The 288,358-nt window shown below is 43.1% G+C and overlaps 3 protein-coding genes across 3 annotated transcripts; 1 reads left to right on the top strand and 2 right to left on the bottom strand.

Moving 5' to 3' along the window:
* The first annotated feature begins 59,182 nt into the window (after positions 1-59,182).
* EXOC2 (exocyst complex component 2) lies at positions 59,183-176,304 on the top strand. The gene is made up of 27 exons (XM_056854065.1): positions 59,183-59,343; positions 66,752-66,928; positions 67,617-67,743; positions 87,507-87,620; positions 89,193-89,317; positions 91,586-91,666; positions 96,123-96,268; positions 96,361-96,442; positions 97,307-97,409; positions 100,426-100,544; positions 114,340-114,465; positions 115,562-115,686; positions 117,555-117,623; positions 121,522-121,679; positions 122,715-122,836; positions 124,122-124,183; positions 124,937-125,017; positions 126,478-126,537; positions 131,284-131,345; positions 134,694-134,760; positions 135,724-135,840; positions 137,000-137,141; positions 160,467-160,522; positions 161,087-161,209; positions 165,146-165,207; positions 172,121-172,180; positions 176,204-176,304. Exons 1-27 carry the CDS (start codon positions 59,226-59,228, stop codon positions 176,295-176,297), a joined length of 2,778 nt encoding a protein of 925 aa, XP_056710043.1. The 5' UTR covers positions 59,183-59,225; the 3' UTR covers positions 176,298-176,304.
* Positions 176,305-191,541: 15,237 nt separating this feature from the next.
* On the bottom strand, positions 191,542-208,608 carry IRF4 (interferon regulatory factor 4). The gene is made up of 9 exons (XM_056854977.1): positions 208,506-208,608; positions 205,631-205,884; positions 201,731-201,917; positions 200,672-200,763; positions 198,489-198,630; positions 196,982-197,089; positions 195,733-196,086; positions 193,051-193,163; positions 191,542-191,685 (listed from the first exon to the last, which is right to left on the bottom strand). Exons 1-9 carry the CDS (start codon positions 208,606-208,608, stop codon positions 191,542-191,544), a joined length of 1,497 nt encoding a protein of 498 aa, XP_056710955.1.
* Positions 208,609-237,685: 29,077 nt separating this feature from the next.
* Positions 237,686-287,698, bottom strand: DUSP22 (dual specificity phosphatase 22). The gene is given in 7 exon segments (XM_056854976.1): positions 237,686-237,901; positions 242,994-243,165; positions 245,660-245,734; positions 256,079-256,128; positions 267,327-267,409; positions 274,191-274,224; positions 287,681-287,698. Coding segments are annotated over 7 exon segments (639 nt in total). The 5' UTR covers positions 287,690-287,698.
* Between the last annotated feature and the right edge of the window lie 660 nt (positions 287,699-288,358).

Genomic DNA, 288,358 nt, shown 5'->3' with positions numbered 1-288,358 from the left:
CCCTGGCCTCAGGGTGTGCCCCCCACTGATCAGGTAGCTGGTGGGAGGACTTACTGGCAGTGGGGGGAAGTCTACGCCAGCATCACAGCAATGCTGCTGGCAATGCAGCAACAAGTGACATCATCATGTTGTCAGTGATGCGAATGCCCTGATATTTGGGCAAAAACTCTGTGGTAAAAATGACTTCTATCACAGGGGTTTTGCCCAAATACCAGATCTTCTCGGCATCACTGACAAAGTTGCTGCAATGCTAGCCTAGGCCTCCCCCCGCTGCCAGTAAGTCCCCTCAGCCCCCACCGAATGCCAGGAGGGACCTGGCAACCCTGCTCCCACCAAGTGTATCACTTTAGGCCAAGTCCATCACAATAGACCCATTAACCCATTAATCAAACAGCAAACCCACAATAGTATTTTTTAAAAAATTATTTTGTGCACAATTCTTTTTTTCTCTCTCTCTCTCTCTGACTTCTAGAGTTGAAATGTTTCCAATCCTCCCTTCTTCAATCCCCCGTCTAATCTGGATTTCTAGATTAGGTACATCTGTCATTTTGTAATAGGTTCTGCTCAGTTGAGACTTGTAACATGATCATAAACATAACAACAGAATTGTGGTTTGTGAAGCTGGAAGGATATTTCTTCCATGGCATCACGGCCCTGGAACATTAGGCCAAAATCAGACAACCCTGCTTGACACATTCCTTTATCTCTGTTTGGGCAATCCAATTTCTGATGGACATGCAGCGGACAAATGGTCATACCTTACAACAAAGTGAAGCATCTATATACATCTATTCTATGAGCACATGCAAACTCTCATTCACCTCTTATGCTCACACACTGTTTACCTGAGTTATTATTATAATACAAACCATGGTGGTCTCTTAGGCTGCAAGGCGCAGGCTGTTAGGGAATGGATAGTTACATTAACATGCGGTACCATTGCATTGGGGGTACCCGTCTTGTCAGTGTCTCCCACTGTGATTAAACACAGGACTATTTTTCCTACATTAATGAAGCCTAAGGATATTTGTTTGGATTTCATCACTCTCACCTCATTAGGCCTGGAGAAAGTTAACTTATACACTGGGTCGGTTTTGCATGAGGTTCGGTTTACTCTTCATAAATTAACATGCTAATTCACTGTAATAAAATTCATGGTTTACAGAAAGATATCCAACACTGTCATCCATTATACTCCTTAATGCCGCAGCTTCAGACTGTGCGGCGAACAGCTCTGTTTACAAAGGAGCTGCAGGGAGCACTTAAGGACCACGCTTCACATCCTAAGCAGGCTTGATTTTAAGAAGTGGGCCAAAAGGGGTCAAAAGGAAACAGCGATTTCCATTTAGTATCAGACCACAGCTCTTGAAACAAATGCTGGACGGCCGACACAAACTGTAAGCCTCCCAGGTGAATGCAGGCCAAGAGACCCAGTGGGGTAAAGTCACTGGAATGTCAGACTAGGGAGACCTGGGTTCACAACTTCATGGGTGCCTTCCTTTCAGCCTAGACTACTTCTTGGGCTTCTTGTGAGGATAACAAGGAAGAGGGGAAAACTTGGGGAAAGGGCAGGATACAACTGTTACATATAGCAGAATTACTAGTCAGTCCGAAAAGAATTTAAATTTAAGGGTTTTTTTGTTTGTTTGCTTGCTTGCTTTTAGGTCAATGGTCAGAAGTGCAAGGTTATTCCCCACCCCACCCCACTCTCTCTCTCTTTAGCTGTAAACGTAGAGTTGCCAGCCTCCTTCTGGGGAGCCTGGAGACACCCCCCCCCCCAGAAATATCATTGATCTTTAGACAACAGAGATGAATTCCCCTAGAGAAAATGGCTGCTTTTGAGGGCGGACCCTATGGCATTAGACCTTACAGAGGTCCCTCCCCAAACCCTTCCCTCCCCAGGCTCCACCTCCAAATCTCCGGGAATTTCCCAACCCAAAGTTGGCAACCCTATGTAAACCTTTGATGAGTAAACCTACACCGAAAATCTTAAAGATGCATAAAAGAGGGAAAAGAGAAAACAAATCTCCAAACAGTAAATATTAATAACAAAAGCAACAATAGTAAATCGTGGCCAATTTTAAAAAATAAAGAAAACCAGCCAGCTTCAGTCATAAAATAATGAACTAAAAAAGCTGGGTTCAGCGTTCTCCGAAGACCCTCCTAAACAACTCTGCCGTTATCAATCTGCTGAAGGTGTGCAAAAATGAAAATCTCATAGAGCCTCGAAGAAGCTGTGGCATATCTTCCTAGTGTTGATGTTGCACTTAATATCTTGGTGATAACCTGAATCTCTGCAGGTGGAGCTTCTCAGAGACTCTCCTTCAGTGAAGAAAATCACTGTGCCTTCTGATGCTCGGGAAATTCTGTTTAAGCACAGGTTCCCTGAGCCCTACCATTGGGGAGAGAGCAAGCAAGAGTCCTTTTTCCAGTGATGTTACCAGTTTGGAAAAGAACCTCAGAAATTAAAAAAGGAATGGGGGAATGAACTGTAGTAGCGGTGGAGGGGAGGGTGTCCATTTCATTTCCCACAATGCTGATTTGTTAATGTTAGGTTTTTAAAAATGGAAATGCATTTGTAATGGACTTGATTGCATCTATGAGCAGGTTGCGATTAGACTGGCATCACAGATAAACAACTGGCAAGAGATTCATGATTCAAAATCCGTTCAATGAATTTTCAGTTTTCACTCCAAAGACTTTTAGAAACTAGAAACTGTTCACCAGATGTGTTTTTTTTTAAAAAAAATACTAATTTAACTGCTAAAAGGTTCATTGTTATAATACTTTCCTTCAGAAAATGTCTGTGTCTTGTTAACTGTTTATTGAATACTATAATAGTATTACATTTACTGTTAAATGATATTGACATTTTTGAATAAAAAGGGGCTTGAAAGGGCGGGTTCCCCTCCCTTTAAAAAAACTCCAGTGAGGATAAAATGTGAACATCTGGTAGGAACCTTATGTGTGGCACTGAAACAAAAAGCACTTTTGGCAATGTCTCCCTTGAGTGTACTTTAAAAAAAAAAAGCATATAGCTTTTGTAGCATAGAATATGATTAACAACGAGACCTTCTTGCTATCAGGGAAATGTTTAAAGACAAGTCACCAATAAATCCTCAGCAAGGTGGCTAGTGAAGTTAGGTTAAGCTAGCAATGAAACAGCTGTTTCTGAAGCAATAAGCCAGCTGTTTGGCATGGTAGAGGCCTTGCTAGCATTATTAATTATGCTATTAAAAATAGAAAACTGGCTCAAAGAGGAAAGCCAGTGGCAGAGGTTATTTTTAAGGAATGGCAGTCCCTGCACCGCAAAGTATGCAATAAGTGATAATGAGTGTCCCATGTTTCAGAATCAATCTGTTTGGAAATTATGGTTGAAAAAGGGTTATCTAGTGTCATTATGAGAGTATGAACAGTCTTCTTTTCAATGCACCATTTTATTGCTATGCATTTTATGGTGTTTTATAGAACAGAATTAGTTTTCCATGCCCTCTGACTAAATACGTACAGTGAGCTATCATGTTATGGGAGAACATCATATGGAAGGAAATTGGATGTCATCGTATTAGGAAGTAATTACTAGGGTTGATCATAGAATTTCATTTCTCACTGAGCAGGGCACCGGAAAGACCCCATGGGCCTCCCTTTGTCACCTCCTTCTTGACATTCAGAAGTACATTCACAAGATGTTTGGATTAGATGTGTCGCTACTATTCCCCAGTGCCCTAGACCCCTAGGGCGATCTGGGTCCTTAGAATTTTGTACCCCTAGGCTCCCTCTCTCAGTAGTCCAATTCATGAGGGGGGAAAACAAGAATGAACCCACCCTTCCTTTATAAAACTATCCACAGCTCAGGAGACTGATAACATTTGCCACAAACTACTGATGAGTTCCTGTTCTTCATTTGAGAATCATTGGCCAAACCCCTGCAGGATTCAATATTTATTACTTCCACTCTTTTTCCAGTAAGCATTTGAGAGCTCTCCTCAGTACCAATGCTTGCAGGATTGCTTGTTCTGATCAATGAACATGTGAAGTGGCTTCATGTTGAATCAGATCATTGGTCCACCTTGCCCAGTACAGTCCAATCGGATTGGGATCACCTCTCCAAGGTCTGAAGATGTGGTTTTTCCCCAAGTCCTGCTCCAAGAGATGTTTTCTGGTCTCTTCCTAGCCCTTTGAGGCAATGTCTGTGACTTGTGGCCTTTGCTAGTCCTGAACCCAGAATCCAGAGCCATAAATTAAATTTAGGAGGACCTCTCGTGCATTGCATACCCTTGATCAGAAGTCCTTTTTCCACATCTGAATCCCCACCAACCATAGTTCTTTCTATGGTGGATACTTCATTGACTTGTCCATCATTAGAAATCATTACTGGATTTAGTTTTTGCATTGTGGCTACTAGCAGGTGCAGAAGTATCTTTAGGCTACCTTTAACGACAGTGATGTAAGTTGTTTTTACTATGTCCTCATCCTGCACTTCTCTTTAAGTGCTGGGTGTTTATTCAAACACCACAAAAATGTGTTGGACTTTGGCACATTTGCTCCAATATTTTAATGTAGGACGGGAAATTAAATGGCTTTATGATGGTGAAATGCATCTGCTTGTCACTCTTCTCAGCTTTGTTACTTAGTTGCAAAAAAAATGTGCTCCAGGCTAAAATTTAGTAATATTATGTTCATATGATCAAAGGCAAATTTTAATATTTAGTTCTGAAGTGTATTAATAATATGCAGTGGCCAAGGTATAAAAATTTAAAATAACACTCAGTTTAACAACTTATATTTAATTTTTTATAACAAAAAAGTCTCTAAAATTTCAAATTGAAACCCCAATAGGAAAAACTAGTCTTTTCTAAAATAATATTGAAATGTGGTTCATCATTTACAAGCAAGTTATGCTCTGTAGATTTCTGCATTTTCCCCAACTAATGGCTAGTCAAGAAATATTTGTATAAATAATAAATAAAAAAATAAAAATAGCAATGGAAAACTCCTTTCAATGATCTGTAATATAAAAAGAAGGGTCTTCCAGAGCTGCCAGTTGAAAAATAAAGTGTTGCTGATTACCCTGTGGAGCCTCTTATATTGTTGAAGTGAAGTGGTTGTGAAACTGATCTGTGCCGGAGGGGGAACCCAAGATCAGAGCTTTCCAGGGAAGATGGGGATATTTAAATATTTTAAGAAGCATGCAGGTATAATGCAATAAGCGTGTTTGGCCTGGAACTTATGTATCTCCTCTGTGAAAAGGATTTGTGTGTTTCCATTCTCTTGCAATGGTGCCATACACATTACACTTGAACATTAGCTGTAGCCCTGATAGGATGTCCAGAAGAAAAGTGAAATTATTGCCCTATTCTATCCTGTTTGAGACATACTTACATTTATGATCACTAGATAAACAAGCCAGTGTGGTGTAGTGGTTAGAGTATGTGACTATGATCTAAGAGACCCAGCTTCAAAACTCGCTGAATGACCTTGAGCCAGTCAGTCTCTCTTAGCCTAACGTCCTCACACGGTGGTTGCTGTGAGGATAAAACAGAGAAGGGAACAAATGTTAATTGATGTGGCTTCTGTGCAGTCCCACATTGGGACTGCGCATGTGCAGGCTGGCCATGGAGAAAGATTTCTAGCTTCTAGAAAGATCAGATCTAAGGAGCACTCCCCCCTCCCCCCCATCGATGTGACTTTCCCACCCAAATGGTCACACAATGGAGAGGGAGGGAGCACTCTAGAGTCTTCTAAAGCTGAAAAGTTCCTTTAAGAATTGTGGGACATGCGGCACTAAAATGGCCAAGAATGATGGCCATTCTGATTGTCTTCTCTGCCTCAGGGAGGGCCATATTCCTTCTTCATGTAAGTCTTGTGCCCAGCTTCCCCCTAAGGCATGGCAAGTTAGATCCTCGTGATTGAAGGCCAATCTTTATGAGGAATCCTTGAGGCCAGATACTTTGGCCTCCAGGGCTAAGAAACGTCCCCTTTCGGTGGTTTCAATCCCAGGGTCTTCAGCCTGTTCGGGAGATTTGCCTTCTACGGCATTGAAATATCTCTCAGTTCCATCAGGAAAAAAAGGCTCACCAGAAGTCAAAGGACAAACCTAACCTCCTGAAGGCCTTGACTAAGAAAGTCAAGTCATCGAAGCTGGTGTCTTCAGAATGAAAGGCCGAATCTTGGCATTGATTGTCTTCAGGGTTGCCTTGGCACGGGTCCCCGCAGGAGCGGAATGCCTCTCCTCAAACACAGAAGCCTGCTGATCACAAGGGGACACATTCTCCAGTTGTTTTGGATGACTCCCTCCTCAAAAGCTCTTGGCTTCTCCTCGCAAGAGTCACTCGAAGCGAAGAATGAGAGTCCGGTTGCTTGGTACCTTGCCCTCAAACTCCTGATGGATCTTTACCAGGACGTTTTTCCACTGCATCATGGTTCTTGTCAGAGGGAGGATTCTCAGTGCCATGAATCACCAAAGGCTCGTGACAACACTTCAGTCCGACACTCTTTGTTGCCTCGTCATTCTTTGACTCTGGACCATAGGGAACTGCTTTCTCTATGTGCCGGCCTGGCCTGTAGCCAGAGTCTCAGGTTACCTTAGGCTGGAGGGCTCAACAGCAGGCTGAATGTAGTCACCAGGAATTTAGAGCAGGAGTCCATCAGGAGTTTTGCCAGAAGCTGGGAAAGAAAAGGGAGCACATGTGCAGGGAAGAAGAGGGTTGGTATTAAAATATGTTGGGAAACAGGTGAGAGACAGTGGCAGCTGCCACTGGTTTTTTTTAAGAAATCTGCACAGCCAATCAGATGCCCTACTGGGCAAACGCCCCACCCACTTTCTAAAAACACTTGGCAGACACACCAAAAGGTGTTGGTGGGTGCCATAGATTTTTGCCCAGGGCCCCATAATCACAAAGATTGTCCCTTTATGACCATAGGCTAAAATCCACAAGGCAAGCTAATTTATAGCACCAACAGCCAGTTCCTGAGGGGGGGGGGGTAGATAAGTGATGGATGAGGAAGGTGCAGCTACGCTCCTGAGAGACTTCCCTGGCCATAAATATACAATAAAAATTATTTGCAGAGCAAAACCCGTGAAACGCTCCCATAAAGGCAGTGCCAGGCAGCACCCGGGGCCAGTGTAAATTGCCCTGCACTGGTGTCCGTTCCACTCAGTATGCCACAAGCGGCATGGACTCCAGCATAGGGGTCACACTGGTTCCTGTGCAGCTCCACCCACCCACCCCTTTCAGGAATGGGCTGTGCTTCACAAATCCATCAATATAAATGCTCACTAACAAAGGCAAAGATGTCTTTCCATTTTAAAAATTCCTGCATCTAGTGCTGCGGTCTCCAAAAGACCAGTGCATTGCAGTGGTGTGAGATACTTTAAACATTTCATAAAGCACATCTTTAAATTTCAGGTATTTCTTGTACTGTGATAACAGAATTTGTTTTTAATACTAAAAGTAGTGGCTTTTAATGCAGGTTGTATTTTCGTTTGCTGACACATGATATGTGGGAGCAGGGTGTGATACGAGACCGTAGTCACCTTTCCTTGTAAATGTTTTGGTACTTCTAAGTCAATGTTTACACTATTTCCATATTCACACATGTGGAATAACAGTTGGGGTTTGCCAAAAAATGGACTTGTCAAGTGGTGTATTTGCAGTAGCTTTAAAACTAACACAGGTGCCCTCGATCCCTTGTATAGAAAAAACAGAGGTGCATGACTAAGATATGCATAACCTTTTTCTTCTTGAAATAATTCCTCTCCTCTTGGAAATAATGATCTTAAAATGCATAATCTCTCCTCTTCAAAGGAATAGACACAATCCATAATGAAATACTTGAGATTCCTTATACTATCTCTTTTTTATATAATTTTTATTGAATTTTTAACAAACCATACAATATACAAAAGAAAAAAAAGAAGAAAAGAAAATACAATTCTGTCAAAAAAAGAAAAGTGTAGAAGGGTATTTGTACAACATCAATATTCAATACAGTCATCAGTTTAAGTAATCAAAAATACCCTTTCTCCCCCACCCACCGAAAAAAACAAGTGACCCGTCACCAGACTTCCGAAGAAGTGTCTGGTAGTTTTATTAATCAGTTGTCTGAAGGTTAATTTTGCTTAAAAAATTATTTTCTATAACTCACTAAATAACATCGTAAAATCCATTTTTGCCATCTTATCCCAATATGAGATGGCCTTAGACCATGTTTGTTTAAATTCTTCCATATCATTTCCATGCAGAAATTCCATTAATCTGGCCATCCTCATATATAACCATAATTTCTCTCTCCAGTCTATAATTGAAGGTTTATTTGTTTGTTTCCAAACTTTAGCTATCACAATTCTTGCAGCGGCAAAACTGTATTGGCAAATAATCCTATCCCGGTCATAGATATTATTTGGTGGGATTCCCAGTAAACAAAATGATGGTTTCCTTTTCACTTTACCATTGATCAAATTATTTGTTTCTTTCACTACTTTTTCAAAAAAAAAAATTTTTTTTTACACGTCCGCCAGACATGCATATATATTCCTCTTTCTTTCCCACATTTCCAACATATTCCTTTGTCCTGACTATTCATTTTAGATAGCATAATTGGGGTTATATGCCATCTATAAAACATTTTATACAAATTTTCTCTAATTTCATTAGTTATTGTAAATTTGAATTCCCTCTTCCATAAATTGTCCCATTTGTCCAAATCTATATTAAAGCCTAAATCCTGCATCCATTTGATCATGACTGGCTTAATTCTTTCTTGCTCTAGATTAATTGTAATCAATAGTTTATACATCCTACCGATCATTCCCTTATTTCCTTTATCTAATATTTTTTCTAACTTGGATTTATTTTTATTAAATCCAAGTTGATTATCTTTATTAAAAATATCTTGTAGCTTATAATATACAAACCAATCTTTAATATTTAGTTCTTCCCTACTTTTTAAAACCCATTTGTTCTCTTTCCACTCAATAATATTCCTATACATCTCTATATCTAAATTTAACTGTATTCCCCTCTTCAAAGGAATAGACACAATCCATAATGAAATACTTGAGATTCCTTATACTATCTCTTTTAATGTGGTTATGGTGAATAGAATCATATAGAATCATAGAATGATAGAGTTGGAAGGGGCCATACAGGCCATCTAGTCCAACCTCCTGCTTAAGGCAGGATCAGCCTAGAGCAGGGGTGTCAAACTCAATTGTTACGAGGGCCGGATATGACATAAATGTCACTTGGTTGGGCTGGGCCATGCGTACAAAATAAATAAATAGATAAATACCATAAAATGTAATGCCAGGTACCAGAGATATACTCATAGAAGACACAGGCAAAGTCAATCAATGATATTATTTTTGTTATTGTTTTAAGCATGTTTGTATTTTAAGTTTTTTAAAAAGTAAAAATAATATCATTAAGAAATGGCTCAAACAGCCAATCCTTCTCTCCAAATCCTAAGAGTGACCGCTCGAGGTTTCTTAGCCTTGAAGGGGACACACTCTGCACAAGTGCAGAGGCATGCCCCTTAAAACAGCTCCTGGGGCTAAGCTCAAAGGAAGCTCCAGTGCACGAGGGAGACACAAACACAGCACAGTCCAAACCTCCACTTTCCTGGGGAAGCAAACTCGCTCCTCGTGCAATTGGGCCCCAACCCCAACAGTACAAAGGGGGTGGCTTACATACAGCTCGGCGTTGAGGTGGTGGAAAGCCGGGGCGCCAAAGACTAAGCCCGACAGCAGGGCTGTGCTGCTCCTGCCTTCCATGCCCAGCGTGGCGCGAAATCACACCCACCCCAGCAAGGCAAGATGGGCACTTGAGAGCTGGCCAGGAGGCAGCACAAGAGCTGCCCCCGCCCCCAGAGACCCAGCAAGCGACATCTAGTGGCCAGTTGGAGCAAAGCGGCAAAAGCTGCCCATGAAGGGAAAAGGGACTAAGGAACATGAGTAGTATTCTTCGGAAAGAAGATATTTGTTTAACACTGCCTTGGCTAGCTCGCGGGCCGGATGAGAGTGCTCAAGGGGCCGGATTAGGCCCGTGGCCCTTATGTTTGACACCCCAGGCCTAGAGCATCCCTGACAAGTGCTTGTCCAGCCTATGCTTCAAAACTGCCAGTAAGGGGGAGCTCACCACCTCCCTAGGTCGTTGATTCCACTGTTGAACAACTCTTACTTTAATTTTTTTTCCCTAATAACCAGCCAGTACCTTTACTCCCGCAATTTAAACCCATTATTGTGAGCCCTATCCTCTGATGCCAACAGGAACAGCTCCCTGCCCTCCTCTAAGTGCAGCTAAACAGGATAGGAATAAATGTTTTCCATCCGATGATCCTAATTAATCCCACCCCCCAAAGCAAGGATTCTTGTGGCTGGACTTCTTTAACATGTACAGCATCCTGGAGCGATGTGTGTGTGAAGAACTACTGTCAGGGGATGTGCTTCTCACAGAGATTGTTCCCTGCCCTTGATCTCCCTTTCCAGGATACTGTACCCTTAGAGGTCTGAACAGCAAATGCACCCCCCCCCATTTTTCTCCCCTCGGTAATGGATGAATGCTCATTGGACTTTTATAGTGTTCTTTTATATAATTTGTGAACTAATTTGCAAACTCCTATATTTCAACAGCCTTGAGTCTCCCAACTATTTAGAAACCCATTGTTTGTCTTTGCGTGGTCCCATTTCACTGCCGTATGGATAGTCAAGAGACCATCAAATTTGCTGTTAGAGTGGTGCTGATTGTGATGATCTGAAATTGTGGTTCTGCAATCATACTGGATGGGAAAACAATACCATTTCAGTGAACACATTTTTTGATTAGTAGTGCAGAAATATTGTGCCAGGGTTTTTGTTTTTTTAAAAAAATTCTTATTGTAAAACTAGATAGACGGTGGTGAATTCCAAATGATTTTCAGCCAACCTGACGTCATATTACACAAGCAAGAGGCATGATCATACAAAATATACAAAGGATACTGGTCTGAAAATAGACGCACACACTTGGAAATGAGTGTGTTCTGTTTATTCTCTTCATGCACATTTTCAGTTGCAAATGTATTTAGCCACAAAAATATTCTCATCTTTGGAGGTTAAAAAATGTTATTCAAGGAGCATCTTTCAACGGAGAATTTGTTCGCATGCTTAGTTTAAATCTCTGTATCTTGTACTAAGTGGGGGAAATGCATGCACTGTTGAAAGATGGCAGTTTTACTCCTTTGAAGAGTAGTAGGAATATTGCAAGTTTACTGTGTAATCCTAAACAGAGTTAAGCCCTTTTGAGACCATTGAAGTCATTGGGTTGGTTCCTGCACAGTGTTTCCGTGGGCACAAGGACTTCTGTGGTTAGGGTTCAATTATTAGTTGGATGATAAAGAATTTCAAGCTGGCATTTTCCTCAGTATCCTTATTTGGACGTATTTCTGAACAAATCTGTTTAGGGTCTAGACTTGTCTAAATTAATCTAGTTAGTAAAATAAGTCATTCTTAAACGATAAACGTTGTTTTTGCTCACCTGTACTTTGCTTGCTTGTTTGCTTGTTTAAAACACATATATGACGCCTCTTCAGAAACCTGCTCAAGACAGCTAACAAATTAACATGAGATAAAATAATAAAAACATAAAATTGTCAAAGCTCACAACCATTAAAATCCAGCCAATAAAACCCAGAAGCATAAAGCACATAACAGCCTGGATAGAAAAGGCCATGCCTCTTACAGCACAAATGTCAAGTGAGAAGTTGCTTGAAATGCTACTGAATTCAAGCTCATCGTCTACATGCCAATGCAATTATATTGTAGATCTAAAACAAGAGAATGAATGCTTCAGGAAAGGAAAAGTGGAAGCATTGCTAGAAAGTGAACAGGCATTGCTGGTTTTAGTCATGTCAGTCAAGGAATTGATGTTCAGGAGGAATGATTGTCCCTTTTTGTATGGAAAAGTGCCTTTGCCTATTTAAAACGCAAGTTATACTCTTCTTTTCTTCCTGGGGGGAAAAAGGCCACAAGATCACTTACATAATATAGGCCAAAAGAAAAAAATCAAATGACAAATTAAGTTTTAAAAAGCTGCACACATTGTTTCTTATTGTGATATTATGGATCTGCTTAAAAACTGGTCATGGTTTAAATCTGAGCTCTTCATCTAAAATGGGCTTTCAGTTAGTTTAACAGTTTGAATTAGTTCAATTAGTTTAAATTAGTTTAACCAATGGATGCAGAAAACAGAGTTGCACTTACCTGTAACTGCTGTTCATCAAGTGTAATCTGTGCAAGCACGCATGGGACTGTGCAGGTGTAGACCGGGCGTGGAGGAAGATTTTCAAGCTTCTAGAAGCTTCAGAGTGCTTGGAGAGCTCCCCCTCCCCTCCGATTGGAGCCAAGAGCAGGCTGATTTCCTGCCCAAATGGTCACATAATAGAGATGGGGGGCGTGCTCCTCCCTCAGTTCTCACTTTGCCACCATGGAGGAAGGCACCAGGTTAAGATGCACAAAAACAGCAGCCCACAGCGGAGGCAGGAGGGAGGGATACGTGCCTGCATAGAAGACACTTGATGAACAGCAGTTGCAGGTAAGTTCAACTCGGATTTCAACGTCTTGTCTTCATTGCAGTCCTGCATGGGAGAGTGGCAAGGTCGATTACCTCAGAGGCGGATGTGGGCTCATCACTGAAATAACGACTGCAACACCGTTCTCCCCACAGCTGTATCACTTCTCGAATCCACATCAACGGAGTAGTGCTGGAGAAACATGGTCCAGGTCACGGCTTTGCAGATGTCATGCAGATCCACCTTGCCGAGAAAAGCAGCTGACGAGGCTTGGGTCCTAGTGGAGTGAGCCTTGATGGGCAAGGGACACTGTACTGCTGCTGAGACATAAGCTAAGTGAATAGCTGAAACCACCCACCGGGAAATGGTCTGAGCTGAAGCCGCCTTGCCCTTATGGGGTCCTTTGAAGCAAAAGAATAAGTTGGGGTCCTTGCAAAAGGACTTGGTACGATCGAAATAAAATAAAAGTGCCCTATGAACGTCTAGCGAACAGAGTGATTGTTCTGCAGGTGAATGTGGTGTTGGGCAGAAGACAGGTAGGATTATATCTTGAGACAAGTGAAAGGGTTAACAACTTTAGGTCGGAACTCCAGACTACATCTGAGCACCACCTTATCTGGGTGAAAATGTATAAAGGGGGGATCAAACCATAATGTGTCCAATTCCCCCACCCTCCTGGCCAAAGTAATGGCCACTAAAAATGCCACATTACAGGACACAAAGGAAATGTCAGATGTGGCGAGGGGTTCAAATGGTTTATGCACACTATACGACAGAACCAAAGAAAAACTCCAGGTAGGCAAAGGAGGCTTTACAATAGGCTTTAAACAAACCCCATACAAAATGCTTAGATTCAGGGGCTGAGAACAAAGTGAAAGGGCCAACACCCTGGTGTAAACAAGGACAAGTGATCCTTAATGGAGGAAGCCGCTAGGCCTTGGTTTTGCAATTCCAGCAAGTACTGAACAACTTGTGTGGGGAACAGGAAGAGAGGGATAAACCCCTGTCAGCAGCCCACATTACAAAATGTTTCCATTTACCATCATAAGACCGCCAGGTCGAGGGCTTTCAGGAAACCAAAAGGACTTGTGACACACTGGTTCCCCCCCCTCAATTTAGGGCAGGAGAAGCCATACCACGAGATGGAAGGATGGCAGGTTGTGGTGTAGGACAGATCCCATGAAGAGAAGGTCGTCCACCTATGGGAGTAGCTTGTGAACTCCCTTGGACATCCTCCAGAGGGAGGGAAACCACACTCTTTTGGGCCAAAATGGGGCCACTAATATGATGTGGCCACTGCCTGCTGAGCGCGTCGGCAATCACATTTCCTGGCCAGCTACATGGATGGCAGACAAAATTGGCCTCTACTGCCCACCATTGAAGGGAACGGAGAACATCCCTAGGAGTAGACAACTTGCGGCTCTGAGGGTCAATGTTAACCCTAAAATGCCATAGAAACCAGTTTTGCAAGCCCCGCATGTTTAACCTAGCATAGGGTACCACATAGGTTGTGGAGGCCATAAGACCCAGCAATGTCTGTATACAAATAGCCTGTTGGAAACAATTGTGGGCAAAGGTAGACACCAAAGATGGAATGACTTTGAACAGGTAAATATGCTCTGAGCATGTGAGCATCTATTACAGCCCCTATAAACTCAATGGATTATACAGGTAGTAAATGAGATTTGTCAGTATTTATTATCAGTCCCAAGTTGTGTAGAGTGCCACAAGCAAAGGGAAATGTCTCTCTTCAGGTCTTATGAGGAAGACAAGACAAACAGCCAATCATCTAAGTACGGGTACAACACACAACCCTTGGTGGAAAGGTAGCTGATTACTGCAGACATGCATTTCATGAAGACGTGAGGCGCTGTTGCCAGGTCAAACAACAGAACATTATATTGATAGTAACATCCCAGGCACTCAAAACAATAAACAGGATGTATGCGATAAGCAGGATGTATGGCGACATGAAAATATATATCCTGCAAGTCTAGGGAAGCAAACCACAACTCTCCTGTTAACAGAGGGAGCACATCTTTAAGTGATATCATCCTGAATTTAGGGATGTACAGGAATTTATTGAGGGATCTGAGGTCAAGGATGGGATGTTGACTGCCACCTTTCTTCTCCACCAGAAAATATCTGGAATAAAAGCCAAAATCCTCCACAGGAGCAGGGACCTCCGAGATTGCACCCTTAAGTACCAATTTCTGGATCTCCTCAGCTAAGAGAGGAGAAGCAGTAGACAAAGGTGGAGAAGAACTAGGAGGCAGAACACGAAATTGTAAACGATAACTGTATTTTATTATGGCCCGCACCCAACCATCAGAAGTAATCTGGGCCCATTGGTCAAAAAATGTAGACAACCAGTCTAAAAATGGTTTATGCAGAACTAGTCACGCCGAAGGTTTTGACCTGGCATGGGCATATCTGGGGGGCTGACCCCCTTGCCTACCCTTACACTTAAAACCCCTGTGCCTTCCTTGTTGAGAGGGAATGTAAGGCGTTTTATAACTCTGCTGGGTAGCATATGGCTGGAAATGGTAAGGCTTGCTGTAAGTGTTAGACTTGCGGGGTAAATACCTTTGCCTGTATGGGCCGTAATGCCTAATGACTTGGCATTCTGTTCTTTCGAATCCTACCCAGTACTGGATCAGTTTCCTCACTAAACAGAAGCTTTCATTTAAATGGAAGGTCTTTGATTCTGGCTTTAGTGTCGTTGGGTAAAGTTAAGCTCCTAAGCCAAGCGTGACACCTGAGGACCTGGGATCTGAGGACCACTGCTGAAGCCATGGGTTGGCAGGCACTGTTAGCTGTGTGACAGAAAGCATCTAACTTGTTAGGAGACTTCCACACCCACAAGGATGAGCAATCTCCTTCAGACAGTCCCTGTGGCTGAGACTTCGGCTGGCTCTGATATCACCCCCCCCCCAAAAAAAAAAACCTGCTCTGAAACTGAAGGTCACCCCAAGTAGATGCTTCTTTTCCCCACACCGTGACCATTTCTTGAAATCAGGTTTTTGATTACCATAATAAAGGACTGTTCATAGGATATAATTTGCCACCAAAAGAAATGTTTTCCGTGCCCTATTTTTCTTGCATTTAAGTCTTTTCCCTCGGTTTGGAAGCTAATTTGCATGGACATCATGCCATGTGCCCCAGATACGAACAGAGCCCCAGACCTTGAGGCACCAGCCTGCCAGTCAGCTTTATCCGCCAGTCCTCAGCAACGCTGAACTTCTGAACCTGAAAACCGATGGACAACTCGGCTTGCAAATGCCCAAACAATAAAGGCAGTCATCGTCGTCATCTTTGGTACCCATCTTGTTCCCACACTGTCCACATTTCTTGAAAAGTGCCTACACTTTTCCTCTACAATGACTGAACAGTTCTGGGGTAAACTTCTCAGCGCTCAAAGAAACACGTCCTTCCTCCACAGCAGCGAAGGAAGTACTAAGGAAGGAGTGTTCCCCCCCACCTCCATCATGTGACCATTTGGGTGGGAAATCAACCCGCTCTTGGCTCCAGTTGGAGGGGAGGGGGAGCACTGCAAGTGCTCTGAAACTTCTAGAAACTTGAAAATCTTCCTCCGCGGCCAACCTGCGCCTGCACAGTCCCATGCAGGACTGCACTGAAGGCACGATGATGAACCAATGTACTCCACACCTGGAAGGACAAAGCTAATAAGCACTCTGAGAAGCTATTTCCGTGAGATTTGCCATTTTGCAGAGTCCATAAGCTTGTGAAGTATTATAGAAATATGGTAAGAATTAAGCCAGTGGTATTCAAACTACTGGACAAAGTAGTATTCAAATCACAGGACAAAGATAATACATACCACACTGTACCATACATCTCTTTCAGGCTGGTTTCCCCCTCCTTTTTTCTCAAACCATTTTCTAATAACTTTCTTTTTTTTAATCTGCGGGGGGGGGGATGCTGCAGTAATGTTGTATAAACAAATGTCACTTTGTACTGCTAAATATTTGGTTTTGTTTTTATATTGTTTCTTTCTGATGATTCTTCACGCACATAATTGTACTGATGTGGTTGCAGGGGGAATCCTGGTAGAAAGGATCTTTAAAACAACTTTAATCATGGTTATAAATAGTGCACTTTGATCCCACATGCAATTGGAAAAATGTGACCCACCCTTCAATTAAGTACATGCAAATTGCAGGTACCTGAACCCATGCTTCTGCAACCTCTAGGCAGGATTACTTCCAACACATTTTGCATGGGGCTGCCCATATTTCACAAGTCATGTTACCTAGATCCTTCTGAGTTCAAATCGAGGTGCTAGTTCTTTGCATTAAAGACCTTCATTACATGCAACCTACATGTTTGAACAACCTCTTCTCACAGTAGGGAAAACAGTGTTGCACTTACCTGTAACTGTTGTTCATTGAGTGGGACTGTGCAGGCGCACGTGGGACTGCACAGAAGCCGCAAATATGAATCCACGTTCTGACTGCATGTCTCCAGCTCATTTTAAAGCCTCTTCTCTTGTTTTTCGAGCCTTATAGGAATGGTCTGCCTGAAGAAGTATGAGGACACCTACACTGTCAGCCCTTCTGGAAGGGCATGTGACGCTTTCCAGGCATTGTGATGGCTTGTTTTGATGCTTACTCTTTAGCTAAAGTAGTCTTTACATTTTTTATGGTTGCTGTGCTGATCGTTTTTGCTAGTTGATAGTATGTTGTGTAGGTTTTCTCCATTGAGTGTTTTAATTATGTGATTTAAGGACTGTTTATTGGCCACTTCGAGTCAAATCAAATCATTTATTATTACAGCCAAAGGCCAGCTTAAAATGTAAAATATACATAAAATATACATCCTATATTAAAATTATACACCTTCCACTTACAGCATCTCATCTGTACGGCCACTTCGAGGTTTGTAAACAGCAGCCAACAATCAATTAGATATGACCCCGCCAATAATGTGTCTGAGCCAGAAAAGCCCGGTGGCACCCCCAGGGCAGAAATAAAGGAAATAGCTGACAGAGTGCTTCCCTTTTTAATACTTAGGGTTGCCAAACTACAGATGGGGCCTGAAGATCTCCTGGTATTAGAACTAATCTCCAGGCGACACAGATCAGTTCCCTGGAGAAAAATGGCTGCTTTGGAGGGTGGACTCTATGACATTATACCCCCCTGAAGTCCCACCAAACTCCTCTCTCCTCGCCTGGTATTTCACAACCCAGAGTTGGCAACTCTATTAATAATGCCTCCAAATCTGCCACCTGAGATGGGCTGCCTCACCCAGCTGAAAGACCCAGCAATATCTGCACCAAAATGTTCTCAGTACTTCAACCAGAAAACTCCAATTCTGCATGCAAATAATTTATATAAATCTGTTCACTCTCCATAGAATCATAGAGTTGGAAGGGACCACCAGGGTCATCTAGTCCAACCCCCTGCACAGTGCAGGAAATTCACAACTACCTCCCCCCCCACACCCCCAGTGCCCAGAAGATGGCCTTCCCTCTCATGAACTGCCTAAGTTCATAGAATCAGCATTGCTGACAGATGGCCATCTAGCCTCTGCTTAAAAACCTCCAGAGAGATCATGAAGAGCAGCAATCCTTGTCTCACCCCTTTATTTGGGGGGATTTCTTGGGTTAACTGTCCAAGCATTGCTGTTCGAACTTGAACCACCAATTTGGAGTACAATTGTCTAATAAGCCATAAGAGCCTTCTATCAATTGAAGTTTTTCCTAATTTTTCCCAAAGGCGCTGTCTGTTTACTGAGTCAAATGCTTGATTTAGATCCATAAAGGCTATAAATAGAAAGCTCTGGTATATTTTTCAATCAGCATTTGTAAAACCAAACTATGATAGTCTGGAGATTGCCCCTTAAGACAACTAGCTTGCTCCATTCCCAGAATATTAGATGAATAAACCCAAGCTGATAATTTATTATACAAAAATGTGGCATAAAGTTTCCCCACTACAGCTAATAAGCTTATGGGCGATAGTTTTGAGGATCCAACAAGCTTCATTTCTTATAAATTGGGACAATTATGGCCCAGTTTCAAGAATCAGGCATAATACCTGAATGATTTCTTCTAGAAAAGATGGGAGCCAAAATTCTAGCCCAGAGAGGTATGCAGCCCATTATGGGAGCAGCAGAAGAGATTTAAAAATATAAAAAATTATATATAAAAATATAAAATATATATGAAATAGACTAAATGATTGTAATTCTTGAAGGCTGATGAAGCCACTTTTTAGTGGTGAAAGTGCTGTGATTTACCGGAAAGGCGTTTCCAACATTTTTTGCCTGACGAACTGTACCAGGAAAAGCATCCAGCCAAGCTGACACCCATGGCTTTTTTGAGTGAGATGTTCCACTCAGAAGGAACTTTGTTGAGCACACATGACCTGTTTTCTGCTGTGTAGCATAGTTTGCAAGTTTGAAGTACTTTGTTATATTTTGGTTTAACATTTTGGGCACACCTTGTTGCTTGCTTGAGGCTTGCTATTTTTTTTTTCATTGACTGCTTTTGTATATATTGTCCTTCACTGTTTGTGGTTATTCTAATTATACAGTGTCATCTTGATTTAGAGCCTACTACTATTTTTTGATACACCACATTGGATTGGCCTTAAAAAGCTCAGCAGGACATAAAACAAATCCAGGCACCTTACAGAATTGTAGATCTTTAATTAAGATGATTAAATCATTAGTAGTAACTGGGGGCCAGGAGGCTTTGGGAGGTCACAAGGGTCTAACAATTGCACTTTCAGTAATAGGGGAAGATGGTCACTTTCCAGCAAATCCCCCACTGAGAAAGATGACACCAATGGAAAAACATTCTCATTGGCCAGTATGTAATCAATAGTACTAGCCCCCCTTGAATTAATATATGTAAAATCGCCAAGGTTGTCATGGTCAGGATGGCTATTAATAACTGTTAGTCCATTTCTTAAGCCTAATAGTAAAAGCTTCTTCCCTGCAGAATTTGTTGTCTTATCTTTCAAATGTCTTTCCATACCCATGCTATGGGTATCCCCCATCTCTTCCCAACTATGGATATCCCCCATCTCTTCAAATCCCCCATCTCTTCCCAACTCCAGCACCTCTATATCAGAAATCTTACCCGACCATGCATTGAAATCATCTGCGATGATTGTATTAGACCTAGGAAATTCATTACACTTGCTATCGATGTAATTTTCCCAAACAATCCAATGTTGATTTTGTTGAATTACACTAGAAGATGGTGTCACGTATACAACAGTAATAATATAGATGCCATTTACCACCTGAATTTTTACTGATACAGCTAAAGAAGAGCAGGATTTCAACTGTAATACTTTAGCTCTTAGGGAGGATGAAATAAAACATGCCAAACCTGCACTGACTCTCCCTTTTCGGCCCTTTATTTTGGTAGAGAGCAGAAAGAAACATGACCAGGGAGAAAAATATCCTCTGTTGCCCATGTTTCTTCTAAAAGTATGATGTTAAATTGAGATAAATACTCTCTAGCTTCAAAGGGGTTAGCTATATTGGTCCATCAAGCAAAGTTCCATGAGCACAGTTTTAACTCAGATTTGGGCTGATTTTTAAGTCATGCATTATTTGGCAGATGTAAAGACTCAATCTCAATTTGGATACAAAACCTCCTAAAGCAATCATGGATTTGCAATACACAACCACTCAGGAAAAGTAAATCAAAAAGCTGGTTTGACCCATAATGCTACTCTGCAAAAAACAACCTTATGGCAAAATTCCAACAATTTCAATCAAGCAATGTAACCAAGATTTCTCCAGAGCTCAAAATCTTTTAAAAGTGGTACAAAATTTTCTAGCTGAGAAAAAATGAAGAGCACAAAGAGACTCTTGGTCCCAACTGATTCAAACCACCAAGTCAAAGGACTCAACAACCTACTGCACCTAATTAAACCTGATCTGCATATACAGTCCCCAAACCCAGGATGTTACATCTCTCCTGGTCTCTGGGAATCTCATTTTGGTGCAATTTTTTCTTCAAGAACAGACTGCTCAGATTAGAAACTGGAGTGATCCCCTTGGAGTCCAAAATGTGGACCCATGCACTTAACTATTGGCCCAAACTCATATTTTACCCTATTGGCCTATCTCCTCTGATTCTTACCGAAAACTATTGCTCAACTTGGCAAAATGCAATAGAGAAGATGCTTCAGAAACATGGCCTTTCCCCACAAGCCGTATTGCCCCTGGGATACCAAAAAGCAAAGGAAATGATCAAACAAAGACCCTGGGATCATACCCTTCAATCAGACTATCTTGGATCCCTGGAAGTATGTAAATAACAAAGGGCCTTTACTCTTGCACGTTTCATTGTCCTACCTTCAGCCTTCCTGGGAGGCAGGTATCACTGTACTCCTTTTTACCAATAATTATGTCCATGCAAAACAGAGAAAGTGGAAACCATAGAACATGTTCTGCTGCCATGCCCTTTCTACAATGATATAAGATCGCAGTATATTCTCCCCATATTGTCAACCTTTCCTTGAAGATCTGAAGAATCTTAAGCTTCCCTTCTCTTGGTAGATTCCTCTCGGGAGATAACCACCCAAGTAACCAAATTTTGTCTTCAGTCTTGTGGGATTCGTAAATGGCTGACTGAAAATCATACCCCATAGATGATTTTTCCTCCCCCTCTACAAACCATCTCTCCCAGAATCATCAACATATTGATCTTGTATCAAAATAAAGGTTTAATTTGATCTTGATTTCAGTAGGACTTTTGATAAGGTTCCACATAATATTCTTGTTGACAAATTGGGAAAATGTGGTTTAAATCCTATTACTGTTAGGTGGATCTGTAACTGATTGACCGATTGCATCTAAAGAGTGCTTGGTAATGGTTCCTCATCAACCTGGAGAGGAGTGACTAGTAGAGTGCCTCAGAGATCTGTCCTGGGCCTTGTGTTGATCAACATCTTTATAAATGATTTGGAGAAAGAAATAGAGGAGATGCTTATTAAATTTGCAGATGATACTAAATTGGGAGGGGTAGCAAATACGGTACAAGACAGAGCCTGGATACAGGATGATCTTGACAGGCTGGATAATTGGGCTAAAACTAATAAAATGCACTTCAACAAAGATAAATGTAAACTTTTGGACTTAGGTAGGAAAAATCAAATGCATAATTATAGGATGGAGGAGACTTGTCTTAGCAATAGTGTGTGTGAAAAGGATCTTGGGGTCTTAGTAGACCAAACACTGAACATGAGTCAGCATTTTGATGCAGTAGCTAAAAAGGCAGATGCGATCTTGGGCTGTATCAACAGAATCATAGTGTCCAGATCACGTGAAGTGATGGTATCACTTTACTCTGCTCTGGTTAGACCTCACCTAGAGTACTGTGTTCAGTTTTGGGCACCACAATTTAAGAAGGATGTATACAAGCTGGAACGTGTCCAGAGGAGGGCAACAAAAATGGTGAGGGGTCTGGAGACCAAGTCCTATGAAGAAAGGTTGAAGGAGCTGGGTATGTTTTGCCCAGAGAGGAGACAACTGAGAGGTGATAGGATAACCATCTTCAAGTACTTGAAGGGCTGTCATATAGAGGATGGTGCCGAGCTGTTTTCTGTTGCCTCAGAAGTTCGGACCAGAACCAATGGGTTGAAATTAAATCAAAAGAGTTTCTGTCTAGACATTAGGAAGAATTTCCAAACAGTTCGAGCGGTTCCTCAGTGGAACAGGGTTCCTTGGGAGATGCTAAGCTCCCCTTTCCTGGAGGTTTTTAAGCAGAGGCTAGATGGCCATCTGTCAGCAATGCTGATTCTGTGACCTTTGGTAGATCATGAGAGGGAGGGCATCTTGTCCATCTTCTGGGCATGGAGTATAGGTCAGTGGAGTTGTGGGTTAGGGTTATGGCATGGAGTATAGGTCAGTAGAGTTGTAGGGGGGGTAGTTATGAATTTCCTGCATTGTGCAGGGAGTTGGACTAGATGACCCTGGTGGTCCCTTCCAACTCTATGATTCTATGAATAGTGTCCTCTCCCACATAAGCCACAGCTGCACGCCACCAAGATCGCAGAGGAGTGCGAGCAGGCCTTATCTTCCGACCGTCCTTTCTGGGCCAGGCCCACCCTCTGCCCCAAGCCAGCTCGGCAACATGGCGGAGACATCCCCATCTGGGAGGCAGCCATGTCAAAGGCCCAACTGGACCAACGCGGAGAATGTGCTGCTCTTCAGCATAGTCTCCGATAATGCCTCTGTCGCCACCCCCATGATCGCCGCATGCCCACACAGATGTGATGCAGGCAGTTTTGGGAGTATGTGGCCAGATGGGTGTCCACCCTTGGCCATGCAGCCCAGACAGGATCCTCATGCCAGATGTCCTTTCCCAGCCCTCTATGCACGCATTTGTATGTCACCAGAGGCGGCCCAAATGGCCCCCCCAAAGGCCCAGAGCCCCCTGCCAACCCTTCCCCCAGTCCTGCAGTCATCTTTCGGCCCCTCCATACTGGGAGGCCTTTTCCCCTCACCCCCACCCTGTCCACTATCACCTGCCAGCCATGGCTGCCAGGGCAGGCAGAGCCATCGCAGCTTTCCCATCCTTCATAGCGTCTGGCTGCCATCCGAGCGTCGATGTGGGGATCCCCAGGGCCTGCATGAACACAGAAACAGTAATCTGATCAGATAAGTCATTCCCGTGTCCCGTCCTGGTGGCAGGATGCTTTTAACCATTCCCCTGTCATTTTGGGGGTCGATGGCACTTGCCGTCAGCCCCTACCCAGTCCAGCCACAAAGTGGCATCTCCAAGCTTGGACACCAACTAACTCCGGCCCCCTCTTCAGGGGGACCTTTCTATTGATGGTCAAAGGATAGAGGCCTCTCGTGGTTTGGCTCTTGCGTCAGCCCCCACAAGGGCATAGGTGCCCCACTCTGGCCCTGGCTGGCAGCGGGAGTGGCCATCCAAGCAGGAGGACTGTGGTCCTGGCTGGCCCAGGCCCATGCAGATGCCTTGAATGGTCCCTCTATCCAGCTGTGTAGAAGGTGTAGACTCAGCATGACGCTCGGTGCTGGCCATTCTATTCCTAGCAACACGATATTCCTGCCCAGCCACTGCACCTCACCGCATCCTGTGGTGGGAGGGAAACAGCCACCAGTCACCTGGCTGGTGGGTGGGTAGTTGGACATGGTGTACAGCGGAGGCAGCTGACAGACTGTAAGAGGGGAGAGCTGCCACATGTAGGGACCTGTGCTGTTGCTGCACCTCTCCCCACCACGGCTCAGCTTCCTGATCCTCAGGAATGGGCTGCCAATTGGTACAGTACTACAATTCTTAGATTCAGTTCACAAGTTCAGTTCAGTTTCCAGAACTTCTTATAGATGTTTCTATTCAGACTCTGTTGCCTAGCTATCAGGGAAGTTGGAGACCATACAATCTCTCTTCCTCAGAGAAACACAGAAGTATGAAGATTTCTCCTCAAATCTCTCTTCCAGTTCTCACTATAAATATACCCCACTTTTGTGGCAGTAAGCCCTAAACAACACCCTATATTTGGAATATCTCCTTCCCAGAGCCTATTCCCTTTTACTGACCTGAGAAAGGGTCCCTTTCCTCCCAATCTCTGCCTGTAGGATGTAGGATGGCACCACACCCAACTTCTCCGACGAGTATGGCTTAGTATCAGTAAGAATCAAGACGTATGATTGTGATCCCATGAAAGTTAAGCATTGTAATGCCTTATTTAAGCATTTTTGGAGAGCTGCTCATTATCTTAGGCTAAAGAGCTTCTAATATTATAATCTCCACCCCCATCCTAGAGGTGATACTAAGATCTTCTGCCTGGGACTAGGAAGGGAGAAGTTGGTCTTAAGCTGCAAAGCCCCAGCTGCCCCAAAATTCATCCCTTTCTTGGAGTTCCAGAAGTTGTATCATAGACTGGAAAGTGGGAGTATTGTTCCATCTTTGCTTCCCCTTTTGAGATTTGTGGTTTCAACCACAATATTAAAAGTGTTTAGAGTGGAAATTAGGCTGGAATAAAACATAAATACCCCCCAGGGGGTAGTAGAAGATAAAATATGCAAGCCTCCCCCCAATGCCTGTCCCTTGTGGTTTTTGTTTTGGTTATTAGCTGTATACAGCAGTATTTCATCTAAAACATCATTCTCCCATAACTCAAATATTCTATCCTGGAATATAACATTCTTTATTTTTCACAACACTCGTCAAAAAACTGCTATTACAGGTGGCCAAAAAATATGTGCTGGGTTTGTACTTTGAATGTTTAAGAAGCTTAAAACCATAAAACATATAATGCGGCTTGAACTTTTTAGTGTTATTTTATCAGCAGAAAAGCAAAGTCTTTGAGGCTTGGCCTTTGTCAGAATGTAAATTCCAGCTTGTAATACTCAGGCTGTATGTTTCAGGAAATCAGTATTAACCTATTAGCGTGTCGTTTTCCTTGGAGATGAGCCATCTTCACACTGAGCCTGTATTCCTTGCTTCAAACCTTCCTGTCACTGCTCCGTGTCCACGACCCAGCCTAAGGCAGCCTTTGACGGCTCTCAAGCCATTTCCTGCATTCTGCTCAAGCACTAATTGAAAATTTGGGTGGCCTTGCTTATTTATTTTCATGGAATGTAGTAGGGTTATATTTTCATGGCACTTTCTCAGCGGTGCAGTCGCGCACACACATACACAAAAGGAGACATCATACCTTTGATTAATCTTTACCCTCATCTTTATACTAGTAGAATTGGGAGAGGGATAAGCATTTGGTGTTGCTTTTGTCTTTTAGGATTAGAGTCGTTTAAAGGAGCATAAAGGGACATCAATTTCCCATGGCATGCACACACGCTTTCCATGGTTGCCTCTGGTAAATAGATTTTGTGAGGTCCTGTATACTTCCAGAAATCATTTTACCAGTGATGATGGCTGGAGAAAATAAATACTTTTGAAAACCAAGGGCAATAATGCCTCTGCTATACTGTGTTCAGCACTCTTTCAAACTATTGCCTGCCTTCAGCCGTAAAGGTTGTATGATGGGAATCCTCTACAACCTTCTCTTTACCCAGGGTTTTTTTGTTTTTGTTTGTTTAGACAACTCTGTTCATTCTATGCTCCTTTTATGCTCTGGCATGGCTTTATTGACCTGTTTTTATGGGCTTGTCTTGTTATTTACTTTTTGGTATTTTATTGTTTTAGTTGTGAGTCACCTGGAGCAGGTTCTGGAGAGGGGGGATATAAATTATCTAAATAAATAAATAAATAAATAAATAAGCATTGTTAGCATTCAACAGTTTCACATATCTGCCCAAACAATATCCAGTCTTTCTCTCTTTGTGTCTCCCTTTATATAGTTAACATTGGCAATAATCCTAGTACTGAACAGTGTGGCCTGTATGGATTGCTAAAGGAATGTAATGCCACAAAAGCCTACTATGAAACCAGTGCTACTGTATATTTTTGGGAACCGGGTTCTTAAATCCCTCTTTAAAAAACCTTTGACATAATTTCTTGTGGAACTATAACTCTCTTTACTATTTAATCACATTCTCTTCTGTTTTCATGTTACATAACTTTGTTGCTTTCAGTGTTATTTTCTTCAATAATATTTCATATCAAAAGGGACTTACTGTCATTTAATTAAACTATTTGTTAAATTAGTTACTTCCATTTTGTCTTGTGTGCAAAGAGTGATGTATAGTTTAAAGGATGTATAGAAAATAACTCTGTTCCACCATTAGCATTTACTATGCAATAATTTAATAGAATGAATACAAAAAATAAAACATGCCTCCCTTTCATTACCATAATACTATAGAGAGAGACTTGTATAGCCATAGGCCATTACAAAATAACCTTATAATTTTCCAAAATTTTGTGGCATAAAAGCAGTAAAAGTTAAAAGTTAATTATACTGCTAAAATGTCAGACTCAAATTTATCATGCAATAAAAATCATTCAAAGCTAAAAATGTCCCTCTCTAAAAATTTCTAAACAGTTACTCTCTTTACAACCTCTTTGGCTCTTATTTTCTTTGCAGCCAGGGCAAATAGTGACATTCTATAGGTAACATATAAATCAGTGTCTGATAATAAAAAGATCAGTTTTTCAGTTTCAGAGTTTAAGTTTATACCTTTCAATAACCCATCAAAGAATTTGGCTGTAGTGTCATGGTCTCTGACATAATTATGGTATTCTGTGAACATGTGCAGAATTAATTCCATATAGAGCTAGTACACATCATGCAAACTGAGCCACTGCAGAGGTTTGTATAATGAAAAGCCTGTGTAATGCAAACAGGCTGACAGAATTCTCTCAAGGTCAGCTCTTTCAAGAGCTAACTAACTATGTCCCTCTGATCTTGTCCTTGAAGGGGGAAGAGCAGAGCACCTTCCATCTATCAGTCAGATGTAACTAAAATCACCTTTCTGATTTAGCTGCCAGATGTCAGAATCTCAAAAGCAGAACACTTTTGACCTTCTCAAGGTCTCAAGATATCTTAATGTACTAAGAGTGCATTAAAAGCTTAAACTTTGCTTTTTATAACTTAAAGGCATTAAAGGTTCCTGCAGTCCTATCAAGTAATATGCTTTCTTGCCTTCTGTAATCTGCTCAAGGCTGTGTGTTACTAACAGATGGTCACAAAGTGACAATGTAAGCAATAATTGTGTTTTATGAGTTATATAGTTAAATATTGTGCTACAGATTTCTAAATGGTCTCATTTAATGCGTATTGTCCTAACAAAGAGGATGATATAAAAATTATGTATATAAAGTGATCATGAAACTCAGAAATAAGTGTTTATACTTTAAGCAAAATAGACTGAAAGGAAAGGAAGCCCATATATGGTCATGGAGAGCTGAGCAGCTGTAACTAAAACATTACTGCACTGCTCAGTATATCTGACAGAGGGAATAAAAGGTATTCCTCTTGATAGATTAAAAAATTGTTTGAAAGTGGGGATAAAAGATTTCTCTTCACTCTTAATGAGTTTGAAACAGTATAAATACAGCCACAGTACAGCTAGAGAATCAGAACCTTCCAAAAGGCTCTCAGAAAAGGCTGAATGGTATGTATGGCTTAAATACTTTACTCTAGACTTTGTGAATTAGATACTTTGAACTGAATCAGAATAATTTGACTGTTATATTTTAGAAGTTGGATTTTGAAACTGAATAGTATGTAAGGCTTGCTTTTACTGCATACATTGCTTTTACTGCATACATTGTAATACATACATTGTAGTTTTTATAGAAGTGTTAATGTGCCGGCGTAGGTCAAGGGCTGGGCGGTGCCCGCAGTCCTCAGACGTGCGGGGGGGGTATCTAGCCCCTTTCGGAGCAGGCAACAAAGATTCTGCTATCTCCCAAGGTCAGTATTCAGAGGCGTCGTCAAAACAGGCAGGAGTCAACGGCCGGAAAGATCAATCATAGCAGTAGCAAGAAGGCAGGGAAATTGCACGGTTGCTTCCGCAAAGTGAAAGCATGCCTGCACTGCCTTTATCAGTCAGTGCACTTCCAAGCTAGGCTTCATCCTGCAACGACTCAGCACCAGTTCTCTGTCTGCTTAGGCTTTCCAGGCGAGCACTCCTTCGCCTACCCTGCAAAACTATACGCTGGCGAGTCCTGATATGCCTATCAGGTTCAGGTGAGCTTGGAGGGCTGCCATTCTCAGCTTCCACTGCAGGAGTTGGGGGACGAGTAGCTTCTGTCTGCCTTTGTTCCATCTCTCTGCCTAGCTGTGGTTCCTGCTGAGATGTTTCAGACTCCTGTACTACTGACTGCAATGGAGGTACTGAAGGCTCAGAGGCAACCTGTTCCTCCACTTCAGCTTCAGAGTCCTCCGGGTCCTCAGCTCTGAAGGCAGGGCCCATGACAGTTAAAGACTTGATAATCTGCATTTATATATATTTTACTAGAAGTATATCAATAAAAAGACTTGCTTTTTAAAAGTAATTAAAGTTGTTGAGTCCTGCTTAATCAATGACTGGCTGAATAAGATACCTTCACTTCTCAGTAAGTGAAACATTCTAAGAGCCTGTCATCTGAACAGCACGACCCGCTTCAGAAGGTTCTACAACGGGCATGATAAAACAATGAAATAGATCCTCTGAAGTTGGATCTCCACAAATACATAGACAATGGTCCTTTGGCTTTTGACTGTAACGTCCAATAAAAAAAGCTGTTGGCATAGTCTGAAAGTGTACTGCCGTGAAGACCACTCTGAGATTCTCCACTGAGAGATTAACCAGGTAAGGGGTTCTAAGATAATCATTTTTAAAGAATTTAAACCATATTGAAAATTTAGATTCCAGAACTGTTGCTCCGTCAATCAGTGTATTATAGTTGAACACCCAGTCTCTAAGGTGAGATTTGTCAGTTGAAGTACCTAAAAGGTCATCAGGAATAGAATAACGTGCCAGAATGTTCTTAATAAAACTATGGCATGACCGATCTTTAGACATTAAGTGATTAAAAGACTGTCCACTAAACAAGTTTGTTCTAGGTGTGCTATATTTTTTCCAGTGTTTTACAATTACTAGTTGGGTGCGAGCCCTGATTGAAGGAACCAGTTTCTGTTCTCATCAGGGCCTTAGGTGTCCCCTTAACTAGAGCTAAAATACATCCAAGAAAAAGGTTTTTGAATCCCTTCTAGAATAGAAAGGGTATCTTCATTCCATCCCCATACTTCTACTCCATACAGTAAATGCAGGACAACCCTGCTTTTAACAAATTTTAGAACTGGATCTATAAGAAAACCACCCTTTGTATAATAGAATCTCAGGATGGACTTAATAATTGCTAGATACAGATTCCAATTAAGCGTCTCACTAAATGTAATTCCCAGATACTTGAAAGAGCTACATTGTTTAATTGGGTTACCATGTTGTTACGGCTCAACCGGCCTCAGACCAGGAGTACCCCTATGGATTAGCCAGCAGGGTCTCCCTCTCTGGTTCCTCATTGGCCAGAGCCCCCTTTTACTTTGCTTTACTATAGTCAAACCCCAAGTGCCCACTATACAGTCTTAAGAACTCAGTGTCCACTTCCCTTCCTTTACTGTAGTCCTCCTTGGCAAACGTCGTCTCATTGTTCCCTGTTGGCAAGCGTGGTTTCATTGTTCCCTACTGGCAAGTGTGCCCTCATTCATTCCCTACTGGCAACCGTGGTCACACTCTTCCCTATTGGCAAGCATGGTCTCACTGTTCCCTATTGGCAAGCGTGCCCTCATTCATTCCCTATTGGCAAGCGTGGTCGCACTGTTCTGTATTGGCAAGCGTGCCCTCATTCATTCCCTATTGGCAAGCGTGGTCTCACTGTTCCGTATTGGCAAGCGTGCCCTCATTCATTCCCTATTGGCAAGCGTGGTCGCACTGTTCTGTATTGGCAAGCATGGTCTCACTCTTCCCTATTGGCAAGCGTGGTCTCAGTGTTCGTATCGGCAAGTGTGGTCTTATTAATTCCCTATTGGCAAGCGTGGTCGCACTGTTCCCTATTGGCAAGCGTGGTCTCAGTGTTCCGTATTGGAAAAAGTGCCCTCATTCATTCCCTGTTGGCAAGTGTGGTCTCACTGTTCCCTGTTGGCAAGCGTGGTCTCACTCTTCCCTATTGGGAAATGTGCCCTTATTCATTCCCTATTGGCAAGCGTGGTCTCACTGTTCTGTATTGGCAAGCGTGGTCTCACTCTTCCCTATTGGCAAGCGTGGTCTCACTCTTCCCTATTGGCAAATGTGCCCTCATTCATTGCCTATTGGCAAGTGTGATCGCACTGTTCTGTATTGGCAAGCATGGTCACACTGTTCCTTATTGGCAAGCGTGGTCTCACCCTTCCCTATTGGCAAGCGTGGTCTCACTGTTCCCTGTTGGCAAATGTGCCCTCATTCATTGCCTATTGCCAAGCGTGGTCGCACTGTTCCCTATTGGCAAGCGTGGTCTCAGTGTTCCGTATTGGAAAAAGTGCCCTCATTCATTCCCTGTTGGCAAGTGTGGTCTCACTGTTCCCTGTTGGCAAGCGTGGTCTCACTCTTCCCTATTGGCAAATGTGCCCTCATTCATTGCCTATTGGCAAGCGTGATCGCACTGTTCTGTATTGGCAAGCATGGTCACACTGTTCCTTATTGGCAAGCGTGGTCTCACCCTTCCCTATTGGCAAGCGTGGTCTCACTGTTCCCTGTTGGCAAATGTGCCCTCATTCATTGCCTATTGCCAAGCGTGGTCGCACTGTTCCCTATTGGCAAGCATGGTCTCAGTGTTCCGTATTGGAAAAAGTGCCCTCATTCATTCCCTGTTGGCAAGTGTGGTCTCACTGTTCCCTGTTGGGAAATGTGCCCTTATTCATTCCCTATTGGCAAGCGTGGTCGCACTGTTCTGTATTGACAAGCATGGTCTCACTCTTCCCTATTGGCAAGCGTGGTCTCAGTGTTCGTATCGGCAAGTGTGGCCTTATTAATTCCCTATTGGCAAGCGTGGTCACACCGTTCCCTATTGGCAAGCGTGGTCTCACCCTTCCCTATTGGCAAGCGTGGTCACACCGTTCCCTGTTGGCAAGCATGGTCACACCGTTCCCTATTGGCAAGCGTGGTCTCACCCTTCCCTATTGGCAAGCATGGTCACACCCTTCCCTATTGGCAAGCGTGGTCTCACCCTTCCCTATTGGCAAGCATGGTCACACCGTTCCCTATTGGCAAGCGTGGTCTCACCCTTCCCTATTGGCAAGCGTGGTCACACCGTTCCCTGTTGGCAAGCGTGGTCTCACCCTTCCCTATTGGCAAGCGTGGTCACACCGTTCCCTGTTGGCAAGCATGGTCTCACCCTTCCCTATTGGCAAGCGTGGTCACACCGTTCCCTGTTGGCAAGCGTGGTCTCACCCTTCCCTATTGGCAAGCGTGGTCACACTGTTCCTTATTGGCAAGCGTGGTCTCACTCTTCCCTATTGGCAAATGTGCCCTCATTCATTGCCTATTGACAAGCGTGGTCGCACTGTTCCCTATTGGCAAGCGTGGTCTCAGTGTTCCGTATTGGAAAAAGTGCCCTCATTCATTCCCTGTTGGCAAGTGTGGTCTCACTGTTCCCTGTTGGCAAGCGTGGTCTCACTCTTCCCTATTGGAAAAAGTGCCCTCATTCATTCCCTGTTGGCAAGTGTGGTCTCACTGTTCCCTGTTGGCAAGCGTGGTCTCACTCTTCCCTATTGGCAAATGTGCCCTCATTCATTGCCTATTGGCAAGTGTGATCGCACTGTTCTGTATTGGCAAGCATGGTCACACTGTTCCTTATTGGCAAGCGTGGTCTCACCCTTCCCTATTGGCAAGCGTGGTCTCACTGTTCCCTGTTGGCAAATGTGCCCTCATTCATTGCCTATTGCCAAGCGTGGTCGCACTGTTCCCTATTGGCAAGCGTGGTCTCAGTGTTCCGTATTGGAAAAAGTGCCCTCATTCATTCCCTGTTGGCAAGTGTGGTCTCACTGTTCCCTGTTGGCAAGCGTGGTCTCACTCTTCCCTATTGGCAAATGTGCCCTCATTCATTGCCTATTGGCAAGCGTGATCGCACTGTTCTGTATTGGCAAGCATGGTCACACTGTTCCTTATTGGCAAGCGTGGTCTCACCCTTCCCTATTGGCAAGCGTGGTCTCACTGTTCCCTGTTGGCAAATGTGCCCTCATTCATTGCCTATTGCCAAGCGTGGTCGCACTGTTCCCTATTGGCAAGCATGGTCTCAGTGTTCCGTATTGGAAAAAGTGCCCTCATTCATTCCCTGTTGGCAAGTGTGGTCTCACTGTTCCCTGTTGGGAAATGTGCCCTTATTCATTCCCTATTGGCAAGCGTGGTCGCACTGTTCTGTATTGACAAGCATGGTCTCACTCTTCCCTATTGGCAAGCGTGGTCTCAGTGTTCGTATCGGCAAGTGTGGCCTTATTAATTCCCTATTGGCAAGCGTGGTCACACCGTTCCCTATTGGCAAGCGTGGTCTCACCCTTCCCTATTGGCAAGCGTGGTCACACCGTTCCCTGTTGGCAAGCATGGTCACACCGTTCCCTATTGGCAAGCGTGGTCTCACCCTTCCCTATTGGCAAGCATGGTCACACCCTTCCCTATTGGCAAGCGTGGTCTCACCCTTCCCTATTGGCAAGCATGGTCACACCCTTCCCTATTGGCAAGCGTGGTCTCACCCTTCCCTATTGGCAAGCGTGGTCACACCGTTCCCTGTTGGCAAGCGTGGTCTCACCCTTCCCTATTGGCAAGCGTGGTCACACCGTTCCCTGTTGGCAAGCGTGGTCTCACCCTTCCCTATTGGCAAGCGTGGTCACACCGTTCCCTGTTGGCAAGCGTGGTCTCACCCTTCCCTATTGGCAAGCGTGGTCACACCGTTCCCTGTTGGCAAGCGTGGTCTCACCCTTCCCTATTGGCAAGCGTGGTCACACTGTTCCTTATTGGCAAGCGTGGTCTCACTCTTCCCTATTGGCAAATGTGCCCTCATTCATTGCCTATTGCCAAGCGTGGTCGCACTGTTCCCTATTGGCAAGCATGGTCTCAGTGTTCCGTATTGGAAAAAGTGCCCTCATTCATTCCCTGTTGGCAAGTGTGGTCTCACTGTTCCCTGTTGGGAAATGTGCCCTTATTCATTCCCTATTGGCAAGCGTGGTCGCACTGTTCTGTATTGACAAGCATGGTCTCACTCTTCCCTATTGGCAAGCGTGGTCTCAGTGTTCGTATCGGCAAGTGTGGCCTTATTAATTCCCTATTGGCAAGCGTGGTCACACCGTTCCCTATTGGCAAGCGTGGTCTCACCCTTCCCTATTGGCAAGCGTGGTCACACCGTTCCCTGTTGGCAAGCATGGTCACACCGTTCCCTATTGGCAAGCGTGGTCTCACCCTTCCCTATTGGCAAGCATGGTCACACCCTTCCCTATTGGCAAGCGTGGTCTCACCCTTCCCTATTGGCAAGCATGGTCACACCCTTCCCTATTGGCAAGCGTGGTCTCACCCTTCCCTATTGGCAAGCGTGGTCACACCGTTCCCTGTTGGCAAGCGTGGTCTCACCCTTCCCTATTGGCAAGCGTGGTCACACCGTTCCCTGTTGGCAAGCGTGGTCTCACCCTTCCCTATTGGCAAGCGTGGTCACACCGTTCCCTGTTGGCAAGCGTGGTCTCACCCTTCCCTATTGGCAAGCGTGGTCACACCGTTCCCTGTTGGCAAGCGTGGTCTCACCCTTCCCTATTGGCAAGCGTGGTCACACTGTTCCTTATTGGCAAGCGTGGTCTCACTCTTCCCTATTGGCAAATGTGCCCTCATTCATTGCCTATTGACAAGCGTGGTCGCACTGTTCCCTGTTGGCAAGCGTGGTCTCAGTGTTCTCTAGGGGCAGGCGTGGTTTCCACTATTCCCAATGGGCAAGCATGCATTCTCTTTGGGCAGTCATGTATTATCTGTGGGTAGGCGGTGTTCCTAGTTTTCCTTTCCTTTTCCTTTTATCCCTTCGAAGCTCCTTGATCAATTGATCTTGAGCAGCATAGATCTAGTGTTGGAGGGATATAAGGACTGGAACAAATCTCGCCACTGACAATGTAGCCTTGGGGGTCCCTGTCGCTTAATAGAAAAAGGCATTATGTCAGTCACAGAGGCATTGGATTTGTATGATAAAAGGGGGGAAATATAGTGCGATCGAAGTTTGTTCCTAGTTGTAGCACGTCCCGCTTTGGAGGGTGGACGATCTGCCATTATGACCAGTTGAGGTTCCTTCCCTCCCCAAGCCATGTCCTCCCCAGGCTCCGTCCCCAAATCTCCAGGAATTTCCCAACCTGGAGTTGGCAACCCTAATCAACCCCTCCTGTTAGAAACGAAGCCGTGGCGCGGAAACGGGCCTTTTTCTCACCAACGGTATTTTGGGGCTGTCACGGAAAGGGGGGGCGGCGGCGAGGAAGGGAATCGGAGAGTCCGGGCTCCATTGCTCCTGCCTCGATAGAAGGCGAGGGACGGATCGATCCGCGCAGCGATCGTTTCTGCGGGCTGGCTGACTAAGACGGAAGAGGGCGGGAGCGGGAGCATAGAGGTAGGCCAAGGTCCTGCCTCGCGTCCACTTCCGGTTTCCGGTAGGCCCCTGCGCCATAAGAGGGGCGCCCAGAGGCGACGGCGGTTGGGCGCTCCTGGGCTAGGCGGCGTTTCCCCTCTCTTTCAACGAGCAACCGGACTTGGGACTTTTAACGTCCGTATTGTGGCCTCTTTGGAGTAGGAGAGCAAAGTCGGAGACGTTAGGCTGAGCCGGTGAGTTTAGCCAGCGGCTGACTCCTTCTCTCTCCCTTCCCCCCCCCCCCCCCACGACCGGGGTCCGCGCGAGCCGGGTGTTCCCTAACGGTCTCTAACCGCTTTCTCTGGGGTCCCTTGGCTTCGTTCTTCAGGCGCGCGCCTGTGATGTTGCAAGAGAGGCGAGCGAATGGGGCTGGGCGAGTTAACCATGATGCTAGAACGCGGGGTCATCTGCTAAAGCGGGAGGGTGAGAGATTCAAAACAGATAAAAGGAAGTATATCTTCACACAACGCATAGTTAAATTGTGGAACTCCCTGCCCCAGGATGTGGTGATGGCTGCCAGCTTGGAGGGCTTTAAGAGGGGAGTGGACACATTCTTGGAGGAGAGGGGTATTCATGGCTGTTAGTTAGAATGGAGACTAGTCATGCTGCATATCTATTCTCTCTAGTATCAGAGGAGCATGCCTATAATTTTGGGTGCGGTGGAACCCAGGCAGGATGGTGCTGCTGCCCTTGTCTTGTTAGTGGCTTCCTAGAGGCACCTGGTTGGCTACTGAACAGACCTGCTGGACTTGATGGGCCTGGGTCTGATCCAGCAGGGCCTTTCTTACGTTCTTATGTGTCCCTCTCTAAACACATTAGAAGGGGGAAAGAGATGAGTCAACCAAGAAGCTGTGCAATGGTATTTAGCCTGCATCTAAATCAAGAAAAGCAAAAGACCTTGGTGACCCAGGAAGTGGTGATGGCTGCCAGCTTGGAGGGCTTTAAGAGGGGAGTGGGCATGTTCATGGATACTAGTCATGGATACTAGTCATGATGCATACCTGTTCTCTCTAATTCACAGTGGGTAGCCGTGTTAGTCTGTCTGCAGTAGTAGAAAAGGGCAAGAGTCCAGTAGCACCTTAAAGACTAACAAGAATATTTTCTGGTAGGGTAGGGGCTTTCATGAGCCACAGGTCACTTCTTCAGAAATTCTAGCTGTATCTGAAGAAGTGAGCTGTGGCTCACGAAAGCTCATACCCTACCAGAAAATATTTTTGTTAGTCTTTAAAGTGCTACTGGACTCTTGCCCTTTTCTACTATTCTCTCTAGTATCAGAGGAGCATGCCTTTTATTTTGGGTGCGGTGGAACATAGGCAGGATGGTGCTGCTGCAGTCGTCTTGTTTGGGGGCTTCCTAGAGGCACCTGGTTGGCCGCTGTGTGAACAGACTGCTGGACTTGATGGGCCTTGGTCTGATCCAGCAGGGCCTTTCTTATGTTCTTAACCTTCACAGGTATCCTATATCCAAGGCACCCCCTAAAATATTAGTTTAAAAAACAAACCAAGTTTGGGAGTGCAGGTAGATGTGTGTGTAAAGTGCCTTCAAGTCGCCGTCGACTTATGGCAACCCCTTTTTGGGGGGTTTTCATGGCAAGAGACGAACAGAGGTGGTTTTCCAGTTCCTTCTTCTGCACAGCAGAGGTGGTCTCCCATCCAGAGGTGGTCTCCCATCCAAATACTAACCAGGGCTGACCCTGCTTAGCTTCCGAGATCATTCTAGCCTGGGCCATCCAGGTCAGGGAGAGGTGGTTTTATTTGCTTCCTGCAAATAAATTTGCTCCGCAAATTCCTTAGATTCTGACGGTAACATATAATTATAGGACTGGCATCGTGAAAAGAAATCCACACGTGACTTCGTCCCTAAGCAGTTTGGATGCAGTGGATCACAGCTTTTTTGTATCTCTAAGAGTGAGCGTGGGCTGCTTTCGTTTCACCCCCCTCCCCCCCAATCCTGCACATGGAAAGTTAGCATGTCTGGGCCAAGAATTTTAGCCAGTCTTTCTTCTTGGAAGGGTTAACCTTCTTCATGCAGGTTGTTTTCTCCGTTGCCATCTGTCCTGTATTGTAAAGTAATCCTTAGCTTTTCGAGGGCTGAGGGGAGACACGCGCAGCTGCTTCATCCTGAGGTGCTGCTGGACAGTGACACAGCTGCTCCAGGACTGAGGATTCAGCCTTTCCTGGAGGGGTTCGCACTCCCCCAGAAGAAGGTTGGGAGTACTACTAGATCCTGGCCTATAGTGCGGTCCAGATCCCTTCTGTGGCATGCAGTGTCTTTTATCCGTTTTTGGCTGATATGCCACTTACTGCCATTTCTCAGAAAGCATGATCTGGCCACAATGATCCATGCTGTGATGTGGGGGTGCCTTGGAAATGGTCCGGAAGCTTCAGCTCATCCAAAATCCAGTAGCCAGGCTGTTTTGAGGTGTACAGTTCAAAGTGCTGGTTCTTACCTTTAAAGCTCTAAATGTCTTGCAACCAGGGTGATTGAAGGATCACCTCCCACCCTATTGTCCACCCCACCAAGTTAAAACCTGCTTCACAAGCCCTGCTCTCTGTTCCCACCTTCAAAGGGTAGGTGAGTGGCAAACAGAGACAGGGCTTTTTCAGTAGTGACACCTTGCTTATAGAATGTCCTTCCCCTTGAGGCTTGCCTGTTGCCTACATTGCTTTCTTTTAAGTGCCAGGCCAAAACATTTTTGTTCACCCAGGCTTTTAGTTAAGGGGTTGAACTTTTAACAGTATTTCGGGCAGACACTCCTGGGAAAAAAGACTGGACTATGAAAATGTTTGAACTGGTGGAAATGGCAAAACTTACAGCTATTTTAAATCAAAAAGACAATGTTCAATTTATGGGGGAATGGGAGGCGTGGATGAAATATTGTGAATATGAACTAGGACTGGGGAAAATGGAAGAATACCTTTTAATCTGATCTAGATGACATTGTTAACATAAAGAAATGTAATCAATTATATTGATAGTATAATGTGATTGAAACCTAATTGAGATATAAGAATAATTAAGATCAGACCATACCACGATGGGATAGAATACTTTATTAAGAGGCGGACGGAGGTGATGGGGAAGTCAATAAATTTTCCTTTATTTTTTATTTTTATTTAGTACTTAAACAATTATAACAACATTACCTGTGATTTAGTTTTTGATACTACGTATATTGTTGTTTGTTAACATGGAAAATTTATATTATAAAAACCAATAAAAAAAATTTCGAACTTTTAACAGTATTTTAGTCTGGAAACGGTTGTGTTTTAGGTGGTTAGATGATGTATTGCTGTAGATGATGAGAGTGTAAGACTGTGACAGGCTAAAGCAAATGTCATTTGGTGGGAAATATAGAGTGATATAAGGAAGATTCAAGTCCAGTAGCACTTTAAAGACCTTTCTATACAGTGTATTTAAAATACAAAATTAAAACATAGGCCTTGAATTTAGCCTTTAGACTGAAAGCCACTGGACTGAGTAGTCCTCAATATACAATATATAGTACAAACAAGTATCTCAAAGTGGATGATATACAAACAAGACCACAGTGAACCTGACTCAGTGAGTATCTCCGAGTGGATAGTCCACAAAGTCACAGCAAACAAGACCAAATGTGTTTTGTCCCTATGGGCCTTCAGTGATCACAAATATATACATACATACATGTAAACCATGAACAAGTGTGAATATAATTAGCCAGATCAGGTGTTAACTGAGTCTGAATAAATGAAAATAGAATTAAAAACAAAAAACAGACAGTGCCAAAAGAAGTTCAAAACAAAAATCACTCTAAAGGTTAAATTCAAGGCCTATATTTATAAATTTGTATTTTAAGCACTTTGTATAATAAATTGATTAATTTTGTTTAATTCATTTTTTTGTTCAACCCCTGTGGTACCTAATTCAATCTTGGGGTTGGATTTCCCCCCTTTTTTGGTGTGCAACTGAAAGAGCAACAAGATTTTTCCCTGATGAAGGGAGCTTTGACACTCAAAAACTTATACCCTGGAAATCTTGCTGGTCTTTAAGGTCCTACTAGACTCGCATCTTGTTATTTTAAGCTTTCAGTGGTCTGTTTTTATGATCTATGTTTTTATGCTGGGCTGGGGTTTTAATGCTGGGTTCTAACTAATATCGTTTTGTTTTTATTTTGTAAGCTGCCTTATGCAGGTTCTTAGAGAGATAGTATAAACTTGCTCTAAATGAATAAGATGTGAAGTCAGACTATGGATCTATCAGTGGCAAATTGTCTCCTGACTGGCAGCAGCTTTCCACAGGTTCACCAGACTTTCATCTGATGGCCTACTACCAGATCCTCTTAACTGGAGACAACAGAGACCGAACTTGGGAACTGAGTCATGGCCCCTTTTGCCTCCCTTCTCATTACATAATTTGTAGAGTCTTCTGGTTTTAAAAGTGGGCAGAGAACACTATCAGAAAATTAGTAATGTGTTTGTCCTCATTTCTGAAATTTCACAGGGGATAAATTAAGTTGACCATAGTGGAAAGAGTAAAGGGAGGATTTCACATAAAGAAAATTTGGGTTAGATGGGAGGGGGAATAGGATTTGGGAAAATAAATGGCTGTTTTGGCAGATATACACATTTTAAAACCTTCAGGTTTTATAATTGCTTCATGATTGCTGTAGATGATGAGTGTAAGACTGTGACAGACTAAAGCACATGTCATTTGGGAAATAAGAGTGATATAAGGATGGCAGTTATCCGTGCGGAAGAGTAAAAATACACAGACAGAGAGATGGAGTAAAATGATGAGAAATGGAAGCATTGCACCCCTGAAGAAACAAGACACTGTTGGAAAACCAGACATGAGCACATCAGTTACTAACAGAACGAAAGTAAATATTGAGTGATTAAAATAGAAAACCTGAGAGGACACCTGACGTTAGAGCTTACGTTAGTATTTACACTGGACAGCTAGCAAATTAGGAAATGTATAGAACTGATTCAGTGAACAAAGGTTTTTGAAAATGGGGAGAAACTGACAAGCATTTACAAAAGCATATACCACATTAAAGACATGAACCTTGACATGCAGTGAAAAGGAATAAACTCAGTGTTTGAAATTTATCGTATATCAATCATGTTGTCTAAAGTAGACGAAGAAATAATTGTGTTGTCAAATACAGCACTAATAAAGGTTTGTACAATGAAGAGTATGCAACAGTGCAGATATACAGCAAAACGGTGTGTGGGGGGAGGTACTCAACATATTTTAAGAGAGCACTTGCCAGCACCCCCAAAAAGAAGGCACCTAAGAGTAAAGGCAATGCTAAGAGAGGGGAAATTGTGTTCAATTCTAGTTGTTGGGTATTAATAGACCAAGGGACTGAACTTTGGCAGGATTATGCTCCAACTAGTAATTCTTTATAAATGCTTTTTTTTCGCTGTCAAGTTGCAGCCGACTGATCGCGACCCCATAGCATTTTCAAGGCAAGAGGCATCCGGAGGTGGTTTGCCATTGCTTCCTCTGCATTGCAACCCCTGGTAGTCCTTGGTGGTCTCCCATACAAATATTAACCAGGACCAACCCAGCTTAGCTTCCGAGATCTGATGAGATTGGGCTGGCCTGGGCTATCCAAGTCAGAGAATTACTAAATTTGAAATTCAAATATATTACAATTAAAAAGTTTAAATACTTAGACTTGGGTCCAGTGGAGTGTTTCTTTGGGCAGAAGGATTCCATCCATTGAGCACGACATCTCAACACCCTCCTCCTATGGCATCCACAAAGGCTCACTAAAATACTGCTCCTTCAGATGGCGAGAAATGCATGCTGTGCAGATGGAAATTATTCTTTTGTGGAAATTTGTTGGATCTGGTCCCCAGTACTTGATTAAACAGTCAGTATAGTAAAAGTTGTCGAGCCCTTGGTGCAGAGTGGTAAACTGCAGTACTGTAGAGTGGTAAATTGCAGTACTTCTGTCCAAGCTCTGCTCACGACCTGAATTCAATCCTGACGGAAGTTGGTTTCAGGTAGCCGGCTCAAGGTTGACTCAGCCTTCCATCCTTCTGAGGTAGGTAAAATGAGTACCCAGCTTGCTGGGGGTAAAGTGTAGATGGCTGGGGAAGGTAATGGCAAACCACCCCGTAAACATTGGGATGTGACGTCACCCGGTGCTTGCACAGGGGACTGGGATGGAAGTTAAAGGTAATGATTGAAATTAAAGGGAACAGTTTTAATTCATAGGTAGGGAAAAAAGTGTGTGGGAGGGTGTAACAAAAAAGTAACAGCAAAATACACAAATCATGGCGCGCACACCTTTTGTGGATCTACAGTCATTTGTATAGAATGCCAACAGTAGATGTAACATTTTAGAGAATAAGCAAAAAAATAAATGATTGTTCCAACAGCTCATTCCTGAGCCTCGCAGCTGCTGAAGACAGCGTGGCCAAGGTGCTGCTGCGGCACCTCCAAAGAGGTTTCCCGGCCAGTGCAAGGGTTAAAAACCTCTTTTAAAAACCAAAAATTCAAAAATGGGGGGGTAGCCCCATTGAAAGCAGTGATGCTTCGCCAGGAAAAACCTGGCACAGCAGCGCTGTTGCTGGAGGGGGCATTCCTGGGCTGGAGGGGCTTTTTAAGCTGACTACTGTCAGCTGCGCCCCCGGGAACGCCCCTCCCCCTGCACCGGCGCTGCATTTCTCTTCCGGGATGTAGGTCCCAGAGAGACCACAGTGTTGGAGGGAGTGGCATGCAGCACCCAGGCACCGACGGAATGTCCCCTGCCGCCAGCATAAGTACTTTTTATTCCATAATAAGAGGCCACTTACGCTGATGGCGGGGTTGCGCCACCTCTAGACCACTTTCAGCCTCCCACCTCAGGAATGGGCTGTAAGTAATTAACAGTCTGAATTTTGATAATGGGGGTGGAAACCGAAATGGGAGAGAAGAAAGGAGAGGCAAAGGTAACAAGGGGGTGAATATAAGACTGTGTCAAGTGAAGAGGGCCGTGTGCTATTTGCGTCTGTCGTGTGATATATGATAATGGTTTTCACACTTTCCACCTTGTAGGAATGCTTTTCACATTCACTTGTCTGCCAAGAAGCCCCAACTTCCTGCTTGGAAACTTCTGTATATTGTAGAGAATCTGTGATGTGCTGTAATACAGGCATTTGGTTCATGTAGGTCAGTGGCCAGGCCTATATGAATGGAAAATGTGATGTTCTTGCATGGCTGTACATTTGGTGTTCCACTGTGGCAGTGGAAACTCAGTATTAGTGAACATTCTGTCTTTCAAGAAAGCTTGTCTGCTGGTACTGTTTTTCAAATTGAGAGTTCTTGGATATGCTTCCAATGAATTTCAGGGTTTCTCAGGAGCACAGCTAATTAAAGGATATACCCAGGGTAGTACAAATTGCTGGCTCAGCTGTGTCCCAGTTTTGCATTTCTTCCACATGGATGACTTGCAAGATATAGTCAACAGAGTAGAGGAATCATTCATGCTGCCATTTTGCTGTGATAAATGTGTGTTGGAGTTGTTTTTGATTTATGATGACAAAATTATCATACATTTGCCTTTGGCTTCCTGCTATGTTATTTTAACAGAAGGGAAAATATCGACATAATCATAAATGAAATTGGTTAGACAGGTCCCAGAAATAAACAGAGTAACCTCTGGGGAGAGAAAAGGGGACCTCTTAAACCACTTCTTAAAGCAGGGTTCCCCTTTGTGGTGCTCGTGGGCTCCATGGTGCCCCTGTACACTTTTCTTGGCACCTGCCAAGTGATTTTAGAAAGTGGGCAGGGCCAGGTGGGCTTTTGTCCAGCAGGCCTTCTAATAGGCCATTTTAAACAATATGTTCATTTTCAAAGGTCTTCTATTAAGCAGAGTTTCTCCCTAAAATGTTGAAGGGTTATTATTAGAGTTATGCATGACTCCCTGAGATTCATGCATGACTCTCACTCCCTGAGATTTTGGGGCTCTGCCTCTTGTGGCATCCACCATCCTGTGTCAGAATTCCAAAGGTGCCCACAGGCTCAAAAAGATTCTGTACCCCTGGCTTAAACCCTAGGTTTTCAGCATTCCTTGTTATTAAAGACAATAGTTCAGTTCATGGTAGCAGTACTCTAATCTGGCCTGCAGTCTCGGAATCCAGTGAGGACTTGTGACATGAAGTGGGATGTTGTATGTTTATCCATTTTTTATCAAAACATTTAGCCAAAATGTTTTACTAAGGAAAGCCACCCACCAGATTTTCTGTTGTTCAAAACTCCCTTGTCGTTTCCAGGCTCTAAGAAACAGCTTCCTGGAAATTAGTATTTTCCCCATGGATTGGTAAGACTGGTTTTCAGTTCATATCTATAGTCATCCTGCTTGTTGAGCTCCAACAAAGGTTGTGTATATTTTCATTGGGATAGTCGCTTAATATTGCATTTAATGTGATCTTCCCTTTCATATGTTATAGGATGGGTTGAATTGTGGAGAGGCAACTGAAACCAATTTTAATTGCAGTAAAAACAAACAGTTAAAAAGAAAGCATGAGAAAAATAGTGGTACATTGTTGTAACAATCACTTGCTTTCATGATCCCATTACCTCTTTCTCAAAATATTCCAGGTAGACAAATGTTGACTTGTGAATAAAAGTTAAGTTCCTTAAATTATGTTTGTGGGTAATCTGTGTATAAAAATTGACTGCTGGTATATATAAGGTTCTTCTACACATGTACCTTTGAGTACATTCTGTTGAACTCAGTAGGACTTATGAGTATGCACAGATAGGGTGAAGTTGAACTGGTCAGTTACTGAAGTGGCAACATCCATTCCTTCCAGTTCAGTGTATTATATGATCACTCAGCGATATTAACAAACAACATACAAATGACAGAAGAGAGCTATCAGAAAATGAATTCCACATATCCATGCATTATGGAAACATATCTGTCATCCAGAATGTGAGCTCTTCCCAGTCCCTGAGCCTTTCTCCCATGTATATGCTTAATAGACATTCTTGGTACCTTTCCTAAATGCAGCCCCATCGTATTGCATAGTAAGCTTTTTCCCGCTTTTACACAATGTGTCAAGAACTAAAAGGGATACTTGCATCAATGTGACTTGAACAGTGGCATGCCTGTTCTCTTCCTTCAGGTTGGCTTGTTACTCACTTATATTCTTCCCCCAATTTCTCTTCGATTCCTGGCTTGACACTTCCTGTCATCTTCTCTATCAGGGATAGTGATCTAAGTTAATCGATTAGACTATTCTGGCGGTTCAGAATGTTCAGAGCACTTTATAGAGACTATTTTGCTAATCTTTACTACAATCTTGTAAAGCATGCCAGTATTATGTCCATATTGCAAATGGATTGATTGAGGCTGAAAGATAGTGATTCGCCTAAAACCAGGTAGTGGCTTCATTGCTTAGTCTCTTGACCACTGCAGTAGATTAGCTCCATAAGGATTACTTTTTGTAAAATCTGAAGTGATGTCATCTGTATGCATTGTAATGAACTGACGGTGCAGTTCTCTGCAAAGTTACTGCATTCTAAGCCAGTTGAAATCAGTAGGCTAAGGCTGGCTATTGTACTTTGGTCACGTTATGAGAAGATGAGTCACTGGAAAAGACAATAATGCTAGGAAAAGTTGAAGGCAGCAGGAAAAGAGGAAGACTCAACATAAGATGGATTGACTCTATAAAGCAGTGGTTCCCAAACTTTTCACAAACTCAACCCCAGCACCTCCTACCCTATCCAACAACACAGTTGAAGGGGCTCACCTCTAGTGTCCCCTGCTGCCTCCTTTCCTCTTAGTGCCCCCCTAGGTAATCCCTCCGCCCCCCAGGGGGTGGTACTGCCCACTTTGGGAACCACTGCTATAAAGGAAGCCACGGTCCACCATTTGCAAGACCTGAGCAAGGCTGTTAGCGAGAGGACATTTTGGAGGAGATTGATTCATAGGGTTGCCATGAGTTGGAAGCGACTTGACAGCACTTAACATGCACGCGCAAAGACTGGAGTAACTCTGCATAGGATTGCACTGTAATTCTCTTAGCCTTTGCTAGCGGAACATGAAGTGGAAGCTTTTATTCAGCATCCCTATGCTAGGCCTGCTGCTCTGTGTTCTCAGCAAGCCTCATGAATCACCCGGTTCTCCTTTCGAAAACCACAGCACTCAAACCAGCTGTAAAGATAGAAAGGAGGAGGGAGGAGAAGGCGACAAGCAGCTTTCTTAAATACACACACACTTTCCCACCCCCATCGTCCCGGTACCTCAGCTGAGTGACAGCCCCTAGATGTTGCGTGCGAGTCAGTTCAGCTGGTGCTGTGTGGTCTGGCTGTGTGGTCTCCGGCTTGGCTGAGAGGCTGCTAACAGGGTGGATGAGAGAGAGCAACACTGTTTAATTTATTTCGGATGCCGGAACTGTGCCCGGAGTTTCTCCTGAGCTTGATTCCACAGTTAGTGGCAGCAATCCCTCACAGCTGCAGTGCAGTCTGAAATATGCTCTGAGCTCCTCTACAGAGTGCTTTTTACAGCATCTGCTTCAAGTCCAGCCTGCTAATCCCCCTGTGACTCAGAAATGTTAATGGCGTTGCTGAGTGCTGTGATTATTTTGGTTTTACTATGTCAAGATTGAGAGAGAAAGCCTGGAAGATGTGCTTTTTGTGGCATTTTAAAAAGAGTGATTTTAAGATAGTGACAAAATGTATAAGTATGGGAATTGTGAAGTCTGCTATATAGCACATTTTAAGAGATCTGTGGGTTTTTAGCATTGCTTTTAGGGCAGTCAGAATTATTCCCTTGTTTGGGTCCCATAACGGAAAAGACTGATGTGTGATTTTGAATCTTCCACTGTCACTCAACTTAAGTATTTTGGCCTTTTTTCAGTAATTCATTTTTACTTCACTTTCAAACTGATTTTGGTATAAAGGTACAACATTTTGTTTTGATTTTATTATTGTTGAGTATTGATTTTATACTGTAGGCTGTTTCAAGAGCCTGTTGAAAGGGGTGGTCAAGTCGGATACTAATGTTAGGATAAATGAAGAATGGTTGTGAAGATTAACATGACTAATATTTGTACATTAAATGCTGGACAAGACAAAATTACTTTTAGTTATTGCTGTTCTGCAGTAAAAATATCTCTTACGTACTTAACTTTTCATTATAAGTAGCTTAGAGATGTTTGAGGATTTTTAAAAAGCAAATACAATTTTATTTAAAATGAAAAGTCTCCTTTCATTATTTAAATAAACAAGCATACACTCTTAATATGACTTGGAATTCCTGCATTGTTTAGCTTATTCATTCCTAGTCTTTTTGGCAAGCTTGCAGGAATGAACTTTTGTGTTATTGATGCAGTGATGGCGGCTGTAGCAAATTTATGGTTCTGTAGATCTCTAAAGAGGTTAGAGAATATCATTTTTTTTTATTTTTAACATCATTGTGTGTGGGGGGGGGGGCTAATTCTCTATTTTTCTCTGTGTTTGTTGTTGTGAAGGTGTCAAAAAAGTACAGTGTTGGGCATCTGTAACCTGGCCATCTGTAACCTGTACTGACAACTTGAAAGTAATGAAATATAAGCACAAGTGCTTCGCTTTTCATTGTAAGTGTTATTCAGAATACCTTTTACACAAATGCATTAGAATACCAGTCTGCTACATCGGTTATGGTATATGTAGGGTTCTTTACACACCTAGGACATTCATTTCCCAGCCAGCTGTCAATTGACTGCCTATTAGACCACAGTCAAATATTCCACAAAGCCAAAGGCAGCTTTCCTTTGTTTCATTATGCCACCCATTGTTAGCAAGGGCAGGGCTGGTTGCCCTCTGCTCAGTCATTATAGCAGTCATCTACTACTTGTCTTAACTGTTGGCACCTCTGAACAGTCATCAATGCCTATGAATTTTAAACAGTTAATATTATTGTTTTGTAATAGATTTTTTGTAGTTATCAAGCCAGTTATGAGAGTATTTTAATTTGGTTTTTAAAAATAAAGTTAATGTTTTAAAAATACTTGGCCATATTTGACTGGTCATAGATCAGTTGCTTTTTTAAAAAATTAATCAGTCCCGTGTCAAATCTTATCTTAGGTATCTTAGAGACCAGATGGAATTTTGACTAGTACAATGTTTTGTTCTCCACCTTCCAAAATTCAGTCCTGTGTGTGAACACAAAGTGATGGTAATACGCATAGAGATTTTCTTATGAAGGGATGTGAAAAACCTTTTGAAGGGGGCATTATCCTGTGGGTTGTAGCCAAGCAAAACCCCTTTCCTCACTATATACCCTGTAAATGTTTTACTCCTAATATAGTAGTACTATCTGCATTCCCATCGTCTCCATGCTCCCCTAGTATTCTGCCTCATTTCTTATCTCTTCCCCTAGTTCCCTGCAGATAAATAATTAAAATATTTAATGCATCAAGGAAGGAGGGGGCAGCTAAATTGTGAATTAGGGTTGCCAACCCACATGGGGCCTGGAGCTTTCCTGAAATCACAACTTATCTTCAGGCTGCAGAGATTACCGGTAGTTCCCCTGGAGGAAATGGCAACTTCAGAGGGTGGACGCTATGGCTTCCCCTCTCCAAACTCTGTCCTCCCCAGGCACTGCCTGCAAATCACCAGGAATTCTTCAAGCCAGAGCTGGCAACTCTTGCAATGGAGGCAATTGGAGCTATGTAGTCTGACAAAGAGAGGGAGAAGATGAACAGATGGTTCTTAAATTGTCACATGAATGGATGGTCCTTTGGTAGTCTGGTTCCTGTCCCGCACAAGAATTGGTTTGAAAAGATCTTTGCAAACTTTTTCTGTGTACTGCTCTAGGGAAGGTCTTAAAATAAACCATCATAAATCTAAGATTATGATCTTCACTAAGAGGAGAAAAATGCCTTTTTCGCTGGGTATTAGATGGCTTTGAGGTTGACCAAGTCAAGGAGTTTGTTTACCTTGGCATTCTGTTTTCCCATAACCTAAATTGGAATGCCCATCAAAAAGCAGTGTCCAACAAAATTAAACCTGGAGTTGGTGCTATTGTCAATTTTTTTCCACACCAAAGGTGGCAATTATATTCCAGAAGCTATTCAGGTTTTTAACCTGAAAATTACCCCAATTATCCTCTTTGGTGTTGCCATCTGGATTACAGTCATCAATGAATCTATAGCTCGTCCACTGCTTCAGATCTTATGAAAACCCCTAAATTCCCCTCGATGTGTTGCTGGCGTTACTCTTCGTTCCAAGTTTGGCCAAATGTCACTTGAAGCTAGGGCATGGTTGGCCGCCTTTAAACTACACCTCAAACTGTGCTTTAGCACTGAGGGGTTCCTAGCTTCTCTGAAGCATGACCCTTTTAAATCCTCATGGCAAAAAATCTTAGATGAGAAACTGGCGTTGTTGGGCTTCTCGCAGGATATGTTATCAGACCTTGGGAAAACTGAAGCTTTTGCCAAAATTAAAAAGCGCATTAAAGAGCTCAATTATAACAGCACTACTTTTCGTGCTTGTCATGTCTGTTCATCCCAGTTCTTCGGAAAACCCCCTCCACGTGGTCTGCCTGCCTATACATATTATCTGACAACTCCTCGTCTCTAGAGCTTTTTGCTTGGCTAGATTGAATGCTAACCCTTCTATGGTAATGCAGGGCAGAATTCTGAATATACCATACTCAGACAGGATCTGCCCTTGCTTTTCTGGCTCTATTGACTCATTAGCCCATGCCCTTTTGGAATGCCGCTTTTACGAGGAACTTTGATCGCACTATATTTCCCCCCTTTTAATATACAAATCCAATGCCTCTGTGACTGACATAATGCCTTTTTTACTAAGTGATAGGGACCCCAAGGCTACATTGTCAGTGGCAAGATTTGTTTCAGTCCTTATATCCCTCCAACACTAGATATATGCTGCTCAAGATCAATTGATCAAGGAGCTTATAAGGGATAAAAGGAAAGGAAAAGGAAAGGTAGTCTGGTTCATAATTTGTTTATCCCTCAAATCCCGTAAATCTCACATGCCATTCCTCCATGTTCTTCTTGTGTTTCTTTACTTTTCCTTATCTTGCCTCTGCCAGTGTCTCCTTCTCTCTGTCTCCCCCCACAACTGCCAGACAAAGTCTTTATACCATTCTTGCATCCAGAACTACAGATCACAATGCAGGATAACACGAACCAGTGAGGGAAGGAGGCATTAAAGTGCATTAAAGTTAGACAGTGCATTAAAGTTAGACAGAGCATCTGTTAAGAGTCTGCATTCACAATTCATTGAGGTAGGAATTTTGCCTGATTTCTCTTTTCTTCCTCCCCTTCAACTCTGCCTCCTTCTAAATTATGAATGTCCGTGAAACTGCATACAATTTATTGATTGATTTGCCTTTCCTAAACTGAGGTCTTTTTAATTAAGTTTCTGGTTCTTGGATTTTGATCAGTTAGATCCTCTGAGCATTAAAACTCATACTTAGATCTTGTTCACGTAAAATGATCGCCAGACTATAGAGCTATGCAACATGCAAATGACTGAGCTTCATCTGGGGTTACTGCTTTGTTAGGCTGGGTAAATGTTTCTAGAGAAAGACTACTCTTCCACTGGGAAGCACCCAGTTGTAAGGCTGGCCTTCTTCCCTCCTTGAAATGTGATCTCACAATCTGACTTCGTTCTGGAATCTTTCACTTTTGTGGGGCTAAAGTTTCTAAACACTTTTATTGGTGACTAAGGTAAGCAGTTCAAGAACAAAGTTGTTAGATCAAAGCCAATGCAAGTCTGTTCCAAGTAATTTACAATTAAAATAAGCTTTTCAAGATCTGAGTTGCCAGATCAAAGAACAACATTGTTCTTTTATTATTACATTTTTACTCCACTCTTCCTCCAAGGAGCCTGATTGACCAACTTCCACTTGGTCCCTCCTTTCAGTGTCTGGCCACTTTACCGAATGAGAAGAAAACTGAACTGATAGGCCAATTGTTGGCTGGCTCCCTCCTTGGACTAATCAATGACAAGTCATCCTGCTGAAAGGGATGGAGAGATAAAAAGACCTTTTTCCTTGAGCAGCAGCTAGAACAACGATATACTGACGCTGTTATCTTGGTAGATGTTAATACTGTTCCTTTATTCGTCCTTTAGATGACTTGCATCCAAGGGTACTCAAAGAACTTGCAGATGTAATTTCTGAGCCTCTGTCCATTATTTTTGAGACGTCTTGGAGAGCAGGTGAGGTGCCAGAAGATTGGAGGCGGGCAAATGTTGTCCCCATCTTCAAGAAGGGGAAAAAGGAGGATTCGGGTAACCACTGACCCACCAGCTTGACTTCTGTACCAGGAAAAGGTTTTGAACAAATCATCAGACAGTCAGTCCTTGAGCAGTTAGAAAGGATGGATCCGATTACTAAGAGCCAGCACGGTTTTCTCAAGAACAAGTCATGTCAGACTAATCTTATCATCTTTTTTGAGAAAGTTACTACCTTGCTGGATCAGGGGAATGCTGTAGACATAGTTTATCTAGATTTCAGTAAGGCTTTTCATAAGGTTCCACATAGTATTCTCATTGATAAATTGAGAAAATGTGGTGTCCCGCGACAGCCATTAACCCTCCTGTCGCGGGCCCTCTCCAAGCCCACGCACTTACCGCACAAGGGGGTGGCCCACGCATGGAGGATGGTCCCGGGGGTTGTCCTCCGTCCCCGGCGGAGGGAGCCGAGGGGGCAGCGTGCGCACAGACGAATGCTCCATCGGCCATGCCGCCGGCGGGGGAGAATGGGGGCCGCGTGGGTGGCCTGGGAGCCAGGGGGAACCGCGTCCAGGCTGGTCCCTTGCCAATACGTCCTCTCGAAGGCGCTAGCGGGGCCCCCAGGCCCCACATGTGGTTTAGATCCTATTTCTGTTAGGTGGATCTGTAACTGGTTGACAGATCGCACCCAAAGAGTGCTTGTTAATGGTTCCTCATCTGCTTGGAGAAAAGTGACTAATGGAGTGCCTCAGGGCAACAAAGATGGTGGGTCTGGAGACCAAGATCTATGAGGAAAGGTTGAAGGAGTTGGGTATGTTTAGCCTGAAGAGGAGAAGACTGAGAGGGGATATGATAACCATCTTCAAGTACTTGAAGGGCTGTCGTATAGAGGATGGTGTTGAGTTGTTTTCTGTTGCTCCAGAAGGTCGGACCAGAACCAACAGGTTGAAATTAAATCAAAAGAGTTTCTTTATAGACATTAGGAAGAATTTTCTAACAGTTAGAGTGGTTCCTCAGTGGAACAGGCTTCTTCGGGAGGTGGTAGGATCTTCCCTGGAGGTTTTTAAGAAAAGGCTTGATGGCCATCTGTCAGCAATGCTGATTCTATGACCTTAGGCAGATCATGAGAGGGAGAGCACCTTGGCCATCTTCTGGTCATGAAGCATGGGTTACCGGGGGTGTGGGGAGGAGGTAGTTTGGAATTTCCTACTTTGTGCAGGGGTTGGACTAGGTGACCCTGGTGGTCTATTCTATGATTCTTTTATTGTTGTATATCACCTTGTGAATATAATTCCCACCCATCCCCATTTTATCCTCACAAGTGAAGCCCCATGAAATATGGTAAGCCGAGAGATGGTGACTGGCCCATGGTTACCCATAAGCTTCATGGCTGACCACTGAATTTTGTTTCAGTCAAAACCCAGCACTATCCACTATACCCGACTGATTCTCAAAACACATTTTTTATGCTAATTAAACTTTGATGGTCCTGAGCTTCTAATACGTTCAGACCTCCAAATAGTAAGCATAGCTGTATAAAAATAAGGAGTTCCATGAATGGAATGGCATTCTTTCATTTAGGTAAAGGTCCCCTGTGCAAGCACTGGGTCATTCCTGACCCATGGGGTGACATCACATCCTGACATTTACTAGGCAGACTTTGTTTACGGGGTGGGTTGCCAGTGCCTTCCCCAGTTGTCTTCCCTTTACCCCCAGCAAGCTGGGTACTCGTTTTACTGACCTCGGAAGGATGGAAGGCTGAGTCAACCCTGAGCCGGCTACCTGAAACCAACTTCCATCGGGATCGAACTCAGGTCGTGAGCAGAGCTTTTGGCTGCAATACTGCAGCTTACCAGTCTGCGCCACGGGGCTCCTATTCTTTCATTTACATGCATGTTTAGACGGTGTTTGCACTGGGGACCTTGACCCTTTTTTTTTTTTTAGACCTATAGCAGTTTTGCTAATGTGGCGAGGGCGTTCATGTTTGTCCTCAGGTGAACCTAAGAACATTCTCTGAATCATTGTAATAGTTGTAAGGTTACATTTCATTTTGTTGTCTGTTACTTAAAAAAAAATTTTTCCCTCTGGCTTTTTAATTATTTTGTACCTTTGGTAAACAACTATTTTTTTTTTAATACCTAGCCGTTGAGGTACACGAGGGGAGAACTCTACAGAACTTCTGTTGCTGATGACTGTGAAGAACAGGAGGTTAACAGTCTTTTGCTTGTTTCTCTGTCTAAAATAGATTGTGAAAGGTATCCTTTTGATCCAGATTGAGCCCCCAAACCTTCAGTTGCCTTTACCTCTACACATTGCTCACTGAAAATAGCTGGGAGTGCACATATGTCAGTATTCTTTTTGGATCCCCACTGGGGGAAAAGGCAAGGCATAAATTAAATAAATTAATTAATAAAATATAGATGTGTGTTGCTCAATGAAACTACTTTCGATACATATTGAAAGAGAACTTAACAAAGTCAGTTGCTGTGATTTTAAAAAAGCTTTTAAAAGGATTGATTTTGCTTCATACCATATTTGTACAATAGTTGTAATTTTTTTTATGATTCCATCAATGTACACAAGGACAAAAAAAGCAGAAGTCTGCCTGGAGCAGTTTGCAGTTTAAATGGCTAATGGTAGTGGAGCTAGAAGGGTAAAGGTCACCAGGAGGTGTATATTGGGATTCCTGACACATGGGGTGACAGCAAAGAGATGGGTTGGGGGAGTTGGCTATAAAGGCCTTTGAGGATAAGGAGAAGTTAATGCCCAATTTGGAAGCTCATCAGATGAGATTGGGGGAGGAAAGAAGAAACCATTGAAAGAAACATAGGAAGTGGTAGAATGTGGTAAAGAAGAACAATAGACAGTTTCCAAGGAGGTAAAGTCTTGAGCAGAGTGTAAGGAAGGGGAGATGGGTGAGGAGGCATTTAGAACACTTTCATGAAGCCTCTTGGTATGCCTGCTTGAGGGAACTAACAAGAATTTATTTATTTACATTTCTACCCTGCCCTCCCCAGCCCGAAGAATAAATAATACATACATATTAAAACAGTAAAACATTCAGTAAAACCAACCCCACATCAATAAAATGATCTACTTGTAAAAAAAAAAAAAAAACCAGAAGCTGATAAAACCAACAGCATGAAAAAACCATAGGACCATAAAATCAAGCCATAAAGCATCAAGGGACGCAAAATACAGACCAGTGTTTTAAAAAGAAGACAGCTGAGTTGATGGGATGAAATTTCAGTTAAAAGCCTGGGTGAATAGAAATGTCTTGGCCTGGGACCTAAAAGATAGTAAGGTTGTGCCAGGTGAATAATCTCCCCCATGATATTCTTCATAATGGGAGGGTATTCTCTCCCAGAGAGCACTACGCTCCACTAACAACAATCTCCTGGTGGTCCCCAGCCCAAAGAATGTCTGGCTGTCCTCAACTAGGGCCAGGGCTTTCTCGGCCCTGGCCCCGGCCTGGTGGAATTCTCTTTCTAATGAGACCAGGGCCCTGTGGGATCTTAAAGAGTTCCGCAGAGCCTGGAAAATGGAGATATTCCTCTAGGCCTATAGTTGAGGGCAGCAACGGTTTTATCAGATCTGGCCTCCCTACCCCCTTCTAAGGTATCATCAGTTGCTGAATTAAGGGGCCTTGACTGTATTGCTGGGCTCACCGTGGTAATGTTTTCAATGGTGTGCCACTTATCTTTATCTACTGGTGCCGATGAACTATTAGAAGTGATTTTATTAATTGTAATAATTTTAGATTGTATTTATGGTTTTATTATTTATTGTAAATTATATTGCCATATTGTTATATTGATGATGTTAGCTGCCCTGGGCCCGGCTTTGGCCGGGGATGAAGAGTAGGATAGAAATTGAAGAAATAAATAAAATAGATAAAGGTTAGATGCCATGACTGTGAAGGCCTTCTCTTTAATCATTGGTATCTCATCTGTGTAATCAGAGACAAAGGGTGCAGGAGTAAGATTTTAACTGGTGAGCTTGATTGTATAAGAGGAGGTGGTTCTTCAGGTACCCTGGCCCTAAGCTGTTCAGGGCCTAAAATGTAAGAACTAGCACTTAAAATTGTATGCAAACAGACAAGTATCTTGTACATACCATTCAACCCAAGGGTGATGTGTTCCTTATATCCAGCCCAGAAAAGTAGATGGGCCACCATCTTTTGAACATGTTATTGACAATTTCCAAAGACCCATTAAGCCTGTGTAAAACACATTGGGCCTGGATGCAATCAAATTATGGATCAAATCACACCTTTTAAGGAATTGGCCTAGCGTGCATATTCACGGAAGCTAATAAAAGTAGGTAAATGCCAAAGAGGAGACTTTCAATGAGTGACAAGCTGCAGCCCCCCACATTTAGCCTTGGCCCTTGGCCCTCATGGCTAATGACACCTAGCTGGGGATCCAGTGTGGAGTCGTGAGTCTTCTGTGAGAAAGGCAGGCTATAAATAAGTAAATGTGCTCTAGAGATGGTATAGATCAGGGAGGAACAGTGATATTGTTTCTTCTTCGTAGCATCTGTGCATTGCTACAGGTACTGCACTGAGTACAGAAGACTGGTAGTTCATCAAAGTGCAATGCATCCCCCTGATCGCCTTGTCTTCAGGATCATGGGAGGCATACCTGCTCCCTCAGTACCTTCTCTTCTTTGGTAGATGGCAGACAAGAAGGAAAAGATGAATTCATAATTGACAAAATTGGCCATGTCTGTTCTCCTTTAAAGGCCCTCAGCTGTAGGGGAGCATGAATTGAGATACTGAGTAGTGGGCTGTGGATTAGAGGGGCAAATGATGTATTGGCAAATCAGACAAAATAAATCTAAGTTAACAGAAAGACAATAAGTCCAAGCCACAAAATAAAATACTCACCCAAAGCCAAATGGCCACAAAAACAACATTTTTGCTTTCAAAATCATTGCCAGACAGCACCACCAGTGTAGTGTAGTGGTTAGGAGTGTCCAACTCTAATCTGGAGAACTGGGTTTGATTCTCCTCTCCTCCGCATGAAGGCTGCTGGGTGACCTTGGCCAGTCACAATTCTCTTGGAACTCTCTCAGCCTCGCCTACCTCACAAGGTGCCTGTTGGGGGGTGGAGGGAAGGTTATTGTAAGCTGCTTTGAGATTCCTTAAGGTAGAGAAAAGTGGGGTATGAAAACCAACTGTTCTTCTTTTTCCTCTTCCTCCCTTCAGTATTAACAGAATTCTTACATGCTTCAAAGCTTCTAGCGGACTGGTGCTACAAAAGATAAGGCCCAATTTCTGGTTGAGGCCAGTGGGCAAAACAGGGAAATTAGTACAAAACACTAAGTAGGTCTAAGAGGGCACTCAAGTTTATATCAGAAGAGGACATGGAGTGATCATGCCTAAAACTGATATTAACAGTATTCTAAGCACGCAATCCTAAAGAGAGTTACTCCAGTCTAAACCCATTGAAATGAATGGGCTTAAATAACTCTCCTTATAACTCACTATCTGCCCTTCAGTTGTTATGATCAGAACTGTTTTGCTGTTCTTATTTTAGCTCTAGGATGCCATCAGAGTACATGAAAACAGTATTTCTAACAACAGTTTCACAAGCATTCATTGCCCATCTTTAAATCTTTGAAAAATGCAGATCTACTTTGCAGATAACGGGCACCAGTTCAAATCATGATGTCTAATGCTTTGGGTCTTTACTTTATACTCACCATTCCAGTGAGGATTTTTAAGTGTTCTGCAATAAATAAAAAGATACTTCGGTAGAAATATTAGATTTTGGGAGGCTCAGCATTTTTATTACATGTATTCATTCTATAATACAAACAGGTACAGCATTCCTGTTTCTGAAATCCAATAAAGCGTGCTGCAATATTTTATAATATTACTTTCTCATACAATTTTAATTCTGCTGCATCACCTGAATATCTTGGCATTATTGAATAAAGTGAAACTGAAAAAATATGAGGGGAACATAAAGCTCTGAAATATGTACTGCTTTATCTTCTCTTCACATTAATATTGTGTTTCTTAGAATTTCACTAGCTTAAGTCTTTTATTTTGATTCTGAGATTATTCTACATTCTCCGGTACCCATAACCCCTTAGGATGTCAGTATAACTGAATAAATTCATGTGCCTATTGTTCAGTCCCTGGAGCCAACTAAAATTGTTTAGGGGGTTGCATTCTTCCAAACAAGCATTGTACTGATAATTTGTCATTGGTAATATTAGTTCAGCATCAGGTATCTACATCCACCCTACTTTAGTTCAATTCCGACTTATTGTAAAAAAAATCAGAATAGGACCTGGGTCACCTTGTGCAATTTCTGGCACGCTGCTGGATCGAAATAAGTTTTTGTTTGTTTGTTTGATGGATTTTGTCCTTGGGTACTGGTCTGCCAGTATGCTGTTTGTTTGATTTATGGTCCTGTCAGATTCTAGAGTTCGTTTCATAACAAATAACTTGATTTTTGTAAAAATTATCAGTCTTTGTATCTTATCATTCTGATAAACTAATGTTATTCTTTGACCTGTGAATTGATCCCATGTGTATGTTGCCACTTAACTCCATTATCTCACATTTTATTGGCTTGCTTTGAGATTTTGCTTTAAAACCTTTATTTATTTTTCTTGCAGATTTATAGGTGACTTTATTGGTTGGCTACATTCCAAACTGAATACATAGTGATTGGTTGCCTTCTTCTTTAGAGCAATAGGTGAGATTAACCACATAAGCTTTACTGTAAATGAGCAGTTCTTTGGTAAAATAACCCTGGTCCATGACAAGTAGATACATTATGCAAAAAATGCAGTGGATTTTTACTATGTGCGGGGCACATTTTGGCCCAGAAATAGAGCCTAGTTTCAATTTATTTATTAGCAGTGCAGATACTGATTAGCAGTGCAGATACTGATCAAACCCATCTGTCCCCTCCTCTATTCAGGTGAGCTGTGAACTTCATTTTTTTAAAAAAGTATGTGGTATATGGTAAAGTATGATATATGCGAGTAGGTCTCTGGAGAAATGGCTTACGTTTTCTGAATAAATAAAATAAAATGTTCATTCAATTTAGTGTTCAGAGTTTTATTGAATAAACCCAACACAATTTATGAAAAGTTGCAAAGCTGCTCTGGGTGTGGGAGTGAGGGCACTTCATGAGGGCATAGGCACCGTCCAGTCAGCTCTGTGCAGAGCAGGCTTCTGCTGTAAACAGGCAGATCCATTTCCCCCTGAGCCTGATCCCAAAAGGAAGAATATACATCTGAAAAAACATGTTGAGTTGAGCTTCAACAGTGGCCTGTCACTCAGTTTGTATACAACTGGATAATATACATCTTTAGCACAGGTTGTATGTTTCATCAGGCAGGGTTTTTTTTCATGAGCTGCTGGAACGAAGTGAAAGTCCATAAAGTACTTTTCAGAGTTGAAAGCACTCCAGAGATGATTACATAGGCATGCAAATATATTCTCTTTACTTGACTCTCAAGTTAACTGCCCACGATGGCAGTTGTGACTTTTGTAGGTACCTGACATGGACACCTGCCTGCCTAGAAGAGGGCTGGCACTTAGAGGTTTCCCCCCCAACTCCCCCCCCCACCTAGTGATTACAGAACTTGCAGTCATATAGCAGACGATTCTTTTATCTGCACGAAGGTGAACGTCTAAGAATTTAGTCCTCTGATGAATTGAGATGCTGTTGCAGCACACCAAAGTGCCTGCTGCACTGATTCTTTACTGTTAGTGGGAAGCAGTTAGTTAGTCCCCAAATCTAATCCCCCCCCCTCTTGGGTACTATAACCTGTTATTGGTTTAAGCTGGCCAAGTTTGCCCCTCCTTATTTTTCTAGGGGTTTTAAAATTTTTTGCTCAGCTTCTGTGAACGTTCTGTGATTCCTGGAGGGCAAGGGGCATGCTCAGTGCTCTCCAGGTCATTTGTGTGTGTGTGAGGGAGGGAGGGAGGGACATTCTGTCTGTTATGGTGAATATATGAAGACCTAAAAAAAATTGGGGATAAAACCTTTGTTGTAATGAGTGAAATTTCTTAAACAGTGTTTAAAGGTAATAGCTATGGTCAGTTACTCTGCTGTAAAGCTGCTAGGTCCAAGATTCAAATGTAGTGGTCAGTGTTGATGCCATTGCTAAGTGTTTGTATGGATTTCCAAATAAACAACATTCCTAGGATCTGAGTAAGCAAGACTGACCTCGATGGACCAATGGTCTGGTTCAGTATAAGGCAGCATCAGGCATGAGCCAATTCCTAGTCAACACTCTAACCACTACACCATACTGCTAAATGTGGTATTGTTATTCATGATACCTTTCCAGTGCAGTCCACAAGGGAGGGTCAAAAGTGCTGAGGAAGTGGTGTGACCCCAGCGCCAGCATAAATGCCACTTGTGCCAGCATAAGGGATACTTGTGCCGGTTTAAATGCCAGGGCACTTACGATGGTGCCTGGGAGCAGTGCAGCAGCTCCATGCATGGGTGCCGGTATAGCCATGCACGCCGGTGCAGGGGCTTGTGCCAGTACCAAATGGATTGTGCCCAGGGGCGGGGCTGGCATTTGTCAACTCCCTGAGCCCTTTCAGCATGGGAATTCCCACTTTTGCCAGCATGAACTTTAAAAAAAGGGTAAAGGTCCCCTGTGCAAGCACCGGGTCGTTCCTGACCCATGGGGTGATGTCACATCCCAACGTTTACTAGGCAGACTATGTTTGGGGTGGTTTGCCAGTGCCTTCCCCAGTCATCTTCCTTTTACCCCCAGCAAGCTGGGTACTCATTTTACCGACCTCGGAAGGATGGAAGGCTGAGTCAACCTTGAGCCGGCTACCTGAAACCAACTTCTGTCAGGATCGAACTCTCAGGTCATGAGCAGAGCTTGGACTGCAGTACTGCAGCTTACCACTCTGTGCCACAGGGCTCCTCGGCATGAACTTACACTGGCAAAAATGTAGATGCAGCCCATGGGGCTGCATGCAGCCATTCAACAGGGGTTGGGGGAGCATCCCTGTTGAGTTGCTGGCCACGGCGCAGCAAGCTGCTTAGGAGGCAGCTCAGCTGCGCTGTGGCTGTGCCATCCCCAGCTGTGCCACAGCTCCCCCCCCCCCCGTCTGGATTGCGCTGTTCATGTTCTTAAATTAGGGTTAAGTTTGATAAATATGACATATATTTCACTTTTCCAAAAATTTCTCACTAGGGCAACTGTGCTTCTAATCTAGTTTTAACTTAATTTTTTTTGGAAAAAGCAATGTCACATTTGTGTTGCTTAAGATATCTTAGAGATTGAGGATTAAATACATTTAGCAAGAGCCTTTACTGAGGCAGTAAAGTTTGCTAAATAATTTATCTTTTTAAAAAGCTAACATTTACAAATGAGTATTTTCAGTATAGTTGGTGCTGTTACTTACTGAAGTATTATGTTTTCTACAGATTCATGTTACAGAATATCTGATCTTTAATACAAGAAGAAAGCTATTATGTCTCATACACGCAAGCCCCCTCTCGTGACAGGTATTTCTCCCAATGAAGGTATTGCATGGACAAAGGTCACAATTCGAGGAGAAAATTTGGGAACAGGCACAGCGGATCTTATAGGTAAGTCAAAAAGAGTCTCAATCAGAAACAAGCTAGGAGCTAGCCAGTTTGGGAAACAATGTGCTAAAATGAAAATGAAAAGTTGATATTTTTTCCTCATGAAATTGAGGAGATGACATTGAGCCACTGAGGCCAGGACCATATGTCATCGACAGATAAAATTAAACATTAAACACCAGCTTACAACTTTGAAGTAGCACTGTGAACATTCAGTCTTGTAGAAAGTGTAAGGAAAGGGGCTGGATTTAGCCCCTCATGTCATTTGTTGGTATCCCTGAATGTGACTTTTGTCAGCAAACCCTATTACAAGAACCTTGAAGTCTCCATACTGTGAAGCTCTTGCCATAGAACCAAATCTTGCCGCAGAATCTGGGTTGCTAAAAAAGTGATGTCTAAGGACTACTTCTCATTTTGCGTTTTGGCTGCAAATGTCCTAGCACATCTTGCATCAGTTAGGAATGGGGTGCCCAAGTGTAGACTGCCATGTTCCTTGGCAGTATACATGGAAGTGGGGGATCCACTTTCTTGGGCTCTGCTTCTGGGTATTGCCCCAGAACATGTAATAATGTAAACAAGTAATAATGTAAATATAATCATGTAAACAAGTGCACACCATTCTCGACTGAAGTGAGGTGCATGTGTTTTGTATTCCATATTCTAGCATAAAATATGAAGTGAGATACAGTCTTAAACATAGAAGGTTCAGAAACATTTACAGTTTCTGGATGGTTAAAATCCCTGGGTGCTACTTGTTCAACAGGAAGGGTAAAGAATTTTTGTGCTGGGTTCTTTAAATATGCGAGACCCCTACCCCCCTGTCTCCATAAGTGTGGGGTTATTCTACTCGTGTCTCCATATTTAAGTTAAGCTGTAGCTGCTGCTGCTTTTTATTTGTAGCCCACCAACCCTAGCCTTTCTTTGAGGATTGCACAGTGCCCTTGCTTCTGATTGCTGTGGGATTTACTAACCTTGACTCGCTCTCACAGCCTTATGTATGATATCACATTGTGACATGGGCTGGGCTATATTGCTTCTTCCTTTTGCCAGCAAACATTGCTTATGTTGTGTCGCATGCTGGATGTGCAGGTCTGCAGCTAAGGTTCTTTTTAGTACTGCCTGTTATGAGTAGTTCGTTCTAAATCATTATTTCAGTTTCTTACTTTGCCAATTACTCTTAAGGTTTTGAATTTGCCCCCCCCTTCTGGATTTTACTGTGCTTCCAACACCAATAACCTGTTCAATGGGTGTGAAGAGACTTGTCTGCAGTTCTGTGAAAACTAGTAGTGCATGCAAGGATCTGAAGAATAAGCCATTACAGATATTGGAAGAGTGCAAGAACCATCTCTTGTACCTTCTTAAAACCATATAGCAGGGTAATTGTCATTAAAACTCCACAATAACTCTCCTTTAGTGTCCCTGTCCCCAGTTGGGATGCAGTCCCCCTTCCAATTTGTATCAGTGATAGCACTGCCAGTGGCATTCAACCCAATCAGAACTTGGCAGGTGGGAAGAAGGAATACCCCATCCAAGTGTCCTCTAGTTCTTTAAGGCTGAGTCCTTCAGTACTGAATACCAAGGTCTGTTGGTTTAAAGAATGCTACCTGAAAACTCCTTTACAAATTGTCTTTCTCCTACTGAGGCTCCAGCGTCTTGATTTGTGGGTTATTTCCTTCCATCATCGGGTAGGCAGGACCAATTATTTTGACTTCCTGTCTCCCCCTGGTGGGAAATAGCCTGCAAAACCTCAGTTCCGTCCTGCCTCAGAAGGGTACGCAGGTCGTAAGCACAGCTCTGTGCTTGCTCAGCTTAAGTTAGCCTTTCAGGTTTTCTACCGTAGCTCCTTATCGATTTGTGTTTTTTGTCTGTTTGTTTGTAATATCCTACTGTTTGGGTGTTCCCTCCCTCCCTCATTGCCGTCCCTCGTTTCCCTTGTGAGATTGAGTGAATAGGAGCCCCGGTGTTAATCCCGGAGATTCCTATGGCAAACACCTCAGAGGAGAGGGAGGATGGCCTCCTCTCAGTCTCGGACTACCTGCTGGTCCAGCCTACTCCGAAGAAGTCCGAGACGCCCACTCCCAATGCCCACAATGTTGGTGCCTTAGGGGGTAGGGATTTGGAAGGCTCAGCGCAGAGTGCGGATGATGCGCCTAAAAGAAAAAAAGAAAGGAGAAAAAAAAAAGGCGCGAAAAGCCGCGGCGGCTCTTAAAAAGTCGCAACGAGCTTACATGGCGTAAAAAAAAGAGAAAGCGCTGTCACAGAGCGGGGGGCATGTCGAGAGCCGGGAAAAAGGATCCCGCCTACTCGCTGCATGCCGACGGCACAGAAGGCGCAACCCCCACGGTTTTCCTGGCGGCGACTCTGGACTTCCATCTGGAATTGGTAATGTTCAGCCACTGGTCCCGGGGGCAGGTGGCCATTTTACCTCCTCCTTCCCGGCGGGCGGCCATTTTCCCTCCTCCTTCCTGATGACAGGAGTACAGGCTTCTACTGCCTTTCCAAAGGGGGGCGCCCATTTTCCCGCCACTTATTTGCCAGTGCCAGCACAACCCCCACCATCTCCTTCAATGACGGGGGGGCAATGCTCTCCCTCTGCTCCTAGGGCAGCTGCCCCGGTGCTTACCAGGGAGGAGGCAGATGAGTGGATTAATATAGCCTTGCAAAGACAGTGGCAGGCTTTTCATGCATACTTAATGAGAATTCCCCTCAGGGACCGGTTGAGTCAGCAACTTCCTCGTCTACCAGATCCCATTCCTTTGAGAGTGGGCAGGTTACAGGCCCTGGGGGAGGTCCTTCTACCAGTTCACAATGGCCTACCAAGGCAGCACTAAAATAATCTACTGATCTTAATATTGCTGGCACTAGCTCCCACACTTCCTCCCTCAATGCTGATGTGTTTGACTCCCTGGACAAGTCAGCCCCTGTGGAGGAGTCACAGAGCCGCCTATTCAGTGGGGAGGATTATCAGGCCCTCCTGGCAAAGGCTATATTAGCTTTGGACCTGAATGAAGAGGCCTCCTCTACAGAAGACTCTAATTCTAAACTGAAACAGGAAGTGCCTGAATGCTTTCCTAGAAAGCAGCCATGTCATAATTCAGTACCATTCCCAGAGTTTTTTCTCAGAGCCATTCAAGAGGAGTGGACCAGTCCTGCATCCAATAAGCAGACGCCTCAGTCCATCAAAACACTATACACCCTCGCTCCTTTTGAAAGTACCTCTTGTGGATGCACCAGTGGTGGATTTGCAGTCCCCTGGCCTTGCGCCTGAGGACGGCATGGGATCCCTGAGGGATCAATTGGATCGAAAGGCTGAGTCTTTAAGCAGAAGGGCCCACGAGAACGCAGCATTAGCTATACAGGCCAATGCTACTACATCAATATTTGCTAGAGCCTCCTTCCTTTGGGTAAAGAAGCTCATCCAGTTGATTCCTTCAGAACATCATAGAATAGTGGGAGGATTAGAAAGGGTCCAGGACGCCATCACCCTAATAGCTGATGCCTCTCTGGACTCCATGTCCTTTACAGCACGATCCATGGCATCGGTAACCTCCATAAGAAGGGCACTGTAGCTCAGAGCCTGGCCAGCAGAATTTAAGGCAAAAACAAACTTAATGGCCTACCCCATTCAGGAAGGGCGCCTGTTTAGAGAGAAATTAGATAAAATATTAGTGGAGACGAAGGATAAAAAGCAGGCCTTGCCTAAACAATTTAAAAAGGAACCATGAGTCCCTGGTTTCCAATCCTTTCGTGCCCCACGAGCAACAAACAGGTATCGTTCTGACTTCAGAAGGGGATTGTGGAACGCTTCACGACCCTTCCGTAGGGGGGGCAAGTTCACCAGACCTCAGAACCAACCGCCCCGGTCGGACAGAGGTGACAAATTCCCAAAGAATAATCCCCAGTGACTCCCATCTGTCTCCAGTGGGGGCAGAATTTCTTTTCTTCAGTGCCAGGTGGACCACCTCACAACCAGACCACTGGGTCTATCAGATCATATCCAGGGGTTACCTCCTGGAATTCACATCTCTAAAAAGGGATCACTTCTTAAGATCTCCCATGCCACACAGGGCAGAGAAACATTCCAGAACATTAAAGGCCATTCAACATCTATTGTCTATTAGGGCCATAGAACAGGTCCCTGCCCTCGAAAGGGGCCTCCATATTTTTTACAGTCCCCAAAAAGAACGGGAACTGGCGAGCCATCCTTAACTTACAATATTTAAACAGGCGGATGGCTCGAAGGCACTTTGTATGGAAACGGTGAAGTCAGTAGTGGATTCACTGCTCCCAGGCACCTTTATGATGGCAGTGGACCTGACAGAGGCGTACCTACACATACCTATACACCCTTCACACAGACGTTTCCTCAGGTTCACCTATGGACAAGACCATTTTCAATTTCGGGCCCTCCCCTTTGGGTTGACATCCAAGACCCTAGTGACAATCATTGCCACTCTCAGACAGGAGGGCGTCCAGGTACACCCGTACCTGGGCGATATCCTGATCTGTGTTCAATCAGAACACCAGTCCATACATCACACAGCAAGGGTGCTTCACGTTCTTCAGGAACATGGATTCTTATTCTTATTCAATTTTCAAAAGAGCTCTCTCATACCCTCTCAGTCAATGTTACACCTGGGGGTCAGAATAGATTCCTCTCTCAATGCCCTATCACTGCCCCAGGAACGCGTTCAGAAACTAATCAATGTCTTTTCATCCTTAGCCAGAACAAGGAAAGCCGGGGTCATGTCCCTAGCGAAGTTGCTGGGATTAATGATGGCCTGTATAGCGGTCGTTCCCTGGGCCAGATTCCACTCCAGGCCTCTGCAGTGGCTGATTTGACCGTACCAGAGGGACATCGCAAAGAAGAGGAACAGATCCATTTCCCTATCCTCAGAGACTCGGAGGAGTCTTCGATGATGGACTGATCGAAGGAACCTGGTCAGGCACACCTTCTATATACACAGGGAGCCCACACAAGTGATCACAGACACCAGTCTGGAGGGTTGGGGAGCCACCTTGGCCACCAACTCTACCCAGGGACGATGGTCCACAGAGGAGACATCGTTACATATCAACGTCCTGGAACTGAGGCCGGTACGGCTTGCCCTCCGAGCCTTCGCCCCACTCCTCAGGGGGTTGCATGTCCTGATAAGAACGGACAATATAGTAACCAAGGCTTACATAAAGGGGGGGGGGTCCTGATCCTCTGCTCTGCATCGGGAAGCGGTGCAGATTTTTACCTGGGCCCAGTCAAACCTTCAGTTTATTCGGCCAGAACATATCAAGGGAGCTCTGAATGTGCAGGCGGACCATCTAAGCCGCCAGTTGGCAGATGAAGGAGAATGGTACTTAGACCATGCGGCCTTCTCTCAGATTACAACCGTCTTCGGAGCTCCCTTAGTAGACTTGTTCGCCTCCGCAGAAAATTGCAGAGTAGAAAGGGTTTTCTCGAAGGGTTTTACCACCCGGCAGCAGAGGGCATAGACGCCCTTCTGAGTCCTTGGCCCCGGGGACTTCTGTACGCTTTCCCCCCCGCTGTCCATTCTTCCCAAGGTTCTAAGGAAGACTGGGCCGAAGTCATCTTGGTGGCCCCCTGCTGGCCACACTGGCCTTGGTTCGCGGCTCTTCGTCAGATGTCATGCCAGGAACCTTGGGCTATTCCAACCCTTTGGGGAACATTGCGCCAGGGCCACTGGTGCATTCAGATCCTCACTGGTTCTCCTTGACCGCTTGGCGCTTGAACGGCAATCTTGCCTAGTTAGGGGCTACTCAAAGGAGGTAGTGATCACCATCTTAGTGGCTTGCAGACCCTCCACTTGACTCATATACAATGCGTCGTGGAAAGCATTTGTCCGATGGGCCAGATTGAAGAAGGTGGACCCACTCCGTCCGGGCATTCAGAGGGTACTGATTTTTTCTTTACAGGAAGGTCTACAGCTTAATCTCTTAGCCTCAACCTTAGGGAGACAGATAGCAGCGATGGCCACAGTTATTCCAGAACTGGATAGGGTACCTATTTCCAGGCACCAGCACGTCATCTCCTTTTTTAAAGGGTGTCTCTCAGACTCAACCACCGGTTATACACCGTTTTCTCTCATGGAACCTCAATTTGGTCCTTAGAGCCCTCACAAAGGCTTCCTTCGAGCCAATATGTACCATAGACATGAAGTTCCTTCAGATGACTGTCCTTTTCCAGATTGCAATCATGTCTGCGCGACTGGTTTTCGAAATCAGAGCTCTGTCCATTCGTGAAGGTTTATGTACCTTCTATAAGGACAAAGTGGTTCTGATACCAGACCCTACCTTTACTCGAAAGATAAGTTCTCCCTTTCACAGGTCGCAGGAAATCAACCTACCTTCCTTTTGTCCTAAGCAATCAGGATCAAAGGAACAGGCCTGGCTTACCTTAGATTTACATAGGGCTCTACATATATACATAGACAGAACCGCTGACATCTGTCAGACTGATTATATGTTTATTGGTATCAGCAATCCCAGTAAGGGCAAAAGGTTGTCGGCAGCATCTATTAGTCATACCCTTAGACTCTGCATCATACAGGCATATAAGGCCTAGGGAGTTATAGCGCCACAGGGAATAACTGCTCACTCCCTGCGTAGCGCGGCCTCATCAGCGGCCTTCGATAGACAGGCCCCGGTTGAAGAAATTTGCAAAGCCGCTACCGGGGCATCTATTTCTACCTTCGTTAAACATTATAGGGTTAACACGTGGGCATCGGCTCAAGCGGCCTTTGGCCGTAGAGTTCTTCAGCACGTGGTGGAATAGGGTGCTCTACCCACCCAGTTGGGAGCTCTTGGAGGTCCCACAAATCAAGACGCTGGAGCCTCAGTAGGAGAATGGAGCATTGTTTACTCACCGTGAATGCTCCTTCTCTCCTGAGGCGAAGGCGTCTTGCCCACCCGGCACAGGTTAGAATTCTTAGTTAAGGCGGAAACGTTAAGGTCAAGGTTCTGGAAAATTTTTCGAGTTAGGTTCCTGAGATGACCGTTTTTCAACCAGTTCAGTCCTCCTTGGTCTTATTACTGTGGTTGTTGTCGTCAATTATGTTTACATGTTTTTTATCAAGGAGCTTCATTCCTGTTGATAGCTAGGCAAGACTGTAACTGAGGTTTTGCAGGCTATTTCCCACCAGGGGGAGACAGGAAGTCAAAATAATTGGTCCTGCCTACCCGATGATGGAAGGAAATAACCCACAAATCAAGACGCCTTCGCCTCAGGAGAGAAGGAGCATTCACGGTGAGTAAACAATGCTCCATTTGTCTGAATCCATAAAAGGAGCAGTCAAGTCATATTTGTGGACTACGAAAACTGCAGGTATTTGTGAGATGATAACACTGCTGTACATCCATTTCTGTTACTTCTGTTTTATTTGACTCTCTTAATACCCAGGCTTGACAATCTGTGGACATAATTGTATTCTGACTGCTGAATGGATGTCTGCCAGCAAAATTGTGTGTCGAGTTGGTCAAGCTAAAAATGATAAAGGTGACATAATTGTCACTACCAGGTCAGGAGGCAAAGGGACTTCAACTGTTTCCTTCAAACTTTTGAAACCTGAAAAAATAGGTATGTACCTCTTATGTTAAAAGCTATCCATTCATTTCCATGCTTTGTACATCAGGCTGCCTCAGTCACGGGGCTTTCCCAATTTTGGTCCCGTGTAGATCCATCTACATGCAAAGCACATGTGCTACTGTTGGCTCCTCCTCTGAGAATCCTCTTAAATTTAAATGCTTCCGTTCCACTAGGTTGTAGAGCTAGTTTTAAATTGACCTGTTCTCATACGATCATGAATCCTGCTGGCTCATATTTAGAAGTTAGTGCTATTTGAATTCCAAGTAATAATTGAATTTTTGTGTTCACACAGCACATTATGAAGCACCTTTGATATTCTCATACTCTACTTTTGCACTCATCTAAATACAGGATAGGGGGTGGAGAAGAATGGAATGTATGTTTTCACCAGTAATAGTTTTAAAGATGCACTATAAACCCAGGAAAGCAATTTGAGGACCATGTGTGAAAGGGGCTTCAGTCCAGATAAATGCTGTCATAGCGATATGGCTCAGCTACTTCAACAATAGAAGCAATGCAGGAGTCTTTTTGTAGTTAGTTTTGTCCTTCTGCTTCCAAACTTTTGTCTAGGCATGTATTTTGGACTTATCAAGCTTCTTCAACTTCATTACACAGGGCAGAACCTCATGAGGCTGGACAGGGCTTATTGCTATAAGGATATGTGTTCTGTTTTCTCTAGGTATCTTGGATCAGTCTGCTGTCTGGGTTGAAGAAATGAACTATTATGACATGCGCACTGACAGGAACAAAGGGTTGCCCCCTTTGTCTCTACGTCCCGCTAATCCTCTAGGCATTGAGATAGACAAGTGAGTACCAAGTAGCATTGATCCACCTCCTAAGTAGCTTTCTCTGTATGAATTCCAGAAAGGTTTCAAAATTTGGGGTGTAAAGAAAGCATGGATAGAGAATTTGACTTGGTTCATAGACGTCTATTGTTGAATTCCCAGTTCTGGCCCTCAAAAAATTAAACCCCTTCAGGTGTATGCTCTCATAAATGGAAAGTGGAATGAGTTTGCTCTCAGATGAGATGAACAAAATACCTCTAAACATGAATATTTTAGTGTGCCGGTGACAATGCATATTTGCAGAGAGAGAGATAAAAATGATAGATGGATAGATAGATGCATACATGCATATAGATTTACACACACACAGGTATATTTGTCAGGGAACTAGGGTTAGCTAATTTGGTTTGTTAGAGCCTAGTTTGCCTTGTATAATGTGTGAAATAGCCTTGAGGCAAGGATTATAAAGCAATTACAGTCCATTCAGCTATGGGTGACATGGTCCATCAGCACAGGGTGTATCTCAGAAAAGGAAAACCTGCTGTCAATAAAACATCCCTTGCAGAGGACATCTTTGCATGAAACACCACCCTTAGCTGTCTTAATAAAGTTTTAGCATATAGTTTTAGCATATAGTGTTAGCATATCAACATACTTTTTAAGAAGCTAATTTTTCCAGTGCCCATTTATCTATAGAATTGTTGTTGTATATATTATCACTGCTATCATTTATGATGTATTAAGTGATCACCTGAAACAGCTTAGAATACCAGCTAATTGAGTTATTTCAAAGAGGTAAGTAACAGATGAATGGTGGTGAATGACCTGACATTAGTTCTTCAGAGCACTGGCTTGCTTGAATGTAATGTGAATGTGTTGGTTTAGGAATCCATAGCAGTAGTGGCGTATCAAAAATATATTTTGTATCTGTAATATCCTTTTGTTTTATTGTAAAAGGTTAATAGAAAATTAGTTGATTAGAACGAGGACCATATTCATGCAGCTTTATGTTTTATTGAAATAATAGTAATGATTTTCTAACCATAAATCCTAGAGACTTTTTGTAGAGGCTCCAGTACTAGCATTACCATCAATAACTGATCTCCTTTCACAAAGTTTGTTGTCATCATAGCAAGTAAGTTCTTATGATGGGTAATGAATCACAGCAGTGCCACAAATAATAACATGCTGGCATTGTAGTCAAGTATTCTGTACATTTAGTATTAGAGTATCCACTCATCTTTAAACAGTCTCTTGATGGGCGAATCTGAATTGTGATCATTTTTATTGTACTTTAATAAATAGCAGAACAAATAATGTGTAATAGTATTTATTTATTTAGATTTATATCCTGTTCTTTATCCTGGCCGAAGCCGGGCTGAGTGGTTAACAACCAATAAACATAATACAATAACACATAATACAATATACAAATTAATTTCAAATTCCAATTTAAAACCAAGTATTTATGACAGTGAAACCAAATTGGCGCCCCTTTATCAGCCCACAGATCCATGGCGAGCCCAGGGAAAAGCTATCAGGGACCCCAACAGAGAACAACAGAGAACTCGTATAAGATGGAAAGAAGGGTAAGGGATTCCAGCTATGATGGAAATCGTTGCTGCCCTCAATCATAGGCCTGGTAAATCATCTCTGTCTTACAGGCCCTGCGGAACTGCGCCAGATCCTGCAGGGCTTTGGCCTCACTAGAGAGGGAGTTCCATCAGGCTGGGGCCAGGACCGAGACAGCCCTGGCCCTGGTTGAGGACAGCTGGACACTTTTTAGGCCAGGGACTTCCAGTAAGTTGGAATTTGCCGAGCATAGTGCTCTCTGGGGGGAGGGGCATACCAGGAGAGGCGGTCCTGCAGATACAATGATACTAGACAGTTTAGGGCTTTAAAGGTTAAAACCTTGAACTAGGGCTGTTGAAAAAAAAATTGGGTAAAATTCAGATTCGGCAAAATCCGGCCTGTTTTGATCTGGGAAATGCCGAAGTCCGAACTCCCCTGCTTCGAATCCGTGGAATTCGGCGCAAGATTTGAGTTCGGGGAAACATTTGGCCGAATAAAGCCATAAAAACTACATTCCAGCCATTCCGTGGCTGCAGGGGGAGCATTTTTGGGGGTAGAGCCCCCAAACTTTCAGCGTAGCTTCAGAGGAGCCTTCTTGCAAGAACCCCCAAGTTTTGTAAAGATGGGATCGGGGGGGGGGGAATATGGGCCCTGAAAGGGGTCCCCCCCTTAATGTGCATTTTTATTCCATTTACAGCACACATTCAAGCCATTCCGTGGCTGCAGAGGGTGCATTTTTGGGGGTAGAGCCCCCAAACTTTCAGCGTAGCTTCAGAGGAGCCTTCTTGCAAGAACCCCCAAGTTTTGTAAAGATGGGATCAGGAGGGGCCGAAATATGGGCCCCGGAAGGGGTCCCCCCCTTAAAGTGCATTTTTATTCCATTTACAGCACACATTCGAGCCATTCCGTGGCTGCAAGGGGCGCATTTTTGGGGGTAGAGCCCCCAAACTTTCAGCGTAGCTTCAGAGGAGCCTTCTTGCAAGAACCCCCAAGTTTTGTAAAGATGGGATCAGGGGGGGCGAAATATGGGGTCCCTCCCTTTTCCCTATTGGGATGAATGGGATCAGCCGATCCTATGCATCTAGAGAGTGGCAAATCCAAGGCAAAACCTCCTGTGCTAACCATTGCAATGCAAAGCAACACGCGAGTGACCATGGAAAGGAACAGAGGTGCACTAGGCTAGCTATAGGAGCAACACGTGACCTTTGGAGTGTGCAATTGAAATTTGCAAACTACAAGCCAGAGGCAATCTAGCTGTGCATTGCATGCTATTAACTCAGCAAAAAGGAAAAAAGGAGCAGGTGACTTGACCGTGCAAATGTATTATGAAAGTCAGATTTTGCAAAAACATTTTTGAGCGAGCAGCAAAACGGACCGTGCAAAAAAAACAAAACCCCAGAGTTTGTATTTTCTACCCTGCTCCTTCATCTCATGGTGGAGGGACGCTCCCCCCTTATGCAAACAACCCCACCAAACTCAAGCAAGTCTCACCAGCACCCCCCCACCTCTCCAACCAATACGGCACCGCGGTGCACCCCCCAAACGGGGGAAAAATCCAAGACGCAGGGGATCTCACGCAAGCCGCCCCTTTGCACTCAACCCCAGGCTATGGGCAAAAACAGGGAAAAACACCAAGGAGGAGGCGCGGCCTGGGTGCCGAGCGGAGAGAGACTTGCTAGCCGCCGCTCAGACTCAACTTTAAACTCTAAAACTTTAAAAGCAGTACACACACTCCCACAGAGGTAAGCAGTCACACACCTCTCGGCAGAACGGGCGAAAGCCTCCTTTGGCTTCCCCCCCCACAGAAACTGCCCCGCCCACAGACTCTGCTTCCCCCCCCCCACATACACAGAAAAAAGTATAGATTAAAGCCCCAAAAGGGGTCTTACTGTGGATGTCTTCTGTTCCATCAGGAGGGACTGGGAGGAGTGGGTAATCCAATACGATTCCATTTAAGCACGGGAGGTTTTGCCTTGGATTTGCTGCTCTCGAGATGCACACAGGATCGGCTGATCCCATTCATCCCAATAGGAAAAAGGGGGGACCCCATATTTCGGCCCCCCTGATCCCATCTTTACAAAACTTGGGGGTTCTTCCAAGAAGGCTCCTCTGAAGCTACACTGAAAGTTTGGAGGCTGTACCCCCCAAAACGCGCCCCCTGCAGCCACGGAATGGCTTGAATGTATGTTGTAAATGGAATAAAAATGCACATTAAGAGGGGGACCCCTTTCAGAGCCCATATTCCGGCCCCCCTGATCCCATCTTAACAAAACTTGGGGGTTCTTGCAAGAAGGGTCCTTTGAAGCTACGCTGAAAGTTTGGGGGCTCTACCCCAAAAAATGCGCCCCCTGCATCCACGGAAAGGAGTGAATGTGCACATGCACCCCCCCCCACGGGGATTTCTCTCTCACACAAACAGATACTCTCTCTTTCTTTCCCCGGGCCGCACAGCAGCTGGTCTCACGTGCTCAATCGCGACTGATTGGCCAGAAGAAGACCCTGCTTGGCCACCGATTGGCCGTGGGAGAATGCTGCTTACTAACTGACGGTTATGCTGCTGCGCCGAACCCTGAATTTGCCAAATTTATTCGCTGAACACCCCGAACTCGCCGAATTCGGCTCCCCGTTTTCCCGCCTTTTTTGAGTTCGGTTCCATCCAAACTAAAAATCACCAAATCGGGGGAAATTCGGCTGTTTTTCGGTTCGGGATGAACCGAATCGACAGCCCTACCTTGAACCTGATCCAGTACTCTTCCTGGAGCCAGTGCAGTTATCGGATCACTGACTGAATATGTGCTCTCAGCGGGGTCCTGGTAAGGACCCTCACCTCTGCATTCTGAACCCGCTGGAGTTTCCAGATCAGTCTCAAGGAAAGCCCTACATAGAGTGAGTTACAGTAATGTAGCCTGGAGGTGATGGTCACAGGGATCACTGTGGCTAGGTCTGGGTGGGAAAGGTAGTGCACCAGCTGCCTAGCCTGGTGGAGATGGTAAAAGGCTACCCTGGTTACAGCTGTGACCTGTGCCTCCATTGAAAAGGAGGCATCCAGGATCACACCCAGACTCTTGACAGCAGATGCAGGTGTCAGTTGCACGTCATCAAGAGCCGGGAGCTGGCGCAGCACTTCCAGTCTGCCCCGACCCATCCACAGGACTTCCATCTTCGATGGATTTAATTTCAGATCTCTCTGTTTCAACTATTTCATCTCAGCCTCCAAGCACTTGGCCGGTGCAGTATCCGGCTGGCCATCCATCAACAGGTAAAGCTGAGTGTCATCAGCATACTGGGGACAGCTCAGCCCGAAACTCCAGACTAGCTGGGCAAGCGGGTGCATTAAGATGTTAAACATAAGGGAGAGGATCGCTCCCTGTGGAACCCCACACACCAAAGGGTGCTGCAGTGATACCTTCTCTCCAAATGCTACCCTCTGTCCCCAACCATGGAGTGCAGCCATTGAAGGGCTTACCCCAGATCCCAATGTCAATGAGGCAGTGGTAACTGACTGTGTTGAATGCTGCTGAAAGATCTAATAAAATCAGCAGCATTGACCTGCCTTGAACCAGCTATCGACAGAGATCATCTGTGAGGGCGACCAGAGCTGTCTCCATCCCGAGACCAGGGCAAAAGCTGGACTGAAATGGGTCCAGAGCCGATGCGTCCTCCAGGAATGCCTGAAGCTGTTCACCACTGCTCTCTCACCTACCTTACCCAGGAATGATAGATTAGACACTGGGTGGTAGTTGGCCAGAGAAGAAGAAGAGGAGTAGTAGTTGGTTTTTATATGTCAACTTTCTCTGCCACTTAAGGAAGAATCCCCACAACAGACACCCAGTGAGGTAGGTGGGGCTGAGAGAGCTCTAAGAGAGCTGTGAGTAGCCCAAGGTCACCCAGCAAGGCTTCATGTGCAGGAGTGGGGAATCAAACCCGGTTCATTGTCCGAGATTGATGGATGACCGAGAATCTTGGGGGAGCCAGTTCTTCCAGGGTGACTGGTTCACCCTCTCTCACCCAGGAACGCTGGTTGGAAAGAGACTAAGCCTGACCGTATCTCCAACTCTTTCCCTTATACCACCTGCTCCCATGCTCTCCAATCACTGGGATCCCCGACCCCCTGCTGGCCTCCCATTTACGATCAGTATCTGACTGCCTATTAAACTGCTTAGATCCGCCACATCAACCCGCTGTGGCACTATAACTAAACCTCCCACAAAATTTAACAATATAATTAGTAGTACACTCAGTTTAAAATTACACTCGCTATAATCTCTCCCCCCCTCCCCAGAACACCCCTTCTAAATTTATATAACCTCTAGGTGGCAATTCATAGGGACACGAAACAATATTCCTAAATCCAGGCTAAAACACCTGAATACATCCAGTTTGGGGAATGACTGTAAATAAATAAATGTGGTCCCAGGCAGTGGGTGCAAAACACCTGTAGTCACAGTAAAGGGTATATTCCTTGGCCAGTTCGTAGATTGTACAGGCCCTACTTGCAAAGGGCTAAAGGAAGCTGTCACTGGGTAGCAAGGAGGCATGGTAATATAACAGGTCTTCCTGGGCTTTAATAGCCCTTTGTACAATAGCTGCCTCAAAGTCCTACCACACAGTATACACAGTCTTCCAGCCTGTCCCAAGGTTGTTCCGGAACTGTTCCAGTTGTTCCAAAGCTGTTCCAGAGCTGTTCCAAGTACCATTACTGCCGCATTCCTGCTGGATGGTTCCAGTGTGCAAGGATAAATCCAGGACTGAAGATCTCCAGACTCCAGGGTCCGAGGAGCTCCGGGCCATCCGAGGCCCACCGAGTTTGTCCCGAGGATCCCTGAGGTCTCCCGAAGCTCATTGGAAACTACCGAGAGCACTCCAGCGACCTTTGGCTCCTCTGGCGGCAGATGATTTCGACGCAGCCAGCAGCCAGCCAACGCCAAGTCAGTGACCCAGCCAAGGCCGGCATCCTCCAGGACACCCAGACAGCCCACGGTCACAGTTCCATGCGTCTGGCTGGTAGCCAGCCGAAGACCTCGGTCAGGCAGTGGAACCTCAGAGGCCAGTCCCTTACTCTCACTAGGGCCCAATCACTGGCCCAGTGGGTGCAGACCGCTCTCTGGCCATAGCTCAATCAAAATGGGGGCTAAACGCTACAGCGTGCCGAGCTCCTTCACACCACCGAGTATCTCTCTCACAGCTTCACACAGCTTCAGCTCAGTGACTAGACGAGACTCATGCCTCGACCTCCAAAGCTCCAATTATACCTTTGTAAAAATATAGTATTTTTACACTGTGTATGGAAACAGAATTAGTGCTACTTATGTTCTGTTATATTCCAACAATAACATGCCCACTGCATTTTGGCCTTATCCCTCCATGACTTAACATCCAAGCAGGCTAGTTTTATATACACACTGTTTTATTAAATATGAATGGAATGGAATGGAATGCACGTTTTTAAAAGGTAGTGAAAATCATGGGAGGTGTATTCAGTAGTATGCCTGTCCCCCTAGAGGGGAGCACAGATGCACAAACTGAAGTGTTTTATCTGTGGATGGACTGTACCCCTTCAGATTGCATCTGTGGGTTCAGTCTTTGAACAGTCTCATATTTAAAAACCAAGCTCTGTGGAGATACAGAATTTAGCATATTAGGGACTAGGCCTCTGGTTTCATAGGGTGGGGAATGACATGTGGCTGGAGGTTGTGGGTGGACCCTGCAAAAGTCAAACAAGGTACAGAGAACTTAAGGGATAGTGGAGTGTGTGTAAATACATGTACATATGTTTATATACACTTGGCAAAAGAAAAAAAATGATTTTATTTATTTAGGTAATTTTATGTGACATCAGTTCTAACTGGGGTTCACAAGGTGGCTAATAACAAATTATTTAAGAAATTCAGATATACGCACATTACAATTTTATCAAACATTGCAATATTAAATCATCATCATAGAACCCATCCACAGGATACAATAAAAGAGGACAAGGCACTCTACAGTACAGCTAGAGCACATGACTTCTGGAACAGGAAGGTCTTAAGTTTTATCTAGAAGGCCTGAAGTTGTGGTGTCGGCCTCACCTCTCAGAGGAAGGGGTTCTACAGCTTGGCGGCAGCAACTGAATAAAAGCCGAGGTTGATGAAAATAAACGTGAAGTAGGCAAATGTATGTGCACTAACTTTAGTGAAGGCTTGTTGCTTCATAATTGCATTGTGGAATGTCTACTGAAGTGGTGGCATGTTTTCAGGCGCACAGACGTAGCCAAAGGAAACCATCTGTGCCTTTCCCCAAAAAAAATCAGTATAAGGATGCAGAGGTACAAAATATACAGTAAAACCACGGTAGTACTGCTTATACAAAAACAACCCAGAGGCACATTTGAATTGAATGTAGAGTTCTAGATAAATACAGTAAGCAATTATTTGTTATATAGGGTTCCTTAAGACAAGCAGGTTTGGTTGTTTTCCTTCATTTTTAACAAGTGATGCTCTTTTACTGTGTTTTGACCCTTTAGATTTTTTCCAAGAACAAATTAGTGAGCTATGATGTAATGAGCAGCATTTATAAAAGTTTTGAAATAAATTTGAAACATCTGTTTCAAGGGTGGAGACAAAGAGCCTCCCCCCGAAGTCTCCGAGCACCACTGCCAATTTTAAATTGACTATCAGTTTGACTTTAAGACTCTACAAATGCACCTGTTCCTCAGAGACGTGCACATGAGTTCTGCCTCTTCTTTGCGTCACGTGTACCTTCTGTTTCCAGGGAAAAGCTGTAGCCCTGGCTGACATGGGTTAGGATGACCAAGACTGAGCCAGCTCAAAAAGGAAGCGGTGGTGGTGGGAAGCAAAGTAATTAGGGTTGTGGGAGGATCACAAGGCCCATTTGAAAGAGTAGTTGGGGTGGGGCTGATTTGCTCCCGGAGCCTGAGATTCTGGTCACTGTGGAAACAGTTCTGAGCCATTCTCTGCATAGTGGAAGATGCATACTCAAGTCTGATGAAGAAGATTCTTTTGATTTTTAGGGGGGCTGTCTTCGGTAAATAATAGCCAAGGGGAGTTGGGGAAGTGTGTGTGCTGTGCCAGAGGCATCTTGAAAGTTTTTACTGTGCACACAGCTGAACCCCTCAACCTGGCTTTTCAGTGGAAATGAGTCTTGCCTGTTCCACTGGGTGATCAATTGCAGTGAATCTTCTAAAATGCCCCCAGCTGCACATTTGAGCTTCTCTCAAGCTCATACTACATCTAACTAGCATTGCACACAAAGAATTGTGTGGCACCTTAAGTAGTTGGTGAATGGTTTTATTTGCATTTAGCCATAGGCCATTACAAACATATCAAGGATACCACAAATACATAATAAAATATTAGATTAATAACATACCGGATTAATAATAAATATACATAATAAAAGGATATACATAATAAAAATATACATAATAAATAATAAATAAAGGATATACATAATAAATATACATAATAAAAGGAGCCCCGTGGCGCAGAGTGTTAAGCTGCAGTACTGCAGTCAAAAGCTCTGCTCATGACCTGAGTTCGATCCCGACGGAAGTCGGTTTCAGGTAGCCGGCCCAAGGTTGACTCAGCCTTCCATCCTTCCGAGGTCGGTCAAATGAGTACCCAGCTTGCTGGGGGTAAAGGGAAGATGACTGGGGAAGGCACTGGCAAACCACCCCGCAAACAAAGTCTGCCTAGAAAACATCGGGATGTGACGTCTCCCCATGGGTCAGGAATGACCCGGTGCTTGCACAGGGGACCTTTACCTTTTACCTTTTATACATAATAAAACTTTGCTAAATCGATGCATACAAAGCAACAAAAATAATAGCTAAACATTGTGGTGGTGTCCCAATCAGCCAATGGGACCTAGCAACCATTAAAATCAACTTGGAGGATCTACTCCCTTAGCAGCCATATTGGCCCTTATTTTCTTTGCTGCCAGAGCATACAAGGCAATCCTATAAGAGACAAACCCATTTGTATCTTTTAACAAAAATACTAGTTTCTCAGCTCTACGACAGGTGTTTAAGGCCAGAAACCAACCCAGCAAGAAATTTAGCCCTGGGTTCCACATATAGAGGGCATTCAAATAAGTAGTGTTATAAGTCCTCTAGAGCAGATGTTCCACAGATGCAAAAACGTTGGTCTTTTGGAATTCGGCAATAATGCCTGGATAGTACAGCTGTTGGCATTGTTTGAAACCACAGGGATGTAAAGGCTGCTCTAAGCTTGGGGTTTGGTATATTGACTAAATAAGTAGCTCTAAGATGGTCAGTTTTGAAAAGTTTAAACCTTAAGTAGTTTATTATGCTGTACATGTCTGAATGCAAGGGCTCCTTCAAAGGAACAAGGCAGATCAGATCATGAGCTTGATGAAGTGGAATCTTGTGTCTGCCACAATGCAGCTACTCCACTGATTTAACTGAATTGCAGCCTTTGTACTGCTCTTTCTCAGGATATGAAAAGGCATTCCTTAAGGTTTCAGAATCACAGTCAATCCTAATGGTGTTTCATATGACTGGAAATTGTCTGAGCTGGTAGGTTTTTTGCTCATTTACTGTGCCATTACTCGGAAATGGTTGAAAGTAAATACAAAGTGAAATGTTCACCGTTGTTTTGCCTGTCCCCTGATTCTTAACTTTTAAAATGGTTTCTTTCTCGAAGTTCTAAGTTGCTGATCATATACTGCCACCTAATGGAATATGTGAATCCTCCTTTATGATGACAGAGATTATTTCAACAAGGTAGTCTATTTGGTTCTTTATGAAAGTACATGATGGCTATAGTGCTTAAATAGCATGGGTAGCAGCAGGTTTTAATATTATATTTTGAGTTTCTGCATTAGAAGGAAAACTATCAAGGTACAATGATATCTGGCCCAACTAACTGCAGAAATTTGGGAGTTGTGCAACCAAGTTGTAAGTATATTTCAGTAATTAAGTAGCTGTTTAACTCACCTGTTGACTTAAAAATACTCAACTTTGTCTAGATCATGCACTGATTGTATGTGCCCTGTCTGTCACCATCTGCTTCTTCCTGTTGTCACTTGGATATGGTCAGCAAGAGTGATATTCTCCCATCTAAGTGTTAAACTTGTGTTGTATCCAGATTTGTTGTTGGCTGTCTTGTATATTTTCCGGCAGCATCTTTGTCCTCTGCCCTACCACTGGGGAACGTCCTTGTTATCACCTTTGGGGTTTGACCTGTTTAGTCTGCTCCAACATCCTTTCTGCTGGTCTCCTGCATGCATGAGTAACAGAATACAGCTGGTACAAACTTTTGCTCCTAGAAGCCTGGCTGGTACCAGACGGGGGGAATGTGTATGGTGACTCTGGGTTTGTTTATGGTGGTTACCATTCAGTCTATTTACTTAAAATGGCTCCCCTAACCTGTAAAATCCTCTGGAATCTAGTTCTTGTTACTTTTTGCTGCAGATATCCAGTAGAATTGACTGGCTTGATTTTCTAAATAGATTTTGCGTAGTTGTGTACTAAAGTGACTACATCTGTGTTGTTGATAACATCAGAAGTTTTGTTTTGAGGCTACAAATTTTCCCTTTTATTAAATGAAAGCTTAAATGGCTAAACTTTGCTATATGAGTAAGTTCACTGAGCCATTTCTTCCAGAGTAGTTGCTTAAACCGAGCATTCATCTCATCCCAGTTTAGTTGTGCTTGGTGGTAGCTAAGCTTTTGGCCAGTGGTAGTGATGAACAAACTTATCTGGGGTGGGTTTGGAATTGGCTCACATTTGGGCTCAATGTCAGACCAGGGTCATATTAGCTGATCTCCTTATGTTCTGATAATTACATCAGGAACAAGATGAGTCCTGGAGGCCTCCTAATCATCTAATGAACTACTCACCCTCTTGATTATCACTTACCTTATATCAAAATTTATCTGGTAGGAAGAGCCTGTTGGGTTCTAGAATTCAGTAAGAATCGTGTCACTGCAGTTTCGTAGGATTCTGGATCCTCAGTAACAATGCATAAACCATGAAACATTACATTTCTCCAGGAGTCCTCACTACAGGGTCTAGTGAAGGCCACAGCAGAGCCCTTCTTAGAGCCTCTGCTACCTGGTTCAGGTTTTCTTTTTTTCTGGAAAAGAAAGGGCATGATAACTAGAGGTATGATGAAATGGATTGCAAGCTGAGCCCAAACTTCAAAAAGGTTTGGGGTCACCTCGTAATGAGCTCATAAATTTCAAATCAGGAATGTTGATACTTTGAGCACCACAATTCTGAATTTCATCAGCATCACTGTTTTCAATAAATGGTGGCATTGGCCTCTCTATTCCCTCCCCCAATCCACATTAGTATTTTAGTCCATGTTTTCACAAAACTGTTTATAAACCACCTCAAAAGAAGTTGTAGAGTAACTCTGTTTCAAATAACAGCCCTTCCCCTTCTTACATTCTACAAAACCAAGACAAGGGGAAGAATAAGAAGGGGGAGAGTTTAGGGATTAAATATGTAGTAAAAGAGACATTTTCAGGCACTGTTGGAAGACTCTGAATGATATAAAGGTATGGTTATCAAGGGAAAGCAGAAGGATCCAGAGGAGGGAAGAGAGAAAGAAATGAAATAGTCATAACTAAAGTTCAGGCTATCAACAGAATAGAGATTAGAAGGGGAGATAGTTAAGGTACCAAAGAGTAACTAAAGGTTTTAAAATAGAAAGCAGTAACTTACTGCACATTCCTGAGCCGCACCGGCGACCAGGACAAAAGGCCTCTGGAGGCTGGTGAAGGCCTGCACCGGTACAAGGGCCCACAGCGCTGGCATCCGGGCAGCATACGCTAGAGTTTGTGCTCCCAATGCAGGCGTGAAGGCCTAGATGCCAGTCGCTGGCTGCTGCCATGGCAGCACAGGGTCCGGATGCCGGTGGAACCTTCCTCCGGCGTCCGGACGCCTGCAAAGGCCACAGCGGCAACCCAGGAGGTGTTCCCGGGGCGTCCCAGCGTCTCAGGAGGCGTTCCTGGGGCGTCACGGCACCGGCCTGGGGGCAGGGCCGCCGTTAGGCGGCATCCTCAGCCATCACGGCCTGGGAACACCCCCCTTTTTTGTTGAGATACGCCACCTTTTAGGTGGCATATCTCCTGTTAAACCCTATGCGGGTTGCATTGATTTTTGGCATCAGGCGGAGTTTTCGGCAGGGCTGAAACCTCCTTAGGAGGCAGCTGAGGCTTGGCGGGCAACACGTGCATACGCGCCTGCCCGCGGCTCCATGTCACTTCCGGTTTACACCCAGAAGTGCTGCATTGCAAGGTGCCGTTTACCACTCAAACTCCCAGTTTGAGTGGTAAAAGGCCCCTTGCAATGCGGCACTTCTGGATGTAAACTCATCGCAAGGGGCCTTTTACTACGCAAACTGGGAGTTTGAGTGGTAAAAGACCCGTTGCGATGCGGCACTTCCGGGTGTAAAATGCATCTCAAGGGGCTGTTTACTACTCAAACTGGGAGTTCGAGTGGTAAACAGCCCCTTGCGATGTGTTTTACACCCAGAAGTGCCGCATCGCAATGGGTCTTTTACCACTGAAACTCCCAGTTTAAGTGGTAGAGGCCCCTTCCGATGTGGCACTTCTAGGTGTAAACTGGAAGTGATGTGATTGTGTCGTCGCACGCTCGCACAATCACACCTTACCTCCACCCCAAAAACCTCCCGCTGGAGGAGAGGGGGGACCTGGTAAGCCTATTTGTAGATTCACCCTTGTTTCTCAACAAGCTGTTGTTCCTTTATTTGTCTCTGAATCATTTTCTTCTGTTATGGCTTTCAGTGCCCCAGCTGCTGTCCCTAGACAGAACCAGGAACTTACTAGCTGTTGGGAGAAGTAGGTGTGTGTGATAAATGAAAAACCCGGGGCTAAAAATCAGGAGTTTCAGGTCTCAACAAATTTAAGGAAATAGCCCTACATTGTAGCTATGTGTAGTTGTTCTTTGCAACAGATGCCTTTTGCACTGCTAGTCACAAAACTTTGTCTACTGTAGGAAAGGATATTCATGACCATTTACCCTTGGTGGTAGCTAGTCAACAGAATGTTAACAAAGCCAAGGACTCTTTATTCCTTCCATTTGAAACTTATTTCATCTCTCATTAGTCCTGTCATTAATATAAATAATCACTTTGTTTTCTTCATTGTTGGATTTATCTCAGAACATGTGATTGTTTAATATGTGAATTGCAGTTATTTATCCATTGGCTGCAGTATGAAATGGTGACTTTTTGTTGTAGTAATCAAAGATCAGTTGTAATTGTAGTAATCAAAGATCAGTAGTAATAGAAATGGCTTTCATATAGTCCATTGTTACCTCAATCGCTGCGCTTTTTAATGGAGCTGAAAGTCATGCCGGGCCGGATCTCAGCTACAGTATTTGTTCACACAACAATGTGCATTGAATAATCAAGTGATAGATGCATTAGTGTGCGAATCGGCTATTAGTAAACGCTTCATACGGCAGCATGCCAAAATTGTAAAGCCAGCTCTGCTTTCATGCACTGTCAATGAAGCCTGCTAAAAAGAAAAGCATTTGAAGCTAATTTTTCTTGCTGTAACACTTTTATTTTGCTTTTATGATGAATTAGATATATAACCGTGCTTGACATTTTCCAGGGTTGTTAGCGTGGTCTCTTTGGTTACTAGCTGAAGTTTACCACACAGGTTGCTACTCTCACCACTCAAGTAAGATGGACATTCTAACCTCTCTGTTGTTACTGTTACAAGCGGCCTGTAGTGCTTGAGATAGTAAGATAGTAAGCAAGTCCATGGGAATTAATTTGACAGCAGAATGTAATAAAGACATGACATTATGTGAGTGGAGCCAATTCTCTCTCATCCAGGCAATTTGTCAACCTAGACTCTGATTATCAATCCACTTACTGCAACGCTGTTTTGTTTATATTAATGGATATTATCCAAAGCTGTTGATCTTGTTGTAGTCTCATGTTGATTACTCATAATTTCTCTTTAGTGTGCTTTTTCAGGGATACATGTCTTCCAAGCACCTATTTTGTGTGTACTACTTGTAAGTCGTCTTTACTGTGTGTTGTAGAATAAGGAACTGTGGAGTAAAACTGAATGATGTAATTTCTGTCTTCAGATTGGGGGGGGGGGTGTTGCAGAGCTCTTGATCGGCAGAATCTGGGTAGTTCCAGTAATTAGGAGGTTGTAAATGTTGTGTCTTGAACCCAATTCAGATGAGTGAGGAGGCAACGCCCAGTAAAGGATCAGGATTGTATCTTTTTAGCATGGCCACCTCACATTGGGAATCATATTTGAATTGTGGCCTACAAATATGTGCTCAATCTCTGCTTCACCCCCCACCGCCATTTTGAAGGTATTGATTATGCAGATCATTCTTGTGTAAATTGCTTTTAAGTGCATAGGTTTCTATGTACTTAATAGGATTTATGTCAGCATGGTGTAGCTGTTAAGAGCGGTGGTCTGGATCGGTGAATCTGGAGTACTGAGTTTGGATTCCCTACTCCTCCACATGAGCTGCGGAGGCTAATCTGGTGAACTGGATTGGTTTCCCCACTCCTACACACATGAAGCCAGCTGGGTGACCTTGGGCTAGTCACACTCTCTCAGCCCCACCTACCTCACAGGTTGTCTCTTGTGGGGAGGGGAAGGTAATTGTAAGCCGGTTTTATTCTTCCTTAAGTGGTAGAGAACGTTGGCATATAAAACTCTTCTTCTATTAAAACATCCGAACCTGGGCAACCAACTTGGTTGTTTTCAATGGTAACATGAATCAAGGAAACATTCCAATCTCTCACTGCTCACAAGCTCTGAACAGTCTTAAATCACACAGTGTAAGGAACTAAACTGGACCTCTAGTCCAACACTCTGCCCTAAGACAAGGCATCCTGTTCCATTATGCTATTGTTGAGCTGCTCTTAATACAAAAGTTTACAGCCCTGTCTTCTTTTACTTGTGACTTCTACAACACTGTGAGCTTACAGTGTGCTTTGGACTCTGTAGTGTATTTTTGCTCATAATAAAAGCAAGCTACTAATAATCCAGTATTTTCAAAAAGGAGGAAAATAAAGGGAAACCTAGATTTGGGGTATTGTCGAAGGCTTTCACGGTCAGAGTTCATTGGTTCTTGTGGGTTATCCGGGCTGTGTAACCGTGGTCTTGGTATTTTCTTTCCTGACGTTTCGCCAGCAGCTGTGGCAGGCATCTTCAGAGGAGTAACACTGAAGGACAGTGTCTCTCAGTGTCAAGTGTGTAGGAAGAGTAATATATAGTCAGAAAGGGGTTGGGCTGTTTCACACATTAACAGATCACTTCAGGATACAATGGTTCCATATTAACATACCACACCCTCATTAGCACGTTATCTTGATACTTACAGGACAATGATTAGCACATTACCTTTGATACTTTTTGCAGGACAATGATTCAGCACAACCCAACCCCTTTCTGACTATATATTACTCTTCCTACACACTTGACACTGAGAGACACTGTCCTTCAGTGTTACTCCTCTGAAGATGCCTGCCACAGCTGCTGGCGAAACGTCAGGAAAGAAAACACCAAGACCATGGTTACACAGCCCAGATAACCCACAAGAACTAGATTTGGGGATTGAGGATAGGTTCTGGATGCACTAAGGTTTACGTTCAATTCATACATTTTGGTTGCAACATGAGATTCACTTTTACATAATCAAGTCCTATGCTGTGCAAGCACCATGAGAGATAATCAACACTTGCTAGGCCAGTGGCCTAAGGCCAAAGCAGTCGTGTCCGCCTAATCCATTTTAAAGACAAATGCAGCTAAAATTCAACAAAAATGTTGCAAGGACCCCATCCTGATTAGGCCCATGGTGTGGCAGGAACAGGGGATCTTGTTCCCCTCCCTGCAACTTTTCAAGTGTCAAAACAGCCTGAAGCGTGCCTCTAAAATGGTGTCAGCTGTCATATATAGGACCCATGGCTGCTGTAACATCAAATTTGGCCCTAAGAAACAGGGTGCAACAAGAGCCACAATCTTAAGTATAAGTCAGTGAGGGTCTCTTTTATTGCAGATGCCTCAAACAAAGTGGAAGATTTTCTTATGGCAACAATAGTTGATAAAAAGTAAGGATTGGTTTCTATGTGAATTTTTGGAGTGATCCATTTAATAATAATAGCTAAATACTAAGTGTGGAAAGCAAGGGTGATAAATATAAAGAAATGAATTATCCACAAAATCCCTGTACTGTGAAGTTTGATTTTAATTCTTAAATTTTGCTTGGAATGCATAACAAGGGCTACTATAGTATTTATTCAATTTAATGTAGGTTTAGGACTGTGTGGCATGGAAGGGCAGCTATAGGACAGGGGCCCTTTAAGGGTCTGAGGAGTGCACTTGGTTTTGGCCTAACCCACAGCCAGGGTTTGGCTGGAAAGGCATCAGCTGGGGATACTGTGGTTATTGTGAGCAAGTTCTGCTCTGTCTGGGGAGAACATACCCCTAGGCTGGAGACTGCAGCAAGTGGAGAGAAGGTGGAGACGCCAGACAGAGCTCACAGCTGCAGGCCCTAAGCTGGGGGGGGGGAGACTTAAGGGTGGACTCGGAGAGGAGTTGGGCGGCACAGGATATGAGGAAAACGAAGGCGAGTGAGGCGTGAAGGAAGAACGACTGGTGCGTGGAGAGGCAGGGCAAAAAGCAGATGGGGTGGTGCGACTACTCTGGGAGTGGTGCAGCTACTCTGAGAACCTTCGTGAAGATGCCTGAGTGTAAAGGCCCTAATAAAAAAAAGGAGTTAACTTGCTACTAGGGTTGCCAGGTCTTGCCTCTCCTCCGGCGGGAGGCTGTTTCCAGAAAGCACGCACGCGGCACTTCCAGTTTAGAACTGGAAGTGCCTCCTCGCAAGGGCCCTTTACCTCTTAGTTTGAGTGGTAAAGCGGCCCTTTGCCACTCAAACTGAGAGGTATAAGGCCCCTCACGAGGCGGAACTTCCGGTTCTAAACCAGAAGTGCCATGTGCGATATGCACGCAAGCACTCTTGCCCGCGGACCCTCAGGTGATCAGCGGGCAGAGGGATAAATGGCCCCAGGTTTGCCCGCCACCAGCGGGCACCTGGCAACCATACTTGCTACCCTTGTGTCTATGTAATTACCGGGGAGGCAGGAAAGCATAGAGAGTCAACCCCGGCCCAGCTTGTTGAGGCTGCCTTTGTCTGGTTTCCCAGGCCACGGGTGAGTGTGGAGCACAACCCCAGACTGTTGAAAGGGAACACTTCTTTACACATTGCCTATCTCAAAAGCACAACATGCAATGACTTCTTTATTTTAAAATGATTTTCTCCTGTCTTTCTCATGCAAACAGAATCCAATGCAACTTACAATAAAAGCTGCCCTAATGACAGGGCACTAAAACAGCTCTAAAAACTCTCATGCATAACATATCCCAGATGCGCCAGGTCACAGCCTTGTTTCCCATATAGTGGTTATTTTACTGTGTCGCCCACAGGGAAGGGCAGGGCTGAGAGGTTGGTCTCCTTCAGCCCTGGTTGGTACTCTCTCTGTTGGCAGAAGACTTCTAGATTAAGGTTCTTATAAGTGATGACGGTCACTAACTTAGATTGCATTAAAAACATTAGTCACATTTATTGACAACCGTGATTAGGCATGAGGGGAGGGGCCATGGCTCAGTGGTAGAGCATCTGCTTGGCATGTAGACACTCACAGGTTCAGTCCCTGGCACCTCAATTTAAAGGGGTCAGCTGATCGGTGATGTGAAAGACCTCTACCTAAAGCCCTGGAGAGCTGCTGTCAGTGTGACTAGACCAGTGATGGCGAACCTTTTAGAGACTGAGTGCCCAAACTGCAACCCAAAACCCACTTATTTATCGCAAAGTGCCAACACAGCAATTTAACCTGAATACTGAGGTTTCCTCCCAGCTCGGCAAGGGGGGCCCCTTGGGGAGTCCAGGGAAGGGGGGGCTTTGAACGGCTCCGCGCTCCCTTCAAAGCCCCTGCCGCCCCCGCGCATGCCCACAGAGAGGGCTTGGCGTGCCGGACTTGGCACGCGTGCCATAGGTTCGCCAACACGGGACTAGACAGTACTGACCTTGATGGACCAAGGGGTCTGATTCAGTATATGGCGACTGCGTGTGTCTTTGCTCACTCATAATAGCAAAACAGCCCCTCCTTCTACAATACATATCAAGATCCTTAGGACAAGAAAGGTGGGCAGGCCCTTCACTTTTCATTTTTATACAGGCGCTCTCAGAAGCATTTAGTTGACTCTGGTTGCAAATCAAATGCTGGGCTAGGGTGATCTTGTTCCAATGCAGTAGCAGTTCATTTATTTCTTCTGTAATGATACTGTTCACCTTTAGAATGACAGAGCAACTTTCTGACACTGATCCTGTGTGTTGGTGAAATTAAAACTTTAAAAGGCAGTACAGGTAGAGTATCCCTTATCTGGATATCCCATGTCTGAACTGATCCAAAACTCAGACCTTTCGATCCAGCATCCAGGCAGATCTGTGCTGCCTGCTTTCAATGTTTCCTCTCACCTAAAAAAAAAAAAAATACAGTGTACACTGCATTGTAAGTAGAGACTGAAAGCCTGCTGTTGTTTGTTTGTTATTTAACAGCTGATACAGGTATTCTGGTGAGATAGTTACACCTTTCCTTTCTGATGGTTCAGTGTACACAAAATTATTAAAAATATTGTTTAAAATTACATTCAGGCTATATGTATAAAACACAAATGAATTTGGGTCCCATCCCCAAGATAGCTTATTATGCATATGCAAAAATTCCAAAATATTCCAATATACGGAAAGATCCGAAATACGGACCACTTCTGGCTGGTCCCAAGCAGTTCGGATAAGGATACTCAACCTGTACTTCCATACTTCATACTTATTCTCCAAAGCTGCAAACTAGCACTTAAATCAGTACTGCTTGTGTTGAGAGTTGAAGCTTTAATCTTGTTTTGAGGGTTGAAGTTTCAATGCTTTTCGTTTTGAGTTGAAGAACAGGCTATTTTTTTGTGACAGCATGAGAGTGTGAGCACGTTTTCTTCTGGCTGAATCCACACATCATTGGATGTGCTTTCACTGCGCTGTTGTAATCATTCTCCTGCCATTTCTCTTGTTCACATGAGAAAATCCAGGAGGTGAATGATGATAGTGCAATGTGTAGATCCAGCACACGTAACCTTTGTTTTAGTAAATAACTCATATGTGGCTTTTGTTCTTCTTTCAGAGGAAGATTTCCTCCAAAGGAACTGGAAGCTTTGTTTCCTGGCATGACTGCTGATTTTACCAGTGAAAATTTTTCTGCCGCCTGGTATTTGATAGAGAACCATTCAACAACCAGGTTAGTAGACATGAAGTTGGTATTAACACTGAGTAATGCCCAGTGGGAAAATTTGTATTTAGAGTGGTTTCCAGTCAATCGCTGCATTGGTATTGGTGCAGTTTAGCAAGATAGTGGCTCTAACAGTGCATTCCTGAAGGAGGCGGGGGAGAATGCTCTTAGGAGCTGACTTGACCCCTATGCCAGGGTCCATGCCACTTTTGCCATGCAAGCTGGCATGGATGCTACATTGGGCCACATGCCCCCTTGGACCACGGCGGCAGCATGGGACTTGGGCGCCGGCGGGGCCTTCCACCAGCATTCTCCCAGTGCAAGTCACCACATGCCCGCTTTCCCCTATGGGGGGAAAAAGCCTTTGTTTTCCTGTTTATATTTTAGTAAAAAGGCTTCCCCCCCCCCCCCCAGTGGCCGGGAAGCCTCTGAGGAGGCTTCTCAGCTGCGCCATCCCAGCTGCCATGTTTTGCCCCCCTTCAGGAATGCACTGTGAGAGTATAATTGAATGTTCTTAGATTTATACCCAGTTCAAGCAGCATAATCTGATACATAAAGTCATATATTGTTGAACTGAAAAGTGTTCAAATTAACCAAATCTTTGAATTGCCCTAAGCTGTTTGGGCTGACAGATCTAATTAATGGTACCTTACAGGTAGATGTGTGTCTGTATATACAGTTTATGTGGATGTAAATGTATTTGTGTCTTATTACTATTGTCAGTCAGAAACCAATAATTATGCTAATTTTTGAAATTCCAGGCAGTGTTTGTTATGAACTTAATAATGAGATTTTGGGCTAAAAGAAGTAGATGATTTGCTGCTTTGACCATGATTACAAAAGGTAACAGTAGTTATTGCCACTGATATGTATGAGAGACGGCTCTTTTGCCATCACAGTTACAGTGTGATAACCATTATTTCACATTAGAAACAGCAAACTGTTTCTTCCTTTTTTTTCATACATAGAATCTGGTCCTCTAGACAGTAGCCATAATTCTTAGTCAGAGTTCATTATTATATATTTATTATTTAAATTAAATATCCCTTATCTTGGCATGTCTGCTGAACCAAGTACATTTGTCATTCTGACAAGAATAAACAAAAGTACAAGGGCAGAAAACCAAAATCTTAAAAGGCAAAGATCTAATTATTGTTTCAGACTAGTAACAGCAACTATGAGATGAAAGATATGTACGAATGGCATTTGGGTTTAGTGTATCTATCATGCGACTAAAGGTGATTTTGTTAATCTATTTTTTTTCAGTCTTTCTAAATGGAGAGTTTCTTCTTATTTTTTAAAAATGTTTGCAATGTAGTGATTTTTTAAAAAGTTAATAAATTGTAGTTGTCACATGATAGCTTGGTAATTTACAGGTTTTATTACATGTTGGCAAACCCAATAGGTATGCTTTCAACCTGAATAGAAAGTAGCTGTCATTAAGAGAAATAAAGGTGTAGCAGACTGTCATCCTAGTCTTTCTAAATGTGTGGGTGTGATCTTTGAGGGCTTGATATTTGCTGTTTAATTTCATGTTTATTGGAGAAATACCACCTGTTTTTCCTTCTCTCTTGCTTTCAGTTTTGATCAGCTTAAAATGGCGGTAATGAATCTGAAAAAACAAGCCAACAAGAAAAATGAGGGAAGTCTGGCATATGTCAAAGGGGGTCTCAGTACCTTTTTTGAAGCCCAAGATGCCCTGTCAGGTATGCATTAGGAATCTGAAAAAAACTTTTAATACCGTTATCTCCTAAATCTCCGAAAAAGGAAATGGATTGGGCAAATTTTAATATATTCTAGGTAGGCTTACCAGGTCCCTCTTCTTCTTCGGTGGGAGGTTTTTAGAGTGGAGGGGGGGGGCGTGCACCCGGAAGTGCTTCATCACTTCCGGTTCACATCCATAAGTGCTGCATTGCAAAGGGCCGGTTTCCACTCAAACTCCCGGTTTGAGTGGTAAAGGCCTGTTGCGATGCAACACTTCCGGGTGTAAAACGAATCACAAAGGGACATTTCCCACTCAAACTCCCAGTTTGAGTGTAAAACTGGGAGTTTGAGTGGAAAATGTCCCCTTGTGATGCGTTTTACACCAGGAAGTGTTGAATCGCAACAGGCCTTTACCACTCAAACCGGGAGTTTGAGTGGAAACCGGCCCTTTGCAATGCAGCACTTCTGGATGTGAACTGGAAGTGACGTGTCGCCAGTTGCATGGATTGCCTGCTGACCCTCACCTGATCAGCGGGCAGCCAGGTGGATTGGCGGGGGTTTGCCCGCCACCACTTGGCACTTGGCAACCCTAATTCTAGGTGGTTGAGGTTGCTAGTGGGTTTCTGAAAAGTCGGATGGAGTGCAGGTAGATAGAGAAAAACAAATGATAAATGTATGAAAGGTTAACCCCTCAAAAACTAGCTAATTCTTTTTTTTCTTTTGCTACTGGCATTAGCCTTGTGAGTAGCTGCGCATGTTAATCCACTGTGGTGGTTGAAATCACCATGGCTTCTTCATATGATTCAGTTAGAATTCGTATACCAGTTAAAGTGTCAGTAATTTGCTGAGAATTAAATATATAGACAGTGTTACCCTAATTACCTCTACCAGTTTAGACCAAGTCTCTGAAACTGAGGGTCCTTGTATGAATCAGTTATAAGGATCAACCTGAAAATGTTCAGTAATATATAATGAGGAAAGAGTTGTATTTCTATCAGCATAGGGAAAGTTACAATCCCTGTGATACAAGGAAGGCAGAGTCTAGAGCTGGAAAAGCGGGTCCTTAAAATGAGAATGTATTTTCAATACCTCACTACTGAATTGTTGGGATGGGTGTTTTTATCTGGTTAAAACAGGATTCTTAATTTTTGATCAGCTACTTCCCACAAGGTACTTGACATTATCATCCCCCCCCACACACACACACACCACAAGTAAAAAATTAGGACACAGGAACAACGCTCCACACAAGACATTTTTATTTATATAGGTAAAGTTATGAAATATGAAGGGGAAAAAAGGTTCTCAAAAAATACTTATTTTTATTAGATCCCAGTGGCTTTTATTTAGGACCAGTTTCTCACTTGTCTTTGTTACTATTTCAGCAGTGCCCCCTCTATTGTTTACTTCCTGGAAGCTCATTGCATACATTTAATTTGGAACAGTTGGAACAGTGTTTTTGTTGCTGTTGACTTTTGCCCCATCAATATAAACAGTGAAGAAAAAGTAGGGAATCCTGGTATACCTGAAATTATTACATTTGATTTTTGAATACCTTTATTGCAATAGGACAGAGAAGCAGAGAGGCATATCCAAACTGGTAGTGGTGTAGGAAAAGGCAGATGATGAGCTGACACGGATTGTCATGGCCACTAGAACCAAGTGACCCTTGAGTTGCTAGTTGAGCTGTTGCTGTGCTCTGGCCATCCTCTAGGGCAGTGGCCCACCTGGAGGTCTCCCTGGAAGTTAAAGGATGAGTCCTACCCTTGTAGGTGAAGGCCTTTCATATTCTGAATGGGAAGGGTTTCGGTGAGAGTTCTCCTGCTGACATTCTCAAACAATTCTTTTGCCAGAGACCTTAAGAATGAAACTAGAAGTAATCCTACTACTGGTTTGGGTTATAATAAGAGATACATATGCCCTATGTTGATCCATAGTCATGAGTCCCATTTGCAGCATTATGTGGAACTATATTATACTATATAAAATGAACAGCTATATGTAAAGTACAACTTTTATACTAGTTAGATGACCAAGTGAGAAAATATGGCCCATAGGTTCACCACTTTGACTGCCAAAAACACAGTATAAACTAGCTGCATACTAGAATTAAAAAAGCTAGAGTATCTGGCTCCTATCACAATGCTTATTTCACTAGATTACTCATTCTTTTGTAGCAAACACACTGCTTAGATCTAACAAGAATATAGTTCAGTCATGGAGTCTCACCCATTAAAATAGGGAGCATTTAACAAGACGTTTTATTCCAGCAATCCATCAAAAGCTGGAAGCAGACGGAACAGAGAAAGTGGAAGGATCCATGACGCAAAAGCTGGAGAATGTTCTGAACAGTAAGTGTTATACACCCAGTATCAACTATTTTTAGAGTTTAGGTTTTATAACAAGTTCAAGCATATTCTTGGAATATGAAGTCTGGTAAAAACTGGCTTTCTCTTGATATTTGTATTCCCAAACCAAAAAGATATGTGGGCTTTTTCAATTGAACTTAGTGACATTTTTACAGAGCATCTCAGTCACTGAGAAAGTGAAGAAGCAGTTCTTTAAGATAGATATGGATATTTTAAAAAGAGGGATTCAAATAGAAATGCTGACAGTAAATAGTGAGACAGGATTTGAAGCATATTTCAAAAGGTTTTGTTACCTTTCATTAGCATATTATGTGGCACTTCACATTTCACAGAAAGGACTTCGAGTCACATGCAAATCATATTGCAAATTGATGATGTTGCAGCGATACCTTGTTGATATATTATTCCAATAATTACAAATATTAACAACTTATAGTACAATCCTGTAAAATTTCTCATATCTCATGTCATTTCTCATGCTTTAGACTGGAGAAATTCTTCATAGGATTGCATGGTTAGTTTTGAAGTTGTAAAACATTCATATGCTTTTCAGTTTATACTGTGTCAGATCAGTTCTTCAACCACTCCCAAGTTACAGGTATTTTAAGGGATTGTCAGTTTTTAACTAATAAAACTTGTGCAGCTTCATGTAAACTTTCCAAGAATGTTGTGTGCCTAACAAATGTAAAAGGGCAACTGTTCTGTCAAAATTCATCCTATCATTAAATTAATACAATTCAGAATTTTCCTCTTTTTTAAACAAACTGTGGACGATCCCATCATAAATGGAAAAAACGCCATTTTTTTCAAAATGGCATTTCCAGAATAAAACCTTATCCTAAATGTGCAAAATACCATATATGTGTAGAACTAATGGAGTTTGAATATTTATATATACAGATTATTAAATTTTATAAGGTTTTCCACAGTTCTAGGGCTTACCTGTGCCCCTTTTGCCCAATATTATTCCAGGAGAATGTCTAGTTATTTCATTTGGCTTAGGTTGGAATAACTCTGCCTGGAATTGCACCTATACATTTAAGAAAATGGCTGTTTTCTAGCAGTCCCTTTTATATTTTTGCATTGGCATATCTGAAAATATAAAAAGTGTGGTAGACCCCTTGGCATTTTTCAGTGATATATCTCAATCAAAAAAATGTTCTCAGTGATCAAATAGTCATTCCTATTTAAAATCCATTGTTCCAGATCGTAAGACTTTCTGTTTCTAGTCACATTAAATGCAGGCTTAGATCTAAACATTGTAGTTTGCTCTTTCCTTTTTACATGAACAAGATATGGAGATGTCTAGAAGAAACATTATCATATGAAGGAATACTTCATGATGGTAAATTACATTATATATCGGAGTTCCTTTGGTGTAACATAATTAATAATCAACTGTATTTGAGTCCAGTACCACCTTAGAGACCAACAAGATTTTTGGGGTATAAGCTTTCGAGACTCAAAGCTCCCTTTGTCATTTTTTACTCTTGAAAGCTTATACCCCAAATATCTTGTTGACCTCTAAGGTGCTACTACACTCAAATCTAGCTGTGGCTCAGTGGTAGAGCATCTGCTTGGAGTTGCAGAAGGTCCCAGGTTCGATCCCTGGTATCTCCAGTTAAAGGGACAAGGCAAGTAGGTTATGTAAAAGACCCCTGCCTGAGACCCTGGAGAGCTGCTGCAGGTCTGAGTAGACAATACTGACTTTGAAGGACCAAGGGTCAGATTCAGCATAAGGCAGCTTCATGTGTTCATGTGTTCAACCAGCACCGCTACCCTCTGAGGCTATACTTAATAATCAATTTCCTTTCAAGAGAGTCTGTATAATAGATTTAAGTATCTGTATGAAAAAATCCAAGTATGTGCATCATCAGATTTTACCTGCACTACATTCTCAGAATATTGCAAAACTCTTTTCTTTTGTTCCGTTGTGAGTTTTTTAACTTCTGGGGAAGCAACTCTTGCCTTGGAGTTGTATCAATAAGCACAAAACTAGATGTAGATAATAGTCTTCGTGTCTGAGACTGAACATGAATACAATCAGAAAAGTGACATGAAGGTATTTTGTTCTTTAGTCAAGATGATGTGTGTGTGTGTTTAAAGTGAAAATGGACAGCAAATACTTTAAATAGGTCTTGGCACTGCTGTTAAAAGTATAAACTTAGTATATTCCTTTTGTTCTGGTTGTGCAGAATTTCTGACTTAGACCTCACTTTGCTGACCTGTTGGAACTCTTTTTGTTCTTGCTACCAGCAAAGCTGGAGCAAAGCAAGTTTTTGCCAGACTTTCAGTCACTACGTGTAATAGTTCTCTCCATATCAGGACATGGGAAAGAATCTCAGTGTGGTTAATGCAGCATTTTTAGAGGTTCGAGCAGATGCCCAACCATGGGCCGTAAGTTTTGCAATTCTTAATTTCTGTCTGCTCATTTCTGCAGCACTTTGCAAATTACTTAAGTGCACATGAGACACCCAGTCTGGTTTGAGAAAAGATAACTTTCAATGCAACCATTGTGATAAGATCCTGATTGTTAAAAGAACTCTGTTAATCCACCATATACAATTGCTATATTTTGTTTAACACTTTTATTACCGAAAGGTATGTTGACTGTATCACACGTTCTGTTGTTGCTTTTAGGGGCTCACGAAACTTGGTGGCAAAACTCAGTTTGCTTCAGTAGTGCAACATAAGGCCAAAATTGTTATTATTTTAAAAAGTTACATGTACAGTTGCCTTAAAATACTCACTTTTTTTGCCTGGTCATATTTGCTCTAATCAGACCTGGTACACCATTAATTGTTACAGAAGATTTTAAAAAGTTTCTGAACAGTTTGTATTATTCTTAACAGTGAGAAGAAAACTTTGCTTTGAATCTATTAATAACCTGGATATGTGTGTGTTTTTTTAATAAAGCTTAAACATACTAAAATGTGATTAAATCCAATCGAATTAACCATAAATGTGAGTTTTAAGTAGCATGGATTCAGATGAATAATGGTATATAGCTTCTGTGTCTGGTCAGTTATATTTTAAAGGCTCTTGTTCAACAGAAAATAATTATACTTGCACTTAGTATTTTAGCATAGGCATATTATTTTATTTCCAAATACTCATATTTTTAACTGTCTCTTTAACCAGAAAACTTAATGCAGTAATTCATACTTTTATTTTTGGATTACAGAAGTATACAACTTGAACAATAATATCCTACTAGCTGTTAAACATCAGGTAGAGAGATAGTGTGTGTGTGTGTGTGTGTTTAACGAACAACCTTAAAGTGTAGTAGGAACCATTCTCCTGACAAAATAAAGTATCTTGCATCAGGGGCTTGAAATTTCAACAATGTTCAAAACATTATTTAGATATAACAATTATTTTACAAAGACTACTTTTAACATGAGCAGGCCACCCACAGTGTTGACAAGAGAAAATGGCATGCAAGCCACCCAGTGAGACTGATGTAATTTTTTTCATCTTTGCTTAAATTATAGTCACTAGACCAGATAATGTAGAAACTTTTTACAGCCGGCTATGGAAAGGGGAGAAAACATTCCCCATTTTTTTCTGGTAAATTAAAAATAAGTCAAAAGTTTGAAAAAAATCTAAAATATTTGACATCTTTAGTATGAGGGAAAGGCAGTGGCATTCTTTGCTAATATGGAATATGCTTTAGTTTGAAGCATTTTTGCATTGTAATGTGAAAATGAAACACTTTCACTGTAACAATTGAAAGTTTCACTATGTCCTCATCATGTAAATAGTTTAATACAGAAATTCTCCTCTGCATAGAACTGCCCTTATGTTTCTTATCCTGGGTCTACTGAAATCAGTCTGTGTCGCTCGCAAACAGAAAGCAGGCTCAGATCCAGACAAAGTCAGAGCTGGTGCTCTTGTTTCAGTAAATTATTTTGTAATTTTGATAACTTCCCCAAGTTGAACCAATTAATAAGGATACCCATTTTTGGAACATATTTCTGCAAAGCCAAACAACTTTCTGTTATCCCCCTCTCTGCAAATGAACAAAGAGTAACTTAAACTGCTGTACTATCAATGGTATTTAAATGCATATTTGTTTCACTTTATACAGTTATAATGAAAGGAATATATTAGGAATGATCAGATTACCTAAAGGGCATAGATAGAACTGTAAAATTCATCTCTGTAGCCAAAGCAAACTCTAAAGGCACCACAATGGAATTGAAAGTATTTTGCCTAGGAAATTGCAGTTGCTTTTGATTGTACTGCAGCTTCTCCTACCTTGAAAGGCTAAGAAATGAATGCTTATAAAAATTATTTTAAATTTGATACAAATATTTGTGTTTATTAACACAGCTGTAATCACTAGAAAAAGCATGACAAATCCACTGAGCAAACTCAGTGCAGAGTATGCTGCTCTGTCGAACTTATTTACATGTTTATCCCCTCTTTAAAACAGGAGCAAGTAATACAGCAGACACATTATTCCAGGAAGTGTTAGGTCGCAAAGACAAAGCCGATTCAACAAGAAATGCACTCAACGTTCTCCAGCGCTTCAAATTTCTTTTTAATCTTCCGCTGAATATTGAAAGAAATATTCAAAAGGTATTTGATCATTTAAAATATTGTATCAGTGATTATCTTGCCCCCAGTTTCCAATGTATTTCTTATCATAATTATTTTTTGTATTTCTGAAGGGTGATTATGATGTAGTCATTAATGACTATGAAAAAGCGAAGTCATTGTTCGGGAAGACTGAGGTTCAAGTATTTAAAAAATGTGAGTTTTGGATTTTGTTAAAGTCAATTGTGGTTTTAATGGAAAAGGCTAACAATGCAGAGCAAGCTGAGGAGGTATGTGAGGTTCATCTTCTGTTTATGCACAATCTTCTGCAGCATTTGGAACAATTAGTTAGTCTGGCAAGGTTTCGCTCTCAAAAACATATAATGGGTTAGGTCCAAAGATTTGCTTCCTAAGTAAGAAGGAATCATCATTTAACAGAAAAGAATTTTTGGATCCAACCTGTTACTTTGTAGTTCATATAGCAGGAGCTGCAGTAAGTTTTATGAGTCATAAAAGAGGTTAAGGACATATTTTAAAGAAAACGTTTCTTAGGAGTTGCAGCATGAAGTTTCAAAAATGATTTAATGCGTACTTTTCAGGTTAAAATTAAAAGATAAATTATGTATGAAATTGTCTGTTCTGAATATGGAATTATTTTTGTGTAATTCTCTAAGAATAAATGGATTTGTGTTGCATATATTTATATATTAATTACTTTAACATTATATAGTACTTATATAATTATTGTAATTAATATATTTCTAGATTTCTAAATAAGCAGTGTCTTTAGCACTGATATGGAATTTAATTTTAATTCTTGATTACTCCGTTTTTAAAAGTTGAGACATAACAGAATTCTAGTTGCCATCCTCTTTCCAACAAAATTTAAACAGGAGGGATGGAGACCTAATAAACAGTCCAAATATAGAGGAAGAAAAGCTATATCACTGGCATAAAACTTGCAATGTGGGCTAAAGTATAATATGTTAAAAATGTAGCTCATTATTTGACTATTACATTAAATTCCTGACATTTCACATGCAGAAAAACAAATTTTATCTTATAACTTTAAAACCATAGATTATGCAGAAGTTGAAACTCGAGTTGAAGCTTTAAGGAAACTACTACTGGATAAACTGCTTGAGACACCATCAACTTTACATGACCAAAAACGTTATATAAGGTGAACTTCTTTCATTTATGTTTTATCTTTTTTTTTTTATCTCTCTCTCTCTCTCTCTCTCTCTCTCTCTGTAGACAGGAACATTTGCTTGGTTTATACTAGTCTAACATTTTGAACATTGCTTCCTATTTAAATAATGGCAACATCTCTGTTTAACCTTTTGCTGTTTCAATATCATGTGAAAAGCATAAGCTGTTATTCATGTAATATCTTAGATGCTTAATAATGTCTCACTCCTGATTCCACTGCTCACAGTGGTCTGATGACAAACTTATCTGAAAACTCAGTTACTATTTGAGACAGGTGCCTATGTTGTTTCAATATACAGTGTGTTCCTTTAATGGTAGGTACATCAGTATCGCAGCTCATTTATTAAATGTAAGAGGTGCAGAGTATTAGTTTTAAACCATCTGAAAATGAGCATTAAAGATAGCTTTGAAATTAGCAGTACAACCCCTAATTAAAATTGGTATAGAAAAGCTTTGTAAACTTTGCATTGCTTTTATGTACAATAGGCATTTCATTTCTTCCCTTCTCTTGGAATACTCCTGCAGAGATGCTTTGAAAATGACTAGGTACTTAAGTAGTTAATCAAAATCGCTCTTGGAGTGCAGAGTACCTGAATACTGGTATGCTATGTGATGCATTGTAAATGAACAGTATTATCACTGGCAGCTAAACATTTTAGAGCCTGCTTTTTGTCCACCTGACTGCTTTAAATAAAGTACATGTAACTGAATTTGAAAACAGTGTTGGAGATAGTCTTTTAAGCCAGTTTCCAAAGCTCATGCCAATTTCTTTTAAATGCACCCCAAAGGGGGCAGTATGTGTACTAGGTACTAGTACAAACTGATCTACCTTAATGGTTTCTTGGTAGTGATTGGAGGAGATGTAAAGTGTACCTGTGCAGTAAACTCCTCTTTGGGTAACCTAGTAAACGAATCCCTTAAGGTGCAAAGTACTCAATAATCCATTTTAAAGCAAGAGCCCTAGCAGCATGTTGGCCAGGATCAGACATTCTTCTTGTTTTTCTTATGGAGAAGCATGCACTCCTTCATCACTTCTTATGACATAGCTTGGAGCCCTATAGTTGCAATGCCCAACATGCACAGTCCTTCTTGCTCCATTTATTGAGAGGGGAAAGTGCCCAGTTTCACTCTCCTTGCATTTGAGGCATCTGTATAGCATGTTACATCTTGGAGTGTGCTCAGTGCTCCATCAGAAGAACAGAGGATCCTTGGCCTAGGTTAGCATCTGAACCATGGTCTTCTGGACACCCTGTCTCCCTGACCTAAACTGATGAGGATGGATAAGGAACAAATGTTCAAACAGTCTTTATCAGACAGTGTACTTAAGCAAATAAGGCTGCTCCAAGGATATAAAGAATTTTTCAGTCTCCCTCCCCCTCTCAAGAGATGAAGGGGAAATGAAGAGGCAACACCTTTGAGTACAATGGAAGGATGTGGGGAGACAGAGCTAGCAATGCCAGCCTCCAGGTGGGACCTGGAGATCCCTGGGAATTATAGCTCATCTCCAGATTACAGAGTTCAGTTCCCCTGGAAAAAATGGATGCTTTGGAGGGTGGACTCTATGGCATTGTACCCCACTGAGGTCCCTGTCCTCTTCAGGCTCCATCCTCAAATCTCCAGGAATTTCTCAACCTGGACCTGGCAACCCTAGACAGTGCAGACCCAGGGAGGAGCTGCACCCCAGGGCCCTGTTACCTTAAATATATATTTTTAATGTATCTCCTCTCTGCCCCTGGAACACAGAGACTTTTAAAGGAATGGGATAAATTAGCTGGAATTGCCTTTTCAGCTTTTTATTGAAAGGATAAAAATCTTGAAAACTTGCCAGTGTTAAATAAATGTGCTCTGGCTTAACTATATCCCTTTATTTATATTACGGCCAAACCCTCAACATACGTATGCTGAGTGGAGACTTAATGAGGCTTAAAACTTACTTACTTTGATATTATTATCAGGATATGGTATAAGCTCTTTTTTTAAAAAAAATCTGTTCATTTGTAGTAGAAGTTCTTAATTAGTGTGCAGTTGGGTATTTTGCTATATAATCTGTTGCAGCCTTGGAATATAGTGTAGTAGCAGGAATGCAAACTTTACTACCAACACTGTACTATGAAAAATATGTCTATATTATGTTATGGCATGGTTCACACATAACTCATAGTTTGTCAATATGGGAGGAATGTGATAAAACACCAAAGCAAGCTGAATCATTTTAAACTCTGCTTCAGTAGGTACATGATAAATGAAAGGGAAAAAAACCTAACTTTAAGATCATAATTATTCTCATTAATAATGACACACTTTGGGGGAAGAAAAGTTGTCTCAAGATCAAGCGTGGAGTAGTGGTTAATATGTAGGACAAAGATCTGGGAAACCCAAGTTCCAATCCCTACTCTGCCATGGAAACTTGTTGGGTGACCTTGGGCCAGTCACACATTGTTAGCCTCAACCCTGGCAAGTATTTGGAGAGACCACCAAGGAATACCATGGGTGTGATGCAGAGACAGGCAACAGCAAACCATCTCTGAATGTCTCGTGCTTTCAAAACCCTACCGGGTCATCGTAAGTCAGCTGTGACTTGACGGCAAAACACACACACAAAGTTGTCTCAGACTTCTTGCTACTGAAGTTGTTTTTTTTGTATGTGAATAGGCTGCTTTTTTGCAATGACTCAAAATGTTTGCATTTAAATCAAACCCAATTGTCCACTTACCTTAAGATAGGCTGCCTTTTAGTTCTGTTTGGGAACAGGGCCTCAATAATGTAGTGGCCTGTAACAGACTTCAATGTATTGATGGGCACTGCTTATGGCTAGTTAATAATTTGCTGTCATAATAGTGCTTTAATGATTTTCAGACACTCAAAGTTTCAGATAAGTCTCAGAATTCTGATACTCTTTTTTTGCAGGAGGAGGGGTGGAAAAATACAGACATTACATGTGTAGCATGTTTCCCATCTGAATCCTCATCAGTATAAACCCTTTGCAGGTATCTGTCTGATCTCCATGCAGAAGGGGACCCAGCCTGGCAATGTATTGGTGCCCAGCATAAATGGATTCTTCAGCTTATGCACAACTGTAAAGAGAGTTATGTTAAAGAACAGAAAGGTAAATGTGATTGTGCTTAAAGAAGTGACTCTATTTGAATCTAAAGACTGCAATTTAGCTCTTCTTTCTTCTCTTTTTTTTTGGGGGGGGAGCCTCTGAGCCACCTGTAATACTTGGAATTTATGATCTGATCCCCCCAAAATGTAATATAACCTCAAAAAGCAACTAGTAGTGAGGAAGATATGGAGAGAGAAGGGTTTCTTCATTAAAAAATGGGCTCCCCAAGCTACTTCTAGGCCCAAGGTGAGGGGAGAGAGGCACCTTTATGTGTGCCTATAAGGATTGGAAGTCAGGTGCAATACACCTTTTTCTCACTACTGGTGCTAAAAGCAGCCTTGGGGAGGGTAGTTTGATTAGAGTAATGGCATGGTTGGGAGAGAATTAACCCCATCTATGTCCATCCCTCTGTAGCTGTCTTTTAACATAAATTGCAGATTGGGGGGTATCTGATCAAAGATGGCCAGCATCACATGTAGTTTGGCTTGTAATATTGAGAAAATATTTTAGCTTTACCAGTTTGGCTGGTGCGTTTTTAAAATGAGATTTACAGTGTTTTTTTTTCCAACAAACTCTTGTGATCTGGTTTGCTTTTAATGAGGGAAATGTGTTGAATCAAGCTCACAGCCTTCTCTACTGGCCAAACCAAAAGAAGTAGGCGGGCTTTCTTCTTCCTGTGTCCCTTAGAAGTAGCAGTTGCTGGGAATTTGTTCTAGTGGAAACAATCTCCAGCTACTGTTTGCCTTCCAAGCCAATTCCTTCTGGTGTTCTAGAGAAGTAGTGGTACCTAGGGATCTCTCACAGCACTAGGTTTCCCCTGTGAGTATTGCTGAGGTGCAGTGCCTATTTAAGGTGTGTAAAGAATGGTGTCTGCCACCCCCATCACCAGTCCATACAGACTGCAGTAAGTTACATATGCAGTTGCTTAATTAACAAGGGTACTTGAACTGTCCTTGATTTGTATAACTAACTGTCAAGATATAAGGGGGTGGGAACAGAGTTGCTGTCAAAGAATCAGTTTATACTGCATCCTGCCCTCAAAATGGTGCCATGAATCTAAATGCTTGAATAAGGATAGCAGAGTCAGTGCATTCCCTAATTTGGGGCAGACTTGACTTGCCCAGAAATAGTGCTAGCTGCAATTCATATCTCAACAAAATAAAATCCCTTCATAGACTCTTCGTGCTAGTGCAGACATGTGTGCACTTTCTGTGGTGGTGTAGGCTGCCTTTCTTCTCGAGTAATGAGAACAAAGTCCTGCACCGTTTGAAGTTCAGACAAACTAGAGGGTATGCATTCTCATATCCCATCACACTATGTGTATATTCTTCCCCTTTCAGCCAAATGAGAGTATGAGCATAAACACTGCAACCGCTGTATTACCCAAATACAATGAAATGCATTTGCATCTGCAAGACAGACACAGAGGCTTCCCAGAATCGGAGAAGAAACCGTGCATTTATGCATGTTTTCCCCTGCAGCAGAAATACAGCCGTGTGCTGTGACTGCTCCCTCAGTGATCCCTGTTTTCTTTCTCCTGTCAGCGTGAGAAACAGAGGACTTCAAACTATCCTTCCTCCCCCACCCCCTTCCAGTCAAGGCCATAACATTTAGAAACTAAAAGTGCAATCCTAAGCAGTGGTCTTAGACTGGAAACTCTTCGTAGGATTGCACTTTAAGTAGAGAAATATTAAAATAGTCCAAGGCTTGTCTGATAATTGTGCAAAATATATATAATGTATAAATACTGATACAAGGTTTTTTTAAAAAAATTCTTGATAGATAATTGGCTATGATTTTATATATGTGTTTGAATTGCAACCTTTTTCTAAAGCAAATTGTAGTCCTTGTGAGGCTGTGTTTTTTCTTTCACTCCCACATACTAGTAGCTGTGTCTAAGTGCTAAGGAAATCAGAGCGCTCCTTAGACCACCTTGCTGTTTCTTCTCGTCTTCTATTCACCTTAGAATGAATGATCTATCTTTGTTTGATCAGACAGGCCAACACAGCCTGTGTCAAAGGGGCCTTTTCAATTTGTTATCCTAGCAGCTGGTTCTCCTCTGTTGCCTTTGCGTACTGTACATCTGGAAGAAGGCCTCCTGCAGCTGGGAGCTATTTCATGCCTAACTCACAACCTTTATTCCTAATAGAAATATTCTTTTGACAGTCAGTGTCAAGTGAAGCCTTAAATGGATATTAATTAAGAAGTTAAAATGTTAACCATTGCAAAGCTTGGCATTACTTTCCAAAATGTCCGTCAGTTTAGTAGCGTTTTAATAACTTCTGAAGCAAATCTGCCTTCTTTGATCCCTACTTAAGATGACCCTGGTTACAAGTACCTTTATTTAAACTTCTATATTGTACATCTTACAAATATAATAAAAGGAAAGATAGGTGAAAGAAATCTGGGGCTTTTCCATGGCGGCGATGGGAGAACTGAGGGATGGCCGTCGCCTCCCCCCTTGTCATGTGACCATTTCTGTGGGAAGAGCTGTTGGCTGAGGCGGGAAACGGATGGGGGGAGAGGAATCGTCCTTTGTAGAAGCATTCTACACTGACGTTTTTCCGTAGCTGGCCTGCGCATGCCCAGTTCCCATGCGGGATTGCACAGAAGCTACGACAACGAAGAACAATGTGGCTTACCTGTAACTGTTCATCGAGTAGTCTTCTGTGCAGGCACACATCCCTCCCATTTCCTCAGTGGACTGCTTCAGTTCTGTCTGGGGCTTCTTTATGGCGGCAATGGGAAAATTGAGGGATGGCCGACCCCTCCCCCCCTTGTCACGTGACTGTTTTGGCAGGAAGAGCCGTTGGCTGAGGCGGGAAACGGACAGTCCTTTCTAGAAGGTGGAAAATGCCTCGTCCTTTCTAGAAGCGTTCTACAGTGAAGTTTTTCCGTGGCTAGCCTGCGCATGTGCAGTTCCCACGTGTGCTTGCACAGAAGACTACTCAATGAACAACAGCTACGATAAGCACGTTGTTTTTACACATTAAGGAGACAGGCATGTGAGCTGGAATCCATAGGAAATGACTATGTAACTATGTTCAGATTAAACAGGTTTGAATTAATCTGAATTTTGAGCAATTTAATCCAGACCAGTGCTCAAAACTGCGTGCTGTATAAATAATTTGCTCTTATGTAACTTTCAGTTCACTGGCATTTAAGTTATACTGAGCTTGTTCCTGGTATATTCCACCCAATGGTAAGGTATGGTCACAGACTGGTCATGTAAAGGCATGAATGTGAAAGCAGCCTGTATGATCTTCCTGTATCCTGGAATTTAGCTCTCATAAAGGGACAGTCACAATGCATCCATTTGAATAGGGTACCCTCCTACACTTTCCGTGTTGAAGGGGCAGCATTCCCTCAAATACTAGAAAAGAGCAGCAGGAACTGTGGGCCGCTTCCGTTGGCATCCAGCACTGGTACATACAGTTTCTCGTTGCACTGGTATTAAATTCCTAAAATATTTTGGGGCTGCTAGTGTCCTAATGGTGCAATCCAAAACAGAGTTACACCATTCTAAATCCATTGTAAGTCAAAGGTCCTACAAGGGAGCAACTCTGATTGGGGGTGTACTGTAAATCTTTCATAGGCCTTTTATGCAGGGATGTTGCCTCGCGGTCCCCTCCCCCCCCCCCCGCCGACTGCTTCAGGGCTTCCTTTTGATTATGCATGCCTTTTCCACCTGTCAAAGGTCACCTTGCTCTCCCTGCACATTTTGCCTATGTTTTCCAGATTATGTTTTAGCCAAAATCTGAGAAATGCGGGCAAAATGCATGGGGAGAGTAAGGTGACCTCTGATGGGCGGAAAAGACATGCATAATCTAAAGGAAGCCCTGAAGCAGTCGGCAGGGGTGACGGTAGGGAAACATCCCTGCATAAAAGGCATTTCTGTCTTTAAAAATCCTCTTTTTCAGAATTGCTCAATAATTTCTTGGAATTATATTCAATACATTATCTTTTTCACCGTTGGCATGGTCTGAAGTCTAATTAATGTAAAAGCAACTCTGAGCTTGTCTACTTGATTTTGTCTACTTGGTTGTAATGGCCTTTGGTTATATACAATAAATCTGGACCTGTACCATTACCGTTTTGTTTTAAATTTTTGCATTAAGACTAGTTTTAAAGGGACCATTCCTCATAGTCTTGTGGACCAGAATGCACTTGGGTACAATTTGGGGTACATTTTCAGGATCAGACCATTCATATGAAACTCAGAAAGAAGTGGCATAAAAATAATCTAAATATGGTGTATAGCTGCTCAGTTTGAGTAAAATCTGTTTAAAGGAGAATATTAAAAAACGTTATTACTGCAAATATACCAAACTGCTGTATTTGGTATAAAAATGCTTTTTTAATGTATTGCAAAATTGTATCTAGAATTATGGAGATATATCAGCAGTTGTGACATTAAAATTTTAAATGTGAGGTCTTCATTTGCAGTCTATCTTAATTTCCAAATATAGAACACGCACTGGGAACAAATGGAGCATTATGAAATGCATTGTTGATTCAGGTTAATTTTAAAGGAACTTCCTTAATTTCTTGCTTCGGCAAATTGAAAGTCTTCTGTGTGTTGTGTTTGAAAGGAATCCTATCCTCCTTGTGTCGGTGCAGAGCTTTAGGCATTGCCTGTTTGGTCAACAAGCAACGGTGGGTGGTCGGGCTGAAGCACAGGACAAGAGCCTGCTGTGCACAGGAAAAAATGTTCAAAGGTGTTTAAGGGCGGTGAGGAAGTCTGCCGCCCTTCAGAGACTCCAGAAGCTGTAGATCAGTGTTCCTTCTAACTATTGTAGCCTTTCTGGGATCCTACCATACACACAACACACACACACTACTGTAACTTCATTGCCTCATGATACAGCTGGATATTTTTAAATAAATGTTATGTACCAGCGAAATAATTCCATTACTGTAATTTTGAAATGTTATGACCAGATTAAATATATAAACCAAGCTATCAAGGAGTTAATGTAAAGGTATTTTTATTGTAAAGACAGATGTTTTGTTTAAAATGAAGATAGTGTTCCGAAATAAAAAATATATAAGCCTCAGTCATCCATTATTATCGGCCTTTTTAAGCTGAAATTGTTCAGATGACAGAAACAAATTGCCATTGATACAGTGCACATTTTCTGGTTAAAAAATAAAGTTTTATCACTGAGGAAAAGTTCTTGTGCTTGATGTATTGTTGATTAGGGTTAATTTTAAAAGGACTATATTGAAGTCAATATACATGTTTCTCAGAAGCCTAGCTCCCCCCCCCCATTATACTTATAGTTGTGTGTGTGTATGCATGTGGACATATGTAGACATATATTATAAAATCTCTAAACATCATTTAAACAGTAAATCAAAATGTTAATCCTTTTTAAAGGTGTGTGTGTTAAGTGCCATCAAGTTGCTTCCAACTCATGGCGACCCTATGAATCAGTGTCCTCCAAAATGTCCTATCATTGCCAGCCTTGCTCACATCTTGCAAACTGAGGGCTGTGGCTTCCTTTATTGAGTCAATCCATCTCTTGTTGGGTCTTCCTCTTTTCCTGCTGCCCTCTACTTTTCCTAGCATGACTGTCTTTTCCAGTGACTTTCATAATGTGACCAAAATACTATAGCCTCAGTTTAGTCATTTTATCTGTGATATTCTATATATGGAACAAATACTATTAATTTCATCATACATCAAACATATGCATAATCAAGAAAACACATAAAACAATATATACACAATTTATACATATGCCAATCAAGGGATATTAAAATTTTTAAGACCTACCTTTTTAAAGTTATGTCTTAAAATTCTTTAATTTCCCTTGATTGGCATATTTTTATAAATTGTGTATATTTTGTTTTATGTGTTTTCTTGATTACACATATGTTTTACGTATGATGAAATTAATAGTATTTGTTCCATATATAGAATATCATAGTATTCCTTCCTACACAGTATTGTGAACCCCAAAATGATTCATCAGCATCTGGTTTCAATACTAGCTGTAGTCCTGAACTTGGGGAGGGTGGGTGACAAGTAGATATTTGCATTTTTGTTCGGAATTTAAAGCAGTGTCGTACAACTTTATATGGCCACAGAATTCTATTTTACTGGTTGCATACTGATGTGCATAGCAACTGTTGCTCTTCTAGGCTGCAATGTGCAGTCCTGAAGCGCTATCTCCTGGACAACTTGGGAAAAAAAGCCAGCTGTGCTAATGTACTCCAGATGTTCATTAGTCCTGAGGGTATATGTGCTGATGTAGTTCCCTTCTCCTGGGTTGTAGTTTCTTGTAATACTAGACAACCAATTAAGAAATTAGGTTCATGTTAAACTTTCTTTTCCTGGTATCAGTGCAAACTGATGATGTGGTTGCTAGGGGAACAAGAAAGTATTCTTTGCCCTGTTTTCTATTATTAGTGAATAAAGAAACTGTCAAGGTGTTTTAGCATTTGAATGGCAATTTAGTATGTTCATGCTCTCACCATATCTATTTAGTATCCGACAAACTATTTTAATTGAAACTGCAAAAGAATCACTGTTAGAGTTTGATGTGTTTATCTGAAACAGTCATAACAGTGAAACAGCCATTTTTGGGAAATCCTATTTACATGAATCCTTCATGCTTCTGTAGGGTGCAGTGAATGATTGAGAAAATAATATTAAAACATGCAGTTTACATATTTTGTACAAATAATTGCTCCTTTGTAAAAGTTGCAATATAAGGTGAACATTCTGAAAATTAAAAATCCACCCTGATACTACAATGCTCCAATAAGTTTGTTTTTAGTATGATTTAGGAGGAGAGAGCCTATATCTTTCATGTGCAAAGAAGTGCATGTCCATTGAAAATACCCATGCCAATTGAATAATTTTGTTTTGTCTTACTATTTTCTTCCAAGAACTTCAGGAAATTTACAGATTAGTTGGCTTAGTTCAAGAAACTGAGCCAAGACCGTATGTATGTAAAACGAGTGATTCAAAGCATTTAGAATTTCAGCAAGGTTTCTAGAATACCCTGGTGAATTTTGGGTTGGTGGGGGGGGGGGAAGAATCATAATTAGCATGCTTTCCTCATTGTTTGTTTGGTTTGGTTTTCCTGTTTAAGAGAGGTTAGGTTAACACTAATTTAATTAGTTTAAGTCATTTTGCAAATATTGGTTGAATGCCCACAATCCCAATAAATACATAATCAGTGGTAGACATGTTTTTCCAGTGCTTTTGCAAATTATAGATTTACCATTTTGCCTTTCCAGGCTGGGTGCCTAGCCTTTTTCATTAGTCCTGTTTTGCTTCATCTTGCACATAGCTGCTTGTCCAGGGCAAATACCAATTCCAAGCATTTTCCCCATCCTATTGCTCAAATACGTCTATGAAACAAACAAATGGGTAACCAGGCCAGTCAGGTGGTTTGTATCGGTCTGAAAAGACTGCATATGGTTTTTATTCAGTACATATTGGTGCTATTTAAACAAACTAATAGAACACTAGAATTATAGTAATTAGTATACTAATTTTTCAGGCGGCACAAATTGAATGCATATTTCTGCAATCGCAGCAGATTTCTGCAAAAAGCAAAATTCTGCTCACGATTTGAGTTTCTAATTGGTTGGACTCCATTTAAAAAAAAAACACCTTAAGTCTCCAGGTGCCAGCATATCTGGGCTTTAGGTATCCCAGGTTAATAGTCCTAGGAGACTTCAATGCCCATGTAGATGCCACTTCCTCATTGGCATTGGACCTAATAGCATCCATTGCTACACTGGGATTCTCCCAGGTTATATCAGGTCTTACACATCAATCAAGCCACGTGCTAGATTTGGTCTTTTCAGCTGGTGTGGATGTTGCCTTGATCTCAACGGATAGAGTGCCATTGTTGGACCATTTTGCTTTGAAGGCCCATCTGGCCTTGCCACCTCCCCCCTGCATAGGTGGTGAGCAGATTTACACTTGGCCACAGGCACTTATGGATCTGACTGCTACGGAATCCAATCCCCCCCCCCCCGGCACTCCAGTAGATGAGCTGACGGCAGATTGGAATAACCGTCTATCAGAGGCCATCAACAGTATTGCTTCTCAACGTCCTCTACGCCCTAGCTTCATACTTGCTTCCTGGTATACCAGGGAACTGAGGGATAGGAAGCAGGGGCTGAGACGACTGGCGCAAGTTTAGCAGCATACTCATGATGAAGCTTCAAGAACATCTTATAGGACGATTATGAAATCCTATAAGATGGCGCTAAAGGCCAGAAAAAAAGTTTACCACGCAGCCTCCATTGCATCTGCAAGCTCACGTCCAGCACAGTTGTTTAGGATAATCAGATCACTTACGTTCCTATGGGAGGACCTTCAAATTGTTAGAAATTTAGCTATTAGCTGTGAGGCTTTTGCAAGCTTTTTTGCTGATAAAATCTTGCCACTCCGCCAGGATCTCCCCAACAGTGTTGATACAGCAAGGGAACTAGAGGCCCCTTGGCCATCTTCGGGTCCTATATTAGATCAATTCAGGCAGCTCTCCGGGGCTGATGTAGACAGGATCCTGTCTTCTGTTAAGCCAACCCCTTGCCTCCTTGATCCATGTCCCTCCTGGCTAGTCAAGGCCAGCGTGGGGTGTGTGTGTGAAGTTCCCGGGAATGTTGAAGGAGGCAGCAGTGAGACCGCTGCTAAAAAAAACCAACCCAAGATCATTTAGAGCTGGAAGGTGGTTGAGTGGGCGATGGCAGAACAGCTTCAGGCCTGGATGACACATCTGCTCTAGACCCATTCCAGTATGGCCTCCAGCCTGACCACAGGACGGAAACCGTGCTGGTAGCCCTCACAGACCATCTCTGCCGACAGCTGGATCGGGGCGGGGTGGCACTGCATGCTGTGTGCGCTAACATCTGAAATATCCGTGTACAAGTTTATGTAGTGTCAAAAGAGCTATGATCGATTGCAGACTTGATATTCTGAGATGAACCATGGCTTTTAAGGCATGGTAGGAAGCAGACCGAGGTACTTTGTTTTTACTTCCATTGAGTTCAGTTGAAATATTTATGCTTATTTATTTATATTTATGCTTAAAATCAGTGATTTTGCTGGTATGATGTCCAGCGCCAGAGCAGGACATGAGTTGTGGGTTTAGGATGGGGATTGAATACTGCTTCTTCCCCAACACAGCTAATTTTTGGCCCCATCAGTGGAATTATACGCTGGTGCATCTCCGAGTTATGCTGGTGCATCTCCAAGTTATGCTGCTTTGGGCTTAGTTGCTATCTGAAACAGTTTACAGCCTGGCTTTAGGACTGTTTTGTTGTAATCTTACATTTAATAGAAATGCTTGATTTTTGTAATCATGTTAATTGAAGAAGCAATAGATGGTGCTGGAAGTAGAAAACAGCAAAGTAGGTAAGAGGTATACAAGTTGCGAAGGAGGGTATTTGTAGCAGGGAACACAGAGAGATCTTAGAAACAATGAAATAGCAATGGACCTGGAGGGAATAGTTGGGAAGAAAAGCAGGAAGTACAGGTTACATTGAGGTTCCAATAGAAATGTTTAACAAGATCTTGGAAGTATATGTCTTTGATTAGGTGTTAGGCGTCAGTATATTAAGAAATGCCATACTATGTGATGAACATCATAAGTCAACTTTGCATTTGCAAACCTTGTTTCCCATTTGCTCTTGGATGTTTGTTCCTGATGGCGTTCATGAGGTTTATTGCACCTGGAACCAAATTTCATCAAATTTATTTGACCAAAAAGGGCAGTTCAATTGACTCAAAGAAGTGCATATTGATAAAAACTTTATTTAAAGATCTCAATTTCTGGAAATGTTGAGGCAATGTTGGGGGGGGGGACTCCTGAAAACAGCTTTTTCCAGGGCATTTTGAGCTGCAACAGAAGGGGGGAAGCAAGGAATTCATACTCTGTGGTAGGGTTGCCAATCTCCAGGTGGGGCCTGGAGATCTCCCGCTATTACAACTGATCTCCAAATGACAGAGATCAGCTCCCCTGGAGAAACTGGCTGCTTTGAAAGGTGGACTCTATGGCATTATACCCCATTGAAGTCCCTCCCCTCCCCAAACCTCTCCCTCCCCAGGCACCCCCCAAAAAAATCTCCGTGTATTTCTCCATCCAGAAGAGGAAATCCTACTCTGTGGGCAGAAATCCTTGCGTCCACAGAAACACCACTCTGGATCCATGGAAAATGAGCACAAATGATGACTTTGACAAATTTACATTTTCTTTATTTTCATATATTTTCTCTGGTTGTCTTTTCTGCTATTCTGTTCCTGTATTGCCAAAGGGAAACAATGAAACATGGATATTTTTTTTCCTTTACAGTTGGTGTCATAGTTCATGAAAGACCAAAAGTTTTGTTTTCTATGACTGGCTTTAGGGTCTGTCCGAACCCCACAGTGGGTTAATAAATGATATTTGCTCAGGCAAGGAGGATGGCCTGGCTTTTGCTTTCAACACTCAACAGTTCCTTTTTACAGAAGTAGGATGACTGAATCTCTTCTCATTGTAGTAGAAACCAAGTGCTTCGTTTAAGGGCTCTGTAAATACTCTGCTGGCACTCTACTGGCATTGTCTGGTTTCCAAAATTTCACTTACTAGAGGAACCAGAACAGAGCTATATTATAACTATACTCAGAAAGGGCATTCCTCAAATACCTAAGTTTAAAATTTTTGTTAGTTAATAGGTGTATAATCTTGTGTTTAATAGTCAGTGCTTAATTACTTGCTAATTTTTAGCCCGTTCTTTCTCCAAGAAGCTCCAGGCAATATACAGGCCTCTCTTACTCTTCCCTAGTTCATCCTCACCGCATCCTAGGGAGGAGGTAGGCTAGGAATATAGTGACTAGCTTGAGATCACCTAGTAAACTTTATATCTGGTTGAATCTGGGTCTCCAACAGTGCAACCCTATAAAGGAATCCTAATCTAAACCCAGAGATTTCACTGGGTTTAGGCTGGAGTAATTCTGTATAGTATTGCACAGCAATCAAACTATTTACTCGGTTTCAGGTAATCTGCCATTAGGACCTTCATACATAACCAGAAAGGGGAGGGGAGACTCAGATCAGTGTGTGTTTTCCCCCATTTATGGCAGGCTGTCCACATTGCACAGGTAAAACGCTTCTGTTATAAGAATATTGTAATTTTTCTGACTGCTGAAGTGTTATGTTTTGTGCCATTGAACTGTCATAACAGTTGAAACTGCTGTGGATTGTGGGTGCACAGGTGTCATTGGAACTTTGCGGGCATAGACTGTGACAGAGCTCTTCCTCTCTGCTCAACCACATTTTGTTACATGCAAGACTGCTTTCTTTTTCTAAATTAAAAGTTCTTTTGATGTCATGAATCCTCCTGCTCTACTACTCCAACTTCCTAATGCATCTTAGTGTTTCATAAAAGGTAGTATGTTTGATATTCAGATATTCCAATATTACACCGCTCAGAGTTTGCATAGATATACTTCTGTAGTCTCACTCTTAAGAGTATCTTTCAGATGTCTGCACCACATAGAGAAGGCTAACAGAGCTGAGACTCTTTTCAAAAACCTTGAAATACAACACACCACAACAAAATCAAAAGTGAGGGTACTTTTGCCATTCCATATGAAACCACAATCCAACACTATGCAGGCTGACTTTTTTATTCCTGGAGGAGCGTTTCACCCAAACTTCCCAAAACAGACCCCGAGGAGATGCCGGCACAAGCATGTGCTCACCTCATTCACCCTCAAAGCCCAGAACTGGAAAGCTGAACAGAGGCAGGTTGACCTTGAGGAAGACCAACTGCTCTGCATGCCAGGGTACCATGTGTGAGTGATGTAGGCTGAGTGTGTCACCCAGACAGGGGAAAAACACACTCAATCTGGATGCTCGTCAAAGGGCAAAAGAGGAGCTTCTGGGCCATTAGGGAGAGATCCGGCTAGACCGACTCTAAAGTGTGCAGTAGCTCAGCGGACTCATGGACTGCGACTCGTAGGGTTCCGCAAGGTACTCCTTCACCATCACAGCCCCCATGTCCTTACTCATGCGCCTCGTCCTCCCAGAGGGGCCGAGGGCCTGCCCAACGAACTCCATCTCCAGGCTCATGTCTCTGGTTGCCCTGGGGGGGGGGGACATGGCAGATTGTGGGAGGTGGGGGACAAGCGGCAGTGGAGAAGGAGGTGCCCCCCCACCTCCTTCTCCACTGGCAAGCCCTTTGGGCTTGCATTTGCTGCACACACTGGGAGAACTCATCTCTCCAGCACACCAGCTGATTGGCCTGCTCAGCGATGCTGCCCTTGATGCACGGGTCACACATGGTTGCCAACATATAGACAGGCTGCTGGCCAAGAGACTGAAGATGGGTTGTCACACTGTTTTGAAACCTCTGTACCAGCGTGCACACTGCTGGAATGTAGTCTTCACGTCCTTCGGCTGGCTTCAGAAACTCGGTCATCCTCTCATGAAGCACATGCATCATGGGAATGACCAGAGCCAGCGGCGCTGTGTCAGACAAGAGCAACTGTGTGTAGTCCTTAAAGGGCCGAAGGACCTTCACAGTTTGAGAGCTCGTCAACCGCTCATCCTGGTTGAGGTGGCTCTCTTGCCACAACACATCACTCTCACGGAACGATGCATTGAGGGCTCTCCTCTGCTCTACCAAACACTCAAGCATGGCATGGATGGAGATCCTGCGAGTGCTGACGCTACCAAAAAGGCGGTGCTCTGGCACGCCTTTCTGGGTCTGCTTCTCAAGCAGCAGAAATTTGTCCTTCAAACTTTGTGAGAAGTGAGATGCCAGCATTTCATGAGGATATGCCGGAAATCATGAGTCGCAGCGTCCAGTCTGGATTCCTCTGAAGATCCCATACCCAGGGCATCCCTCACTACAAGGTGGAGAAGGTGGGACGCACAGTAAATCTCTGACTCCAAACCCAATGCTGCTGCTGCCGCCATGATGTTTATGCCATCATCCATTACCATGGAGCCCATGGTGATGCCTTTGCCTACCTAGGACACTAACTGGTGTCTGATGGCTGTAGCGATGTTGCCCGATGTATATGCCGCATCGAACTGCTCACTGTGGAGCAGAGCCTAGAGATAGCCAGCCCGGCGGCCCTCACCCTGCCTAGCACTGCTCCCCCCACCCCCACGCAGAAGCTCGTCAGGTTGCCACCAGTACGCAGTTAGGGAGGGGAAGCTATGCTATGACTACGGGCTACTCCAGATGTTGGATGTGAAGTACACAGTTCTCCCGGCAGCGCAGGAAATCTGTGCCTTTAAATGGAACAAGGGCCACAACTCTGCAGGCGGCAAATAGCTGAAACCCTAAAAGCCGAATATCTATTCAGCTTTTTTCAGGGATCGTGTATTTGGCTTCGGGTAGACCCCCAGGTTTTGGTGTTCAGTAAACCTGAAGCCTGAAAATTCAGCTAATTTCTGGTTTATTTTCAGTTTGGGTTTATCGATATGCACAACCCTAGTCCCTAGCATACTAAGTTGAAAGAAATTGAGGAATGTAGTGTCAATATACCTCTTTCTATATCACAACTGGTTTATGAGCAATGTGACATTACGTTGATGAACCTCATCCCATTAAGCATCTATAGATCCTATGTGCATGTGAAGGGTTGCTGCATGTATAAGGTTCTTGTTGCCTAGCTAGCCAACTGTTGACAACAATGAGATCAATATACATTCCATATAATTATATGACAACTATGAAAGTGTGTATCTTCATGTATTTTCTTTCATTTGCAAACATTGACACTCTGCCATCCATTGATTGAGAATTGTCCATAGCTATTTCATTTTTCCCCCTCCAGGCCATATGTTAGTGCACAGCCCAATGTTGGATCTGGAAACTGAAGTGCGCCCATCTTCACTTGGTCATCTCAGTCGAAGTGCTTCACTGAAAAGAGGCAGCAGTAATCAGTCTAGTCGCGATGAAAGTAGGTGCTATTATGTATTTCATTTGGAGGGGGAGAATGTTGCAGTTTGATGGGGGAACTTAGTGGGCATAAAAAGTCTGAGCTATGAATGGCGAAGTCTCTAGTTTTACCGTCACCTCTGCCATGAGCTCACTAGTTAGCCTTAGGAAAGCTACTGTGTCTTAGCTCAGCCCTCAATCTGTGTTCTTGGATTAATGACAGTGACCTGCTTTACAGGGTTATTGTTAAGCACAACAGTGTTTCAGTCCATAGCAGCACAATATTACACTGAGTTACACCCTACCAAGTCCATTGATGTCAGTGGACTTGGAAGGGTGTAATTTTGCATGGGATTGTACTGTTGGAATATTCAAACAGGTATGAAAATAGTATTTTATTATTAGTTCACTCACACACCAGATATCTGTAAGTTTTAGTGTACTATTTTACCAGGTCATAAAACTTGAGAAAGGTAAATTAAATGTGTGCTTCCACAGTACTGAAGAGTAGTCAGCAGCACTGAACCGTGTATAGCAGCATGTGTGTCAGCCCATTTATAACCAGCTAAAATTCCCTTTTGATAGGAATGCCCAGTATTTCCTGAATCTCAGCTTTTAAAATAACATGCCAATGTGTGTGTTTGTTTGTTGCATCTGTATACCACCTTTCTGTCACTTCATTCAAGGTAGTTTATAGTGGTCTGTAATCTCCAAAACATTACACAGGAGGAGGGAATGGGATGGGAAGGGAAAGGAAAAGAAAACCAACCAACCTGGACACCAGTTATCAGGTAACTTACAGAGCAATCCTAACCACGTCTATTCAGGATCCCACTCAGCTCTATTCAGTGGAGCTTATTCACAGAAAAGTATTATTAGGATTGCAATGTTATGTAATGGTTGTATATATGGATAGGTGGAATGCACCCAGATAAAATGGCCACTAAGTGAAACAGTTCTGGGAGGGAATGAATCAAATGGCAGTTAGTCTGAGGTAGGCTGGTCAACAAAGCCATATTGTCTTTTTCTTCCTCACATTACCCAACAGTAAGTAAAGAAAGGTACCTTGTTTTAGATTTCACCATAATCAGTTTGTGATTTTGCTTTCCTTCTTTTAGATTGGCGATTTAAAGCGCCTCAGCAAGTGGCATTTGTTGAAAAACTAACAAAGCTTGTTGTAGGCCAGCTCCCCAACTTCTGGAAACTTTGGATCTCTTACGTGAATGGGAGCCTCTTTAGTGAGGTACGACTTTTTGCATTCAGTCATTCCAGTAATTTCAGTGCTATGTAGCTGTATGAGGAACTTAAAATAGAGTCCCATTTGTCAAAGTTTCAAGGCCAGTTTCTAATAAAATCTGTGAAGAGTCAGTGTGGACATCTTCACTGCATCTGGAAAATTCTTCCTCATTTGCCTTTTTTAGAATGATTCTTTTGGGGGTGAGGAGAGGGCTCATTTTTCTCCAGTTCTTTGAATTGTGACTGTTAAGCTGTGCCTTGAGTTGAGCTTCTTGTAAATGGCCTAAAATGATATTTTCACATAGGGTGGGTATGTGTGTGTGGGGGGCGGGGAGCAGAGAGAACAGAAAGCAGGGGAGAGGATCTAGGTTGGTGTTTCATCTTACTTTGCTCTGCCTGTCTGTTCTTTATTTTTGATATCTTACAATCAAAAAAGCAGTTGAGCACAGACACAGAGACGGAGATCTGAAACTGATGAGCAACAATGGGAAGGAAAGGAGCAGTAATAAAGAAGTTGTATGATGACCTGTATGTCTTAGAAAAGTGTCAGTTAAGTGTTGCCAAGGTGTTTTCAACAGGCTTAGACAATGTGTAGCTAAACCGAGACCCAGCTCTGTGTGCAGCAAAAACGGCACAATCTGGCCGTTGAGACTTACCACAGAATAGTTTTGGTCTGTCTGTACAGGAAAGGGTTAAACTATTCAGCAAACTCAGTAAAAAGGAGAAAGGTGGGGAAAAACCTGTATCTTTTATGCATGTACATATTGTCTGTAAGGTTGAAAGGGACAGGAGGTCATCTATTATAATCTCTTTTCCAAGTTAAGGTCATCCATCAACTAATCCCTCTCCTCCAATCAGTTGCCATAGTCTAGGTCACAGGGACCTAAGCAGGAAACAAGTAAAACAATTTTAACAATTACTTTAAAGGTTCAAGGTGTACAGAAAGTCGAGTTAAATCTTCTAATGTTAAGCAAAATAAAACAGGCTGTGGTTGGTTTATTCTTAAGAGAGAGACTAGTATAAGAGTGTTTCAGAAAGTCGAAAAGGTGTGTGTGTGTGTGTTAAGTGTTGTCAAGTCGCTTCCAACTCATGGCAACCCTATGAATCAATGTCCTTGAAAATGTCCTCTTGTTAACAGCCTTGCTCAGGTCTTGCAAACTGAGGGCCATGAATTCCTTTGAGTCAATCCATCTCATGTTGGGTCTTCCTCTTTTCCTGCTGCCTTCCACAAAGAAGCCGCAGTTGCTTCTGAATTGCCTATATTATCATTGTCTTAAAAATCAAACATATGATATATTCTATTTAAATTGTAAGGAGAAGAGCACTTTTTCCAATATCATGTTTGCTATGGTATCTTCTGTCCATTAGGTGTCATTCATGCATTACATTATACGTAAAAGCAGCTCTAGCTATTTTATGGTGAGTTTATAGGAATCTTTTTTCTAGAAAAACTACTTAGTGATATCAACAGGCTTCATGGAGGACCCTGAAGTTGACCTTTTATTATGCAGTGTTCTTATTACTTTTATCTGATTAATTTGGTAATGCATACATTGGTGATCTAAAGTAGTGACCAAAGCTTGAACTAATCTTTCCACTTTCTGAAGTTTTCTTAACTGATCAGACTCTGCCAACTAAGAATTAATTCAAGCATGTATTGTCCCATTTTTTATGAACTGGATATTTATAGAAACCCAGATTGCTCCTGCTAGATGTTAATATGAATATCATTAGATTAGTATCTCTGCTTATGTTTAGATAAGATAAGATTTACTAGATACAGTTATTGACCAGCATAACAGTAAAAAAAGCAATCACAATAGTACACAGTCGTACAGTATAATTAGTGATCTGCTTATGTTTATGTTTTACAAGACTGCTGAAAAATCTGGTCAGATGGAACGATCAAAGAAGAATGCTAGACAAAGACAAAATGATTTCAAGGTAAGATAGGTACACAGGTATTTATACTGGAAGGGTATACGCTTTTAAAGACCATCCGTGGTTAAAAATTAAAAGATCTGCATAGATATTTTAATAATACATGTTACTCAGATTGTCAGCTAATGAGGCGTACGATTCCATACCCTCAGTTAACAGGCTGCTATGTGTGTTTGTGGAAAGACGTATGGCAACCCAACAAAGGTTTTTCAAAACAAGTTGATTAAACAGAGGTGGTTTGCCATTGCCTTCCTCTGCAGAGTCTTCCTTGGAGGTTTCCCTTCCAAGTACTCTCCCTGCTTAGCTTCCAAGATCTGACGAGATCAGGCTATACCATACCGCCTTTGGGGGGGAAGGCTGCTAATGCCCTCCCAGTCATCCTGTGATTATTTCACTTTAAAGATTATCAGCAGTTCCCTCTTACCATCCCCTGACTCCGTGCTTCAGCTGTCAGCTTGTCATTCAGACAGCTGGAGCCACGAGTCAGGATAAAAAGTGGATCTCAGTTTTGAGTTGATGTAACAAGCCTGCAGAATGTTTCTGTAGGTGTTCATATGTATTTATTTGGTTTCCCTACATGTTAAGAATAAAAATACATAAAACAGGAAAGGTAGAAGCAGCTGCTGTTCCAACCACTTTGGTTTCTTTTATGGTTTTTGTACATTTAGCTAAGAATAAATCACACCTTACCAGTAGCCAGCAAAGGATATTCAGTTAGTTCATATTATCTCTTTGAATACATAAAAAGTTATTACACTTTCCTGATAGACTTACTATTCTCAATTTGTCCTCAGAATATATTTTAAAAGCCACAGTTGTGCCAACCGTTTGTCTTCTGTTGACATTGATTGTGTTTTGATGTCCACCCCAAAAAGAAAAATTAAGGGGGGAAACTCAGCCCTGAAATTAATTTGGTAACCAAGAGGTTGATTTAAAAAACCTAAAATTCTAAGATTAAAACTGAAAATAAAAAATTAATACATAAATTGTAATGGAATATAAAACAATAAAAAACAGATTAACAGTAGCTTTATAGACATAGCACCTCAATATAACTTCTTCCCCTTATGTTGAAACATTATTAAACAGTATAGTGACAAAAATAAGGATATTTAATAAGTCACTTTTAAATAGCCAGAACAAACTCTGTAATCAACAAACCATATGTATTTCAAGCCTCTAAAGCCTTCTTTAGTGACCATTGATAAATTTCTAAGCACCATTTATCTCACATTACATGGAATAGAATATTTATTTGTTTATTCTGACTTTCTCCCCAGTGGGGACCTATAGAAGCTTACATTGTTCTAATCTCCTCCATTTTCTCCTTACAACAACCCTGTGAGGTTGGTTAGGCTGAGAATATGTGACTGGCCCAAGGTCAAGCAAAAAAAACAACAACATTGGGTTTTGGACGTTTTGTTAAAGATAGGCTGTAAGTTTCATTTGTAAGGATGCCTTTAACAGACGAAGAAGTTCTGCAGTTCTATATTTATTGAGACCTTGCTAATACTGCTCCCAAAATTCACAAAGATTTTTAGAAATTTGATACATAATTTACAGTCTGGTGTGCTAGTTTCTTTTAGATCACTGAAGAAGGCAAATACGCCGAATTGTGTATGGCCCTTATGTGATTATATGTCTATGGTTTGCGTATGATTGTATGTCTAATCGTATATTATGCCAATTGTGATATTTTAATATATGTGTTTGGAAGGCTCCCTTAATTCTGTTTTTAGGGTTAAGTTTTGTTTTGGTTTTTCTCCCCCACCTTTTTTTGGGACCTCACTGGCCCAAGGTCACCAAGCAAGCTTCCATGGCATGAGCGGGAATTTGAACCTAGGTCTCCCAGATACTAGTGTGACAATCTTAACCACTACACCACACTGGCGTTTTTGATCTATTTTTTATTTATTCTGCGCCCAGGCAGGTTTATTCTGGTCTATGTAATATACAAATAAGTGGTGTATAGCAATTTATCAGTGACCTCTGAAGAAGTCTTTAGAGCAGGGATGTCGAATTCATTTGTTACAAAGGCCGGATGTGACATAAATATTACTTGGCCGGGCCGGACCATGCCTTGCCAGCCTAGATAGGGACTGGGGGGTGGGTGGCTGCCTCAGCTGGCTCGCCGGCCATATAAGTCCATGGGCTGGATGTGGCCCATGGACCTTAGGTTTGACACCCCTGCTTTAGTGGCTAAAATGCATATGGTCTGTTGATTACAGAGTTTGTTCTGGCTATTTGAAAGTGATTTATTAGATATCCTTGTTTGTCATGATCCTGTTTAATAACTTTTCAACATAAGGGGAAGATGCTGTATTGAGGTGATGTTGTCTATATTTTAATTCTTTGATTTTATTGTTCTATGTTCCATTAAAATGTATGTAATAATTTTTCTTTCAGTATTAATCTTAATATTTTGCTCATTTTGGTTTAGTTTCTCTAACCCTCTTGGTTACCTAATTGATGCCCATGTCACCATATGAACACATGAAAAAGCCTTCTACTGAATCAGACCCTTGGTCCATCAAAGTCAGTATTGTCTACTCAGACCGGCAGTGGCTCTCTACAGTCTCAGGCAGAGGTCTTTCACATCACCTACTTGCCTAGTCCCTTTAACTGGGGATGCTGGGGATTGAACCTGGGACCTTCTGCATGCCAAGGAGATGCTCTACCACTGAGCCACAGCCCCTCCCACATTGTCTAAAGTGCTATAAGCTTTGTTGACACATCCTCATTGATCAGCAGCTGATAGTGAAAGAGACGCCACAGTCCAGGAGCTGATAGTTACAATAAACGGTGTTTTCAACACTGTTGCAGCTCTTACCTCCTCCTGCCAATTAGTTGTGTAGTTTTGCACTGAACACTGAAGTTCAGGTGGCTGCCTTTACTATGACTGTGCGAATCATCTTTGCTTAAAGGGTTGTAGGCAGTAGGCCTGGGAACAAATTATGCTTGAGAACTGGAGAGGTGCTGCTGTCAGACAGAATAAACTGGCTAGCTGGACCAGTGGTCTGCCTCAGACTAAGGCAGCTTCCTGTATAATCCTGAGGGATCCCTTCTAGGCCATGGGAGGAACAGGAAAATGATGGGGACTCAAAGGTTTGTTTAAGTTCTTGTGATGCTGATGTGTTATGATGAGGAGGGCAAAAAGAGTACCAAGAGAAGGAATTTAAACACACCATTCCAGGCATTGACAGTTCTGTGGGTGGGAACAGGACCAAATTAGTGCTTGCATGCCCTTCCTGTCAACATCAAAATCAGAAGGGTAAAAACTGATTTGAACAGGTATGGTAAGTGGCCGCCTTTGCAACTTCCAGCTTGGCCTCTGGTGTAGCTGAGCATCTGTTTCTTAACAGAGATGTCTTTCCATTAATAGTTTTGTCCTCCTTAATTTTGTAGGTAATATAAATTATACACTTGCTTTTCTACAGTAAGTTGAGTACTTTGAGTGTGCTGCATTGAAAAACTATCAGTGAAGTCAGAAGAACATTTGTTCATCTGCGTGGCTTCTATGTAGTCCCACATTGGGACTGCGCAGGCCAGCCACGGATAAGATTTGTCAGCTTCTAGCAAAATCGAAAGTGAGAGTGCTCCCCCTCCCCTCGGGGCATGCAGCCTTCCCGTCCAACTGTCACATGACCCAGGGGGAGGGAGCACTCTCCCCTCCAGTTCTCCAACCTGCCGCCACGGAACCAACCACATGTATTGCGGAGAGGTCCATCAGCGGGGAAGGAGGGAGGGATGTGTGCCTGCGTAGAAGACCACCAGATGTACAACAGTTACAGTAAGTGAAACTCCGTTTTCTCCATTGGACCAGCTGAATGGGTTGGTATGGAACTGGCTGATTACATTTTACTTGAATTCATCCTGAAGTTGTTCTCTTCTCCTGTTGCAGACGATGATTCAGCAAGTGATGAAGTCTCTAGTCAAATTGATTCGTGGTGCTTTACTTCCATTCAGCCTTGGAGAAAATGAACTAAGAGAGTATGGTGGCTGGGAGATGAAATCTGAATTGTCCAGCCAATGGTTACCTCATGTCATACAGACAGTTAGGTAAGCAATGTAAGATTTGTGTTTTTGGCAAGTTTCAATAGGTGGTGTGTTCTCATCTTGCCCTGGGTGAAACCAGCAGCCCAAACGTTACTTGGGAGTTAGTATTGTGAACCCCTGGTCTGTGTTATGGCATAGAATCAAGGGAAAGAAGTTGTTGAGACAGGGGAGGACCAAGGCAGTGAAGACCACTCAGAACTCATGAGCTATAACAAACCAGGTATCTGCTCAGTACCTGTGGATGGAGAAGATGGCTTGCAAGATAGATATAGGAAGTGAGAACAAATCAGAAGGTGGAGTCCATCAGCAGCTGTCAGAGGAAAAAGAGATGGCCCAGAACAGCCCGAGTTTGTCAGGGTTTGGAAGCTTAGCAGGGTTGGCCACAGTTAGTACTTGGATGAGACACCACCAAGGAAGACCAGGGTTGCTACACAGAGGCAGGCAGTGGTTGCAACTTGACAGCACTTAATATAGTTGCAGTTGCAGGTAAGAGGCCACTAAGGCCTTTATGATCCCCACCCCTACCACCCAATGCAACCTCTCTCGGACTCAGTGGTGCAGGTAGGTTATGAAGTCGCCAGTCTTGTCCCTATTTATTTTACAAGAGCCCTGACCCTTTTACACACCTGATCCCTGCTCTCTTTCCCAGAAATACCATTAGATGGGGCAACTCCATTCCCTTTTCAACCACCCCTCACCTAGATATTTCCCTGAGCTACTGGGTTAGGGAACTAAATGTTGCTTTCCTTTCACACTACCAACATTCATGTAAATATATATCTAGGCCAAGGCCTAACTGGTTTGTGTGTATGTGTGTGTATAATTTCTTCCCCTGAGACAGTTCATTGTCAGCAGGGATGAACAAATAGAAATTAACTTTTATTCAAAACTTTAAACATTGCAGTGCTATAGGCACATACACACAATGTATTCCTTCCAAGCCTAACTCTCTTTAGTAATTGTGATTCTGTTTAGTATTTCACTGCATAATAAACTATAGGCTAGCCATAACTTCAATTAATTCTTCCTTCTTTCCAGGCTTAGTTATGAATCTCTTACTGCACTTGAAATACCAAATGACATGCTTCAAATCATCCAAGATCTAATTTTTGATCTCAGAGTTCGCTGTATAATGATTACTTTACAACAAACAGCTGAAGGTAGTGTAATATACTTCTACAATTTGTATTCTTAGAACAGCTTTTATGATCACCAAAAAAGTTTTTCCTGAATGATACTAGCAACAACTTTGATCGTATCTTTGTATGTGAAGGTCTGTGTTTATCTTCAAAACGATGCTAGTTGCATAGTGCTTTAAGACTGTCCAGGTTTGTGTAGTCAAATGAAAAATAAAAATGAAGTTTAGTCTTTCAGAGGTTAATCAGAACTTGTCTTCTGAAAAGTCACTTTGACTATTATGGATAAAGCAAGTGGAAACCCACAAGGACATGCAGGAGGCATATCATTTTCCCCTCCCCTACTATTTCCTCTTTCCCTTTGCTGAAAACCCCCATAGCCTCTCCACTTTCCCTGCTTCCTTCCCTCTTTCCCACCTAACAGCCAGCATACCTTTATCTGCCCCTCTGTCTTCAGCTTTTCCTCCTCCCCACCCCCCAGCAGCTTCTACCAGAGGTTGCTTCCAGGCCTAAGATTGCCAACCACCAAGCGGGAGCTGGAGATCTCCCAGCATTACAACTGAACTCCAGAGATCTGTCCCCCTGGACAAAACAACTGCTTTGAAAGATGGACTCTATGGCATTATGTTTGGCTGAGGCCTCTCCTATCCCCAAACCCTGCCTTCCTCAGAGTCCATCACAAAATCTCTAAGAATTTCCCAACCTGGTGCTGGCAGTAATAGGTTTAGGCCTGGCCTCAAAGAGTCCTTCCTCAAAGGCCAAAATAGGCCTGGAAAAGGCCCTGCCCCTCTCCCTGCCTTTTACTCACAGAAACTGAAGTCTGGAGTGCTGTGGTTGCCTAGCAACAGCCACTGAGGGAGTCCATTGCTTAATGCTACAGGTGCTCCTTTTATCATTTTCGGTTTTTTTACATTTCACAGTCTTCTGCAAACCTAAGGCCCGTTTCAGGTTTGTAGAACGACCCCGTTCACAGCTCCAGACACCAGATTTAGATATCCAAAATTCATAATTAGAATATAAGATGGTTATAATTCAATCTATTTATGTATGTCATAAAACCATTGTTTTAATATTTTAAGTCCAGCATGAACTGTCTGTAGTTTCTTTCGTGTATATAATTAATTTAGTCTGCTTTGCTGTCAGCACATTTTATGTATAAAAAGCTGGTGCCGCTTTGAAGGTACTAGCACTGGTGTAATGAGAGCACTATGGCTGGAGATAGAATCATTTGGTGCAGGTTCTCTTGAAAGAGTTTTTTTAAAAAAATACATAAGGTCATAACAATTTTGTACTATTTCCCCTGTTACAGATGTGAAGAGATTAGCTGAAAAGGAGGACTGGGTTGTAGACAATGAAGGCTTAACCTGTTTGGTAGGTATATCATTATATTTCCAGGCATCTGCATTTTATGACACAAGAGTTTAGCATATTTGTTTTGTCTGCTTCACTGAATCCTTATGAGGGTCCAGTGGGATAATTTCTTATATAAGCTTCTTGGTGGAAGTTGCATTGCTTTTCCCAGAACAATATTGGGGAAATCCCATTCTTCTTGTTTGTGCCCTTGGTTAATGCTCTAGCACAGGCCTTAGTGATTTTATCCTAGTAGTCATAGGGAAGAAGGAGCATCTTGTCTGGTTAAGAAGGTGTGGTGTGGTGTAAATGAGGTTATAGATGTTTACTTGCATACATGAAGAGTTAGTATAGAAAGCTGGCACAGTATTATGAATGGTGTGTCAGACTAGGACTAAGTTTAAATTCCCTATCAGCTGTAAAGTTCACTGGAAGACCATGGGCCTGCATCTGTTTCTCAAGCTAAGGAGTTTTGGGTCAGGGGCAGTGGGAGGAATCATGTATTGTTACTAGACTGATAAAATATTTTTATAATGGGATCTTTTTGCATGGCTCTGTACTATAGTAGCTACAGATTTCTATACACAGACATGCAAAAACAAATATGGTCATGGGCATTCAAATCTGGACCTTTTCAAATCTAAATACAGGGATGATAGAAATGGTCATGAAGCACTCTGGTCATTTACTATACAGCTGGAAGGTTAGTGTAGTTGAAGTCATACTTAGTAGCTTTTACACCTAACCTGCTTGTCATTTTTTGCTTTCTTTTAGCCATCCCAATTTGAAGAGCGTGTAGAGCATTCTTTGCAGTCACTCAAGGGTGTCCTTGATTGCAAGCCTGGGGAGACCAGCGTAAGTGATATTTAATACGTCATTTATGTTCATGAAAATCCCAATAACCTGATCAACGCAATGAGCATCCAAATGAATGTGTACTTAGAGTAACAACTGTGTTTCCCCTACATAGTCTCAAGATAAATGAAATAAATTACACTGAGCCCTTGTAAAAGGCAAGGAGGTCAGTATAGTAAATATGATGTAGTGTCACATCACTCGAGTAACAATAAAAATGACATTAGAGTTATTCTTGTCATGAGAGTCTTGCCTTCTCTGTTTACAATTTTTTATTCTTAAGAGAGTGAGTAGTGTGGGATGGAATCATGAGAAAATGTTCTCATAATATCTTACTCTGACCATAGCCTTTTACTGTTGTACTTCACCAGTCTATTGACCCCATGTTCTTGTTTTGGTGAGTGCAAAAATTCTGATTCCTAATGTGCAGTGTGATCTTATTAGGTTTACTTTTTTAATTGTTCATTTTGAACTATAAGCTTTGTAAAATTTGTAACAATCCACAAAACGTCTAAAATCTTTTGGCCAGTTCTGTTTATTCCTATATAATTATCATGTTATCGATGGATTCAGATTCTGAAAATAATTTTGGAGCCCATTCCTGAAGGGGGGGTGAAGTTCCTTAGGAGCCAGCCTGACCCCTTATCACAAAATAAGGTGGCACCTATCCCAGTGTGGGGCCAAACACACCAGCGTCCAGGCGCCACCGGCACCGCCAGCAGCACATCCATGCCAGCAGGGCTTTCCCAGAAAGGAAAGCCTGCACCGTGTGTGGAGGGGGAGCGTTCCTGGGGGAGGAGCTACTGTTAAACAGCTTCTTCACCCCTTTAGCCTCAGGAACACCCTCTCGCGCTGCGGCGGTCCTGTGCCATCCTTTTTGGTCGCGCAGCCCCATTGGAGGCAATGGGGGATTTCCCCCTTTTTCTCTTATTTTTATTTTTACAAAAGCCTTTTTTTGCCTCCACAGTGGCCAGGAAGCCTCTGAGGAGGGGGCGGCGGCTGCATTGCTCCCAGCCACTATGAATCTGCCCCCCCCCCTTCAGGATTGGGCTGTCCGTGAAGTTGTTAGTCAAAGGAATGTCATAGTACTACCATCTTCAAAGAATATAATGATTTGCAAGTACTCTGTTCCTTCAGATTGGCACATAAGGAATATGACTAATGTGTATATAGTGGCTCATCTGTGAAGACAATAGCAAGCCATCTTCTGAAGAAATCAGCAGTGAGCAAAATAATCAGAAATTGAGACCTGTTGAATATTTTTAATAATTTTCCTATGAATCACTGCAATTTAGCTATTGGTGAGAGAAAGTATCAAAGAGCGGATCTAACATACAATAGGACCTTCCAATCTGCATTGCAGATTGGTCATGCCACAGCAATAAAATGGCAGGACCTAATGTGGGGTAGACTAGTTGGCTTTCTTTGTCTCTCAGTAGTTGTGTTAATTGTTTCTTTAGGTTTTTCAGCAGCAGAAAATACAGGAAGATGTGTTCCAGCTGAGCATAAACATCATGCAGGTAATACAAATGTGTGACAAAGCCAGTAGCTAAACAGTTTTTAGTTAATGAGTGTCTGCTCATTTAAAGATGCTTGAGAAATTATTATTTCGCAAGTGGGAACCCACAAGAGGCATTTCGTTTCCTTCTCGCCCACTATTTTCTCTTTCCCTTCCCTGAAAGCTCCCACAGTCTCTCACTTTTTCCTGCATCCTTCTCTTCTTCCCACCCAACATCCTTTCTACCTTTTTCTGCCCCCTGTCTTCAGCTCTCCCCCCCAGCAGCCTTTTACCTAGGAAAACTATGACCTAGTTGTATGGTGGCAGCCGCTGGCTCAGGCCCACTTGCATGGAGGGGCACTACACTTTCCCTGTATTCCCCTAACCAAACTATTTCCTCTGACCCTTCTCCTGACAACCCCCATATCTTCTCCCCTTTCCCCACTGCATTCTCTCCTTCTCAGCCATTCACCAACCTACCTTTCATCTGCCTCCCATCTTCAGCTATATTTATTATTTAGTTACTTCACTTATACCCTGCCTTTCTCCATAATGGAAATCAAAGCAGCTTACATCATTCTTCTGTCCTCTTTTTATCCTTTCAACAACCATGTAAGATAGGGTAGGCTGAAAGTGTTTGACTGACCAACATCACCTAGCAAACTTTCATGGCCAACTGGTAATTTGAACCTGGGTCTCCCTGAAGCTCTAACCACTACACAACACTGGTTTTCATAGGTTGGCTACTGTTGTACAGTCGCAAGCAGCCGAGCATAATTGAGTAATGTAAATCAAGTGGTGTCAAGTCACCCAGTGGTTGCTGCCAGGCCTAGCCCCATGAGTGGTCTCTCAAAAGCCGAAACAGCCCTGGAAATGGCTCTGCCCCTTCCCTTTGCTTTTTACTGACAGAAACCTAGCCTAGAATGCTGTGCTTGCCTCAGGGCATCTGTTTCTTAAAGCGACAGGCACTCCTTTTATCATTTGGTGTTTTTTTAACCCTCCCAGTATGAGTGTGTGTGCTCATTGGTATCTAGATTTCACATTTTTCTGCAAACCTGGGGCATTTTGTCAGGTTTGGAGAAAGATCTGTCTTGCCTGTTCACAGCTCCAGTCACCAGATTTAAGTATCTTCAGAGTTGGCCAACTTGGTATTAGACTATGCAAGTGGGGACCCTCAAGAAACTTGTTGGGAGGATGCCTCCCATCCCCCGGTCTTGGCTTCCTTCCCTCTTTTCCCTTCTCAGATAATCTTCCACGCCCTCTTTCTCCCCTTCCCTCACAATCTTGCCCCCTCTCTTTCTCCCACATTCCCCTTCTCTGTCAACTTCCCCCTCTATTTCCCCCCTCCCTGCACAATCTTACCCCTCTCTCTTTCTCTCCCCTTTCTCTATCAATCTCCCCCCATTTCTCCCCTTACTCTTCTCTGACAATCTACCCCCTCTCTTCCCCCTTCCTCTGTCAACATTCCGCCATCTCTTTCTCCCCCTCCCCTCCTTACCTTGATTACACCTGCAGCATGGAGTGTGGGGCCCCCAGAAGCCAATAGGGCCCCTGGAAGCCACCACATTGACAGCAGGCCCCCAATAGCTGGCAGGGCCCCTGGCAGTCATATTGGAGGCAGAGCACCCAGCAGCCAGCAGAGCCCTCGGCAGCTGCCATGTGTGTGGCAGACACACTCACACACACACATAACCTACAAATGCCCTTCAACAAGGCTTACTTTTGGCTTCGGAGGGGAACAAACAGTCTGGCGGGACATTACACAGAGAACTGGGGACATGGTAAGGACTGAGCGGTCTCTCCCATCCACCAGTTATTTGCAAGTGCCATTCCCGCTTATTTGTCTTACTAGGGAAATACAGGTTTGGGAACCGTGTATATTTTCTTGGAAGGTTCAGTTTCTGAATTTAGGGACCAACCAAAACTTGAAGGACTGCAACTGGGCTGTTTTTGCTGGAAAGCGCACTGTCCCAGATTAGAGCTTTTCATTCTCTTAATATGGCTTCAGCTTTAGTGTGCTAAACATTTCAATATATGGGCTGCTCAATTTAAAATATTGGAGCTAGGTGTAAAGCATATATAACATAAGGTCACAAAGATTCAGTTAAAATTCAGGTTGCTATATTTTATTTATTTATGTAAAACATTTCCATGCCACCTTTCTATCCAATTCAGGGTCCCCAAGGCAGCAAACATTATAATTGGCGAATACTATAGTATTTCGAACAATAAAACATTTCAAACATTAAGAAACGTGTGTGTGTATACATACATACATATACATACATACATATATATATAGTTGTCTTCCATCAGCAATAAAATAGTTTCACATAAAAACACACAAATGGGGGAAGAGCTAAGCGTGGGGAAACACCAAACCAAACAAAAAAAAATCTTCACCTGCTGACGGAAGACGAGACAGACTGGGCATGGAGTTCCAAAGTTTTGGCCCACAACTGAGAAAGCCCTTTCTCAGGTTGCCACCCATCTAGCCTCAGATGGTAGAAGCACTTGAAGCACTACCTCTGGAGATGCCAGGAGTGATCAGGAAGGTTCTTATGGGAGTAAATAGTCCATCAGGTATGCTGGTCCAAGCTGTATAGGGCTTTAAAGGTCAATACCAGCACCTCTGAATTGGGCTTGGAAGAAGATTGGAAGCCAGTGTAGGTGGAACAAGCCTGTAGTGACATGATCCCTACAACCCACCCCAATCAGCTTTCTCTACCAGTTGTAGCTTCCTAACAGTCTTCAGGGACAGCCCCACATAGAGTACACTGCAGTAATTTAATCCAGATGTTACCAGGGCACACACCACAGTGGCAAAATCTTTCCTGCCCAAGAACAGCCACAGCTGGTTCACCTGCCAAAGCAAATGAAAAGCATCCCTGGCCACCAGTGCCATCTGTTTATCTAACAGGAGGCCTGGGTCAAGCAGCACCCCTGAACTATGAGCCTGCTCCTTTAAGGGTAGTTCAATCCTATCCAGAACCGGAGACACCCCAGTTCCTGGGTGAGACCTTTCCCCCACCAGTAGCACCTCCTTTTTGTTAACAAGTTTAATCTTGTTAGCCCTCGTCCATCCCAAAACTGCCTCCAGGAACCTGTTCGTGGTTTTCACGGCCTCCCTGGGATCTGTTGGAAGCACAAGATAGAGCTGAGTGTCATCCACTCAAATCTCTAAATGACCTTTCTCAAGTGGCATCACATAGAAGTTAAAAAGCACAGGGCAACTTTCGGGACTACCTAGGCCAGAGGCCAAGAGGCGGAGCAGCAGTCCCCCAGCACCATCCACTGAAACCTGCCTTCAAGGTAGGACCAAAACCACCACAAAATGGGGTTTCCCAGTCCTAACCCAGAAAGATGGTCCAGAGGTATACCATGATCAACAGTATTGAAAGCGGCCGAGAGGTCTGTGAGAATTAACAGGTACATACTCTTCCATTCCATCTCTTGGTGCAGGTCACCTACCAATGCAACCAAGGCTGTTTCAGTACCATAACCAGGCCTGAAACCAGACTGGAGTGGATCCAAACAATCCACTTCATTCAGGAATCCCTGAAGTTGGCTAGCCGCAACTCATTCTGGCACCTGGATCAAGATTAGTACCGTATATACTCGCGTATAAGCCGAGTTTTTCAGCCCCAAAAAAGGGCTGAAAAAGTCGGCCTCGGCTTATACGCGGGTCAATACGGTAGAGGGGGGAGGGGGAGGAGGGAGGGGGAAACTTACCTCCGCCGCCATCGCCGCCAGGCCGGCGTGGCTTCCCCCGGCCAGGAGCGCCCTGGGAGGGCCTCCTGCGGTTGCTGCAGGGCCAGGCGCGATCGCTGCCGGGCGTGCCCGGCTCCTCCTGGCCGGCGCGGCCTGGGAGGGCCTTTGCAGGGCCGAGCGCGATCGCTGCTGGGCGCGCCTCGCTCCTCCTGGCCGGCGCCAGCCTGGGAGGGCCTTTGCAGGGCCGGGCGCGATCGCTGCCGGGCGCGCCTCGCACCTCCTGGCCGGCGCCGGCCTGGGAGGGCCTTTGCAGGGCCGGGTGCGATCGCTGCCGGGCACGCCCGGCTCCTCCTGGCTGGCGCCGGCCTGGGAGGGCCTTTGCAGGGCCGGGCACGATCGCTGCCGGGCACGCCCGGCTCCTCCTACCCGGCGCCGGCCTGGGAGGGCCTCCTGCGGCCAGTGCAGGGCTGCGCCGCCGCTCCCGCCAGGCGTGCGCGGCTCCCCCCGGCCAGGACCGGCCTGGGAAGGCCTCCTGGGCCGCGGGGGGGGGGGCACAGCCTTCGCCAGGCCTGGAGCGGCCTAGGAGCGGCCTGCGGGGCCTCCCGGGCCACGGCGGGGGGGGGGCCCTGCCGCTGCCTCCTGCCTCTGGATAAGGTAAGCCTGCTGGGGGGGAGGGGTTATAAGCCGACTGTCAGCTTATACGCGGGTGCCTAATTTTTCCCCATTTTTGGGGAGAAATTAGGCACCTTGGCTTATACGCGGGTCGGCTTATACACGGGTATATACGGTACATTTGAGACTGTGTGGTAGTTATTCAACTTTCCTATATGCAAGGGGAGTATATTATAGAATAAAATGTGGTTGAGAAGATAGCTGTGTTGCAATTATATTATTAGTAGTTAATTGGTGGCCTGAATCCTGTGATTCAATTGCAGTGATGGCAGAGCTTTTCACTGGCAGAAGTAGTTTCTTCTCCTGAAGAATCATCCATATTCAGTAGAATAGAACCATAAGAAATAAGTCAGTGTGGTTAAATATAGATTTTTTCCCCCCACAGGTGTTCATTGATTGTCTGGAACAACTGAGTACCAAGCCTGATAGTGATGTAGATACTATACAGTAAGTAAAATAGTTTACAGTTAATAAAATTGCTCTCTGTACATTACCTATTCCAGAGGCAGATGAACAGTTTCTAGTTACACTTCTGATGATTTGCATGCAAACACCAGAACATTTTTCCTAGCTCATTGTGGGGAAATCATCTGGCTGTTCCTTTATTTCTTTTTCAACTGCCAGTCTGAACATCACCATTAAGGAATGCCCATCCATCACTTCTGTAGGTTGTTTTACTTTATTGCTGCTTTCTTTAAATCTGGTTCCAGTTTGTTTGTTTTTTAATAAATTTTTATTGATTTTATATCTTTTCCATTAGACAAGCAACAATTTAAAAATATATACCATTTAAATGTCTAGATATGTTGCTAATATTCTAAGTACATAATAATAGAAAAAGAAAAAGAAAAGAAAGAAATTTTGACTTCCCCTTCACCTCCGTCTGCCTCTTAATAAAATGGTTAAATTCCGTCATGATAGGTTCTGATCCTAATTCTTTCCAATAAAACCATAACATTTTCATTCCTAAGCTATATAATCTATTCAAATTTAATTATTAATATTATTATTATCACATGGATCAGATTAATAAGTACAATCTGGTTCCAGTTTGTGTAGCTGGTTGTGTTCTTCATGTTTTAACATTTATTTTGTTGCTGAACAAAAGACCTTAACATGTTGGATTAGTCCCTGATTGTTAGGAATTTCTTAAAGGGGGAGGGGGTAAACACAATCCTCTCCACCTTAAAACCTACTGCTGATGATGGAAATTACAAGGTAGGTAAATTTAGTCATCAGAATTTAGAAGAAGAGTTGGTTTTTATATGCCGACTTTCTCTACCACTTAAGGAAGAATCCAACCTTCCCTTCCCCTCCCCACAACAGACACCCTGTGATGTAGGTTCTTGATTGTTCTGTGGCTAAGAGCATATGGACTGCCCTGCTTGTTTCTCACAGTTTGGCCAACCACCTGGAGGACCAACAAACTGGGCACAGAGACCCAGGCATTTCTCTGATGTTGACTGTTAGCACTGATATTCAGAGATCTACATGCCCTCAAGTTCTAGTATTTTGAAAGAGGAAGAAAAAGTCCTCTTTGTCAACTCTCTCCACCCCATACATAATTTTATAAACATCTATCAAGTCCCCCCTTAGTAGTCTCTTTTCTAAATGGAAAAGTTTCAGGCTCTTCAGCCCTTCCTCGTAGGGAAGGTACTCTAACCCCCTAATCAGCTTGGTTGCCCTCTTCTATTATTTTTTCCAGCTCTGCAATATCTTTTTTGACATACAGTGACCAGAACTGTGCACAGTATTCCAAATGACGCTGCCCCATAGATCTATACAGGGGCATTGCTATATTGGCTGTTTTATTTTCAATCCTTTTCCTAGTAATCCCCAACATAGAGTTTGCTTTTTTCACTGCTGCAGCATGCTGGGTTGACACTCATTGAGCTATCTACTATGACTCCAAGGTCTCTTTCCCTCTCAGTAGAAGTAAGTTCAAACTCCATTAGCTTATACTTGAAGTTGGGATTTTTTGTTCCACTGTACATCACCTTACACTTCGATTGCTGCACTGTTGCCTGTTCACCCAATTTGTGGAGATCCTCCTGAAGCTCTTTACAGTCAGTCTTGGTTTACGTATTATTTCATGTCATCTGCAAACTTGGCTTTTACCAAGCTCACCCCCAGTTTCAGATCATTTATGAACAAATTAAATAGCACTGGTCCCAATACCGATTCTTGTGGGACTCTGTTGCTTACTTCCCACCATTGTGAGAACTGCACATTTATTCCTCCACTTTGCTTCCTGTAATTTAACCAATTTTTAATCCATAAGAGAACCTGTCCTCTTATGTATTTCTTTATTTAAAACATTTTATGTCACATTTCCTCCAAATTAGGATCCCCATGGTGGCAAACATGAATACATTAGAATACACAATCAATTAAAAACAACATTTAAATTATAAAATAATTCAATAAACACTCATAAATATACAGAACAAGGGAAAAGGCCAATATTTGGGGTATGTAAAAAAAACCCAAAAAAATCTTCACCTCCTGGCAGAAGTCACTGATAGAGACAGACGAATCTCCCTGGGGAGGCAGTTCCAAAGTTTTATCCCACAACTGCTAAACTTTAGTGAGGTACCTTGTCAAAAGCCTTTTGAACGTCCAAGTATATAATATCTACTAGGTCACCATTATCTATATGCTGGTTCACTTTCTAAAAGAACTCCAAAAGGTTGGTGAGGCAGGACTTCCTTTTGCCAAAGCCCTGCTGATTTTCCCACAGCAGGCTTTGTCCCTCTACGTCTCTAATAATTTTATAATTGATTACAGTTTCTACTAATATGTCTGGGAAAGATGTTAGGCTAAGTGTGTGAAGTGCTGTCAAGTTGCAACCGACTTATGGCTACTGGTCTGTTACTTGGTTCCCCTCTGGACCGCTTTTTAAAAATGTGTAATATTGGCTATTTCTTAGTCTTCTGGTACACTGGCTAATTTTAGTGATGTTACATATACTAGTTAATAGATCAACAATTGCTCATTTGAGTTCCTCAGGTGTATGCTGTCAGCACCCAGAGACTTATTGGTTTTTTTATTTATCCAGTAGGTCTAGACCTTTATCTCTCATCACCTGAATTTGACTGAGTTCTTCCAACTCCCTTCCTGAAAGAAGTTGCTCTGGCGTGGGATACACTACCCACACTTTCCACAGTGATCACAAATGCAAAGAATTATTTTACCTTCCCTGCTACCTCCCCATCTTCCTTTAGCATTCCTTTTATTCCTTAGTCAACCAAAGGCCCAATTTTGTTCTAAAATGGCATCACATTTAGTTTGGCTCTCACTGATTACCTGACACTATTATACAGGAAGATCCTGTACTCTTATCATGGGCAGCTATTAACATTTCTATTGTTTCTATTCATAGGTTGACCATTTAAAAACTAATTTCACTGCTGCTTTGCACTGCCTGGTGAGGCAAGTTAAATCTCTGAGCTTTACCAGAGTGTAAATTATACATTTTCTTCCAAAATAGGGAATGTTACAAAGGTCGCCACCCAGATCATCACGCCAGTCATGCTCCATAATCTATTTATATGTCTTTACCACAGTTAAATACCTCTCCCCTAGAGAGCTCTGGGAATTATAGTTCTGAGGGGGTGGTTAGAAATCTCCGGTGGAGAATTCTCAGCATCCTCACCAAACTGCAGTTCTCAGATTTCTTTAGGGAAAGTCGTGACAGTCAAACCGTCATAAAACTTGTTTAAATGTGTAACATAGATTACACCATGAATGTTCAGAGCAATGCTTAACCATTAACATTTTTGGCAAAAATCTCAGTCTTTCAGCTGATGTTTCATCGCCGGATTTATTTGGAAGCATCCATGAAGACTCCAGTTTGTCGTTAGTAAGTGTGGTTAACCTCATTAAAAAAATAATGGAATTATATTAAAATGTTCAGTAAGTCTAATCATATAGAATCAGGTTTTGATTGAAATGAAACCCCAGGGCTCATATATATTTTAGCATGCAGAAACATTTTTCTGAATTTGCTGAGCCTTTGATTGGCTTCTCAAAATAAATTTAATCAGTCATTCTTCGTTTTAAAATGAGACTGGTTCTTTTTATGTATTGCTGCTTGTCATCGTTAATGGGATTTTAAGGAAATGTGGCATGCTACTAGAAAAGGCTGTGTTTTGTTTTTTGTTGGTCTTTAATCACTTTTTCTCTTATTAGCAATGAATTAGTCAAAGAATATATTCTAACAAAAGAAACTAAGATGACAGGTTAATACATGAAGAAAGTTTGCTGCACTGTGAATATGCCTTCAGAACTGAACACACAAGTCCCCATCTAGACAGTCACTGTGTCCTCATCCTTCTGGCTGGCAGAAATTAATAAAACTCTACATGAGTGGGTGTTTATGATCGGAAACTTTCCATTTCAGGCATTTGGCTGCAGGATGCTGTGTTAAATTTCTCAAATGGAAGAGGCATATCAGCAAGTGAGGAGATTGAAGGGGGGAAAAAAGGAATGGGTTGTGAAGGGCAAAGCACAGCGTTTTTACCAGTGTCCAATTTGTTGATATGCTTTCCATTTGTAAAGATAAGATGGCAACATACTCTGAAAATCCTTTTGATGTTAGATTTATATTCCCCTTAAGAGGGTACATATTTGTCATAGCTTCTCTAAGTTAATTTCTTAGAAATATAGGGAAATACTCTTTTAATTTTTTGGTATTGATCAGAATAAATGAAACTTGTCATCATTAAAATAATAGGAATTATCTTGTTAACAAAATTGTTTACTTGTGAATTTTTTTATAAACCACTAATGCATTTTTCTTCCATTAAAATCTTCCGTGATTTAGGAACGGAGGCTTTTAATCGTGCTTAGTAACTGCTGCTACCTAGAACGCCATACCTTCCTAAACTTAGCTGAGCACTTTGAGAAACATGGTTTCCAAGGAGTTGAAAAAATCACCCAAGTAAGCCTTTGTTTCAAACTGAGTTGAATTTTTAGTAGCTGAACAAAATGTCATAAGATGAGATTAGTATAATTGGTATATACCCTAGAGCCGTAAAGGAATAACCATAATACTGTGATCCTACACATCTTTTACCTTTCTTTCACTGAAAATAAAATCTACCTCTCTTTCCTAGTAGCATTCTTTCAATGTATCCAAGAATTTCTCTTCTTACTTTTATTTATGTCATCTATTACTTTCTGCTCTCTATGGAAGAATTTTCCATATTTTTCTTTATCATCCTAATAGAATTTCATATTTCTGCTCAGAATATGAAACATTTAAAATCTTGCCAACATAAACGCCTGCACTCCACTCCTGCCACCCCTCTCCACTTTCCCATTTCCCCCCTCCTCATATCGCCACTGCCTTCTCACTCCCTCAAAAGAGTGATGCCTTACAAGTCCTTGCAGGTTCCACTCTCCCACTCCCTGCCTTGTGTGTGTGTATAAAGAGCTGTCAAGTCACAGCTGACTTATGGCCACCCCAGCAAGGGGCTTTCAAGATACCAAAGAAGCAGAAGTGGTTTATCATTCCCTTCCTCTGCAGAGTCTTCCTTGGTGATCTCCCTTTCAAGTTCCAACCCTCCTTAGCTTCCGAGATCTGATGAGACCAGACTATACCATATTGCCTTCCCCACCACCACCTCCCCTGCCTTGTTTTAATCTAATGATGTCTGAAGTCAGCAGCACTTATTCAAATTAGTTAGAGTATGGCTTTGTTTTGTGCTCTTTTCATAGAACGAAAATGTCAAAAGTGGGTGGAAGTATGTATGTCATGATCTCTTATTGTTATATTTTTCGTCAGAAACATTCTGACTTCTTGGGACTGGGTATTTAGTTTCTTTCCTGGAAGATATGCACTTTTCACAGTTGGTATGTGACTATTACCTCTTTCTGGATTACAGTAGTCCTGTGTCTGAGCTGCTGCTTTTACAGTGGTGATATCAGTGCAGAATAGGTTGGGTCCTTTGTCTTGACAAGTCATAGAATTTTCTACTCACCAGGTGGACTAGCAGCCAAAAAAATGTCATCCTTAATCATTTTCAGTAACACTTAATGGTTCACACAGATAAATTATCTTAAAATTTTAAATAATAGTTGTGTATGTGTCATTTTAGGTCAGCATGGACTCCTTAAAGGAGCTTGACCAACGACTGTTTGAAATGTACATTGAATTGAAAGCCGACCCTATTGTAGGATCATTGGAACCTGGCATTTATGCAGGTTATTTTGATTGGAAGGACTGCCTTACCCCCACAGGTAGGTGCCTTTTAAAACATTTGTGTGTGTGTAAAGTGTCGTCAAGTCGCAGCCGACTTATGGCGACCCCTTTTGGGGTTTTCATGGCAAGAGACTAACAGAGGTGGTTTGCCAGTGCCTTCCTCTGCACAGCAACCTTGGTATTCCTGGATGGACTCCCATCCAAATACTAACCAGGGCTGACCCTGCTTAGCTTCCGAGATCAGGCTAGCCTGGGCCATCCAGGTCAGGGCTTTAAAACATTTAAACCTTGTTAAATGGTTTAATAAACATTTAATTAAAAACATACCTATAGCACTAAATTCTCATTTCCTTTATGTTTAAAACTTCTTCAGTGGTTCTATTGTATAATTCCTAAATCTTTTTTTAGCAATGCCCCAAATAATTATAGCATTTTATATTACTACTAATCTTCCTTAATCGTTGTTTTCATTATTATGTATTTCTGTTCCTCATACGTAGTTTAATGGTTATGAAAGACAACTTTGCTACTTTATCTGGTGGTGGTGTTGCTGTTTTTAACTGGTCTCTTGTATATGTTACCAAAAGGCCATTGTGTAGGAAACTGTGTGGGAGTAACATTACAACAATAGCTCATCCCACCCCCAAAAATCATCCCCAAAGACTGGTATAAATGCATTTATGTTTAAAATATATAATATTTAAAATATATAAGCCTATCATTAATAAGAACGTAGCCAGTGCCTTGCAAGGTTGAATTGGCTCTTATACCAAAAAAAACAACAACTCTATATGAGAACTTTAAAGTTAATGCATTGTGTTTAACTAACACAGTCACCACATAATCTGGGCAGAGAGGCGTCTAAACACTTTCACACTCCTGCCACTTTGGGGCAGCAGGGAGTAGGGGAACAAGCAGCAGAAACAGTGGGCTTTTCCGCATGCTTGACTTACTCCTGATTTTCTTGGCATTTGATCCACAAACAGGAAGTGGTTTGGGCATGGTTCTTCTGGATGTCTGCCCTCCCTCTACATTTTCAGAGTTGTGGATTCAATTTCTTTTCTTCCGCATATGCCTTAAAATAATTGGGATTTGGAAGGGAGGGTGCTGTTGTCATCAGAGCCGTCATCAAAGGCATCACAACACACACACACCTTTTACTTTTTGTGCTTGCGTATATCAATAGATCAATATCATGGCTATATTTTTAAAGGCATCACTAAAAATGATATATCAATATACCTTTGTAATGATAAGTCAATCAGGTTCTCTGGATTCCCAGGAAGTCTCTATTCCTTTCCCTCACAGAGAAAAAAGGAAAAAGACGTATCTCTGAGAGGGAAGAGGCTAGAGAGTTACTTTTTAAAACAAATGAAAGGTGGGAGTTCAGAGAACCTGCTTGACTTATCATAGCATTATTTTAGTGCCTTTTTAAAGTGAGGAGTGGGTGGGACAAAGAAACTCAATAGAAACATTACGCCTAAGGATAAAGGCGACTCAGAATTGGCTTCCAGAAAAAGATTGGAGTAAAACAGAAGAAAAAAGGGAGGGAGTGAAAACAAAAGGCACAAAAATGCGCGTGGAAATTGGGATAAACTGAAGCAGTATGGGGCTAGAACCAACCCCTCACCAAAATACATAAAAGCCTGACATGTCAGGCAAGAATCCTTCCCCAGCAGCATTTCTTTTGTGCAGATCTGCCCATTGTGCTGGTCCAGCTAGTGCTGTAAACTAATGGCAATAGACCAGGGACCCAGAGCCTTTTACATTGTGTAATGGTAATTTGCCCCAATCTAGACTTGGTTGATACTATTCCTTCTTTTTAGTGATATTTTTTAGTATCATAGAAGAGGGTCTTGCAGAAATGCTCATAAACATTCATCCCCTTGAAGGAATGTCTTTTGGCAGCATTTCTTTTAAGGTCATTATTTTTACTAGCATGTTTTAGAGTGACATAGTAGCCTTCTGCTTAATATTTAAAATGTGGACTTCCACTTCCGTTGCTGATCACCGTGGCAGCACGATTCTCGAGCCCCGATCAAAGTGGCAAGGGAGGGAGGGAATCCCCCCTCCCCCGAACAACAGCCACGGCTCCCCTTGAAGCAGAGGGGAAGCTGAGCAAGCGGCCGGCTCGCGGCTTGCCCTTGATGCGCTCCCTGCCTTGGAAGCGGCGGGGAGCGTTCGGGCGAACCAGCGGAGAAGCAGGCGCCATTGTTCTCAGGCTGATCGGGACGGCGGTTTAAAGGCACGGAAGAAACAACAGGTTTTTTTTTTTTACTCTTTTGATGTACAACTAGTGATTCACGGGGGTGTCTGGTGGTATAACTCATAGGGAGAAGTAAGCTGGTTTTTTTTTCTATACTTGCTAACGAATACAAAAAGAAACTTGGCTTTTTGCCAGACTGTGGCGCAGTTGAATTTCCTGCTCTGTTGACTTTGACAGTTTTAAGAGATATCCAGCAGATTTATGATCACTGAGCTGGCTCTTCAAGATTGACTTTACCAGTTAAATGCTCCATTACTGAGATTCTTTGAACTGATGTTGTGAGACTGTCATCTCTCCCCCCCCCCCTCTCCTCTCCTTTGGATTACAAATGTTGCATTTTTGAGCCCTTCAATGGGAGATAAAGAAGGAAAAAATAAAAAGGACTCAGAAAAGCACCCTAAAGTACTTATTAAAGACCCCAAGACCCTTCAGACTCAATTATCTATGCAAACAAAAAGAAGACCATCTCTCACTAGTCCAGCTATTTCTCCAGATTCCTCCCCAGTAACAGGATCAACTTCTTTGGCAAAAATGACTAAGAAAGCTGATGCCACGCTGAACTCTTTGCAAGAGCTGCTAACAAAAACACTTCAGGAAGTGACATCAGTTAAAACTGAAGTGGTTGAAGTCAAAAAAGAAGTGACAGAAGTAAAATCTGAAGTTGTCTCAATGAAGCAAGATATGGACTATGTAAAGCAAGGTCTTAACCAGAATACTGCAGCTATCTCAACATTGCAGGACTCTATCTCAGCTTTGACTGTGAAGCAAGACAAGTTGGAGGCGAAACAGCAAAAACAAGCAAAGGAAAATAAAGAAACCAGAAAAAAGGTTGATACTATGGAACTTGTACTGGAGGCCCGCCAGGAACGTGAAGAACGGCAAGAGGATAATGTGGCGATGTTAGAAATGCGGATAAAGGAGAGCTGGATTCGTATTCGCGGATTTAAAGAACGGACTGAAGGTTCTGACCTGAAAGAATATTTGAAAGTGCTCCTGGCTGATTTTTTGCAAGAAGAAGAAGCAATAGTGGAAGGGATGATAATTACAGCTTATAGAGTCAACTCTGCTTATGCATCCAGAAACAAAGTTCCAAGGGATTGCTTGGTACAGCTTTTTTCAAGATCTCACCGGGACCTGATACTAAATAAACATTACAAAAATCCTTTAACAATAGAAGGTCAACCAGTGAGACTAATGAAGGAGATACCAGGGAGACTACTGAGAAAAAGAAAGGAGTTTGCAGAATTGGTGGCAAGGCTGAGATATAATGGAATACAACATAGATGGGAATACCCTCAAGGAGTCTCATTTATATTCAAAACAAAGAGGTTCAAACTTACTGACATGGCTAAAGTTGATCAGTTCTTTCGGAGATATGAAGGAGAATTAAGTAAACCACCACAACAACCAATTAAAGAACTGGTTGAAAAGAATCTTACAGAGAATGAGAAGGCTGCAGAAGCTTCAGGAGGAAAATCTCTGACGGAAGAAGAGGACACAGACTGAATTAGGGTCTGAGGATTTATGAGAAGGAGATGGGGATATTATTGGGGGAGGAGGGGGGGAAGGGGTATTATACCTGGGGGAAAATTTGAGTTACTAACCAACAAATGATGAAGATACTATCATGGAATGTTAATGGTTTAAACTCTCCAAATAAGAGGAGAAAAATATTCTATCATCTACAGAAATCAAAAGCTAACATTTTTTGTTTACAGGAGACACATATTTTAACAAAAGAGGTTTTAAGATTAGAACAAAATAAATTAGGTAAACTGTTTACTTCATGTAATGATAAGAAAAAGGTTAATGGAATAGCTATGTACATTCCTTTAATATTTGAACCAAAGATGTTGTATAAAGACAGGGAAGGGAGGATTTTGATGGTAGAGGTTCTGTGTGGTTACCAAAAAATAGTATTAGTCGGTATATATGCACCTAATAATAACCAAAAATTATTTTATATGGATCTAATATCGACATTGGCTGAATATGCTACGGAAAATATGTTATGGATGGGTGATTTCAATGGAGTAACAGATCCTCGTTTAGATAGATCAGCAAAAAAAAAACAGGGGAAATTTGAAGGTAAAATACCTGGTATTTTTGATCATTTAACAGAACAATGGGAAATGTTTGATGCGTGGAGAATGAAAAAAGGTAATAAAAAGGGATATACTTTTTACTCTTCAAGACATAAATCTCACTCTAGAATAGATATGATTTGGCTATCTAAAGATATTACATGCAAACTAGATGACCTTGAAATTTTACCGAAGGTTCTTTCAGATCATAATGCACTGTTGTTGCAAATGAATTTGGGAATTAAGAAAAACAAATCTTGGCATATTAATGAATATTTATTAAAAAATAAGAAAATTACAGACAAAATAAAAGTAGAAATACAACATTATTTTCAAGATAACATAAATAAAGGCACATCTGAAGATGTTGTCTGGGATGCGGGGAAAGCAGTGATAAGAGGCATTTTAATACAACAAAACTCGCGGTGGTTTAGAGAAAGAGAGTCAAAAAAGAAAAAAATACTGGAGGAAATTAAACAGGCGGAAATACAGTTAAGAAAAGCACAAACCAAATTACTTAAACAAGAACAGATTGATAAAATAAAAACTTGGCAACAACAATATGAGATTTTATTAACTACCGATATAGAAAGAAAAATATTATATAATAGACAAAGATTTTTTGAACATTCAAATAAACCAGGCAAAATGTTAGCATGGCAACTTAAACATAAAGAGAGGAGAAAGCCAATATTGAAAATAAGGAAGGATGGAAAAATTTTATTAGATAAACAAAAAATTACAGAAACTTTTATAGATTATTATTCTAATCTTTATACACAGGGAATAGTTTTAGAAAAAGAGATAGAAAAATATTTAACACAATTTGTATGGGATAAAATCTCACAGGAACAGAAAGAATTATTAGATGCAGAAATAACATTAGAGGAGTTAAAATCAGTAATAAAGAAAAGTAAATTAAACAAAGCACCAGGAGAAGATGGCTTCACAAATCTTTATTACAAAACCTTTATGGATCAACTATCACCAAATTTATTGAGAGTTATGAATAATTGTATACAGGGAGGATCCATTCCAAATACCTGGAAGAAAGCAAATATAGTTTTAATACCTAAACCAAACGCTGATTTAATGGAAGTTAAAAACTATAGACCAATATCATTATTAAACAATGATTATAAAATGTTTGTGATGATTTTAGCGAATAGATTGAAGAAAATTCTTAATAGTATTATACATGAAGACCAAGCAGGATTCCTTCCGGGGAGGTTAATCAATCAAAATGTTAGAGTTGTGTTAGACTTACTAGAATATGCAGAATTTGATAATACACCTTTTGCAATGATATTTTTAGATGCAGAAAAAGCGTTTGACAATGTAAATTGGAATTTTATGAGGAAAGTGTTAGAATATATGGGTTTTGGTGATAAATTTCAAAAGGTTATTGGAAATATTTATACTTGTCAAACTGCTAAGCTAATAATTAATGGAGAATTATCATCACAATTTGAAATACAAAAGGGCACCAGACAAGGGTGCCCTCTTTCACCACTGTTGTTTATTATTATTTTAGAGGTATTGATGAGAAAAATTAGAATGAATGCAGAGATTGTAGGTTATAAAATAGGGAGAAATCATTATAAAGTTAAGGCATATGCAGATGATTTAGTGTGTTTTTTAACTGATCCTATTACTCAGATAGCTGAATGGAGCAAAATGATTGAGGTTTACGGAAAACTTGCAGGCTTTAAAATAAACAAAAATAAAACTAAAATATTGGTCAAAAATATTACACTCTTGCAGCAGCAGGAATTAGCGAGAGTAACAGGTTTTGGTATAGAACATAAAGTAAAATATCTGGGAATATGGTTAACTCCTAACAACTTTAATCTATTTAAAAATAATTATGAAAAAACATGGCAACAAATAAATACCGATTTGACAAATTGGGAAAAAATACCCTTATCATTGTGGGGTAGAGTATCGGTGATTAAAATGATGGTATTACCCAGGATGCTTTTTTTATTTCAAAATTTACCGATTATTAAGGGGTTCAAAGTTTTTAAAATTTGGAAGAAGGATATTCAAAAATTTTTGTGGGGAAAAGGAAAACATAGAATAGCGTATAAAAATTTGATTCAATTAAGAGAAACAGGAGGATTAGGTTTACCTGACTTGCAACAATATTATGAGGCTTCCTGCTTTCTCTGGTTAAAAACCTGGATTAAATTAGAAAATTATCGATTATTAGAGTTAGAAGGGTATAATCTTCGATATGGCTGGCATGCATATCTGTGGTATGAAAAGGAAAAGGTAAACAGAGATTTTAAAATTCATATTATTAGAGCTGGGTTATTTCAAATTTGGACAAAATATAAGAAGACTTTAGAAAATACGACCCCGGGGTGGATTAATCCAATAGAAGCTTATATGAAGAGGGGAAAACAATTAAACTTAGATATAGAGATATATAGGGGTATTATTGAATGGAAGGAGAGTAAATGGGCTTTAAAAAGCAGGGAAGAGTTAAATATAAAAGACTGGTTTTTATATTATAAACTACAAGATATTTTTAATAAAGATAGTAAACTTGGATTCAGTAAAAATAAATCCGAGTTAGAAAAGATATTAGATAAAGGAAATAAAGGATTGATTGGTAGGATGTATAAATTATTGATGACTATTAATTTAGAACAAGAAAGAATTAAACCAGTCATGATCAAATGGATGCAGGATTTAGGATTCAATATAGACCTGGATAAATGGGAAAATTTATGGAAGAGGGAGTTTAAATTTACAATAACTAATGAAATTAGAGAAAATCTCTATAAAATGTTTTATAGATGGCATATAACCCCATTTATGATATCCAAAATGAACAGTCAAGATAAAGGAATCTGTTGGAAATGTGGAAAAGAAAGAGGAACTTATATGCATGTCTGGTGGACTTGTAAAAAAATCAAAAATTTTTGGAAAAAAATAATAAAAGAAACAAATAATTTGATTAATAGTAAAGTGAAAAGAAAACCATTATTTTGTTTATTGGGAATACCCACAAATGATATTCATGATCGGGATAGGATTATTTGTCAATATAGTTTTGCTGCTGCAAGGATTGTGATAGCGAGAGTATGGAAACAAACAAGTAAACCCTCAATTACAGAATGGAGAGAGAAAGTGTGGTTATATATGAGGATGGCCAGATTAACAGAAATTCTGCATGGAAATGATTTGGAAGAATTTAAGTTAACATGGTTTAAGGCTACCTCATATTGGGATAAGTTGGCAAAAATGGATTTTACTTTGTTATTTAGTGAGCTATAGAAAATTATTCTTTAAGCAATATTAGAATTTAGATAAATAAATAAAGCTACCGGACACTTCTATGGAAGTCATGGTGATGGGTCACTTTTGGTGGGTGGGGGGAAAGGGTATTTTTCTTTTGATGAATGTATTAAAAAATGAAATGTATTCAATATGTTATGTGAATACCCTTTTATATCTATATATGTATTTTTTTTCTTTCTTTTTTTCTTATTTCTTTTTTCTTTTCTTTTTTTTTATATTGTAAAATTCAATAAAAAATTATAAAAAAAAAAAAAAAAATATTTAAAATGTGATATGAACATACATAGCAGTAGGAACACTGTGACATCATGCTTAAGAGTGTTTGGGCTAGGACCAGAGATACCGGGGTTGAAATCCTTACTTGGTAGCATTCTCTGCCAACTGAATCTACCCTATGTGGTGGTGATAAACTAGAAGAAAGAAGAACCTGGACATCTTGGGGAATGGTAGAATAAAAATGTAATAGGTAGATAATGCTTCCTCTTACTAAAATGAAATGACATGGATCTATAAATGTATGGTTATGTTCATCAATACTTTACCTTGGAAATGATATTATGTGGAAACTAGGGCTGGGTGATTCCACCCCACTGGTTGACTTGAACCTAGGAGACTGTCCACCAGTGTGGCCTTGGCTAAAAACATTTTGTCATCTCACTTTTTCTCCTGCCAAAGGGAATACTAATAACCAGACCCACAGGATTATTGTAAAAGAAAGCAAATAATAGTGCACAGTTTTAAAAATATGAAACAATTTTAACAAAACCATAGCATACCATGGTGAGAAGCTAACAACTACAAATACTTCAAACCCCAATTGATCAAGCAACACCTCTTTTTTGAGGAGGCGTGGTTTTAAAATTCGTAGCACTTGTTTGATCAGAGACCATTGTTGGACAAAAATGAGTGAGTACATCATAGACTCTATACAGCTCTTCTTTTCAACCCTTAAGATTCTATTGCCTCTTTTCAGTCACAGTTAACTTTCAGTTGACAGGTAGGAATAATTTAGAAGAAGAGTTGGTTTTTATATGCCGACTTTCTCTGCCACTTAAGGGAGAATCAAACCAGCTTACAATCACCTTCCCTTCCCCTCCCCACAACAGAAACCCTGTTTTCCATAGCAAAATCATTTCTCAGGCACTCAGTGATAAGCATGGGTTTAATGGCAGAGGTTTTTGACTGTCCTTTACATTACTCCATCAAATTCATTGGAACTATTGATGGGAACTATTCCCATATTTTAGAACAGTCTTCAAAAAAGATGAGAAGACCTCCTACTGTAACTAGATCTTGTAGGCATTGCAAGGTCATACCAGCAAGCCTTTTGTTCAGCCTGCTTTCCATATGCTAATCTTAACTGGAGTTCTTTTAAAAGGTCTGTACGTCCAAGTTTTGTGTTTTGCTCTTCATCGGGGCAATGACGTTTGCTTTTATTTATTGTTGCTATTATATTTTTAGGATTTTTTTCTTTTGTACATTGGTGTATGTATTTTTTTCAATGCAGATTCACTTTTGGATAAGGAACCCTGAACTTTAAGCAAAAAAAATGGGTTGACCAAAAAGTAAAATGAAGATTTTGGATTGAAGCACAAATATGATGCAGTGTAGAGTAACAGCCCCATTGCTATGTTAAAGCGTACTGAGGTACTGTCCAGTTTACATATTGGGGCTTAGCAATGAATATAACTAAGAAATACTGGTTCTTTCCTGTTACCCTCCAGTAAACTGCTTTAGTACCTTTCAACATTATGTTTTCCAATTCATAATTTTTGTGTCGAGCTTTAGGGTGTTTTTTTTTTTTTAAGCACCAAACTTGGCTGACAAGGTGGATGTAAACCTCAGTCTGGAGCCAAGCTGCATATTGAGAGATCAAATGGGTCCTTTAACCTGTCTAACAGGACCATGGTAACAGCAAGCATGTCATTATTTTATTTTTTTCTGCAGTGTTTTTAGCAATTTCAAGTTAATGAAACACTTCACAATTTTTATTAATGTTTGGATGAGATTATAGTTCTGGGCTTGTTCTATTGCTTAGAGTAGTTAAACTTTATTAAACCCTCACTTTGAACTGTGAAAAATCTTCAGCTTTCCAGATCTTTACTTCACTCATATGCTTAGATAAGTTCCAAATGTTGGATTTTGAACAGACTGCTGAAAAATGAATTGCTTCACACTCTTCCAATTATATCAGACTCAGTTGAGGTTCGTTGAAACTGGAATACTGAAAGCACTTAAAGGCACTGTTTAAAAAGCTTCTCACAGTGCAAGGCCTTAGCTCGGCCTCCATTGCCCTATCTTCTAGGAGATCACTTTCTCCTCCACCTAGGTGGCAGACATTTCAGCCTAGGCACTCCCCCCTCCTGCTGGAGAGAAATCTCTTTCATGGCCAACTAATGTTGCCAGGAAAGCTAACGCTAAAGCTGCTGGCCCCAGCTGTGGGGATCCTCAGCATACAGAAGAGGAATCTGATGTTGACACCATGGAGGAGGGCAAGTTCTCCTCTGATGAGGAACAAACTGTCTCAGATGACCAACAGACAGGCTATTTACGGGAAAGATTTTCAAAGCCTTCTCTCTAAGGCAGAGGTTCCCAGCCTTTTTTTGACCAGGGACCACTAGGACTTTTTTGTTCGGTGCAGGGACCCCAAGGTTCAAAATAAAAATTCTGAGAATTTGAAAATAAACTTTAATCATAACTGTTAGTTAAACATTAAACTTAGAATAATATTTGAATATATATTTTTATAATAGAGAACTTTTAATTGAAAATATTAATTTATTATGGGTTTATAACTTTGTTTTGCGGACATTAATTTAGTTCTCGCGGACCCCTGGGGGTCCACGGACCCCTGGTTGGGAACCAGTGCTCTAAGGCCATAATGGCCTTGTATCTCAACAATGATTCTGACAGGAGAGACACCTACAGGCAAGGCAAAACCAAAAGGCCCTAAAGAGTTTTTTTTCCAAGAACTAAAACCTCTGAGGAGACTGTCCCATTTCCAGAATATTTTGAGATCCGGTCAGGGAGGAATGGGACAAACCCTTGGCCAAGACAGTTCCCTCCAAGCACTAAAAAATTACATACTTTGGCTCCACATGCTGTGGAATTATTGCAAGTCCTCCTGGTGGATGCAGCAGTAGCTGCCCTACAGTCATCAGAATTAGTCACTGAAGATGGTATGGGGTCTATTAAAGATCCATTAAGCAGAAGGGCAGACTTTGCATCAAAAAAGACACATGAGGCTGGTGCACTCTCAGTCCAAGCCTCTGCCACATCAGTCTTAATAGCCAGGGCCACTATTGTTTGGGCTAGAAAACTGGTACAACTAATTCTTCTGGGCATGTGGGGTTCACAGATAAGCCAAAATGCTAAATGAAGCAGAAAGGCATGGTTCATATTATCTACTAAAAATCCAATATTTTCTCTTATTTATCAATTTTGTATTTTTCACATTATCTATGAAGCTCAGCATTATACTTTGTTATCCTCCCAACAACTTGGTGTGGAAGGTTCTTCTAAGAAACAGTGACCTGCCCACACATAGGTAAGCTTGGAGCCTGAACCTTGTCAGTTGAAGTGCAAAGCTCTATCCGCTGCTCCGTAAATAGAGCATGGGATAATGTCAATGAATCTTTGCTTATTTTATTATTGACATATATGGAGTGTAGTATTACTTAAAAGGTAAAGGTCCCCTGTGCAAGCACCAGGTCATTCCTGACCCATGGGGTGACGTCACATCCTGACATTTTACTAAGCAGACTGTTTTACTGGGTGGTTTGCCAGTGCTTTCCTCAGTCACCTACATTTTATCCCCCAGCAAGCTGGGTACTCATTTTACCGACCTCAGAAGGATGGAAGGCTGAGTCAACCTTGAGCCAGCTACCTAAAACCAACTTCAGTTGGGATCGAACTCAGGTCATGAGCAGAGCTTGGACTGCAGTACTGCAGCTTACCACTCTTCGCCACAGGGCTTCTGTAGTATTACTTTGGGGAGATTTATACTTGGAGGCAATTATGGTTAGCTAGAAGAAGATTATATAGCTTATGGGTTTTTCATCACAACACCGGAAAATACTATTTATCATTAAAACTGAGGCAGTTTGTCTCACCAGTTAGAAATGTGGTGTGAATTTACTTTAAGGAAATGTGGTGTGAATTTACCTTATGGTTTTAGTCATACAAATCTAATCAAACATTTTTTTCAATAAATAATAATAACTCAGAAAAAAACATTCTAAATGCAATGGTAGCACACTTGTGCAGTCTTGTACTTCAGTGGCCCTGCCCAATGTACTCCTATAATTTCCCAGAAGTTCAGGGAATGTTAAACCATCAGAACACATTGCACTAAATTGTGAAATTGCACAAAATGTGCACTTAGAAGTCATTTTTGGAGTCCACAACCGCATGGACCATAGGTTCTGTAAGCACCTTCATTTCAGCCTCTTTCCTTCCTTCAAACTCCAGGCTTGTAATGGCAATTGCCACTTTCTCTATGGGATCTTTAGAATTTAAAGTTCAAAAAGCCACCTTTCTCTTTAAACAAGTGAAAAACTCTCACATTCTGTCCTATATGGGAAATGCAAGAAAATGGTTTGTTCCTCACCCATTCACTATCTCCCCATAGGGCAGTTTTGTTATGGGACAGGATTTGTGGGATTGTTTAAATAGCAGGGTTGCTCGTTAAACGTCAGTTCTGTAATCAGAAGTCTGACACCATAGGAATACTTTCAGATGTTTGGGGTTAGTGTTGGAAGGGAAGAAATGGAGAAGACATTCTGAAACTTACAGAATCTTGTATAAGAATTGTGCCAGTAATGCTACTAGAAAAGTAATTGTGGGCTCCAGGAATGAATTCTAAGGAGTGTATGTGTGGAAGCTCACAGCTTAATACAGACCCTGCCAAATGCACTTCCATGGCTTTCCAACGTTCCCTGAGCCTTAGCAAAGGTGTGGGAGTGTATTTGCCAAAATTAATTGCAAGAGAGTGTATTCCCTGTTTGGGGTTGTTGTTGTTTTTTCCTTTTTGGTGCACATTTGTGCAAGGATGCAATAATGCCATATCTTAATAGCGCATCAATGCAATAAGTTAAAATGAAAACAAGTAACTCATTTTGCACCAACTATGTTTATATTTTTATACATAAGGGATTTATTTTGAAGAGGGTTACTTTTTGAGCTTGTATGTATGTTACACTACTTTGGAAAAACGAAAAAAATGAAGAGGTGCCTCTGTCCACCAAACTATAACTTTGTAAAAAGGAGAGGAAAGACTGATCCATTAATTTTGATTTAAATGTCTGTCTTGAATTTTGTAGGTTTTACCATCCAGCCAATGTATTACAGCCTCTGACTCTCTCTCCGAAGGTTTTGGGGTGTTTTATGGCCAGGCAAGGAAAAGATACGAATTTCAGACGAAATTCGTTTGGTATAATCTTCATGGTATCCTGGGTGTTTTCCACAATGTAGGCCTTTTCAGATCAGTGGATTCATTTTCTTATTTTTCAGAGACACTTATAGTAATATTCATAATGTTTGAGTGACAACCAAAGTAAATTCATAAACATGGCATATCTCTAAGCCCATTCTTCATTTGCAAAATTGCTGTCATTTTGTCTTGCAAAAGCTATGACAGGATATTATTATGGTAACAGCAGCTGTATAGATATTATAAGTATAGATCAATTTTCAGCTATATTGTATATTGAAAATTTTAGTATACTAAGTTTTATACAATCATAAAGAAGCACCTCTTTGGGTGTTTTATAAAATGATAGAAGTTTGCATGGATTGTGTTAAACAAAGGAAACATTGGTGTAATTCCTAGATACTAAAGCATTTTTTTAAATTAATAGATGGGTTGATGGGAGGGTTTTTTTGTATTTGGGCAGAGGGAAGGAATACCTGTTACTTATGATTGCTTTTGTGTAAGTTCTCTTCCTTTACTGGTAGAATGATTTTGTAAAGCAGATGTTAAAGTGACCCTGTTCTGTGTTACTCAAAATAACAAAGACTAAATAGAATAATGAGGGTGTGAAATAGCTGGGGCAGTTAGAAGAGGTAGGGGTGTCCTGGCCCAACCTGGTGAAAAGTGCCGTCAAGATGCAACCAACTTATGGTGACCCCATAGAGTTTTCTAGGCAAGAGACATTCATTGGTGGTTTGCCATTGCCGGCCCCTACATAGCAACCCTGGACTTCCTAGTACTAATGAGGGCTCACCCTACTTAGCTTCTGAGATCTGATAAGATTTGGATAGCTTGCACGAAGAAGAGTAGACAAGGTCTTTGTTCCTTGTGTGGTGACTGTCAAAAGTGGAGAAGGACGAGATTGAAATCTTCCAAGAAGGCTGAAGAAAGCATGTCTGGCATGCTGTCTAACTTGGCACCCAGTTCTAACTAAAGCCTGTAGCTGTTGGCAGAACTTCGCCAGCTTGGCCAAATTCCTCCTGCTGTTTGGCCCAGGTACTTCCCAGAGAGGGCTACCACTGCTGATCACAGGCAAGTATCAAAGCCTGCTCTCAGGTTCCACCGTTTGGAATGTTTCTGCTCCCACAATTCATTATAGTTTCTTGAAGCTTTTTTTTTGTCAAAATTTGGAGGTATTTATAGACTGGGGGGTGGGTTAATCTATTTTTGAAAGGCTGGGACAAATTTAGAATGAAGGGGTTAAAAACAGGAAATGTGATCAGGTGGGTAGTCCCTCCAAAGACTTTCCAGAGCTTTACCCACAGGTTCACATTTTCTTCTGACACAGTATCAAAGCAAGTAAAAGTGTGGTACCTTGAGCTTCTTCTGTTATCAGAAGAGGAATGTTTCCAGTAAACGCAGGAAATGGCTCATACAAAACAAAGCATCTTTCCTTATATGCAGATCACAGTACACTGCCAGTCAGTGTTTTTACTTCTAGCGTACTTCACACTCTTTATATCATATTTTTACTCATACTCTTCAGCTTCTAAATTTTGGGGGTCAGGTTGGAGCTGTACCTGCCAGATGTGAATCCATTTTTGTCCTGGTCTTAAGAGACAAAAAACTAAAATGATCTTAACAGGTGAGTAAGTAAAACAGCCCATCAAGATTATTAATTTAAACCACTCGGCAACCATTTAGAAGTGCTATAGTTATTAAAAACCAAGTTTTACATTTTCTAAGGAACGTCAAGAAGCCCCTTCAACAGGTTTGTACTGTGGTTTCTCACCAGATACGTCAGTGAGGTTAGCGTTATAGTCTCAGATTTGACAAAGTGCTTCCTCTTTCACTTCCAGATATTATACCAGTTGAAATTGCAGTAACTTTTAGAGCACTTCACAAGAACATCCTTTTTACTCTGTATTTTATGAGGAACAAGTAATATTTATGTCTCCTAATCTCCAAATCACTTATATGAATTTGAAATGGCTGTCTACGTTGAGCAGATTTGCACCTGCGTGGTAGCCTGGTCATTGCAGCTTATGTCTGTTTTTGCCCAGCTTAAGAACTAGATCCTTTCTTCATTTATTAGGGACATTTCCATGACACTCTTCTCCCCATAGAAACCCAAAGACTTACAGAAAAAAAGCCAAAATACAGCTACCAATTTTTACAATCCCACTTAAATAAAACAAAAAACACCAATGTATCCTGGGCTGATCCTGGTCTGTCACTCCCAGCCACACACACACTCTTATCTTCACAGCACGGGACAGCATATGTGGCCAGGAGAGCAAGTGACAGAAGGGCCCATAAGCAGACAGGAATAAGAAGACCAACTGGGTAAGAATCAGGGAAGCACAGGTGGGGCGTCAGTCAGCACCATTGGAAGTCCTAGTCCCCAGTAATTGCCCCACCTTGGGATACACTGACACTAGCCCTAGACATGAGCCAAAACTGGCAGGCATTTGAGCATCATTATAAGGCAGTGGTTTTCAAGTGTGGGAACGTTTTGAACACAGGGCACCTTTGAAGGGGGAGAGAATTGTGAAGCTCCATAGAAAGATAAGATACTGAGGCAAGTGGTTCCTTCCTGCCTTATCAGATAGCACCTAGATAGATAGAACAATCCCTAGCATTGGATGCTGATGGGTTTGTATTGGATGTATAGCCATTGCTGCGTCCTTCGTTCCCCTTCCTCCCAGTGTTATTTGTGAGTTCAGAAAGAACCAGTGCTTTGTTCTTGATTCTCTGTACATAGATTTACGAGGTAGGGCCAGAGATATCTATTGCTGTTCTAATACCAGTGTGAGATTCTAATCCCACTCCACAGACCCTGCAGGTGGCAACCTGGGAGAGGGCCTTCTCAGTCCTGGAACCAAAACTCTGGAACTCTCTCCTTAGGAAGTTTTTTCTGTCCCGTTTTGTTACGATCTTCCGCCAGCGGGTGAAGACTTTTTTGTTTCGTCTGGCATTCCTTCAGTGATCCCTTTTTCCTGCCCTGTTTTTCATTGTCATTTTTATATATGTGAACTTTATTGTATTGTATGTGTATTTTAACTTGGTTTGAATTGTTTGAATCGTGTGTTTTTGTTTTCTTTTAATGGTTTTTAAGATGTGCTTATTATGCATGTTTTTTAGTCTTTTTGCCACCCCAGTAGCCCTGATCAGGGCAGAAAGGCTGGACATAAAGATTGTAAATAAATAAAATAAAATAAATCCTTGTATATAACAGCAGGCTGCATGTACTTAGTGACCTGCAAGGATCTATGGAGCAGATGGTGCTAGATTGGGAAGGGGGTGAAGGTAGCATAAAGTAGATCCCAAATTCACAAAGTTTGAGAAACATGGCTACAACTACTGCAGTATCTTTACATTTTTACGTTGATAACATTTTTAGTGTGTTTTGACTAGGTGGTTCTTTTGTGGGTTTCCATGGACATTTTCTTCATCATTGTTGGGAAGAGACTGCTAGATTAGGTAGACATCCTGATTAGGTCCACTGCTGAGTAGCTGCATCTTAGTAGAGATTTGGTTTTTTTTCCCCTTCATTCACTTGCCTATTTCTGCTCAAAAGAAGACAGGATTCTTTTTGTGTGTCCCAGGGGAATTTCTAAGTCAGAGCTCTATCTTTTGCTCAGTGAGTCAGAGGCTGTGTAGGTGGGGGCACTTCCCTCAAATGCCATGACATCATATGTAGACAATGCTAGGAAAGACCTAGGTCTATCAAAGGTTACAAGCGAGGGACCTGCAATGATGTGTAGCGGCATCATTTCCCCTCCCCCACTATTTCTCTTTCCCTTCCCTGACATGCCCCCGTACCCTCTCCCCTTTTCCTGCTTCTTTCTCTCCTTCCCACCCTCCAGTGAACCTACCTTTATAGCCCATTCCTTAGCCAGACGGCCGAAAGGCATAGAGCCACTTGTGGCAGATTCCCAGGACTGCTGCAGCAGCACAGCCTTTGGACATCGGCTCAGCCTCCCGCCAGTATTCTGCTGGCGCAAGTACTCGCACCAGTGTCCTGGGAGGTGTTCCTGGGGCATTCCGGGAGCATTCTGTTTCAGCCCGGGAACACCCCCTTCAGAAACAGCGGTGCTGCACCAGCTTTTTGTTGGTGCAGCATTGCTGTTTTCAATGGGGCTATTTTCCCCATTTTGCCATTTTTATTTTTTTTAAAGGGGGTTTCCCCCCCTGCAGCAGTTGCACATCCTCTTTGGAGGCGCCACAGCGGCGCCTCGGCCATGTCGTCCCCAGCTACCGCAGGGCTCAGGAATGAGCTATATGTCTTCAGCTTTCCCTCATTCCTTCCTCCTGACAACCTCTCCCTGGGAAAACTGCATGGTGCTGCACACTGAAGAACTTGCCATGGAGGGGATGCCTCACTTTCCCTGTATTCCCACATCTTCACCCACCCACCAACCAACCTTTAATCACTCCCCCCCCACAATCCACAGCTATATTTATGATCCATTTACTTTATTTCTTCCACACTATTCTCCACAACGGGGGCCCAAAGTACCTTTACATCATTCTCCTCTCCTCCATTTTAACCTCACAACAACACTGTAAGGTAGATTAGTCTGAGAATGTATAGCAGGCCCAAAGTCACCCAGTAAGCATCCATGGCAGAGGGGAGATTCAAACCAGGGGTTGCCAGATCCTGGCGGAAACTCTAATCACTACACCACACTGGCTTTCATGGGGTAGCTACTTTTCAACAATCAGCAGCAGCCGGGCCTGGGTGAATCACGCAAGTCACATGTTATCAAGTTGCCCGCTGCTGGTGGCTGCTGTACCTGGCCACAATGAGTCCTCCCTCAAAGGCCAAAACAGTCCTGAAAAGAGCTCTCTTCCCCCCCCCCCCACCCACACCCCACACCTTTTACTGCCAGAAACCAATTCCGGAAGGCTGGTGAATTGGTTTCCTAGCAATGGCCACTGAGGGCTTTCATTTTTTAGAGCTATAGGAACTGTTTCTGTTATGGGGGGTTACCCCCCCCATGTATTTCTTTAGATTTCAGATTGTTCTGGAAACCTGGGGCATTTTTTAGGTTTGTGTGAAGATCTGCCTTGTGCGTTCATGTCTCTAGTCTCCAGATTTAAGTATCCACAGATTCAGACACACTGAGCATTAGATTTTTAAGAAATAACTTACACTATCCTCAGAAAGAACTTACAAGTCACTAAAATGCAAACTTCTTTTAAGTAATGCCCAAGCATGGGAAAAGAAAATATTATCACTTTGGAGTCCAGAGTGAAATACAAATGCATTACCATGGATCTGATGGTCTGTTTGAGAAATCAAATATAATTTTTCTGTCATGACTCAAGAAAGTGTATGTGTGATGGGATCATGGAGAGAAGGCCTTGTTGCAGGCTTGAACCCAACCTAGAAGAATTGTGGCTGATTCCCACTTTTGAGGCAGCTGGGAAAGATTTTTAGAACACCTGCAAAAGCAAACTATAGAATTTATGCTTACTAGGGGCTGTTTTTCCCAATCATGTATGTTGCTTGTCTTAAAATGGTGTATTGCAAGGGTTCACAAGGTGGTGCCCATGGGTGCCATGGCTCCCGCCAACACTTTTTCTGGCACCCGTCAAGTGTTTTTAGGAAATGGGCAAGGCCAGGTAGGGCTTTTGTCCAGCAAGGCTTCTGATTTACTATTGAAGATTTGATTGGCTGTGCAGACTTTTTAAAATGTTGCATAGCACAAGGATATGCATTGTGTTTCTGAAATTAAGCTGTGGCAATAATTTTGTGGCTGTCTCCACCTCCTGCAGCAGCTATTTTGTGGCCACCATTTTGTTGATGCCCCCACTATGCCGTATCAGAATTCCAAATGTGCTCGCACTCAGGACTGCAGGCGGGACCGCCTCTCTTTCTACACCCCCCAAAGAGCTTCCCTCTGTTGGAGAAAATCTACTAGTTATCCCTTGCTCGAAAGACATCCCGCTGTCTTTGACCAGGGCCAGGGCCTTTTTGGCTCTGGCCCGAACCTAGCAGAACACTATGCCAAGTGAGATCCGGGCCCCGTGGGACTTAAAACAATTCTGCAGGGCCTGTAAGACAGAATTGTTCCACCAGATTGAGGACAGCAGCAGTTTCTATTTTGCTGGCCTCCCTTTCTCTTCCTTCCTCCTCCTTTCTCCTTTATTGCTGAAAATGTTATAAATAATTATTCTTGTAAGTGCAGGCTAATGTTGCCGCCATGAGTGAAGGGCGTGTCATTTTAAATGAAGTTTTAGTTTAAGTTATATTGTATGAGTTTTAATTGTATTTGGCCTAAAAATCTGATAAATTATTATTATTTATTGTTTAAAAGGTTGGGGGCTCCTGTTATATTGCAACTGTGACACCACCGTGAATGCTGTAATGACAATACAAAATCTCTCTCTTCTGTGGGTTCACTTTTGGGACGAATTCAGAATCTATGATCTCCATCAGTCATAGTCCATTGAGTACTCACATCAGAGTGCCTCCCTCTGTTGCTAAGCTTATTCAGAAACTCATGAAAGTAATAATTATATGCAGTATAGCAGCTAGGGTTGCCAAGTCCCTCTTCACCGCCGGCGGGAGATTTTTGGGGCGGATCCTGAAAAGGGCGGGGTTTGGGGAGGGACTTCAATGCCATAGAGTTCAGTTGCCAAAGTGGCCATTTTTCTCCAGGTGATCTGATCTCTTATCAGCTGGAGATCAGTTAAATTAGCAGGAGATCTCCTGCCACTACCTGGCAGTTGGCAACCCTAGTAGCAGCAGACCATATCTACCCTACTGCACATGTGATTCAATATAGCTCAATTTGTCGTCTTTGCCCATTCATCCATGTGGCTGATCGGTGATCTTTCCACCTCTAAAAGGGTTTAAAGATCAGGACTATGCACCACAAGTTGTGTGTATGTTGCATGGGGGCTTATACCTGTGGCTACCTGGAGTAGGCTTAAGGGATTAGTTCTTTACCCCTCAGAGGCTGTGACTCCTAATGGCTCCCAATTATGTTGGGAACAAAGAGGGGGACTGCTTTTTGCTCTACCTTCAGTTCTCTGTGATATAACTTTGCAAATTTGCAAGCAGCAGTATCTTATTTTATGAAATTCTTTGAGGATTTTTGACTTTGGATGTGTGGGTAAGCTATGGGTCATTTGTCAAAAGTAAGCACAGTTTGCGCTTCCTGATTGACCCACCATTGTTTATCATATCTTGAAATGGAACAAACCTAAAAGATTTTAATGAAGAGGGAAACTGGATTCCCACTGGGGTCCCCACTAACACCATGATGCTCCCCCTGCACTTCCAGCCCTCCCTGTCCCCGTCCCCCCCCGGCCTCTTCCCAGCCTGCTTTGCCATTTGATGTTTCAGGGGCGACTAAGGTTTGGGGGGTTATGCCCACAAGCACAGGATGGAGGTTCAGGACCAGCAGGTAATATGCAGTTGTGGGGCCATTTCCCCAGTGGCTTCCACTGCATGAGGGCTTATTGGCATTGGACCACGGTCCCCTTGTGCTTGGCCGGGGGGCAGGCGCCCCTGGCCCTCTCCCGCCCCTCCCCCAGCCTTTGCCTAGTTCTGCCCCTCCCTGCCGCTTCCCCAGCCTCTGCTGCAGTCCTTTTGAGCCAGGTGGGCACGGACCAGCCTCGGTCCTCCTTTGCCTAGTCCCCCCAATCCCCCAGCCTCTACTGCAGTCCTTCAGGGCAAATTCCTGGGCAAAGTTTATATTTACTAAATGTTTATATACAGTGTGAACCTAGGGACAGGAGTGATTTGAAATTAATTGGCCAGGAGCCAACCATACTCCCACCCCGTATGCAATTTCGAAATGCTGAATGCCAGGATAGCCTTCTTCCATATGTTCCTGCCTTTTCATTAAGATATGTAGCTGAAGTTGTACTGTAGCTGCCTACCCTTTCAGAGATGACACTTAACAGTGATTAGGAGCAAGAGCTTTTCAGTTGTGGACTCCCAGCTTGGAAATGCTTCTAGGCTAGGAGCCTCACTTGGAGTTTTTTGGCTGTCTGGCTCTGGCCAAAATAGGATGCTTTTAATGGGAGATATTTTAACTGCGTGCTTTAGTTTTCTCATTGAACTTCATAGGTTTTAATTTTGACCAAGATCCAAAGATCCACCCAACTACTATGGTGATGGAGAAAGGAGTTTTGAGCTTAGTGGTTTTCTAACAGTGTTCTTGTCCCACAACACCCTGCAAATCTTTTCGAGGAACTAAGGTTTGGTCATGCCTTTTGTTCTTAGGAGCCATTTTTCATTTGGTCATGTTGTTTCTGCTTGAAAATAATTCTGAACTATTTGTTATACCTGACAGTTCATCTCAGATATTGGTCAGAACAATGTTTTCCCATTTTGCTTTTAACTTGTTGTTTGTGGCTGAACGTTACAGTTTTCTTTTTATTCACAACTCAGTTTTGCTCTTCATTGTTAAACCTGGGTGCGTAATGATAAATATTTGGCTATTTCTGCATTAAAACAACATCGATATAGATAAACCCGTGGAAACAGGTATAGTTAAGCATATCAACCCATACATTTCATGTGAGTGTTATTTTTGTAATTGTTTATAAAAAGAGTAAGCCACTTTTCTTTTTTAATCTCATTTTTTTCTTAAGCTTCCCCATTAATACTTTATACTGGCAACATTTTGCAAGATTGAGGAGTAAAATATTGGCTCTGTTCAAAAGTTATCATAACCGTTTTGGCCTTGTGATCCCATTATGTACACGAGTAACACCTTCTAAACAAACAAACTTAATCCAGACAAAATGGAGGTCCTGTTGGTTTAGGGAGCTATCAGATCTCAGAAGTGGAATTCAGCATGTGCTGGATAGAGTAGCCCTCACGCTGAAAGACGGGGGGTCTTTGTGCCCTTTGGTGAGTATGCCTTCCACACCTCTACTTGGAAAGAACCAAAGTGGCCCCTGTTGTTCATGCTTTAGTCATATCCAGGCAATATTACTGTCACCAGGCAATATTACTGCCTTTGAAAAAGATTTGGAAACTACAATTGGTGCAAAATGCTGCAACCAGATTGTTAACTGATATTGACGTTGTGGACATACGATCAGTGTTAAAATATGTCCGTTAATCTCCAGTAGATTTCCATTCTCTGTTCAAATTTCTGGCTTTAAATAATCTTGGCTTCTGAAGTCCATCTTCTCCTGCATGAACACACTCATCAGTTAAGATAGGTGACTTTTCTCCATGTACCTAGGGTTGCCAGCTCTGGGCTGGGAAATACCTGGAGATTTTGGGGGTGGGGCCTGAGGGGGTGGGGTTTGAGGAGAGGGACTTCAATGGGGTATAATGCTATGGAGTCCCCCTTCCAAAGCAGCTGTTTTCTCCATGTGAACTGATCTCTGTCATCTGGAGATTGGTTGTAATCCTGGGAGTTCTCCAGTTATCACGATGAGGCTGGCAACCTTACATGTACCCACCTTTTGAGGTGAGGCTGGGGGCTATCAAAGAAAGGGCCTGTAGCTGAGAGACATGTACTTGGTGCCATGTCTCTTAATGTTCGGCACAGGGCAAAGTCTGTCATGTTATCTCATGCTTTTAATGGTATCTGAAATCTTTTTATTCTGTTTTGTTGTTGCTTTTAGCTAGTATTTTAATTGTTGCTACTAGTCATATTTACATGTCTAGATTTATTTTTATTCTCCCTCTATATTATTATTGTTGTTATTATTTATTAGATTTATATGTGTAAGCCAGCTTGAGGTTTTGATGCCAAAAGATGTGGAAATTTTTTTTCTAAATAATTAGTCCTACCACAGAAACAAGAATTCTTGTTACTGACAGTAATAAATATTATTTCACAAAGAAAAGATATAGCATCAAATTTTCACTTGCAATCCTGCTTTGGAAGCTCATGCTTAAAAATCATTTATATCTCTGTGATAGCATTCTGTATAATAATGAACACTAGGCAATTGCCACTGCAAGACAGTATTTATCGAATATTATTTTGAAATTATTCTTTAAAAAAAAAAAAAGATGGGACTGTTTTGAAGAGGGAAGAAAAGGATGCCAGACCAGGAACTTCTGGCTTCATTGATCTTTTGCTGTAAGGAAACATGCCTTTCTCCATTTCGTTTTTCAAAAAGGAAATAGATTGTGGTGGTGTGGTTGGGAGAAGCTTTCACTTTCTGTATGCTGGTATCGTAATCACTGATTTAAAGGAATAAAAAGCCAGCATGACATGCATAATTATGCCAAGTGGCAGAATATTCCTTCCAGGACAAGAAAATGAAAATAACCAGCAGGTTTGTTTGTCTTTTCTAATTACAGGTGTCAGAAACTATTTGAAGGAAGCCCTAGTACATATCATTGCAGTACATGCTGAGGTGAGGTTTCAGATTATGTACAATTAGCACAAATGTGTTCAGCCAAAAAACAAACAGACACCTAAATAGAGCAACAGAAATCCAGCCTTTAGACCTTTTTAAGTGCCAGTAATGATCCCAAAGATGCATTCGGTTAGATGAGACTTTATACTTCATTGGTCTTCATCTGGTGATAGTTCCAATGGTGTTAAGGTCATTTATGCCTGGATGTGCAGTGTTTCATCCCGCACAAACATGCATGCTTTCACTTTAATTGCAGTCAGTTAGATGCCTATTCCTATTTCCCTGAAACCTTCACATTAAAAAAGCCAGCATTGGGATTGGTTGAAACAAAACAGTCAACTCCCTTATTATGGAAATATAACAAAAAACATTGTATATATATTTATACTCATTTGGGGTTAATGAGAATCCATAATGTGTCAGAAGTTGAAAAAATCGTGATCTTCAAGATTAAGGGTTAACCAGGACAGAGGGGAAACCTGAATTCCGTCAGGGGGGTAAACATAGATTTATTTAATGTAAATGTTGTTAGACTTCATTTTTGAAACTTGAAATCTCCAGGTGTTCACAGTCTCAAAAGAACTTGTGCCCAGAGTGCTCTCCAGGATTGTTGAAGCAGTTGCTGAAGAACTCAGCCGACTGATGCAGTGCGTCTCATCCTTCAGCAGAAATGGAGCTTTGCAGGTAGTGCTGGAGATTCTGTTGCTAGAGGAAGCGAATGGATGAACACCCCAGATGCAATTCATTCTACTGAACCCGATAGCTGCAGTTCTGTGAAGGGGGGGTTAGGCACCTCAAATTCTCAGCACCCTCAGCAATAGTAGGTCCCAGATTCTTTAAGGAAAGATATGACTTATGTAAAATCTGTATATTTTTGAAGTGCTAATAGAAATATAATTACCAGGCCCAGAATCCTGTAGCCAAATATGTAAATGCTTGATTATATCGTATTGACTATGCACTATGGGGAGATAGTGTTAGATAGGTTTCTGAAGAAGCATCTTTGTCTCTGATGCTTTAAAGGAGCTTGCGTTTGCAGATGCAAAATGTAGTGTGGAAAAACAGAAATGTTCAGTGCGCTGGAGCCCTTGGCGGTGGAACAGGTTGGGGTAGGAGTGGAGCTGGCACAGCCCTAGCCCCCCCGGTACTGCTGGCGGAGCTGGCTGGCCCGGCCCTTTCCCCCTCCCCTGTTCTCTCTCCAAAGCTCCAGCCATAACTGCCCAACCGCTTCCCTCAGCTCTCGCAGTTGAGCAAAAGTCTCTGCATTCTGTTCTCAACCAAGCATTCTCTTCCTCCAAGGAGGCACGCTTCAGTGCCCTGGGGTAATTCAAAAGCACCTCCCGTAGTTCTGGGAACGGCTCCAGTTTGAGTCTTCCCCACCTCTGTAGGGGCATCCTTGGTGTCCCCCACAGGAGACTCTGTCTCCTCCTTATTCTCCTCCTCGACGTGTTCCATAATAAGGAATAAGCAGAACACCATTTTTTTAAAAAAAAGCTGCTCTGATGAACCTTGTCAGGATAATTCCTTGCATTGGTCCTCTTACAGCCAAAAAGGATAAGGATTAGAGTCTTTCTGTGAGACTTCTCGTTGTCCCGACAATATTTCAATAATTCCAGGCACTCGGCAGTTATTCAGCAGTAACCAGTGGTTTATTGTAATTCCCAGGAGCATTCAGAAAATCTCATAGCTCTGGTACCAGCTCAAAGACTCTAATGACAAATACATTCCAATAGGTTCCGGTTATAGCTGGCACCAGATCCCATCCCCCTCGTGTCCAGGTGGTTTCTCTTTTCTTAGACGCCTTCAGTGTTATCTGTGCCCCTCAAGGTCACTTTTCTGCAGTGGTATGCGAATTCTTAGAAACCCCCCCTACACACACATGGCTCCACGTTCTCAACTCCTGCCCAGGATTCAGGCTACATGTCAAACAACCCAACCTTCTGATCTGGTTACCAAAACAAATAAATTACTATATATATCATGGCAGGCATTGACACCAAACCATCCTGACAGTAATATACAGTACACATGAATACATAAAGCTGCCTTATACTGAATCAGACCATTGGTCCATCAAGGTCAGTATTGTCTACTCAGACTAGCAGTTGCTGTCCAGGGTCTCAGATTGAAGACTTTCACATCACTTGCTACCTGCTCCTTAACTGGAAATGCTGGGGATTGAACCTGGGACCTTCTGTATGGCAAGCAATTGTATGGCAAGCAATTGCTCATACTTCCCAGTTTACTACTGCACATACTATTGCCCAGTTTACCTACAATGGGTCCTGCTTATGTTCTTCAGGAAGGCTGAAAAATAGAAGTTGAATTTGCAGGCCTACATACAAAGTTCATGGGCACAATACTGGATGTGGATTTTTAAAGGTCCTTTTTCACTTGTACCCACAAAAAAGCCACTGATGAAAGTTTGGGGATTTTCTTGAGTAGGTGCGGTACAAGGAATGCAGCAAGAAGAGAAGCTTGTTGGCTCTCCCTGGGTTCCTGGATCCTATTGCAATCGATATGTAATTTAAAATTAAATTGCTAAATATTCTGCTAGATCCCAAAAAGGTGTATGCTCCCATATTTTACATGTGCCCACTGGTTAGCTGGAATTCTCTAGCATTGCAAACTGACATCAATGAAGGTCAGGTATATGTGCCCTACGCTAGCATAAATGTCTCTGTGATTGAGCAGAGGTGGAACTCAATTCTCTGTGTTCGTTTTTTTTTTTTTTTTGCAAAGATCATCCCTAGGGACTTGCAGAAGAGGAGACAGTTACTATAAGTATAATTAGACCCTGCTTCTCCTCATGTGAGTCGTGCTAATCCAGGACAGGCCTACTACTGATTTCCTGTGTTGGTAAGCCCTACAAGGGGCAGGTTGTTTACCAGTCTGTCTTGGGTTCATGCTGTTCTGGAATCACTAATATTTTGCCAATGGAATAGTAGTAAGTATTACTTTGCCTGGCTTGAGCTACTTCATGGACTAGCATTTTAGTCTCATGTATCATTATGAAGTATTACTGGTGCACTATAACTTACATTTCCTTGTCTCGTCATAATGCTCTTCTGAGGACTCCATAACAGCATCTGCTATGGAAATAGAGACTTTCACTGGATTGAGGAAAGCCTCTCATAATGTGTATATTATCTGCAACAGGCCTCTTGTTAAACTGAGGGGACCCACACAACACAGCCTTTTAAGCTTCTAGAGAACCAGGCTTGTTTTAATATAAATCCTTCTCAGTTTATCCCCTCAGTTATAATATATACTATATAATTATAGTAGCGAGTATAAAGGCCTATGAGGGGAGTTTTGTGGCAAGCAAATGGAATGCTAAGATCACTAAGGCAGTAAGAGTTGGATTTTTAAAAAAAGATGGGTAAAGTCAAATCCTCTCTGTTAAAAACATCAAATGCAAGTAACTGAAAGAGCATTTGTGCTTCAGAGCTTAAAGAATTTCAGGAATCTGTGTATGCAGACTTTCCCCTTATGTATGGATTAGTTTCTCCCGAACTTCCCAAATCTGCAGTTGGCTTGTAAAAAGGTAAAGTTAAAGGTAGTCCCCTGTGCAAGCACTGAATCATTACTGACCCATGGGGTGATGTTACATCATGACTTTTACTAGGCAGACTATGTGTTATGGGGTGGTTTGCCATTGCCTTCCCCAGTTGTCTACACTTTACCCTGTTTTACTGACCTTGGAAGGATGGGTCAGCTACCTGAAACTGACTTCTGTCAGGATCGAACTCGGAGCATGAGCAGAGCTTGGACTGCAGTACTGCAGCTCTGTTGTAGCAAAGGCTACCTTCAGTTTCTCACCCCATCACACAGCCCATGTTTCCAAACCCCCCATTCTCTCTCCTCCTTTTCCGCCCCTCTTTCTCCCAGATCCATGATTTATTTATTTATTCATTCATTCTTTCATTCATTAATTTGTTTAAAATATTTATGGCCTTACTTCTCCACAATGCCCAAGGCAGCTCACAAACTATAAACGTACACAATTATAAAATATTATTGAAACACATAAATTCAAAATACATAGTTAAAACAAGTTAAAATGTTAAACATCCCAATACGCACACCTCATTCCCTTAACTTCCTTACCCTGTTTTGCCTCATCCTTCACCTTCCTTCAAACCAGTTCTCTCCCAGGAGTAAAATATTATTTCTCTATGCCCTCCCTTTTCTACTCCACCCAGGGACTACTTTTTCCCATCTCTGCCAGGGTCTTGCTGCAGAATAAAAGATGAATGCCTGGCTGTCCAGTGTGGTTGGAAAAGCAGCCAAAATGGCACATGAACTCTTTGCTCCCTTCATCTCACAAAAGCAAGGGCCCCATTTTGGTTACTGGAGAACCTCAGAGTATAACAAACATTGGATTGCATTGTGCTGTGGGGTCTGCACATGTGGTTTTTTGGGGGATGAGGGGTTTCCACCAAAATGGGTGTAAACAGGGAAAATCCATATTTTTCTGCATACCTAGAGTTCATCCAGAAATACAGAATACTTTGTGACCTTGATACCAGGCTCTACTGCACCCCTTTTGTTACCTGCACAGAGACCAGGTCTTTCCTATTCCATGTAATGATGATGTTTTAACGTTTTTCTGTTTAGGCCCGACTTGAAATCTGTGCATTGAGAGATGCCGTGGCTGTATTCCTCACATCTGAAAGCCAGTAAGTAGGAACAGCTTGTAGCCTCAGTTTACAGTTACAAGATCTGGTAAACTTGCACTTAGTGAAACAACCTGCCAACTATTTACTGTGGATGTTAGTCAGGCAGCTTGGCATCTTGGGACGCACCCAAGTAGTAGACAGTATAGCCAAAATTCTTGAGAGCTTTCTGTGAAAGGGCTCCTATCAGTCAACTGACCTTAAATTATGATGTGCCAAGGGCTATAGCTTCAACAGTGCATACAGAGCATCCTTTGGTTGCGTTTTGCCAGGTAAGCTACCTTTTCCCTGCCCTACAAATGTCTGGCCGAGATTTAAAATTATTTGGCATTAGCTCAAATTGGAGGCAGTCCACAGTATGGCTTTTGTTAGCCTCTCTTTCCTATGTTATTCATCATGCAAAAGAGATGAGAGTCACTTCATTCTGATCAAGCTTTTTCTGTTGGATGAAACTGTTAACTAACTCTGCTGTCACATGAAAGCAAAACCTTCACAATCATCATAATTCCTTCTGGGAAAGCCCTTTGTTTAATATCAAAAATCCTAGCAAGTTCACAGAAAGCAATTGCTTATGAATTAAACAGATAGCAGCATTTAGTGTCAAACTAACCAACTGAAAATAATTTGGCTGGTGTTATGTGTGTGTTCTTATGTGTACACATGCACATACAGAATGTCAGTGACAAAGCATTACTGAAAAGTGTAAGGAGCTGAAGCATTTTGTGGTGCTATCTGTTAATGTTTAGAGGGAAGTTAATATTGTGGGAATTTGCATAAGTATGCAGCCAGCATAATCAAAGGTGTGACTGCTGTTAAGCATGTAGAAAGATGGAAGATAAGTAGACTCTTTGTAAAATTATGAGTAGAATAAGTTTATGTTCATATTCGTGGCCTCTGTGCAGTCCCACATGAGATCTGCGCATGCGCAGGCCAGCCGCAGACTTCTAATTGGAAAGCTTCTTAAACTTAGCCCAGTAACAAGGATTGCTCCTCCCTCCCCTCCGCCAATGGTCCTTCCCACCCTTTTGGACATGTGACGGAGGGGCAGGGGAACAACCTTTCCTCAGTTCTCTTTCAGTTAGAGGATGTGTTGGTTAGCTTTGCTGTGTTTCTTTGATTTTCAACTAGTTTTCCTCGATCCTCACACTGGTCCCTTAGCAAAATCACCTGCAGGATGGCGCTCTTCAAAAAAATGTAAGAGTGGCGGGACTAAGATGGCTAAGATTGATGACCACAAGGATTGTCTTTGTCTGAGGGAGGGCCCACATCCCTTCTACTTGCCGAGCATGTGCCCTTTTTACCCCCAAACCCCACCAGGAACGCGATTTGAGGTTGAAAGCCACATTATGGGAACAGGCTATAATGTTCCCAGTAGAATTGAGACGACAAAAAATAAAATCCTCGTCCACCATGTTGATGCCTCCACCACAATCTCACAAGGTGAAGACAGCTCCTTTGGGCTCGAACAGAGGGGGTTCCGAAGCACCTCTGGAACCTTACAAGAAGAAGAATTCCTCCTCTTCGAAGCACTTGAAAAAACCTTCAAAAAGTGGGTTGTCAGCTCCATCAGCTTTGAAGGCACCCTTGCCTCTGAAGGAACCTTTGGCTTTGACCCCTCGGGGTCAGAGATTGTCTCATCCTGAAGGAATGGAGCCTGCGACCCAGAGCACTGTTCCCCATACATCGCCTAGCAGGTCGGATACTTGCCTGAGCCCTAACTACCTGTCAGCTCCTAGCATCGGATCCATACCAGCCATGCAAATTGAACAGCCTCCGATGTCCACAGCAGGGGTCTCTTATCCGCAATCTCCCATCGACGTCTACACAGGGAGAACATAAATCCAGGGCATGACTTCAATCAACTCACCTGGAGGTTCAAGCCCAGGAAAATTCTTTCTCGTCGTCTCGGTGCTGGCACCGAGGCCAAGAGATGCTGACCATGGACAATCCTAAGACTCCCTCACCATTAAGGATGTTCTCATCATTGGAGGACAACACCATAGAAGTCCCACTTGCCCACTCCAGTAGCAAAGATGCCAATGAGGCTCAATGCAAGGACATGCGACAGGAGCCATCCCTGGACCTGTGTGACTACGATGCTGATAGCGGCTATCCCCAATGGGGACCACACCCACTGTGGGGCTGCTGCCAAATGGATCACCACCATTGGGTTCAAGATGACCCATGTTGCTTCTATCCTCACAACTATCCACTGCAACAACTGAAGTGCCCGAAACCGACCCTCAACTCACAGTCGGAGGAGAGGTATTCCGAAACTGGATTTGCTTCCATCCCATCCCCAGACAACATCGTGGGGGATCCATCTCCAATATTCCCCACTGAGGTCACTAAACTATACTCTGAAATGCTTAATCGCCTTGGTAAAACTCTTGGGTGTCCTCTTCTCCACCTACTCAGGCCTGGTACAGTTTCCTTGGGTCAAAGGCATCCATCAAATTGCTGATACCCTGTTGTCCAAGCCTCCCTCCAATGAACCATCGGTCAAAAAGATTGAAAACCTTTATAAAATCAAACAGAAGGATGCCCAATTCCTTTACCAACATCCCGCCCCAAACTCTTATCGTAACCAGGGTCCTCACTTCCAAAGCGCAGAGACAAATCATTCTGCCCACCTCAATAAGGAGGACAGGAAATTGGATGGCATGGGCAGAAAAATATACTCCACTGGGGCCCTGGGGCTGAGAGTGGCCAATTTTGCGGCACTTATGGGCCGCTACCAAAGGTTTTTGTGGAATTGGGTTGCCCACCTTTTTGAGATCCTCCCTGGTCCTAGTGGGAAAGGTCCTCACGGCAAAAGGGTCAAAACTGGGCAAGTTCCAGATTTCCACAGCCCACCATGTAGCAGATGCAGCTAGCAGAACAGTAGCTGCCAATGGTGTGTTTTGCAGACACTCCTGGCTGTGCTCTTCCACCCTTTCTGGAGATGCCAAAGCATCTGTCAAAGACATGCCCTTCGACGGAAAGACACTTTTCAATGAAAAAACAGATGAGTGGCTTGACAACATCTGTAAAGATCATATCACTGCCAAAGCATTACCCAGGCCACACCTTCCAATCCTTACAAGCAGAGATACCCCTATAGACAACAAACCTATCAGAACAGGCCAAACTATCGTTAACAGCCATACAACTACCCTCAAAAAGGGCAGAAAAAGCCCTTTTACCCTTAACAACAGGCTACCAAACTAAGCAAAGAGAGAAGAGAGGCGACCGGTGCCTGGACCGTTCATCTTACAATAAAAAGGCCTTGGCATGACTGAATGACCTTGACATACCTACTGGTGTAACCTTCTTTGAAAGATTGAGTGCATTTTTTGTTAACTGGTCTTCTATCTCGCAGGATTACTGGGTTCTGTCATTAAAAAAAGTTTACTTTTTGGAATTCTACATTGTGCCTCCATGTGGTTCTCCTCTTCCCCCTGGGTCCCAGACCCACTCCAGTTGTGTATGGAGGTGGATTCCCTCCTGGAGAAAGGTGCCATTGTGAAAGTGCCCCCATCAAAAGTAAACCATGTTTTTTATTCATACTACTTTCTGGTAGATAAAAACTTGGTGGGAAACGGCCCATCCTTGACTTGAGGGCCTTGAACAGACACATCAGAGCTCGCACCTTTCATAGAATCATAGAGTTGGAAGGGACCACCAGGGTCATCTAGTCCAACCCCTTGCCCAATGCAGGAATTTCACAACTACCTCCCCCACACACACCCAGTGACCCCTACTCCATGCCCAGAAGATGGCAAAATGCCCTCCCTCTCATGAACAGCCTAAGTTCATAGAATAAGCATTGCTGACAGATAGCCATCTAGTCTCTGCTTAAAAACCTCCAGGGAAGGAGCACTTACCACCTCCCGAGGAAGCCACTGTTCCACTGAGAAACCACTCTGACTTTTAGAAATTTCTTCCTAATGTCTAGATGGAAACTCTTTTGATTTAATTTCAACCTGTTGGTTCTGGTCCGACCTTCTGGGGCAACAGAAAACTCAGATGCTATCCATTCCTGAAATCTTGCCTCTCCTGCAGATGGCATCTTGGCTTGCAGTCCTTGATCTTAAGGATGCATATTTCCATATATCCATACACCAACTGCAGAAAATATTTAAAATTTTCATGTAACGGTCGGCACTACCAATATGCTGTACTGCCCTTTGGGCTTTTCACCGCACCTAGGGTGTTCTCTAAATGTGTATCTGAAATGGTTGCCCATCTAACAGTACAAAAGTGCACAGTTTTCCCCTGCCTGGATGACTGTCTGTTGGCAAGGAATTATTTTACAGCTCTATCAGACCAGTGGCTATGGTCTTCAAAACCCTCCATCATTTGGGCCTGATTGTAAACCATGCCAACCCTAGGTTAACACCCACTCAATCCATAGAATTTATTGGCTCTGTATTGGATTCAAGGGCAGGAAAAGCTTTTCTCCTGCAATCTAGGGTAAAGTCCGTTGCTCACCTTGTCACATGCTTTCTGGCATACAGGTACCAGCCAGCAATCAAGGTTCAAAAACTACTAGGCTTGATGGCTTCCACCACAGCAGTGGTTCCATTTGCCAGGCTGCATCTCAGACCACTGCAAGCATAAAATTGGTTTATATGGAAATTTAAGATTAATGTGCACCCCCAGTGGTGCTTGTTGTCCATCCCTTGCCCTGTACTTAGGTCCCTTCATTGGTGGCTGGATGAAGCAACCTCTTGACGGGTGTTAAATTTGGAATCTCCTCACATGATTATCAGCTATTTACAGATGCCTCCCTTGGGGGATGGGGAGCTCACTATCAAGAATTGTCAGTAAAGGGGAGGTGGTCACTGGCTGAATCACGTCTGCACATTAACGTGTTGTAGCTTAGAGTGGTCAGATATGCTCTTGCTTCTTTTTCAGAGCTTCTCACTGACTCTAGTGTCCTGGTGACCACTGACAACACTGCCACAAAATACTACCTCTACAAGCAGGGGGGCACGGGGTCCCTGGCGCTATGTTGAGAGGCTATGGAGGTCTGGGAGTGGGCCCACGGGGTTTCCCTCATGGCTATACACATTGCAGGTGTTTCCAGCATGACTGCAGATGCCCTAAGCCGGGATACCTCCCTACAACACGAGTGGTCCATACAAAACAAGTACATCCTACCCATTTTCGAGCAATGGGGTACCCCATTTATAGACCTCTTTGCAACATCCCTGAACACAGAGTGCCCAACTTTCTGCTCCAGGGCAGCAGCAGATGCCAAATCAATAGAGGATGCATTTCAAGTTTATTGGGTAAACGGGCTCATATATGCATTCCCCCCCCCCCGTTCCCCCTTCTAGGAAGGACCATGGCAAAAATCCAACAGGACCAGGCCTCAGTCATCCTGATCGCCCCCTATTGGCCCAAATAACCATGGTTTACCCTTCTGTGGAAACTGGCCAGAAGGATGTTCCTCCACCTTTCCCCTCAGGAGGATCTCTTGCGTTCAACATTCCCTCTCTCCACCTGACTGCATGGGTCATCCTGCCATAAACCAATGGTCAGATAGGGTTGCTGATGTGCTATTAGCATCCAGGAAACCTGCCACCAGACAGTCCAATAACTCAAAATGGACTCGTTTTTCTCATTGGGTGGCTGACAAATGCTTCCATCCAGAAAGTTGTTCCCTTTACAGGGTGTTTGACTATCTATTGTCCCTCAAGGATTCAGGTCTGTCCAATGTATCAAGGGTACACCTTGCAGCCATTTCAGCCTTCCATGTGGGATTGATTCGGGCTCTTTTCTCACATCCTCACTGTAAGAGATTTCTTAAAGGTTTGAGTAATGTTTACCCTCCAGTAAAACCACCCGTGACTCAGTGGAGCTTATACCTCGTCTTGGCCCAACTGACTCAAAAGCCCTTTGAGCCCATGGCCACCTGCCCTCTGGACAGCCTTCTTAGTGGCTATTACATCAGCCTGTCAAGTAGGGGACTTGGGGGCACTCCACGAGACGCACTTCACAAAATTTCACTGGGATCGGGTGGTCTTAAGGCTCAGTCTGGAACATTTATCCAAGGTTGTGTCAAAATTTCATTTGTCCCAGAATATTGTTTTGCCTGTGTTCTATCCTGACCCTCAGTCGCAGTCAGATAGGTCCCTGCACATGTTAGATGTCAGGAGAGCGTTACTTTTCTATTTCAATTGCACACAGCAATTTAGGCAAGATACATCTTTATTTATCTGCTTTGCTGGTGTGAACAAGGGTAAAGGTGTAACCACTCAAACACTTTCCCGTTGGGTAGTCTCAGCTGTGAAAAGAGCCTATGCTGAGGCCAGGAGGCCTTGTCCACTCCCAGTCCATGCCCATTCGACTAGGGCACATGCCTCTTCAGCTGCCTTTGCAACGTGGTCCACACCTTCAACATTCGTCCGACACTACCTGATGGATGTCGATGTGGGAACAGATGCTGCTATGGGAAAAGCGGTTATACGATCCATTCTTCAGTGATCAGCCTCACACCCACCTCCTCAGTAAGTGAGCATGCTAATCTCCCATGTGGGACTGCACAGAGGCCACGAAGATGAAAACAGTGTTGATTACCTTTAACTGTTGTTCATCGGGGGTTCCTCTGTGCAGGCACACGTCCCTCCCTCCTTCCCCATTGTGGACTGATTGTCCAGAGGGCCCTGTGGGTCTTTTTCTGCAGTGGCAGAAGGAGAACTGAGGGAAGGTTGCTCCCCCACCCCTCCATCACGTGTCCAAAAGGGCGGGAAGGACCATTGGAGGAGGAGAGGGGGGGAGCAATCCTTGTTGCGGGGCTAAGCTTAAGAAGCTTTCCAGTTAGAAGTCTGTGCTGGCCTGCGCATGCACAGATCCCATGTGTGCCTGCACAGAGGATCACTCGCTGAACAACAGTTACAGGTAAGCAACACTGTTTTTAATGTTACAGCTCCAGTTTTAAGCAAGCTTTGGAAGCCTTGCCTCAGCTGTCAAGTGGTGGTGATAAAAAGTAAGTGCATCTCTCCTTCATAGTTAGCCAGTGTGGTGTAGTGTGGTTGGAGAGTTAGAGTAGGATCTAGGAGACCCCAATTCAAATTCCTGCTCTGCCATAGAAGCTTGCTGGGTGACCACTCTTGGCCTAGCCTACTTCACAGGGTTGCTATGAAGGTAAAATGGAAGAGAGCAGAACAGTGGAGACCCACTGGGGGAAAAGGTGGGGGTATAAATGAAGTAAATAGCTTTAAAGGTATGTTGTGAGAACATATAATTTTATGGCCATTTATTGTTACGGCCATTGGCCAGCATAAAATAACAGAGCAGTGCAAGTACCTATATAACATTAGTAATTTTATGGCATTTAAGGAGCAATCCTAGGCAGGTCTACTCAGAAGTAAGCTCTCTGTTATTCAGTAAGGCCATGACCATGGTTTCCCCTTCTGTGGAAAATGGCCAGAAGGATGTTCCCAGGAACATTTCTCTAAGATTGCAGCCATAAGATTTTTGATTAAGACATGGCAACCTGCTTGTTGTTACCACCATCACCCCTTCTGGCAGCTAGCAGTGTGCGTGTGCTCGGTGATCCTCGTGCTGTTGATCCTTGCATGAACTCTGCCCATTGGTTGAGGTTAAGAGTTATTCACTTGTGCAGCATAACCCAGGGAAAGTCGTGGGTGAGCAGGGGTTTGAACCTGGGTTTCCCTCATTCAAATGCGACACTGTGACATTGGTGCTCAAGCCTACATTTGTTTGTTTGTCTGTTGTGTCTCCTCTGTGCAGGGAGGTAGGAGGTCAGCAAACTCAGGTTTCCAGATGGGATTCTGGGATAGGGGTTGCTTCCAGCAGCCCGAGCACTGAACTCTTTGTGGATATTGGCATGCGAGAAAACTTTCCTCCAGAATTAAAGCTTGGAGGCTCAAGTGGCTGTGGGGAGCATTCATTGCTTCTTGTTATTTGCGCAGATATTACACCACCGCTGCATCTGCAAGCTGGCCACACACTTCATTACAGTGTTTCAAATAACAAATTCAAATTTATGGAATGATTTAAACCTGTTCCTGTTGCCAATGACATATTATATTTAATATTGACTTATTAAATATTGACTGTGTGTGGTTGCTGTAGAAGTACCCATTCCTGGAGGGTGTTATTGAGGAAGTAGATACTGACATGTTTATGTCTTTTTTCACATAAGAAAAATTATTCAGCTGTGGAATTTACAGAAGCTATTAAATAGTATATTTTTTCAAGAGGAAATGTGTGGTGGTTGCATAAAGACTAACTCAGTGTTTTTGTGTGTGAGAGAGAAATTACGTGGTCTTGTCTATTTTCTTCCTTACCAGTTTGAGCGTTCTACTTCTCTTTGCCCCTTAATACTTGTGTGTGTGTGTGTGTGTCAAGGAGGTCCGGCCTGCCCTCCAGCAAACCGGTTCCTCCTTGGGTCAAAAGTTGCCAAATGTTTCCCTAAGGAAACCCAAACTTCCCACTGGGCTTCAGGATTCCCCCTAAAGCACAATGTAGGTAGATTCTACCACCGTGTCGAGGAGACTCGGTCTGCTCTCCGGTAGGCCGGTTCCTCTTTAGTTCAAAGTCACTAAATGTTTCCCTGAGGAAACCCAAATCCCTTACTGAGCCCCAGGATTCCCCCTTTGAGCGCAGTACAGGTATATCGCCACCAGCTCTCAATTCCAAAAGGCTGGCTTTCCCAGGGATGAGCTGAGAGCTACTCTTCCCCAGCCAGTTTCCCAAAAGTCAAAACAAGCAAAAACCGTCCCTGCAGAGTAGAGCTTCTGCCAGGGGAGGCTTATTGCCACAAAACACTAGGTAGGTGGTTTCTCACACACACACACACTCAGGCACTTGGATTTAGCCCTGAGACCCAAAAAAAGGTTTCTCAGACTTCAAAATAAAGTCTATAAGTTTATTTAATAAAATGTGCTCGTTACAGAAAGGAAATTGTTTGTGAGGCAGATAGCATAAAAACAAGAAATCTTAGCAATCTCTAACTTCACAGTAGTTCTTTAAGTTTCAGGCAAAATAGGCAAAGTTTCCAAGAGAGTAACAAATGCAAGGTTTTAGTTGATTTATAGTTACCGAGACCCAGTTCTGGTCCTAACACGCAGAGTGTCAGCCCTTCATGGTTGCCAGATGATGATCGCTTGGAGACATGACCAGCATGTCTCCCTCCCAAGCTTCATGATTTTGATTAGAACAGAGTTCATATTTATCTCTCCCATCTCATTGGGTGATGGCCATTCCGCCCAATGAGATGTTGGGGACGCAATAAACTTCTAAGATATTTGGCATGACACCTCTAGGCCTTTTGAAGTTACAGATGTATTTGCATCTCTGCAGCAATACAAAACATCTGGGCTCCTTCAAGCTTTTGAGATGTCAGGCTTCTAACAGGATTGTCACCAAAAGAACAGATAGCTGATTTACAATAGGAAGGCTTTGAAATGGAGGTGCTTTGAAGTGGAGGTGGCAATGCCTCCGGTCTCCACACCTTTCCCCCCAAAGTGAAGTGGCTTCCCATGGGAAATGGAAATGGTTTCCCACGGGAATGGTTTGTGAGAGAGAGCTGGTCATCAGCTCCTAGTCTGATATCAAGACATTGAAGACATAGAAGGCCGCAGCCTGAACCAAAGTTTGGTGATCAGAAGAAGAGCAAGGTTGCTTTTCTTTACAGTGTGTGTGTGTGTGTGTGTGTATAAAGTGCCTTCAAGTCGCAGCCGACTTATGGCGACCCCTTTTTGGTGGTTTTCACGGCAGGAGACTAACAAAGGTGGCTTGCCAGTGCCTTCCTCGGCACAGCAACCTTGGTATTCCTTGGTGGTCTCCCATCCAAATACTAACCAGGGCTGACCCTGCTTAGCTTCTGAGATCTGCCTTAATACTTATCCTTTTTTTAAAAAAGCCTTGCATAAAAATTGTACATAACTATCTAAAGGCTCATCTTCTGGTCTGACTTTGTCAGAGGCACTTCCTACCAATCTGAGAATGTTTAACATGAGCAAATTTTGGAGACATAAAAGAATGTATCTTTGTTTTTGTCCACTGAATAAACAACATGAGCTCAAAGGAAAGAAAGGAACTGAACTCAAAACACCAGAGTTCAGTTTCTGGTTGTGCCACGTAGTCTTTAGGAATAACCTTTTAACCAAGGAATTTTGAGCTGACTGGTAGGATGAAACATGTAGTAATAATAAAATGGTGTAGTCTAAACTCTCATTGAACTCCTCAAGCTATATATTCTAAGAATACCTCTTAGTCTGTAATTCTGTAATTCACAACAAATACTATTAAAATACACTTGTTATTTTTTAATGGAGATTTTAGGAGCAGAGCCTGGAGAGAGTGGGTTTTGGGGAGGGGAGGGACCTCAACAAGGTATAATGCCATAGAGTCCATACTGCAAAGCAGCCATTTTCTCCAGGGGAACTGATCTCTGTCGTCTACAGATAAAATACAAAATGCCAGATAAGATACAACTTATCTGGCAACAAAGATCAGTTGTAATCCCAGGAGATCTCCAGACCCTGCCTGGGGGTTGGCAACCCTAAAAATAACACTGCTGCTTTATTTTGAGAACAACTAAGAGTAGACTATTGAATCTTGCTATAAAATTACCCTGAAACTTTTTTTTGCCTTTCCTCCTCTGAAAATTGAAATAGTATCCCTAGTAAGCAGAGCAAAAAAAAAAATCAGACAATGGTACAGTGGAAGAATTAATTTTAATTCACTCTGAAATCCCCTGTGCATTCCACCTATGCTTCCTCAGGAGGATCTGTGAAATATCAGTCTGAACATGTCCCATGGCAATAGTGTTTGAGCCCTAGTAAGCGGACATAGGGTTGGGTTATGCATGCTTAATATCTTTGCACCTCTATGTATCATATCTTGATGGGAAATAACACAAATCATTTACACTCCTACCATCATCCCCCAGTATTCAAAGTCTGTTGGTTCTTTGCATGCCCAAAATATAGACTTCACAAATCAGTCAAGATCTTTAAAATATTCTCCTTTTCAACAGGTTGCTGGAGGAGCTGCTAAACACGTTCAAGAGCAGCATGCAGTTGCAGCTCACATGTTTTCAGGTGGCTTCTTCAACAATGGTGAAGACATGAAGCACTTCTAAAATGGCTCTATCAGGCAGTGGCCATGGTAAATCCTTTCTGGATATGTGCATTTGTCCAACACAAGCTGCTATGTTCAGCAAAAGTGACAGGCAGCAATAGTATGAATGGTCTTTTTGAACATGTAAGCATAATTCCAAAGTAAAATTTCTGATTCTCTTCTGATCCTGTCGCTCCTCATTGCTAAAGATTCAATATTGTACAATATTGCTATGTGAGATTGTGTCGCAAAGGTTGCCCAATAACCATTGTCTGGTGTGTACATAACTGCTTGGTATGTGTCATCTGTACTGTCCACCCAAGTGATTAGAACTGTCCTCACCCTATAGATAGTTGGCTGACCAAGAGATTACACAAATGTCCCTTTGTTGCCATTTTGTTTCCAGTGGTTTTGTTTCCAAGAGTTCTTAATAGTAAATATCTCCTCCAGATTTTAAATACTGAAAGAGCAGCATCTGGAAGAATGAGGCAAGAACTTGTTGGGACTGTAAGATTCATAAGACGCCAGATTTCCAGATGCAAGCCAGTTTGTCCAAATTAGATCCAGTAATGAGTTACTCTTAGTAGTCTTAAAGGTATGATTGTATTTTCCAGTTTAAAGGTATAAGGGGCATGCTTCTCAAACGATAAAAAATAATTTGCTAAGCTTTTAACTGCTAGCCAGAAATTGTAGAATAGAACAGACAAATTTTAAAAACACTATTTGGGGGGTCTTTAGTTTGGCAATTGAATCAGTTTGACAATTTAGTAATGTCTGTTAATAAAGCAGATTTTACAGCTTGAATGAACATGATTGTACTCATATGCTTATTAAGGTATCATAAAGGTAGATTTCCTGTTAGTTATCCAGTCCTAAATACTTAAAACTGTAATTGCAAAGTGAACCACACTGCAGACAATACCATTTTTGGGGGAGGTGACAATAAAGTGAGATTATCATGGTTTGCTTTTGGTTTTGGTGGTCATAAATTAAAGACCGTCTTTATCATGAATAACTTTTAAATGCGGGCAGTTCCTGATCTCAAAATCTCTGACCAGTATACTTAATTTTCTAAACTGTAGAGGGCCAGTGGAATGATGTCATGCACATTATCCATAAAGGACCTTTGGACACTGTCATTGGGGAGTTCTTCTGTACAAGCTCCTTTGAAATGAATGGGAATGGCACAAGAGCTAACCAGAAGTTTAAAGGCTCCAATAGTGATGGAAGCACGGAGAATCTGTTTCCTTGGTAACCAAACTTAGACAGAAACAACCTGAACACAAGGACACCAAGTGGAAGTGTGCTGCTGGCCGTATCTGTAATGCAGTTGGGAGAAAGCAAGGGGGAAATGGAGCAAAAGAGGGGGAGGGGACTGAAGGGAGTCAGTTAATCAGGTAAAAACAGAAAAGCTGCAGGTGGGGAAGGAAGGATGGGAGGAAGGGTGGCAGATGGGAAGACACACAGGTGGGAGAGAAGCAACCAGGAAAAGAAATGTGGAGGGCTATGATGGGGAGGGAAGGAAGGGAAATGGAGGTATGTTGGGAAGGATGGTCAGCTGGGAGGGGGGCGATATGTGGCATTAGTTATGATTCCTTGTGGGTCCCCCTCACACACACACTTGTTAACTCAATAACTGTGAAAGTTAAGAAAGTTACCATGCTCAATATAGGAATAGTGTGTGTGGGATCTTCTTTTAGGGCAAAGGATGAACTTCATTACCCCAGGCTCCACTTTCAGCATTGTGATTCATAACATTTGACAAGATGAGTAACTAGAGCATTCTTTTCAGACTTTCAGATTCCTAAGAATACATCAGTACTAAATTAGTTCCCACAACTACAACTGCTGAGTCTTCCAGTAAACCATAAATAAGATTTTTATAATTATAAACAATCCCCTGAAAGTTAGAAGACACAATTATCCTAACACATATTGTGTTGGGGGTGGGGGGAACAAGTCAATTTTCTTCCTATTCTTGACCATTGGGGAACATATATGAAGTATAGCAAGGCTATCAAAGCCAATTCCGCATGTCCATGAATAACTTACAAAATAACAGTAACAGGCTCATACAACGAATCAAAAATGCAATATAATAGTGAAATACAAACAAGTGCAAATAGTACAAGTGACAAAGTTACACAAAAGTACGCAATGACACAGTATACAAACAAGCAAATAACAACCAGCCTCACTATAAGAACCTAACAAGGACTACTGTTCTGATAATACAGAAAAATCTGCAGTAACAAACTCCAGGATAGGCAAACCGTAAAGTCCTTAACTGGTGAGAGAGAAATACTTCACTCCATAGCCTTAATTTTGGCATGAACTGTCACTCTTCCTGGGCAGACTTGACAGACAAAAATGCATTAGATATCGGCATGCAAGGATGCACATGAAGAGATGCACATAAGGAAACGCTTTTCCAGATATTTTTGCGCTTTCGCCAGAATAGCTTCGTCAGCATCTCTGTCCTGCTCTGCAGTGTATCTTCACAACAACAACCAATCCCTCCCTTGTTGTAGCCAGATACCTACTGGAAGGGAGAGGTTTCAGAGTCACAGCTTCTTTCTGTCTCCTCTCTTACTCCTTGTTTCTAACCTTTTAATCCCTTACTAGCCCCAAATCAGCTCCGCCTAGGCCTTCCAGCTGGGCCTTCCCCCTCTACAAACAAAACATGGGCCTTAGTTTGAACTTAGCCTTTTAGTTCGAACTTAGCATTCAACATGGAACCCACTGAAATTTTAAATAATTTTTTTGGTTATATTTTTGTCCTCCTGCCTACAGGGACCACAAGTAAAAAAAAGTCAGGATTCTTGTATCTAAGTTATGGAAAACACAATCTTCCTCACTCCTGCATCTGTCAAAATTCTCACTTCTGCTAGACTACTAAACATAAAGGATTTCTGTTTTCTTTTGTACATGGCCACCACTTTCCATACTATCCCTCCCTTTCTCTGTCTTTAGTATGGAAGAGTATGGATAGTATGGAAGAGGTGGTGTTGTCACTGTTGAAACCCACACTATATGACAGCAAGAATTTATCCACCATCAAAAGACTAATGTCACCTAGGCTATGCATATGTTTATATTAGTTTAGCTGTCATGTCACTCCTCTTTGGTTAAGCCCACCACCTGAGTGAATTTTGGGGAATGTCAGTTTTCTGAGGTCTCTAGCACCTTACCCAAACTGGAATTTCTGAAGGTATTGTGAATATTAAAGTCAACCTGGTTTAGAACTTTAGGGTTTACAGCATCTATTTTCAGTTTGAAAAGAAAGGTGTGTCATTTGGTAACAGACCAGGAACTTAAAAAAAAATTAAATCCTGATAATGGGCATTTAATAATGGGAAAATGGCCAAAGGAGGATGGCTGTAGGTACCTGAGCACTTTACCACTGTTTAGCTCATAAATAGCTGCCTTTGGGGCATATTAGTCATAACTAAATATTTGTTTTCTCTGAAGTGCGGGTTTTATAAGGCAAACCACATGAAATATTTCTTAAGGGGATATTTAGAAGTTTCATTTTTGAACAGGCCACCAGTGTACTAAGAAGAAAAGTATGGCCTTTCATGTGCCCTACACGTGGAAAGCCCTTACAGAAGGCGAGGAAGAGATTATGGAGTACAAAAACCGAAAGCTCCCCAGCCTCATGGGGCCTCCCGAAAGTGCTTTTAATGTGGTGACAATTTCTTGCACCTTCTGACAAATTACTATATGGACTATCACTAATATGCCTCAAAAATTCACAGTCAAGAAACATTCTGATACAATTTCTATGAAAACTAATTCAGCACAAAACTTTGTTCCAGGAACCCTTATCTTGATATTAAAAAAATAAAAAAGCTAAAACCACCTCCACTGTATTTGAAATACATTGATTATTTTTTTACACTTAATTCCTTTCTGACATTAAGTGGGATGAATATGAATGTTGTTTGCTTAGCCCATAGATGCCAATGTTTTTCAAGCCATTCACATCTGTTGAAAGAAATCAGAAAGCTCAAGAATTACTTCCTGACTTCTCAGCAGTGAGCACCTAGTGAGCCAGATTACACTTCCCATAAAGCAGCCTATCAGGATGAAGAACAGAAGACTCATGTCAAACATGTCCCATAAGGGTGCAAGGAGGCCCAGAGATGAAAATTTGTCACAGTTGGGGGAAAATGTATACAGTGTGTAGCAAGTGTAGGATAGTCCCTTGTGTTGCACTAGTATCTGGGAGACCCAGGTTTGAACGAGAGGAGAATGATGTAAGCTGCTTTGGATACTCATCGGGGAGAAAAGGTAGGGTATAAATGGTTTAAAAAAACAACTGTGAAACCTGAGTCCATCTCAGACCCTTTTCATAGAATCATAGAGTTCAAAGGGGCCACCAGGTTCATCTAGTCCAACCCCCTGCACAATGCAGGAAATTCCAAACTAGCTCCCCCCCCCAAAACTGACCCATACTTCATGCTAAGAAGATGGCCAAGGTGCCCTCCCTCTCATGGTCTGTCTATGGTCATAGAATCAGCATTGCTGACAGATGGCAATCTAGCCTCTTCTTAAAAACCTCCAGGGAAGGAGAGCTTACCACCATTCAGATACCAGGTGCTGCATAGGAGGGAACCTGCCAAGCAAATCAATCATGACTCAAGCGGCAGGAGTCACATCACAAATTAAAGTGGAAAGGAAAGGAAACGAAAAAATTGTGTAAACCTGTGACAAATTTTTGTGGTGGTGTTCAGTCTTAAAAATGTCTTCCACAGAGCTCAAAATAAATAAATGTTGAAATATTGTTGAAGGCTTTCACGGTCAGAGTTCATTGGTTCTTGTAGGTTAACCGGGCTGTGTGACCGTGGTCTTGGTATTTTCTTTCCTGACGTTTCGCCAGCAGCTGTGGCAGGCATCTTCAGAGGAGTAACACTGAAGGACAGTGTCTCTGTCCTTCAGTGTTACTCCTCTGAAGATGCCTGCCACAGCTGCTGGCGAAACGTCAGGAAAGAAAATACCAAGACCACGGTCACACAGCCCGGATAACCTACAAGAACAAATGTTGAAATGTTTGACTTCTCTTTGGTCTACAACCATCCCTTAGAGCTGGAGGTTCCTCCAGCTGTAATACGAAATCATCCAAGTAACAAATGCAGCACGCTGGATAGATAAGAAAAATTAATCTTGTTTACACAAAATGTGTTAAATAACATCAAGTAAATACAGCTGAACTAGCTCCAAGAATAAGCAAATAATGTACAATTATCAAAGCAGAAACCAAGTTCAGGAATCCAGGTCTCCCATAACATACAATTTTCTCTTCATAACAATCCAATTCAATTGCAGGACAACGTTCCAATAGCAGGTCAATCACAGGTAAAAGTCAAAATTGGATCACCGGTAAGAAGATCAATCAGACGGCGATTCCGGATATAATTCCATCTGTTTATGCAGCAAGCTTTATCAGTCTACAGTAATGAATCAGTATCATATATACATATCAAAATGATAAAACATATTGTTTTACTGTATTGCCATCAAATAAAAATTTTCTTACCAATGATTGTCCAATTTCCTTACTCTTAAAGCTTTAAAGAATCGCCATAGGCATAAATAATCATCTGTTGGCAAAAGGCTGAAGAGGGCTGTTCTTTATAGGAAAAGTCAGGTGTGCTCAATCACTTAAGTCATGACTGAACCTTTGCATTGAGGGCTGTCAATAATTAAATGGCGTAGTGATACCTGTTTATTGTTTCATTGTTGGAGGAGCTAATATATGGCCTATCCTAGTAGACAGGAGGTCACCAGAAGCGCAACGGTCATAGAGGAAACGTCAGACCATTGTCCAAGTGGGCTCAGACAACCTCAGCATTTGCCCATTCATGGGGACAGTTCACACTGCCTAAACATCATTTGATTTTCTTATGTAGCACTTGATAAGCTGAATGGGTGCAGTTTTAAAAGCATTCTGTCCATTGTGGTTCAAAGAACACCACAATGTTCTTTAGCATTTCATCTCTGATAACTAATTGATATTACCATCACCAACATATATGAGTGAGGTCAGAGGATCTTGTTGAACGAAGCAGACTAGATTAGACTAAAGGTGACTCAGTAAAGATGTACCTTATAATTGTGGGCTTCCAGATGATCTTTAACATGAGAGATAACAAAAAAGTCAGTGATTCATATTTTGTCATGATCTTTCATTATGATGTCATGCAAGGAACCAGGGATCGATCTACTAACAAATTATACTGATCAGGCCATTGTGGCTGCCTTGCAACTTCAAGGAATGGCATCATTGTGGTAGTGGAGTGTGGTGATATGGATTCTCTCATGAAGGCTAACTGAGGGTCAACAAAAATGAACCCTCAATGCCCTCACTACAGCTAAAAGTGTTGTATTACAAGGTAGGGATAAAGGTCTACCTCTTGTAAATCAAAGGATTGAGGACCATACAACTTTATCAGTATTTAAATACATGGTATATAAATGACAGTTGCATATGGACTTATTTTTAGATATTTGGAAAGCTTTATGCAACTAGTACTGACTTCCAGAGGAAACTACAGTCTCTTGACACTCCTCCCAGAGAATATCACTATAGTAAGCATAATGTAGTGGTTAAGAGTGGTGTAGTCTAATCTGAAGAACCGGATTCTATTCTCCACTCCTCCACATGAAGCCTGCTGGGTGACCTTGGGCCAGTCACAGTTCTCTCAGAACTCTCTCAGCCCACACGGAGGCATGCAATGGCAAACCAGCCTCCAAATGTCTCTTGCATTGAAAACCCTACAGGGTCGCTATGGGCAGATAAATGTTGATACACCAACATTTTCTCAAATTTGGAAGACCACTGGGAATATAAGCTTGTATCAGCGCACATGGCTGATGTAGAGCAGTGTTGGGTTACTGCATGTCTCTATCTATCCTATCAGTGACATTGTCATCATCTAGAACATTGAAAGGAGCCCATTGAGACTTTTTAACAACCCACAGTTAACTTGAGTCGATATTTTGGAGGTTTCTTGTCTGGTGCCCCACTCTATATAGAATATATTAAGACTACCTTATGGTCTATTCATGCCAGACTGGATATTCTTCCTGCAGTTTCTGCGGTGTATAATTTATATAGTGTATTAAGTCAAAAATATAAATTTGATCCATTTTCACGTGCTAAATTAACATCTGGGCCAATACAGACTTAAAAATTGGAAAGAAATCTTTTTTTATGGAAGATTTGGCCCAATAGGGGGATTTTTATGTTGGACCAGTTGATAGACTGGGAGGATGAGTTTTGGTCATTTTCTCAGCTGGCGTCTAGATATGATGTCAGCTTCTGTTGAATGGCAATTCAACAATCTATCAATATCTAAACATGGCCCCGTGGCATTGTGCCTCAGAGTCCCCTTTGATGCTCGAAACTCTAATTGAATCGATGCTGAAAACAAAACCAACAATATTTGTATTAAATAGTTGATTTATATTAATAAATACATTATGTGAAATTTCTGGAATTAATGGAATAAAGAGCTAGATTGCCCTATTTTGGCAAAGCAATGGGATATGGCCTTAGAGTTATTTCTTCTCTTCATGGAGCTCATCGATTTATTCGGCAAAAAATATGTTTAGGACATGGACATCACAGCAACTCCTTAGTAAAGGGCTGAAGTAAGTGTCTACCTGTTGATATTGTAACTCAAACAATGCATTCCATAAACATATGCTTTGGGCATGTCCAGCCATTCTTTTTCGGGAAGTTATTACTCATATTAATATTGTGTTAGAAGTGTGTGACGATGCTTCTGTACTTTTAAATTATATGCTGGTCTCATGGAGGCTGAGGGTCAACAAAAATGAACCCTCAATGCCCTTACTACAGCTAAAGGTGTTGTATTACAAGGTAGGGATAAAGGCCTACCTCTTGTAAATCAAAGGATTGAGGACCACACAACTTTATCAGTATTTAAATACATGGTATATAAATGACAGTTGTATATGGACTTATTTTTAGATATTTGGAAAGCTTATAGAAATTTATGTGTAGATCTGCCACTACTATTGTTATACTTTTGTTTCTACTTTATAGAACCTTTTTTTTATTAGTTACTGGATTTTGAGTGCTGCATTTCTAATTGCTGAACCACTCCACGTGGCTAATTTCTGCACAGCTGGCCAAGACACAAGGTCTGGTCCTGGAAAAAGGAAACAACCATCTTCTACTGGCTGATGCCAGAGAATAGCTTAAAGACTGCCTCCTCCCATCGGAACCTAACCAATCCCTACAGTCATCATTGGAGGTCCCACTTTGGGGACCCCTGCCATCCACGAGATGTGGCAAACCAAGACAGGGCCTTCTCAGTCATGGCAGCACAATATGGCATTCCCTTCCATCCTTGTCATCTGCCAGCAGGTGAAGACATTTCTCCTTTGCTTGGCATTCTGTCACTGCTGCTCACTGACCCTTTTTCCTGTTCTTGTGTCGGTTTTATTTATATATATATATATATGAAGCAATTAAAACATATTATATACATACACCTATATACTATGATTAATGTTTTTATTGACCCCTACTTTGTGTCCCCAAGTTGGGTAGAAAGGCAGCTTAAAAACCACTTTCCATAAAAATAAATAAAATTATGCCCAAAGTTAGGTTCCTACAGATCTGTGTGATTTGACCCCATTCTTAAACAAAAGTTCAACTGGTTCTAAAGTGAGAGGTGGCTATTTTATTTGTGAGCTATTTTCCGTAATGCATCAGCTCTACGAGCTTCATATATTGTACACTAAGCTATTCTGCTGGGTCCAGTTTTATATCCAAGTACTGTAGAACTTGAGCTAAGGAGGGGGAGACATCACAGGTTGGAAAATTTCCTTGCATGAAAGCACCATTCTGCATTTTAGACCTCAGCCCATTGCAACTCCTTTAATACTATGGCGATGGGAATCGTGTTTCCTGTGGAAGACCACCCTCATATTACTCAGGAGACCCTCACTTCTCCCTTGGACTCATTTTGGCCTCATGAGTTAGACGGGAAAAGTTACAGCACTTACCCCAGCTAGAGGACCAGTACTGAGTTAGCTAAAGAAAATGGTTTGACTGGCAGATCATGGATTATGGAGGCTATTTTCCCTACTCTGGTATACTGTAAATTACACACCATATGAGCTATGTAACACTTCCCACCCAGCAGTCCTTTTGCATTCCCTTTCCCGGCTGAATCCGATCCTTTTTCTCTACTTCACAGGGTTGTGAATTCCAACTCTTTTTTTGTCTTGAGCTGTGTCCTCCCAGTTTGATTTGACATACAGTACTGCTATACAAGGATTAGTGCTATCAGAGCAGCTTGGCTGAAAACTCCACCTGAAAAAGCCTTAATTGTTGCTTTTAAACAAATGACTCAATATCTTCCCATGGCAGGAACATTGCGTGAAAATGAGGCTTCAGTGGTACATGGTACAACTCAGGTGAGCACCCTGAGGCATCAGTTTGGCAGATGAAGGCGCAACCCTCAGACCAGAAGCCTGGGTCCTCTGACAGACTGCTGGACTTGATGGACCTTGGTCTGATCCAGCATGGCTTTTCTTATGTTCTCACCCATAAGAACAGCTACATACAAAACAGAGGAGGCCTGACTCTTCTGCATCCCACCAATTGACTCTGCAATTAGCTCTGGGTTTTGGCCTCTATGAGCTGCAGATACCCCTTAAGCAATAAAAATAAAATTAGCCCTTTGATTATCCCAGCTTTGGTGTTGGCGCTCCTTGTTCCATGTCCGCAAGCCTTATTTGTGGCTTTTAAACAAATCGTTCAATACCTTTTGAGCTGGAAACCGGGAAGATAACTGGAAACTGGTAGAAGTATAAACCTGTCTGCAGACTCAGGATGCACTGAAGGGCCACACCATTATGGAGACCTGATTGAGGGCAAATCCCACTGAACACAGTGGGACGTATTTTTGAGTAAACATGCACAGGCTGCCTCTGCCCCTGTAGACCTCACAGATCTGTAGGGAGCTCAGTTACTTGAGACTGACCTACATCAAGGAATAAAAGCACAACTAAATCAAGAAAATAATAATAATATAAAAAACAGGAGGAAAGCTGCTTTGAGGCCCTTTGGCTCAACATCTGTCACAATCATCAATGACATCTTTGCTCAGAGGAAGGTAAATGGAGCTGATTCGCCTCACTGAAAAGGAAATTCATATTTACGGTATGCGCAAACTGTCGCTCTGGCTCGTAATCTGTAGAACAGTGGTTTTCCTTTCCTGAAAGCTGTTTGATGAGACATGACGGTGTTTCCCCACCTCCGTGCCAGTGACAAATGCTGATGTAAACAGCCTACTTTGGCCTGTTGGAAAGGCCAAGTGAATCTTTCCATAAGAGAATTAAACATACAGTGTTTAATACCTGGTTAGCCTAAACCCTCTGAAAAGCAAAATGAACATGGGACACAATCCAGCCAGTTGAGTACCGTGCCCTGTAGTGTTCAATGGAAGAGTTAAGCCTCAATGATCTCCCACTGCAATCAAAGTGTTTGGTTTGGAATGGGTTGTTGTACCCCAGATTTTCAGAATTACGCTCCGCCGCATCACAAATTTACACAGCATGTTAGTGCCCAACATGAAAATTTAACAAAATAGTTTGTGTATTAGAAACCGACTTTCATAGTACGAGGGACGCTATTTGAAAAAAAACCCTCTTGGGTCATTTATGCTTGGGAGTTTTACCTAATGTTCGTTGCTGGCTGGACCCACACGTTCCAGTTGGGATTCTCTGCACCAGCAGTCTCCAAACTCAAATCAAGTCCCACCCCTTTGAATGCTGCATTGTAATTGGCTTACTTCGCAGTGCTCACTGTAAGAGAAGATCCCCCCCCCAAAAAAAAACCAGTTGCCGCATTTAAAAGCACTTTTAAGAACAAAAAAAGGGAGCAATCTGAAAGGGGGGGGGGAGAAATCCAAGCCTCGGTTTTAAGAAGGCTTTCTTCTGCTCAGAAAGAGCTCTGAGAAAGCAGGAAGCATTTGAACCCCCGCCCCTTGACATGTTGCTCTGTAATTGGCTGTGAGGGAAACCGAGCTTCTGTGTCCCACACTTTGCCTTCTGCATGGCGATTTCAGCCGGGCTGAGCTCAGGGGAGAGGGAAGAGACCGGTTAACAGAGGAATGGGAAGACCCGGACATTGCGAGGGCTGGCAGCGAGGTCATTTTGAGCGGACAGAGAACTCGTGCAGAGCTCCAAGGAACAACCAAGTCAGACAGGGGCGAACGTGAGTCCAAGTACCCATGCATAAATGACCTTGGTTTTTATTACCACAGTTGCTGAGAACCAAACACATAAGCTTCCGGATTGGAAAGAAAGTAAACAGAAGAGGGACATAAACCATATTTTAAAACAAGCTTTTTATGACTGATTATGTGAATACAAGGTTTGGAAAAATTAGATTTAAACCCATCGCTTTATTTATCCTTAGTTTATTTCAAACAACAAGCGATAAATACTTTTTGTAAAAAAAAAACTCCACATATTTACAGCACATTTATTTTTCAAACACAAAACATTTCCAGCTTGTTCTCTTGTTCTTAGACTGGCCACAAGTGCAACTAAAGAGAAGTCATATTTATAACAGAAAACTGGCCTATTGAATCAATAGTTCCTCTTCTAACTCAATGCTCTCTGACCCTGGCTGAAATGAAGAGCTGATGTCTTATACAAAACATGTAAGCATAAAGTACTCTAATAAAAAAAACCAAGAACAGTGTTTTCTGGTATTTGGAGCAGAAGATGCAACACAACGAAAGCATCATCATTGACCCAGAAAGCCTCTGTGCCAACCTGCCACGGCCACGCTAATGAACCCAAGGCCCGTCCTCCAAACTCAAACCTCTCAGCCTGGGACAGGAGAAGCACAATCATTCACTCAGCACATGATCAAGCAAATGTCAAGCACAATGACATCCTATTGATTTAGATGGACACTTGACATTTTCTCCCTGAAAACCAACAACCATATTTAGGTCCCAACTTTAACTGTACTTTTCTTTGCTTACATTCCAGTTCAGCGATGTCATTAAGCAAAGCTGGATTCATATTTACGTCACAGGATGGCCTTTTCTAATACAATTTGCCAAGCAAAGCATACTGTGTAGGTCAGTTACTGAGCACCCACAGGTGAAAGAGCCCCTTATTATAACAGACTTTGTGGTTAATGATTTGTGGGAGGAAAATAATTTAAGGGGGGGAAAGAATCAGAGAAATGTGGCATTCCCTTTCCTGGCTTAAAAACCTGCACAAGGGTTTTACTGCCTTTTGAGACATGAGTGTGTTAACATGACATCTTTTGTGTTTTCTGCTGGTCAGGAGGGAACCTCTTTTAAAAGGTGCCACATAATTTTAGCCAAGAAAGATTGAGGGTACAATCCTATGCATACCTACCAGGGAGCAAGTCACACTGAACACAGTGGGATTTCCTTCTGAGTAAACATGTAGAGTATTACACTTTTAAGCACATATTTAAAAAAGGGACAAATTACACATTATGTAGCAAGGCATGTAATGAAGCTTTGATGGGTTTATTTTAAATGAAAACCAAGTTTGGGACGTTGCAATTTGTGAACAAAGGAAAAGGCAGGGGGAGAGCTGCTGAGTGCTTTCTTCCCAACTACTATCTGCTCAAAATCTCCCTCATATGAGACTCTAATGGCATGCTTAGAAAGGCGAGCGCATTTCAAAATCTCCTGCCGCAAATACCTCTGTCCTTGGCAAATCTGTCTCCTGCCACAAATACCTCTGTCCTTGACAAATCTAGAATGTATATTATTAGGGCTGCCAACCTCAGGGGGTGGCCGGAGCTCTCCTGGAATTATAACTGATCTCCAGGAGACAAAGCAGTTCACCTGCAGAAAAGGCCGCTGTGGAAGGTGGACTCTGTGGCATTGTACCCCACTGAAGTCCCAACCTAAATCCTGCCCTCCTCAGGCTCCACCCCTAAAATCTCCAGGTATTTCCCAACCCAGAGCTGGCAACCCTATGTATTATACAAGAGATCTCATATCCGTATTTTGAATACTACAGAGCATTTGGCTGAGTGAGTAAACTAGCATATACATTCACATCTTAGCTTTGTGTCCAACTGCCTGATCCTGAAGACACTACTTGGAAAAAAATATCTGTTAAATTCAATGAAACTAACTTTCAAGGAAAGAATTTAGGACTAGTCTACTACATACTCTGTCTAGTATAAGAAAGATTTTCAGTGCAATCCTATGCTGAGTTACTCCAGTCTAAATCCAATAATTTCAATGGGCTTAGACTGGAGTAAACTCACATGTAAAATTGCATTACAGCGCAATCCTATGTATATCTAATCAGAATTAAGTGCTACTACATTCAATGGAGCTTATTCTCACATCAATGTATATACAAATGCAGCCTTAAGACATGGAGCCTCTAAGAACCCAAAGTAGCACATTTACAGGAATAACTGAGCTAAAGAGGGGGGGAAATTGCAAGTCTAAAGACCACCAAAAAAACCCTGTCTCTATACTGAATGGGTTGACACACATGTACATACCTGAAAATCAAGCATCGGAAATAACAAAACAGCAATGCAGGGCCCAGCATTTCCTTCAAGTTTAGTTTATGGAAACCCTCCATATGAACTAGCTTGTTGGGAGGAGAGGAAAGGAGGGATATTATATCCCAAGGCAGTATGCATCTTTAAGATGTACACAATCAGAATTTTTAGCTCATGAATCTACTGCCAATTGTATAACAATATACAATTTTTCCCTGATTAGACATTCAAGTATAATATTTGGGAGAAGAATGTATCTTGACACAGGAAATTGTAATCAATACCATAGGCTTTGTTTTCTTTGTTAAGGAAAGACAGTACCTTGATAACCGTTTGTTCCCTAAATCAGAGAAATCTGCCTTGATGCATATACAAAAAACTATAGCTTTCCATCTATACTAGGCTTTAAGTGTGTCCAAGCAACTATTCCATTGTTATCATCGAAATGTATAAAGCTGCCAAATGTATAAAGCTGCCAAAATTCCAACTTTTAAGACTAAAATAACAGGTGCAACTCATGTCCTAATCCAGCCAAACATGTACCATAGGTCCCCAACATGGTACCCACATATAACTTTTTGAGCACTCACCAAGTGCCTTTAGAAAGTGGGTGGGGGCAGGTGGGGCTTTTGCCCAGCAAGGCTTCCAGATGTTGCTTTGGTAGCCGCTGCCACCACTGCACAAGGATCCTCACTGTGTGACTGAAGGTAAGCTGTGGCAGCAGACACTTTATGGCAGCTATTTTGTGGCTGCGCCCACCATGCTGTTGCAGAATTCTAAAGGTGCCCACAGGCTCAAAAAGGTTGGGGACCCCTAACCTAAACCCACTGAAATTAAGAGCAGAACTCAGCCTTGGAGTATTGCCTATGTTTGTCTGTCAGCATTATGGCCAAAAAGAAACAATTCTGACCTCAAGTCAACTGTGAATTTAGTTCAAACTCTGTTCTCATGTGTTCAAATGGCTCAAATTAAACGGCTGTAAATCTGTAAGGAAGCGAAGAGTGTGTTTGCACTGAAGTGTTTACAAATATGCAGTTCACGGAATAATTTTTAAAATGTTCCTTAATCTAATAGTAGAGAGAGGTTTTGATTGCTTACTGAGCTTAACTTGAACTAAAAAAAAATATAGTGGTACAAGGTTCTTCTGTAGAACTTAGTAATCAGGTTATTTTCTGAAGAGTAGCAACAGCAACAATAATAATTAAAATTAAGAGGGGGGGGGAAGGTCAGAAATCATCTTCCTTTTTTTAAAAAAAAGTGTACACTGCAACATTCTTTGATGACTACAGAAGCTTACATAATTTCAAAATAATTCCACATTCATTAATACCCTACATTTTTAGCACAACCTGATACCATGTAATCTGATACCATGTAACTGTTGTTTCAGTCTACAAATTCCTGCCCTGAGATTTCAAGTTCAAGTAGTCCACAAGAAACTGTTTTCATTTAACCACATGTAAACATGCTGGACGTTCTGTCAGCATTCACACCCAACTCCAGCAGTAGAATATGAGGTACTGCAATCCAAAAGATGGTGCAGGAAATCCCAAGTCCATTGGTTTCTATATTTTTAGGCTTGCCCATATCCATTTAATTGTTTCAGAGGGAAAATCCAAGCACTTTCTTGTCTTTCACATATGAGCCAAAGGTTCGTCTAACCTTCAAAAGGCACCAATTTCATGCATTTATTCTTGAACAGAGGAGTGGTGGAGAGATCGGTGGTAATCCTCTGAGCTGGCGATTTGTTCAGACATATCATAGCCTCTTAGGAAATGTCCAGTGTTTTGCTGTGCAAAATAGTACAGCTGTCTCGCAAATACTGGTTCAACCTTAATAACAGATACAAAAGTTAATGGGGTATATAGCAAGGCGTTCTCATTCGTTCATAATGAGGAACACAAAACTATAGAACAGGGCAAAGTTCCATTTAAAAACATGAGGCGCAATCAAAATGATCTCTTATTTTGCTTTATGCTTTCAAGTGATCTGACTCCAGTGTTTCAAACTTAGCAGCAGAAACTGCTTTCAGGAATACAGAAGCCTAATACAGGAATCAGCATGACTGTGTGCACCTACTGTGACTAAGGTCCCATAAACACTCGTGGAAATATATTTACCTACAATACACAGGACACACTGACTGCCCACCCGTGGTTGCTACTGAAAGCAACTTCTGTATTGAGATGGTTCTTCTAAACACACTGATGTGGGCCAATTAACACTAGCGCCCCACTAGCACTAAACACACTGATGTGGGCCAGCTAACACTAGCATCACACACATTTAGACTGCTATGCCTAAGAGTATCCAAAGGTTACTCCCAACTGCATGACTTGCCCACATAGGGAAGAGGTTCTCAGTGGCAGCCACAAGTGATGTCATGTCTAAACCATCCCTATATTACTAACCTTATAGCTCAAAGAGGTAGGGAAATAATATTAAAAAATGAAGTCACAAAACATGCTTATAACTCTACAGATAAAAGTGTCTTACATCATATGATGAAGGTAGTTATATATCACTGGCTAACTTTAAAATGGCTACAGTGTGGTTGAAAAAAACAACCCGTTATTTTCTTTATGCCTTTTGCTAAAATAACTGTGGACAGCAAATCTGTTTAACTGAATGGTTATAAATATAGGGTTACAATTATGCGTCGAAATAGAAATTACAACCTGATAACCAGCTAATTAAGCCACCATCCTTGAACTTATGTCATTAACTGATACTCTGGCTCATATGGATTCCAGTCTAAGCGGCTTGGTCTAGAATTGCTGCCTGTATTTAAAACCCTAGCTACCATCTTTGGCACATCTATATTCAATGCCTGTTTTACTAACAGTATTTAGATAAATTGTGATTTCCAATATCTTAAATTCTAAATTCAAATTTAAAAGGATCAGCTTAAAGTGAAATGTGACGTCACAAACGTTAAACATGCAGAAACTGGTACTGCAGATTGTCACCAATACAGCTGAAATGTCTGTAATAATATTGCCAGGCAATAATTCGCAGTACCATTTTCTGAGTGGTTCATGCCTGTGACTTAACATTTGCTTTCAACAGAACACATTAAAATGAATTCATAATTTAGGTATTGGAAATCATAATTCATACTACTAATAAGTCAATTTCCACATTTATTTAAATAGACTGCCGTCAGAGCCCTTATACTTGCAGTAGTCTATACTTACACGAGCTGTAATTTGGTTTCTCTGCCTTTGCGGATCTGGAAATTCCTCTCCAAAGCACAATATAATCTGGAATCTTGGCAGTGGGCGTCCATGGTGGACAAACACTTGCAATTCTAGAAAGACAACAGAAAATGTTCAGTATCAATATTTAGCCATGCCTGGGGGCTAAACTCCAGAGCTGTGACAGGAAAAAAGTGTTGGCATGGAAAACTTGACTAGATTAAAAGATTTTATTGCAAAATATTTAACACTGGCTGCAACAACATACTACTGTAAGCACAAAAGTTTTCCCAAAAATGGTGGTCTTGTATCTTGTTTTCCTATTTTCCTTTACACAGTTTCATAAATCACAGTGGGTAGCCGTGTTAGTCTGTTTGCAGTAGTCAAAAAGGGCAGGAGTCCAGTAGCACCTTAAAGACTAACAAAGATATTTTCTGGTAGGGTATGAGCTTTCGAGAGCTGTGAGCTGTGGCTCACGAAAGCTCATACCCTACCAGAAAATATTTTTGTTAGTCTTTAAGGTGCTACTGGACTCTTGCCCTTTTTGACTACAGTTTCATAAAACCTATCTTGTGTTAGCATGCCGCAACACTTCAGGTGCCTTCTGGATTGGAGAAAAAATGTCCTGCCCATTTAATAGAGTTTAATGTGCAGAACTGGGCAGCTGAAGCTCTTCATGGCATGGAGGTAAATAACATCCCATGAATCTTCTATTGAAAGGATAAGACATTTTCTCCAGGCTAGCTGGCAACCCTACTAGACGGCACTGTAAATTTCACCACCAGCACCACTTTCAATGGCATGAAGAGGGCACAGAAGGGCACAACACTATGACATCAACAACACAACGTAAGTTCACAGGAAGGGGAGAATGGGACACAAAGATTGTCATTTTCAGTTGAAGCCATGTAATTTGTACTTCTGACAAATGTGAATCTTAAAAAGAAAGTAGAGACAAATCTGATATGCCTAGAAAAATGTCCATCAATTCTACCCTGTTTACAAACCCTATATAGTTTATGATTATCCATTTATCCTAATCTAATGCATTGTGCACAATTTCATGGCTTGGCAGTAAACATTTATATTCTGCCAAACTTGAGAATCATCTGGAACATTTATGTGCTTCAAAAAACTTAATCTCTATTAGGATTTCCCCTAGTTCATAACAGAATTGAGATTTGAATTGGGATTCCCCCCAAAATTTTAAAATTGTCAAACTACATCTAAATACAAATTAGAATTAGTAGTAATAGTTTTTTGAGCCCTGGCACATGTTTAAGTCACCAAGCAAAAGCTTAATATTCCTCCCCCCTCAAAAAGTAGAGGAATTGGGAAAGGAAGATAAAAAGACTGTCTTAGCCATTGGTTAGGCTGCTATGTCACAAAAGCCAAAGCTTCTAGAAGTCTGGCTGCAGGTTATTGAAATGAGCATCTGCAACTTCTAAAACAGGACCATTTTGAAAAGAAAAGTGTGAGAATTCTATTATGAACAGTAAAATGCAAGTTATAATTTTAAACACAAAGCAGAGTATAAGCATAAAATCAGACAACCATTTGCAGGTTGGAAAGTTACCATAGTATATGCGTAACCACTTGGTATAGCCCCACCCAAGTAATGTTAAGATTACAAATGACAGGCTTGCCAGTGCTCATGTAAGCATCATGGTAAGCATTTGTCCACTAAGATGTAACTTATCAATTCTACTCTATCTGTGCACTGCATTCACCCTCAGGTGGGATGAAAATGGAGATGGCTTTCTGATGGTATCTAGGGGGGGGGGGAAAGGAGAGGATCCCATGAAAGCAACTGGGGGTGGTCACTCTACACACGTTATTGTTAGACTCCTACTCCACCTTTTCTCTGACATGCATTCAAAATCAAAATTCAGAGATGGATTTTGGATTCTGAGTTTATTTCAGTCCTATTTCCCCTCTATACAGTCTCCATGGCATTTAATCCATTCTACAACACAGTTAAACTTGTGTTCTTAGACTAGAAGAGTTCTTAGACTAGAATTCCACTGAAGTAATCTAAAGCTTAAAAATTGTCTTTATAAACAAACCTAAGACCCCTTTATTCTTTGCAAAATATTTCATATCAAAATCAAACACACTGGGCTGGATCCTAAGATCCATCACTGGAAGGTGCTGATAGTCACAGATCTTGTTGACTTTATCCTCTCCCCAGCAGTCCTTTCCAACTCTCAGAAAATCTATCTCAGGGGTCACAGGTCCCATGTGGCATAATAGCCATGTGGGTTGGCATGCCACAGCTGTGAGAAAGGAGACAAAATCTCTCCCTCCTGATTGTTTTTGTGAATGGAACTCCCTTAATGGAAGAGGAAGGGAAGATTTTGACCCCAATGCAGCCTCCTGACCTGTGTTGCTGAAACTCCGTGTTGGTCCCCATGACTTTGGGATTAAATTTTCCCAGGAGTGGAAAAAACTGCAAGAGAGAGGGGAAAGCCTGGTAGATCTACCACCCTTGCATGATCCTTGTGCTGGATTCAACCCATAATTGTAAGATTTGCGAGGCTGAATTAATGGAAAACTGAAATTAACACAAAAGGAACATTTATGGGTACAGAAGAAAAAACAGCCCAGACACTTCCGTCAACTTCAACCATACACCATAGGAATGCACTGACAACTGTAATTTATTTGGGGGGGGGGAGTTACCTGATAAAAACTGCTGAGTATCAAAGAGTTTGCAACTTTGCTCTCTTTCCAGTTTGTTAGGCCTGTCGCTGCAAAATGCCAGAGGCCCGTCCCAATATATCCTGCTTTGACAAAGTCTCTTAGCATAGAGCCCGTCGGGTGTCAACCAGAGTATTACTCCCCTTTCCAAATGGCTGAACAATTTTTCAGTTGTTTTCCTTTGGCCATGATCTTCTGGATAAGGGAACACAACTTGTTCAAGACCGCTGACCTCATAACTTTGGCCATGAGATATCCTACAGCCCTCAGGACTTGAAGTTGTGACTTCTTTAACCAAAGTTTCATTGTAGTATAGACAGATATGCAACCGACAATCTGAAAGTACATTTATATGAAATTATTTTAACTGTTTGTAAAACAACTACACACAAGGCAAGACCAGCTGAGGCTTAGTAGTTTGCACGACCTAAAAAATGAGTGTTCAACTGTAACTCAGCAATGACTTGCTGAGTGACGTATAGTCAAATCCCATGCATATATGTTCTTAGAAACAAGTCCTATTGTGTTCAATGAGGCTTACTCATAAATTAATGTGCACAGGTTTTCACACTGAATCTCAGCCTCCTTTATTTATTAAATGGGAATTATAATTACCTGCTTTACAGTGCTATCAGGAAGAAGAATAAGAATTAAGTTTTTTGGGGCAAGAAGTGCTATACAAATAATAACTGCAATAAAGCGAAACACTTCTGTATGTAATACCACAGGAGCTATACATCTTTGACAACACACTAACTCCTCCAGTATTATTTTGTTAAGAACCAGGCTTTAGGTACACTTATTCTAAATGTAATAGCACTTGGTATTGGGGCTTGTAAGCCATAGCATAAATTCAAGACTGTGTAGCAGTGGAGAAGTTCACCAGTTGAGAGTTGCCAAGGGAGGGATCACATAACTGGAAATTAATGCAGCCACAAATTTTGCTACAGAGAAAATTCCCACAAGCCCTCAAAAGAAGATCTCCAGTTCTTAAACAAATGCTCACAGACTTCATTATTTCACTACTATCACTATTCCCTGCTTGGCCTTTGGATAATCTATACTTAAGAATGTTATGCAGAGAGCCTGTAGGTGAGGTTGGGGCAGCTGTCAAGTAAGAAGTGACTGCCATTTGGGGATAATTGTAGTTTCTGCAGAGAAACAGGTTGAGACAACATGCTTGCTGAAGCTAGCTCTCCAAGGAGGAACATATGATGGGCAGTTTACGTACCTGAGAATGCCACAGCCTCACCAGGCCTTATGCCTGGCTCTATTGGGATCCCAGGAGTCTGAGACTCAGGTGGTGGACAAGCATAAAAGGTTCCAGTTACTTGACAACCTGTTTTCACAAATAAAGATCAATGTTCACACAGAGTCCAAAACTATTGAAGGACACACACACAACTCAACTGTGCACATCAAATTCCCATTCTGCCAGACTAGGTGACCCTTATGACTTCAACATTTCAGCATCTTGGGTGAATCGTACAATAAACAATCATGCTAAGTGGCACAGAATCTCACTGTAAAGCTTCTACTTGGAATAGTCTAAAAACCATCATATCCTTAACCGGGTTGAGGAAAACTGCTCAGTGTCTTACACTGAGGCTCTATCACTGATTTCAGGGAACCCAGGGCATTTCTGCTAAGAAGTGTCCAGTTCCAAAGACACAATTAAGAACTTTTAAGTTTAATTGAATTCAACGGAGGAGGTAACCTTCTCTGACTGGTCTCAGTGGGACACACCTTATTTTTAAAAAAATGTAGAACATATATTTGAATTCTGTTGAAATCATTTTTTACTTACTCATTAATAAGCTGATGTGGGATGGCAGCCAAAAACAAATAAAGCAGTATTTTGATTTGACAGGCTTCATGGCAAACTTTTCAAGTTTATGAACCCCCAGAGAATAAAACAATTTTGCCAAAACTTAAAAACATACATTGTGCTCTCCATCAGAAATTAGCCCAATTCACTTTACCTGCTTTGCCTGATCCATTGTTTTGAATCTACATAATAAAAGCACTCCAAATTTCTATGGTGATATTACAGTTTTCTTGTTTCAAATACTCAATCTATTCAGTTAAATAAAATTAAACCATAGGAGATAATCCAAAGTGAAACACTTCTAAAGCCATTGATTTCAGTGCAAGCAAGAGAATCATCTGCTTATTTTTCCTGCAGACCCCTCAAATACTTATTTTGGCTACATCATGCCATTATCATACTACATAATTGGTTTGAAGATTTTTTGGTTGGCTGGTTGTTGCTTTTTTATACCCCAATTTTCTCTACCTTTAAGGAGCCTCAAACCGGCTTACAATCATCTTCCTCTCCCCACAACGGATACCTTGTGAGGTAGGTGGGGCTGAGAGAGTTCAGAGAGAACTGTGACTAGCCCAAGGTCACCCAGCAGGCTTCATGTGTAGGAGTGGGGAAACCAACCCGATTCACGAGATTAGAGTCCACTGTTACTAACCACTACACCACGATACAGTGGAAGCCTGGATGTTTTCCCACTCACCAAAGTTTTCCAATTCACCGTTATAGAGGGGGAGAATGCACAGACAGAGGGATGCATATACTTTCACTCAAGCAAGTGAGGAAGCCCACTTAGTTAGGAGCTCCACATTCACAACTACAGGCATATGAAGCTCTGGATCAGAAGCCATGCTTTCACATACAATGCAAGTGAAAAGAATGTCCATCTCTGTGTAGAGTGGTCACATACACTTACCATTCTGACATACTGGCCCTTGCCACTGATGACTGCGAGGTGCAAAAGAAGCACTTGAACACTGGTAGGAAATCTCAGGGTGTGATGGATCTGGTACATACTCTCTCCAGTTTAGGTCTGAGGGGACCCTGTAGCTTGGCACCTGCATATTTTATTAAAACGTTACATTCTGTTTTAGCTGTGGCCAACTGCAGACAGAATCAGTGCCAACTCTTGTTCATCTTCTACTATTCTCATCCCCCCCCTCCCCCTCAAAAAAGGTACCGTTTCCAGGGGAGTATTATTGAAAATTATCTGCCATCCTGACACATTGCCACTGTAATATTTCCATTCTGATGTGCGGACAGATAGTGACAACTCTAGGAAAAGTTAATAGGGGGGACCAAAGAGGTAGCAACGACTAGTATTAGGGGAACAATGATTTCACTGTACACATTAAATACATACTTTATGTAACAGAGGCAAAGGAGGTTGTGAATCCTGTACCTTACCCTGGAACCAAGTGTTCTAATGCTTTTATAATATAAACTTCATCACCATTCACTTTGGAGGCATTTCCTTATTAGCTCTATGTGAAGAGCTTGTGTTGAATTCAGAGTATTTGCTTTTCTTCGGGGTGCTTTGTTTTCTAAAAAGCTTTGAAACTGTCACTAGTCTAGTTTCCCTTTCCTGACTGAGACCATGTATTGGGCTGGGGGGGGGGGTTGCCACCCAGTCCTACTCTTGGACAGGAAGAGACCACTAGCGAGTTGGTCTGACTCATGGCTGGATTAGGAATAGTTTGTTTGCTGATGGATGAAGGATGGGATTGAGTAAATGAGGGTTATTTTATCTGTATTTTGAACAAAGAGGTTATTTATCATGTAATAGGTTTTATTGACAAGGTTTGTATCTTTTCTGGCTAATGCCGTAATAATAAATTGAATCGAAATGAGGGTTGTGTGGAGGTTGCAGTCTTTCTAAAATTTTATTCCATGCTGTAAAATCTTATATACTGTGCAGCTTGCTTGCAATTTCTTTCTGACTGACTTTCCAGAGTCATGTGCAGAGGGCTTGCAAAGCCCTACTAGCAAGGTTCCTTAAATTACAAATGCTGGCTACCTATAATGGAAAGGTTGACTCAGCCTTCCATCCTTCCGAGGTTGGTAAAATGAGTACCCAGCTTGCTGGGGGTAAAGGGAAGATGACTGGGGAAGGCACTGGCAAAACCACCCCATAAACAAAGTCTGCCTAGTAAACATGGGGATGTGACCCCATGGGTCAGGAATGACCCGGTGCTTGCACAGGGGACCTTTACTTTTATAATGCAATGTAGGTGCTTTAACCCTAAACTACAGCATTCAATGTCATACCTCATAACATTTTACCACTTCCCTAACAATGCCGGAAGGTACAGAGCCAAAGTTCCCCTCAGCAGACTGATATGCAACTGGTACTCACCTGAATAAATTCACCATTATGTAAACCACACAAATACTTCACCATACAATTCCAAAAGGAAAAATTATGCAAACATAATTACCATTGTGACAGCAGAGGATAAAGCTGAAATGGAACTGAATATAGCAAAAGCACTCAACAAACTTCTAATCCCAGTAACACCTATGCATTCTTTTGTAAACATTCCTTAAGTTCATAGAATCATAGAGGGACCACCTATGGTCATCAAGGGAGGGACCACCAGGGTCATCTAGTCCAACCCCCTGCACAATGCATGAAACTCACAACTACCTCCCCTCTACACTCCCAGTGACCCCCACTCCATGTCCAGAAGATGGCCAAGATGCCCTCCCTCTCATCATCTGCCTAAGGTTATAGAATCAGCATTGCTGACAGATGGCTATCCAACCTCTTCTTTAAAACCTCAGTTTGACATTCTTTATTATTTTCTTTCCAACTTATTGCAGGTCAAGACATGAAGCAAGCATAGCATCCCATTATGCATCACATAAAGAGGTATGAATTAGTTTTAGCCTCATTGGTCTAGACCAAAGGTCGGCAATGTTTGATTTATGGGCTTCATCCAGACCACCAAGGTCTCTCTCTCTCAAAAAAAATGTAACTGGTTTGTTGATTTTTCCTTCCTGATTCCTCAAAGTACGGCTGAAAGAGAAAGGTCTTTTAAAAGTTAGTTTCACCCCCATTTTATGACAGGAAAGAAATGCTTAATTAATTATCTGTACCGGAGATTGTAATGCAGGATATGAGGCTGAATTCACAGTGTAGGCATTATTCATGATCATCTGTGGATCCTCCAAACTGTGCTTGTTTACTCCTGTGAACATGTGGATGAAAAAAAAGAGTGGTTTCCACATTATCTTAAGGAATGCTGAGGAGAAATTACTTATGACATTCTTAACTGTTAACTTCTTGTTAGAATAAGATGTTCTAAGGCTGACTCAGCCGAGGTCGGTGAAATGCTGGGGGTAAAGGGAAGATGACTGGGGAAGGCACTGGCAAACCACCCCGTAAAACAAAGTCTGCCTAGAAAATGTCGGGATGTGACATCACCCCATGGGTCAAGAATGACCCGGTGCTTGCACAGGGGACCTTTACCTTTAAGCTATTTCACAATCACAGAACTCATCAGTATATTTTACAGAAGGGGTGGGATTCTAGAATTTCAGTGTTTGAAAATTATCTGTGACAAGATAAATATAAAAAAATACATGCAAATGTAATGTTAAAGTGCCTAATTTATTTGGCTATAAAATGTGAGCTTTGACATTACATTTGTCAAGCGTCATTTCAACCCTATATAAATGCTTATTGGATGTTTATACCACCAAATTTAGCTGCCTGAAACAATGCTAGAACAGTTTACCCAATTTGTTCTAAATCGCAAGACTGTGGGCACTTTCACACATCCTGAATAATGTACTTTCAATCCACTTTCATGCACTTTGCAGCTGGATGTTACTGTGTGAAACAGCAAAATCCACTTGCAAACGAGCATTAAAGTGCATTGAAAGTGGATCGAAAGTGCATCATTCAGGTTGTGTGTAAGCGCTCTATATGGTGCCATCCAGTCGCAGCCGACTGATGACTTTAAGTGGCTTTAAAGGCAAGCGATTAAGCAGAGGTGGTTTGCCATTGCCTTCCCTGCAGAGTGTTCTTTGGAGGTCTCCCATCCAAGTACTGGCCCTGGTTAGCTTCCGAGATCTGACAACATCAGGCTATGCCATGCCCACTTTCCCTCCCCCACCCCAACAATAACATATGAACAATACAAGCTGCCTCACCTTTTTTTGCTCCTTCTGGTACTATTCTGTACACTTTATATGGATCAGATATATCCAGCTGGCTCCTTTCAACCAATTCTTCAAAGTCATTGCTCTTGTTTAAAGCACAGCGCAGTCTTGTTTTCCAAGTGGGGGGGTCTGGCTTATCGATGCCCTCTCTGAACTTTCCTTTAAACAGAGCCCAAGCCTGAAAATATTGCCAGCAATTAACACACAACAACAAACTTTTTTTTAAAATGTTGGTACATATTTACAAGCACTAACACAAATTTCACAATCAAAAACATATTCATCCTATAAAACTTAATTGCTAATTTTTGCTGGTGAAAGCAGAAAAGATATTGTCCTGCTACCGTACAATTTTCCTGGTAACCGTTCAGCTGTCAATCTGCTTAATTACCAGCAGCGAAAAATCCTGTGGTGGGGCCCAGTGCTGAAAATACTTCTAAAAGGATTAAATACAGTTCAAAAGCAACATTTGATACTTCCGTTCTATAAGAAATACATTGTTGGGTAGTACATTGTTTAACCATGAGAGCCAGCATGGTGTAGTGGTTAAGAGGAACGGATCCTAATCTGGAGAACTTGGTCTGGGTCCCCACTCCTCCACGTGAGTAGCAGACTCTAATCTGAAGAACCAGATTAGATTCCCCCCTCCTCCACATGCAGCCTGCTGGGTGACCTTGGGCTAGTCACAGTTCTCTTAGAGCTCTCTCAACCCTACCAACCTCACCAGGTGCCTGTTGTGTGTGTGTGGGGGGGGAGAGAAGGTGATTGTAAACTGCTTTTAGACTCCTTTCAGTAGAGAAGGGTATAAAAACCAACTCTTCTTCTTCAAAGGCAGCACACTTTTTGTAATAAAGCAATACTGGAGTAGGATTTCCCTTTAATAATCCACAGCTCCCTCCTGTTTCAGCACCACTATTGCAACAAAAGACACCTTCTCCTTTGGCCCACTGTAGGACTCCATAGAGCCCTGCTTGCAGTGGGTAGATGTTGAAAACAAAGTAGCAGAGGGGATGGAAAAGCGACTGCATCCTCTGTATTTCATACTGTGCACATAAGTTTATGGAGATAACAACTAAGCCTTCTTGGAGTATGGACTCTCCAGGTCCTATGATGTAAAATTATGTTCAGGTCAAGATACAGCTTTTCAAAAAGGGAGGAGGGAGAGATGCCGCAATGTGAGTTAGCTGTGCAAGAGTTCAGAAAACCAACCATAATGTTCAGCATTAGTGTGAATAATGAAGGCAGAAGAATTAAGTCATGGAATTCAGCAGTAGCGAGAAAGGTTGTTCAATGTAAATTATGTACTATTAAAAGTAATTAGCTACATTCATTCAAGTATAAATTGAGTAGCATTGCTCCAGGTACTGAACACTGTTCAGTAGCAATCAACAGAAAACGAGCTTTAGAAAGAAAGTTTCACTAAACAATTACGATGTTTAGCTAATGACAAAAGCTGCCATCCTGTTCAGCGTTATGTACACTTGCGTCCCAGTGATGACTCTAGGACTTTAGTATACGCTACTGTGAGTGAGCAAGATTGCAGACCTAATGAATCAAGCCTTGGGGCAGTTAATCAAAGGAAGAAAAGGAAATTATGCAACATGAAAGAAGCCTTTCAAGTGTAACAAGAAAGCATCTTGGTTCGAATTTTAATTCAGGAACATCTAGGATGCCAGTCAGGTGCAAAAGATTGCTCTGCTTTATTTTTCTCTTGCAAATACTGCATAGAACTCGCTGTCAGATCTTCTCAATCCAATTCTTCAGCAGTTCAGGCAATGGTTACTTTGGAGGAGAGAGACTTCTGCTCAGTTCAAATATTTATCTTTTGGCTTCTAACCCTCTTCATTCTTTAACTGCAGATAGCTTAGTGAATTCTGTGAATTGTGCAAAATGATGAGATTGCTCCACTAGGCAAAAACCTAAAGTGCTTTTAAACCCGTTTGGAGGTGGAGAGAGTAGGCACTGCTCCCCTGCGAAATTTGACAACCAGGGAGGAATAGTGAACAGAAGGCTAGATTCAAATCAAGACAGTCTGGCTTAAAAATTCCAGTTTCTAGGAGGCTTGCTAGGTGGCCTCGGTGTCTTTCATCCCTTTCAGGCTGTTGGGAGGATAAAATGCATAGTGATTGGACAAGTACTTAAGTTTGGTACATGAACCAAGGGGCACCATTTGATATGTGAACCTTCTTCACTTGGCAATACCTGTTTCAGGTGGCAATCAAGCAGCAAACATGCATATGGAAATCAAGCCTAAGTTTCCATTCTTGGCCCTAATCAGAGAAACTCTCAGCAGCAAAAATCTTCCCCTGTTCCCACCAAAAAAGTGACTGGGGCAAGAACTGAGAGTGCCAATTATCACTTTCCAACAGGTTATCAGCACTGACAAGTACCAGTTGTGCACTGGGAAGACAGTTCCACTGTGAGTCTTGCATATTCTGAGTCTTGAATAAAGATTTTCTTCCTATATACATGGCATTTCGACTGAGCAGTGATTTTCTGCCTGCACAACATCTTTTTGGGTGCCTAGGAAGAAAGGCAATCTGTTTCCAGGCACAGGTTGTTGAATCAGGGCCCGTATTTAGGAAGGGAACGTTAAGACTCAATTTGGTATTACGTTAATGGAAATGTTCTATTTTCTATGGCTTGGTTGTTACATGCATGCGAACCAGCGGCTTTCCCTACCCTGGACTGCTGTCAAAATAGCAGCTGAGCATATGAACCAGCCTGTGAAAATGTGAGGTGGTGTAGTTGATATTGTGTGATATCCTGGCTGTGGTGTTCTATCATGACTAGACAGATCATGACTAGACATTGCAGTCATCAGGGGGTGACATGCACATGTGAACCAGCCTATAGTCTTCACAGTTGCCCAACATCTAACTTAGTAGTAAGTTCACCAGAAATCACAGCAACATCCTAATCACTTTTACTGAAGGAAAACTAAAGGTGGGTTTTTGGGGGGGGGGGCGTTAAAAGGCCCATCTCCAGTCCTAAATGCCATAATTTGCAAGTAGTCCTGCAGAAAATCACAGGATACATCCAAATAAATATATGTGTGTATGTGGGGGGGGGAGGATTTGTTTTAAAGGGACATCAACACCAAACCTTTGGAAGCAAGAACAGATGAGGCACCCATTCACCTCCTGCTGGTGTCCCAGACACATTGGGGGGTTACCGCACTTGTATTCCCAACAATGTATTAAGAGTTTGAAAATGTTAGAAAAAATACGGTTCACACTTTCTATGTATTCCCACTGATGTATGAAGAGTTTGAAAACGTTATGAAAAATACTGTTCGCACTTTGTTTGGCCCCTTGAGCTGTGAAGACGTCTTCCAACCATTTATAAGCCGTGGTATCCAAAAACCCTTTTAAAGCGATGTTTCTTATAACATTTTCAAACTCTTAATACATCGCTGGGAATACAAAGTGCGGTAACCCCCTTTGTTACCGCCCTTGTATTCCCACCGATGTATTCAGAGTTTGAAAACGTTATAAAAACTACTGTTCGCACTTTGTTTGGCCCCTTCAGCTGTGAAGACGTCTTCCAACCATTTATAAGCCGTGCTATTCAAAAACCCTTTTAAAGCGTTGTTTCTTATAACGTATTCCCACCGATGTATTCAGAGTTTGAAAACGTTATAAAAAATACCGTTCGCACTTTGTTTGGCCCCTTGAGCTGTGAAGACGTCCTCAAACCATTTTTTAGCCACGGCATCCCAAACCCCTTTTCAAAGCGATGCTTTTCATAACATTTTCAAACTCTTAATACATCGCTGGGAATACAAAGCGCGGTAACACACACACACACCCCCGCCGCCAGTCACACAACTTCACCACGCTTGGAGGCTCCCGGCACCCGCCTCGGGCCAGCTGGGGAGCGGGTGCGCACCTTGAAGAGCGCCGCGTCCTCTTCGCGGTTGTAGTCCTGCTTGCCGGCGTGCTTCCACGGGATGCGAAAGATGCTCTTCTCCTCGTTCTCCCACACCAGGCCGGGATACTTGTTGCTGTCGATCTGCTCGATCAGCCACTGGCGGAGTTTCCCGTTGCCGCAGCTCATCGAGCTCATCCCGCCGCTCCTCCGGCTGCTGCAAACGCTGCCGCTGCCCCGCGCGCGCCCGCCCGCCCGCCGGCTGGCTGCCTGCCCTGCCGGAGGAAAGGAGCGCCAGTCACCTGCCTGCCTGCCCGGCGCGCGCGCGCCTCAACTGCGGGCAAACGCACGGCTCGCTCGCTGCGCAGCAGGGAAGCGCTCGGCTTTGGAGACCAGAGGAGGGGGCGCATGCGCGGCCGCCGCGCGGAGGCAGCAAAAAAAGCCCGCACTCTTCAAAAACCCCGCCTCGCCCCACCGGCCACTTGCAAAGCGGGCCGCCTCTCAGTCGGCCACTTTGCAAAACCGGCCACTTTGCAAAACGGGGATAGATAGATAGATAGATAGATAGATAGATAGATAGATAGATAGATAGAGAGAGAGAGAGAGAGAGAGAGAGAGAGAGAGAGAGAGAGAGAGAGAGAGAGAGAGAGAGAGAGAGAGAGAGAGAGAGAGAGAGAGGAGAGAGAGAGAGAGAGAGAGAGAGAGAGAGAGAGAGAGAGAGAGAGAGAGGAGAGAGAGAGAGAGAGAGAGAGAGAGAGAGAGAGAGAGAGAGAGAGAGAGAGAGAGAGAGAGAGAGAGAGAGGAGGAGAGAGAGAGAGAGGAGAGAGAGAGAGAGAGAGAGAGAGAGAGGAGAGAGAGAGAGAGATCGAGATCGAGAGAGAGATCGAGAGAGAGATCGAGAGAGAGATCGAGAGAGAGATCGAGATAGATAGATCGATAGATAGATCGAGATAGATAGATAAATAGATCGAGATAGATAGATAGATAGATCGAGAGAGATAGATAGATAGATAGATAGATCGAGATAGATAGATAGATCGAGAGAGATAGAGAGATCGAGAGAGATAGAGAGATCGATAGATCGAGATAGATCGATAGATCGAGAGATAGATCGAGATAGATCGAGAGATAGATCGAGATAGATCGAGAGATAGATCGAGAGATAGAGAGATCGAGAGATAGAGAGATCGAGAGATAGAGATAGATAGAGATAGATAGAGATAGATAGATAGATAGATAGAGATAGATAGAGAGATAGATCGAGATAGATCGAGATAGATCGAGATAGATCGAGATAGATCGAGAGATAGATAGAGAGATAGATAGAGATAGATAGATAGAGATAGATAGAGATAGATAGAGATAGAGAGATAGATCGAGATATAGATAGATAGATAGATAGATAGATAGATAGATAGATAGATAGATAGATAGATAGATAGATCGAGATATAGATAGATAGATAGATCGAGATATAGATAGATAGATAGATGATAGATAGATAGATAGATAGATAGATCAAGATATAGATAGATAGATAGAGAGATAGATAGAGAGATAGAGAGAGAGAGAGAGAGATTTTTTTTGGGGGGGGTATCCGCTGCTGCAACTAAACTGGAGTTATGGAGCAGTTGAGGATGTATTGTTTACAGCGCCGAAACACTTAAGGCTGGAGTGACTCTTTTTAGGATTGCCACTGGGCGTTTTCACACCTGCTAAATAATGCACTCTCGATGCACTACTTTAAATGCACTTTCTTATAACACTATAAGTGAAATGGACTTCCAATGCGCTTTAACGATCAATTGCAAGTGGGTTTTGCTGTTTCACACTTTTACTAAATAATGCACTTTCAGTGCACACAGTGAAATGCACTTCCAATGCACTTTAACGATCGTTTGCGAGTGGGTCTTGCTGCTTCACACAGTCAAATCCAGCTGCAAAGTGCATTGAAAGTGCATTATTCAGCATGTGTGAAAGTGCCAGATCTAGGCATATGCAAGTCCCACTTCATTCAGTGACTCTGACTCTCAGGAAAGCGTCCTTAGGGACTGCAGCCACCCCCTTTCTAAAATTATCCGCTGCTGGTGATTCTCACAGATGCCCAGCCCGCCGTCTCTACTTTACTCCTTTGCACTCACACGCATGGGTAAGGTCTGGTTGCCCCTTCCAGCACCTACACACACACCAACACACCCTCCTGCTTCCTCACACGGGCAATTCCATCCAAAAAACAAGCAAACCCCTCTTTTTTCAGAGACACCCAGAGGTGTGTGGGCCAAGGGAGCGCTCGCCCGCCCCCATCCATCCTAAACGTACTGATGTTTTTAAAAAATGCACTCCGTGCCCCCACCCCCATACAGAAGAATGAGGCTGCTGGAGTATTGAGGTGATAAAATGGGCTGCAGGGGCGGCTTTGCAATTTTCAGGGTTTCCCTCTCCAGCAGTACAGGATGCCGAGGGCCAGGATTGAACCCGGGGCGGTATTGATTTGAAGTTATTTTCGCAGGCAACTTTGTGTGCGTGTGCGTAAAGTGCCATCAAGTCGCAGCCGACTTAGGGCGACCCCTTTGGGGGGTTTTCATGGCAAGAGACTAGCAGAGGTGGTTTGCCCGTGCCTTCCTCTGCACAGCAACCCTGGCCTTCCTTGGTGGTCTCCCATCCAAATACTAACCAGGGCTGACCCTGCTTAGCTCCTGAGATCTGGCGAGATCAGGCCAGCCTGGGCCATCCAGGTCAGGGCAGCTTTGCCAGGCTCTAAACTCTGCACCCCCCCCCCCGTTCCAGCACCCCCAACTTTCTTGTGCGGCGCGCCTACACCAGCCCGCGGCCCGTCCTTCGCCCGCACGCCTAGGCCAGCCCCCCCCTCCTCGCGGAGACCCGCAGGGGCCCCAACCCGCGCCCCCTCGCAGGGAGCGCAACTTCGCTCTGCAGAGGCAAACTCCTGGGTGCCCAGGCCATGAGCAGCAGGGCGTCCCAGGCCGAAGGGCCCCGCGCATGGACGCCTTTGGTAGTTCTGCACGCTGAACCGCCATGCCAGCCGTCACTTTAATGCCGCCTTTTGCATTTGCTCTGCCCCGCCTCGAAGCATTCGCTGGAGGAAGCATGCAGAATCCCCCCCCCCGCAGCTGAGCGATGCAAACGAGGATTGCTAATGGCTATGCAAACGAAGGAGTGGGGGAAGTGGCATTTGCGTTGCTTTCTCCTCTCGCGTCGGGACAGGGCGCAGTCGTTTTAAAGGTCGTTGTTTAGAAAGGAGCTTTGAGCGAGCATCCGCACCGACCCTGCAGAAGCGGCCCCCGGCTCGCACGCACGCCCGTCCCTCCTGCGGGCTCCCTTCACCCACGCCCGGGCCTCTGCTCGCTCTCGCCGCGGCGTCGCGGGAAACCCCTCTCCTTCGCCCGCCGACGCTGCCCGGCTCGGACCGCCAGTCCCGCCCTCGGCCGCCCACCCGACGGGAACCCCAGCGCCTTGCAGCCGCGGCAGCCAGTTACCACCTAAGTGGCCGCAGGGGCCAGCAGAAAGGCTCCAAGCTGATGGGGAAGAACTAAGGTGACCCTACCTGCTCTTGGATGGCCCAGGCTAGCCGGATCTGGTCAGATCTCAGCAGCTAAGCAGGGTCAGCCCTGGTTAGCATTTGGGTGGGAGGACCACCAAGGAAGACCAGGGTGGCTGTGCAGAGGAAGGCCCTGGCAAACCACCTCTGTTCGTCTCTTGCCATGAAAACCCCGAAAAGGGGTCGCCATAAGTCGGCTGCGACTTGACAGCACTTTACGCACACCTTTTCTTAAGGATGTGCTGAACGCACAGCCTTTAAATCATGCCCTCTTGCTCTCTTTTTGAAGCCTTCTGGACCCTAGCTGGCGCACCAGGTGGAGTGATGGCAACTGGTTCAGAGGACTGTGAAAGGCGCACCCACGAAATCAGGGCAGGCACATCTCTCAACGGCCTACTAACACGAGGCAGGCGACGGAAAAGCACTTTCTGTGGGGCAAAGAGCAGAAGGAAAAATGTTGCCTTGAAACGCTGCTTGGGCGGCCTCCACTTCCCCGGCGTTCTTCTGCGCCTCCTCCTCACCCCCAGGACCTTGGTTTGGAAGCTGTGCAATTCAGACGCCCAAAAGAAACCCGAGATTCTCGGCGCTCTTCTTCGGAAGGACATTTGTTTGTTTGCTCATTTACTTTCCCGGCACCTCGACGATTGTTTGCAAGTGGGTTTTTGCCAGTTCACACAGTAAAACCCACCTTCAAAGCGGGTTGAGAGTGCATTATTGGGGTTGTGTGCCCTTACTTACCTTACTTGTAGTGCACCTTTCTCACTGGGACTCAGGGCGGATCGCACACAGTGAGTCAATATAATCAACGAAACGGGACATTCAATAAAAATGAAATAGGACTATAAAAAACGACTTTTACAATCACTGATACCATTGGCACTGCAGATTCCCCTATGCGTGGTTACTCCAGTCTAAGCCCATTGATTTCGTTGGAAATAATTCCCTAGGAGTCCCAAGAGGCTTGCCCCCCCCCCCCCAAGTTGACTGTGCAGGGGAGGCAGCTTTACTGTTCAATCGCCTGCCGCAATACTCCAGTCAAAACCCATAGGCTGCACGGGAATTACACTGTAAAACTGCAGTCCTGGGCAGCGAAAGTACTTGAGAATCAGTAGGGAGTTGCTGCCATAGAAATGAATGGACTGAGATGAGAGTGACTCCGCAGGGGATCGCATAGCAGAGTTGCAATCCTGTGCAGCACAGCATTTGGGGAACAGCTCCTGTTGAACTCCGTGGGGTGTTACTTCCCAGTAAGTATACCGGGGATAGGGACAGGTATCTTCTGAGGCTCTGCTTATACCTGCAGACCCAGAGCACAGCGGTGAGTCTCACTGGAACTTCCTATTTCCAGTGGGGGGTCATTAGCAAGACTGGGTGTGGCGAAAATGTTGGTGCCGGTGAGGGCTAGAAGAGGGAGTTTTGCAGCCTTTGACACATGGAATAATAATAAACCTGCCTGCGCATCTGATTCGAGTAGCAAACACGGGGGAGGGTGGGATTTCCAAGTGAAGCAAATCGATTTTGGCACGCGAGTAACTACTTTTAAAAACCTTTGTCCTCCTCCTCTATAACCATCTAGATGCACCAGTGCATTATTTAAACCCAGACACACAGTGCTGCATTACAGTTATTTATAATGAAGTTAAACACCATAAACGGCGACTGTTCATATGTGCCCAACGAAGAAGAATGAAAACAGACAGGTTTATGGGCCACATTAAACTGGGAAGGCAGAAATCCCCCCCCCAAAAAAACCCTCCAGGTACCGAGATGGCACATTGCTATTAATTAATAATATATTATTAATTGGAGCGTGCATTAGGTATCTTATTGATAAAGTGCATTATGTATCATATTGATAAAGTTACCTTTTAGCCCTTAAAGGAGTTGGGGGTAGAAGTTGCACTGGCTCTTACAGATTTTCTCTTTTCCAGAAAGGCTATGCAAACTGGCTAGCTGAGGCTTGGATCGTGAGGAAGAGCTGAAGCACCCCGACGATTGTTCAAGAAATCCCGGGGTGATTTTAGCACGCTGCAGATAGACAGTCTTGCAGTTCACACTGTCAGTTAGGTTCAGACGGCATGTAGGGTTAGGGCAATTCCCCTGTAGCTGACCTAAATTTGCATCCCGCCCCCACTCAGTTTTACGTTTCAGAGTTTCCTGCAGCCCAGAATGTATGAAGTGCCTATGTCACTCGGCTTCCTTTAACAAAAACAAAACTCCTCATTTTTTCCTTTTAAAACACCTCTTAGTTTGACGTTGTCTGTTTCTGTCAGACAAAAACTTCAGAAAGCCAACGGTTGGTGTCCTATCTCCTTTACCCTTAACTACAGCTTCTGTACTTGACCTAATAGGAGTCAGACTTCAACTTTGGCTTGGTCCCATTCAACTCCAATTCCTTCCTCTGTCTGGGGACAGGGAGAGGTCCAGGTGGCTGCTTCTCGGTCTAGGTGTGAATGAAGATCATCATCTTAGAACCTCTTCTGAGAAACTTCTTCGATGTAGACTTGGTGAAGATAGCCCCCCAACTCCATATATATTTACTGCATTTACCCTGGAGTATATTATCACTCCTGAGAATGAGAATATCAGAAGAGACCTGCTGGATGACTCACAAGATCTAGCTAGTCCAACATCCCGGGTCTCACAGTGGCCAGGAAGAAGCTTTCAGGAAGCCGCCCAAGCAGCGTTTCAAGGCAACCGTTTCCTACCGCTCTTTCATAGTCCTCTGAACCAGTTGCCATCACTCCACTTGGTGCGGCAGCTAGGGTCCAGAAGGCTTTAAAAAGAGAGCAAGAGGGCATGATTAAAAGGATGTGCGTTCAGCACGTCCCTAAGAGAAGGTAGGGTCATCTTAATTCTTCCCCATCAGCTTGGAACCTTTCTACTGGCCCCTGCAGTTACTTAGGTGGTGTGTGTGAGAGAGAGAGACTGACTTACTCCAAAGACCTTTTCCTCCTACCCGGTTGTGTCTGCCTCAAGGTGTGGTCGGACTATTAAGGTAATTCCAAAGGAAAAGCAAGCATCTCTAACTCGGAAGGAGAAGATCTGAAAGTAAGTTGATCTCCCAAAGTCTTCCTTGTTGCAGTGACCTCATTTCAGGCCCAGCGCTCCACTCTGCTCGGGGATTTTCCTTCTTCTTCGAGATAACCAGGGCTGTCTTCCCATCCCCCAACCAATATGGTGCCTATGAAGCACTTAAGTTCTGATGAGCCTCGGGTTACTTATGGAGTCCCTCCATCTCCAACAAAGCCGGCTGACACCGAGACTAGGAGAAACTTGACAGGTCTGGCAGAGAAAAACTCTGAAGGACTAAACTGATCTATTTCAGCCACAGCTGCCAGAGCTCCTCCAGTTCTTTCTGCAGGTACTTGGAAAGACTAAAGCACCGAAGATGCGATTTCAGCCACAGATCACATCTCAAATAATAACAGAGTGTTTAAAAAGATTCGGTCTCAAGGGTTGTCGGAGCAATTTATGGCGCCCAACTGATTTGTGCCTAGGACTCTACCAAACTCTTGCCCATTTCTGCCTGCAGGAGAACTCTGTGCAGCTCGAAGGCTGCCTTCCCTGCTTCCCTACACGGCGGGGCCTTTTCATCTTTTCCCCCAAACGCCTCTCTTGGCCGCCCTGGGGACCAAGAGGATAAACCCGCCCCGATGCCCCTGCGCGCGTGTTCAGCGGACCGGACTCGGGTGGCAACCCTCGGGGGAGCGGAGCGGTGCCCCTTCCCCCCCCACCCTGGCCCTGGGCCCGGAGAGCTTCAGAGGCCAAACTCTCTGGCAGCAAGTCCAGGGGGTCGCGCCAGGGCAGAGCGGGAAGGGCGTGGCTGGCCGCCCCCCTCTTACATAAGAAAGGCCCTGCTGGATCAGACCCAGGCCCATCAGGTCCAGCAGTCTGTTCCCACGGTGGCCAACCAGGTGCCTCTAGGAAGCCCACAAGCAAGACGAGTGCAGCAGCACCATCCTGCCTGGGTTCCACAGCATCTAATAGAATAGGCCTGCTCCTCTGATCCTGGAGAGAATAGGTATGCATCATGACCAGTATCCATAAGAACATAAGAAAGGCCCTGCTGGATCAGGCCAAGGATCAGATCAAGTCCAGCAGGATCAGATCAAGTCCAGCAGGATCAGATCAAGTCCAGCAGTCTGTCCACACAGTGGCCAACCAGGTGCCTCTAGCAAGCCACAAACAAGACGACTGCAGCAGCACCATCCTGCCTGGGTTCCACCGCACCCAAAATTATAGGCATGCTCCTCTGATCCTGGAGAGAATAGGTATGCAGCATGACTAGTAGCCATTCTAACTAATAGCCATGAATACCCCTCTCCTCCATGCACATGTCCACTCCCCTCTTAAAGCCTTCCAAGCGGGCAGCCATGGCCACATCCTGGGGCAGGGATTTCCACCGTTCCACTTCGCCTCGTGTGCCCAAAAACCCTTCCTTCGATCGGTTTGGAATGGGCCCCCCTCCAGCTTCCACAGATGACCCCGCGTCCCAGTATGAGGAGCCCCCGCCCAGCTCCCGGGGGAGGCCAGCCCCGCCCCGCCGCAAGGACCGCGGGGGGAGACCGACCCGGCTTCTCCCTCCACCCCCCACCCCCCACCCCCCACCCCCGAGCGGCACCCAGAAGTCAGCCAAGCCGGGCTCGCTTTGCGCCGGACGGGCTCGGTTCCCAGCCGCCCCCGCCGACGGCAGGCGGCTGCACGTCTTGGCCACTCCCCGCCGGCAAGGACCCGCGGCGTCCCCGGGGGGCTTTCGAGGCCGGAGGGGTCCGGGGGCGTTTGGCAGCCCCCGGATCCGACGGCCCTCCCGCCCCGGGCCCCCCTCTCCCGTCGCGCTCCGGCGGCAGCTCCGCGCTCGCACGTCGGAGCCCAGACCCCCGGTTTAACCACCCCCCCCCGCCAGCCGGTGTCAGGCACCCCAACCCCCCCACTCTTCCCCCCGTTACTCCCTTTGCCTCTCTCCCCCGTCGCCCCAGGGGCTGGAAGCGCCGCGGTCTCGCCCCGGTTCGGACCGAAGAGCGAACCGGCCCGATCGCTGAGCGGCGGGGAAAGAGGAAGGGGGGACTTTCTTTTATGACCAGAGCCGAGAGCTCCCCGGGGGGGGGGGAGCCGGGGGCGGGCCTGGGGCGGGGCCGCCGGAGCCTTTCTGCTTGGGTGGCCCCGACGGGGGGGGGGCACTTGCCGGTAAAACTCCCCCACCCCGCCCCCGAAGGGCAGCGGGAGCCCGGGGGTGCAAAACAGCCCGCCCCGCCCCCGCCGTCGAGCTTGGGGACACGAGGAGGGGTCGGCACGGCTGTCCCGAGTCGAACGGGGCCGGGCTGCGCGCCGCGCACGTGTGAAGCTCCCCGTCTTAGGAGGAGGCTGCTCGGGCGGCTGTCCTCGGCACGCTTCTGCGAGGCTTGCTTCCGTGTAAGCGGGGAAAAGGAGCGCTGCTCTTTAAAAGACTCAAGCCGCACGTTGAAAAACGACCGGGCCTTTTGGGGGGGCTGGGGAAGGCTGCGCTTTCTTTAAAAATATTATTATTATTATTATTATTATTATTATTATTATTATTATTATTATTATTTTCCTTCATTTAATACATCCACGTAAAAATCAACATTTAACACTAAAATTTAATAAAAAATAATAAAAAAATCTATGAGATTACTATTATAAACATATAGTGGCTTCCCCTCCACCCTCTTCCACCTACAAATAAAGTGTGCATACTTTTGCTATTTAAACTAACCCCCAGATTGATGAATGCATATCTACATATAGATATTTACTTATCATATCTGATGTTATTCATTGAATATCTTATTATATTCGTAATGCAAGTATACATGAGAGATTAAGTCAAAGAGTATCCTTTAAACGGTCCCATTAAACAATAATTTTCACAATAATTTCTCCACGCCTCCCATTCCCCCCCCCCAAATTGTACATTATCATTCTGATTTATCAAAGCCGTAAGTTTCGCCATCTCTGTCGATTCCAGTGGGAAGGCTGCGCTTTTGAGGGCCCCTTCCTTGGCAGACCTGAGACGCACCCGGGAAGGTCGACCCTCTCCCCCCCGGAAGCCTCGACCAGAGGCAGTGTCCACAAAGGCGTCCTCGACATTTGACACTTGCAGTCCCAAATCGGGCTTGGCATCCAGCAAATCCGGTGCAGATTTGCAAGGGCTTGTGTGAACCAACCTGGTGTTGTGGTTTACTCAGTAATGAGAGAAAGGCACTCTGCTGTGGCTGCTGGTTTACATCTTCCACGACTGAGTCCTAAAGTTCAGCACTGGAGGTTTCCCTCTCCTTTACATTCACGTGGGGATAATCTTTTGGTCAATTCCAAATGGGAATGTGGGAGCCATAAACTGGTTTACCCAGCCTACACTACTCTGGGATCATTATCCTTCCATCCCTTGGTTCTGCATCCAACCCACGCATCCATTGCAATGGTATTCATCCCCCCCACACACACACCTTCGCTGCTCAGGGGGCAACAGATCATTTTATGTGATTTTGAGCAAGCAGAACAGGTGGATAAGGAGGCCAAAAACCCACAAGGCAGGCTCCTTCCTATTTGGCCCCTACAAATTAACATCAATGTATCTAGAAAGAATAACCCTCACCCTCCCCCCCAACCAGATGCTTAGAGAGCCCCTGGATCTCTCACGCAAGCCAGCCAAGCTACACATTGCGGGCGATTCAGCCTTCCCCTTCTTCAAAAGCGTGGTCTTTTTGCAAACTCAGCTGCGCGGTATGACCCACCTGTAATTAAAGACTCCATAGGTCTTGTTGGATTTAGTCCTGAACTGTCTTGTTTGTGAAATCAATGCAGCCCTGAGCCTACATTTCAGGCTGTTAGCAGGGCTTGACAGTGCCCAGAACAGTGAATGTGTCTTTGAATCAAAACCTATAAACTAGTCTCCCTCAAAGGATGCCTTGAATCCATGACCTGCGGTCATATCAAGAAGGAACCTTGTTTTTTGTTTTGTTTTCTTCTAGAATCATATCTCCTTTCTGTTCAAGGGCGAAAGTGCTCCTCCATCAGCTGGGCTCTCGGTATTAAATTGCACCAGAACTATCCTTTCAGCGTCGCTCTAGAGCCTAGCCATTCTGTTTTCCAAAAGCCAAAAAGTAATCAAAACTGAGAGCAGTGCCGCACTGCGTTGGGTAAGAGTCTTTGCAAGGGCTGGAGAGAGCCTGACCCCACCTCTGATTTGATCGCATGAAAAATCGATGCGATGCAATCATTCACCTGACTTTTTTTTTAAATCTGTAACGTCTGCGTGGGAAGGAAGAGCACAAAGTCCCACACAGGTTCATCTGCATGTATGCAAAGTGACAACCAGCATCTGACTACATGGAACCCAAATGAGTAACTTTCCCCAGTAGGTCCCTTTCAAACTGGGCAGTGCCACATGCAAACTGAGAAGAGGGGACCACAGGGTTCTTCAGGTCTGACCTTTTCTTAGGTCCATTTGACCAGCACCCTCAGCTTCATCTGCTACTATTTGGAAGGGTCTGCGGCTACTACATGTGCATCGAGAACCTGCCATGCCTCCTCGCTGTCTTTGCATACCCACTGAGCAGGATGAGCTGGTCACACTGGCTGAAGAGAATGCCTCTGCAGGTTTGACTCTTGGTTGGTTCCTCACTATGGTGTACCTCCTTGGCTTGCATTTCCTGTTCCCTGGTCATGACCGTGACACCAGTGAGATCATAACTCTGGCTCCCCTCTTCCTGTCATGTGACAGCTGCCATACGACTTCCTATCAAACTCCTGCAGCTTCAGTGGGTGCCCTCCTTACTAGGTTACACTGATCCAGCCAGTGCTCAGTAATGTGTAGCCTTCAGCCTACACATTACTGAGGACTGGCTGGATCAGTGGTCTGATATAAGGAAGCTTTGCAGGGCAAAGGCCCACTCCTAGAATGTCTAACGTGGTAATTAAAGAATAACATGCTTACGCAGTGTGCATATCCCTCATCCCTGAGTAGCCAGGAATACTACCCACATGTCCGAGGGCAGGTTCTCTCAGTGTTCGTCACCTGTACGCAAGAATGAGATAAACCATCACAGACACAATTTTCATGTAATCATACCTCATTTCATCCAGAAAAGTCCTTCAGATTGGATAGGGCCACTGAGAGCCACCCCAAGCCCAGATACAAAGACTTCCTATGGGTGCCCCCCACACATGATCCAGACTCAACCCAAACACCATGTTGCCCAACTCTATGAACTTATAGATGATCAGAACCCTCAGAGTTTTGTCTTTCTAATGCTCTCACAGTAGCCCCAAGAGCAGAGCTCCAACATTATATTTCTTACAGCGGTTGACTGGATGCTTCTGAGAAGCCCACAGCTAGAAAATGAGTCAGTTCGCACATTCACCTGACCATCAGCGAGGTTCTGTTCAGGCAGGCAGCTGCTTTTGTGTAAGACTTCCAGAAGCGAGGGCTCAGGATGTGGGCAGCCAGTGCTCAGATGGGTGCATGGCACCACTCGCATGTGCACTTGTGTGAAGACCCCCATGTCCATGTGGAGGTTATGTATGCACTTTTAAATGGGAGGTTTCTCACCTGCATGTTCTTGGTTTGATGTAAGCAACATGGTGACCCCAATCCAGGACGGATAGCCCGTAGATGTCTATGGAAGATTTTTTTTTTTTAAGGTGATGCCTTTGGCAGTTTTATTCACTTTTGTGGACAATTCAGCCTGTTCCATTGCAATGGAAAAATAAGTGATTACCTAGCTGATATGCAATTACCCAGCACAACACCACATCTCACCTCATTGTTGACTTTGCAGACTGACCCAGATGTCTTTCTAGCAGACTAACCGTAAATGTCTAACAGGGGACAATTATAAGCAATCACTATTTCATAATTTTCTGAATATTAGAAATATTTAGACAATTTATTGGGCCTGCTGGTACAGGCTGATTTTTCCTAATGTGAATGGTGTTTTATTATTAGCAGTAATTTTAAACAGATACCATTTGTGGGAAACTATTTCTGGTGCAAGCAAACCGGCCTGGGGGAGCACAGCTTGTCAATGTGGCCTGCACGGAATTACTTAATGATCTTAACCTTTCAAGCCTTTTAGAAACACACATAAAATTCCTCTTTGGCTTCTGTAGGAGGTTTCTGAAGGCCAGCCCTGAAGGCAGGAAAGTCCACCTTTGCTTTCTGGTAATCCTCTCCTAACCACTAGCATCGCATCTGACACTTTTAAGTGTCTCTGAGAGCTTGCCAGGAAGAGGGGCTCCTTCTTCTAAATTCACAAGCACAAGAGCTGCTAAAAGAAAGTCTGGCTCCTCCCCGTCTTTTGTTTGGGGGTAGGGCTGATGCTCCTTTAACACTTCAAACAGGAATTCAGCTGGTGCAGCTTTATTACTACAGTCTGGTGTTGGGCAGGAACTATACCTGTTGAATTTCTACCCAATAGTTGTTAAAGACAAAAAAGCCTACTCCCAACCAAGGGTTCTTCTGTTGTTTTAACCTTGATACGGCCAACGTGATAGCTGTACAGTTCTGTCTTTATCTTGATCGGTGGCTTCATGACTGATGAAACCACACTATATTTTTTCCCTTGGGATGTAACAATTCAAAATACCCTGTACTTAAATGACATTGAATGTGTTTGTTCTAATTGATGTCCTTTGAATGAACTCATTAGCTATAACATTGAGATCAGTTTCCTGAGAGATCTCTTTATGTCCATGAAGAAGAGCCATGTGATTGAGCCTTCCTTGTCTCATGCTTGACCATAGAAAGGTCTTTATTCTATAACGGAATGAGAATGCCCTTTCTAAGGTGCGGGAGGAAACAGGTATGGTAAGGGCTGTTCTGATACGTTTAGCTAATTCTGGTAGTAGCTGTTGCAGACATTTCCCTTGTTCTTTGCTGAATAGATCAATCACATCACAAACAGCTAAAAGTTTTATTTTCCTCTCCTTTGCAATATCCAAAAACATGTCCCATCCAAGTCATATTGGGCAGCATCCAAATCAGTTTTGTAAAAGTTTAGAATGTATGTAATCTCATCCTCTCCTATGACAAACTTTTCAATTTTGCTCATGTTTTGGGATACATATGAGGAAAAGTGATTGTGTAAACTGCTGTAGATATTATCAATGACTTCATACAATATTTTCCTGTAGAAATCCTTAGGAGATTGAAACTGGTGTGGATCAATACCTGGTATCAACACATCATGCAGGCTTTCTGTACCTAGGAACAGGAAGACTCTGTAAATCTACGTCTTTTGCTGTCGTGACTGTCTGTGACCAGAACTGTTCAAAGTTGTTCCTCAGTTGCTTAGTGCTCTCCTTTGCAGAAGCCAGAAGAAGCTCTGCTTGATGGAACTGTAGATTACGTTTTTGAAGAGCTGTGTTGAATGTGTCCAAACAACCAAACGCAAGCAGCAGTAACTGTAGCATGAAGTGAGTAGCAAATCTCAACAAGCTTTGGGCATATCCATCTGCTTTTGCCCCAGGATCTCCTCTCTCCTCAGAAGATTCCATGCTGGCCATAATTAGACAAGAAATAGAGAATAAAACTGCTGCTATCACACTGCCCTTGTACAAATCTATGGTAAGAGCACACCTAGTGTACAGTTCTGGTCACCACACCTAAAAAAAGGATATTGCAGAGCTTGAGAAGGTGCAGAAATGAGCAACAAAAATGATCAGGGGGCTAGAGCAACTTTCTTATGTAAAGGTAAAGGTCCTCTGTGCAAGCACCGGGTCATTCCTGACCCATGGGGTGATGTCACATCCCGACGTTTACTAGGCAGACTTTGTTTACGGGATGGTTTGCCAGTGCCTTCCCCAGTCATCTCCCCTTTACCCCCAACAAGATGGGTCCTCACTTTACCAAGCTCAGAAGGATGGAAGGCTGAGTCAACCTTGAGCGGCTACCTGAAACCAACTTCCGTTGGGATCGAACTCAGGTCGTGAGCAGAGCTTCGACTGGAGTACTGCAGCGTACCACTCTGCGCCATGGGGCTCTTTCCACACTTTCCTGTGAGGAATGGTTAAAATACTTAGGGCTTTTTAGCTTGGAAAGTAGGCAGTTAAGGGAAGACATGATAGACTTATATAAAATTATGCATGGTATGCAGAGACTTCACACAACACATAGTTCAATTGTAGAACTCCCTGCCCCAGAATATGGTGATGGCTGCCAACTTGGAAGGCTTTAAGAGTTCCAGAGAATTGGATAACAGGCACACTGTAGCCCGGCTCACAGGTTACAGTGAACACATGTACAATCTTTATACAGTGTACACTAGATTTTTCTTTATACATACAGTAATTCTCATGTTACATTCAGCACATGAGCAGCTGAACACGTGACTAAAACTGTTCATTTATCCAGGTACTGGTCCCAGTTTCATTTGTAAAGTGAATGTCTACTTGGTTCTTTCATACAAACACACGTGGGATACATGGGCTTTCACTGTAACATGCAAATTGAGCTTGTTTTGTGTTATGTTGGTTGGTCTTAATAAAAGGTATTTCATGGATTTGGATTTTTCTTTGGACCAACATGACTACTTGGAATAATGGTTTCCAACTGCCTGGATTAAAACAAAAAACAAAAAACTGTCCTTTTAATGCAGGTTTAGTGGGATGTTATTTACCTCCATGCTATGAAAAACTTCTACTGCCTATTTCCCCACATCAAGCCTCTATTAAAGAGGCAGGACATTTTTCTCCAGGCTTGTTGGCAACCCTACCTGGAACTTCTGTTGCTTTGGGAAACCTACAAGTAGGCTTCATAGAAACAGCCATCATAGAAACACAGAGCTGAAGGGTCTCATATAGCCTCAAGGGTAATCTAATCTAACCCCCTGCACAATGCAGAAAACGAGCCTTGGACTACTTACCGTGAAGGCTCCTTCTGCTCCGGGGTACAGAGGGCATCTTCAGATTGGGTTATTTCCTTCTCTTGATCAGGGAGTCAGGAGCAAAAAACTAAACGCTTCCTGTCTCCTGAGGGAAATGACCCCTCCCTCCTCCTTAGGTCCAGTCGTTTCTAAGCGGTGAAAACTAATAAAGACAGGAAGGCAAAAAACAGAAAATTCCACGGGTCCAACCAGAAGACCCTAAATATGCAATAATGGGAGTTTATTAAAAACATGTATGATAACATCTAGAAGACTATAAGTTAGAACAAGAACTTATAGAGGCAATCTGGAGGGGTATGGGAGAATTCTATTAGATATCCTTGATTGACTATCTGAAATCCCCAGTGGTCTGCTTGGGCAGCCATCCAACAAGTGGAGAAGAGGCTCAACTGTCCTCCCACTGGAGGTGGGGTAGTGTCACTGCTTCGCTGGACAGGAGCTGCTGGCACATCAATCTGTCTGGAACTGGGAGTAGCGTGATGCTCTAGAAAAGCAACCTCCCCTGCGAAAGGATCCTCTGGAAAGCGCCCATTGACCCCTTCTTTGGTCATAGCAGAATCAGGGGAGAGAGTGGAAGGAGCGAAAGGAATGAGAGGAGTAACCCTTGTGCTCCCTGCACACACCTCTGGGCAAGGACTTCTACTTATCCTTAGATTCCACAAGTATGGAATCCAGCGGATCCCCAAAGACCTTGCCGACTTGGCAGGGGAACCCCGAAGCTCAGCTTTGGATCATGGGTTGGCTTGCCATGGGCGAAGCCATAAGGCCCTCCTGGCTACAGATTGTGTGGCCAGTGCCCCTGCCAAGAAAGACACGGTGTCGAGAGTAGAGTCTGCCAGGAAGGGAACCGCTCTTAGTACCCTAGAGACTCCTTCTAAAGCCCTCTTGTTATCCTCTGAATATGCTGATCCAACATGTGTATCCGCACTAAGGCGGCTCTGGAAATAAGGGTGGGGGTGATGGAGGCGCTAATCGCCATTGCAGAGGCCTCATGTGCCCTTAGAAAGACGAGTTCAGCCTTTCTATCTAGCAGGTCTTAGATTGTCCCCAGGTCATCTCTGGCAATGAGATCAAAGGAGTGGAGTGCTGTGGCTGGAGCCTCCACTAGGGGGCGCCTGCAAAAGCTGCGTGTTGGAACTGCTTAATTTCCAAGGGCTTCTCCCCTTCCGCCTTTGGCAGAGTAGTGAAATAATCTGGCACTAGGGTAGACCTTGAAGGAGTGGAGTGCCTAAGAAAAAACTCCTTAGATCCTTATAATTTGTCAGCAGAATGAAGGTCGGAGTCCTCAGTTAAGTCTAGAGGCGGCAAGAACCTTAGGTAGCAGGGTGTGGAATGCCTCTTGAGCAAATAACCTAGTTTTCTTTTCCTCTGTAGGTGGGATGTCTTCCTCAGAGGAGAAATTTCCCCTCCTCCCTGTCCAAATTATCTGAGGATGTAGAGGATCTGTAGGCTCTGGGTGTCTGGGGGGGGGCTTTGGGGGCAGCTTTAGAGGGCCCCCATTGACCCGCACACCCTTGACAGTCATGGTGTACCGAACTACTTTCCACCCTGGGTGCCTGTAGTACAGCCTGAGGGGGACAGGAGCCATGTACTGAATGGGCTGTGGAGGGAATTTGAAGGGCTTGAAGCCCATCTGCAAAGGCACTCCTTAATAATTCAGCCAGCTCTCATTTTAGGGCTGAAAACACCTCCCTCTGTCTGAGGAACTGCTGGGGGGTGTACGTTACCCATCTTCACATGTTTGAGGCGGGTTGCTCCGACGTGCCTGAGAAGATTTCCTTTCCCCTCATAGTCAAATCGCCTCCATAAGTACAGGAGGGTTGGTGTTGACTTGACGTGATCGCAACTAGCAAGCCTGGATCTAAATCCGCTGGTGAGATATACTCGTTGTTGTGCGCCTCCGCCATTTTGTTTGGGCGGGAAAATTTAGTTGCCTAGCCTAGGCGTGAGGCAAATAGGGGGCGAGAGCCACACCAAACAAAAGACAGGGATGACGGACTAGACATGAGACACACAAAGGACTACCGCTAAAACAAGAATAAGAAGCTAAAGGAAGTTTCCTAAAATCCCTAAACACAGCAGAGGGCTGTGTAAGCTGTTCTCCCTATACAAGGCAGGAAACAAAACTGGAGCTAAGGAGGAGGGAAGGGTCATTTCCCTCAGGAGACAGGAAGTGTTTAGCTTTTTGTTCCTGCCTCCCTGAGCAAGAGAAGGAAACAACCCAATCTGAAAATGCCCTCCTACCCAGAGCGAGAATTCACAACTCCCTCCCCACCACCACTCCCCAGTGACCCCTGTTCTATGCCCAGAGGAAGGCATAAAAACCTCCAGGATCCCTGGCCAATCTAGCCTGGAGGAAAATTCCTTCCTGACCCCAAAATGGCGATTATCATTACCCTAGTCATATAAGAAAGGGCCACAAAAGCCAAGCACTGACATCCCTTCCTGCCCTCCCTCTCATGATCTGCCTACGTTTACAGAATTGGCATTGCTGTCAGATGGCCATCTAGCCTCTGCTTAAAAACCTCCGAAGAAGACCCCCAGGAACCTGTGTTCAGTGTGCCTCTGAACATGGAGGTTTCATGTAGAAACATGGAGGTTTCATGTAGAAACATGGAGGTTTCATGTACTTTTCATGTACTTTTCTGCAGCTCCTTTGCCTCTCCCCCATAAACCACACAGATCCATCTATTCAGCATCTATTCAATAATCAGGCAGCCCACTATGTTGGTTTAACTCTGTTTAAAGATGTACATCACTTTTATCCTCAGTGGGGATCCAGGTCATCATTATATCATCATTCTCTTCCTCCCTTTTGTCTTCACAATGACCCTGTGAGGTAGGTTAGGCTAAGGGTGAGTGGCTGGCCCAAGGGCATCCAGCAAACTTCCATGGGAGCGTGGGGATTTGAACTTGGGTCTCCCAGATCCTAGTGGGATATACTCTAATTGCTCCACCATGCTGGTTTTCCAGCATCTCTGCATCAGCTGCCCTGTAGAAAGTTGCTGCATTGATCAAACAACACAGCAAGAAGGGTTGGTGTAAACTTGTAAGATATCAGTTTCTACTGCAGTGTCTAGGCAAGCTGTGAGCACTCAGAATTCATCACAATCACCCACATTTTGTAGCAAGAACCACCAAATTCTGCAATTGGAATACAATCCATAAACCACAGACACTTATTTGTACACTTTCTTCCATAGGGAGATGTGGCACCCTGTGAGAAATTTACTTACTGTTTTTTTGTTTGTTTAATCCCAACATACTTTTGAAGTTCATCAGCTGAAGAAGAGGAAGAGTTGGTTTTTATATGACAACTTTCTCTACCACTTAAGGGAGAATCAAACCGGTTTACAATCCCCTTCCCCTCTCCACAACAGACACCTTGTGAGGTAGGTGGGGCTGAGAGAGTGTGACTAGCCCAAGGTCACCCAGCTGGCTTCATGTGGAGGAGTGAGGAAACAAATCCAGTTCACCAGATTAGCCTCCGCCGCTCACGTGGAATAGTGGGGAATCAAACCCGGTTCTCCACAATAGAGTCTCCTAACCACTGCTTTCAATCACTACACCTCTCTGGCTATGTCATGGCTTCTTTGAAATAGGACTCATCTCAATCTCCCACATCAATCAGGAGAGCCTTTTTTTTGGGGGGGGGGGTTGCCACTTCCCTGAAGAGAATGATGCAAGGACCAATTGCTTGAAGAAGGGACAACGTATTCCACCTCTGCTATCTTCAGACCATAGCGGGATATCTTCCAAAAAATCAAAACCCTTCCACCCGGAGGCCTTCCGTCCTCTGGCTGCCTGACACTTAATGGCAACACTTAATATCTGTGTAGTACATTTCAAATCTTCATATCAATTCTCTGTGGAATCGAGGCAACAGGCCAGTATTGGTATCACTGTTGTTCAATTGGAAAAGCTGGTAATGAGAGACACTAGCTGGCCTATGGGCAGGCACCTAGTGAGCTGTGGTTGAGTGAGATTCGCACGAAGGCTCTGTGCTACACCATCGCACCTCTGTTACATAAAGCGTTTCTTTAATATTATGCCTCATCCAGGGCTTTCCCACCCAGCTGCAGACACCTACAAAATCCCCACAGGGCGGCGGGGTGGGTGGGTGGAGTTCTCAAGATGTAGAAGGGGAACAAGCGTCATTCCTGTAAATAGCACAAAACAGCCACCCCACTGCTCTGCTTTGTATGCCGTGGGTTTTTTGTGGCCAGTACTTGATATTTTGGACATCAATTTCCTTTCCTGCGCCTTGCTTTCTTCCATCCCTGTAGGGTCTTACTGGGAGCCATACATGGCTCTGACAACAAAGCTTTGCTACGCCCCAGAAACTTAGGATATATCTACACTACAAACATATACTGATTGATTTGTCACAGATTTCCTCCAAAATCTTGTCAAATGATGTGTGGGGGGTGTGCGAGGAAGAGAAAATTCTCTAACAGAGCATCAGCGATATCTAGCTCCACTCACAGAACTAGGGGTGTGTGAGCTGCTGCTGGTTTGGTTAATGTTCCTCTTGCCTGTTGTGATGAACACATGAACAGGTGAAGCTGCCTCAAACTGAATCAGACCCTGTCTCCATTGTATTGTCTGCTCAGACTGGCAGCAGCTCTCCAAGGTCTCAGGCAGAGGTCTTTCACAACTTTTGCTACCTGATCTTTCTAACGGGAGATATCAAGGATTGAACCTGAGACTTTCTGCATGCCAAGCAGATGCTCCACCACTGAGCCACGGCCACTCCTTGAGTGGATCATTTAGTAGGCGGTATGGGTTGCTCTTGAGCAGTTAAAGCCTGTTCACAGGATTACCTGCTGAGCGTACACCTTGGGGACCCTAATCGGGTGGAAAGGTGGCATAAAAATCATTTAAATAAATAGTATAAGGAAATACACATTAAACCCAAAATGTATCGCTATCACCACTCGGTGTTCCACCACAAATTGTTTAAGTGAAACACTGTGTAATTTTTAAAAGGCTTACTGTTTGGTGCTCATCTGCCATTCCAGCACAATCTGCAGCGCTTTGCTCATGTGAGCGGTCAAGCAGCCACACGAGAGTCACAGTTTCCCCTTGACCCCACATGGCATTTAATGACTCGACCCAATCCTGACCCTGGGGGTCCTGTAGGTATAAAAGCAGCTGCAAGGGAGAAGCAAATTACTCTCTACCTAGGGATGCCAGCCTCTGGGTGGGACCCGGGGATCCCCCGAAATGACAGCTCATCCCCAGACTTCAGAGATGAGAGTGCAAGAGAAGGATTTTTGTGGGGCTCCTCCTGCCCCCTGGTCTACAGCTTGCCCCTCCACCGTGACTGCTCCTACCTCTAGAGAACCCACCAGGCCTCACTGAGAAAATGCAACGGGGGGATCAAAACCAGGGTCCTCCTCCTCTCCACTGACCTCTACATTCCCCAGCCCTGGCTGCTTTTGGGCCCCCTGTAAATAACCAGTGGGATGCCATGTCCAGCCTACCCATGTGACCTGGAAGACCTGGGGATTGGGGGAAAGCTCTATTGGGCTTGGGACGGTCCCTCCCACCCCCATCCATTTGGCATTAGGCCAGATGCCCTTCCCCACCACCTGTCTACAGGGCTGCCTTTCACTTCATGGGTTGTTTCTTTCATCTGGAGCCAGCCCTGCACAGCCCACCTGCTGCGGCATCCCCAGCAGGCCCAGGCTGGTTGCACCATGCCAACAGTGAGGATAGGCTGGCGCTATGCCAACAGAGCATTGCCAGGCCAGCAGCGAGGGATGGACTTCTTGGCAGTCTCCAAACCGAAGAGGTTGAGCTAGAAAATGCTAAAACTACAGCTATATAAATTTTAATAAGGTGCACAGTCAAGTTAAAAACATAAGGCCTATAACATAGGCATATCTTTCACAGTCAATAAATACATGCAAACTCATACACTTTTGATGTAAAATCTTACAACGACCAAAGTAGGACCCAATAAGGACCAAACACGTTTTGGCCTAAAAAAGGCCTTCCTCAGTGGTCAGACATAGAATTGTAATCTAGTAAACCTCCTAATAATATAATAGTGTCATAATGCACAGTAGAAAAATACATAAAAGCCCTTCTAGTATAATGAAGCTTCCTGTAAAGTTATTTATTCCTTGTATACTAGAACATGGCTCCCATGTCTCACCTTCTGTTACATGCCGGGCTTCTAAGGATGTGTATACATCAAACCATTTGCATATATTTATTGACGGTGAAAGATTTGCCTGTGTTATAAGACTTATATTTTTAATTTTACTGTGCACCTTATTAAAATTTATATATTTGCAGTTTTAGCATTTTCTAGCTCAACCTCTTTGGTTTGGATCCAGCATTTTGGTTGAGTTTAATTTGGTTTCCCCCATTTTTTTTTTTTTTTTTTGGTTCCATCTTGGTAGTCTACCAACATCACTGAGGAGCAAGCTTGCAACACTGTCGCTGAGTCGAGTGGGTTTCCATCGCCCAACAATTAAAAAAGGTTACAATGTGGGCAACAGACCATTGTAAAAAAAAAAAAAAAAAGGTTGTTAGAAGTAGAGAAAGACATGAAGAAGAAATGAGGGCCCCAAGAAGAGGCTGCAAGTTAAGCTGGTCTCACTCATCTCACTATCTTTGGTATGACTTGACTTTTGCAGATGTGCCGTCACATCTGTTTTCTCCAATGCAGAAGTTAAGCAATTATTCCCCCCTCCCCCTTTATCCTCATGCTTTCCCTACTTATTGCACATTGGCTGCTGAGGGCACGGAAGCAAGACAGAAAACCCTGGACAATCTGACACGTCACATTTTTTATACCAGATGTGTAATGGGAAACAGCACCAATTGATTTGTGATTTAAAACTTTGAATAAAGGGGAGGTGATACTAAAAAAAACTATAATGAGAGCATTCCAAAAGCCACAGGAGGTATGAGCCTTTAAGGAAGGACCGACTCTCATGGCCATTATTTTGGAAAGTTTAGCCTCCAATTTGATTCTTCCAGTCAGTTTGGGTTGGGCATATGGTACTATCCCTCTCTTGTGGCAAATATCTATCCAGATCACTAGCCCAGCAGGACATATAGAAACACTGGCCAGGAAAAAGAAATGTTTCCTAAATGGTTGTGTAACTGAGCAAAGAATTCATAAAGGATAGTAAAATGGCAGAGAGTTTACAGTCAAATTATTAAGAAGTCTACACTATGATGTGGTCTAAAGTGACACTGATGGAAGCGGAGGCTTTTGCTGAGTTCTAGTCCTGTTGCCTGACTGAGAACAAATTGATGTTGTTTTTATACCACCCTTCCTTCAAGGATATCGGGGTGCCATGAATATTTTTCACCTCCTTGTAACAATCCTGGGATTGAGAGTGTGACTACCAGCCCAAGGTCATCCGACGAGCTTCATAACAAAGTGGGACTAAATCCAGATCTCCCCAGTATTAGTCCCATACACTAACCCCTACCTACTTTTAGGAGATGGTTTCTGGATGGCCAAGGGCCCTGGGAGAGCGTATCCCTTCTGATTGAGGGGACATAACTGGTGTGGGAGTGAGAAGAGGCTGCAGTTTAGAACAGATAGAGAGGTGTGCGTCAACTGAAAAGGTAGGTTGTCGCACCCTGGAGATCTGACGTGGAAGACTGATCACTTCCAATTATGAATTCCATTGTCTAAGAAAGAGCCTCTGTAGCTTACAAGCATGAGTGCCGTCAAGTGACAACCGACTTATGGGGACCCCAGCAAGGGCTTTTCAAGGGAAGAGATGAGCAGAGGTGGTTTGCCATCGCCTTCCTCTGCTAAGTCTTCCTTGGTGGTCTCCCTTCCAAGTACTGACCCTGCTTAGCTTTTGAGATCAGGCCACACCATGCCACCTTCCCTCTTCTGTTGCAGTTAGTTCGAGCTTGCATATTTTGATGTCGATGTATTTAGTAATTTGCGTCTAGACCTTTGTTTTTATTTGGTTCCTTTTAATAAAGTTTTATTTTAAAAAAGAATTGCTAATTTTTAAAAAGCTACAGCTAGTGGAATAATATTTTTGCTTGCCTGAGTTTAATGCCACTATATTTTAGATGAGCCCTGACCTGGATGGCCCAGGCTAGCCTGATCTCGCCAGATCTCTGAAGCTAAGCAGGGTCAGCCCTGGTTAGTATTTGGATGGGAGACCACCAAGGAAGTCCAGGGTGGCTGTGCAGAGGAAGGCACTGGCAAACCACCTCTGGTAGTCTCTTGCCATGAAAACCCCAAAAGGGGGTCGCCATAAGTCAGCTGTGACTTGACGGCACTTAACACACACACACACATATTTCAGATGCAAAACTTTGAACAGTGCAGCTCAGTCCTATGTATGTATAATCTAGGTCCTACTAAATTAAAATTGGATTTGCAGAGTAGTGGTTAGTGTGTTAGATTAGTATGGGGGAAGACCTAGGTTCAAATCCCCACTGAAGGCCAAACAGTGCCTGACATTGACGTTCTGTGATAGGACCTCCCAAAGGTACTTTAAGTCTTACACCTGTACCATTTAAGTCTTACACCTGTACCAAGACTTTAAGTCTTACACTTGTACCATTTCCTCCGTCTAAAATGCTTACCTCCTCCCAGATTGCTACTACCTTGCAGAGGGGAAAAGATCGATACCTTAAGGAAAAATGGAAATAGAGGAGTTCATCCTCTCTTCCCCAGTGCCACAACTCACTCCACATTGGGCACCCCATGGCTGACTTTTAGGGATAAGTTATTGTGAGTCCCAGTCAAAGAAACACAAATATTGTGCATAATTTTGCCCTAACACATGAAGCCCTCAGGACCAGCTGCCCTCTCTCAGTTGTTGTGAGGATGAAGAGGAGGAGAAGTACGTTCACTATCATTAGTTCCCTGGAAGTAGGGCAGGATTACATAATAAGTATGCACAGGATTGCAGCCTTAAGGGAACGTGGATAAAAGATAATTTCATGGACACAGACAGAAAAATCTGGCAGCCACATCTCTCCTCAGAGTTGTTTTTGAAGTTGTAAGATTAGTAGCCAGGTTCACTATTTCAGTGTTAATGCAAGAAGGGACAGAACACACATTGTTAATTTTTCTGACAGTTAATGCTGACCCTCATTTTTTTAAAAAATTGACACACAGCTGCAACGACTGTTGACAGCTGATAGAATCTTAACTGCAGATCTTTAGTTTCCCCAGCAAAGGGTCTTTTCTTGAGGGAAAATGCCTCTGAACGCCTGGCTGCTCAGCTTGAACAGGAAGGATACTCAAGACCGAGCCACTAACATGGCTGAATGCTTTCTGCAATCTCTCTTTAAAACTGTGTTTATTAAAATATTGTCGAAGGCTTTCACGGTCAGAGTTCATTGGTTCTTGTAGGTTATCCGGGCTGTGTGACCGTGGTCTTGGTATTTTCTTTCCTGACGTTTCGCCAGCAGCTATGGCAGGCATCTTCAGAGGAGTGACACTGAAGGACAGTGTCTCTCAGTGTCAAGTGTGTAGGAAGAGTAATATATAGTCAGAAAGGGGTTGGGTTTGAGCTGAATCATTGTCCTGCAAAAAGTAACAAAGGTAATATGCTAATCATTGTCCTGTAAGTATCAAGATAATGTGCTAATGAGGGTGTGGTATGTTAATATGGAACCATTGTATCCTGAAGTGATCTGTTAATGTGTGGAATCCAAGGCTAATCTGCATGGCTATTGTTGACTGTAGTCTTTGTTAGTCTGGAGGTTTTCAGGACAGGAAGCCAAGCCTTATTCATTCTTAAACTCTTTTCTTTTCTGTTAAAGTTGTGCTGATGTTTATGAATTTCAATGGCTTCTCTGTGCAATCTGACAAAATAGTTGGTAGAATTGTCCAGTCTTTCAGTGTCTTGGAATAAGACCCTGTGTCCTGTTCGGGTCAGTCCATGTTCAGCTACTGCTGATTTCTCAGGTTGGCCAAGTCTGCAGTATCTTTCATGTTCTTTTATCCTTGTTTGTATGCTGCGTTTTGTTGTCCCGATGTAAACTTGTCCGCAGCTGCAACGTATACGATATACTCCTGCAGAGGTGAGGGGGTCTCTTTTGTATTTTGCTGATCGTAGCATCTGTTGTATTTTCTTGGTGGGTTTAAACACCGTTTGTAGGTTATGTTTTTCAAAAGTTTCTCCATCCTATCAGTGACTCCTTTAATAAATGGCACTGTCCTTCAGTGTTACTCCTCTGAAGATGCCTGCAACAGCTGCTGGCGAAACGTCAGGAAAGAAAATACCAAGACCACGGTCACACAGCCCGGATAACCTACAAGAACCAATGATCTCTGACCGTGAAAGCCTAGCAGTCTAATCCATGTCTAATGAACACAAATGATCTGAACTCTGCTATTGAAATGAATGGGGGCAGGTGCAATTTACATAGAGTGCTGTGGATACTGAGGCCACTGGAATGGGGTATGTACTGTAAATGAAAATACCTCAGTCACACGGAGCTTGCACATTCAGTATACCCTGTCCCAGGGTCTTGGACCTAAGCGGAGGCTTACTAGCTGGAGCCATCTGTGATCTTAGGTAGCATGTAGATGTAGGCAGGAGCATCTTCCTGGCAAGTCACGGTCAGCTGATAGCTGAAATATCCAGGTCATAAGGTGTCAGGACTACTTTAGATACATCACCATTTTCCTTTGGAAGATACAAGAGGTAATATAATTCTTGAATGTGACCTGATTGGTTTCATTATTTTAGACTGGGATGAAATTTTCTACTTATGGATAAGGGCTGCCGGGTGCTTTTTGCCTGCTTCAGAAAACCTGTGGTTTGTATGCAGGCTCTTAAGCCATTTGCACTTTAAGCAACTTTCTGCAATACAGCTGAACTCTGCTTGTAACTAACTATGCTGGGAATTGTGTTGCTGGCTAATCTTCAGAGGGTTGGTGGGTGAATGATCCCACCATTGGGCAGATGATTGGATACTCCTTTATAATTCTAGCATTTGGAAATCAATTCATTAACTCCCATATCAGACCAACACAGTACTCTTTGCTTCTATTGGACACCTACTGTGAGGTGCAGCAGGATGGTACAATGGTTGCAGAGGGCTCGCTTCCTGGTTTTCTCCTCACAACTGTACATCTCCTGGTGCTTTGGCTAGCATTTCCCGGCCCTGGCTCTACTGGTGTGCTGTCCATGGTCTTGGCCTTGATACCAGTGAGATCATAACCTGGGCTTCTACTTTTCCTGTTACAGTGGTCTGGAAAGTCCACTGTTGAATACAACTATGAATGGTACAAGGCAAAAGCCCAGTCTTCTTCCTGTCTGGTCACCTAAGCGCTCCCAGAGCCTGTTTCAGAAAGAAAGCCAACAAGCAAGCAGGAAAAAAGACTTATATGCTACCTCTCCAGAAACCTGCTTCAAGCAGCTCACAACTAAAACAATAAAACAAAACCATTCAAACACAGCCAATAAAAAGCAAAGCCATTACAACGAACCAAAACCATAAAAAAACAAGAAGGGGAAGAAAGTAGCATAAAACCAACACTGAGCAAACTGAAATGATATTGCTAGAACAGTCTTATGGCTAGAAACAGACGTTAAAACAGGTAAGAGAGATAAAAGCCGCCTTGTTAATAGCCAGGGAAAAGAGAAATGTTTTGGTCTGGCATCTAAAAAAGTAGGGTAGGCACAAGGTGAGACTTAAGGGAGAGGGCATTCTAAAGGCCCTAAATGTAGGGCTGCCCAATTTTTACTAACCCTGTGTTTTTACCCCCATCTTTATCTCGAAACATTAGCTCCCCTGGCACCGTCTGTATGTGAAGCTTCTATTCAAAGCATAAAGGCATGCCAGGTGGCCGACAGGCAACCCTAGACAGGTCAGTTTGAGAAGACCTTTGTTCATTCTGTTTTTTTTCCTGGCTTTCTGCAGGAAGACAAACAAGATGACCAACAGTCATAACAAGTATTAAAATGCAACCCCTCCCACCATGAAACCGCAATACAAAAAAAAATTGTAATTTAGCAGAAATGTAAGAAATTAAGAAACACACCATAAAAATGCAAATACAATCTGATTCGTACACCAAAATATTAATCACACGGTAGTACAATGCACGGATTTTCACAGAATCTACAGAAGTACATTTGAGGATTACTAGCTTTCTTCTCCAGCTCTAAATATGGAAGTAGTAATTACATCTATTTTCTTTTAAATCCAGACTTTTGGGAAGCATGTACATTTTAGCCGGCTTCCGCCTGTGCCCCCCAGGGTCTTGAACTCTGAACTAGAAATCCACATAAATGACATTTAATGTTATAACCCTATAGAGAGGTATTTTAGTGGTAAAAATCTATTTTCAGATTTAATTGTATGTATCTTTGAAAATTTATTAGACATTATTGGCCCCTGGTACCTGGATACTCAAGTCTAATGCCCATTGCCTTGGGATACAGCAGCAAAGGGCTTTCGTAAAGGAAAGCAGTACAATGGAATACATTCATGAGCAGTTCTCCCCTTTGAAACTATTGTATGGAAGAGGCAGCTGAAGGAAAAGGCGAAGCAGCCACTGGAGGGCCTTCACAAGCTTTCACTGAAAAGAAAACTAATGCTAATTTCACAGATCTACAGAAGGTGGATTGCCCCCTGCAGTAGCATCCTTTGGTCAGGGGCTTGCAGTGTGTTGCATTTAACAGCAATTGTGGTATAACAAGCTCATAATAAGGTAGCAAACCCAATAAGGAAATGTAATATCCTCCCTGCCATCCATGGCCATAACAGAACAAACAAAAAGCACATAATCCTGAACAAAAACTGTGAAAAGTACAGTGGCCTTAACAGAATGATTAAGGCTGCCATCCTAAGGACATTTGTCCTAGAGTAAGTCCCACTGAGATCAATGGGACTTAGTTTGCAGTAAGCATACTTAAGGTTGCACTTTTAAGTTACAATGGACACATTCTCTTTTAATAACATCAGGTCAAACTCAAATCCATGTTCATAACAGGAGTCAAAAGGTTTACATTTCAACCAGTTAAGATCCATTTTTCTTTTCCATTTCCATCTAGCCTCTGAGCCCCTCGAGAGTCCTTATTCATAACAATAAATGCATAGCAGCTACTAAGATCTTATAAAACAAGCTAAGCTAATAGCATTAGCTAATAGCTAATATTCTCCACGGATCGTAAACGCCAAAAGAACAATATATCTTACCTACTTTTTGAAAACTAAGGAGCTGGCTTCCCACAGGGAAGGTGCCAACATCGAAAAGGCCCTGTTTCATATAGATACCACGTTAGTCTCCAAAGACAGTGACACCCAAGGGCAAGGATTCTGAAGAGCACAATGACAGTTAACGTATCCATAGCTTTTGATTTGAACACTGCCATCCTAAGCAGAGTTACACCTTTCTAAGACCACTGAAGTCAACAGGCTTAGAAGGATGCAACTCCGCCTAGGATGGCACTTTTAGACACAAATGTTACAATCCATGTAAAGCTCAGCACTTTTAAGAAGTCACATCAATTTCCCTGAGCACCAGCTAAGGCAAAAACCAGACCCTCTCAAAAAGTGGAAGAAAATGTATTCTCTTTACCTTGCATTTTCCCCTGACCTAAGCCAATGAGATCCTTATTCATCAGCTTATGGGTCCCAAAGTCTGCCCTAAGCCTGAGCAAGGTATTTTAAATCACAAGCCTGAAACCAGACAGCCAAGACCTGTAGTTACTGAGAAAACTGAGATGGGGAAGGAGTCTGGAATTTTTTAGTGTAGGTCTCAAGTGGCCAATGACTGTCATCTTTCTTTTTCCATCACGTTCTTCAAATTGCATTCAAGGAAAGCCACCAGAGTCATCTATACATCTTGAATGACTCGTCCTGACTCTTGTTTGAATTATCAATGGTTTTTCTCACATTATTTTACCATGTGGGCTTCTGGATTTTTCCCCTCTCACCCACGTGATTTATTTAAAATATTTATATCCCATCTCATCTCCTTAGGCTCCAGACAACTAACAAAGTAACACGTTGTGAGGACACAAACACAACGTAATAGTCTGTTTAACACGATAAAAACAAGGCACAAGTTAACTCACCCAGGTTGAAAATGCAGCCAAATCATTCTACCCAATCAAATGCCCTCTGGAATAAAACCACCTTTCTAAATGGAGTGAGTGAAGATGCCCTCCACACTCCCTCTGGTAAGCCATGGCAAAGTATTGGACCCAGCTCAGAAAAAGGCTGTGACAATCCTAGGAGACAGCATCCTAAGGAATCACAGAATCATAGACTTGGAAGGGACCACCAGGGTCATCTAGTCCAGCCCCCTGCGCAATGCAGGAAATTCTGAACTACCCCCCCACACCCCCAGTGACCCATACTTCATGCCCAAAGATGGCCAAGGTGCCCTCCCTCTCATGTTCTGCCTAAGGTTGTAGAATCAGCACTGCTGACAGATGGCCATCTAGTCTCTGCTTAAAAACCTCCAGGGAAGGAGAGCTTACCACCTCCCAAGGAAGCCTGTTCCACTGAGGAACCACTCTAACTGTTAGAAAATTCTTCCTAATGTCTAGACGGAAACTCTTTTGATTTAATTTCAACCTGTTGGTTCTGGTCCGACCTTCTGGGGCAACAGAAAGCAACTCAGCACCATCCCACATTTGATAGCCCTTCAAGTACCTGAAGATGGTTATCATATCCCCTCTCCGACTTCTCCTCTTCAGGCTAAACATACCCAGCTCCTTCAACCTTTCCTCACAGAACTTGGTCTCCAGACTCCTCGCCATCTTTGTTGCCCTCCTGTGGACACGTTCCAGCTTGTCTATATCCTTCTTAAATTTTGGTGACCAAAACTGAACACAACACTCTAGGTGAGGAGCAAAGCAATACCATCACTTCATGTGATCTGGACACTATACTTTTGTTGATACAGCCCAAGATTCCATTTGCCTTTTTAGCTACTGCAACACACTGCTGACTCATGTTCAGTGCTTGATCTACTAAGACCCTAAGATCCTTTTTGCACACTAATGCTAAGACAAGTCTCCCCCATCCTATAATTATGCATTTGATTTTTCCTACCTAAATTCAGAACTTTGCATTTATCTCTGTTGAAATGCATTTTGTTTGTTTTATCCCAATCCTCCAGCCTGTCAAGGTCATCCTGTATCCTGGCTCTGTCTTCTACCGTATTTGCTACCCCTCCCAATTTAGTATCATCTGCAAATTTAATAAGCATCCCCTCTATTCTTTCATCCAAATCATTATAAAGATGTTGAACAACACAGGGCCTAGGACAGATCCCTGAGGCACTCCATTAGTCACTCCTCTTGAAGTGGATGAGGAACCATTAAGCACTCTTTGGGTGTGATCTGTCAACCAGTTACAGATCCACCTAACAGTAATAGGATCTAGATCACATTTTCCCAATTTGTCGACAAGAATATTATGGGGAACCTTATCAAAAGCCTGAACAATTAGAACCTTCATTTTGAGGAGTAGAAGAAGAAGCACAAACAGACAAGAAACCAAGTTCACATTGTACACAGCTGTTTCAAACCTATGTGATTTCCAAGTTCAGAAAGCAGGGCCTCACAAGATCCATGGCAATAGGGATTTGGGCTGCAGTACTTTCTGCACGGCAGGTGAAAAATAGTCACAAAGTACTTCTACATTAAAAAAATGCAACATAACAACATTGATTTTTTAAATTTATCAAAAGATATGCAGATTTTATTGAATATACCCCATTGGAAAAGGCAAGCAAAAGTGAATCTGCCTCAAGACAAGATACAAGGTAACTTCATTCAGTAGTACTGGCAGACGTGAGGACAAGTAACTTTGATTATAGCACAACATCCATTATAACTCTACTTTAATTTTTACATATTTATATCTGCAATATTCTTTCAGACCCCTCCTGTAAAAAATCATTTGTGAACTACTTTGGAGGCTAAAGCCAGGAGAACAGATGTTGACAAAATTACCCGTTAATACTTTTGCTTTTATATTAGAACAGTTAAACTATGCAGCCTGTTATAAACTGTATATTCACTTCAACTGGGATCCAAAGGAGGAATACTCAAGCAGGAGATATGAACAAGAATAGCCAGAGCTTTGCTTTTGGTCTGGGCTGCAGAATTTCTCCCTGCTGAGGAAACGGGCTGACTTCTATATTGCATGGCCGCGTCTCTGTTTCGGGCACTGGGAAACTGCTGTGGTGAAACCAAACACAGAATGCCAACCGAGCACAACGTTTTCTTAGCCTGCCCATTTCCCTTCTATAGACTAGTGGATTCCAAACAAAGAGTCAGAAGCTTTGACAAAAAAGTGCAGTTGTGCAAAATCTTGGATAAATGGGCAACCCGAAGAAGAGGGAGACCTAGAAAATGATTTGGCATCTCTACAGGTAGAAACTGGCATGCTCTTCACCCATCCACAGGAAGGCTGTGAAAGGCTACACTGCCAAGAAAGAGAAAGCACAGCCCCGATAACTGCACAACATAGTCAGTGTTAGTAGTGTGCCTGACACTGATATGCTATCAAATAAAGGATTCTGGAGACCTGCTCCTCTAAGAACTGAGACATCCCAAAATGGACTGATTACATGCGACCAACAAGTCCTTTTTTGTGCAGTTGCAGGTGAAAGTAAGAGCAAGTTGGCCTGCCGAGTTAATGGATTTTAAAAAATATATATAGATCTGTGTTTTCATACTCAGGAGCCATCATTGACAAGGAGGCCACTGATTAAAAGTTATCATTCCACTGCCTTCCTGAGGGATTCAGCTGCACAGCTGTGTGCATCTTGTACTTCTGCAGGAGCTCCTGGGCCTTTTGTTCATCTTGGAAAGAGCTCTCGCCGTACTCTGCTCTGAGCCATTCTCTAAACTGGAAGAAAGGAAAACAAAGGTACCAACCTAAGTTGTAGAAACAGAGCTGGAGTAGGCATAACTTAGAGGAAGACAGCTGTGATTAAATTACAACAGCAACCATGACTTGCAACAATGCATTGAGTGGGAGAGATATGGATGAATGAATGAAGGAGCAGCTCTGCTTGACCAGCCCAATCTTCCATCTAGTCCAGCATCCTATTTCTCATAGTGGCCAGCCAGATGCTCCAAGAAGGCCTACGAGGGAGGACATGGAAGGCACTTCCCACTGTTGTTGCCACCCAGCACTACTATTCAGGGGGATATTGCCTCTGAACATGGAGTTTTGATTTATGGAGGTTTCATTTATTCATCGTCTTCAATAGTCATCGATGGGCCTGTCCTCCACGAACTAGTCTAAGTCCCTCTTAAAGCTAACTAGCCGTGTGGACACCACCACATCCCTTGGTAGAGAATTCTACAAGCCAGTTCCTCTTTAAATGATTTGCAGTGGTGGGAGTTGGTGGGCTGGGATGAATGTTTCTTTCTCTCCAATTTGCTGCTCTCTCTGTATTCCAGGTGCTTTTTGCTCATTTGACCAGGAAATCCATCTTTACAGCACTGACGGATGTGAAAGTGGCAGGCAAGATGGTTTCAGAGGAAGAACAGTAGATAGGGAAAGGGCCACATACACCCCTACACACACACACACACACATGCTTCTCTGCATATCAGCAGCAAATGCTGAGTTGGGAATTCCTGATATTTGCTACCAAACTTGTCCCAGGCATATTCTTCCTAAGTAAGCAACTACCCCATTAACATGGTTGCTACCACAAGGGGGTGTTTTTTTTTGTGTGTGTTTTTTTAAAAAGAACAGCTTGTTGTAAAATGCTAGATTTGGTTTAAAAAATAAAAACTCAGGCTCAGTTTTCTGGGGAAAAATAAATACATTAAGTTTAGTAGTGTAAATTGGCTACTAAATGTTACAGCTAAAATACAGCAAAGTGGTGAATTTGCGTCGAAACTGAATCATGAATGCGGAGTTCTTTCTTTACTTGAGTTATGTGATTTTAATCTAGGAAATTTGAATTTGCCTAACCCAGGAAAAAACCCTCGCCTCTTTTTAATAGAAGCCCATTATATAAAAAAATTTTTTTACATAACTTTTGGAACTTTGGCATTGGGGCAACGTGACATGCCTAAACACCTAATATATCATTTGTTTTGGTTCTTTTTAGGTTTTACACTGGTCAAGAAAGGGATGTTGGTCTCTGAAAGAAATACAAACACCATAGGTGGTTATCACACACAAACTTGCAGTATCCCTCAGTTTTGAAGGTTTGGGCATACGTAAAGTTACACCCTGACCTGGATAGCCCAGGGTAGCCTCATCTTGTCAGATTTCAGAAGCTAAGTGGGGTCGGCCCTGGCAAGCATTGGGATGGGAAACCTCCAAGGAATACCAGGGTCATGATGAGGAGGCAGGTAATGGCAAACAACCTCTTGCCTTGAAAACCCCACCAGGGGTCGCCATAAGTCAGGTGTGACTTAATGGCAAAACAAAAAGTTACAAATCGGCTTGAACACCTTGAGTGTGATTCTTGAGGAGCAGGTGCTCACAGAGGTGGGCCTTTCCCTTCCCCATCAGCCCTCGAAGTCTATACTGGGGGCCGGCAGACCACTGCGTGGACAGACTGCTGTACAAAGGGGTTTGGAGGGGGGGGGGGAAAGTAATTTAAAAAGAGTTCTGAAATAGTGGACCCTGGCTGTAAGAGTGGATATCCTTGGTTGAAGCAGTTCCTTTTGAAAGCTATTTGGCAGCTCATACAGCAGGCAAAAGCAGCTGCTATTTTCACTCCCAAAACTGTGCATCTGGACAAGAGGCAGCACCGTACCACACTGATCATTTATAATATTAAGCTGCCCTATAATTTATAAATATCGTAAGTAAATAGTAGTCTAATGTGAGCAACACTTATTGATTCAGACATTTATACCCTGCTTTTCTCCCCAATAGGGGCCCAAAGTGGCTTACAACATTGTTCTCGCCTCCTCCATTTTACTGTCACAACACAACCCTGCGAGCTTGAGAGAGAGTGACTGGCCCAAAGTCAGCCACTGTGTTTCCAAGGCAGACTGGGGATTTGAACCTAAGTCTCTCATATCCTACTCTGGCTCTAAACAGGACACAAAACTGCATTTATTTTACATGCTGAGGGCTACATGAGGGCTCGGGCAACAGCGATAAGCCATGCTCATCCAAGAAAATACCAATAAAAACCAGTTACAATGGCAAAACACTGCAAGGAAGGGATGCTTCATCTCATCATCAGCGATGCTGCAAACTTCATCCAGAAGATGCCCATGACAGTGGACACATCATGTTTGTAAGCTACTCTGTATGTGTGTGTATCATTTAAATCAGTAAGACCCATTTGATGTTGGAGAGGCAAGCTCTCTGCAGTGAAGCCACAACCCGAAGGAAAAAAGATACATGTCACCTCTAGATCATAAGAGTTATGGGAGTGCTTTCACTTCTTAGAATATCTTTTTTACAAGCTAGCATAGCATGTTCCTGTCCATGAAAGTGGCAGATTCTCCTCCTACATGGAGTTTGAAAAAGACACATACATATACACACTATTACCTCAGGAAAGCTTTTTGCATAATAGAACAATTACACCTTTTTAGAACAATTAAACCTTTTTAGCTCAGACCTGAAATGACTGTAAGGCTCAAAATAAGGAGGCCAGAGACAAGATTGGAAAGTCCCTCTGTGTTCTATTGTGTAAGGGCAGTTAGATTCTCATTTACCCAAGTTTTGGAGAAAGCCAGGAAATATTAAGCTTTTGAGATAAATACATGAATAAATATTGCCTCAAATGCATAATGAACATGACTCAGATACAACAAGCCATGGTTTGGCACTACGCTAATAAGCAGTCTGGATCCCCAAACTCTTTACTTCATTTGTGCACAGCAATGTATTCAAAGACTTCTGCTTATGCAGCAAGCCAGAGATCGTTGCTGAATCTGAGCCACAAGCTACAGCTCCTTGGTTGTAAGGAGTAGGGCAAAACACAGTTTGTGGTTAAAGCACAATGACGTTATGCTTTGCCATGAAAGTAGAAGTAGCACCATGTGCTAGGCGGAAGCCAGAGGATCTCCCGGATTTGTTCCTGGCACAACAAACCATGATTTGTTGTTCTAGCTGAATGATGCTTTAACTTCCTCTACATTATTTGCTCCAATGATTTGCTCTTCTGGTATGGCTTCTTTGAGGGGCTCTATGAACTTACTGATTTTGTAAAGTTTTTGGCTACTGAGGTAATCAGCAGGCCAGATTTTATATATATATATATATATATATATATATATATATATATATATATATATATATATATATATATATATATATATATATATATGTGTGTGTGTGTGTGTGTGTGTGTGTGTGTACGTACGTGCGTATAACTGCAGAGTTTGAGGGGTTGCTTTATATTTAATAATAATTAAGTTCTGTCAAGTCACACCCAAGTTTGCAGATGACATCAAATTATTTAGAGTGGTTAAAACAAAAACGGACTGTGAAGAGCCCCAAAAGAATATCTCCAAACTGGAGGAATGGACATTAAAACGGCAAATGAGATTCAATGTGAGCAAGCGTAAAGTGATACATACTGGGGCAAAAAATTTCAACTTCATATATACACTGATGGGATCTGTGCTGGCAGTGACAGACCAAGAAAGGGATCTTGGGGTGGTAGTGGATAGCTCGATGAAGATGTCAACCTAGTATGTGGAGATGTCAACCTAGTGTGTGGCTTTTGTGAAAAAGACAAATTCCATGCTGACAAGGAATAAATAATAAAACTGCTGCTATCATACTGCCCTTGTACAAATCTATGGTGAGACCACGCTCGAAAAACTGTGTACAGTTCTTGTCACCACACCTAAAAAAGGATACTGCAGAGCTTGAGAAGGTGCAAAAAAGAGCAACCAAAATGATCAGATCAACTGCCCTATGAGGAGCAGTTAAAACAGGGCTGTTTAGCTTAGAAAGAAGGTGGTTAAGGGGAGACATGATAGAGGTCTATAAAATTATGCATGGTATGGAGAGAGTGGACAGGGAGAAGCTTTCCTCCCCCTCTCATAATACCAGAACGTGAGGTCATCTGCTGAAGCTGGAGGGTGAAAGACTCAATACAGATAAAAGGAAGTATTTCTTCACACAACACATAGTTAAATTGTGGAACTCCCTGCCCCAAGATGTGGTGATGGCTGTCAACTTGGAAGGCTTTAAGAGGGGAGTGGACATGTTCATGGAGGATAGGGATACTAGTCAAAATGAATACTAGTCATGATGCATCCTATTCTCTCCAGTATCAGAGGAGCATGCCTATTATATTAGGTACTGCGGAACACAGGCAGGATGCAGCTGCAGTCGTCTTGTTTGTGGGCTTCCTAGAGGCACCTGGTTGGCCACTCTGTGAACAGACTGCTGGATGTGATGGGCCTTGGTCTGATCCAGCATGGCTTTTCTTATGTTGTTAACTGACTTATGGCGAGCCTCATGGGGTTTTCAAGGCAAGAGATGAGCAGAGATGATTTGTCATTGCCTGCCTCTATGTAGCAACCCTGATTTTCCTTGGTGGTCTCCCATCCAAGAACTAACCATAGCCAGCTTCTAAGCTTTGACAAGCTCAAGGGCTGATGTTTTATGTTTAGATATTACATATTTTACAGTGGCTGACTGTAAACTGCTTTGAACAGGGGGGAAGTAATACACAAACACTAGGTGAGGACCAATGGGGAAAAAATATTGTACAGCCTCATTTGTAACATTCATCTTAGAGAACATCAGAAAATTCAGAAAACTGGATAAACAGGTTGTTTACAGCAGATTTACAGTTAGAGTGTTGGTTAACTGAGGGACAGTTCACAAGTGGACAACTGGACAGTTGTGGGAGTATCATGCCATGAACTTAATCCCCAGGTGCATGTGGGCCCAATTCAGATCAAGACCATGGTGTACAGGAGGAGGGGGCCTAAGAATTTATACTATTGGTTAGAAGTTGGCGTTGAGACCACAAGAGTCTTCTACTTACATGAACAACATCATTTTTCTCAAACTCCTCTAGCTGCCGCTGGAATCCAGTGTTAGGATTGGCACATGATCTCGATACGCGCACAACAGACAATGCATCCTCCCAGCCAAAGTCAGTGATAGTCATGATGTAGGCCACAACCAATGTGGCACTTCTGGAAACACCAGCAAGGCTGAATCACCACCCAAATGCAAACAGATAGAAACATAAAATCAAAATAAGTCATGCAGCATAACTCCAGGATCAGCAGCTTTCAAGGCAAGGCACATTTGCTAAAATATTTTTAGGTTCAGGGCTAAACAATGTGTTCTTTTAGAAACAAGACAGTCTGCTTGCCAGCAAAGCAGCTGATGAGATTTAGTCAAAATGCCAGTTCTTGGACAAGTTAAAATACCTTGTGTTGTTTTAGTCTCCAGGCACACACGATAAATAAATGTCAGTTTTACAACTTGCATGACTAACCAATGTACTAGACAGATAGACCCAGGCTGGGAATTGTACTTTAGTGAAGCTGCCCTTCTAAGAAAATAACACTTTCCAGGACTCTATGGGAAGAGGGAATGCCTGATAAACCAATTTAAGTACAATAAAGGCCAGCATGAAAAAGGAATCTGAATCATGTGACATTAAGGAATGCAACCATGCCAAGGTATTTCAAATTATGTTTTGGCTTAGTCCATCTGCTAAAACAGCAGAATCCAGTTCTGCTCAGGAGTCAAGGCCTGGGAACATTATCCCTTCATACTATGGGTTAATTTTCCTGATTATCCCTTTCTTCCTACCATCTGTTAAACATACATGATGGTACCCTCACCTTTGGTAAGAGCTGCCATATATTGGGAATTTCACCCAAACTGTATCATCCCAACTGCACTGGGACAGACCGGTCATTTGGCTTACATGGAAGTCTCCCAGTGAATCACTAACCTAGAGGTCCACTGGTGGCCAGGTATGTGTGTGTGTTAAGTGCCATCAAGTCGCTTCCGACTCATGGCGACCCTATGAATGAAAGTCCTCCAAAATGTCCTATCTTTGACAGCCTTGCCCAGATCTTGCAAATTGAAGACTGTGGCTTCCTTTATTGAGTCAATCCATCTCTTGTTGGGTCTTCCTCTTTTCCTGCTGCCCTCAACTTTTCCTAGCATGACTATCTTTTCCAGTGACTCTTTTCCTAGCATGACTTTTCCTAGCATGACTGTCTTTTCCAGTGACTCAGTCGTCTCATGTATACACATGGCCAGGTATACACATAGCCAAACCCCAGATACTCTGCCAGCACCTCAGGCAACACTTGGTTCAGCTCAATGGCAATAGTAATCAGTGCCAGCTCTCCCTTGTCTCCTGAACTGCTGTCAGTTTGAAAGAGGAAGCAATAGATGAGCTAATGCCTATTACAGGCATTGCTGAGCTGAGCAACCCCTGCAGCCCTGGCTTGCAGTGCCACAAGGACCACTCAGCATGGCCCACACCAGGGCCACCACTCCTCCGATGGAACTTTAAACCTCTCCCTGGGAGTGATGTGAAAAAGGGGGGCATTAATTCAGCACCAGAAGCTACAGTAAACAAAATCTATGCAAAGCCTTAAGTGTCTCCCTAGATCTGCTCTACAAGCTCTTGGAATTGCTTCAGACAAATCTGGCCTGCAGGTCACTAGCCCTTCTGAATTAAACAAAGATATTTAAAAAGTCCAGTCTTACTGCTACAGGTAGGGTCATCGTTCTTTGATATCTATAACTATCACAAGACCAAGAAACACAGATTTCTTGTTTATAATAAGATTTAATTTTTTTTACAGTCAAGTATACTCTAACTATAAAGAGAGACATATGTTTATTGTTTATATTAATCTATGTAATACATTGATATGAAAAACAGTAGAATGTTGGGCACAAACTGTTGCGAAACGCACTGCTGTGTCCAATCCAGGAATCAGCAGGCAGAGAAGGGAAGCAATTCCTAGGATAGCTATGGAGTTAATCCTTGAGACACCCGTTGCCATTGACAACTTAGACACTGACTTTGGGAAGGGAAGATGAGGTCACGGTGGGGACTGGAAGGGATGAGAGGAGCAAAGCGTGTTGAGATGAGGAAAAGCTGTGCTGCAACCTAATGGGACTTAACCTTTCCCCTACCTTCCTGGTGCTTCAAGCCATAGCCTGATTTCACTTCCCATCAGCTGTGGGAAGTGACATTCTATCATATCCCCTCCAGGCCCACATGAACCTGTGAAGCTGCCTTATACTGAATCAGAGCCTTGCTCCGTCATCAGACCCTTGGTCCATCAAAGTCAGCATTATCTACTCAGACTCACAGTGGGTCTCCAGGCTCCCAGGCTGAGGTCCTTCATAACACCTCCAACCAGATCCTTTAACTGGAAATGTTGAGGATTGAACCTGGGACCTTCGGCATGCCAAGCAGATACCTTGTGCTTTGGCTTCTTCCCTATGGCTCAGCTCTGCCTCCCTTCTGTCAAGCAGGAACTGCCACCACAGCTTTTATTTATTTATAATCTTTCTAACCCTCCTTTTTGACTAAGGACTTGAGGCCAAGTGGGAACCACCACTGAAATCATAAGTCAACCTTTCCCACCCATGAATTTTCACAGGCCTAGAATTAAGAAACAGTACTACTGAAATAATCAATTTAGAATAGTCTGAAATACGTACCAGTGGACAAGACAGCTTTCACCTCTAAGCCGGCACTTGTGGATAAATTCAATACTTTCTTTGAAGTGTCTGGCTCTAAACAGCAGAGGGGGGGGGGGAGATGTAGTAAAAGCCACAGTGGTGGGGACTGAGGTTTGAAAGTCACTTAATAGGCTTCTGAAAGTTATAAGACTGAAAAGTTGTTTAATATCAGTATTTCACATAGAGGTGAGAACAGGCAGGGGCAGGATTCAGCACCCCTCACTCACATCAGCTGTTTTTGTCTTAAATTCTCTTGTAGATATGAATTGTTTTAAATTCCCATTTCGATATGAATGGGTTGGTGCAAGAATACCTGTGAATTTGCCATCATGACCTGCCTGGACCCCAAAATTTTCACAGACTTTTTCTAGGTGATCATTACAATAACCCTATGAAACAGGACAGTTTTTTGTGTATGTTTGTATGAGTGTGTCCCTATACAATAGATGGGAGCTGAGGTCAAATGAAAGTAGCTTCCCTATGACTAGCCCCAATGAGTTCAGAGCTGTGCCGTGCTGATCTGAACCACACGGCGAACTCAAACTAGAACTAGGGCTTCCTGGCACGTAGAACATGCTCTTCAGCATTAAATCACACGGACCTATTTAAAGCATGCAATGACTATAATAGACAGACAGCCTCTTGTTTTTAGTCAATGTTAATCATTGTTTTTAGCAGTTGGAAAATACCTACACTTTTAAAACTAGCAACTTCTATAAATTTAAGCCAGGCTACAAGTTAGTTTTGGAGACGATGCACAATTGTTATTGAACTGCCTGTCCAAGAAGAACCAGATTAGTCTTTCAGGATTTAAAGGGTATGTGTGAAGTGTTTTGAAAACCTTGGTTGTTTGGGTAAAACCAACTAGTCACTGGCAACCACATGAGCACACGAAGCAGCCTTATACTGAATTAAACCATTAGTCTGTCAAGGCTAGCATTGACTACTCTGATCAGCAGCTGCTCTGCAAAGTTTCAGGTAGAGCTCTTTTGCATCACCTACCTGTGTGTAAAGTGCTGTTAAGTCACAGCTGACGTATGGCAACCCCATAGGGTTTTCAAGGCAAGAGATGTTTGCAGGTGGTTTGCCATTGCTTGCCTCCATATGGGCTGAGAGAGTTCTGAGAGAACTGCGACTGGCCCAAGGTCACCCAGCAGGCTTCATGTGGAGTGGTGGGGAATCGAACCCGGTTCTCCAGATAAGAGTCCATCTGCTCTTAACCGCTACACAACACTGCTCTACATCACCTACTACCAGCTCCTTTTTTCTTGAGATGCCAGGGATTGGACCTAGGACCTAGCGCATGGGAATCAGATGCTTTGGCACTGAGCCACAGCTCCTCCACCAAGCTACTGGCAATCTACAATCATGTGTGACTGGCAGTGCAATCCTAAGAACACTTTCTTGGGAGCAAGCCCCATTGAATAGACCTGCAGGATTCTGAATAGACTTGCTTAGGATAGCAAGATGTTCCCTGGGCTTACCTTTACAGTGCATCTGTAATTTATGTGTCTAATGTGACTTGGGGAATGGGAGAAAGAATGAGATTAGCACTATTTTTCACTTCTGAGTGGAGGCTTTGGGGTATATTTGCATCAACTGAGCTATTCTGGCCTCATCCTAGCTGGGGCCACTTAGTTTCTGGTAGGGCTGCCAGGAGTCCCCCCCCCGGGCCCCCGGCTGGGGATGGGGGGCTGCAGGGTTGCCAAATCTCCTGGAGATTTAGGCCTGGAGCATGGGGTGGATAGGGACCTAAGTGGGGTACAAAGCCACTGAGTCCACCCTCCAAAGCATCCATTTCCCCCAGGGGTAGACTGGAGATGAATCCCCAGGATCCCCAGGCCCCACCTGGAGGTTGGCATCCCTAGTTTCTGGTATAACTGAACCTTCAACGGGGGGGGGCTGTGGCTCAGTGGAAGAGCATCTGCTCGACATGCAGAAGGTTCCAAGTACAATCCTAAGATTTTCAGTTAAAGATGAAGCAGTAGGTAGTATGAAACACCTCAACCTGAAATCTTGGAGAGCCGTTGCCAGTCTAGTTAGACAATATTGACCTTGATGGATCAATGGTCTGATCAGTATGAGGCAGCTTCATGTGTGGTCATGTGGAACTTAACTTCAAAAATCAGATTTTATTAAGATTTTGGGGGTTCAAACAAGCCCAACGGTGATAATAAGCTGAAGAAAGAGCCCCATGCTTGATGCGTTGTTAACCCACTTGGCTTTAGTTACCCCGGGAACCATTTGAGATTATTTATACACAAGCCCACTTGTTCACCCGTGAAGTGAGGGAACCTAATGGTCTAAAACCTAATGGTCTAGAACTAAACACTGCCCCTCACCCTTTTCCTCCTTCACTGTATTCTTATACTTTAAGGGTTTTATTTCCAGCCCAGCTGTGGTAGTGGAAATAAGCTGAGCAGGAAAAAAAGAGAGAGATGAAAATGGCAAGGCAGGATGGGGGGACACAGTTTAGCTTCTATCACCTGCACATTTCAGTTTTGTTAAAAACACATCTCCCTTTTTGACATAAACAGGTGCCTAAAAGAACACACACACACCCCAGTCATGTATAGTTTGGCTTTTGGGAAAGTACCATATAACTACAAAGCAGTTAAGTGTGTATGTGTGTGTGTGGGGGTGTGTGTTAAGGAATTGGGAAAGTGGGTAGAGATAGGGTTGCCAACATCCAGGGGAAGGGGATGGAGATCTCCCAAAATTACAACTGATCTCCAGACTACAGAGTTCAGTTCCCATGAAGAAAATGGTGGGTTTGGAGGGTAGTCTCTATGATATTATACTTCACTGAGGTCCCACCTTTCCCCAAATCCCTCCCTTGCCAGGCTCCACCTTCAAATCTACAGAAATTTTCCAGCTGGGAGCTGGCAACCCTAGGTGGGAAACAATTAGGAAATGTATTTATTTATTAATTTTATTTAAAACATGTATTAGCCACCTTTCTACCTTGCAGAACTTCAAGGTGGCTTACAATATAAAAAAGAACATCAATCATTTAAAACACACACACATAAAAGACCACAATTTAAAATCTCCAATTAGGACGGCCAATAAATAAAAACTAAATTAGTCAAATGCAGTCCTAAATAAAACTCTCTTCAACTGCTTCCTGAAGATCGAAACTGAGGGGGCCAGATACACTTCCTTGGGGAGGGTGTTCCAAAATTGTGGGGCTGCCGCTGAAAAGGCCCTCTCATGTGCCCACCAGACAAGCCTCTTTGATTGGTGGGACAGTCAGCAGGGCCGGTTCCTGTGATCTTAATTCCTGGGCAGGAACATATGGGAAAGACAGTCAATCAGATAACCCGGTCCCAAGCCATGTAGGGCTTTAAAGGACAAAACCAACACCTTGAATTGGGCTTGGGAGCAGATCAGTAGCCAGTGTAATTGATGGGGTGTCATGGTCCCATGCTCCCAATAGTTGGCCCCGACCAGCAGCCCAGCCACAGCTTTCTGCACTAGCTGCAGCTTCTGAACACACTTAGCCCCAAGTAGAGTGTATTGCAACTGTCCAGTCTTAATGTAATTAAGGCATGGATTACTGTGGCTAGATCCAACTGACCCAGGAACTAATGCAGCTGACACACTAGCCAAAGCTGGACAGAAGCAGTCCACCACTGGAGCCACCTGATTTCCTAAGGTGACCACTGTGTTGAGTAGCACTCCCAGGTTATGAACCCACCTTTTCAAGGGAAGTGTAACCCCATCCAAGACAGGAGAGATCTCAGGTTCCTGGTCTGCCTTTCTACTAACACAGAGAACCTCTAGCTTGTCAGGATTAAGTTTCTGTTTGTTCAATCTTATCCAACCCATCATTGACTCCAAGCACCAGTTCAGAACGTCAACAAGGTCTCTGGAATTTGGTGGAAAAGAAAAGTAGTGCTGGGCTTCATCCGCATATTGGTGATACTGCAGCCCCCCATACCTCCCCAGTGGCTTCATATAGACATTAAATAACATAGAGGATAAGATAGAACCAATGGTCAGTGGCCATGGGGCAGGGCAAGAATCCTCCAACACTACCTTCTGAGACTGACTCCCCTCCCAGATAGGACTCAAGCCACCATAACACAGTGGAAATTCACTCTCCATCCCACTTCTGGCATACTATAAGTTCGTAAGGGGTTAAATAGGCTGGTTTCCCTTTCTCCATCCATTTGTCTTTCATCTTAACTGCCTCTCAATATTCTGAGAGCCAGCAAATGGACATGCTCAGTCCCCCTCTTGCTGCTAATTAGGGGAAAGTGGATTCCTTTTTTAAAAAATTGCCAGCTAATATTTTTTTGGCATACTTAAGGAGTTGTCAGAGTATGCAGAAACTCCAACTGTCTCGTGGGTGGGTGGACATCGTTCTGTCCCTTCATGATAGGCACACTCAGCCATGAAGTCAGCACTATATAGCTTCAAAATAATAGTAATATGCCACTCACTAATTAATCCAGCTCACTAATTAATCCAGGATACTGTCCTATAACCACTCAGACATCCAACATGGATTCTGCCATCCTACAGCCATTCTTGTAACTGCTAGAAGAATGGTAAGCTTTCTTAACGTAATATATGCTGCACCAGTTCCTATTTTCTAACCCTTTGGTTTAATTGGTAAAAGTGGTGTTAAGAAAGAAAAAAGTCAGGCTCACTACCCTTTGCACTCAAGCTAAAGAAATCATTCTCAATGGGTAATGGAGGTGGTGGAGGCTATAGCCACAAAGATCTCCCTCTTGCCATTTTGTGGCTCTTTTGCCTTTCTATAAGGAAAAAGAATGGCTATCCAGGGAAATCCGGAGCAAATGACATCCAGTTTTAGTCTAGTATATAAAGGGGAAAACAACAAAGCAAACACTATGTGAAGATGTTACTGTAACCACAATGGAAAACACTGTTCCATGGTTTAGACACAACAAGCCATAGTTTGCCTTCCATACCAGTTTGTGTCTGAGATGTCCAGATAAACCATGGTGTATAAAGACAAACTATGGTTTATACTCCTTGGTGGTTTTATATGGACATAGCTTCCAAACTAGAGCACTTCTAGAGAGAGCTACCACATGTTATGCTATAACCATTTTATCTCCAGGTCTTCCTGGTCCTCTTGTCCAGACCAGCTTTATTTCAGTAGTTTTTGAAAGTATGCAGTCCAAGCACATTAGCATGCTGTCTGGAAGGAATGGGGCACATATGTCTGCCCTGCAAAGGTGCTGCCCACACTGGCATCATCTTCCTATCATCAGTGCATTGGAGGTGCCATTTTACAACCATATTTTTCTTGCCTTGACACTAGAAGGGTTTTGAGTACTTTTAAAAGAAGCTGGTAATTGCTAGAACACTATAATGATTGCTGCATGTATTCCAAAGTTCACTAGTGCCATTATAGCACTACAGTGCACGAATAAAGAAGAAAAACAAACAAAAAGAAATAAGCCACTACAGCAGCCATAACCATGCCCCTGAGAGCCATGTGCGGAAGGGAAAAATTGGGGGAAAGTGACCAAATACACAGAAATCTCTCTTGTGTGGAAGTCACATTGCCAATGCACATGCCTCTGCATTTATAGCAGCAATGAAAGCAACCAGGAGATTCCTCACCACGAGGAAGCAGCCCTTGCTTCGTTTTCATCAGAATCATAAGAACATAAGAAAGGTCCTGCTGGATCAGACCAAGGCCCATCAAGTCCAGCAATCAGTTCACACAGTGGCCAACCAGGTGCCTTTAGGAAGCCACGAACAAGACGACTGCAGCAGCACCATCCTGCCTGTGTTCCACCGCACCCAAAATAATAGGAATGCTCCTCTGATACTAGAGAGAATAGGTATGCAGCATGACTAGTATCCATTCTAACTAAAACCCATGAATATCCCTCTCCTCCATGAATATGTCCACTCCCCTCTTAAAGTCCCCCAAGCTGGCAGCCATCACCGCATCCTGGGGCAGGGAGTTCCACAATGTAACTATGCGTTGTGTGAAAAAATGCTTCCTTTTATCGGTTTTGAATCTCTCACCCTCCAGCTTTAGCAGATGACCCCGTGTTCTAGTATGGGAGAGGGAGAAAAACTTCTCCCTGTCCACTCTCTCCAAACCATGCATAATTTTATAGACCTCTATCATGTCTCCCCTCAGCCGCCTTCTTGCCAAGCTCAGGATGACATCACACCAAATGTAGAATACTGTGGCATAATGAGGTAACAATAACCAACTATAGCTTGTCCTAAACATGGCTTGAATCCAGACTAGTATTTCTGTGGGCACAATATTTTTTGCCTATCCCCACCACAGCAGCCTGAAATGCCCCCAACATTTTGTTTCTTGGGGAAAGGAGACCCCCTAGGAACAAGATTAAGGAGGCATGTTGAGTTGCTGCAAGAGGGGATGAATGTCGGAATATCATGCTCCACATGGAAAAGCCCCGCCACCCAAGAGAACACTTGTCTGGATCCAAGCGCTCGTCTCACCATTGAGTCCCTACCACATAATTATCTCAGGGGAACTCAAGGGACTGAATAGTTGGGAGAAACAATATGTTGACATTGAACTTGGTTGGAGGCTTGGTTTCTGGAAAAGTGTGCATGCTGGTAATCCCAAAATGGAAGTGCTCGTGGTGGGCGGAAGGTCTGACCCAGGATTTAAGGGGTCACCCACTCTGGATGGCACTGCTTTCCCTTTGAAGGAACAGGACTGTAGTCTACTGCTGGATGAGAAGGCCAGCTGTGGCCAAGAGTGCCTTTTACCAGCTTAGACTGGTTAGCCAGTTGAGGACTTTCTTGAGCAGAAAAGATCTGGCCACTGTGGCGCATGCCCTGCTTACATCTAGATTTGTTTACTGCCGTATGCTTCATGTGAGCCTGCCCTTGATAAATATTCAGAAACGTCAATTGGTACAGAATGCTGCAGCCAGTATATTGACCGGAGTGGGTTGTAGGGACCACATCCCTCCAGTCTTGGCCCATTTGCACTGGCTCCTAATTTGTTTCCAGGCACAATTCAAAGTGCTTGTTTTGACCCGCAAAGCCCCATATGGTTTGGGACCAGCCGAACTGAAGGACTGCCTACTCCCTTATGAACCCGCCCGACCACTATGGCCATCTTCAGAGGCTGATTCATCTGTCTCCTGTTGCCATCTTCCACCAGTGGGTGAAGAATTTCTTGTTCCATTTGGTGTTCCTTCAGTGATCCCTCCTTCCTGACTAATGTTTTAATTGCTGTTTTTATGTCTTTGTAGATATTTTAGCTCTGTTTTTGTTTTAATTTTTTCGAGGGAGTGAATTTAATGGTTTTAAAAAATGTGATTTTATCACATAGGCGTTAATTTGTTTGCTGCCTTGGTGGCCCTTGTGAGGGCAGAGGGATATAAATTTTGTAAGAGACTGTTACGGAGAGATATGATAAAGGTTTATAAAATTATCCATGAGGTGGAAAAATCAGATAGAGAAGGCTTTTCCTCCCTCTCATAATTCTAGAACTCAGGAGAATGCAACTAAATTGTTGGGAAATAGGTTCGGAACAGACAAAAGGAAACACTTCTTTACTCAAGAAGTAATTAAACTGGGAAATTGACTGCCAGTGGAGGGTGGGATGGCCACAGGCATGGATAGCTTTAAAAGAGAGTTAGACATATTCACAGAGAAGAGGTCCATCAATGTCTACTAGCTATGGTGACTGAAGGGAATCAAAACCTCTGAAGGGATCCAAACCTTTGAAGGCAGCAAAACTCTGAATACCCGTGCTGGGAGGCAGAAGCAGGGAAGGGGCTCAACCTCTGTGCCCTGATTGTTTGACTCTCCAGGGCATCTGGATAGCCACTGGACTAGATTGACCACTGGTTGATCCACCAGGGCTCTTCTCATGTTATTACATGGTTTACAACAGCCAAAAGCAATTGGGGTTTAATGAACTGAACGAGTTACCTTGAGGATGTTTGAGCGGCTCAGCCTATGTAGTTTAAAAATTATTTACGTGCACTCCAACATCTAATAATCGATAGACGTGCATTTTGAGATATCAGTGGTCAGGCTCCATAATCAAAATGCCACCAACTTGCATTAAAGACCTCACAGTTCTGGAGTACACATACATAGACACAAAATCTAACAGAGATGTTAAAGTACAGAATCTCTCTATTCTGATTTTCTTACTGGAAAACTGGGCCTTAGCAACCTTCCCAAGGGACAGATCGAATGGCTCCAGGCTGCAATGGCCCATTGGCTGCTATTTGGTTTTGAGCAATTGCAGCATTTTTCTACTGTCAGTTATCCCATTTATGTGGATGGAATAATAATCTTTTTTTTTAATTGGAAAAACAAGTTCAGAGAATGCAGATCCATATTCTCAATTGAGAATTGAGATTTCATGCTGAAATCATGAACTGCGACATTTGCCACATCGCTCAACAACAAACAGATATAGTTAAAAATATCTTGAGAACATTGGGGTCAGATAGGTAGCACTCCAAACTGAGAAAAAAGGCATTTCCTTCCGTAGGCATCAGGCAGGCCCTTTGAAATTACTTCTGTTTCTCTATAAACCAAATTTTCAGGAAGTAGCTGTCCCCCCCACCCCTTCCTCTCCCTTCATAAGCATAAACTGTGAGCACTAGAAGAAAAATTTGGTTTATATCCAAGCCTGTTTATGAAGTTTGTGCGATTATCCTTTGGATGAAAGACACCCGAACCTCCTTGAATTGAAATATTTGGCACAAATGAAAGGTCAATTTGAATGCCTTTTAAGGACAGCTTTCCTAACTCATGAGGCGGCAAGTTAAACGCAACCCTCCAGCAAAGTATTGCCAGGGGTTGGGCCGTCTCTTCCCTCCCTTCCTTCTTGCTTCTGCCAATCTAGAAAGACAGCAAAATCAAGGTTTTAAGGAGCCCGAGAGGCCTCCACGCACACAAGGCTGCATTTCATTTGTGGGTTTTGTCTGGATATCAGACTTACAAATACAATTTTATTGATTCATATGTTTATCATGCTGGCAAGGAGCCTAGGGCAGCTGGCTAGGATGGTTTCCTTCTACCATTATAAACAACACTGTGAGGCAGGTTAGCTAGAGAGCATCATTACATACAGATGGGTAGGCAATTTAGTCTGTAGCAGCAAAATAAAAATATGAAGTTCAGTGGCACCTTAAATACTAATAAAATGTATTTTTTTAGAAGTAGCAGTAATCTCCTTATTGCGAATATTTTCTCTGAAACAGAAACATCTGTATGGTTCTCTTATATTATATCAGTGTTGAGGATATGGTGCTTCTCTCTGAGACAGCTGCATACGCCTTGATTAAACAAAGGATCATCGATGTTGAGATGCAAGAATTCAGAAGTTTAGCCTCTGGTAGATGTTCACCACTACGTTGGGGGTTATTAAACTCTCTCCCAGAGTACTTCTCCTGTCTTACTGCTCCCCATCTTTGGAGAGCTTATATGCTAGCCCGTTTTAATGTTCTCCCTTTTGCCATTCTGTTTGGGAGATACAAGAAAATTCCATTCTCCGCTAGAGTGTGTAACTGTGTTATGGGGGAGATAGGAAGTATTGACCATATTCTTTTGTACTGTCCATTTTATTGAGAAATTCGTGCTGCCCTTTTAGATCCTTTTCTATCAAACTATGCTAATCAAGCCGACGATAGTAAGATTAACTTCTTGTTATCCTCCCGAAGTTCTGAGATTATTGAATCTGTAGTCAAATTTCTTGGTGATGTAATTAAGAGGCGAGGTAAAATGATGTATAGTGGCTAGGTTTACTCTTTTTGATTGTCCTTGGTATGCCAATAAAGGTACTGAAACTGAATAAAATATATTTATTATTTTTGAAAGTCAGAGGTCACTTTATCAGATGCACTAGAGCAGGGGTTTGTTGCGAGAGTTGGCTATGACATGTCACTTGGTCAGGCCGGGCCATGCCTCGCCTGCTCACACTGAGAGTGGGGTGGGTGGGTGGCTGCCTTAGCTGGCTCGTGAGCTGAATAAGTGCTCTCAAGAGGCCAGATCTGGCCCGCGGGCCTTATGTTTGTCACCATTGCCCTAGAGGGTAAATGTATTGGTCCAATTCATAGACACACATACACCTCACACGTTTCTGCTGATTATATAAAAAGGCCTGAAGCATGAGCACATGATACATTTGATGAAGCGAGTTCTGATTCATGAAAGCTGATGCTGAAACAAATTTTGTTAAGAGTGTCACCAGACTTTTTTTTTTATTATTATTTCAATGCTCCACTGTTAACTTCATGGTAGAGAAGGAATCCAACATTTTATGTACAGAAATCCACAGCCAGCAACATGGCTTTTAGACTCTGCTTTTTACAAAAAGCAATAAAGACAGCTGGAATTAAGTAAAACTAATCAACATATTCAGTTGCAGCCTTCTGTAAAAAAAATACTTACAAATTCTGTGTGGGTGAATCGGCAGCAGGGATGCACAGATACTTCACTCCCTGGGGAGGGGGGTGGGGAGAAAAGAAAGCAATGGTATAAACATATATTCAAGAAGTTGAACAAAGTTCTGTTCTGGCTTTTTTGTAGTCCCACAGAATGCAACTAAGATGTACCATTTTAAAATTTTGTTCCATCTACTGTGGAACAAAAAAGAGACTGTTTTCACTTTTGAACAGGCACGTATGCATGTGTCAGACTGAGCCTCTGCAAAGGGGAGTCATTGTATTCATGTTTTGGAATTATGTTTATCACCTAAAATGTTCATTCGAATGCTATAAATTGCTAATATGCTGCTTCATACTTGCTTTCTTAAAATGAATGTAGAGAAAAGTGCGTGTACGTGCGTGTGGTAAAGGCTGCTATATCATTTTTAGTGCTACATTTAATTGGTTTGCTTAACCAAACGGTTGTGTGGGTATTTTTTTAAATAAACATTTTCACTTTGAAAATTACTGCAGTGCTATACTGAAGTCTCACCATCTCTCAGTACTCACTTTTTTAGCCAACTCTCACCAAAAACAATTTTAACTCTTTCTGTGCTGTTTTAAACACATCCTTTGGAAAAGAAAAGAAAACATCTTAAGAACTGCCTCCTGGATCATATCAGCAAATAGGATCCAAAAGGAGCTGACAAAGTCCTTGAAATTTGTCTCCAGCACCTAGACAGCACAACTCCACAGTAGACTGCCTCTGAACAAGAAGGTTCCTTTAGGTATCATGGCTAGCAGCTTACAGAGCAAAGTAAAAGATTCTAACAAGTATTATGTTTTTATGCCAATAAAGGAATGATGATGATGATGATGAAGATGATGATGAAGATTCTAACAACTACTATGGCATGTATCCTATGCACTCCTCACAGCCATGTACAAAGCCTTCCTCTATCCTAAGGAGCTTTCCTTTCTCTGCAGAATCTTTTCAGTTGGAGAAAGCTCCTTGGGCCAGAAAAAGGCTTCAAACTGGGCTGAGCAGATTTTTAAAAATTACTACCAGGAGCAAGTCAATTGTTGAACTCAGTTGTATGAAAAGAAAAGAAAGGAAGCGGAGTACTGTAATACACCTTCTGCAGCCATGCCCAAACAAGAGCAGCCCTTTTCCTGTGCACGCGCCCACAGGCAGACATCTAAGAACTGTCCCACAGCAACCTCTAACCAAAGAAGAACAATTCATGTCAACAAGCCACAATCAGAGTCCTCAAAGAAAAACTTAGACATAGAAATAAAATTAGACTTAGGTGCTGGTTTCACAAAGCAAAACTTATAGTGAGGGTGTGTGTGTAAGGATTACATCTATCTAACTACTACTGCTCATACGGCCATAGCCTTGAGCAGAAAACAAAGAAACAAAAAAATGCCTTACTTAGTGCTATTCTTCTGATATTTAATTATTGCTCCTATAAATTTTGCCATACAGTAACCAAATCATTTATATCTGATAATAGCCACCTGTGCCCTTGTACTGCCAGATGTCTTGTTGGACATTTCCAAATTTTTAAATAAAGGAGTAATAAAGCTGGACCTCATCTCATTAAATATTGGATGTAATTAAAATTTGTACAAAGCAAAAAATAAGCAAAAAGACATAAAAAGGGGGAACCAAACACACCATGCACACAATTTCATTAGTACAACAACAACAACAACACAGCAGTAGCATTAGGGATGAGAGAGAGAGAGAGAGAGAGAGAGAGAGAGAGAGAGAGAGAGAGAGAGAGAGAGAGAGAGAACAGTATCAGCCTATTGAGCTATTTTGTCGTTTTCTCCTTCCCCATTCTCAACTTCACCCCCTCTATCATTGTATAACGATGGGCAAGGCTGGAATAGCTTCTTCCTTGCAATCTCCCAGCAAAACCCACTTCATCAAAGCCTTTCTACAAATGTCCCAAATCATCAGATTTCCCATTGACTCAAAAATACCCTAGGCTCAAACACTCTTTGCCCTATCAGTTTGATTAAAGGATCATGAGTCAGTGGCAAACATTTGCATACAGAACTATTTCATCTTCTTCAAATACTTTAGCCCATGCTTTGATCTGACAAATCCATTATGTTTCTCCTCCTCTCCATCAACAGGTTCCTAACAGTGCCATCCTAAGCAGAGTTACACCCTTCTAGACCCACTGATTTTAGTGGACTTAGAAGGGTATACCTCTGCTTAGGATGGCATCATGGCACTATACCCTTGTAAGTCCACTGAAATGGGTGGGCCTAGAAGGGTGTAACTCTGCTTAGGATGGCACTGTAAAACAAGCATTTGGAGGATACTGACCTTTAAGCCAACATGAAGCTATTCCCTTTCCTTCCTGCAAAACACAAAATCTGATAATGACAATTTTGAGGTCCAATTATTAGGTCACCCTCACACATAATTCATTGTGTAGTAACTAATGCGGATCCAAACTGTCTATACTCATAATTGCATGTTATGGATCAGACATTGGGTTTCCAGCAGGTGTACCTTGAAATGCCAATGCTGGTAAAAATCAGTGGGTGTAGGGTGGGTGTAACCCTTACCTTACCTGCTGATTGTCCCTCACAAGCCTTCTCCACCTCCCTCAACCATTTTTTAAAGTGTTCTTTCCCTAGCTGGGCTAGAAAGTTGGAAACAAGATGAATGCTTGGAAAAGCAGCTGGGAGGGCTACATGAGGGGGAGATGTGATAGATACAAGAAGCATTAAGCAGCCCCCTTCTACCTGCCAATTCTCCAATTCAGGTCTTCCTGCTGCCTTGGATTTACATTAACCTACAGACACAAGGTTGGATCCAGCTAGCTTTTGCACTCAGTCTTAACTATTTCCCCACCTTACTACAGCCCCCATCCTATTTAGTTTTTATTCATGAAGGTCTAAGGTTGCCAGCTCTGGGTTGAGAAATACCTGGAGATTTGGGGGTGGGGCCTAAGGAGGGCTTGGGAGGGGAGGTAAACTGATTTTCTCCAGGTAAACTGATCTCTGTTACCTGGTGATAGGTCACAATCCCAGGAAATCTCCAGCCACCTCCTGCAGGCTGGCAACCCGATGCAGGTCCCATGACTCACTGCATAGCTTTTTCAGTGATCAAATGAGACCACCCCTCCAGTGGTCAAGCTGACTGGTTCAAACTCATGGGTTTGCTGTTTTAACATGTAATTCCTCCATTACACTCCAATTTTCTACTTCACATGAACACGAGAAGCTGCCTTATACCAAGTCAGACTATTGGTCTACCAAAGTCAGTATTGTCTACCATGGCTGGCAGGAGCCCTCCAGGGTCTCAGGTAAGAGTATTTCATGCCCCCTGCTACCTGATCCTTTTGAACTGGATATCTTCTGCCTATAAAACAGATGCTCTATCACACAGCCACTCTGAAAATCCTGGTTTCTGACACGGGCTGTCCCTTCTCAAGTGAAACTTCAAACACCTGTGGGTTTTCCCCCCTGACACTAACAAAACCCAATTGAATTATTCCCATTAAAACTGATACCTGTTATTTCATCAATTAGATTAAACATGGCATACAGGAAGGAAACAAATAGGAAATGCCAGCAACAACAGGAAAAACAAAAAAAAAAGATTGCAACAAGGATGTACAAAAAACAAAAAGAAATGAAAAGGGTATATGCATATATCCCTTTTTGGCACAATCGGGATACACTCAATATTCTAGCCCTAATGAACATAAGCATCTGCGGACCTAATCAATGCTTGTGCAGATGATCACTAGGACCACCATGTAACTACTCTGAACTTTCAAATGGAAGAGTGGGAGTAGTGTAGTAACTCACTGGCAAGTAAGTCACTGCGCACGGTTGGTTTCACACCCCTTCCCACTGCAGTGAAGGAACTTCCTAAGCTTTAAAGTGGTACAATTGGTAGGCCGTTCTGACCACTATGAAAGGGCGACATCCCAGAATACATTGGACCTGCTGCTCACCTATCGGAAGCAACAATAGATGGAGAGCACAATTAACGAGAATAAGGGGCCATCCACACTCAGTTTTTGATGGGCATTCACCCAAATTCCAGGGCATCTGCCCAAATGGGAAGCCTGTGCTAATAAATTCATTTTCCTCTCAGTTTTCTATTTTGCAGGCAAGGGTAACCACAGAGACGAGACTTTTATTTCTCTTAGGCCCTGAAAGTCAAGAGAACAGTTAAACCGATACAAAGGGAGAGTTAACAAAACTAGCGCAAGTATTCTGATTTCAAGATTGTCAAAGCTGAAAGAAGCAAGAGTTCAACAGGATTTTCTAACACTCGCTCAGACTATAGAAATAGTCATTGTGTTGGTATCTGGTTCTTGGGCCAAAGAACTCTAAACTGGGCATCAGGGCTTACTGGCCCAAACTAGGACCACTCCCTTCAGTTATGTGCGTGTTTTTTCAAAGATACACTGATCTCGAATTTTTCAAAACCTTTGAGCTTTTGGGGGCACATTGACTGTTGTCTACAATTACAACAGTAAATGTACAATAAATGTTTTAGGGCAATTAATCTGTTGGTGATGCTACCTATGAAGAGTACACTTTAATCTAGAAAACAACAACATATACAATTAAAAATTACATAATGATATAATTTTAAATGTATGTTATTAAACCTTTGCAAAACAAAATTTACAGCATTTTGGAAATTAAATGTAACCACAGATTTTGACACAAAACAATTCAAACTATATGACAATTCTGGAACAATGACCTTTTTAATGTACTGGACTTCTAACTATCAGGGCGGAGTTCAGTCATATAAATAAATATTCAGTCATATATAGAAAGTATTCATATATTTTATATATATAGAGAGATTTATATATACAATATATACTATTTATATATACAATATATACTATACAATTAAAAAAAATCAAATGCAGTATACATTTCCAATTACAGCATATGCTGTAATTGGAAATGTATGTTGCATCTGATTTTTTAAAAATTGTAGTGTCTCATGATTACGAAATAACATTTAAATTTAGACACAGAATACCCTCCCAATCTTAAAGAGACTTTGTTCTCTATTCCCCTTTGCTGCTGCTACTTCTTGTTTTCTTTTGAAGAAAAGAAAATCTGAGTTTCAAAGACTCAGTTACAATTTGAAACATTCATGTAGTTCTCAGTTCAAACAACACATACCCCCCCCCCCGCCAAAGTCATCACTACGGCCAATCTAAAGAGTAGAAAGAAAACAGAGCAAAGTCAGAGCAAGACCAAATGTTAATTTCTTTATTTTCAAACGGCCTCAGATCTCATAACTGTGCCATATTATTTAGTAAGGGTTTTTCCCCCCTAGCTTTAAGATACATAATGTCATGTCAAAGAATATTCCTCAAATTCATCTAGCTAGCAATCACTAAAACCACCCCCTTTAAAGTAAATTCTATTAAAATCCAGCAGAATTTGCTTTCCTATAAACGTATGTTTAGAATCAGGGAGTCAGTCTTTTCAAAGGCTCTTAAGTAGCCAATACAATGATCACCTTTAAACCTATAGTTGCCATCTTTCACAGAAGCGTGAATCATCACTTTAGGTCGCAGGGTAATAGCCAGGACCTTTTTAGTTATCCAAATCTCACCGCAAACATCTTTTTTTTTAAAACATTATTTTTGGTGTTAAATTTCTCAGTATTTAAATTTATGCAAATCTTTCAACGACGACTTCCAAGAAATACTTTTTTAAGAGCCAAAAACAAAACCTCAAGCATAGATCATTTTGAAGCCATATGCAAATAGAAAACCTCGAACACCTGGCAAGTTCTTTCAGGTTAGCCAACCCCCCCACCCCTTGAGCGTTATTTTGACTTGCCGCACCAACAGATGAGGGAGAGAAGCCCAACTTTTGGACCAAGGACATCGCATTAAAACAGCTTATGTAGGAAACGGTTGGTATACAAGATTTCCTCAAGCCTAATTCAAGAGGTTACCAAAAGTTCTGGCTAGCCCAGCTACAGAACTACTAAACTGAAAAAAATACCCCATAATTTGTTTTTTGTCCTTTCAGTTGCTTTAAGGAGCAATCCCCCAGTACAGTTTGTACATTCATGACTCATTTTATTCTTGAAAATATTCAGACGGTTCAGCAAGAAATAAAGTCATCGCACCGTTATTTCATCAGTTAAAAAGTACCCCCTCGGTGTACAAAACAGCCATTCAGGATAAATAAATAACCAACGTTGGAGAATTATGCAATATTTTTGAACACGGAGACTGATTCTAAGACAGATGTTGAGTCTTGACAGTGGTGAAGCAATATTTAGTTGCGATTGAATCACCCGCTTCTGAATGTTTGTTTGAGAAATAAGTCAACCATAATTTTGAGCTGCGTGCATTGAGATCACTTTAACAAAACATATTTGTAGACACTTGCTGCAGATTCTTAATAATGAAGTCAGCACAGAATTAGCGCTCCAGCAATAAACCCCAAACGAAACTTCTTCAGATTAGTTAAAAGTCACATTTCAACCAAACCTAATGATTCCCTCTTCCCCATAGAATCAGGAATCTTCTTGGTGAAGTGTGCCCAGCTGGCTGGCAACCTGGTGGTGACACAATCAAGCCCACAGTGAAGGACAGCAAGGAATACTTTGCCAAGCAGCAATAGGCCTTTTGTCTTGCATGCCCACTGGGCTACTGAGAGAATCTGTTCAAATGTGAAAGGGTATTTGATACTGAATCTTCCACTCCAGCTTCTAGAAAAGTTCATGCTGGGGCAGCTGAGCTATGAAAGTCTCCCACGAGTAGTTCGTAGAACTAGCCTGAATGTAAGTCTAGGTAGGAAATTTGATGTTCATGCCTCCAATAAACACATTGGTCAAAATAAAAAAGGGGGGATTTTTCTCCAGAATTTCTCTTCTCTCGGGATTTTATTGAACAGATCATAGACCCAAATGCAACATGCTGAGGACATGGCTGACAACATGGCTGAGGAGAGTCCTCTAGGAGAATGGTATTAAAATCCGAAAGACCTTGATAATATATCAATAAAACAAACCCTATACAGTATTACTAATAAGTAATATCAAGCATAAAATGGAGAAGTGTGTATTTTTGATGTCTATATTATTCGGGTAGAATAATGGGTAGTGAATCCCAAGTCTGAAATTAAAGACATGATTCAAAGATCTAATGACACGTTCAGCAGAATTAGTCAGAACAAGCAGCAGTTTGTAAAAATTTAAACTGCATCAAGCACCTACTAAAATCAACTTTTTTTAAAAAAGGTTTCCCTATTAAACTGTAGGACATTGAGCATGACAATCAATTGCCCTGGGAGATGGAATGCACCCCACATCAGTAAAAGTATACAAAGCCCGTCACAATGTTGAGTGAGTTGTTTTCTGAATGTATATGGGACTACCCTACCAGATAAACACATCCTTTATTTTTAGATGGCATGGAAACTTTTCTCTTTCTAGCCTTGGATGACCCCCCCCCCATTTTTTTTTGTAAAACATGAATTATAGATAAAAACGTAACCCAAGTAGCATCTTCATTCAAAAGTGTTAATCAGATCACCTGGGACTCAAAAATGTAATGTCCCAAAGACCTTTTCTGGAATTTCTGTGGGACTTGAATAGTCTGGGAAGTGGAGCACCTCTAAATAGCAAAAAGGCCTGAACTTCCACTAATCTGAATGGTTCCAGGTTGCACTTCAGTGCCTTCCGATTCAGCTTTGCCTCTGATCGCTACAGAAAATTCAGTGCGCCAGCAACCCAAGTTAAATGCTGTGAATAAGTTAAGGAGTAAAATGTGTATTGCTATATGCTGGGAAAAGGCTGAAATATTATAATTTCTGATTAGTACACACAAATATAGAACACAGTTCTCATATTCAAATTAACGCATCATAGTGGTTATCACTGAAAAACTTTTTGAGAGATGGACAATGTTAGTGAAGTTCTGGAATACTTTTCAGGACAGCATCTGTACAGCAGTTTTATTCAGTGTAATTTTTAGTTTTGCTCTATATGGTCCAATGAATTAATAACAAAAAAGAAAACTTAGTCTACTTAACAGAACACTTTCTCTTAGCTATCATTCTCTAGAATAAAGTCCTTGAAGTATCAGCATCATTTCTAGTTTACCTTGACTCTAAGCCATCCTAAATAGAGCGCCCAAGAAGTGATATCTGAGAAATGTTTCTCCATACCACTACTCCATACCATGTGGATGAACAGAGAACTCCATGATGAGCTAAGGGAGAAAAAGGAAATGTTCAAGAAATGGAGGCAAGGACATACTTCTAAGGAAGAGCATCTGTGGCTTGCTCGGCAATGTAGGTCAGATAGGACAAAGCTCACAGCGAGCTGAGGCTGGCCAGGAAGACTCGCTACAACAAGAAAAGCTTCTTCGGATACGTAAGGAGCAAATGCAAGATAAAAGAGGCAATAGGCCCACTGTTGGTGAAACTGACAGGACAGAGAGAAACCAGAAAGGCTCAAACCATATCTCCTCTATGGAGTGGAAGTATGGGGCTGAAAAGATGATATTCTTATCAGTCTAGAATCAATCCAAAATCACTTTCTCAGGTGTATCTTAGCTCTCCCCAAGGGGACTCCCGCTGCCCTGATGAGGGCCGAAACAGGTCTTCCCTCGCACAGGGCGCGTGTATACCTAGCGGTATTAAAATTATGGGGGGGAAAAAATAGCTAGAACAAAATCGTTTAGCAGTCAATCATTCAACATCATGCTAATGAAAGATACATCACGACTTAATTTCTTAAATAAGATATTATCTCAGTACTCAATTCCAGATGACCTTTTAGGGCTATCAGCAGATTTTTCCCAATTTAAAGACTGGGCCTACAAATTAGATGCCCTGATGGACAGAACACAGATTCTGAAATCGGGAACTGCTCCTTGGTTTAAACTTCTCAAAACTGACCATCTTAGAGCTACTTATTTGGTCAAAATACCAAACCCCAAGCTTAGAGCAGCCTTTACGTCCCTGCGGTTTCAAACAATGCCAGCAGCTGCACTGTCCGGGCGTTATTGCCGAATTCCAAAAGACCAACGTTTTTGCATCTGTTGAACATCTGCTCTAGAGGATTTATACCACTACTTATTTGAATGCCCTCTATATGTGGAACCCAGGGCTAAATTTCTTGCCGGGTTGGTTTCTGGCCTAAGCACCTGTCCTAGAGCCGAGAAACTAGTATTTTTGTTAAAAGATACAAATGGGCTTGTCTCTTATAGGACTGCCCTGTATGCTCTGGCAGCAAAGAAAATAAGGGCCAATATGGCTGCTATGGGAGTAGATCCTTCAAGTTGATTTTAATGGTTGCTAGGTCCCATTGGCCGATTGGGACACCACCACAATGTTTAGCTATTATTTTGTTGTTTTGTATGCATCGTTTTAGAAAAGTTTTATTATGTATATTTATTATTAATCCAGTATGTTACTAATCTAACATTTTATTATGTATTTGTGGTATCCACGATATGTTTGTAATGGCCTATGGCTAAATGCAAATAAAACCATTCATTCATTCAGAAAGGCTCAATGCTTATTTTGCCTCAGTTTTCTCCCTGAAGAAAAGGGTCAGCTAGAGATGGTAGTAGGCAAGGCATGGTGTCTGGGCTGCTGGTTGACATGGGCAGAGAGGTAGTTGAGAAGCAACTGGCTGCACTAGATGATTACAAACCCCCCGGGCCAGATGATATGCACCTGAGAGTGTTCAAAGATCTTTCGAGAGAGCTTGAAAAGCCTTTGTCCATCATCTTCTTGACCTCTTGCAGGATGGGAGAAGTGCCACAAGACTGGAAGAGTGTGAATGTTACCCTAATTTTCAAAAAAAGGGACGAATGATAACCCAGGAAACTACAGGCCAGTCAGTTTGACCTCTATCCCAGGGAAGATACTGGAGCTGATTTTAAAGAGATCAATCTGCAAGCATCTGAAGGACAACTTCGTGGTATGGGGAAGTCAGCATGGATTTGTCCCCAACAGGTCCTCCACACCAACCTCATTTCCTTCTTTGATAAGTGACAAGCTTACTGGGTTGATGTTGTTTACCTAGATTTCAGTAAAGCTTTTGACAGGGTTTCCTATGATGTTCTGATGGGTAAGCTAGAGGACTGTGGACTGGACCCTAGGATAGTTAGGTGGTTAAAGAACTGGCTGCAGAACCACACACAAAGAGTAGTTGTCAATGGCATTTCATCTGATTAGAGGGAGGTATCCAGTGGAGTGCCACAGGGCTCATTTCTGGGCCTGGTACTTTTCAATATGTTTATAAATTATCTGGATGAGGGTGTGGAGGGGCTACTTATTAAATTAGCACATGACACCAAATTGGGAAGAGTAGCGAACACCCCAGAAGATATAGAGTTCAACAAAGTCTGAACACACTGGAAAAGTAGGCGGATGGGAAGATGCAATTCAACAAGGATAAGTGCCAAATTCTACCTCTGGGTAACAAAAATGAGGAACACACATACTGGATGGGGGATACACTTCTGGGTAGCAGTTTGTGTAAACAGGATTTCAGGGTATGGGTGGACTGTAAATATGATTTTGGGGTATAGGTGGACTGTAAATATGAGCAGCCAGTGTGATGCAGCGACAAAAAAGGCTAATGCTATCTTGGAGTGTTATCAACAGAGGCATAACAACCAAATAGCAAGATGTCATAGTTCTGCTGTATACTGCATTGGTCAGACCACACCTGGAGTATTCTGTGCAGTTCTGGAGGCCTCACTTCAAAAAGGATGTGGACAGAATCGAGCGGGTGCAGAGGAGAATGATGAGGATGATCAGGGGCCTAGAGACCAAGCCCTATGATGAAAGGCTGAGGGATTTGGGAATGTTTAGTCTGGAGAAGAGGAGATTGCGGGGGGACATGATAGCTCTCTTTAAGTATTTGAAGGGCTGTCACTTAGAGGAGGGCAGGGAGCTGTTCCTGTTGGCAGCACAGGATAGGACTAACAATAATGGGTTCAAATTATGGGCTGAAAAGTATTGGCTGGATATTAGGAAACATATTTTACAGTAAGAGTTGTTCAACAGTGGAATCAGTTTCTTAGGGATGTAGTGAGCTCCCCCTCACTGGCAGTCTTTAAGCGGAGGTGGATGGACACTTGTCAGGGATGATCCTGCATTAAGCAGGGAGTTGGACTAGATGGCCTGTATGTCCCCTTCCAACTAAGAAGGCGTTTATAGTTAGATTGTGGCTGAAGAATTTTTAGTAGCTAGGGTAGCAACACATTCACCCCCCTTACCTCAAGCATAGGCCTGGCACTGTCATGAATTGAAAGAATGTGTGTAATGTTGTTCCGTTTCAGTTGTTCAGCATCACGAGCATCTGCAGCACAAAGAGAACAAGGAGAAACACGATAAGCAGGGTCATCAGTATCCAATTTAATCATCACATATCACAAAGAGGATACAATTCCAGAGTATGTGCCTGCCCTATTAGCCTTGTGTGGCTGGGTTATGGACTGGGAAGAAAGGCATTCTCTCTTGAACATGCAACCTCAATCCCCTAACAGAAGGGCACTCCCCAAAGTCAACATAAGCTCAGAGGTTATTTCTATTGCACTTTTATCATACCCTTCCTCCACGGAACTCAGGGCACCAAGCAAGTTTCTCGTCTTCCTCATTTTATCCTCACAACAAGCCTGTGAGGTAAATTAGCAGCTGACCCAAAGACATCCAGCAGGCAGGAACCCATGTCTCCCCAGGCTTATGCATAACCATTGACTGGCTATCAGTGGAAACCTGGATCTAAAGTACCTTCACCGCTGTCAGCCTGAGCTTTGAGATGAATGAACAAAGCCTTTCTAAAGGAACCTGCCGTACCTGACATTAGATTGGCAGGGCCCCACAGGATGGCCTTTTCAGCAACTGCCCACTCACTGAGGAGATCAGATTTGCACCATCACTTCAGACCTTCCAGAGGGGATCAAGACCTTTTTGTTCTGGAAGGTCTTAGAACTGTTTTGTTGACTCTCTTTGGATAGGTGGCTGTTCGACCAACTCACTGTTTTGCTTTTAATCTAGGGATGCCAGCCTCCAGGTGGGACCTGGGGATCCCCTGGAATTACAAATCATTTCCAGACGACAGAGATCAGTTCCCCTGGAGTAAACGGATGCTTTGCTGGTTGGACTCTATGGAATTGTACCCCACTGAGGTCCCTGTCTTCCTCAGGCTCCATCCCCTAATCTCCAGGAGTTTCCCAACCAGGATCTGGCAACCCTACCCCCAAATCCCCCACCAGTTGCCAGGGGTGACCTGGCAACCCTATTTTAATCTGATGCCTGATTTCACTACTTTCTTGATATGCTGCTTTTATAGAATTCAGTTGGTTTGTGGGCTTTAATATATATATTATATCTGATTTTGTGTGTGTATGTGAACTACATTAGGTGTCCTTACTGGGCAAAGAGGTAGCAATATAAATAAACTGACGTGAGTGTGCACATGAAGTCCTACACCTTTAAAAGCGGCACACACAGCTGAACACAAACCTTCCTCCAACTATTGCCTCTCCAGGACAGAAAAGGTTTCTGAATTCATAACAACCTAGGAAGTTTTTGAATAACTACGGTCGGGGGAAAAGCTGTTTTGCACAAGGGAAAATCCCAGGCTTCTCCCATTATAAACCAGTAGTGCAAAAGAAGCTTTTTGGCCAGTCAATCGGTCTCTGAAACATAGTTAACCTATTCCTGTTAAATCATTTCTTCCGTTAATAAGACTTCCATTGAATGAAACTAATTTGTGAAAAGTTACATCCAAAACTGTAAACACCATTGGGGATAAATATCTCTGAAAGATCAATTGTGATCTAAAAATTCTTCTTTCATTTTATAGTATATAAGTCGGGGGGGGAGTAGCTTAATTCTAAGCAAGCTGGAAACTTTACTGTGCTCCAATTCTGAGAGGTTCACATTTTTTTTAATTTTAAGAAGAAATCGATGAAATAAAACACTGACACCTTTCCTGGAACCTACCAAGTATTTTAGGAAGTGAGTACGACAAGGTGGGGCGTTTGCCAAGCAGGACATCTGATTGGCAGCTTTACTTTATTCTCCCTCACTCCTCTTTCCCAGTTAATTTCTTAAAATTACTCTTCCCCTGTACTTGGGCTTTGTGTGTGTGTGTGTTTGTGTGTGTCTGCCTCCCAAGGCAGCCACTGTGTAGTTGCACACACCACCCTATGCCTCAATTCCAAGGATGCCCATGGGCTCAAAAAGGCTGGAGACTCCTGATATAAAAATACCTAGCCGCACCTGAAATTTTCCATAGATTCGTTTGTTTCTTTTCCTGTTGTTGTTTTTCTATCTAAAAATGATTTTCCTTTAAGTTAATCTTGCCATAAACAATAGTTCAAAAAAGAGTAGGTGATACAGGACTATGCATAAGTGTATGGACACTTGTGAAGTGGATCTTGTCCAGTCCCTATTCTTCACAACCCCTCCCCACAGGAGATCTCCATAACACAGAACACATGGACAAAAAGCTATGTGACCCACAGGAGGCTGCAGTGAGGAAGGGGAATCGGGCAAAATCCCATTATTTCCTCTGCCTGCAATACTTCCCCTGGTGCAAGAAGTTCTGCTTCTACAAGACCAGCGTCTATGCAGTTCTTCCTCCCGGCTGGCTGGCCTGCACAGCTTTTTGTTCTTGTGAATCCTGCAACCTCCCACCAGCTTTTCAGAGGTCTCAGGGGTTTGATGGGAAGGCAGGAAGGAACTGTATTAGCAATGCTTTTGCCCTTCATAAGATCTAATTCAAAGAGTTTTCTTTTTGTTGTTTCATTTGTACTGATTTTGAAATGCGGGGAAACAATGTATTATTGTTAAATGGGGACCAAAAAATTTTCTTCTCAACTATTCAGAAAGGGACAGTGAAGTCTCTATGTATGACTTTTCAGGAAAGAGACCCTGGAGTGATGGTAGATAGTTCAGTGAAAATGCCAATTCAGTGTGTGATAGTAGAAGAAATGTCAGACATTATTAGAAAATGTACTGAAAATCAGATGGTCACTTTATATAAATATACGCTGCAGCTGCATTTAATAAACTGTTCTGACCACCTCACCTCAAAAATATAATAAGAGCTCAAAACAGAGACGGTTACTAAAATATATGCATGATGCAGAGAAATAATTTCCTCTCTGTCTGTCTTTTAATGTGAAAATTCTGGATCACCAAATGGAGTTAGTGGACAATAGAAGTAGACCCAGAACATTAAATAGAAACCACTTCTTCACATAATTAACTTAAGGAATTCAGTTCTCCAAGATCCAGTGAGGCCATTAGCTTAAATGGGGTTGGGAGTGGACCAATTCAGGGAAGACAGGTCCATTAATGACTATTAGCAATGACAATGAAACTGAACCTCCAGGTTCAGAGGCAAGATATCTCTGATTACCAGTCACTGGAGACCAACATCAGGACATTCTGTCACCACCACTGTGGGCTTCGCAGAAGTATCAGGCTGGCCACTGTGGGCAGCAACAAGATTGACTACACAGATCCAGCAGGACTATTATTTCTTTATAGCTCTTCTGCCAGTCACCTTCCTCAAATGGGCATCTACCATGTGGATTACAATGCCATAAATGAGTTTGTAACTAAAGTATTAGTGTTTGTTTTTTTAAGCCCAAGCTTCTTTTCTTAATGTTGGCAATACTGGCAAGGGATCCAAATAGATCAAGCTGGCTAGAAGTCTTCTTCCCAGCCCTCAAGATGTGCCTGATGGTGAGGATGACTCAGAGGTTGCCTGGTGGGCATAGCTCCTCCCTTGGTAGAAGTTGCTGAGCAACCTCAACAACAGACATCAATACTCAGTTAATGGAGGATCAGTTAAGCCATTTTTATTTTGCATTTTTAGTATTGCATGACTGAGCAGCAGGCTGCATTCTCATGGCTCTTTTGCACATTACAAGCAGAGGCAACCCCAGATTTTGCCATCAAGCCTCCTATGGTCTCCTCTCCCAGATCCCCTTGCTCCCTCCTGGTCTCATGACATGCCTGAAAGGTGGTCACAATTTGCTTTGTGGTCCTGACACACAGACAGCCACTGCTCTAAGCAATGCAAGACTGAGACAAGTCCTTGTTGTGGTCTTCCTCATATTACTACATGGCAACATTACATGAGGCCATGAAGGTATACTCGTAGGAGGCCACTAGTTTAGAGAACTCCTAAGCCAAAAATTGTGGGCCAGTTCTTCACAACAGAAAGACTCCTGTAAAGGGTCATCACCTAGAGATCATATCTGGTATATCTGAAAGGTCTGCCTTAGGGTTCAGTCAGATGAGATGGAAGATGATCAGGCCTGCAGCCATAAAATACAAATTGCAGACTTCTGCAGCCAAAGGAGAGAGGTTGGTTGGCTGATTAATCCTACTTGATTTAACTATTTGAATTCAGGAGGGTGCAAGAGCTGGTTTCATAAGAGGGTGAAAGATTAAATACCTCTCCCTTTCCTACATGGCCCCAAGGCAAACTGAAGCTGCACCAACCTGCAATTTCACTCAGTGGAAAGAAGGCTCTTCGCCTGGTCTGCTTGAGCACTCATGCTTTTAGATCAGAATAACAAGGAATAGATGCCTTCTTTTCAAAGGCTGGTATTCAACACTCCAATTAGTGTTCAGACGCACAACCATCTGTACACCTTAGTTTAATTTTTCTATTTCTTAACGGCTTCCTGTCAAGCTAATCCAACAGTCCCCTGCAGAGAATACCACAGCTTTGCTATCACATTTCATGTCTATAATGATGCTTCATAGACCCACTTGACAGAAACTGAGTGGTTAGAACAGAGGCTACAAGGCAGGAAAGCTGCAGGGCTTTATATGCACCATAGTGCTGACTCACTTTTGAAATCTCAGCCAGCTCCTTCTTGCCCTTGATTCAATGAGGGAGAAATTAAGAGAACTACATTGGGAAACTGATACCTAGTCATGGTTTCAACATTCACATTGGGCGTACCATCAAGCTTTGGACACCAAGCACGGGCATTACAACGAAGCCTGGTTCAATGTCATGTTCTACAAGCTTTGTACCAGGTTATGTGCATCTCTCTGTGTGTGTTCTTATAAAATTCCCTTTTACCATGTACACAAAGTTGGGCATCCACAAAAGCTACCACCCCACCACATTCAGCATTATTTACATAAATGCTCTCCTATAAACTGCTCAAGGTAGTGTAGAAAGAAGACTTACAATTCTAAATAAAAGGCAATGTAAAAAAACCCCATGAAATCAAGATGACACACTAAACAGTTGCATTACCAGCCCCTGCCCCCTCGCACCTTCCTTTTCCTCTTTTCATAAAGTGCTGGTCCATGATGATACTTGGAGATTCATAACTACCCCAGTATTTGCAGATGTGAAGTGAAGTAGCACAACTATCACATCTGGCTGGGTGGCATGGCTTTTCTGTGCTTAATGGTGGTATGAATCACCCCCCCCCCATTATTTCCATGGTTACCCCCTCTACCAGGTGTTCTAAAATGGCATCCCTTGCCTAGGGAGGTAAAGTCGTAAGGAGTCTCACCACCGCTCCAAGGTGAAAAATCATGAAAGGGATAGTTATTTTGTCTAATAGAAGCTGTAGTGGTGCCACAGATGTGAAAATGGTCAATTTCACTTTTTAAAGCAAAAATACACAGCACGTCCTGGGCTAGAGATGTCAAGGCCTGGATAAAAGGAGTGAAATCCGGGTGGGGAGAAGGAGGCGAGTTCCTTTCAGGCCTCTGTATTTCACCCCAGGCTAGTGTAAGGATCCCACTTTTGATGCCGAAAGGGTGAAACTGGCAAGGCTTTCTTCTTTCTGTTCTGCAGCTACAGTTAGAAGACCAAAAATGAAAGAAAACGGCCACTGCCAATTCCACCTCCTTTTGCCTTCTTTCATGGTTCGGCAGTAACAATGGTATGAAAGGCCAGCGTCAAGGGTAAGCATGGTTGGGCCCCTACTAGGGTTCTGGGGTCTCAAGAAGGCCCACCATTATTAATAAGGCCAAGTCCACCCAGGGACAGCTAAACCACCACCATGATGGTAGAACCCTTTAATCTGCCTCTGCTTCTTCTGCCAGAGAGGGCAGTTGGCAGAATGAACTAGCTTCTTTGCTACACAAACATCATGAAGGGGGAGGGGGGAAGGAGGCCTTCTTCCCTCGGTATGTGCACAGAGCAATAGCAACTCCTTCTTGGCAGTCTTCTGACTCTGCATCCATCAGCAGCTGCACCTTTAGCTATCTGACACAGGAACCAAGAGGGGAAGAGGAGAACTTCTAGTCTGCTGCCACAGGGTCACAATTTCTTACCTCCATTACGGCCAGTGGGTTATCCCAGGTGGCAGCCAGCACTGCCTCCTCTTGCGATGTGGGCAAGCATTAGCTACTCTGAAGCAACAATGTCCCTTGCAGGGGAGGGAGAAGCAACAGCAACTAAGAGTGGCTGATCCTCCGCCCACCTGTCTCCTCTGAGGCTGGCGCCCAATGAGTTGGGGGGGGGGGATCAGACAAATGGTCCCACTTAATGGCATCTTGCCAATGGCTACCCAAAACTTGAACTGAACCCCAATGACACAGAAAGTCAATCACTGTCCAAAAAGGTGCTTGGGATGTAAAGGAAGCATGGGAGGTGACAACCAGGAGAGCAAGGAGGCAACAGTGAAGGACCATTAGGGCCTGCTTTCATATCCCACATACCTCACCATCCTGACCTGCCAGAGTCCACTAGACCCAGTCCCGTTTTGGGTACCAGTTCTTTTCTTTCTTTTTTTAATCAAAAAGTTGGAAGTCCTGTGTTTATATCCCAGAATATGAGTGTACCTGTTTTTCTTTCCTCAGATGTTAAGAGCTCATGTACCGGTTCTAAGCACTACAATTCAAGACACAGTTGACTGTCACAGGGACCTCAGCACTGAATGGAAAAGGGAGGATGGACACTCAATTTGCTGGCCCAGTGACAATGTGGTAGGATTAGGCAGGGACTGGTGCCCCATTCACACTGTTCCCCCCCCCCAGCTCTTTTAAAAGGCCCAAACATCTGGGGGAGTCTCAGTTATGACTCCCTGAGCTTACAAGTCAAAAGTAGATAAACACTAGAGATCAAATGAGCCTAAATTTACCTTTAAAATTTCCAAGGAACAAGCCAGGGAGAATCTGCAAGAAAGAAACAGAATATCACATGTAGATCTCTTGTGGTAACACAAGCTGACGCAGATCAATTTGCATACAGGATGGAACAGGATGCTGCTAAAAGTCCGTACAGTATGAAAGCACAGCAAGTTTAACATGTTTTCCTTGTAATGTTTCCGACACTAATACTTCACTGTGAAATGTTTTTCTTTTTGGCTCCAGTGTACCATGGCCTAACAGTACTGAAAAACTATATACCGTACATATTTCACACGAGACTGTAATATTCAGTAGAATGTAAACACCTGGAAACCAGGCACTGGGACTTGCCTAGAGTGTTGACCTAGATAGTTCCCTGTCCCCCACACCAGCATTTACATTATATGTGTTCTAGGTATAATCACAGCAGTAACCACAAGTGAAGAAAGACTTCACAGACATATAACCGATGAACAGAATTCATTGCCAAACACGATGACGACCACTAGATTAGATGGTTTTAAAATGCGCTAAGACAAATTCTTGGTTAAGAAAGAGCTATTTTCCACATAACAGATATGGTTAGTAGCTGGAGGGCCCAGGGTTAGATCTAGACCTTCAGGAAACCCAGCTGGTCCTCTATTTGCCAACCTAGAAGCTAGAGAGGTGCCAGGAGGGAGTGGTGGCTACAATAGGATTAAGCCTTAGACGCCTGCTAGAGCAATCTAGCAAGTTAATAGGAAACTAGATATGTAGAAAGGATTTATTGTTTTCATCCCAGTTACCTTTCCTTTAGATGAGTAAAGATTTCTGATTTGAAACAGGAAAGACTCTGTCTGGTTATTGTGTGCTAGTTCTGACTCCTTGCATAACCATAATCAAACGATCCTTGAGCCTCATTTCCAACAGAAATGCTTCATTTGGCATTCCCTCAGTGATCCCTCCTTCCTAACCAATGTTTTAAATTGTTAGCTGCCTTAGTGGCCCTGGTAAGGGCAGAAAGCGGGGATACAAATTCTGAAAATAAAGGAATAAAATAAATGCCTTGGAAGGCTTTAAGAGGAGAGTGGACATATTCATGGAGGAAAGGGGCATTCATGGCTGTTAATTAGAATGGATACTGGTCATGATGCATACCTATTCTCTCCAGGATCAGAGGAGCACGCCTATTACCTTGGGTGCTGTGGAACACAGGCAGGATGGTGCCGCTGCAGTTGTGTTGTTTGTGGGCTTCCTAGAGGCCCCTGGTTGGCCACTGTGTGAACAGACCGCTGGACTTGATGGGCCTTGGTCTGATCCAGCATGGCTTTTCTTACGTTCTTATGTTTTTTTTTTTTTGTTCTTAACACTATACAATTAGGGTTGCCCACTCTGGCCTGGGAAATTCCTGGGTATTTGGGCGGAGATGCCTGTGCACAGGGGAGTGTCAGGAAGGATTTAACCTAGAATCTATGGTTTTCCCTCTGAAGCTGGTTTTCCAGGGGAACTGATCTCTGTAGCCCGGAGATCAGCTGTAATTCTTGAAGAATTCCAGCCCCCAGATGGTGTTTGGCAATCCTACACACATTCCTTGAAAGAGAACATTATTTGCCACAGCTACAAGTCACAACAGCAAACAGTAAGAAGTCGTCACGGAAAAACGTTTGACTAATCCTTAAAATGTAAGGAGCAACTCTACTCGATGGCTGTAGAATTAACTATAAAGACATTTGAAAGTGCTGGGAGGTTGCTCTTTAGAGTTCTGAAGAATTACAAATTAAGGCATTGATGGATTCATAACAGGGGGTTTCTGAGAGTTATTTCAGGATCCCAGAGTTCCACAGAACAAAATAATTATCCCTTACTTCCACGTGTCCTACTTATAACAGAATAACGTAAATTTCAGATGCCAGAACGCTGCAGTGATTTTGATTTCTGAAATACTTCTGATGACCCTATCTGATCAATGATGTGGCCAGGTGCTCTGGAAAACTGGTAAATGAGCACTCAAGGAAGACACGTGGGCTGCTCCACAGGCCTCCTGCCACATGGCAAACCAAGGCCTCCTTCACTAGCAATAAATTAATGTTGCTGAAGCTGACATCTATAGCAGAGTCCATAAAACAAATCATACCCACCACAAAACTAAAAGTACTGCTTACAGAACTTTATATATCCATGCAGTCCCTAAATATCATTGCTAGCCTCCAGGTGAAGTCTGGAGATCTCCTGGAAATACAACTGACATCCAGATGACAGAGATCAGTTCCCCTGGAGAAAATGGCTGCTTCGAAGGGTGGACTCTATGGCATTAGACCAGGGGTGGGGAATGTCAGGCCCGGGGGCCATATAAGGCCCGCGAAATCATTTGGTCTGGCCCTTTGCGGGTCCTGGCAGATCTCAAGCTCAGAAGGATCTAAGACTGGCGATCTGCCCTCTCCCACAGACAGGATTAGCATCTATTCAAGGTGGATGTGAATTTGTTTTGCCAAGAAAAGGAACCTTCTTTCCCCCTTGCAGAAGAGTCGTTAGTTACGGAGCTGCTAGGACCGCCCAAGAAACTGTGTTAACCCTTTCCCACCCAGGCCATGGAGAAACGTATTCCTTCTGTACTACAAGAGGGCTGGGAGTGGAAGTGGCAATAATGGAGGGGTTAAAGGGGGCAGGGCCAGAATGCATGGGGTAAGTTCTAAGTTGATAATTTTGTATGGCCCGTGAATGATGTTATAAATATCTAAATGGCCCTTGGCAGAAAAAAGGTTCTCCACCCCTGCATTAGACCCTGAAGTCCCTCCCCCCCAAACCTTGCCACCCCCAAGCTCCACCACTAAAATCTCCAGGAATTTTCCAAACTGGAATTGGCAACCCTATTCATAAAGTGTGCACAATTATGGCTTTCTTGAAATTTTACTTCCTTTATACCCTACCTTTCGCTCCAAAGGGGACCCGAATTGGATTGCACTGTTCTCTCGTCCATTTTATCCTCACAACAACCCTGTAAGATAGGTTAAGCTAAGTGTCTGACTGGCCCAAGGTCAGAAAGGAAGCCAGGAGGGAGGCAGTGGGTAAGAACCCCAAGGGCAGAGCCCACACGCACAGAGCGCAGCAATGGTTTTAATCAGAGATGGCCTCCCTACCCCCTTCCATGCTCTTATTGCTTGAACTGGAGGGCTTGACTGCTTCTTCCAGACTCATTGTGGACCTGTGTTCAGGTGTTGAGCACCCCTTGTTTTTACTTAATCGATTAATTAGATCCGTTTTAAATGTTACGGTTTTATTGTATGTTGTGGTTTTGTTGTATTGATGTGGATGTTGTTAACTGCCCTGAGCTCAGCTTGGGCCGGGGATGGAGGGCGGGGTACAAATCAAAGATTAAATACAAATAAACCATGCTCTTCGAGCCCCCTAACTGGCATAATACTCCATTACATAGATCTGTACCACAAGAGTCGTTGCCATTATGGAGATACAAAAACTCTCCTTCTCCAAGATCATCTGACCACTGGCATGCACTCTAACAGCACCTTCTTCAATTCCCTTTACTCTCTGGCTACAGACAGCAACAGGCTTGTAACGCTTTTTAAATGCTTATCTCCAGTCACAAGACTCCACGGAGAAGTGGGAAGCCCTAGATCTCACACAAATGCTTTTCTATCTCCTGTATGATATCACCTGAGTGAGGCGAATACAGAGGCTGGTTTCAATCACTTCTAAACTTTAAAACACATTTTTTGTTTAAACATTTAATAAAATCAGCTTCTCTGTTTCCTTCTCTTTAAATACCTGTGTTACATATTGAAGGAAAACACAGCATGGCCCCAAAGCTTTCTTCATGGTTTTTTTTTTTTTTTTAAACAGAGCCCAGCTGTTCTAAGTCCTTATTAATAAATAAATACTGGAGATTGCACAAAATGTTCTAGAATATTGCCTGGGACTCTTTTGTGAACGGGAACATGGGTCAGATTTTACAAACCTTTTACCCTGAGCAAGCCAATGCTCCTGACGGGCACAGGATGACTTACCAGCATCCACACCATAGGCAAAATGTGATGTCAGAAACACTTCAGGCCTTACTTTTTCAGACGGATGTAGAGATGCATAAGACTTTGGCCAACATAGGCTGCACTGACTTTGCAGTCACTACAACTAAGAAATGGAGTCTATCCCACCCCAAACGATCCAAATGCTGTTCACTTTCTTAGTACTATTGCTCTAAATACCAGATTGTTCAGCAAAGTAAGCGTCTGATCTTGGACATGTTTATTTGGAGCTAAGTCCACTGATTTCCATGGGACTTGTCCCTAAGCACAGGATTGTGGTGCAAGGCTTAAAATCAATAACTCATTCCCCCTGCCTAAAGTTGGCCCCGTGACTTTGACAGAAGCACTCCCGAGTTAAGTGGGCTGGAGATTATAACTTGACATCAGTTAGCGCGTCAACACCATCATTTGGAAAATATGCTCATGTGAGTCAGACATCATGTACGTGACCTCTCCTAAGAGTGAACATTCCTGGGACATGCTTCGTAAGGGAACAAGGTATAGGGGAAAAGAGGCCAGATTCAAACCTGAGAACCAGTGATACTCAGTGGCGGGGGAGCCACATGCAACTCTTCTGAGCACTGTTCCCCAATATGCTACCTAACCCATATTTCAAGGAAGTGGGCAAGGCCTTTGCCCAGTGGGGCTTGTGATTGGCAGGTGGCTTCCACCTTGAAACAGCTGCTGCCGGTAGGGTTGCCAACCCCGTGCTGGGAAATTCCTGAAGGTTTTGGACGGGAGCTTGGCAAACGGAGGGACCTCAGCAGGGGTATAATGCCATAGAGTCCACCCTCCAAAGCTGCCATTTCCTCCAGGGGAATTGATCTCTGTAGTCTGGAGATCTGCTGTAATTGCAGGAGATCTCCAGCCCCCACCAAGTTCATTGAGAATCCAGCCTGCAAGGGCAGCGTAAGATGCTAAAAAGGTCTAGGAATGAAATGAGAGTTTTTGTGAAATTCCTTAAAGGCACACACACTGCAGTGAGCAAAGTACTGGACTACAAGCTGAAGAAGCTGAAAAGCGAAAGCAACGCTCGGATCCACCTGCGTTCTCTTGTTTGGTCCTATTGCCTCTTGCAGGGTCGTTTGCCTGCAGTCACGCTGGCTGGCCCGGTTGTAGACTCCCCGTGGCAAAAGACTCTGTGTACATGATTGTTGATACTGGTCCGCTTTGGCGGGGTCTTTAGTTTGTACTGTGTAGCTTATGGGGGTTATGTATAGTGGCTTGTGCTGAATGCCTTTGTACTATCTGTTTGTTTCCCCACTTGTTTTTGCTTACCTGCAGCAGGCAGAATTTATGCCTACTTATACACTTGTTTTCACATTCAAAATTGGCATGCCTTGAATGCCTGTTTAATATATTTGTTTTTCTATTGGCAGTTGGTCGTCACGTATTAATGGTTTTGGCAATTATAACGTCTTTGCATTGTGATCATGGTGTTTAGATTCTGAGCCCACATGCTGTTAATTAGGTTCAGCCACCTGAAGCCTGGCAACCCTAGCTGCCAGACAAACAGGTACGCTTGCCAACTCTGGCTTGTGGTATTCCTGGAGATTTGGGAGTGATGCCTGGGGGAGGTGGAGTTGGGGAGCAGAGGGAGCTCAGTAGGGATGTAATTTCCATAGAGTTTGCCAAGGAGAAATTCATCTCTGTAGTTTGCAGATCAGCTATAATTCTGGGAGGGCTCTAGACTCCACCTTGAGGTTAGTAACCCTAGGAACTGGTAAGCTGCAAGCCTCATGCCTGCGCTGAAAGTAAAATGTGGCTCTCTGGGTCTTCTGGTTGATGGTAATCGACAACGTGGTTTTCTGAGAGCCACAGAGTGAGTACGCTGCTGCAGATCCTCAGTGAGACATACAAAAAACTCTTCAAGTTTTGATGTTGCCTCCCACCACATCTTAACTGTCGGGGGGGGGGAGACCTTTCAAGGACAAAAATATTTTTTTAATCATATGTATTGCCATAACATTTTGATATATAATGAAAACATAAAACGAATGGGTCTCAATAGTTTTCATGACCATTTATTCAGTACATTTTTAAGCTGCGTGTCTTCCAAGGAGGCATACGTGTTCTCCCCTCCTCCACTACAATTCTGTGAGGCAGATCAGGCTGCACAAGAAAGTGAGCGGCCCAAAGTCACCCAGCACCGTTGAACCTGGGTCTCCCAGGTACTAGTCCAACACTCAGACCACCACACAAAAATACTGCTAGGGATGCCAGCCGCCAGGAGGGACCTGGGGATCCCCTGAAATTACAGCTCTTCTCCAGACTCCATAGATCAATTCCCCTGGAGAAAATGGATGCTTTGGAGGGTCGACTCTGTGGCATTGTACACCACTGAAGTCCCTGTCCTCTTCAGGCTTCATCCTCAAATCTCCAGTTTTCCAATCTGGATCTGGCAACCCTAACCCCCAACACACACACCAGTGGCCAAGGGGGACCTGGCAATCCTAAATTGTAAACATTCAACCAAAAAACTCTGCAAATTAATTTCTGCATACTGCATAACAGAATGAATTGATCACTCCTCTGTAGGAGGAGAGACATATACCTTCCAACACTTATTTCTGTTATATCCTATGATTGCAGAGACGACCTTCTAAGGCTGTAATTCCAGACACGCGTCAAAGAAATCAATCCTGTCGAAGTTAGTTGGACTCAGTACTGAGTAAACATGCTTAGGGTCAAGGCTTCTGGGTTGAAATCCTAAGCATGTTTTGAAAGCAAATCACACTGGAGGCCAATGGGACCTGTTTGTAACTAAGCATGTATAGAGTAACACATCATTAAGACATCATAATAAAGTTTATAAGTATCATTCCTGGATTGCTGTGACATCTGAATACAGATTGTCCAATAAACCAGGGTTTGTTGGCAGACCCCGTACTAGAATTTAAAGCTAGGATTTGTAGCTGGTTTGGTAACCACAATCTGTACTTACAACAATTGAGTTCACAAAGCATGTTATGTTTAGGACTCCCAGCACTGCTCAGGCAAATATTGGGAGATTACGGGGGTGGTCCACAGAGCGGGTGGAGTTTGGGGAGGAAGTGATGTCATTTCTGGGCATTGCTGTAGACATTTCCCCTAATCTCTATGGTAAAGACCACAGAGACAAGTGGAAATTCCTAGAGAGTCTCCTCCCTAGGAATTTCTCTAGGGCAAGAGATTGGGACGCTTAATTATGTTTAGTAGTACCCATTCTAGAACACAAGGAAAAAAATAATTGGGGAAATACAGATCGTAAAAAATAAAGAAAAAGTCTAGTTTCTTGCTAATTCGAAACACAGAGTACTTTCAGTCTCATAAACCTCCCTTATAAGGTGAGGGCAAGCCTGAGCAGAGTTACACCCTTCTAAGTCCACTGATGCTTTTTTTTAGGCTTTCATTGGGAAGCAGCGTGGTTGGTCTTGGCCAGTCATAAAGTGGGAATATGCAAATATTCTTTCCAAAATAATCTGCAACCAATGAATTTGGAGGAAAAGTGGGTTATGTACTAAGTAATTTGTGCAAAGGCTTAAGGCAATGTGCAGAGATGTGGGGGAGGAGGATTTTACAGGGATGGGTCACTAATTATCAAAATTATCAACCTGGCCTTTGGGTTGAGGAGGGTGGGGTAAAAATGCAATCAAATAAGTCAGGGGTGGGGAACCTTTTTCCTACCAAGGTCCATTTGCACATTTATAACATCATTCGGCATAGAGGCATACATCTCCCGGCGTGTGGGTGGGGTGGGGGGAAAAGCTAGGGCTGCCAGGTCTCCAGCCACCACCTGGAGGTTGGCAACCCTAGCAGAGGAGGGAGAGAAGGAAGGAAGGGAGGGAGGTTTCCCCCCCAGACACACCCCCCGCATGGGGATCTCTCTGTCTCACACACACACACTCTCTTTCCCCTGGTCACACAGCAGTCCAGGATCACGCACATGCACTCACCCACGCGATCAGGGGAAGCACGCCCTCCGCCTCACAGGGATCTCTCTCTCTCACACACTCTCTCTCTCTCTCTCTCTCTCTCTCTCTCTCTCCCCCTGGGCCGCACAGCAGCCCAGGATCACGCACTCACCCGCGCGATCAGGGGAAGCACCCCCCCACAGCACGGTGATCAAACACACACAAATGCAAGCGCACGGGCCAGGAAGAATGGAGCACGGGGAGAGCTGGGTGGGGACCCTCGGCACGCGGCACAGCAAGCACGTAAGCCAGGGTACTGGAGAAAGGGGAGGGCTGGGCGGGGATCCTCTGGTGGCACAGCAGGCACACAGGCTGGGGGAATGGAGCAAGGGGAGGGCTGGGCGGGGACCCTTGGCAGGTGGCGCAGCAAGCGCGCAGGCCGAGAGGAATAGAGCAAGGGGAGGGCTGGGCAGGGACACTTGGCAGGCGGGCCGCAGGCTGGATAAAATGATCCTGTGGGCTGGAAACGGCCTATGGGCCGGAGGTTCCCCATCTCTGAAATAAATAATAAAATGCCTCCGCTTCCTGCCTTGATATACTCTAATTCTTGTCAGCCTTCCTAGGGGTTAAACGTTTGTAGTTTACATGACATTAGGGTTGCTAGGCTCAGCCTGGCAACCAGTAGGAGACGGAGGGGGGCTTGGGGCATTGATGTGATGTCAGGTTTTACAGGAAAACCTGGAAGTGACACCCCACCTCTCTAGGAATTGGCTGAAATTAGAGGTATGACAATACTTCTGGGTTTCACCAGAATTTATATCACACCATCTTCTGACAGCCATGTATTTTATTTTATGTTTCTCCCAGTGGCGGACGCAAACATTAGCTGGCGGTAAACTGACACCTGAATACTTACCGTGAGGGTTCCTTCTACTCTGAGGTAAGGAGGGCATCTGGAGAGATGGGTGATTCCCCTTCCTGTAGTCAGGGTAGGCAGGATCAACTTTCACTTCCTGTTCCTGCCCGGAATCGCCTGCTCTCTTCAGTTTTAACATTTTCTGAGCTAGGTGTCCATCAACAAGATGGCTGTAAGATAACAGTTAAAAACCCTGTGGATTTTGAACTATGGAGATGTGGGTCCGTGCGGGATGATAAATAAGGGATGATGAGAGGAATAATAATGAACAAGTGTCAACTTTATATAACCTTAACAATTCAATCACCATAGAACAGTCAACAATAAATAACCACAAAGCCTGTGAACTTAAAAATAGTGCAACAATAACATAAGAACAGTGCAACCATTGAACGCTGTCAAGGTCCAGCCTTGGTTCATGATCTTGGGGATAAGGTTCCCCCCTTTTTTGCCTGGCATACTTCCATGGTTGGGTCCCAACCCGCCCCATTAGTGCTACAGTCGATGCCCTCCTTACCTCAGAGTAGGCCTGTCCAATGCCGCTGATGTGGCCGCGCTCCTTATGGAGTGTGCACCAGCGCACAAAGGCCTTCCATGTGGCATTGTAGATGCGTCGAGTGGATGGTCTGCGATATTCTAGGATGGTGTTGAGGACAGTTGGATCGAATCCTAGATCTAGAAGTCTGCGCCTCTCAAGAGTCAAGCAGTCAAGTTCAGCCAGCCTGGGTCTGAATGTGAGACTGCCACCTACTGGAGCATGTCCTATGAAAGGGGAATTCTCCATGGGTCCTGGATTTACAGTTCCCTGAGGGTCACGTACCACAATCTGCGGGGCCAGTCTAATGCTATGAATATGACCGTTGCCCTCTCTTGATGGACCTTCCTGAGGGCCCCCAGGGATAATTGGGAGAGGTGGAAAGGCGTATAGCAGTCCCCTCAGCCACGAGGGGTGTTGACTTGTTCCGCCTGCTGGTGGACGAACCTCGCGAAGAAGTGGGGCGTCTGATGGTTAACCAGGGAGGCGAAGAGGACAATAAGGGTCCCAAAGTGCTCTGTGATCAGTGTGAACGCTTCCCACCTCAGGGCCCACTCCCCTTTGTCGATCCTCTAGTGGCTGAGCCACTCAGCCTGGATGTTCAGGTCCCCTGTAGATGCTGTTCCCTGATTGAGCATAGGTGTTTCTCTGCCCAGCAGAGGATCTGTTCTGCCTCCTTGCGGAGTGTCGAGAACCTGGAGCTGCCCTGTTTGTTGAGGTGCAGTTTGGCTGAGATGTTGTCCATCCAGATCAAGATGAGGTGACCCTGGATGATGTGGTGAAGAGTTGTGAACGCCCTGTATATAGCCCATAGTTTCAGGCAGTTGATGTGCATCAACCTGGCATCTGAAAAGTTGGCGTCACTGTCGCTTGGGTTTGGAGAAGTGGTCGGGCCTCTGGTTCTGATTCCCTCCTTTGAAGGCACCCTGTCTGCTGGGCCAGGTCTGGCGTTGAGGTTCATAATGTGTGCGTGGCAGGGCATGGAAGGATCAGAAGGACGGAAACAATGAAGAAGATGAGTTTCTGTTGTCCTTCCTGAGACTGTGTGGCATGGCTTTCTTCTTGTCCCTGGTTTCCACCAGGATCGACTCTAGTTTGTCTGTGAATAAGCATCTGCCCTGGAATGGGTATGTCAGAAGGATGGACTTGGAGCCATAGTCCACCTGCCATACTTGGAGTCACAGTGCCCATCTGGAAACTGCATTGGAAGCCACTGCCCTCACGCTTAGGGACAGGGAATCCAATGTGGCGTCCACCAGGAATGTTACTGCCTTTGAGACTCTGCTGAGGCCCTCTGCCGCTCTGGTGGTATGAGAGTGGCCAGCTTTCTCGTCCAGACTATGGTTGCCCCAGTGAATAGGGTTGCTGTGACTGAGGGCTGAAGGGCTATGGCTAAGGCCTTGTAAGTTTTTTTGCCAGACTAGCCAGCAGAACAGGGGAGCCACAAGAACAGGGGGAAGAAGCCAAGGGGAAGGCTTGGCCCAAGGGACCCAAGGCATTTTCCCAGTGTAAGGACAGCTCATCCAAAACTGTGCCCTTCCCTGAATTCTTTGAGACACTTCTAAATATGGAATGGGAGAAGCCCTTGGCCAACAAACATTTCTCCAAGGGCCCCAAAAGATGTACACCCCAGCCCCAGAATAGGATGAATTAGATGGGATTAGCCCACTCCCAGGCTGTCCCAGGAAAGGAATTCAGGGTGTGAAGGGGAGCATCATCGTCTCTGGCTGTCTTCAGGCTGATCTTGATAGAGCGGCTACATTGATAGTCATGCAAACGTTACAAATGCCCTGTTCATTGTCTGGAAGGCAGCAGGTCTTCCATGGCTTAGGGGGTTTCAGGCGAGGTCGGAGGCAGTCTTCTCCTCCAGTATTGTGCAGCTACATCCAAGATGGAGTTCAGGCCACTTCCATTCCAGGATCCACAGCACTGCTTCCCATCTGCAGGATTCTGCTAGCACTTTGCAGCTTGGTCCAGGGTATCGTTTGGGTCTCTTCCATTCCTTGGCTCACTGCGCTGTTTGCTCTCTGCATGGTTCCTCAGTCCTGCACACTAGTCCACGTGTGCCAGGATGGCTGGGTATGAGAGGCTAGGGCCACAACTCTGCCCTCCTTTCTAGAAAACCTGATAGTCAAACAAGTCTTTTCTATGTCCTTCAATATTTGTTGATGGCCAACAACAATATAACACACCATACCCTTTGAGGTCACAAATGCCACTTCTCATCCTCAAAAACTAGATAAGCAATAGGACAAGGTCAAATAGGGACCATCTGTTGTGCAGATCAACTGTTGTTTAGCATTTCCCCAGTATATATTGAGCCAGAGTGGTATAGTGGTTAAGAGCGGTGGTTTGGAGCAGTGGAGTCTGATCTGGAGAACCGAGTTTGATTCCCCACTCCTCCACATGAGCGGCGGAGGCTAATCTGCTGAACTGGATTTGTTTCCCCACTCCTACACATGAAGCCAGCTGGGCGACCTTGGGCAAGTCACACTCTCTCAGCCTCATCTACCTCACAGGGTGTCTGTTGTAGGGAAAGGAGGGGAAGGTGATTGTAAGCCAGTTTGAGTCTCCCTTAAGGGATAGAAAAAGTCGGCATATAAAAACCAACTCTTCTTCTTCTAAAAGGGGGACAATTTCTAAAAAGGAAGGGTCACTTTTTTAAGGTGGGTGGAGGGCGAAGGGGTATCTTTATGGTCTTTATAATTTTGTAACTATGAATGCATTAATAAGTATATATAGATACTCTTTTGTATTTTCTTTTATTTTTTACATTATTTTTATTGTATTTGTTTGTTTTTGTTTTATGTGTTATGTTATAAAAATTTATTTAAAAAAAGAAAAAAAAGGTAATTTCCTGCATTGGGCAGGGGGTTGGACTAGATGACCCTGGTGGTCCCTTCCAACTCTATGATTCTATGAGATAACTGTAAACCCAAGTTCCCTGGAGACAGTTCACACGTTCAACTCCGAAGTCATCTAGCACTAAGTGATGGAACGTGTGAACCAGCTCCATGTGGGAGGAGGTGGGACCAGAGACACGCAGTGAGCAAGTGACAAAAACAGCCCAACGCCTCCTTTCCTCGCAGCTGCTTTACCGACCCAGGCGACGGAAGGGAAGGCTTCCTCGGTTCTGGCAGGCGATCCGGGCTGCGCGGCCGCGGTCTTGGGTCTTTTCTTCCCTGACGTTTCGCCCGCAGCTGGGGCAGGCATCTTCAGAGGAGTCGCACCGAAGGACAGGGTCTCTCAGCGCAAAGAGTGTAGGAAGAGTAATATAGAGTCAGAAAGGGGGTTGGGTTTGAGCGGAGTCATTGCCCTGCAAAAAAGTATCAGAGGTAACGTGCGAATCGTCGTCCTGTAAGTATTGAGGTAATGGGGCTCCCTGCTCCTTGGAGCGAGTTCAAGAGGACACCCGAGTCGCCCCGCTGTTGATGCTGGGCGAGAACGCAGGGTCACTTGAGCCGCCTTTCTTCCCTGTTCCAGCCAGGATCCAGCCAGGATGGAACGCACGAACGTTCGAAGAACGTTCAGCCAGGATGGAACGCACGAACGTTCCAAGAACGTTCAGCCAGGATGGAACGCACGAACGTTCTTCCCTGTTCCAGCCAGGATCGAACGCACGAACGTTCGAAGAACGTTCGTGCGTTCGATCCTGGCTGAATCCTGGCTGGAACAGGGAAGAACGTTCGTGCGTTCCATCCTGGCTGGAACAGGGAAGAAAGGAGGCTCAAGCGACCGCGCGTTCTCGCCCCCAAGCAGCTGCAAGTTCCTCGAACATCCGAGGCGTTTCCGCCCTCGCTATGCAAATGCTCCGGCACATCTACGCAAAGAAAGGCAACAGACCCAGGTCATCTTCGCCGCTGACTGCGCGTAAAACCGGAGGCGAGTCCGAATCTGCACGTGCCTTTGCAAAAGCGCCCACTTCTCCCCCCCACCCCAGACCCGAAGCACCCGCCCGGCCCTTCCACAAGCAGGTGTCATTGCACGCCCCCCCCCCCGTCGACGGATCCAAACAAGGAGGCGGGTCCTTCTGCAAGCTGTCCGGCACGCGAGCACTCCCCCCCCAAATAATAATAATAATAATAATAATAATTAAAAATAAAAAACACCCACCAAAAGAAGAGAAAAGCAGGTTTACCTTGTTCATCCCATTCCCCATGGCGACTTGCAACTGGACGCGCAGGCAGCCTAATGGGTAGAGCAAAGCGGAAAAATGCGGGGGGAGGGGGATAGGAGGCAAGGGGAGTATTGGCTCCTAAGGAATGAGCGACCCGAGTATCTCGGTTAGACCCTGGAAGCTCTTCCCACCCTAAGGTGAACGGGGACTTTCCCCTCTAAAAGTGTCTTAGGGCCAATCCCCTCCCAGCCGAGCCAGCCCCGAGCCCGCGCTGCCGGGAACTCCGCCTCAGCCCCTTCTCGCTTCACCACTCCCACGTGCGCCGCGATTCCGGGGCCCCGCGAGCCTCCACCTATTACACCGCGGCGCCTTCTGGGACTCGTAGTTCCGGTGCGCCTTTCCCTCCGCGGGGAGAGGCGCGGTGGAGTACTACCGCGCCCGGCATGCACCTCGCCAAAGGCGGGCCCCCGCCTTGGGCGGGCGGAGCCGGGAAGCCCCGCCCACTTTCGTTCCTGGAAGGATGAGCAAGCGGCGCTGCAGTCTGCTGCGCGCAGTGGCGCGGGCGGCGCTGCTGGGGTCGGTTTCTGGGCAGCTGCGGTCACATTTTTTGGCAGATAGATAAATATTGCAATGTGTTGCCGTGTATGCAAAACAAGGCTTGGTGGCCGGGCTCCATCCCCCCCCAATAAACGGTTGTTC

The sequence above is a fragment of the Euleptes europaea genome, chromosome 8 (genome assembly GCF_029931775.1).
Source record: "Euleptes europaea isolate rEulEur1 chromosome 8, rEulEur1.hap1, whole genome shotgun sequence".
NCBI lineage: Eukaryota > Metazoa > Chordata > Lepidosauria > Squamata > Sphaerodactylidae > Euleptes > Euleptes europaea.
The sequence above is the reverse complement of the archived record's forward strand: the minus strand, read 5'-3'. Positions and strand labels throughout refer to the sequence as shown.

What these genes read in the sequence shown, in the direction of transcription:
- IRF4 (XM_056854977.1), bottom strand. Translation starts at nt 208,608, where the DNA reads ATGCGCGGGGCCCTTCGGCCTGGGACGCCCTGCTGCTCATGGCCTGGG. An exon ending in AGGACGCGGCGCTCTTCAAG is followed by an intron (nt 201,918 to 205,630) that starts GTGCGCACCCGC and finishes CAATATTTTCAG; the next exon opens with GCTTGGGCTCTGTTTAAAGG. An exon ending in TGAGGCTGTGGCATTCTCAG is followed by an intron (nt 196,087 to 196,981) that starts GTACGTAAACTG and finishes ATGTACTTTCAG; the next exon opens with ATTGTCGGTTGCATATCTGT.
- EXOC2 (XM_056854065.1), top strand. Translation starts at nt 59,226, where the DNA reads ATGTCTCATACACGCAAGCCCCCTCTCGTGACAGGTATTTCTCCCAAT. An exon ending in TTGAAAGAAATATTCAAAAG is followed by an intron (nt 96,269 to 96,360) that starts GTATTTGATCAT and finishes GTATTTCTGAAG; the next exon opens with GGTGATTATGATGTAGTCAT. An exon ending in GAGTTGAAAAAATCACCCAA is followed by an intron (nt 135,841 to 136,999) that starts GTAAGCCTTTGT and finishes GTGTCATTTTAG; the next exon opens with GTCAGCATGGACTCCTTAAA.